The 268,274-nt window shown below is 46.1% G+C and overlaps 12 protein-coding genes across 24 annotated transcripts; 3 read left to right on the forward strand and 9 right to left on the reverse strand.

Moving 5' to 3' along the window:
- Positions 1–22,382: 22,382 nt before the first annotated feature.
- Positions 22,383–23,324, forward strand: LOC123789542 (olfactory receptor-like protein OLF3). Its single transcript, XM_045793624.2, has one exon. The coding sequence runs from the start codon at positions 22,383–22,385 to the stop codon at positions 23,322–23,324; it is 942 nt and encodes a 313-aa protein (XP_045649580.2).
- A 14,852-nt stretch (positions 23,325–38,176) lies between these two features.
- TAS2R41 (taste 2 receptor member 41) lies at positions 38,177–39,103 on the reverse strand. Its single transcript, XM_045793625.2, has one exon. It carries the CDS (start codon positions 39,101–39,103, stop codon positions 38,177–38,179), a length of 927 nt encoding a protein of 308 aa, XP_045649581.1.
- Positions 39,104–53,993: 14,890 nt separating this feature from the next.
- On the reverse strand, positions 53,994–66,686 carry TAS2R60 (taste 2 receptor member 60). Its single transcript, XM_045793682.2, is given in 8 exon segments — positions 53,994–54,133; positions 65,760–65,809; positions 65,811–65,874; positions 65,877–66,206; positions 66,209–66,489; positions 66,491–66,519; positions 66,521–66,649; positions 66,651–66,686. Coding segments are annotated over 8 exon segments (1,059 nt in total).
- Positions 66,687–71,230: 4,544 nt separating this feature from the next.
- LOC123789643 (taste receptor type 2 member 143-like) lies at positions 71,231–72,151 on the reverse strand. Its single transcript, XM_045793683.1, has one exon. It carries the CDS (start codon positions 72,149–72,151, stop codon positions 71,231–71,233), a length of 921 nt encoding a protein of 306 aa, XP_045649639.1.
- A 23,908-nt stretch (positions 72,152–96,059) lies between these two features.
- Positions 96,060–111,299, forward strand: EPHA1 (EPH receptor A1). The gene is made up of 18 exons (XM_045792429.2): positions 96,060–96,205; positions 97,250–97,317; positions 100,851–101,132; positions 102,646–103,048; positions 103,295–103,450; positions 103,749–104,093; positions 104,235–104,362; positions 104,598–104,748; positions 105,526–105,622; positions 105,845–105,903; positions 106,718–106,843; positions 107,679–107,864; positions 108,027–108,088; positions 108,209–108,415; positions 108,625–108,774; positions 109,057–109,250; positions 110,705–110,860; positions 110,940–111,299. The coding sequence occupies exons 1-18, from the start codon at positions 96,124–96,126 to the stop codon at positions 111,016–111,018; spliced, it is 2,931 nt and encodes a 976-aa protein (XP_045648385.2). The 5' UTR covers positions 96,060–96,123; the 3' UTR covers positions 111,019–111,299.
- A 74-nt stretch (positions 111,300–111,373) lies between these two features.
- Positions 111,374–121,175, reverse strand: ZYX (zyxin). Of its 5 annotated transcripts, none has more exons than XM_045792431.2 (12): positions 120,968–121,175; positions 120,215–120,304; positions 119,863–120,082; positions 119,183–119,382; positions 118,940–119,032; positions 118,312–118,842; positions 117,855–117,911; positions 114,012–114,135; positions 113,749–113,918; positions 113,475–113,653; positions 112,453–112,573; positions 111,374–111,933 (listed from the first exon to the last, which is right to left on the reverse strand). In XM_045792431.2, the coding sequence occupies exons 3-12, from the start codon at positions 120,068–120,070 to the stop codon at positions 111,829–111,831; spliced, it is 1,788 nt and encodes a 595-aa protein (XP_045648387.2). In that variant the 5' UTR covers positions 120,071–120,082; positions 120,215–120,304; positions 120,968–121,175; the 3' UTR covers positions 111,374–111,828. The 5 variants fall into 5 exon arrangements, with proteins under 5 accessions (XP_045648387.2, XP_045648388.2, XP_087716883.1 ...); XM_045792432.2 differs by having other exon boundaries at positions 119,863–120,085; XM_087860757.1 differs by lacking the exon at positions 120,968–121,175 and having other exon boundaries at positions 120,215–120,323.
- An 11,289-nt stretch (positions 121,176–132,464) lies between these two features.
- CLCN1 (chloride voltage-gated channel 1) lies at positions 132,465–183,556 on the reverse strand. 5 transcript variants are annotated; one of them, XM_087860753.1, is made up of 25 exons: positions 179,895–180,553; positions 177,305–177,425; positions 176,758–176,889; positions 176,071–176,199; positions 175,692–175,825; positions 174,487–174,564; positions 173,389–173,467; positions 168,081–168,206; positions 167,697–167,781; positions 167,374–167,475; positions 166,973–167,057; positions 166,570–166,719; positions 162,071–162,140; positions 161,771–161,881; positions 159,745–159,958; positions 159,371–159,504; positions 156,005–156,249; positions 155,591–155,702; positions 155,173–155,252; positions 154,885–154,923; positions 151,900–152,004; positions 151,723–151,809; positions 150,834–151,253; positions 144,618–144,800; positions 132,465–139,077 (listed from the first exon to the last, which is right to left on the reverse strand). In XM_087860753.1, the coding sequence occupies exons 1-23, from the start codon at positions 180,072–180,074 to the stop codon at positions 150,882–150,884; spliced, it is 2,970 nt and encodes a 989-aa protein (XP_087716879.1). In that variant the 5' UTR covers positions 180,075–180,553; the 3' UTR covers positions 132,465–139,077; positions 144,618–144,800; positions 150,834–150,881. The 5 variants fall into 5 exon arrangements, with proteins under 5 accessions (XP_087716879.1, XP_045648391.1, XP_087716880.1 ...); XM_045792435.2 differs by having other exon boundaries at positions 144,618–148,627; XM_087860754.1 differs by lacking the exon at positions 179,895–180,553 and adding an exon at positions 180,580–183,556 and having other exon boundaries at positions 144,618–151,253.
- FAM131B (family with sequence similarity 131 member B) lies at positions 142,624–147,431 on the forward strand. Of its 2 annotated transcripts, XM_045792439.2 has the most exons (6): positions 142,624–142,728; positions 143,359–143,394; positions 143,647–143,740; positions 144,009–144,206; positions 145,664–145,807; positions 146,015–147,431. In XM_045792439.2, the coding sequence occupies exons 1-6, from the start codon at positions 142,675–142,677 to the stop codon at positions 146,485–146,487; spliced, it is 999 nt and encodes a 332-aa protein (XP_045648395.1). In that variant the 5' UTR covers positions 142,624–142,674; the 3' UTR covers positions 146,488–147,431. The 2 variants fall into 2 exon arrangements, with proteins under 2 accessions (XP_045648395.1, XP_087716887.1); XM_087860761.1 differs by lacking the exon at positions 142,624–142,728 and having other exon boundaries at positions 143,159–143,394.
- A 1,126-nt stretch (positions 183,557–184,682) lies between the features above and the next one.
- Positions 184,683–204,327, reverse strand: CASP2 (caspase 2). Of its 3 annotated transcripts, none has more exons than XM_087860760.1 (11): positions 204,304–204,327; positions 198,114–198,264; positions 197,653–197,820; positions 197,421–197,502; positions 196,740–196,834; positions 196,301–196,477; positions 191,031–191,159; positions 190,787–190,877; positions 187,370–187,519; positions 187,085–187,194; positions 184,683–186,954 (listed from the first exon to the last, which is right to left on the reverse strand). In XM_087860760.1, exons 2-11 carry the CDS (start codon positions 198,243–198,245, stop codon positions 186,823–186,825), a joined length of 1,266 nt encoding a protein of 421 aa, XP_087716886.1. In that variant the 5' UTR covers positions 198,246–198,264; positions 204,304–204,327; the 3' UTR covers positions 184,683–186,822. The 3 variants fall into 3 exon arrangements, with proteins under 3 accessions (XP_087716886.1, XP_045648393.2, XP_045648394.2); XM_045792437.2 differs by lacking the exon at positions 204,304–204,327 and adding an exon at positions 200,874–201,044; XM_045792438.2 differs by lacking the exons at positions 184,683–186,954; positions 187,085–187,194; positions 187,370–187,519; positions 204,304–204,327 and adding exons at positions 190,637–190,701; positions 200,874–201,045.
- TMEM139 (transmembrane protein 139) lies at positions 202,303–204,356 on the reverse strand. 2 transcript variants are annotated; one of them, XM_045792441.2, is made up of 3 exons: positions 204,304–204,356; positions 203,119–203,368; positions 202,303–202,896 (listed from the first exon to the last, which is right to left on the reverse strand). In XM_045792441.2, the coding sequence occupies exons 2-3, from the start codon at positions 203,349–203,351 to the stop codon at positions 202,503–202,505; spliced, it is 627 nt and encodes a 208-aa protein (XP_045648397.1). In that variant the 5' UTR covers positions 203,352–203,368; positions 204,304–204,356; the 3' UTR covers positions 202,303–202,502. The 2 variants fall into 2 exon arrangements, with proteins under 2 accessions (XP_045648397.1, XP_045648396.1); XM_045792440.2 differs by lacking the exon at positions 204,304–204,356 and having other exon boundaries at positions 203,119–203,426.
- An 11,587-nt stretch (positions 204,357–215,943) lies between these two features.
- On the reverse strand, positions 215,944–220,418 carry GSTK1 (glutathione S-transferase kappa 1). The gene is made up of 8 exons (XM_045792443.2): positions 220,260–220,418; positions 219,619–219,700; positions 219,291–219,419; positions 218,886–218,986; positions 218,676–218,711; positions 216,944–217,060; positions 216,470–216,563; positions 215,944–216,197 (listed from the first exon to the last, which is right to left on the reverse strand). The coding sequence occupies exons 1-8, from the start codon at positions 220,329–220,331 to the stop codon at positions 216,148–216,150; spliced, it is 681 nt and encodes a 226-aa protein (XP_045648399.1). The 5' UTR covers positions 220,332–220,418; the 3' UTR covers positions 215,944–216,147.
- Positions 220,419–245,989: 25,571 nt separating this feature from the next.
- TAS2R40 (taste 2 receptor member 40) lies at positions 245,990–246,946 on the reverse strand. The gene is given in 1 exon segment (XM_045793626.1): positions 245,990–246,946. A coding segment is annotated over 1 exon segment (957 nt).
- Positions 246,947–268,274: the final 21,328 nt, after the last annotated feature.

The following is a 268,274-nucleotide window of genomic DNA, read 5'->3' on the forward strand; positions in this document are numbered from 1 at the left end:
AATTAAAGGCACATAGCATTTGTTCTAATCACTCTACTTCCTGGGTATGTCCTTACCAATGTAGTTATCTTGTGGGCAAATATGTATGTTCAAAAATATTCATGTCAAAAGTGCTTGACTCAGCAAAAAATTAGAAATTATTTAAATAATAATATGTGACTTGTTAAGTACATTATGGTTTATCCCTCTAATGGAATCCTACGCAGTTACCAAAAAGGAAAAGCAGCTTTATCTGTGACAGACATGGAACCATCTCTTGTAAGTGTTGTTAAGTGAAAAAGCAAGGAGCGTAATAGTATCAGAGCAGTCATCCTTGATTCTGGTCTTTTCACTTGTGATTTCCACTCCAGTGCTCTTCCCGCCATCTTCACAGGCTGGCTCCTTGTCATTCAGATGCTGTCTGGACTCAAATATTAACTCCTCGTAGAGGGCTTCATTGATCACGCCACATAACACTTCCTCTCTGCCTTCCGTCACGTTATCATCCTTTAATTTCTAATCATCTCTCATTATTTGAAATGCTGTTTCTTTCTTTTTAATGTTTTAATTGCCTGTCCCTCCCAGAATATAAACTCTATAAAAATGGTCTATTCACCACAGTATTTCTTGTTGCTAAACAGTGTCTGGCATGTTTAGCTGCCAGTACATCGTTGAATGAAAGAGTGAAGAAGTCAGTGTTATGGTATAATAGCATTTATATATAAAAACACCTAGAATGTGTGTATGTATATATCATGTGTGTCTGTATATGTCCTGTATGTTTTACACACACATACACATTTGTAACTAAATTAAAAGTCTGGAGAACTGGAGCACAGGGTGGGACACACCTTTACTCTCCACTGAATACCCCTCTTGCATACCTATATATGCTACTTAATCAATAAATGCTTTCAAAGTAGTAATAAAAGCTAGGCAGAGAAGGAGGAATGCACAGAGTTTTTTTAAAAGAGCAATCAGGAAAGTAGAAGAAAATCAAAGATAGTGGGGTGTCTTGGAAGCCAAGGAAAGAGCATTTTAAGGATGGAGCAGTTAACAGTGCGGAATGATACTACTATTTCTAGAATAACATGGTACTAGAGCCAGAGATGACTTTAGGGCTGTCTAATCCAGCCCCAAGAGCACCAAATTCACCTGTACAAACCTCAGCAAAGGCCTCAGCATGTGCAAAGTCCTGGCAGACAAACAACAAACCCCACATCTAGAAATGCCATCTACCCAGAGATCATGCAGTGCCTCCCAGGCCCCAACCAACACTGAAATAATACAGAGAACCAACTCAAATAATGTTTAATCACCTGCTGGAATGGGAAGTAACACTGGATTTCATTTCAAATGCTGCAATCTTTAACACTGTTTCAAGATTTGCACCTGGGATTTGTTTTAATCAGATATGATAAGGTAACAGAGAGATAACGGCCCTTGATGGAAGGAGTTTATTAGTTACAGCTCACAAGTGAAGGGGCACATCACACCATGAAGGGCCACATGAGGAAGCCCTGGGTCAGTCAGGAGGCAGAAAGAGAGGGGGAAAGCATGGCCCTGAGCCTTTCTTGTGATTACTGTGGAAAGGAATGCACAAGGCAAGGTAGGAAAGCTTCAGTAAGTTTAGGATGGGATAGTTTGAATAACTTCAGGGGGCTCTGGGATATCAGAGTGGTCTCTAGCTGTCTGGTTTAGCTGACCTGGCCCTGGGGTTACAGGGCAGGCAACTTGCTGGTTTGGTACAGGAAGAGGCAGATGAAGGGGGTGGTTGGGGATATGGGCTTGGGGTTGGTCAGTTTGCATGTGAAAGGCACAGTCACAGGAAGTTGGTTGGCTATCTGTAGGAATTAGCTTGCTCTGGGAGGGGCAGCCTATCCTCAACCAGCAAGGCCCCCAAGACATCAAAACATCATTGAGTACAGAAAATAAAAAACATGATTGATACAAACACAGACCGTAAGACAGCATGTGTAACTTCCCAAATACAGATCTGTGAGCACTTAGAACTGCAGCAGAAGATCTCACAGCTCTTCACAACTGTGCCACTGGAATTTTAACAGATTCAGACTCAGCCAGAAATTATCCTCTGTCCACAATACATTGATTTCAGTGGGTCCCTCACTTGGCTGCACACTGAAATCACCTGAATTCCTTTAAAAATACTGATGTCTGGACCCAAATACTAGGGATTCTGACTCACTTGGTTTTGGTGAAGGTCGGGCATTGGAATTTTTAAAAGTTGCCCCTTAGGTAACCGTGAGGTGCAGCAACAATTGAAAACCTCTGCCCCTTGGTGTCAGTGACTCCAGCCCTTCAGAGAGGCTGCCCCCCTCCCGCTTAAATGTAATCCTTCTGCCTGAGTTCCAGGTCCCATTTCAACCACTCACACATTTCTTACTGCTACTCTCTGCCATGGCTTCAACTGGAGCATATAAACATCTTTAAGATAGGAAAGTTCCCATTTCTCTGATTGCACAGGCTCTTGTCCTTGAAGCAGCCCCTTCTAAGTGGGGGGAGGTGGCTAGATTACTAAGAATCCAGTTTCCCATCAGTGAATACTTCCCCAAGCTAGGCAGGTACAAGGACAAGCAGGTTAGAAGGGACAGAGGGGAGAGAACTAGAACGTGGCTATCCAGACTGGATAAATGAAGGTGACGTAAACATGGAAGATGCTGATTCACTTTAAATGAAATTCCTCTGTATATGAAACTGTTTCCCACATCTCGTCTAAGGCCCCCTTACAGAAGTAATATTTGTGTAGCCCTGTGGGGGCCACAAGTCTTCAAGAAATTTGCGATGTAGATAACAGTTTAGCCTTCCTATTAATGACTTAAATCTTCATGTAGAGCTTCTGACATTCCAATCCCACATGGTAGAGAATTAAGATGTCTATGATCCTCCCGACAATGGGTAAATGTATCTTCTTCATATCCTAATGAGAGGAGAAGGCCTCATAACCATATAATCTTCCTTAATCATCAGGCGTTCACATCCCCTATAGGGTCTGTTTCCTCCCCTGGCTGTTCCTGGTGTGTTCGTCTTAGGGCCTTATCACAGAGGTCCATGTTGTCTCCCAACTTCAGCTGCTCGCTAAAGGAGTCACTACCCTTGTGGGAAGCATCAAAAGAATGAATTTAATCCATTCTATCATCACAACTAAACACACATCCTTGAATAGGGAAGTAAAGCTCTTCAACAGAACGTGCCTGGAACATGGCAGCTCTACAGGCAAGGTGGGCCCTCTTGGAGAAAAGTGGCAATGACCATCATTGCAGCATTGAGCCAGGCTACCTAGGTCTGAATTCTGGGCCCTTGAATCCCTAACTGTGACCTTGAACAAGTTACTCTAACCTCTCTGGACCTGTGAGTCTTCACTGGATAATCTGGAATTGATATTAGTACCTGTCTCACATCACCTGATGTAATAATTAAAGTTAATATAGGAAATGTGCTAGAACAGTGTCCAGCATTAAACCATCACTAATGGGGGATATTTTCTGGTGGGCAGGATTGGACACTGAAGTCCCAAAGCTGTTCTAGGCAAAGAACATCTGTAGCCTTATACCTCAAGCCCTACACGGGCCTACCTTGGAAGAAAGAGGGTATATATGTAGTAGAGCACGGGAAAGGGGGCTGTTGGTTGGGATTACAGGAAAAGGAGAAAGCAGATTGCATTCTACCCTTTTCACCTCTACTTGGGTTTATCTTGGGTGGGTCTATCTTCCATAGGTCTGTCTCTAAGCTCCTGTATCTTTGCTCTTGTTTTTTTGTCTTTGTTTTTCATGGATGAATTGAAGGTCCCAATGTGGCTGTAGTTTTTGTTTTGCTGGACTGCTTTCTGCCTCTCTTTCTTTGTGTAATAAGGGAGTTCTGACGTGAGCAGCCTAGTAAAGTGAAATGCCTGAAAAGACTGAGAACTGGCTGAAGGATTAAGGTTGAGGTCAACAGGGTAGATCAGTCAGCATTTTAGTTATAGTAAAATAAATAACAATCCACTCTAGTAATTTAAGCAATTAAAGCAGAAAAAAAATCATTTGTAAGGGCTACTAAAAGACCTGTAGAATCTCCAGGAGGGCTGTAAAATTGGGTGTGTACTCAGCGAAGCCAGGAGCCTAGCCACACCACACAGCAGGACTGCTCTGGTGAAGACCCCATGCCTCTGCTGCTAGGATAGACTATGTATCATGCTGGGCACTGGATACCAGAACCTTCTGCCCTGAGAACCTGGATCCTTCCATCATCTCCTTCTCTACATGGGATGCCTGCTTCTTCACACTGCTCTTTCCAGAAACAAACTCATGCATAGGCATCTGGCTGAGGAAGCCCAGGCTATGGGAAAAGAGGCAGAAAAAATGGGGAAAGAGATTTCAAGGAAAGATCAAAGACATTTAGGGTGAGTTTTAGGAAGGCTTGCTGTGTGACATATGAGGTAGGCCTCCCTCCCTCAATCTATCACACTCCACAGTGAAATCAATCACCTGTCAGTGCACTGGGATTTATGGTTCATGTGGAGGATGCAATCCTTAGAGAAGGAAGTCTAAGGAGGTTCAGTTATGGTATGGTTATGTTTGCAAAATATGGGTTTATTTCGGCTTTGTCCAATGTCACTTCTAAACCTGAAAATCGTTTCTCATTGATAAAATGTTGTACTGCATGAGTAGTTGAAATTAAAAGCTTCAGCAGAAGAAATTCACTTTTAAATATTTAAAAAACTATTTTACCTATGATATGCCTGGTAATTTACATCTTCAGGTGACATATCATGCTATAAATTGTATTTTCCTAAAAGAACAGTATTATCAGCAGATAATTTTTTTTTTTTAGGATTTTATTTATTTATTTGAGAGAGGGAGAGGGAGAAACAAACTTCCTGCTGAGCAGGAAGCCTGATGTGGGACTCGATCCCAAGACTCTGAGGTCATGACCCGAGCCGAAGGCAGACGTTTAACTGAGTGAGCCACCCAGGCATCCCTCAGCAGATAATTCTCTAACCAAAATTGTCACTAAATCAGTCCTCTACATGGCCAAAAATGGATCATAAATAAAAATACTATAGGGGCACCTGGGTGGCACAGCAGTTAAGCATCTGCTTCGTCAAGCCTTACATCGGAAACCGGGGATGTACTGTATGGTGACTAACATAATATAATAAAAATATCATTAAAATTAAAAAAAAAAAGAAAAGCATCTGCCTTCGGCTCAGGGCGTGATCCCGGTGTTCTGGGATCGAGCCCCACATCAGGCTCCTCCGCTATGAGCCTGCTTCTTCCTCTCCCACTCCCCCTGCTTGTGTTCCCTCTCTCCCTGGCTGTCTCTATCTCTGTCAAATAAATAAATAAATAAATATCTTTAATAAATAAATAAATAAATAAATAAATAAAAATACTATAAACTTTCTAAACAATTTGATGTGGTAAAATAAATAAATACTTACTAAATGGGTATAAACAGTCCCTATATTGAATGCACGGCTCCCAACCATAAAAGGCACATATAGATAATAATAAAAAAAATAATAATAACCTATATGATATACTTGATTTTTAAAAATAATATGCTAGCTTTAATATCTTTAATAAACAGTTTTGTTGTTTTTCTTAGAAAGAACTTTAGAGTAAATATTTGGAAAATCTAGGTATCTTAAAATTGCTTTTCAAGGATGTTTGAAATAGGTATCTTCTTTTTCTTTAAATGAGTATCTTTTTCATAAGCAGAAGCCTTCAAAATCATGCCACTGATCTTACTGTTACCTCAAACTGGTAGTGTAGGATTTTAAACATGTTTGATGATGTGGTGTTAATGATTATAGCACTGCTCCCACTAGATTCTTGAACCAACCTACGTCCATCAATAAATGGTTGGATAAAGAAGATATGAGATAGATATAATGGAATGTTACTCAGCCATAAAAAAGAATGAAAAGAAAAAAGAATGAGATCTTGACATTTGAGACAATATGGGTAGACTTAGAGGGTATTATGCTAAGTGAAGTAAGTCAGAGAAAGGCAAATACCATATGATTTCACCTATATGTGGAATCTAAAAAAACAAATGAATAAACAAAAAAGCAGAAACAGACCCATAAATACAGAGAGCAAACTGATGATTGCCAGAGGGGAGGGGGATGGGGGGATGGGCAAAAATGGGTGGAGTGGGAGGAACAGGCTTTAAGTTATGGAATGAGTACATCATGGGGATGAGAGGTACAGCATAGGGAACATAGTCAGCCCTATTGTAATAGCATTGTATGGTGACAGAGGGTGGCCACACTTGGGGTGAGCAAAGCATAATGTACAGAGCCGTGAAATCACAATGTTGCATAGCTGAAATATATAACGGGTGCGTCAACTATAATTCAATTTAAAAAGAAAAGAACAGACTTTGCCTAGATGGTTGATTTGGCCACTAATAAATGTTTTAAAGCAAACAAACAAATAAAGAGCCAATCTAATACAAGCTGGAGTCAGAACCACAGGAAATACTTGACCTTGGCAAAATTTATGTAGCCCAACGCAGCCTCGATTTCTCCTTCCTCAAATGACATAGTGTTGATGAAATTCCTGGAAAGTAATTAAACACAATGCAAACAGAAGGTTATTTTCCTTTTTTAGGATAAGAAGAAGTGGAACCCCCATCTGTAAGATCAGAGTGGGAAAATCAGGTGACTTTCTTATGGCGGCTGAGGGAATTCCTTTGGATTTTTTTTTTTTTTTTTTTTTTTTTGGTCCATTGGACTTGGGAGATAAATGGAAAGAGAGAACAAGTCTATAAGGCAGTTTCCAGGACAGACCCTTCTATCTCCACTCTTTCTTTATGACATCAGCAGTAAGTTCACTGTTAATAGGAGCAGAGGCAAGATGAGAAGGGGTTCTTGTCCATGTGAATATCTTCTGGACCCTATTTGCTCTTGGATAATCATTCCCAGCCCCTATACTCACTTTCCTTTCTGACTTCCCTGCTGGCTTCAGTGTCCCCATACCCACCTCACCTGGCTGGAAGAAGGCTTCCTGAGCTGGAATCTAGCCTCTGCCTGGGGGTTAGCTCCAGCTGCCCTCCACAGCTCCATGGGCCAGGAGCTCTGAAGCCTTCTACACTTAATGCAAAGCCCGAGGGGCAACAAAACCATGGAAGCCATGGAAGCTTCTAAAAAGATACTTCCAAAATGTCTCTCACAAAATCCCAAAAGCAGCATAAAACACTTTGGTTCTGATGCAGAGAACTGTTGGAACAGCTTGTATTTTGCAAAAGGGAAAATTAGAAAAAATTGAGTTTACAAGGCTCAACAGGATAGAAGTAAATGTGTGAAGGAAAAAATTTAGTTTCTATTTGTAGCACTAGTTTGACTAGCACCTTTCTCCTAAAGTGTTGGCAGTTATTTTTCACAGAGCTAGAACAAACAATCCTAAAATTTGTATGGAACCACAAAAGACCCCAAATAGCCAAAGCAATCCTGAAAATGAAAAGCAAAGCTCGAGGCATCACAATTCTGGACTTCATGCTATATTACAAAGCTGTAGTCACCAAGACAGTATGGTACTGGCATAAAAACCAACACATGGAGCAATGGAACACAACAGAAAACCCAGAAACGGACCCACAACTATATGGTCAACTAATCTTTGACAAAGCAGGAAAAAATATCCAATGGAAAAAAGACAGTCTCTTCCACAAATGGTGTTGGGAAAACTTAACAACAGAAGAATGAAACTGGACCACTTTCTTACACCATACACAAAAATAAATTAAAAATGGATGAAAGACCCAAATGTGAGACAGGAATCCATCAAAGTCCTAGAGAAGAACACAGGCTGCAACCTCTCTGAGAACTCGGCTGTAGCAACTTCTCACTAGATACATTGCCAGAAATAAGAGAAAACAAAAGCAAAAATGAACTATTGGGACTTCATTGAATAAAAAGCTTCCAGGGGCACCTGGGTGGCTCAGTCAGTTAAGCGCCTGCCTTTGGCTCAGGTCATTATCTCAGGGTTCTGGGATGGAGCCCCACATTGGGCTCCCTGTTCAACGGGGAGTCCGCTTCTCCCTCTCCCATTGTCCCTTCCCCCATCTCATGCTCTCTCTCTCTCTCTCTCAAATAAAAAGATAAAAAGCTTCTGGGCAGTGAAGGAAACAATCAACAAAACTAAAAGGCAGCCTACAGAATGGGACAAGATATTTCCAAATGTCTTATCAGATAAAGGGCTAGTATCCAAAATCTGTAAATAATGTATCAAATTCATAATCTAGTCAAGAAATGGGCAGAAGACACGAATAGACACTTTTCCGAAGGAGACATCCAGATGGCTAACGGACACATGAAAAGATGTTCAACATCACTCGGCATTAGGGAAATACAAATCAAAACCACAATGAGATACCACCTCACACCTGTTAGAATGGCTAAAATTAAAAACACAGGAAACAACAGATGTTGGTGAGGATGCAGAGAAAGGGGAACCTTCTTACACTGTTGCTGGTAATGCAAACTGGTACAGTCACTCTGGAAAACAGTATCGAGGTTCCTCAAAAAGTTAAAAATAGAATTTTAACTACAGCAATTGCACCACAAGGTATTTACACAAAAGATATGAAAATACAGGTTCAATGGGCTACATTGAATGCTATATAGCAGCATTATCAACAATAGCCAAACTATGGAAAGAGCCCAAGTGTCCACTGACTGATGGATGGATAAAGAAGATGTGATACACACACACACACACACAGTGGAATCTTAGCCATCAAAAGAATGAAATCTTGCCATTTGCAGCGATGTGGATGGAGCTAGAGCACATTATGCTAAGCGAAATAAGTCAGTCAGAGAAAGACAAATACCACATGATTTCACTCATATGTGGAATTTTTAGAAACAAAACATATGAATGTATGGGAAGGGGGGAAAAAAGAGAGAGGGGGAAGCAAACCATAAAAGACTCTTAACTATAGAGAACAAACTGAGGGTGGAGGTGGGGGGATGGGCTACATGGGTGATGGGTATTAAGGAGGGCACTCATTAGGATGAGCACTGGCTGCTATATGTAAGTGATGTATCACTAAATTCTACTCCTGAAACCAATACTACGCTGTATGGTAACTAACAAAAATTTAAAGAAAAAATTGGAAGAAAAATTTTAAAATAGTGTTGGTAGTATTTCAAACATAAAAATACCTCACATTTGTGAGGTATTTGTAAAAATACCTCACATAGACTAGACACTGTGCTCGGTGCTTTACATGGACCATCTCATTTAATCCTCATGAAAGCCCCACAGTCATGCAATGGCTGCCAGGTCCTAGCCAATAGTGGAAAAAAAATGTAGAGAACCAACTCAAATCATGTTTAATCACCTGCTGGAGTGGTAACACTGGCTTTCATTTTATCATTCTTTCCATTTGATATTTGAAGAAACTGAGGCAACAGAAACTTTAACTTGCCCAGTGTCATAAATGCACTGGAGCGGAGCCAAGACACAGATGCAGGCATTCAGAGTTCAAAACCTGCACCCTCAGCCACCAGGCATTGGTGCCTCAGCCAGGCCACGGTCTGCTAAGTAGATAAAACAACCTCGGCTACACAGAGTCCATCCAAGCCTGAAACAGGTTTGAAAGTCTTGAGAAAAGGAATTCCAGGCTTCAAACACAAGATCTCAAGTCTATCATGTGCTGGAAACTAAAAACTGGTTCATTGAACATGCTGAATTCTCAGGGTATTAGCCAAAACTAATTTTATTCCTTCTGACCCCCATACTCTCAAACCTGCACCATGAGGATAGTCCTTCCCCCATTCCTGGACTAAATCCACAACAGGGAGCATAGATGCCCTGGATCCTCTTAGAAAGTAAAAAGTTTCCAGTTGCTTCCAGTCCCCCCAAATATTATCATTTCAGTATTAAAAGTAGCTGGTCCAACATAAAATAAAACTCTCTCATTCCAAGTTGACACTTCTTCTCACCCTTAACTCCAGAAGCCTATGTTAAGAGGGTTTGGTTCTTCCCTCTTCTCTAGGCTTCTTCCTCACCTCTGTCCCCTGCCTGGCCTCCACGAGACTGCTCCTGACTTTTCCTGGGTTGGAGCAGGGGAAAGATACAGGTAAGGGGCAGATATGTCTTTCTTGACCAGTAACGGTGCCCTTTGAGAGTAGATTCCCAAAGTTGGCTGTATTCAAAAGCACCTTCACAGTTTCCTCGGAGATTCTCCAGCTGGGCTCACTGCAGTTTCCTTGATGTCCACAAAACTTCTGCTCTGCCCAACAACAAACTCCCCCTTTCCCTCACCACCACCCCCACCTCTGGTGACTACATACAATTCAAGGGGCACAGATTAACTGGCATAAGACAGTGAATGGCCTCAGGTGGAAGGGAAACTCTCCATCCTTTATGCATGGAGGTGAGGGATGACAAACACTAACGAATACCAACTCTCTCCAAGAAATTCTTTTCTCCAAACTCTTCTCCCTCCTCTTCAATTTCAACCCTTTCATACTGGGTGGGGAGATGGGACAAGAGCCACCAACTGATTTTAGAAATCCTCTTTGAAAGCTCTGCAAAAGCAAGCAAGCACTTCACCTTGGAAGGTGTGGACATAAAACACTGATCTGGTTGTTCTCACACAGAGGCAAAACAGAGATGGAATCCATTTTACTGTCCTTTTATACAAGTGGCAAAGCCTCTGGAGAAACAGGAGGGGGCCATTGGGGTGAGAGTCCCCTGGTCTTCTTAAGTAGCAAAGATGGTGTAAAATACCCCTGGAACCCAGTAAGTCAGTAAGTCCTTGAGCTGCTGTGACTTGTGTCTGGAAACAACCCAGCTCAGGGGCAAGGGAGGCAAGGGAGGCAAGAAGCTGAGCACAGACACACCTGCACTCCATACTTACCACATGAGAGGCCCCTCTCAACTGAGCTGGCAAGAGGTGTTCCTCAACATGGAACTCAAAGCTGGCAGAGGAATCACCTGTTCCGAGGAAAGCAGAATTCCTCACTTGTACTATTTACTGGGGGAGAAGGCGATCAGAAAATTCCAAAAACAGAGTCCACAGTCTGAGGGACAGAGATGGAGAGGAAGAAGGTCAGATTCAAGAAGACAAGGTGCAAGGTATGAAGAACAAAGCAGAAACATTATTAATTGTGAATTAATGGCCGGGGAACCTGGGGATGAAGAGTAAGGGAAGAGATTAGAATCTGTATTAGATTCCTATTGTTGCTGTAACAAATTACCACAGATTTAGTGGTTTAAAACAACACAAATGTATTATCTTACAATTCTGGATGCCAGAAGTCCAAAACCAATTTTACTGGGCTCAGGTCAAGATGTTAGCAGGGCTTGTTCCTTCCAGAGATTTCAGAAGAGAACTCTTTCCTTGCCTTTTTTAGTTTTTAGTGGCCACCTGCCTTCCTTGACTTGTGACTCCTTTCTCACATCACTGCAAACTCTTGTTTCTGTCAATACATCTTTTTCTGACTCTGATCTTCCTGCCTCCCTCTAATAAGATGCTAGTGACAATGTTGGGCACATCTGGGACCATCCAAGATAATCTCCCCATCTCAGAATTCTTAACTTAATCACATCCACAAAGTCCCTTCTGCCATAGAAGGTAAAATTGACAGGCTCCAGAGATTAGGATGCAGACATAAGTAGGGGGGCCATTATTTAGCCTACCCAGGATACATAATGTTAAGGCAAAATTGAGGCAAATGTTTAGGTCTAGAAGTGAGCCAGAAGACTCCAGAGAAGAAAAGCAAGTCAGCTTCCCTGTACAAAGTCCAGAAAGCAACCATATCTAAGAGTAGCAGGAAACTCCCAGTCAGAAAATTTTTCCCTGCTCTTTTTGAGTATTAAAAGATAATGTTTTGTTTAATTGCAGCATGGAAAAGATCCTGAAGCAGAAAGATACTGTCTGCCCTTCTGCTAATCTCTACGTAGAGAATTTCAGAATGTCAGAGCATCAAGTGACCTCCACGTTCTTCCATTTGCAACCACGTCATTTCAGAAAGGGAGGAATGGTGGACGCGGTATGGTCTAGTAAAAATAGCATAAGATTTGACATCAGATGTATATTGATTTCCATTTCCACTGGTTCTATACCAATTATTCAGCTCTGACCAGGTCTGTGCCTGCCTGAGTTTGACAGGTTAATGTTTCCCTCTCTCATTCCCTAGGAAATGGCACATACCCAGTTCCTGAGTTAGGGCCAACCCCATATCAAGGTAGGGAAACTGAGAAGGGCTTCTCAAGAAAAATCAAGCAGGGTCTTTTAGCAAAATATTTCACATACCTTATTCTTAGTGATCACAATCTGATTGTCATGTTGCTGCTCAGTCCTGCAGTCAGACATGTTGTGGCTACATTCCTCCATCCCCTCTACCCACATGGTCCACAGTCCCAGTCAGCTGTAGCCACAGAAGAACAGAATGACTGGCAACCCAGGCCAAAGACCAAGAAGAAACTGAATACTAGATCACTGCCGGAATACATATGGACCACAAAGATTAAAAAAGCCCCTGGGGAGAGAAGCTAGGAGAATTTCCTCAGTGGAAACTCAAGGACTTGAAAATTAAGGTCCAACCTGTCCAGTGGGGGCAGGTGTGATGAGCTAAACAGAGGAGAGAAGAGATACCTGATTCCCTCTGAAAGATGGGCACTATGTGAAAAATAGTACGTATAACAAATACTTGGGGAATATTAAATTTTTTTAAAAGGGGCAGAGAAAGAGGGAGAGAGAATCTGAAGCAGACTCCATGCTTGGCATGGGCTCTGATGCCCGGCTCGATCTCACAACCCTGAGATCATGACCTGAGCCAAAATCAAGAGTCAGACGCTTAACCAACTGAGCCACCCAGGTACCCGGGAATACTAGATTAATATAGTTTTATCTTTATTAATTCCCCATTTCTTATTGCCCTGAAGCACCACAGTCTTTGGATTTGAACATTGAGATTTTGATAAACTAGGAGCACTGGGAATTCAGGATAGGATATAGGGGGAGTCCCTGCATTCCTTGGAGGACAAAAAACTTTCCTTTCTGAAACAGGTGTGGGGAGAAATAAAGGAAGAAAAAAGTAAGAGAAGCAGACAGTCAAATAAATGTGTCCTGACCATACCTCTGAGGGATGAGTTCCCCCCCAAGGACGGAGAAGTGATAGGTGAAAAGAGGGCCAAGAGTGGAAATGCTTTCCTGATCCCCACTGGAGACCTGGCAAGACATGATTGTTCAAGATGGCTCAGAAACTCCAAGGAGGTCAAGGGATTTTCAGAGCAGCAGTGGAGGAACTTGCCATACAGGTCAATCTGAGACATGTTCCTGGCTCCTAGGACGCAGGATATGTGTTCCAACTTTCTGCATGCCTCCAGTGTGAGGTGCAGAACCAAACAACCTGCTAAGAGAGGATCAGCATTTTGGAGAGCCGGGGCAATGAGTGAAATTCCTCAGCCAGAGCCCCAAAAGGAACTGCAGTCAGTTCTTGGAGGGAACTTGGAGGTGTGTGTGTGTGTGTGTGTGTGTGTGTGTGTGTGTGTGTGTGTTTGGGGGAATCACATCAGAAAACCCTGACAGGGGACCATTTCAACAACAGGGTTGCTACTGAGCCCTGACAACGCCAAGACAACAAGTAGCCCATGAGTTCTTTAGCCACAGACTTCAACAGTGATGCCAAGGGCAAGATCTAGATTCTCAACAGAAAGACCATGTACATACGCACAGATGAGAGTGTCTGCCCAACTGTAGAGACCAGCACCAGTACGAGCATGAGACAGAATGACTCCACACCCCCACCCCAAGTCCCGCCACTTCCCATAGTATAGGTTTCTCTTCGACACAAAAGTCACCTCAAGAAAAGGAGAGAAAGAGGGGCTCCTGGGTGACTCAGTCATTAGGCGTCTGCCTTCAGCTCAGGGCGTGGTCCCAGGGTCCTGGGATCGAGCCCCGCATCAGGCTCCTCCGCTGGGAGCCTGCTTCTTCCTCTACCACTTCCCCTGCTTGTGTTCCCTCTCTCACTGGCTGTCCCTCTATGTCAAATAAATAAATAAAATCTTAAAAAAAAAAAAAAGAAAAGAAAAGAAGAGAAATAAACCATTCTGATTCAAGGTCGAATTTTGAATTAATGAAATATTTACTTGGAAAAATTATTTTAAGTCAAAAGAGACTGTTTGCACTGTAGGAAACTAAGATATTTTTAATTGGTGTGCTATATTGTTTGCTTTTTCCGCCTTTCCATACTACCCATCAGGATGTAGACTTAGAAAGACAAGATCATTATCGAAAACAAGGAAGGTACATTTTCACTGAACATCCAAGAAGAATGTAATTAAATTTGTTACCCCATCAATAGGCAAGTTTGTTTTTGTTCTTGTTTTTGCAAGTTCATCTTGGAGTAAAGGTTTTCTGGACTCCCTGTGTGCTGGCAATCTATTAAGGAAACACTTCTTTTCCAGAAAGGGGCTGTACTGTACCTGTCCAATCTCAGTACATAATAAGGAAATTACATAAAGTTTCAAGGAGATGCTTCCTATAAAGCGTTTAGTACTCATTAAATATTAGTTGGCAAATCTTTCTTTCTCATCATCCCACCTTCCACCATTTAAGTAGTTTCCCTCAAGTCACATACTTGCTTAGGCACAGAGAGAAGACCAAAGCACAGAAATACCATTTTTTTAACATTGTTATAATTTTTATTCGAATGTCAAATATAATTTAGAAAACTCAGGAGAAAGAAAGTCTATTGTATTTACCCTTACTTTTGTTCTTACCACATTCAGGATCCTTCTTTTATCATTACCTCCTTTATTTTTTCTTTTCTTTTCTGCTATATTATTTTTTTTAACACTTCATTGGCTTTTAGTGTATTTACAAAGTTGCCGATCCATTACCACAATCAGTTCTCAAAAAGAAACCCCCTACCCTTTAGCTGTCATCCTTCCAAACCTTCCATCTCCCCCTGCCCTAGGCAACCAATAACCTACTTTCTGTTTCTACAGATTTGCTTATTCTGAATATTACATGTAAATGAAATCTTGCAATATGTGGTCCTCTGGGACTGGCTTCTGATTAGAGAACTTTTTTCAGTCATTCATCTAAGCTAAATTCGCGGGACTGTTGCAGCCCCACCCTCTCTCTCTATTCCTTCTGGCGCTCAGCCACCATGAATGTTATCAGTTGTCATAGCTTCCATGTTCCTGAGGCTCTGTTCATCTCCCCCCCCCCCCAATCTATTTTATCTCTGTTATTCAGATTGGATAGTTTCTATTGTTTTCATTATTGTTTTTTAACTGTTTTATCAGTGTATGATTGACATACAAAGAGTTGTACATAGTTAACGTAAAAGACACTAACACTGAGATGATATAGGTGTTGGAATTTTCTGATCAAGATTTAAAGTGGCCACCGAACTTCATTGGGCTTCATTGTTTTATTGAACAATTACAAACATACTTGAAACAAATGTAATAAATAGAAAGTCACAGAAATAACATTTAAAAATTTTTCCTGCTCAGTCAGTTAAGCGACCCACTTGTGATTCCAGCTTAGGCCATGATCTCCTGGGTCCTGGGATCAGGCCCCACCTCAGGCTCCATGCTCAGTGGGGAGTCTGCTTGGAGATCTTCTCCCTCTTCCTCTGCCCCTCCTCCCACTCACGTGCACAGGTTCTCTCTTTCTCTTTCTCTCTCAAATAAATCTTGAAATTTTTTTTTCCTAGTGTGCAGAGAGGTAGGAAGCAGAGCAGTATTCAGACTCTCCCATGACAGAGCTAATTAGTGATAAAGTCTATCCAAGACTATTAAAACTGCTGTCAAGTGTAGCAGTCATCAGCCTTCCTGTCAAGGTGCCTCTTGACATTTCATTGGGGAAAGATGGGGAAAAGCTAATTCTAGTAAAAAACAAACAAAACAAAACCCACAAAGTGGAAACAAATGAATGGGAAATGTGCATAACCAAGAACCAGATATGGTAGTTCAATGGACGTGAATAAACTATTCATAGCAACAGGAAAGTCTTGTGGCAAGGAGATATTGGGTGGAGAAGTAGGGGGTAGGGACGTGGGTGGGGGTAATGCAATTCCAAAAGAGTAAAGAGAAAGATCCGGCAAGCAGCAGGTCTGGGGCTACATAGATAATGCAAAAAGTGAATTACCTCCCAGGGCTCGGGTCCCAATAGTACATAAAATATAGACTGCCAATGAAACTCCTGGTGTGGATCAAACTCTACGGAGACAATTACTCCTAGCTCCTCGAGACCACAGTCTGGAACCCACAATGGTCTGACTCCAGTCTCGGACCCCCATACCTAGGATAAAGTCCACACTAGTGAAGAGACTTCCAGAATTGCAGGATCCTTAGAGGTCTAATCCAGTCCCTGTTTCACAAACGATGAAACCTAGATCCAGGAAGCTTAAATGACATGCCCAAAGTCACAGAGCCATTTATACCAAAGCCAGAGCAAAAAACAATTGTCCTGTCCCTGGTCCAGAGTGTTTACCACCATAGGCTATTTATAGATCTACCTTACATGGTCTAAATAACATAAAACCTGCCATATACCTACTTTCCTGAGACAGAATTATAATGATACCTTCTTTCTACCCTAATACTCACCCATATTACTCAAAGGCCATTCAGTACCACTAGACTTGAGCCAATGAATTGATTTCCCAGCATTCCTGTCTCAATAGGATACATCTATATCAATAATAATTTTTAAAATGTCACTGAGATTATTAGAAAAATAATACGTTTAGGGGCGCCTGGGTGGCATAGCGGTTAAGCGTCTGCCTTCGGCTCAGGGCGTGATCCCAGCGTTGTGGGATCGAGCCCCACATCAGGCTCCTCCACTGTGAGCCTGCTTCTTCCTCTCCCACTCCCCCTGCTTGTGTTCCCTCTCTAGCTGGCTGTCTCTATCTCTGTCGAATAAATAAATAAAATCTTTAAAAAAAAAAAAAGAAAAAAAGAAAAATAATACGTTTATTGTGGACATTTTTCAAAATACAGATGAACAAAAAGAAAATAAAAATAGCTGCAAACCTATTAGCAGAGATAACCTGTTGATATCTTCTATCATTCTTCCAGTTCTTCTTCTATGTTCCTATCTCTATATACATCCAACTGTATGTATATTACTTTATGCAATATAGGATCATACTGAACCTACAATTTTCTAACCTACTTTTTTCATCTGTGTTCAGAAAAGTAGGAAAGATTCATTTTTGTTTTGCCAGCAAGGAGATATTTTCATTAGATGATCCTACACTCTGTCATCTGGGGAAGTTCTTTTCCTTTCTACTGGGCTCACCTACATCAGACCATACTGAGTCTACCTTTGATGTGCATCACAAGGCCCACCTGGCAGGTGTCACTCTTTCTCTTCTCCCTCATGGTACCCTCAGACTTCTACCTCTGCCATCCTCCTCAACTTTTGGCTACCGCTCTCAGAAAGAAGGTCACATCAGTTTTTGCTTTCAATGGACTTCAAGGTTAGGACAGCTTCAGGTCCTTGGTGTCCCGAGCTTTGCTATGTGATGGAAGGAGCAGAGGTGAACCTGAGGGAAGAAGAAGAAATAAAGCTACCATCCCCCAGTTCGTTGTCATTAGAGTGACACATCTTCAAGATATTTAAACCTTTATCTCGCTGATATTATCAATTATTATAGAAAAATTCTAATGAGTTACTTGCTAGTAACATCTCTGTTTTTTCTTCCTATCTTCTCAAAGACCTATGTTCTATTGCATAGAAATCAATGGGTAAATATTGGGAATAAAACCCCATCCTGGAAAAAAACAAAACAAAACCATCCTGACCCATTGTTTTCTCTGCTCCTTCTAAGTAATTCCAGTAAAGAGATTAAAACTTTGTGGAAGATGATCAAGAACCAGAAGATCAAGTTTTCAGTGAGAGCTAGGAAAACTTCTGGTGGTATGAAAATATGCAAAGGAAACACAACTCAACAGAAATGGGATATCGGAGACCACTAAGGAGTCTATGGAAATATTTTTATGACTGTGAACTTGGGACTTCTCAGTGTCTTCCAGGCCACGGACATGATGGTTTTACTGTGCAATCTTACTCACCACTCCCTGGTCACTTAAACTAGGTGTGTGGAAAGAGGGGAGAAAGTGCACTCGTCCTTTTCCCTTAGAAAGTAGATCAGGCTCTGAAATTTTAGCTCCTCTTCCCTGTCCCAATTAATCTCAATCCCTTTCCATCAACTCAGAGTAAATATTCCTGTCTCCTGACTCCTGCCAAAAGTCCCCAGCAATGCCATAGTCTTGAAGGGCAGTGAATGATCCAAAAGTCCAGAAGGAAGGGCTCATTAGTCTGGGAACTAGAAGAACAATTAAAAGTGGAGATAAAATGTTTTCAGAATGTTTATCCCCTAGGGAACTAAGAAGAGTTGGAGCTGTGGTTGCAAGGAAGTAGCTGGGGGCAGGGTTGAATAAAGGAACACACCAAGAACAAGTAATTGCCCTCTAGGGATTCTTACATCCTGAAAAGTTATCAGCTTAGACTGAGAAAGTAAAACCTCCATCCCCCAGAAAAGGATGGACTACTGCTTCAAGGCTTCCTGAGAAAAGTACTACCTCCTCATCCAAAAGGAATTATGTGCATGAGATGAGCACTGAACCTCGGTGAGTCCCCCACAGGGAAGGTTGAGAGGAGGTGGTGAGAGAGTAGAGCCCAAATTCCTGGGAGCAGCCATTATTGCCCTGGGATCCTCCCCTGTGTTTTTCTCACTATTCTAGTTGGAGGCTCTTTGATTCTTCACATGACCCAGAAAATGCAAGTCACTGTTTATGAGCTCCACAACGGATTCCCCAGTCTTAGTCAGTCACCCAATCAACAGTAATAAACTGAAGTGCTCAGTATACAGAGACACATTCAAAACACCGAAGAGTGGAGGTCAAAAGGGATAAGTTTCTTTTCTTAGCCTCAAGACATTTGCATTACATTGGAACTAAGAAGGAATGCAGAAGCGCTGAGCTTAATTACTGTAAGAACCAAACTTAGACATAAGCCTATCTTTTTTTGAAAAAGAGGAAGGTAAATATTCTCCATCATTAAGAAACATAACCCTTAGGGGAATGAAGGTAGATTTGTTAGGGGTCATCCCACTCTAAAAATTCCCTGGGTCCAGCTTTGGAATGAAGCTTTGACCCAAGCGGTTCTCCCATCTCTATCTGTATGGCCCCTTCCCTATTTCCTGAACTTCTGGTTTTCAAGTCAACCTGATCCCATTCAGTGGCACCTCCCCAAATAGTTATGTGTGATATGAATGCTTCGATCCCCAAACCCAGTAACCTATAATATCTTAGTGCCCACAGCCTCACTAGCTATGCATTCTTCGAGTAATCAAAGATTGAAGGATTTCTTTTCCCTTCTTACACAGCTTTAAACTACAGCTTACATATATTCACTTTTTGCAGACCTTTAGAGCTGGAGAAATCTTGGAGTCTATCTTACTTGCGCATTCTGCAGAGGAAGAAAATATGCCTCATAAAGGTAGTGCTCTACAATGATATTTAGATGGTTTGTTGATACAGGCTGAAACCCAGATCCCCTTACTACCAATCTACATGTGGTTTAAACCACATCTACTTTTTTGAAAAGCAAATGCGCCGGTTGTTTCTTTGTTTCAACTTTATTATTTCTACATTTCTGCCTAGTTATTTACATAGTCTGACTCTAAGTCTCCAGTTACCAGACTTGGTGCTTCCTTTGAAAACTCTAATAAGGTCATGATAACTCACCCTGTCTATCCTTCCGCCAGGCTGAATTCTTGGAGAGGGAGACCAGGCTGCATTGATCTTGTTACCCGGCACCTGCCACTGGGCCAGTCACTACTCAGTGCTCAGCAAATGTTCACTATGTCAAGCAGAGTGCAATGAAATTCTCTAATCCCAAAAAGCTGAGAACAAGACCATCTATTAATAAAAATCGTTCATCACCATCTAAAAACAGCATATTTCAAAATTTTATTGGGAAAAAAGGTATTGAGTCCATACTGCTTATAGAGCATAGTACTACCCACTGGGTATAGACAAACTCTCTACCTTAATGCTTTGCTTATTGAGGCAGGTTCTCTATAATTAAGTTATTTAGGCAATAGGAAGTATTGCAAAGGGGATTTATATTTATTTCTATTCTGTTAATTTTCTAGCCTCTATAGCACATATTCATACTGTTTCTTGCCTCCATATCACTGGGCAGAATTTACTTCAGTGAAATTGACTTGCAGGGTGTAACAATAGCGAATTATGTTTACTTAGTACTTTACAAAGCACATTCGTGTTCATTTCTTCATCTAATCTTACTCAAAATATTGTGAGGTAGATATTATTATCATTCCCACATTTCAAATGAAGAAACCGAGGCTCAGGGAGGTCAAGTAACTAGCCTAGGGGACCTAGCAGGCTAATGGGAGAGGCAAGTTAGAACTTGGATCCCTTGACTTCTCATTCAAAGCTTTTCCCACTCATTACACAGCATTTCTCTACAAAGCAAGATAGCTGTGCTGGGTCTCCAATCTAAGATTCCTCAGGTTCCTCCCATCCTAGTCCACATCCTTCCACAACTCCCCCCTACCCCTCCCTACTGGGCTCAGTGGGAGCTGAGAACGTGCTGTGCACACTCAAACTTGGTTCCAGCTTGGTTTCCAGGGAGATGTGACACCTGGGCCGACCACCTTACTCCTGTTCCTTGGTCTCCTCGTCTATACAGTGAAGTGGATGGAATACGTGATCTCTCTGGCTCCTTTCACCTCTCACATACTTGATTTTCTTATACAGTAACAGGGCTCTTCTGAAGGGAATCTGGATCCATGGCTGCAACCCTGAAGGGGAGAATTCTGGATGCTTGGACAGCCTACAGGTGATAGTAGATCAGAGTGGAGTTACTTCCTCTGGCTGATACAAGCACCCGGCTTGGGGGGCAGCCAAAGGCTCTCTGAGGCAGTGTTCAAAACCACCCACCAGTCACCATCCTCTGGCCCCAGAACAGGGTCTCCAACCCTGAGAATCTAAAGTCAGTTTCTATTTTTCGTTTCTGCAGTGACGCCCTCCAGCCACTGCAGGACCAGGGCTGAAGGGAAGCCCAGAGACGCCTGCTCCACCCAGGTTCCCAGCTCTCTGGCAGGCCACTGTTGCCAGCCACAAGAAATCTCAAGCGGACTATGCTTTTCAGTTCTATCGCATTTGATTCTGTGCCTCCACTCTGGTTTTCTTAACGCTGACATATGCCTTTTGTCCTCTGGCCGTTTCATTTGATTGTCACAGATTTTATTTTAAAGTTTCTTATTTGATTCTGTTGCGCTGGTTTTCTAAACACAAATTCCTAACATTGAGAGGTATTATATGCTAGAAGTCGGTTGAAAGCATAGTACCTCATATACTCAAATATTTTTAATAAATGAGTTAACTTATTAACTGTTTTAAGAACAGGAAATATGCCTTGAGATTATAGTTCTATTAAGAAAAACTGTGGCATTTAATTCTATTTTTATACTGGGCTGGTCAACATGCTGGAAGGGAAATAATCCAACACAATCCTAGCTGAGAAAGGAGTATTCATTCCCTCCGAAAGATTCAGTGGATTTCAGTCGGTTCATATTCAGTAATATGATCACTGGTTTCCAAAAGATCTTGTTGCATTATTTTGTTAATCATTTATTTAAACATCTAAATAAATGTCTGTAACTTACTATGTAAATTGCACATTATTGAGAAGACATAACCAGTGGTAATTTAATTATAGCCACAAATTTAATTAAACAACTAGTAACCTTGTTCTTCTGCTTCAAAGCACTTAGCACAATTATACTTAATTAATTTTTGTAATTATTAATCTTGGTGTCCCTGATTAAATTACAAGAACCAAGAAAGCAGGACTCACGCTTCCGTCTTTCTTATTCACAGGCAGGTGTCTGATGTCTAGCACAGGCCCCAGCACACACAGGGGCTAAACAGATGCTGGCTTAAAACTAGATCTGCCTTTCCTCCTTACCTTCCACTTCCCTCCTTTTCTGACTTCCAAACTTTCTTGCTTAGTTTTTCTGTGTTTTTTACTTTCTTTTTTGTCTTTCCTTCTTTCCTTTCTCCACCACTTTCTTTTTTCTCTCTTTCCTTCTACAGTGAATGGTTACCTCCTCTGTAATCGTAACTGTGCTGGGTCCTAGCCACGAAAGGATGACCAGAACAGGGACTTTATCCTTGAGAATCTCAGTCTAGTTGAGAACTCAGCTGTCCTTCCCGCAGCACTTTCATTGCATTCTCCCTAAGCATCTAGGTTAAGGAACTGAAGGCTGGTATCCCTATTGTAGCTCCAGGTCCAGCTCACGCCCTAATCCCCAACTCCTGAAGTGAGACCTTTCCTTAAGTCTCTCTGCCTTTGCTCCTCTCCTGGCAGCCTGACCCACCTGCTCCATGAGGAGGAACAACCTGACCTGGGAAAGTGAGTTTGTCCTCCTGGGGCTCTCCAATGACAGGCAGACCCAGGCTGGACTCTTTGTGCTGTTTGGGACCGCCTATCTGCTGACCCTCCTGGGCAATGGGCTCATCATCCTCCTGATTGGACTGGACACACAACTACACCTGCCCATGTACTTCTTCCTCTGCAACCTCTCAGTGGTGGACATTTGCTACACCTCTAGCGGGGTCCCCCAGATGCTGGTGCACCTCCTCCTGGAGAAGAAAACCATCTCCTTCATCCGATGTGGGACCCAGCTCTTCTTCTCGCTGGCCCTGGGGGGTACCGAGTTCCTGCTGCTGGCTGCTATGGCCTATGACCGTTACGTGGCTGTCTGCGACCCCTTGCGCTACGTGGCAGTGATGAGCCCAAGGTGCTGTGCTGGGCTGGCAGCTGTCTCTTGGCTTACAGGTCTGGTGAATTCTGTGGTGGAGACGGTGGTCACCATGCGCCTACCCACCTGTGGACACCACGTGCTGAACCATGTGGCCTGTGAGACACTGGCATTCATCCGCTTGGCCTGCGTTGACATCACCCTCAACCAGGTGGTCATATTGGCCTCCAGCGTGGTAGTGCTGCTGGTGCCCTGCTGCCTGGTCTCACTGTCCTATGCCTACATTGTGGCAGCCATTCTGCGGATCCACTCCACAGGGGGACGCCGCAAAGCCTTCGGGACCTGTGCCTCCCACCTTACTGTGGTCTCCATGTCTTACGGGATGGCGCTGGTTACCTACATGCAGCCCCGCTCCACAGCCTCGGCCGAGCAGGACAAGGTGGTGGTGCTCTTTTACGCTGTGGTGACCCCCATGCTGAATCCACTCATCTACAGTCTGCGGAACAAGGAGATGAAGGCTGCTCTGAGTCGAGTTCTGATGAGCCGCTCTGAATCAAAACTTTAGTATACTGCGACTTTGTCATGAGAGGCCTCACTGTGAACACCGTGGACCTTGGAGTTTGTCCTCGGCATAATGTACGCCTGTGTCTGTGCACGTGCCTATGCATGTGTGTACACGTGCATGGTGTAAGGGAGAAGGTAGGAGGACCACGATCTGCATCACTCACTATCTTTTGAGGTAACAGGGAAGTGGATTGTATCCCTGGGCTCTATTTTTGGCCCCCGACTTATTCTAAAAATATGAATTACAATTTATAAATACATACATTAAATGAAAAAAAAAAGATATCCCAGCATATATGAATTAGAAAAGAAGATCAAATTAGAAATCAGGGCAGTGCACAAAACTTACGCCAGGAAAGTATATTTCCTTCTAAAATCTACAACTGTATGTCTAAGCTTTTCTGCAATCAGTGAGAAAAGGGAGGGGAGGAGGGAGCTATAATTTATAAAATTCACTGCACCCAAGGGATCAAACAGGCATTGGGCCAGAGATGCAAAGGTCACCCATGTGACTCACACACGGTCCAGCCCAGCTCAGCAGGGTGGGGAATTCACACAGCAACATGAAGCCAAAGTCATAGTAACAATCTGTACAACCCTGATGAGCAGGACTGGACCATGCATGAGTCACGTGAATATCACTCTGCATGTCTCCTTGCTCTCAGGCTTGCAGTGGTGGCAAATGGCTGGCCAAAAAGTCAAGCTTTCAGAATCTCAAACACACACTTTCTACAAAATCAGGTCTAAGGATATACTGTTCTGAAAAGAGAGATGTATTCGGAATTCACACTTGACTATCATGCCACACAGCATCAGAGGTGAGCCAAGTGAGCTACTCAGCAAGGATTCGGTTTCCAAGTTTGCTTAGTCTGGTAACACACAATGAGTGACTGAGCACTAAACATTCTAACCCAGAAAGTGAAACAGCGATCATCTGTCCAGGAAAATATTTAGAACATTTAAAAATTAAAATAAAGCATCTCTTACCTAAATATTACAGATATCTGGTTTGTATTACCAATACAAAAACCATAAATTGAGGGGTGCCTGGGAGGCTCAGTCGGTTAAGCATCTGCTTTCGGCTCAAGTCATGATCCCAAGGTCCTGGGATTGAGCCCCATGTGTGGCAACCTCCTCAGCAGGGAGCCTGCTTCTCCCTCTCCCTCTGCCCCTCATCCTTCCTGTGCTCTCTCTCTCACTCTGCTCTAAGAAATGAATAAAATCTTTTTTAAAAATTAAAAAAGAAAAACATAAATTGAGAACAATTCAAACTTCCAATCAATCTGCTGGGAAAAGGCCAAAAGTTTTTAGAGGAGGAAATGGAGTACGTTTTTATTTTTTTGTGATTTTTATTTTTTTTAAGTTGGCTCTGTGCCCAATATGGAGCCCAGTGTGGAGCCCAACAGGGGCCTAAAACTCATGACCCTGAGATCAACACCTGAGCTGAGATCAAAGTCAGACGCTTAACCCACTGGGCCACCCAGGTGCCCCTGGAGTACCTTTTTAAATTCTAGTAAAACTTTTTTTTTTAATTGAGATAAAAATTCACATAACATATGAGCCATGATTTTTACCATTTTAAAGTGTACAATTCAGTGGCATTTAGTATATTCACCATGTTGTTCAACCTTATGTCCATCTCGTTTTCGTCACCCCAAAAGGGCACCTCATACCATCTAAGCTGTCCCTCTCCATTCCTGCCTCTACGCAGGCCCTGGCAACCCCGATCTGCTCTCTGCCTTTATGGGTTTGCTTACTCTAGATACTTAACAGAAATGGAATCATACAATACGTGACCTTTTGCGCCTCCTTGAGCTTCACGAGCTTCATGTTTTTGAAGCACGGGGCTTTCTTTGTCACGGCTGATCATATTCCTACCATATGGAAACAAACACATTTTCCTTACCCATTCATCAGGTAGGGGATGTCTGGGTTGCTTCTCACTATTGGCTTCTGTGAACAGTGCTGCTATAAACATTCATGTGCATGTTTTTGTTTGAAAACCTGTTTTCGATTCTTTGGGGTATATACCTTGGAGTGGAATTGCTGGATCATATGGTAATTCTGTTGAACTTTTGGAGGAACTGCCGAAGTGCTGTCCACCACAGTTGAACCACCCACCCCAAGGAGGGTTCGAACTTCACATCCTCCCAGCCCTTAGGTTTTGTTTCTTTGATTACAACCATCCCAGGAGGTAGGAAATGATTGCCCACTCTGGTTCTGATTTGCATGTCCCTAATGACTAATGATGCTAAGCCTCTTCCCAGGTCCTGGTTGGCCATTTGTCTATCTTCTTTGGAGAAATGTCCAGCAAAACTTCTTTTTTTCATTTTTTATTTAAGACCCTCTCTGCTTCCTTCCCCTCCCTCGAGTGTCAGCTTCTCTCACTCCCTCCCTGAACCCCTGTCTGCCTCCTTCTCCCCTACCACCACCAGCATCCTTCATCAGCCTTCCTCCCTCCCTGCTCCCACTCCCATGGGAGGCACTCAGCCTCATCTTGTGTCAAAATGTTTTAACTCATCATCATTTTTAGATCCTTCTGTAACTATTAAGTTCTCTCCCCAAATCAACAAATTATCTTTTCCTTTTTCCAGTGCCTCTGTGTTTAGGTGTTTGCCTGTTCTTTGCCCAGTGTCTGCATCTTGCACCACAAGGAAACCTCAGTTCTTTCTCTTTAGTTAGTGAGGAAGAACAAATCACAAGCTCTTATAATTTAATATATTTTCTTTTGTCTTCATCATATACCTATGGAATATCTAGCATTGAGCAGTGTGATATCCTAGTACATCTTCTAACATAGCCAGGCTGCAAAATAAATGATCACCAAGATCACTGAATGAGCAAACTTTGTGTATGGGGGTTCTTTTTAATAAAACCAATTAAAACTTGGAAGGTGTCAACCAAACAAAATTGATATGGCTTCTTTACTGGTTGAGTTATAATCCTTCATTAAATTACAATATAGTGTGGACAATAATCTATTAAGCTATCTTTTAATTATTACAGTGAAAACATACCCTATGTATATAAAGTAATACTTATATTCTATTGTTCATGGAAGGAGGGCAAACATCTAGTTTATCCAAAGAAGACACTAATTCATTAAGTTACAAGATAGAAGAAGGGATGGTAGGTCCAAAATATTTTCCTACTTACCCTATTGTTTGACTATAAGAACTTAAAAAGAATTTTGGGGGGCACCTGGGTGGCTCAATCAGTTAAGCGTACGACTCTTGATTTTGCCTTAGGTCATGATCCCAGGGTCGTGAGATTGAGCCCTGTATCGGGTTCTGCGCTGGGCATAGAGCCTGCTTAGGACTCTTCCTCTCCTTCTGCCCCGGCACCCCCACCCCTGTTCACACATGTTCTCTCTCTCTAAAATGTAAAAAAAAGAAAAAGAATTCTCGGCCCTTATCTCTTTAAAGAGAGATTCAGTGTATCTGAAGGACGCTTACTAATCAGGAGGAAAAAACTAGTCCACCAAGAGACTCTTCTGAGTGGAGTCATTCTTGAGGTGTTATTACAGAGTGGACTCTGAAAACATCAATAAGAAGGTTCTATACTGAGCTCCTAGATGAGAGGATGAATTTTAAAGAAATCACTCCTTACTAGGATGTTCATTTGATCAGTCAGCCCATCAACTCTATGTTCAGTCTCTGCTGGAAATGAGAAAGGGGTACAACAAAAAGAGAAAACACCCTCTCTACCCTCCAAGCAGGTAGTTTGTTTAGAAGTCGTAAAAGGGAAGTGAAAAGGCAAGGCTTAGAGGAGGGTTTTTTCAATTCTACCCGCTGGCTGCAGAGAAAGTTGAGAGTCCAGATGTGTGGGCTCCCTACTCTCACTAAACTCTGGGGCAGATGTTTCCCTTTTACCAATGAAACGGAAGGAGGTCCACTGATCTAATGAACTGGGTCACCAGTCTGCTGGCCTTTCCAAACTGCATCACTTTGCGGCAGCTCAAAGTTCCCCAGGAGCAGCATCCCAAACACTGCACCTTTCCTGATACCCCCTCCATAGATCAAACCTGCCCCACACATCATTCTGTGAGGATGCTGCTCCCCACTACCTGCTGTGATACATTCTGAGCTCCAAGTGATAATACAATGTGATGTAGCAGGAAGAACATGAGAATATGGTCCTCTGATTCCAGACCCACTTCCAGCTCTGCTCCTAGCTGGTGGAACCACCTCACACAATCACTTCTGCTCTCTGAGCCTCAGTTTCCTTATTCTGTAAAATGACAAGGTGGAAATGATGATCCTAAAAGTTCCTTCCAGCTTTTTTTCACTTCTGTGTTCTCATTTTGCATTTTATTCTCTTCTGTGGTGAGAATTTCAGTTAATGCTATTCTGGGCACTCAGAACACATTTGGGGAGTAAAGTTTGTCCACTTACTGCAGTGATGACAGAAATAGGTTCACTGGGAAGCTGGGGCTCCATCCCAGGTGCGGATCTCAGAAAATCAGCTGCGTACCCTGCCAGAGCCAGTCTCTATTCTTAGCATTTTCTACAGTGACACCTTCTGGCCACAGAAGGACTGAAAGGAAGAAAAGTGTGGGTTCCAACTAGCTAGAGAGAGACGGTGTATCCAGAGGCTCTCCCTCTTCACCTCCATCCAGCCATGAGCCCGATCTTCAGGCCTGGTTAGAAAGACTTGGGTTGAATTGTTTTCATTTCCATTTCATTGGATTCTATGACCCATCTATCATATCTTTAATACAGATCCTTCTCATTTTAGATAATGCTCTGGAATTTATGAGGGCTTTCTCACACATTATCTCACTTGATATTTACTACTTCTCCCTGGGTCTAAGATATTCTGAAACATTGTTTTTGGACAAGACCTAAGAAAGTAAGACTAAGAAAGAGAAGACCCAACACACACAAAAAAGTCAAAATATCAAGGATCACTTTTTCACTGATTCAGTGGAATTTGAGGCAAATCATTTAAACTCTCTTGGCCTCAACTTTTTCAAACAAAGAATGAGAAGCTTAGCCCGAAAGATCTTTCCTCCACAAAAACTCTTCTCAGTTTATCTCAAAACATATTCCTCTCCCAAAAAGAAAATGTCTTGAGTCTTCAAAAATAGGATTAAAAGGTTCCATCTAAAGCAGTAGTTCTCAAACTTAGTTTCACATTTTAATTGTTTGGGAAATGTTAAAAGTTACAAATATACTAATATCTGTGTTTCACTCGCCTGAGATTGTGACTTAAGTGCTCTGGAGTATGGTCTGGGCTTCTGGGGTCTTTGAACCGTGCCAGGTGATTCTCCCGTGTAGCTACGGTAGCAGGCACTGCTCTGGTCCCACCATGGGTCGCGTGGGATTTTCAAAGGCAAGTCCTAGTATCTGGAGTTTTCCCTTCCATCTCAAGCTTCCCCAGGGAGCATCCAAATGGGCTTTTCCTGCAGTCAGACTCTTCTCCGTGCCCCTGCGGTCTCTCCTTATTCCTAAACTAGCCAAGAGCACTGTCTCCTCCCACCATGTTGCAGAGACACACAACGTAAATATGGCAATGGAGCTAGGGAGACTTGCTATTAATATACAGACAAGTAAAGACTATAAAATTGCTTAGTACTTTTGTACTAAGGGAGAATATGACATCTTATCCTTTGGTAGAGGCTGAAGACCAGCAAAGTAAACAGGGAGGTGTTCCAAGGGCAAACCTGTCTCTGCTATGACAGAAGGATTTACACATAACAAAGCTCAAAGGGTTTCAGAGGCACTCCCTTACTGACTTCATCTGTAGGCACCGTCAGGTTCCAAATGCTATCATTGCAGGTAAGTGATATATGCATTCGCCTTTTATAAATCACTTTACCATTCAAATAAATGCCAGCATTTCACCAAGGAAATAGCATAATCGCAAGAAGCTGGGACATAATTATAGTTAATATAATGTTCTACAATGAGGCCCTGATCTTATCAACCCAAGAATAAGCCTGATTAATCAGTACACTGAGAACCAAGTGAGTGATTTTCTCTGTCACTGACCCAGCCTGGCTTATGGGCGGAACAGGAAGAACCACAAGCTCCAGTGTGAGTAGAAATGACAAGGAGGAAATCCAGAACACAATCTTACATCTTAGGATCAGAGAATAATCCTCAAGGCCACTACTTTAAACTTTTTTTTTTAATTTGTATACTCAGCAAAAATTTTATTGTGAAACATTTATTAGGAATCTTTGCATACAAAGAAAAATCACAGGGGCGCCTGGGTGGCTCAGTCAGTTAAGCATCCAACCGTCGATTTTGACTCAGGTCATGATCTCAGGGTCCTGAGATTAAGCCCTGGGTGGGGCTCCGTGCTGGGTGTGGAGCCTGCTTAAGACGCTCTCTCTCTCCTTCTCCCTCTCCTTCTGCCCCTCCCCCACCCCGCATGTACTCTCTCTCTCTCTCTCTGAAAGAAAGAAAAGAAAAGAACGGAAAAAACACAAAAGATCCCTGATTTCAAGAAGCTCAGAGTCTAATGGAGAAAACATACAAGTTCTTGCTTGTTCAGGCCCAGACTGTGAATTCTGATTCTGGCCTCTCTAAGCTATCTCCTCCTGCCGGCACCTAGCCCACCTGCTCCATGAGGAGGGACAACCTGACCTGGAAAAGTGACCCAGGCTGGACTCTTTGTGCTGTTTGGGACCGCCTATCTGCTGACCCTCCTGGGCAACGGGCTCATCATCCTCCTGATTGAACTAGACACACGACTGCACCTGCCCATGTACTTCTTCCTCTGCAACCTCTCGGTGGTAGACATTTGCTATATCTCTATCGGGGTCCCCCAGATGCTGGTGCACTTCCTGCTGGAGAAGAAAACCATCTCCTTCACCCAATGTGGGACTCAGCTCTTCTTCTCTCTGGCCCTGAGGGGTACTGAGTTCCTGCTGCTGGCTGCTACGGCCCATGACCTACATGGCTGCCTGTGACCCCCTGCACTTCATGGCAGCTGTCTCTTGGATTATAAGCCTGGTGAATTCTGTAGTGTATACAGTGGTCACCATGCACCTGCTCAACTGTGGGCACATGTGCTGAACCATGTGGCCTGTGTGGATGTCACACAGATCAGGTTGTAATGATGGGCTCCAGTCATGGTGCTGCTGGGGCCCAGAGCTGAATGCTGAGTAGAAACTCAGTTGTGTTAACAGAGAAATACAGACAAACGGAAAAGTAGAAAGAGAAGGCTGCTACCTAAGAACAGTGAAGCTTGTACTAAGGGATTAAGTATTTGTGCAACTATGTACACGTGTGTGTGCGTGTGTGAAAAATGTACTCTTTGTTTTTGAAGGCATATATAAATAATGACAAGTTCTGAAATCTTCTTTGTAGCTCTGACCCATTCTCAAGATTCAAAAGCAGTTTAGGGGTGCCTGGGTGGCTCAGTTGGTTCAGCAGCTGCTTTCGGCTCAGGTCATGATCCCAGGGTCCTGGGGTCGAGCCCCACATCAGGCTCCCTACTCAGCAGGGAGTCTGTTTCTCCCTCTTTCTCTGCCTATCGCCTTCCCCTGCTTGTGCTCACTTTCTGCGTCAAATACATAAAATCTTTAAAACATAAAAACAAAAACAAAAGCAGTTCACACCAATCAGAAATGTTAAACATTTGTTGACTAGATGAACATCAGCATAATTCCCACGACCACTTTCACCATCGCCCTAAATGTCAACTTCACCTCTGCAGTAAATCACCAAATACCACATTTAATGAACACCTCTTCTGTGCCCAGCCTGAGCCCTTCCTCACCAGTTATCATCCCAACCCTCTCCTCCCAGGTGCTCAAAACATCATGGACCTGGGACACCATTCAGGTCTCTGAAAGAAATATCAATCAGTAAATAGATTTGTGTGAAATATACCATGCCAGGTGCTGCAAGACACACACAAAGTTTGATAGGAGATCCTTCCCCACAACCTGGAGACTATTTAGAAAGATAAAAGATAAGTGCCAAAAAAGAAAAAAGAAATTGCAACATAATCCAACAATGCAAAAATAAAATAAGGAAATATTTGGTCAATTACTAAATACAGGATAGAGATTAAAAACCCCCAGAGAATCCATGAAATTCTCCCATGAAGGGGAAAAATCTGGACGGTTTGCAAAGGGATTAAAGGAGGGGCGCTGGGTGACTCAGTCAGTGAAGCGTCTGCCTTCCACTCAGGTCATGATCTCGGAGCCCGGGAATCCCCGAGATGGAGCCCCACATCAGGCTCCCTGCCCAGCAGGGAGTCTGCTTCTCCCTCTGACCCTCCCCCCTCTCATGCTCTCTCTGTCAAATAAAATCTTTAAAAAAGCGGGGCGGGGACGGGGCGGTTAAAGGAGAAGAAAAAAATGAATTGGGCCTTAGAAAATAGTCAGATTTGGACAGTTGAGGGAGTTGAGAGAGATACATCCATTCTTGGTGAATGGGGGAACAACACAAATGAAGTTAGGAGGTAGCAAAAACTGAGGTCTGTCTGGGAAAGACTGAGCAAACCAGTTTGGTTAGAGCAAAGGCTTCATTCTGAGGAGTTATGAGGCGGAAATAAGGATGGAAAGAGGGGGTGGACTTCCTAGGGCTCTGAAAACTAGGCCAAAGAATTTGCTTTAGAGGCCCTGGCAAGATAGCAGAGTTTTTAATATGGGGAATAACATATCTTACAGAGTATTCCAGAAGCTGTCCTCTACCTCTGAACCAGGCCTGTTAGACCAACTAAACAAAAACAAGTAGCACAGACTTTTTCTTCCTTTAATCCAACAAACTCTCTATTTCATGCTTAACTAAAGGGAGTAAGTGAAACAACTATTTATAATTCAACTTCCTCTAATTAGGGCAGACTTCGTAGAGCAGGTAGATAAGGTTTCAAAGACCAAAAGATTTGGGAAGAATGTAAACTATAAATTATTTAAGAACATAGGGAAATGTTAAAAGTGAACAGATCTTGAAGTTGAGATTGAACAGAGGGTGTAAGTGTAAAGTGCCTTCTACTTTCCTTTTAAAAAAAAAAAAAAAAAATGAAAAGTTAGCCATTCCATCTGAACAACACTCTGAAGCCTGAGTAAAAATAGAGAGTTTACTTGGTGTTTTGTAAGTGGTGACAACCCTGTTTTTTCTGATCTCATGCCGTATCTCAAGAGGCAACCCTCTGGCTAGACAGGTCCCATACTGGTTAAGGATGGATTTAGAGTCTGCTTTTCTTATACTGATTCACAAAATGGGTCTGAATCTCACCAAAGGCACTAGTCTGGCAAAGCCTTCATACTTTTTTATCTTTTTTCATGAAGAAAAAAACAATGCATGAAGAACAGGAGAGAAAAACTCAAGTCTGAGGTGGGAACTATATTAGGATAGAGTATTTCTAGAGTCATACAGTGACAAAGAAGGGAGTAAATGGGCATGAGGGAACATGGTTCCATGGCCATTCTGAACAGACCTGGGAATTTCATGGTAGAGAATCCCTGATGGCAAGACCTCTCTGCTCTGTCAGGAAAGCACAAATCCAGTCTCTTCCATCCAGAACAAAAAGCCTCCCCCACCCCACCCCACAGCACTCTTTGCTTCACAAAATCACACAACCAAGACATCACTAGAGAGCAGGGTTCTCAGCCTGGAATTCACGGACGGGTTTTCAGGTCTACAGGCACCTGGAATTGTGTGTTTCAACGTCATCTCATCCACAATGTTATCACCTGCTGAGAGATTTGTAATGATATGCTCATTCGTACGAGTAGACACTTTGCCCAGCTCCCAAGAGACTGTAAACACCATGGGAGTAGCAACGACGTCCGTAAGGCCCATACTTTATCCTCAGCACAGGGCGTGTCTACAGGTGCTCACTGAATACATTCTCACCGAATACATTCTCAAGCAATCTGCGGCCCTCCACAACGTTAACACATCCTGACTTATATACTGTTTTGCATTACGTTTTTAAATTTTACAAAATTTCTTCTATGAAAGCTTTGGCAGTGAGCTGTGGTATTTGCCACAGGTCAATAAGACAGGGGTTTTAGCTAAGCTTTCCTGACACCACAGAACTGGGTTTGCCATTAGGAAGCACTACCAGAAGAGGGCTGTGCAACGTCCAGCACGCGGTCCAAAGTCCACCAATCAATCTGATCTCCCGCTGGTTTAATCTCCAATACATTTTCTCAGTCTTCTCATTTCTTTTCTCAATAGAACAGCTCAATATAGTGACATTACAACGTGTAATATGGAACACAGTTTAAAGATAACAGCTAGATAATGTTTAGTAACTCTTACTATTCCTATCTAGTTTTCTCCTTTCCCCTTTATATCTTCAAAGAAAAAATGCAGCTCTTAGGTCTTTTTTTTGTCTCCCTTAGCTGATGTCAAAAGCTATTTAAGTGCTAAGCAAAATAAGTCAGTCAGAGAAAGACAAATACCATATGATTTCACTAGTATGCGGAATTTAAGAAACAAAACAAATGAACAGGGGCGCCTGAGTGGCTCAGTTGGTTAAATGTCCGACTCTTTTTTTTTTTTTTTTTAAAGATTTTATTTATTTATTTGACAGAGACAGCCAGCGAGAGAGGGAACACAAGCAGGGGGAGTGGGAGAGGAAGAAGCAGGCTCATAGCGGAGGAGCCTGATGTGGGGCTCGATCTCAGAACGCTGGGATCACGCCCTGAGCCGAAGGCAGACGCTTAACCGCTGTGCCACCCAGGCGCCCCAAATGTCCGACTCTTGATTTCAGCTCAGGTCTCGATCTCAGGGTCATGAGTTCAAGCCCTGCATTGGTGCTTGAAAAAAAAATTTTTTTTTAATGAACAAAGGGAAAAAAAGAGAGAGAGACAAACCAAGAAACAGACTCTTAACTACAGAGAACAAACTAATGGTTACCAGGGGAGGTGGGTGGGGGCACAGGGGAGAGAGGGGATGGGGATGAAGGAGGGCACTTGCTGTGAAGAGCACCAGATACTGTATAGAAGTGTTGAATCACTATATTGTACACCCAAAATATGTTAGTTAACTGGAATTTAAATAAAAAAATTTTTAAAAAGCTGCTTAAGTGAACTATTCTCTGAGACTCACACCCCCTAGTGAGCCTCCAGTGGCTTCCTTCAGCATCAGAATCCCTTCTCAATGATTCCTTACCCACCAAAAGCAGTTTTTCTTTATCTCACTCATACTTAGCATATTGGCCTAATTTAGCAGTTGAAAAAAATTGGAGGAATGGGAAAAAAACAAGAGGAGTCCCCCAAAAATTAGATATATAACACTAGTCTTTCCTGGTATCCAGAAAGGTCCTCGCCATACTTGGGTTTCTCGACTTTTTTCATACTGATGCAGATACAGAAGATCATTTTTTTAAAAATAATATTAACTACGTAATACTATAATTATTATTAACAAGTTACAGTGAACACTAACGTGTCATGCACGTATATTACCTTTTTCAGTCTTTGCAATTACTTCGAGACCGTTGTTATTACCTCAGTGAATATGCCAGGAAACTAAAGCACAAGGGGTTAATTACACATAGGCATTCACATCACGTAAAAGATCTGTATTTTAAAAAATTAAAACACTACTGAAAGTAATAAATCTTGAATAAATGGAAGAGTATACCATACTCTTGAACAGAAAGACTCAACATTATGGATATGTATGTCTCCTTAGGTTGAATTATACATTTAGCAGTATCCAACTTAATTTTCCTAAAAAGGAATTTTTGTTTGGGATCAGACACTATTATTTTAAAAATAATAGCCAAGAAAGTTAGAAAAGAAGATTAATGAAGAAAGACTAGTTTACCAGTCATTCAAACATCATAAACCTAAAATAGCAAAACACTGTAGTAGTGGCACATGATTATATCAAGGTAGTAAAACAGAATAGAAAGCCTGGAAATAAACCAATATGTGTAAGAATTTAGCAATGATAAAAGGTAGCATTTTAAATCAGTGGAGAAAAAAAATATAAAATAAAAAGTGTTAAGGAAACAAGCTAATCATTTGGAAAAAAATTTATCCATATAGGATATCTTATATCAGAATACATCCCATAAGGGTCAAGTATTAAATATAAAAATGAAAGCATAAAAGTACTAGAAGAAACCAATGATAGGACAATGATATCACAGTGAGGAATACCTTCAAAGTATGAGACAAAATTCCAGCTGTCATTATTGCTTTAAATAAAGTCAGGGAAAAAATCTGAATGGCAAAAGCCATTGTTATAAAAGTAAAAAGCAAAAATAAAAACATATGGAGGGTAAGGTGGGAGGCAGGTACAATGCAAAGGGGTAACACGAAGGACTTCTTTTGTGATGACAGAACAGTTCTGTGCCTTGATTGTAGCTACACGAATCTGTACATGGGATAAAATTGCATCAAATCACACACACACAGGAATGCAGGTTTGAAAGAATAGGGGAAACTGAATAAGATCTGTAGACTTCTTAGCAGTAATGCACCTGTGTCGGTTTCCCAGTCTCGCTATGTAACATGCTACCATCGGGGGAAACTGGCTGAAGGGCACAAAGGGCTCTGTACTATTCTTACAACTTCCTGTGAGTCTATGATTACTTTAAAATAAGGGAAGTTTTAAAATTAACATTGGTGTCAAGAAAAATTAAAATAAAAAACACTGAGGATGGGGGAATGTTTTGCTACTCATATCAAAAAGAGCTCATTTCTCTAAGATATAAAGAGCTCCTACAAGCCAATAAGAAAAAAGCAAAAATCCAAATCTAAAAGTAAACAAAGATATAGACTGTCTACAGAAAATAAACACACAAACGTCTCTAAACATATAAAATAATAATAAACCTTATTCAAAATAGGAATCATGCAAATGACAACTACACTCTTAGGCCATTTTTTGCCTAACAGATTGGCAAAAAAGAAAGTGTGAAAATAAGTGCACTCCTAAATTGCTGATGGGGAAATAAATTGATCCAAACCTACGAGGGCAATATCTGTCAAAATTAGAAATGCAGGGTGGGGGGATGAGGTAACTGGGTGATGCGCATTAAGGAGGGCACGTGATATAATGAGCACTGGGTATTTTATGTACCTGATGAATTACTGAACTCTACATCTTAAACTAATGATACACTCGCTATATGCTAATTGAATTTAAATTAAAAAGTTAATTTAAAAAATTAGAAATGCACATGCCACTTGACCCAGTAATCCCATTTCATGGCATTTATCCTGGCACATGTGCAAGATTACTTATGTAGAAGATTCATTCAACATTGCAACATTGCGGTAATAGTGAAAGACAGAAAACAACCTAAATGACAACAGGTGACCAATTAAAGACACTGTGGTGCATCTATGCCAAAACAAAAAACAGAAAACCTAAACATGAGGAAATGTGGTACTCCCACAATGCATAGATCTCCAAGATATATCAAGTAGAAAGAGCAAGGAGCAGAACAGCATGACTACCGGGCAGCCATCTGTGGAGAAGGACACAAGGAGAAAGAACATAGCTAATAAGTCAGTTGGTTAGTTAGTTCCTGGTTTGGAATACATAAGTAAATACATAAGTAAGTTAGTTGACTGGTTTGGTAGTTAGCTTTCTGCTGTAGACGAAATATCTCTAGAAGGACAGACATAAAACTGACGAGAATGCCTCAGAAGGGGAAGGTAGAAGAGAGATTTTTTTTTTATATATACTCTTGAGTACATTTTGAATTTTTAACCATGCAAATGTATTACCTATTTAAAAATAAATTTTTAAAGTAAAAATACGGAATAAACTACAGAGAGATTTTAGTTCATGAGTGTACTCCACTCAGCAGCATATGCCCTAATCAGTAGGGAAATTACTTTCACTCTCAGAGGACATTAAAATTTCTCCCTACCAGGCACCCCGTTGTGAGTTAGACTCTAAGATTTGCACACGGGTGCCTTTGAGCAAAAACATTTAAGCCTCCCTTAGAGGCACCCAACTCTAAATAGAATTTTTTCCAAAATTATTTCTAGAAATATTTGTATAGTAAATGGAGCAAGCTATTTCAAAACAACATTTAAACATAAGATTTAAAAGGGTGATTCTTAAAAACAAAAAGAGGTTAGTTTTTTGACACAAACTAAGTGAAACTCTTGAGTCTTCAGAACTCAAAGTACATGTTTATTCAATTCGCATGTGACTTTGTGATTTGCTTGAGGAAAAACAAAAAAGTTCCAGAGATTTGAAAATGTGGAAAATCACAATGTGCGATTCTAAAGGAAGAATAAACATGGAAAAAGTCTGGTTGCCACTTAGACCTCAGAGAGGAGAAAACCAAAGGCAGAACAATGGAAATAATAATGAGAAAAGAGATGGGTTGGTGTAAAGAAACTTTCCAATAGTTTTCATAAAATTAAAACAAAATTCTCCAAGGGTAGCAAAGGAAAAAGAATCTCCACAAAAAAGAGGGCTATTAGACATCACAGCCCTGACCACTGTCGGCCACAGCTACTGTCCTCTGCAGCCCCCATGGCAACCATTACATTATTGTCAAGAGGGATGCTCCTTCCCCATCCACACCCTAGTTCAGCCATAGACACATTTTCTCTTCATGCCCTGGGAGGCTTTTGAGATCACATGTACTGTTAATGAAGACTTTTTAACTGAAAGCTGCCATATTAAGGAGGGGATACAAAATAGAGAGGAGACAAATTTTTATATTCTGAATTTCTAGACAATACTGGCTCTCTGAGCCCTGTGGGGCCCATTTCAACAGCGTCCCAAGGAAGGAATCTCGGTCAGAGAATCCCCAGATTTGACTTTCCTTCTCTCCTTCCCAAAGGAGGAAGCCCAGAGTAGAATCCAATGGGTATCTGCCTGTGAAGCTATTTTCATGTAAGTGGGCACTGGTTCCATCATCGTCCGAGTCCTTCAGGGGGTCTGTATGGGACCATACCACCTAGGCCAGCCGGAAGACCCTGGCCAACAGAAGTAGCTGCCTGCACACCCCGCGAAGCCGGAGGTTGCTGAGGATGAGGATGTAGGGATGGACAGATGTGCACAGGTAGATTAAAATCTGCCATGGCCAGTACCAGTCACTCTCTGAGGAGAAGAAACCCGCAGCATCGATGACCAAGGATGCGAAAGACAGAGCATAAAGAATGAGGAAGGAGATGAGCGACTTCAGAGCTCTGGTGTGAGCCTGGCCGCTAGGGTCCTGTGGGCTGTGGGCACTGCGCTGCATTCTCCCTGTGTGTCGCCTCAGAGAATTAATCAACAGTGCAATTGAGACCAGAAAGACAGAGCAGGGAATTGACAAGGTGATAAGTTTCAGGGGCAAGAAATAGTGAATTTCCAGCCTCCTGCTCCACTGCTTGAAGGTCATATTCCCAGGAAATTTTCTAATTAAGAATCCTTGATACACAGCATGGTTTCCCCAGAAGAAGAGCAGGGTGACGATGAAAGAGATCAGGAGAGAAGCCATGAGGAGCCAGGGCACTGACCCTGGGAACCTCCACTTCAGCCAAAGGAAGGTAGGGTGGGTGAAGTTAGCAATCTTCATGCAGAAGAGGACACTGAGCCAAGAGCCCAACCAGAAGGTGGCCGAGTTCAGGAAGTCCCAGTGGAGACTGATGAACTGCCGTGCAGGACCGCTGCTGTACTCGTTCAGGTGGAGGTAGTAGTAGAAGTTGTTCACCATTCCAACACACTGCAGGCAGAAGCGGGAGGCACCCAAGCTCATGAGGATCATGTCGGAGGGAAGCAGCCTCCCACGCCGCATCCTTTCCCTGCTCAGCACCAGCACAATGAAGCCGTTGGCCAGGATTCCCAGGAGGCACAGCAGGACAAAGAGCAGCATGAAGAAGGCTGAGAGTGCTGGCTGCATTTTGGCCCCTCCCGTCACCACGCTGAGCTTTGCGTCTTGCTCCCTGGCCTCCTCTCTGCCCCCACCCACAGTCCCTCTCTGAATCTTTCCTGGGGGTGGGAGAGGACTGTTCAGGCTCTACATCTGAATCAGACCTCACTTACATAAACACAGATGCTCAGGCTACAGGGAAAGGGGAGCTCCGTTCAGGGAGGATGCAAATTTCCCATGGGTTCAGTTACCACTAGGCCTACCAACTGCCCCTGATTTGCCTTCTCTGGTTTTGCCTGCATGCCACCAACGTTAGCACCAATGTAGAGAGTTTTTCGTGTCTCTGTGACTAAGTTCCAGCCTTCTTATTTCCCCTTTGGGCACTATAAACATCCCTCTTCCCATCAGATCATTCTTAAGACATTAAGTATATGGGCAACAAGTATATAGAGATACTCATATGGCCAAGACCTAAGCAAAAGTGATGATAGACAAGTCTGTCTCCAGCTGAGCTTCCCTGTTATGCATCCGCCCTCACCTCTGAGCAGTCATCCCCTTCAAGGTCAGAAGCCTTGGTCCACATTTCCACCAAACCTCTTCTTAAATCCTTCATGGACCCTGAGGTATAAGTGATTGATAATGGTTTAAACTGGTTTTATGTTCCAATGAGAGAATTCGTTTCCTTGTGCTTGTGGGACTGAGGGCCATCTGCTTCTTGCTGCATGGTGGCTGAAGTCTCCCTCAGATCCCGGGGGCCCCTGGCAGTCTTCACCAAGTGGGCTGTTTAGACATGGCACCTGACTTCACCAGGCCAGCAAAGACAATCTCTAGACAGAGCTGGCTAGCAAGATGGACTCTTAAATAGCACAGTATAATCACAGAAGTAACATCCTATCACCTTTGCCATATTCTATTGGCTAGAAGTAAGTTACAGTCTGCAGGGACACTCAAAGGGCGGGGGTTACAAAAAGGCGCAGATACCAAAATTGGAGGTCGTGGAGAACCATCTTAGAGTCTCTCTGCCATACTGAGATACCAGAGGTTACGAGATGTGTGTGCTGCCCTGTCCTCCAGCACCAATATTAAAAAGAAATCCCTATGAGAACATGTTAAAAAGCAAAAATGTTTTCTTGAAAGAAAATATAGTCAAGTTATTTGTAGTCAAATGTTTTCTATTTAATACTTCAAATTTTTCCTTTCTCCACATTTGTTTGAAACTTTTTTTATGCGTTTCCTTTTGGATTGTGACCTTGTGATGAAAGAAAAATTATTTACAAATAATGTAAATGTTGTCATTACCACAGTATAAATGTAGAATTACATTAAAATAAATAATCCACAAGTGAAAGAGAGATCACACTGAAGTTGGGTGAATATGCATTTCTCCCACTCTCAGATCTATGTTGCTCATACAGTTTTTATGCATTCACTCAGCAAACACTGACTGAGCACTCAGATACACAGAGTACATATTGGGATAGAGCAGTGACCCAAAGAGGTGGGATTCCTGCTTCTATAGAACTTGTAGTGCAATGGGAGGTAATTGACAATAAAAACACACATAAACAAGACACTTTCATGTAGTAATCGGTGCTGTGAAGAAAACAGGTGAGTAAGATTGCCAGAGAATAGTTGGAGAGGGAAAAGTTGCTCCTTCAGACCTGTATGCTGGGGAAGGCATTCTCTGGGACATGGACTAAGGGGCCCAAGCAAGTAGAGCCTTTGCCATGTTTGGCTGGCTGAACTCATACCAAGTCATAATTTCATTCATTCTTATCCACCATTTCTTCTAATTTTACCAAGTGAGGCTTTCTCCTCCCAGAAAACAAGGACTCCAGCAGGCCACATGACTATTCATTCTTATCAAATAGGTTGTCCCAAGATCACTTCAAGCTACAAAAAAGACCTCAAAACAGAAACTGGGCATTTCTGTCCAATATATGAATACAAAATAACAAGATGGCTGTACCTTCAACCCCTCTGGGATTGGTTAATGCAGGTAGAGAGTGGAAAAGGGGCAGGAAGGGTCTTACTTGGACTAGCACCAAAGCCTTGTGCTTTCCAGGCCTGATGCTCCTTCATGGGGAAATTTCAGGGCTCTGGAGGTTTCCCACTGTGCTATCTCTCCTGCAATTCCCTTTGATGGGGAGAAAGCATCTCTATTTGGGGTGATCCCTTAGACTCCTTCCTCAGCCCCTAGACATTTTCCACCAAATTATTGCTGCTGGCATTTCCTCACTCCGCTAAACAGTCCTATTGGTCAAACCTCAAGATACCTGCACACACATGCTCTCTCCCTTGGGGCACACAGATGGTGTTCAACCCTGATGCCATAGTCCTGATACGGCCACATTCTCCTGACTCTGCCCCAAAAGTTAACTAATCTGTTTGTCTCTTATTATCTTAATCCCCCAAGAAGGAGCAAGACCTTAGCTCACTATACCTTCCAACTGAAGCAATAACACAGTAAGCTTTGTAAGTGGCCCCATGGAAGGTCTGGGGCACCACCAGGTTTGAGGTAAGTCCTCCTTGGTGGAAGATGAACTGGGTTTCATTACATAGCTTTTCTAAATATTTATTCCCCACAAAATCCTCTCTTTTCTACTCTCTTACCCTTTCATTTTATCAAAGGATTTCACAAGTTATGGAACAGGTTTATGCCCACTTTCTTTGAAACCCTGAACATTGTGAACTGGAATTTCACATTGTAATCTCCTGCCATTAAATTTTTGCACCTGGTAGAAATTTCAACTTTTACCTAAAGGGCAAGATCAAGAAAGTTATGTTGGTCATGGTAAGAAACTGGGATGTTATCCTAACATAATAGAAAGCCATTACAGAGTTTTAAACAAGGGAGTAGCATGACCTAATCTATGTTTTTAAACAGATCCTCTGGGCTATGACTTAGAGAATGGAATTGGGGAGGGGCAAGGATAGAGGACAGCAGAGACTACTGCATTAGTCCATGCATGGACAGCTGAGAGTTTGTTCCCAAGTGCGAGCACTGCAGGTGGTGAGCAGTGATGAGATGCTGGAATATTTTGAAGGCAGATTCAGTAGGATTTGCCTGATATGGGGATGAGAGAAAAAGAGGAATCAAGGGGGTGCCTGGGTGGCTCAGTCAGTTAGGTCATGATCCTGGGGTCCTGGAATCGAGCCCCACTTCAGGGTCGAGTCTGTTTCTCCCTCTCCCTCTGCTCCTCTCCCTTTGCCCCTCCCCCCCCCGTTCTCTCTCTCTCTCTCTCTCTCAAATAAATAGAAAAATCTTTAAAAAAAAATAAGAGGAATCAAGGATGGATCCCAATTTTTGACTGTAGTCACTGAGAGAATTTATGGAATCATCTACTGAGATGAGGAATATGTTTGTGGGAGGAACTCGGTTTTGGTTATGTTAAGTTTGAGACAGCTGTTAGATATCTAAAATGAGACATAAGGCGACAATTAAAATGTAAGTCTGGATCTCAGTAAGCCTGGAGTAACAGGTTTGGGAGTCATCAACACTTACTTGGTATTTAGAGCCATTACATTAGATGAGATCATGTGGGAAAAGAGTGTGGATGGAGACTGGGAAGAGTCTGGGAGTGAGCTTTGCACCTTCAGCTTTGAGGGGTTGAAAGGCAAAGGATACAGCAGAGGAGATTTGGCTGAGACTGATATTCAGGAGGGATTCCATTCTCCAAGCTCATGCTCAGAGGAGGAGGAAGCAAATGGTGAGGAAGGTGACACAGGAATGAAAACTATGCTGGAGAGATTCTAGTTCTGCAGGGTGATCTACACAGGGGTTGCATGCTGTGTGTTCTGGGGAGATGCCCTACGGCAGACACTGTCAATGTGTTCTAACTTTGAGAGGCCCTCTGGTTGGGACCCAAGCCAAGCCCAGTAGAATGTCAGTGTTGAAACTGTGCTTTACCCTCTGACTGCCTCAGTAAAGAAGCTCTGTTTATTATTCATCCATTCAACAAAATCCATTCAGCGGGTACTGTCTGTCAGGCACTAGGCCAGGCACGTAGGCATGAAGATAAAGATCATCTTTTGAGGGAGAAGGACAAGTAGACATATGACAATTCCATACAATAAATGATAGAATAATAACTTATATTTACTCAGTGCTGCTATGCATACCCATGTATTTCTAAGTGCTTTATATGTGTTAATTTTTGATACTCATAAAAACTCAGTGAGTATCAAAAATGGTGGTGAGACACAAGAAATCCACACACAAAAGAGTGCAATTGGACACTATACACAAAAATGAACTCAAAGTGGATCATAGGACCAAATGTAAGAGCTGAAACTATAAAACTCTTAGAGGAAAACATAAAAGTAAATCTTCATGACCTTGGGTTAGACAAATCCTTCTTAGGACATCAAAAGCACAAGTGACTAAAAGAAAAATAGGTAAGATAAGTAAAAAAAAATTAATTGGATTAAATCAATGTTTAAAAACTTTTGTGCTTTCAAGGATACCATCAACAAAGTGAAAAAACAACCACAGAATGGAAGAAAATGTTTGCAAATCGTATATCTTATAAGGAACTTGCATCTAGAATATATAAAGAACACTTATAACTCAACAATAAAAGGACATAACCTAATTTAAAATGTGCAAAGGATTTGAATAGACAGCTCTCCAAAGATGACACACACATGGCCAATAAGCACACAAAAGATTTTCCACATTATTAGTTACTATAAAAATGCAAATCAAAGCAATGACATACCACCTCACAACCATTAGTGTGGCTAAAACCAAAAAGATGAGCAAGTGTTCAAAAGGATAGAGAGAAATCGAACCCTTCATGCACTGCTGGTGGGATTACAAAAAATGGTGCAGCTCCTTACAGTGTTACACACAGTTACCATATGATGCAGAAGTTCCACGCCCAGATATACAGATCATCCTCAATTTACAATGGGGTTATGTCTGGATAAATCCATTATAAGCGAAAAATATTTCAAGTCGAAAGTGCATTTAACATACTTAATCTACCAAACATCATAGCTTAGCCTAGTCTACCTTAAATGTGCTCAGAACACTCCAGGGGGGCAAAACCACCTAACACAAAGCCTATTTTATAATAAAGTGTTGACTATCTCATGTCATTTATTGAATATGGTACCGAAAATGAAAACAGAATGGTTGTGCGGGTATAGAATGGTGTTATCAGTTGTTTACCATCGTGATCATGTGGCTGACTGGGAGAACTTGTGTGTTCTCACCAAAACAAAACAAAACAAAAAACGCTTCTATGTGAGGTGTTGATTAACTTGATGATGGGAATCCTTTCACAGTGTATACATATCAAATCATCACATTGCACACTTCATATATATTACAACTGTTTGTCAATTATACCTCAATAGAGCTGAAAACAGGCTGGAGTCAAAAAATAACTATGAGTGTGAATGAAGAAATGCAGAACATACTTCGCTGTGTGATAACTACTGTATTACTGTTCAAATATGTATGTCCATGAGATACACAAACACATGATTTGCGCTTATAAAAGAGAGAGAGAACCACTGACACTTTTGATGCAAAATAGAAGAGCCATAATAAATATCCCTCAAGTGGCAGAGAATCAGCAAATACGATCCTTGGAAGAGTCCTAGATAATAAAAGTGTCTATAGCAGTTAAAAATAGTAAATAGAAAGTCAACATACATGAAAGCATGCTTCTCAGGACATAATGTTATAATGCAGAATAACACTGGCTGAGAATCTAGGGTAGAACTGACCCATGATTCCCTCTTTGAAGAGAGGAAATGAAAAGTTTAAAATGACAATCACCACAATGCAGATTGCAAAACAATGAGCAAGAATATGAAAACACTGCCTGCAATAAAATCTTCAGAATCCGTACCTTTTCAGACGTCCTGCTGGGTTCTGGAGGGAGAACACCACTGTGGTGGAATATGGAGCAACATCACCAAGTTTATTGTGTCCTGGTTCCATTTAAAATTACCGTAAAAGGTATAAAATAAAATTTCACTTATTCAGCAAAGTTATTGAATCAAATATTTTTACTCCTAAGCTTCATGCTTTTTTCATACTCTATGCCATACTTTCCACAAAATATTTGAGTGTCCTAGCAAAGTGCCATCTGTGAGAACAAAAGATGATTCTTTCTGAGAAATTAACAATTATTTTGTTCATAATTTTTTAAAGATTTATTTAGAGAGAGAGAGAGAGTTAGAGGAGGGGCAGAAGGAGAGAATCCCCACTTAGCACAGAGCCCAACACTGGGCTCGATCTCAGGACCCTAAGATCATGACCTGAGCTGAAACCAAGATTAGGATTCTTAACCAACTGAAACACCCAGGTGCCCTTCTTTTGTTCATTATTGATCATTCTAGTGTTCATGCTTTTGCACATATAAACATCAGTTGCTTTCAATACTTACTGAAAGGCTTTCTTAGGTTTGTCATGGCAGAAAAAGGAAATAATCATAATACTTTATTTATTTATTTATTGTTATCCTAATTTTGTAAAAAGTTATTTTAATATCTGAAATATTAACATTATTTATTTTTGTGCATGCATATATATAAATGCAATTCTATGTAAGGAAAACGTCTGAAAGGAATAGTGAGTGCTAATGATCATTATCTTTGATAATGAAAGTGTGAGTGATTATTAAACTTCTTCATAATATTTTATATATTCCAAGTTCCTACAATAACCATGTCTTATCAAAAAGAACAAGAACAACAACAAAAGAACATTTAAGTTGTAAAACTAATAAATCATTTTCAAAGTAAGGGAGACCAAATATTTCTACTTCATCTCCAACATTAGGCTTAGCCTGTAAGACCCTATGATTTGAGACCAGTAAGAATTGATTGATCTGGCATAGGGCAGGGGAAGGTAGGGCAGAATGGAGCAGGACAGAACTAGAGGCAGTGTTCAAGATTCCACTATGCGGAGTTATATATTAATCTTCCAAAGACTGACTTACTGCTGCTTTCCTGCAAATCTTCTACATAAATATTAAGCATTTAATTGTTTGGTCCAACGAACTCTTTCAGTACATCTGCCCTGCCCCTCTCCCCCCCCCCACATACATATAACATCACAATCAATACCATCACTACCATCTGACCACCACCACCAAAACCCAAGGATTTCACCCTTTTCTCCCATCCTACAGATAAGAAAACTGAGACCCTGGGAAGGTAATTGACTTTCCCAAGGCTACAATATTGATAAAAGGCAGAAAGGAATGAATTCTTAAATTCAGATCTTTACTCCAAGATCCTGCACCATGTCCCCCAAGAGCCCTTGCGTCGTTGGGTTAATTGCTAACATTGTCAAAAGTGTCATGCCTTGGAAGCCCTTTAATTTCCGAGATAGAGACCAAAATCGGGATCTTAATACCTTCCACTACCCAAATCTCTGCCAGGAGGATAGTCTGCCGGAGAACACAGGGTGTGGGGCCTGAAAGCTGTTAGTGTGTGATCCTCACTTGTAGCTTGGGAATCAGTGATAAGGTGGACAATCAGCAGTGATTAGGACTCTTGACAAGCCTATTCCAAATTCCCAGGTTCTGACTCCACAGGATTCCCTAAATTCACAGAAACCATTCACAAATTTTGAGTCAGAGAAAAGAAAAAAACCTTCTTGAGGTTTTGGTGATTTCATTTCTCAGGGCTGGGCTACCAGTTACTGAAAGACCAAGCTGACCGGAAGAAAGGAGAATGGAATCCACACTAGTCCATAAAGTATGATACTGTCAAAAGCAAGCACAAGGCCAAAACAGACCAGTATTGTGAGTCAAAGACAGCAACTGCAGGCAGGGCTAGAACATACTGGGTAGAACAGGCCAGCAGAGTCCTCCATGCAAAATCAATTCACTTTCCAGATGTCTCTACAAGACAGAACCTATGCAGAAGCTGGAGTCCAAAGTTTAAATGAAACAAAGAAATGTGAATAGATAGCATAGTTAAGGAGAAGAAAACATATGAAGGTTTAATCTAGTTTTACCCAAGGAAGAAACTTACTGAATTTAGGGCAAAGACTGACTACCTTGAATTCTGCGCTTTTAAAGCCATTCTTGTTGTAGGAGAACTAGAGTTTCCGGTGTGTGCACTCCACGGAGGAGTGAGGCTCCATCGATCAGTGCCTGTGCCCGCTCCTGCCTCCAGGGAAACCCTAGGTTCTACGGTATTGTTCCACAGAGCAACCGCTGAGCTACTCTCTGTAGCTGAAGGATGTCATGTCACATTCTTTATAGCAAAGATACTCTGCAGTGTGGCTCTTTCACTGGTCTAGTAAAAAAAAAAAAAAAAGTTATACAGTTTCTGGTTCTTTCACCCATCAGCACCTGTAAATACTTTAATTCATTGTGCCACAATGAGTCTTCCTCATGGTGTTCATGACCACTCATTCAGATTCTAAAAAGCATTTGCTTGGTCTCAAACAGATATTTGTACATCTATGTTCACTACAGCCTTATTCACAAGAGCCAAAGGTGGCAGCAACCCATGAATGGATAAATAAAATGTGGTCTACACAGACAGTAGAATATTATTCTGCCTTAACAAAGAAGAAAATTCTGACATCTGCTGCAACATGGATGAACCTTGAAGACGTTATGCTTGGTGAAATCAGCCAGACACAGAAGGACAAATATTGTGTGACTCCACTTAAGTGGTGTGCTTAAAGTAGTCAAATTCATGGAGACAAAAAAATAGAATGGTGGTTGCCAGGGGCTGGGGGGAGGGGGTGTGGAGAATGGGGCATTTTTGTTTAACGGCTAGTTTCAGTTGGAGGAGATGAAAAGTTCTGGAGGCTGATGGTGGCAATGGCTGCATAACAACGCGAATGCACTAATGCCGCAGAAATGTACACTTTACAAAGGCTGAAATGGTAAACTTGATGTTAGGTGTATTCCGCCGCAATAAAATATTTTCTCAAAGCATATTTTCTGGACACAGTAAAAGGGCCTAATCTTTTTTTTTTTTTAAATGATTTTTTATTATATTATGTTAGTCACCATACAGTACATCCCCGGTTTCCGATGTAAGGCTCGATGATTCATTAGTTGTGTATAACACCCAGTGCACCATGCAATACGTGCCCTCCTTACTACCCATCACCGGTCTATCCCATTCCCCCACCCCCCTCCCCTCTGAAGTCCTCAGTTTGTTTCTCAGAGTCCATAGTCTCTCATGTTTCATTCCCCCTTCTGATTACCCCCCCTTTCTTTATCCCTTTCTTCCCCTACCGATCATCCTAGTTCTTATGTTCCATAGATGAGAGAAATCATATGATAGTTGTCTTTCTCTGCTTGACTTATTTCACCAAGCATTATCTCCTCCAGTGCTGTCCATGTTGTAGCAAATGTTGAGAACTCGTTCTTTCTGATAGCTGAGTAATATTCCATTGTATATATGGACCACAACTTCTTAATCCAGTCATCTGTTGAAGGGCATCTCGGCTCCTTCCACAATTTAGCTATTGTGGACATTGCTGCTATGAACATTGGGGTGCATATAGGGCCTAATCTTTTAAACGCATGCTTCAATTTTAGACATTGCTTTTGGTCTAATAGAAAAGTATGTTTTTCTTTTAAAGCACAAAGACTGTGTCTTCTCCAGTCCCCACATCTCCCACACAATGGGCACAAAGGAAATATTTGTTGAATGAATGGGCTTGGTTGTTTTCCTTTTTAAAATAAGCTTTATGTGTCACCCTTCTACAAATTGCATTACTGACATATTTTGCTACAGATGCTTTTAAATTTATGGTTATTTCAGGAGACAGAGTTAGCAAGACTTTATATAAATGCTATGATAACAGAAACAATAATGCTTGTGTCTACCTTGGAAATGCTGAGAAGAAATGTGTATGTTGTACATATAAAGATATTTTCAGTCTTGTTTGCTGGAGCCCTGAAAATCTGGTCTTACTACTAAAGGCCGGTGATTATTTTCCCAAAAAATAACAGATTCATAGAAACTCGGCTGCACTAAAACATGTAACAGAAACAGATAACAAAAAAAATGTTACTGACTCACATAAATACAGACATCAGCTTGAATTTGAGAAATGCAGCTGTTCTCCCAGCATCCTTATGGATTTCTCTATTACAGTACAAAGGAGTTAGAATCCAAATGCTTTCCAATGCTAAACCTTTGGACCAGCTATTTTCCTTCTCCATTTGAAACTTTTCAGCAATAAGAACAACAGTCTCTTTGAATCTGACCCCTACAGGATTGAAGGGATCCTACTTCTGGTGATGACCCAAATCACAGCACATCCAAGGAGTTTGTCAGCAGGGTAGGAAGCCACCAACCTCAGTCCTATCTGGTATCTTAGGAAAACTATAGTGCTCCTTGGAGGCGAAAATCCATGTTGTTCTCAAAACTATTGTACTTTAGGAGTGTCTGGCTGGTTCAGTAGGAAGAGTGTGTGGCTCTTGATCTCAGAGTTGTGAGTTCGAGCCCCGCATTGGGTGTAGAGATTATTTAAATAAATAAACTTAAAAAAAAAAAAAACTATTGCACTTTAGTTCTGACGTAAGTGACATAATCATCTAATGACAAAGGAGTGGTTTCGCATTTTTATAAATCACCTCGAGCAATACAGAGAATGAATACTTTTCTGTAAATACTGTATCTTAAATAGTTTATTCAACCTCTTCTAAAAAATGGTTTATTCTTACTAAAAGAAAAATAAGAGTCCTCAAAAAACACTGCCACCCCCTATAGTTCTCTGCTATCCCAGCCCTGGGTTCCCATCACTGTAGTCCAGGATTAGTATCATTTATAGTTAAAAGACATGTCAGCTCAGCTTACTAAAATTCGAAATGCATTCAGCTGCCCACTGCTAAAGCCCAGTTTCAAAAGCTTTTATCTGTTACCAAGGCCGACCATCGAAACCACTGGAACTTAGATTCATTACAAGCCCGTGCCAGAGGCCAGCCGCGTGAGCAGCCACGTAAAGCCATGTCCTGGCTCACTCCCTGCTGCACGATTCCGACCTGATTTCAAAGGTTCCGTTCCCTCCCAACTCTCCTCCCACGCAAGCCCTTATTCTCTGACTTTTTAAAATCTTGAGATTATCCCTCCTCACTTGAGTGAACCACACAAGAGTGGCCAGCGACAAAGGCCATAGGAATTCAGAATAGGAGGCCACTGGTGACATTAAGAAACGTCAAAACCAAACAGTGTTATCAAAGATAGATGGAAGATCACCAACATCATGTATTTGAGACATATAAAATTTGCAGCAAAACATTATAAATAATGATGGACAACTGTGCCTGATTAATTCCATTCTAGAATTCTCTCAGCACCAGGGTCTAATAGTGAACTAGTGAACCAGTAGTACTTGATAAAGGTCACTGCAGTGCTTAACTGTTTTGTATCCCTGTAACTGGAGGGTGTATGTTACATGGTAGATTTCTTGAATATGTAGATTCTACTTTCATATCCCCATTGCACGTAGCTGGGAGATATGTGCTTAGACTTCCATACCTAGATGTTCAATAAAGTCTTGTTCAAATGCAAAAGAATCATGGCAGCAATCAGCTCTCTCTCCTAACAACTGTAGAAAATGGAAGGCTAGCTGTTACGTCGGTGAACCAGCAAAAATCACGAAAGTGTCTGAATTTATAAGACCATGTTCATTGCTGATCCAGTTTCTAGCAGCCATAGACACTTCTACAGGCATAGAAATAATGAATTCTTGCACTAATTAAGTAATCTAGTTAATTTTAAGATAATGTTTTCCTGTCGTCAACAAATACTTATGGAGCACCTACCACTTGCCAGGGGGGATCAAAACAGACACCAATTGCTATCCTTGTGGAGTTTACATCACTGTGAGGGAAACAAATGATAAAAAATAAGAGTGTAAAATAGACAGTGATGATGCTGAGGAGACAAAGCAGGGAAGGGAATAATATGGCAGTTTAGAGTGGAGATGACAATGCCTGGAGCAGTGAGGAAGTGATCATACCAACATGTGGGGAAGAACTTTCCAAGCAGAGGGGTCCCCAAATGCTAAGGCTCAGAGGAAGGCGTATGCCTGATTTAGTCAAAGTACACCAAGGAAGCCAAAGTGACCAGAGCAGTGGAAAATGGGGGTAGAATAGCAGAGGCAACTATCATACCAAACAGTATCATAAAGGGCATTCTAGTTCATAACAAAAACTTAGGTTTTTTCCTGAGGTTAAAAAGCAAATGGAGAATTTTGAAAGAAATGTGATATGATATGACTTATATATTTTTTTAAGATTTATTTATTTATTTGAGAGAGAGAATGTGTGCCTGAGCAGGGGAGGGGCAGAGGGAGAGAGAGAGAGGGGAAGCAGGCTCCCTGCTGAGCACAGAGCTCCACACGGGGCTCAATCCCACAACCCTGAGACCATAACATGAGCCCAAACCAAGAGTCAGATGCTCAACCGACGGAGCCACCCAAGTGCCCCATGACATATTTTTAAAGGAGCCTGCTAGGTGCCGTGCTGAATATAGACCAAAGGCCAATGAGAGTAGAAGCTACAAAACCAGTTAGGAGGCCGCGCAATAATCCAAGCAAGATGCAGCTGTGGCTTGCGCCAGAGTAGGGGTAGTGGAGGTGGTGATAAATGGTGGAATTACAGATTCATTTCGAAAGCTGTTGACAACTCTAACCCCGATTTTTTTCAAACCTTTACGTCAGGGGCCAACTTTCAATAGATTGCAGTGGAGGGGAAGGAGCTATTTGCTACATATGAAACCCTAACCCAGAAGCAGTTTATCCAAACATCGATTTAGCACCCAGTTCAATAGCTTAACATCAGGGTTGCTGAGTGATTGTGCATGGAATGTAAAAAGCTTTGTCCAAAGCAACAGGAAAAATGGAGTTGCCATCTACTGAAACAGAAAAAAAAAAAAGAAGAAGAAGAAGAAGAAGTAGTAGTAGTAGTAGTGAGAGAAGCCTGTTGAAGCAGAAAAATATCAGGAGCTCAGTGTGGAATACGGTAAGTCTGAAATGCCTATTAGACATCCATGTGGATGTCTCAAGAAGGCATCTACGAAGTAAATCAAGAGATCCAGTCTGAAGGGCAGAGCACTTAGACCAAGCTCTCTAGAAGCAGAGCCTGCAGGGTTCTTGCACAAGTGATTTTTGACTAACTGCTTTCTGGAGAAAACTGTAGGGAATTAAGAGACAAAAGATAGGGCAGGGGACAAAACTAGGCCAAAAAACACAAAGGGGATTAATCTAGACTTGCTTTGATATTATGGGGAGATGTGGAGTGCAGATTGCTAGAAACTTGAACCCCTAAATTCTGTCAAATCTTCTTTTTCAATAGAGGCAACTCTTCCTCTCTTATCTGAGGAAGTTGGTCACCCCTTCCCTGTAGAGGCTGCAAAGGACTCCCCTCTAGTAGCTTCCTTGCAAGGTACTGCTAATCCTACTAATGACCCCACCTCCTCCAACTGCTTCCAGATCTGTAACAGACTCAAGGCCCAGCAGGCCCAACAGGGTAAGACACAAATTGTAACCGGTGAGAAGGTGTGATACACCCCAAAATCCTAGGGAGCTGGATCGAAGGGTGCATGCATTACTAAATTTGATAGACATTGCCAAATTGCCCTCTATAGAAATCATACAAATTTATACTCCCATCAACAATGTATAAGAGAACATATTTCCCCAATAATTTGGTAAAAAAGTGGTTTCAATGTTTGGGAGTTTTCCCAAATGGATAGTTAAACATGGTCTCAGTATATAGTTTTAATTTGCATATGTCTTATTATAAATTAGGTCAACTATCTTTCTTGTGTTTAAGAACCATTTGTATTTCCCCTTTTCTGTGAACTACACATTCATAGTATTTGCCTTTTCTCTTTTTCTTTTAGGTTGTTAATCTTTTTTCCCCATTTCCAAGAGTTTTCTATATGTTAGAGATTAAACTTTCATTATGAATGCAAATATTTTCCCAGCTTGTTATATTTTTGGTAAATTTCCTCTAGATTTTTACTATGGAGAATTTTTTAAATTTTAATTGATCAATCTTTTGTGGATTTAAAAGACTTTCCACACCCCCAAAGTTCTGTTTATTTTTTTAAGATTTTATTTATTTCTCTTGAGCAAGAGAGAGCAGGAGTGCACATGGGTGGGGGTGGGGGGGCAAAGGGAGAGGGAGAATGTCAAACGGACTCCACACTGAGCACAGAACCCAATGCAGGGCTGATCTCACCACTGTGAGAACATGACCTGAGCTGAAATCAAGAGTTGGACACTTAACCGACTGAGCCACCCAGGCACCCCAGCCATACCCCAAGGTTTTAAAAGAACCCTCATCCTCCCTTTTTTTTCTCTAGTGGTTGTATTGTTTTTTTAACATTAAACATTTGATCCACAGCTCGAGGTATGGCAATACCTTAATTTTTTTTTTTTCAGGGCTCTCCTGTTATCTCAGTATCAGTTACTGAACAATCCATTTGCTTCTGATCTGAAAGATTACTTTTATTTGTACTGAATTTAGACTAAATCCCCATATTGAATGTATTTGCTTTCTAGACTACTTGTTCTACTGGGTATAACTACAAACACTTAAATTTTGAGGTTCACACTATACATCAATGTATGATAGAGCTTATCTACCTTATTGTTTTCTTTTTTGGCTTCTTTCAACTTCCATAATAAACTTCGAATATGTTAGTCTTTTTTTCATAGGTTTAAAAAGAGGCAGTAAGTTGGCATTTTTATAGGTCCTACATTAAATTAAGAAACTCACTTAAGAGAGGTGCCTGGGTGGTGTGGTTGCTTAAGTGTCTCACTCCCATTTTCGGCTCAGGTTGTGATCTCAGAGTGGTGAGACTGAGCCCCTTGTGGGGCTGATGAAGTCATATACTCTAAGGAGAGGGTTATGTGGCAAGGAACTGAAGGAGGACTCCAGTCAATAGCTCATGAGGACCTGATGCTTCAGTCCAATAACTCATGAGAAACTGAATCCTGCCAGCAACCACACAGGTTTGCTGGAAAGTGGCTCCTTCCCAGATGAGCCTGAAGTTGAGTGCAGCCCGTGACAGTTAAGACATGCCTGGCTTCCCGATCCACAGAAGCTATGAGGTTATAATAAAGGTTGTTGTGAGCTACTAAGTGTCAGGATAATTTGTTACACAGCAATAGATAACTAACACATGCATACTGAGGGTATTCTGCATTTGAAGGTGTGTCTCTTATCTTCAGAAAGTGTATTTTTGCTGGAATATTAATTCTGGTCCTGCTGGGCCCTCTTACTCTCCTTCATGCTTCTTCTTTTCATTTTCTTTCTTGACTCTACCTGATCTCACCTGTGATTGGTAGTGATTTCACATAATTTGAAATCTGTGGATTACCTGTCTCTCATCTTCACTGAAAATAGAGTTTTCAGAGTCTTCTTTCAACTTTCTTCTTTGTTCTAAGTGCTTTCCAGGGAAAGGAGGGGAAAACCACTGATTTATGCAGCTGTGTTTATATTAGTACTTTATTGTTGTTTTAATTTGCCTTTTCCTGACCAACAGTGATAAGCTGCTTTTCACATGTATATGTGGCAATCTGTATTATCTATTTTTAATCATTTAACCACAATTCTATTAGCTTGCCTTTATTTTTCTTACCGATTTGTAGAAGCTCTTTGTATATTAGAGATAGAGCTTTTATCTTTTAAAAATGTTTGTAAATATTTTCTGGCAATCTGTTATTTGCCCTTTAAAATTGAAAGGACTTCAGTGGTCCCTGCATTTATAGAATCTTTTCATAAAAAAAATTTTAAATATTGGGGCACCTGGGTGGCTCAGCTGGTTACATGTCCAGCTCTTGATTTCATTTCAGGTCATGATCTCAGGGTCCTAGGATCAAGTCCCACATCGGACTCCACACTCTGTGGGGAGTCTGCTTGAGAATTCTCTCTCTCTCTCCCTCTGCCCCTCCCCTGCTTGTGCACACTCTCTCTCTCAAATAAATAAATCTTAAAAGGGGGGGGGGGGCGACCTAAGAAAACAGGGCTTTTCTAGATTGTAGAAGCTAAAGGCACGCATGCCATCCAAAAAGGTGGGGGAGAGAACAGTCAACATTTCTGTAACATTTAGAGGCAGTATTTCATGAAACAAAATGTAGGAAAAATTGAATTATCAAAAAAAGGGAGGTGTTAGAAAATTAAGTAACATCCAGACTAAAATAATCTATCTGCAATTTAGGATAAAATATCAGCTCTAACTATATTTTTGTTTTTCCCACTGTAGTACCAATATACTGCAACACTATGAAATGACCATTTTTTCCCCTCACTGATTTAAGATGCCTCACTTATCATATATAATTTTCCATGTAACTATTATCTGGAGTACATGTTGATATATTTGTCTATCCCTGCATCAATACCACACTGTCTTAAAGGCTATAGCACTAAGGTATTCTACTTCTATCATGTCTAGCCCCTGCTTCACATAAAATAGGCATTCATAAATGATTATTATTAATATCTTCATAATGTATGATGAAATTAGACTATAGACAAAAGTTAATGATAATAATAAGTTAACTATGCATTTTAAAAGTACAACAAACCCTGCTACTCTTTTATGTTTCCCTGTGTGTTCGAGCTCCAGGAGAACTAGTCCCTGCGGGAAGATCATTCAGATTCCAGTAGATGTCCTATTCTCCTGGGCTAACAATGTGAAAAGAGGAAGGAACAAAGATTAGCTTATACAGGGTGCTTTAGAAAGGGAGACTGGGTCAGTAACAAAGAGAAGTGGCACTTCACTGAAATTCCCATAGGAAGGAGCTAAGCTAGTCATTCACAGTTGCTTAGCAACATGTAAATTCACAAGAAAGAAGCAAGGTAAAGCCATCACAAAATTAGGCATATCTTACTCTTTCACTTACCCATTTATTGTTTTTACATTGAGTATTAGTCAAAGAGAAAGAGAATATAAGTTTGACCTCCAAAAATTAGCTGGTCAGTCAACAAAGGAAATACTGCTCAAACATAAGCATAAAAATGTAGTAGGTAGCCCAGGAATAAATATACAGACAAAAGTCCATGTGCTTATGGCTGAGTTCCAGGTGCAATAGAATTATTCTGTTCAATGTATCAAGCATTTTTAAGTGCTTCAGGGGACACATAGAAAAGTACAAGGCAGCCCATGCTTTCAAACACTTTAAAATATACTAGGAAGGGGCACCCAGGTGGCTCAGTCGGTTAAGCATCTGACCCTTGGTTTCAGCTCAGGTCATGATCTCAAGGTCATGAGGGTCATGAGATCAAGCCCTGTGTCAGGCTCCATGCTCAGCGTGGAGTCTGCTTGGGATTCTCTGCCTCTCCCTCTCCTTCTGCCCTTCTCCCCATTTGCACTCTCTCCCTAAAATAAAGAAAGAAGTAAAGTCTTTTAAAAAGAGTAAATAAAATAAAATATACTAGGGAGAATAAAACATGAATACAGATAATTCTACCACAAGACAGAATTCATCTCATGACTGAGGAACACCCCATTTATATGTCCTCAAAGGTCAGAGAGAGCAAAGCTTGGGGGATAGCAAACCAGAAAAGCTTCCCTGAAGAGGAAACATTTGAATTAGCCTTTAAAAGTTAAATAGGGGGGAAAATTAAATAGGATTTTCACAGGTAGCTGTGGGGATAAGAGAGCACATTTCAGTATGCCAGGGACGAAGCTCCAGGTACAGTGGGAATAAGGATAATCCAGATTTTGCTACAAAATAGAATTCTACTAGAAGAGACACAGAGAAAGATAAAATTATTGCCATATTGTGGAAGTTTGTGAATGCCAGGTTTAGGGACCCATGCTTCATTTCTAGGCGCTGAGAGGCAGTGAGAGTGTGGGTGGAATGGTTAGTTATGCCTTCAGGAGATGAATCTGGTAATGGTAGTTTTGATTAGGAGGAAGGGGAAAGCATAATGGAGCAAGTGGTGAAGAAGAAATTTTAGCAGTCCTGGTGAGAGAGGAGGACAGTCTAATCTAAACTAGAATCCACAGGAATGGGAAGAAGGGGACAGACAATAGAGACACTGTAGAGGTAGCAATTGAAGACAAGTTGCTAATTAAGTTCAAGGGCTCAGCAGAGATGGGGAGTGAAAATAATCTCAGAGGTGGTAAGCCTGATTTACTGGATATAAATAATAGAAGAAATGGATCCAATTGAACAGAAAAGGGGGCTGGTGGAGGGAAAGGAAGAGGGGGAGGATACCCATTTTGAACTCACTACATTTGAAATGTTCATGGTATGATCAGGTGGCAATATCCAGCAAGCGGAAGAAAACAGAGGTTTGGAGTTCTGAGGAAGGCCAAGGTTCTGATGATTGATTATTTGCATGAAGGTCATAAGTGAAGCTATGTGAGTAGATGTAAACACAAAAGGAAAGGCGCAGATGAATCTCCAAGAAAGAAGATGGCTGGTTAAGGACAGAGCCAGGGGTCAGGAGGATGAGCAGGTATGAGGGAGACACAAGAGGAGCAGCAGAGCGGAGAGAACCTAGTGCAGCATCACAGGACTTTCAGGAAGACCTACAGATGGGCAATTATGAGTGCCGCTCATTTGCCTTTTTAAAAAATCTTCTATCAAGATCAGGTTTTACTTCTGTAAAAGTAGTTTTAATGAGTTGTTTTAAAGAAATCACTTAGGAGGGAGTTAAGATGGCGGAGGAGTAGGGGACCCCTTTTTCAGCCGGTCCCCTGAGTCGAGCTGGATAGGTACCAGACCAGCCTAAATAACCACGGAATCAGCCTGAGACGCAGGATGATGCATCTGGATCTCTACAAATGAACATCTCCAGCGCTGAGTATTGAGGTACGAAGAGGGGAGCTGTAAACCGTGCACAGATATCGGAAGATAAACGGAAGGGGGAGGGAGCCGCCGCGTTTGGGCGCCGGGAAGCGGCAGCCACCTGCACGGGGGAGCGGGGGACACACAGAGGGCACCCGCGAGAGAGCGGACTGAGACCGGTGAGCCGTGAACGCGCGCGCGCCACCAGGCATCTCCCGGAACACCGGAATCCCGGTGTGCTCACGGGATCCAGACTGAGACCGGGAACTCCCGGAGCGCGCGCGGGGCGGCTGGCGGCTGGCGGGCCACCTGCACGGGGGAGCGGGCGGACTCGCGGTCGGCACCCGCGAAACAGCAGACTGAGACCCTGAACCGGGTGCGCGCGCCACCAGGCTTCTCACGAAACTCCGGAATCGAGGTGTGCTCACCGGGCATAGACTGAGACCGGGAGACCCGGGAGCGCGCGGGGCGGCCGGTGGCTAGCGGCATTAGAAACACAAAGGACAGAGACGCGCGGGCCGGTGGCTGGCGGCATTAGAAACACAAAGGACAGAGACGCGCCGGCCCTGGAAGTGAGGGCAGGGTCGCCGAGTTGGTGCGCACATCCCGGGACGCCGCAGGGTTGAGCAGCACCAACAGTAACAGAGTTAAAGTGGCCAGAACATCAGTGGAGAACGGGCCGCAATCCCTCTGTTCTGCGACAATGCAGCCTCTGCTGCTCTGACCCTCAGAAGAGGCATAGCCGGCCGCCAGGGAAAGCCGCCAGAGAACAAAAGCCTGGAAATACCGGCTCAGAGAGTGCCCATCCCCATCCTCCCTCGCAGGGGACACGGAGACTCTAACCAAACAGGGTTGCCTGAGTATCGGCGCGGCAGGCCCCTCCCCCAGAACACAGAAGGCAGGCTGAAAAATCAAGAAGCCCACAACCGGAGGCGCCTGGGTGGCGCCGTCATTGAGCGCCTGTCTTCGGCTTAGGGCGTGATCCCGGCGTTCCGGAAAGGAGTCCCTCATCGGGCTCCTCCGCTGGGAGCCTGCTTCTTCCTCTCTCACTCCCCTGCTTCTGTTTCGTTCTTGCTGACTGTCTGTCTCCCTCTCTCAAATAAGTAAATAAATAAAATCTTTAAAGAAGAAGCCCACATCTCTAAGATCCCTATAAAACAAGAGGCACGGCCTGGGACCCAGTCAATAATTTTGGGCTCTGGAAACCCCGCAACCTCTCTTCATCAGAATGACAAGAAGGAGAAGCCCCCCCCAGCAAAGAAAAGACAGTGAGTCAGGGGCCTCTGCCACAGAAGTAACGGATATGGATGTAACCAAATTATCAGAAATGGAATTCAGAGTAACAATGGTCAAGATAATGAGTAGACTTGAAAAAAGTATTCAGGAAAATATTACTGAGAATATACAATCCCTAAGGGCGGAAATGAGAGCGAATTTGACAGAAATTAAAAATTCTATGAGCCAAATGCAGGCAAAACTAGAGGCTCTGACGGCCAGGGTCACGGAAGCGGAGGAAAGGGTTAGTGAATTGGAGGATGGGTTAATAGAGGAAAAAATAAAATTAGAAGATGGTCTTAAAAAAATCCACGCCCACGAATGTTGGCTACGGGAGATTACTGACTCAACGAAACGATCCAATGTTAGAATCATCGGCATCCCCGAGGGGGTGGAGAAAAACAGAGGTCTAGAAGAGATATTTGAACAAATTGTAGCTGAAAACTTCCCTAATCTAGCAAGGGAAACAAAAATTCGTGTCCAAGAGGCAGAGAGGACCCCTCCCAAGCTCAACCATGACAGACCTACACCACGTCACGTCATAGTGCAATTCGCAAATATGAGATCCAAAGAAACAGTATTGAAAGCGGCCAGGGCAAAGAAATTTCTCACGTACCAAGGCAAAGGCATCAGAATTACATCAGACCTGTCTACACAGACCTGGAATGAGAGAAAGGGTTGGGGGAGCATTTTTAAAGCTCTTTCAGAGAAAAACATGCAGCCAAGGATCCTTTATCCAGCAAGGCTGTCATTCAGAATTGATGGAGAAATAAAGACATTTCAGAATCGACAGTCACTAGCCAATTTCGTAACCACGAAACCAGCCCTACAGGAGGTATTACGGGGGGTTCTATAAAAGTAAAAAGGCCCCAAGAGTGATACAAAACAGAAAGTCACAGCCAATACAAACAAAGACTTTACTGACAACATGGCAGAATTAAAAGCATATCTCTCAGTACTCAGCCTGAACATTAATGGTTTGAATTCTGGTTTCAAACGCCACAGGGTTGCAGATTGGATAAAAAGAAATGACCCATCCATTTGCTGTCTTCAAGAGACTCATTTCGAACCCAAAGATGCATTCAGACTGAGAGTAAGGGGATGGAGTACCATCTTTCACGCAAATGGACCTCAAAAGAAAGCTGGGGTAGCAATTCTCATATCAGATAAATTGGATTTTAAACTACAGACTATAGTTAGAGATGCAGAAGGGCACTATATTATTCTTAAAGGAAGTATTCAACAAGTGGATATGACAATTATAAATATATATGCCCCCAACAGGGGAGCAGCAAGATACACAAGCCAACTCTTAACCAGAATAAAGAGACATATAGATAAAAATACATTAATAGTAGGGGACCTCAACACTCCACTCTCAGAAATAGACAGAACACCCTGGCAAAAACTAAGCAAAGAATCAAAGGCTTTGAATGCCACACTCGACGAGTTGGACCTCTTAGATATATATAGAACACTACACCCCAGAACCAAAGAATACTCATTCTATTCTAATGCCCATGGAACATTTTCAAGAATAGACCATGTTCTGGGACACAAAACAGGTCTCAGCCGATACCAAAAGATTGAAATTATCCCCTGCATATTCTCAGACCACAACGCTCTGAAATTGGAACTCAACCACAAGGAAAAATTTGGAAGAAACTCAAACACTTGGAGACTAAGAACCATCCTGCTCAGGAATGACTCGATAAACCAGGAAATCAAAAATCAAATTAAACAATTTATGGAGACCAATGAGAATGAAAATACAACAGTCCAAAACCTATGGGATACTGCAAAGGCAGTCCTAAGGGGGAAATACATAGCCATCCAAGCCTCACTCAAAAGAATAGAAAAATCTAAAATGCAGTTTTTATATTCTCACCTCAAGAAGCTGGAACAGCAACAGAGGGACAGGCCTAATCCACGCACGAGGAAGCAGTTGACCAAAATTAGAGCTGAAATCAATCAAGCAGAAACCAGAAGTACAGTAGAGCAGATCAACAGGACTAGAAGCTGGTTCTTGGAGAGAATCAATAAAATTGACAGACCACTGGCAAGACTTATCCAAAAGAAAAGAGAAAGGACCCAGATTATTAAAATTATGAATGAAAAAGGAGAGGTCACGACGAACACCACTGAAATTGGAAGGATTATTAGAAATTTTTATCAACAGCTATATGCCAATAAACTAAGCAATCTGGAAGAGATGGAATCCTTCCTGGAAACCTATAAACTACCAAGATTGAAAAAGGAAGAAATTGATTTCTTAAACAGGCCAATTAATTATGAAGAAATTGAGTCAGTGATAAACAACCTTCCAAATAACAAAACTCCAGGCCCGGATGGTTTTCCTGGGGAATTCTACCAAACATTCAAAGAGGAAATAATACCTATTCTCCTAAAGCTATTTCAAAAAATAGAAACAGAAGGAAAGCTACCAAACTCATTCTATGAGGCCAATATTACCTTGATCCCCAAACCAGGCAAAGACCCCCTCAAAAAGGAGAATTACAGACCGATTTCCCTAATGAATATGGACGCCAAAATCCTCAACAAGATACTTGCTAATAGAATCCAACAGTTCATTAAAAGGATTATCCACCACGATCAAGTGGGATTCATACCTGGGATGCAAGCGTGGTTCAATATTCGCAAATCAATCAGCGTGATACATCATATCAACAAGAAAAGACTCAAGAACCATATGATCCTCTCAATTGATGCCGAAAAAGCATTTGACAAAATACAGCATCCTTTCCTGATTAAAACCCTTCAGAGTGTAGGAATAGAAGGTACATTTCTCAATCTCATAAAAGCCATCTATGAAAAGCCTACTGCAAATATTATTCTCAATGGGGAAAAGCTGGAAGCCTTTCCCTTAAGATCAGGAACACGACAAGGATGCCCACTCTCGCCACTATTATTCAACATAGTACTAGAAGTCCTTGCAACAGCAATCAGACAACAAAAAGGGATCAAAGGTATTCAAATCGGCAAAGAAGAAGTCAAAATGTCTCTCTTCGCAGACGACATGATACTCTATATGGAAAACCCAAAAGAAGCCACTCCCAAACTATTAGAAGTTATAGAGCAATTCAGTAACGTGGCGGGATACAAAATCAATGCTCAGAAATCAGTTGCATTTCTGTACACGAATAACGAGAACGAAGAAAGAGAAATCAGGGAATCCATCCCATTTACAATAGCACCAAAAACCATACGTTACCTTGGAATTAACTTAACCAGAGACGTAAAGGACCTTTATTCTAGAAACTATAAATCACTCTTAAAAGACATTGAGGAAGACATAAAAAGATGGAAAGATATTCCATGCTCATGGATCGGAAGAATTAACATAGTTAAAATGTCCATGCTACCCAGAGCAATCTACACTTTCAATGCTATCCCGATCAAAATACCGAGAACGTTTTTCAAAGAACTGGAACAAATAGTCCTTAAATTTGTATGGAACCAGAAAAGACCCCGAATCTCCAAGGAACTGTTGAAAAGGAAAAACAAAGCTGGGGGTATCACAATGCCGGACTTCGAGCTGTACTACAAAGCTGTGATCACAAAGACAGCATGGTACTGGCACAAAAACAGACACATAGACCAATGGAACAGAATAGAGAGCCCAGAAATGGACCCTCAGCTCTTTGGGCAACTAATATTTGATAAAGCAGGAAAAAACATCTGGTGGGGAAAAGACAGTCTCTTCAATAAATGGTGCTGGGAAAATTGGACAGCTACATGCAAAAGAATGAAACTTGACCACTATCTCACACCATACACAAAAATAAACTCCAAATGGATGAAAGACCTCGATGTGAGACAGGAATCCATCAAAATTCTAGAGGAGAACATAGGCAGCAACCTCTACGACATCAGCCAAAGCAACCTTTTTCATGACACATCCCCAAAGGCAAGAGAAACAAAAGATAAAATGAATTTATGGGACTTCATCAAGATTAAAAGTTTCTGCACATCCAAGGAAACAGTCAGAAAAACTAAGAGGCAGCCCACGGAATGGGAGAATATATTTGCAAATGACACTACAGATAAAGGACTGGTATCCAAGATCTACAAAGAACTTCTCAAACTCAATACACGAGAAACAAATAAACAAATCAAAAAATGGGCAGAAGATATGAACAGACACTTTTCCAATGAAGACATACAAATGGCTAACAGACACATGAAAAAATGTTCAAAATCATTAGCCATCAAGGAAATTCAAATCAAAACCACACTGAGATACCACCTTACGCCAGTTAGAATGGCAAAAATAGACAAGGCAAGAAACAACAATTGTTGGAGAGGATGTGGAGAAAGGGGATCCCTCCTACATTGTTGGTGGGAATGCAAGTTGGTACAGCCACTCTGGAAAACCGTGTGGAGGTCCCTTAAAAAGTTAAAAATTGAGCTACCCTATGATCCAGCCATTGCGCTACTGGGTGTTTACCCCAAAGATACAGACGTAGTGAAGAGAAGGGCCATATGCACCCCAATGTTCATAGCAGCAATGTCCACAATAGCTAAATCGTGGAAGGAGCCGAGATGCCCTGCAACAGATGACTGGATTAAGAAGTTGTGGTCCATATATACAATGGAATATTACTCAGCAATCAGAAAGAATGAGTTCTCAACATTTGCTACAACATGGACGGCACTGGAGGAGATAATGCTTAGTGAAATAAGTCAAGCAGAGAAAGACAACTATCATATGATTTCTCTCATCTATGGAACATAAGAACTAGAATGATCAGTAGGGGAAGAAAGGGATAAAGGAAGGGGGGGTAATCAGAAGGGGGAATGAAACATGAAAGACTATGGACTATGAGAAACAAACTGAGGGCTACAGAGGGGAGGGGGGTGGGGGAATGGGATAGACCGGTGATGGGTAGTAAGGAGGGCACATATTGCATGGTGCACTGGGTGTTATACACAACTAATGAATCATCGAGCCTTACATCGAAAACCGGGGATGTACTGTATGGTGACTAACATAATATAATAAAAAATCATTATTAAAAAAAAAAAAAAAATAAAATAAAGAAATCACTTATTATCAAGAGAAGCAAATACTATAGAGACATAAGAAGATGAAAGCTGATGGGGCGCCTGGCTGGCTCAGTCAGTAGAGCCTGCAACTCTTGACCTTGGGGTCGTGAGTTCAAGCTCCATGTTGGGGTAGAGTATTGCTTTAATAAATAAATAAACTTAAAAAGAAGATGAGGGCTGAGGATAACTTCACACTGAGGGATTAGGAATGCCTGTTTGTCCTTTAGAAACACATTTGAACAGAATGGGGAAGTAGAAGAGGATTGTAAGGGGTCATGGGGTGGTGGGCGATTCTCAGCAAGTTACTAATTAGCAGAATGGCCACTTGAGGGGGTAAAAGAGTTGGGGGGATTCTTTTTCAGGAAAGAAGATAAGAAGCACATTTGTTGAGGTAAGTAAGGACAATGAAGAGGGAAAGTTTGAAGATTCACATAGAAGTGGGAATCCTTGACTGAGCAGGGCATAGGAAAGAAGCAAAGAGAGCCATGAAAAGCCAACAGCAGGTCTTCTAGAAAACCTTCTAATGAAAAAGGAGATGAGGCTGAGAGGTTTTAAAGCAAACAAAGGGAAGGTTAGGGACCTTAGTTTGAATGGTTCAAGAGGTAACTGAGCTCAAGGAAGGTTTGAGAAGATCTGTGGAAGGCAGAAAAGCAGCCTGCACTCTTCACCAAACCAAACCCAAGTCTTTTCTTCTTAAATCTTGTCAAAGAGATACAGATGAACCACCCCAAGTCAAAAATTTCAGTAGTCTCAATATCAGCATAAAAGAAGTCACATCTGGGTTCATGGACCTTAACATTTACAAAACAAACTAATAGAGTAGGCTACTGCGGAGAACATAAGCACTAGATAAATCATAAACCCCTAGCTTTCATAGGGATCTCCAAAGGCCATCTGCAAATATACAAATCCCAGATAACACGTACTGCCACACACATGCACAAATTGACCGTGCTCTGTGAAGAGAGTTCAGACACCAGGAACTCTTGCATAGAAGACACAAAGCTTCACTGCAACAGACAGCTGGAAAACAGGGAAGTGATTTAAAAAAGAAAAAAGAGGGAAGGGAAGGGAAGGGAGAAAAGAGAAGAGAAAAAAAGGAGAAAAGAGAAAAGAAAAAGAAAAAAGAAAGGTGGTTTATAGTATGAAGCCAGAGGAAAACTGAGGTTCCAAATATCTTCTCCAGTCTGGGTCAACAGATAAAAATTGAACAATGTGTCAGGATCCTTGCATCCAGTTTCCAGAAGGGTAATTTTAAACTCCAAGAGACTGATCACAGGGAAAATAAAAGTTTCCTGATTCTTTGGCCACATCAAGTCCCACAGGGAACATAGCTGCATTAGCTACACTCTTGCTGAGTGTAAGTCAGTGATGCCAGCCCATTATCTCAGGACCTTCGATCTCACCTTGAAATCCTATTTCATTGAAGTTATTCTCCTAGTCATTAAATGTAGTAGAAAGGAAAAGAGCATTAAAAGTGGCGAAGAGATTTAAAGAAGCCATGTCCCATTGTACCATGCCCTCTGCAGTAGAGTCTCTGAGGTTTTTCATTAATTGCAACTCAAGATGCCCAGCACTGTGCACAGCAGCCCCCCTCCAGCACACCTCTCAGCCTGGGGTTGCTCAAGAGCAGTGACGGGGTGGGTGGCTGTGCACAAATAAATCACTGCCTGCCACACCCAGCGCCTAAGTTCCAAGATGGAAAAACACCTGCGGCGCTGAGCACCGGTGACAGAAAATAGGAGGTGAAGACAATAGCAAAGGAGATGAGAGCCAAAAGAATCTTGATGTGCGCCTGGACACTGGAGTCACGAAAGCTGCGATGGACAGCAGGGCCTTCTTAGTGTCTTTCCAGAGACATGAGCAAAACCATGCCGACAAGGAAGACAACAGTAAAGACTGTACAGGTAACAAGTTTTAAAGAGAAGAAGTAGGATTTCTCATGTGATCTTATAGTATTCCTAATGGCATTCCAAGATTGCAACCCTCTCCTTAAAAAGTAGAGATATAAGCTCTGGTTGCCTATGAAAATAGGATGGTGCTCAAGCTGGAGAGCCCCACAGAACCGAGCAGCATCCATGGAACCAACCCAGACATCTTCTGTTTTAGCCCGAGGAAGATGGGGAGGGTGAGGGTTGCGGTCTTCACGCAACACAAAGCACTGAGCTAGGTGAAGAACCATAAGGTGGCGGTGTTCGGTAAGTTCCATTGGAAGGCTAGGAACTGCAGTACAGGGTTGTATGGGAAGGCCACTGGATACAGGAAAATATAAATGTTCTTCCTCATCACCACCCACTGCAGATGGAGGCAAGAGGCCCTGGCTGACTAATAATTTATCACAAGGTTAACAGTGTTCTCTGTAGCAACCGTTCCATGCTCAGTGCTACATTGATGAAGCCATTGCTCACTGCCGTCCCCAGAAACAAAAAATAAAATAAGATGATAACCGGGGTGATGGCTCTCTTATCAGTCAGTCACTGGAGGTTCTGGAACCATGTCATCTCCATCCATCTCTCCTGTGGACAAGATGGGTCCCCAAGACTTCAAGATCTATTCCTGTTGGGTGACTCTGGAAGGTCCTGCCTGATGTTTGCCCCTCCAGCTGCCCGCAAGTGTAGAGGACAGAGCAGAGGACATGGACTATCTCCTGAGGGTAAAGAGGTTTCTTCTTCTCCGAATAGATGCAAATACTGCTAAGGCTCAGTTTCAAAAGTCCCCCTGCCTGCCCCCGAATTTGCCTGCCCTTCCTCTGCCTACTCTCTGCCCATGTCAACATTGGTGTGAATAATATACCAGGCAGGCACTTGCATTTAGCATCCCTTACACAGGAGGTTCTACTTCTCTAAGCTGACACTTACATGACTGCACACCTGCTGGCAGCTCTATGAAGAAATCCACAGAACACAACCAGAACACAACAGTCAGAGCTCACATTCATTGGTTGGTTGTTCATTCCAGGCATTGTTTTCAATGTTATCCAGTGTGTTAGTTCTCACCATGACCTTATAATATAGGTGCTTTGAGGATCCCCTCTAATAGAAAAATGAGCTAAATCTCTACTAAAAGAGGTTAGTTCAAGTCCTATAACTTGTCGTGACCATCAGCATCAAAAAGAACACAGGAGACAATTATATATTATGAGGCAGGTGACTTTTTTGTTACAACATTTTGTAATTAGTGACCTTTAAAGTGGCATTTCATGGAGGAACCCCTACCAGGATAGCAATAAAACCAATGGGATGTGGCTGAAAGAACCCTGGACAAGGACTCACCGTGAGTTACAGAGTATGTTGTTAGCCCCTCTGTGCCTCAATTTCTCCATCCGTAAGATGCAAAAAGTATCTGGGTTTTTTTTTTAAGATTGTATTTATTTATTTGTCAGAGAGAAAGAGAGAAAGCACAAGCAGGGGCAGCAGCAGTCAGAGGGAGAAGCAGGCTCCCCGCTGAGCAAGGAGCACGATGCAGGACTTGATCCTAGGACCCTGGGATCATGACCTGAGCTGAAGGCAGACGCTTAACTGAATGAGCCACCCAAGCATCCCTATCTGTTTGGGGTTATTTTAAGCTAGCTCTACACCCACCGTGGGGCTTGAACTTACACCCCCTAGATCGAGAGTCATTGTTCTTCCAACTGTGCCAGTCAGGTACCCCAAGTATTATCTGTTCTAATTCAAGATCGAACTAGAATCTAAGACTAGAATCTCAGTTTTGGGAGTGAAAGAAAACATTAAAATAATTTTATAAAAGAAAGAAACAAGGCCTCAAATTATAGATTAAGAGTCTCAGCTAAGGTCATAGTTACATGAAAGACCAAGACCCAAACTGATGCCAGGACCAGAGATCTCTGCCATAGTTAGCGGCACATCCTTTACCCTGCTTCCCTTCATTTCCAGCTGAAGTCAGAGACCGGGTTTTGAGTCCTGCCAAGATCCACTACCTACGGATCTTCAGGCTAGTCGTTTAACCTTTCTGAACGCCTCTTTCTTCACCTATAAAATAGAGGGATCACAAATACATGTGAATGTATATCTACACTATCTGTAGAAGCATAAGAAAGAATTAAGGTGATGATGACAACTGTTATTATAATAACTACCTGCCATTCCATCCATCCCGTGGAGGGACAAATAGTCCAAGGAGAATTCAGGAGAGCATTAGAGATGAAGTAGAGGTCAGAGCACCAATCTTGGACCATCTACTTTAACCAGAGGAAGGCAAAGTAGGCAAAGGTTATGTTTTTCATAGGAATGATGTTCAAAGAGTCAAAAAAAATCAGCAATTAGGTGAGTACTTACGCAGGTGAGTGGTAAGCAAATTAATGTGTGTACAGGGAGATAGGCAAACAGAAATTATTCTGGGTCATATATGGCAATAATAAAGGCTCAAGATAAAGTAACATGAGAGTGAGGGAGTATTTTATAGTACATTCCTGTTCTGGACAGCACTATATCCTACCAGTTCCATGCATACAACCCTGTAAAGAGAGAGCAGAATGCAGAAAACACATGATCTCTTTCCAGTTCCCAGTCCACCTGCGACAAAGATCCAGGCAGAATTGTTCTTCCAACACAGAACCCTTGCTACACTGAATACTGTGCTCCTAGAGAAAGGAGAGATGGTGAACTAAGGTATTTTTTCACCTTGCCTTTCTGTGAAGATGCAAATCTTCAGGAGATAGAGTTCCCAACTGCTCTCTTCCTTGGCCTTGTTCCTCTGGCTGACATTTGGCCATTTCCTACTGGACCCTGGAGCAACGGAGCAAACTTTGAACTCCTAGTTATAGAGTTTGGCCAGCCACAGACCTCTCAGTATGGAAGCTCATCCTTCCCATCCACTTCCTACATTTTTGATGGCTTATACAATTGGAACGATGTGTCCTAACCTTCAATTCATTTAACAATTTACGATGCATCTCCCATGTCATAAGGACCCTGTGAAAGGCACTGGGGCTACAACAGTGAACTAGGTACCTGCCCTCAAAGTGTTTTCATGTACCAATCATAAACCACAACATTAACTGGCCACATACTTTGTGCAGATTAAGCTAATCCCAAAAGGTAAATAACCATTTGTATTTAAATATGCAATGTGTTTTATAGTGATTCTTCTGTTGTTTGTGCTTCTTATTTGTTCACTGCATTTTACTTCCTCATATTCAGATTTATCTTCTTAGGGGGAAGCCAGATCTGAGAATTTTGAGTTTTCACAGCTGGTCTTTATACGTGTAATGGTGGGGATGGTACAGGTAGGAATCTGTAGTAGATTCTCTATGTGGGAAATACATACCACAAGGACTCTCTCTGAGAGGGATAAAGTGGGAGGACTCCCAGGCTGCAGTTGGAAGTGTTATGTGGCATCCTATTCCCACCAAGAATTCTGAGAAGAGCTCAGAGCAGCAGCAGCAGAGCCTTCATCGAGGTATGAGAAAGACACTGTCTTGTATGTTGCGAGGAAGGAGACATGGGTCAGTGAAGGAGAAGGAACTGTCATTATGTCTAGTGAATCATCAGACAAGTTTGGCTACAGCAAAGGGAATGGTGGCATATCAGGCTGGGAAGCATCCACAGAGAGCCTTGAAAGTCAGGATGAGATACTGGGTTATGTTTTTGGTCAAGATGGAGCCACCAAGGGTTTGGGGGCTCTTATGAGCTAAAACCTAGGAAAAGGAAGTTAAGAACATCAACCAATCAAGAAGTCCTGAGATTAGCCCACTAGACCTGGCATAACTCAAAGAGCTGTGAACATATTTCAGGACATAAGAGTCACATCATCATCCTCTCTCCACCCAAGACATTGAGTACAGTTCTGGAATTCTACTGTTCCAGGGAACAGTAGACATGGAAAGGCAGTCTTCCAGGTGCTTCCAGATAAGTGGTCTGCGGATACAGATACCACTGATGCTCTTGCCTTCATTGCTCCCACTCAACCCTTTTCTAGTCTTTTGGTCTACGTATGTTTTTAAAATTAATTCCATCAGCAAAAAAAAAAAAAAAAATGTATGAGCATGCATCCAACCATATGCATATTTAATTTAACTACATGCATGTGTACTCTACTAATACATTCTGTACATCATAAAATATACACACACAAAAAAAGGAACTAAAAGGATGAGATAAAAAAATAAGTGGAAATCAGAGTTGCCACACTTTTCTTTCCACATTCAGTGGATCACTGTGCACACAACCCTGGGAAGCAAACACCCCAATTTGGAGACTACCGTGCTAGGCATCGGCATTCAGGATTCACCTCCTGGGTGAGCAGACAGGAAGGGTAAGATTATCAAATCAAGAACAATAGCAAATGTATTTTGTTTTCCTTTTCTATCTTCTGTTGGCTAAAACCTAAAAGCATTACCACATCGGACAATTCCCTTTAATTCAACATATAGCAAACATGCAAAATCATGGGCAGGGCCTAGAGTGGCGGGAAACTCCTACATGCCCTCCGCCTTTCATGGGATCAAACTGAAAAGACTCCATGGGTGGAATCAATCATAACCAGGGCACAAAAGAAGGGAAGGGACAAGACTGGCAGACAAAGGAAAGAAGGAAGCTCCAAATGGGCCAAGTGACCACAGGCTAGAGTAGAGAAGGTGTGGAGATGTGGGGAAATGGAAAGAATCTTTACTGGGCTGGAGTGGAGAGACTGAGCTGACAACAGAACAGTAATGAGGAGGGCAGTTGTGTGTGGAATGGTGTGGGACAATCTATACCACCATTAAAAAAACACTTCAGGTTGACCACAGAGACAGCCGACAACCGTTACAGGTCTCCATAAAGCAGTCAGACCCAAAGGATGCTTGGAGAACTTTCTAATGGCTGCTCATATAGAGAGTGTGAGAGTCTATGAGGCCAACATCCTAGCCTAGGGTGGTTTGGGACCCACACTGGGTACTAGGAGCAATAGACGGGATGGCAGGAACACAGAGGGGTGCAAAAAGAATTAACAGGGCATGGAAGGAGTAGGAAAGAAAGAGAGAAATGAAAAGAGAGAAGGACAGTGCCCAAACTTTACAGGTTCTCACCACTCATGGGCTTGTCCACAAATAGTGATTATTGATACTGATAACTTGAGACAGACCATCCTTTGTCCAGAGCTTTCCAAAGCCTGGTCTTCAGGACCTTTCTCAGCTTGGGGCTGCTTACCACCAGGATGCTGGAGTGCAGACAGATGCCTGCATAGGTTACCATTTCCCAGGCCCAGTACCAGTGACTCTGGAAGATTGTGATTTTCATAACAACAACAATCAGAGACAGGAAATATGATGTATAGAAGACAAGGAAGAAGACAAGTGACTTCAGGGCCCTGGTGTGAGCCTGGATACTAGGATCACATGGGCTCAGTCTATGGTCCCTCATCCGCCTCAAGTGCTGGCACAGTGAGAACATGAGAAAGAACGTGGACACCAAGAACAGGAGGAATGGGATTGACAACGTAAGCATTGTATGAGGTACAGTAAAACACCAATAGAAGGACTGTACTGTATCAGCCAGGGTGCTGTTTCCTTGGGAACTCTGGGATGCAATCATCTGCATAAAAATTCTAGTCCCAATGGCTGATGAGATGACTGTCAGACCAGCCAAGACCAGGGAGCCCAGCAGCAGCCTGGGCACTGACCGAGAAATCCTCCACTTCAGCCAGAAGAAGACAGGGTGGGAGAAGAGGGCGATCTTCACACAGTAGAAGATGGCAAGCCAGGCAGTGAGCCAGGAAGTGAGAGTGTTGATGAAGTTCCAGGGGGTCTGGTAATAGTCCATTTCAAAGAAGGTCAAGAGGTTGTTCAGGATGGCCACCCCATGTAGGCAGAACCGGGAGGCGGCCAGAGAGGCCACAATCATGTCACCTGCGGGCAGCATCCGGCGTCGCACCCACTCCATGCCCAACACAGTAACCATGAAGCCATTCTGCAACATTGCAGCCAATGACTCCAGGAAGAAGATGACCATGAAGATCAATGCAGGTGAGGAGGGCATCCTCTCCAGAAGCCACTGCTCACACTGAGATGCATCCACAAGGAAAAGTGGACTCTCTGGCCAAGCCACTCTGTTGAGACCAGAGATCCAAAAAGCTCTCTCCTTGGAATCACACAAAAGTCTAGCTGCCAGCAAACACCTCCAGTCCCACAGGATTTGAAAAGAGGATCCCTGTGATCCCTCTTGGCATGCAAATCACTCCCAACTCAACGATTCACTGTCTATATTTGCCTAACCTGTATTTGCCTGCTTCTTACCAGAGCCAGAGGCAGGAAAATGTTAACAGAAGAGAGGCTCCATGGGTGAAAATACTCATATGTTGTATTTTCTTTCTTAACCATATTATTTTTTTCCCTAACTTTTATTTAAAAGATGCTCTTATCCCTGTTCGGCTCCCCTAACCACAAACCTCCCCTGACCCTTCATGTTCCGGTTTAATATTTTATTCACTAGTCTGTACACATTACAGTTAGGCCCATCTCTTGAATGGGTGGAGTAAGAAACCATCCATATGCACAAGCACCAGGAAAAGGCTCATTTTCTCCTCCACTGACTGTTCATGCTGCCTAAAATTTCACTGGCAGGCTCCATATTGAAGTTTGAGGAGTCTTCAGTTAAAATGTGAATTTCCTTGATGTGTTAACAACAAATCTGTTAGCCATTAATGCCTTAGTTTCAATGTGCTTAGCAAACCAAAATCACTCCTTTCCTAAGAAGACTCTGAGGGAATGAGAGAGTAGGTAAGTCATGAGAAGGGAAAGACAGAGAAGGGAAATTGGGAGACCAGATCCAGAATGGACATACAACTGGAGCCAGGGAAGCAAGAGTTGGCATGAAAAAGGAGCTCAGAGCAAGCCCATGGGGTGGAAGTGGGGGGACAGTAAGAGAATAACAACCAACTTGTTAGAACACCTTGTCGTTTATAAGGTGATTACACATATTACATTTTGCCTCCATGGCCAACCACACAGGGACACTGGTCCAGATCAGGGAGCAACGAGAAAGGACCCAACTGAGGTGGGTTTTAAAGGGGCAAGAATGGTTAGAAACACGAAAAAGAAAAAAACAAAGGGGAAAGAGGGAAGAGAGAGGAGGACAGAAGGAAGGAGAGGTGGAGGAGCAGAAGCAGGGAAGGAAGTCTCCTCTTCCAATATCAAAGATCCTGGAGTCACGGTCGTCCCCAAGGCCACTCACAAATAAAGGCCTTCTCTCCCACTCGACATGGTCTCACTCAAAACTCCACAGTGAGAGGTCTATTGTGAAAGATGAAAAAGAATAAAAACAAGAATAAACATTTATAGAAACCTCAGGAAAAAGAGTTTTGGCTACCTCTCAAACGTGGCATTTGCTTGAAGAGCTGCTTCCATTTTCTCAAAAGATCGCCAAAGAGCAGATAATCCACTCTAATCAATGGTTTTGCAACTCAGCTTCAATGACTTAATTTAGTTCTTTGCATGTTTTCCCCTGCCTTCTCCTTGAAGACAGCAGCAATGAGTGGCTCCTGCAAGTTTCACAATATTTTGGCTCTTCTTGGAACCTTATTGGTGAAAGGCCAGCTTCATGATGTCATCAAGAAGCAAGTTGAGGCCCTGGCACGCAACACGCCCTGTTGCGATCACACGTAACCAAGTATCCCATGTACTCAGAGGTGACCTTGTGACTTGCACAGTCATTAAAGCAAATACTCTGCCAGAAATGGTTTTCCCAGGACTCTTTCTTTTCTACAGTTGACGTCTCTACAAGTGACGTTTTATTTTGTTTCCATACTCCTCTGTAAGCAGGTTGAAAGAGTATCCTTCCACAGGCACCTGTTCATCCATCTCTCAGTGCTCCATTAGATGTGGCTTAGAGAGGTCCCATGTTCCATGCACAGTCTGCCTCCAAAAGAGGCCACAAGCAGGACAACTCTTTTCACTGTTTTTGAGACTCCTTCCAATATGCAACACCAATCAAAATACCACATGTTTCTCACCACAGTTTGGGGCATGTTTCTGTTTTCTAAAGGTGTCTCATGGGTGAAAATAAAACCAATGAATGCTTTGGTAGCACAATTGTCAAAAAATTTTTAGCATGATGCCTGAGTCCCCTGTGAAATTTTGCTGGTGTCAACACATAACAGCAGACAGCCAGATTCAAGTGGATGATTCTGAAGAGATCTAACTACACTTTCTTCATTTTGACTCTCTACACTAGTAAAGGATTTTTTTGGCTTCCATTAATGAGGGAGTTTTTTTTGTTTTATTTTTTTCTTATTACACTAAAAAACACACTGGGTCACCTTAGTGACATGTGAAAATACATATCTCATTTAACAGCATTTGTAAATCCATTCCCCACTGCACCTTTGAGTGACCTGCAGTGTCCAAACACTTCCACATTCTCCCATGCTTTCATCAGGTAATTGGTGGTCTGTGCCAGGGAGAGAGGGAGGAGGAAGGAAATAACAATGTTTTTAAAGGCTACACTGTGCATAAACACGAAGCCAAATTATTCACTAATTTAATAATGATTTCCTGGCAGAATAAGCTTGAAATATTCTTCTAACCCTATAGACCTCCTCTCACTCATATCTTCAGGTAAATAATTTTGAATAAAGCATTGAATGTACTAGCAATCCAGTATAAAATAGAATTGTAGCTTTCTAAAAGTAAACATGAGTTTATAATAACCTTGATTATCAAAATGTATAAGCATAGTTAAATATTGACTAATATTCAGGTAAATTTATGCACTTTCCTTTCAACTAAAAAGAAAATAGCATATTAAAGCTATTTTTGCAATGATAAAGTTTGTCTGCAAGGAGGCCCAGAGTCCAATTTTATTCGAATTCAAAAAATTCTGGATTCGGTTTTTTTTTTTTTTCCTCTCTGATTTGCACCATTTGAGCAATGGAGAGCAATAAAATTAATCTCTAAAGGGATAAATCAATGCTCCTTCCATAATGCCATAAACTTCACTTAAATGTCTAGTATCTGGTAGAAGGATAAATCATGTTGAACTCCTAAATCAGCAGTTTACAAACCATGCCTTGCAGGGGGTTCACATGGTAGAGAAGGCGCAAGATGAGAACTAAAGAAGTGCAACCCCAGGCACCGACTTCCTTTTCGGAGCAGCTTTGGGGCGCCTGGGTGGCTCAGTCAGTTAAGCCTCCGACTCTTGATTTTAGCGCAGGTCATGATCTCAGGGTCATGGATGGAGTCTGTTTGTCCGTCTCCCACCTTGTGCATGCATGCTTGCTCTTTATCTCACTCTCTCAAATAAATAAATAAATCTTAAAAAAAAAAAAAGCAGAGTAGTTTTTCTCATATCTAATTTATATACTAGTGTATGTGTGTGTGTGTGTGTGTGTGTGTGTGTATTTGTGTGTGTATATACATATATTTTGTTTGTTTTATTTTGTTTTTGCTGAGGTCTCAGTTAAAGACAGGACTCCACCACAAAAAGCAAATTTGGAGCTGATGTCCTAGATCAAAAGTCAAAGAGGGAAAGAGATTGAATCCCTGCATCTTCTTTCACCCCCCTCCCCAAAACTCTTCTAAATTGACTATACAGAGATTTTTAGAAATTATTTTTCAAGCCTTCCATCTACAATAACAGAACGAGGGAAGAGAAAAAAAAACACTTGAGAAGCTGGAAAGTAAATGGACGAGTAACCAAAAACATAGCAGATCTGAGAAAACTAAATCCTATGCAAGCAAAAGGAAAAGTCAAGAATGAACCTGACTTTTATTCAGGATTTTCAGTACCAGGTGCCTCTGGAAAAAACTTGCTAAACATTGGTCATGAGTCAGTTTAAGATTCAGATTTCCAGATTACTTCCCCCCTTTTGCATAACTGGGCAACCACTCTTCCCCAGCCCTAGGGGAAAGACTGAAGGTTATTCCCCAGAGAGGATAAAACAGGGTCTCTGAGCTGGGTGAACACCAAACACATCTGAGGTAAGGGTACTCTGAGGTAAGGGTACACTGAAAATGACAAATTAGGTAAACTAACATTTTTCCCTCACTTGGGTTCCAGAACACTGAAACCCAGGCCTTCTGCTTCCAAGCATGAAACGAGTGTAGACTTTTCTAAGAATCCAAGCATCCCAAGAAAAAGATCTAAAGACACTATCAGAGATTCCTCAAATAATTAGCCCCGCCAACATTCTACAGTGAAGCCTGGGGTCAACAAGTCCCATTCACAAGTTCATAGTTTCCAGTCAGTCCTCCATCCCTTACTCAACATGAGTGGAAAACAAGGAGTTTGGAGTATCTGAGAAAAGATGGAAGATAAAACAAAAACAAAGCAACAAAAGACAAATAAAATAACAAGATATTATTAAAAGGAAACATTCAAAACTTTTTGAAATTTCACCCAAATTAAAAACATGATTAGCTGAAATTAAAAACTCAGTATAAGAGGCAGAAGATAAAATTTATGAAATATCTCAAAAAGCAGAGCCAAAAATCCCCACGAAACTATAGGTAGAAAACAAAAATGCTAATCCAGGATATCGAACTTCCAACTAACAGAGATTCTAAAAGGAGAGAAATAATAAATGGAGGGGGAAAATCCCACTAACAAAATAACTGAAGAAAAATTCCCAGAACTAAAAGACATAATTTTTCCTTTTAAAGGGGCCCTCCAAGTATCTAGGCCATCATAAAGCTTCAGAATATTGAGCATAAGGTGAAGATCTACAAGCTTCTCAAGAGGGCGAGAAGTGAAAAGGATGCCACATTCAAAATACTAGCAATTTAAGTATTTTTTAGACTTTTCAAAGGTAATTTTGGAAGCTAAAAGACACTGCAACAATCATCCCTGATCTAGAATTTCCTTTCTGGATAGTCAAGTGCAAGGACAAAATAAAGTCTTTTCAGACAATCCAATTCTCAAAAACAGCTTACTTTCTGTGGAATTTTTCTCTGGGAACCACTCCTCCAAAGCTAGAGTATAGCATGATTAAGGAAGACATGGGGTACAGATAATATGAGGTCCAGGATGAGAGAGAGTGGCAAAGGGGATCACCGAAGCGACTATAAAGGCAGATCCCAGGGCGGAGGGAGGTACACCAAGCATGGGGACAATTTCGGACTGGAACAGAACAAGAGGCCCCAGGAGAGACTTTCTCAGGCAAATAAAATCTTAGACTATTAAATGTTTCTGAAATTACTGAGAAGGACTTAGACCAGTGATACAGAGTTTGAAAGCAAAAAGCAAATAAAACAAGGCAATTACTAACAGAAAACAAAAATGTGTGCAGGAAAGAAAAAGTAACTGTGGAATGCATCATTCCATCATAAATAACATTTTTTTTTCTTTAATAACACTTACAGGGTCATTAAAAGAAAACATGTTTCTCTATTCACAACACCAGACACCAAACTGGGGGAGTGGGGCATCTCACACCAACCAAATCTCCAACTCTCCAGCCACTAACTGGGTACCCTACAATTCAACTCTGACACTAATTACTCCAAGTTAGTGCAGACCCACAGGTTAAGGGCTCAGTTCCACAAGACTGCGCCCTGCTTCAGATGCCAGTCTCAAGCCTCAAGTTGTCACTTGTACTTCTGACCAACCAGCTATAAGTTGGAGGTTCCTACACTTCCTCCTCAGGTTCAATAATCTGCCATAGCATCTCACAAAACTCAGGGAAACACTTTAATTACATTTACTGGTTTATTACAAACAATTTAGATGAACAGCCAGATAAAGAGGTACATAGGGTGAGACCCAGACGAGTTCCAAGTGCAGGAACCTCTGTCTCCAAGGAGTTGGGGTTCCCCACCCTCCTGGCATTTGAATGTGTTCACCAACCAGGAAGCTCTCTGAACCTCCTGGTTTAGGGATTTTATGGTGGTTTCATTATGTAGGTACAATTGATTAAATCATTGGCCACCAGTGACTGACTCAATGTCCAGAGGCTGGAGGTGAGGCTCAAAGTTCCAACCTTCTAGTCTTGTCTGGGTCTTTCTATCACCAGCTCCATTCTGATGCGTAGGTCCCTCCAGCCACCAGTCATGTCATTAGCATCAAAAAGACATTCCTGGGGCGCCTGGGTGGTTCAGTTAAGCAGCTGCCTTCCATCTGCCTTTGGGTCAGGTCATGATCCCAGGGTCCTGGGATGGAGCTCCACATTGGGCTCCCTGCACAGGGAGAAGCCTGGTTCTCTCTCCCTCGGCCTGCCACTACCCCTGCTTGTGTGCTCTCTCGCTCTCTCTCTCTTCCTCTCTCTCTGTCAAATAAATAAATAAATAAATCTTAAAGAAAAAAAAAATTAAGACATTCTATCACTCCAGAGATTCCAAGGGTCTTAGAGGCTCTGGCTCAGGAACTGGGGTCAAAGACCATAGGTTGGAGCAAAAGATGCTCCTAGCACGCCTACCACTCGGGAAATTACAAGTGTTTTAGTAGGTCTGTATCAGGAACCAGAGGCAGGGACCAAATGTATATTTCTTGCTGAGTGACAGTCATAACATTTCAAATACTGAATATCGATTTACCCAACATTGCAATAAAATGACATTGAAATGTGAGACGGAAAGGGTCTGCCATCGAAGTGGGGTAAAAAAGAACTAAGTTTTCGTATTCCATAGCAGAAAGTATGCCGGAGACTAAGAAATAAAAGTAGCAGTACAAGCATATAATTTAGAGACAAGACACACACACACACACACACACACAGCTCAACGCAGTGAAAACAGCTGCTTTGGGAAAGAGGGGTTTGGAAGAGAATGGGAGCAAGAACCACTGTTTTTCAAATCAAACTGGTAGAAATATCTAGCTCTCTAAACTAGATGTATATGTAACTTTGAAAAAATCTTAAGAAAAAAAAATAAGGAAAGACAACAAGGAGAGCGCTAGAAGCAAATGTAGCTAAATTATTCCTCTTTGGTTTTTGTAAATAGCAGTGCTTCCTAGAAGCACAGATTCATGTTCCTCTTGCAATTAAGTATTGGACTGTTGTCCTCCATAAACAGGAATTATAATGATCTAATATTACTCATAATCTTATTAAAATCTTCCAAGTATGTGTTTTTCATAATCATTTGGAGGAAGAAAGGGCAGAAGTCAATATGAGTCATGTTTCTAAAATGGCTTAATCATTCTGCTAAAAAAAAAAAAAAAAAAACATAATCTAAGATTTTCCATTGTTCAAATGGTGATTGTTCTCCTAACTTTTTTTCTCTTCACACCCCTCCATCTTGTCCCTCCTGGGATCCTCAAACAACCCCCACCCACCATTCATCATACACCTCCCTGGAGGCATAGGGGGTGAAGGAGGCATGGGAGGGGGGAGGGAGTGTTGGTGGTAGCATATTATGAAACACTTCCTAGGATAAGGCCAAAATGTGCTGACCTATATACCATGATTAGTGGTGTGACAGTCCTGGGAATTGGGGGATAAAATAAAGAGGCAAAAGAAGAACATAGCATCCACTGTGTTCCCACCATGGTGTGGGAGCTTACGGGTTTCCTCTTAAACTCAATAAAGGAGCTCAAAAACGCATTCCCAGTCATCCAGTGACTCCTGACAATCCCCTCAGAGAGCTCCCATCATTTTGTCTGCATGTGCAGAAATGAAGGAAAGAGAGGGACTTCAGTGGGCTGCAGTGGTCGAGTTTCCAACTGGGTAACCCTAGGGAAGGATTGGAGAATGGTTCTAGGAACACTGGGTGAGGGAGTGTGGACCCAGTAGGGACTGGGTCCTGGGCTCCCAGGTAGGCAGGTTGGTAGACTGGTTCATTTTCCCCCATCAGACCATGGTAATAAAAGTCAGAAGAGAGTTTTGTTTTTGTTTTTTAAATCACAAGGCATTAAGTAGGGAGCTCTAGGAAAGAAATACAATCTCAAATTGAACCAACATTCATTGAAAACCTAATTGTGGCTGGCATTCTGCTAAGCACATTTGCATACATCATTTTCTCATTTAATCTTATTCAGGGGTGCCATATGTGTTCCAGATTTTGCTTTTTATTATTAGATACACTGTCTATACCTCTGTGTTTTTCCTCAGGAAAATACAGTGAGGCTATTGCCACTCTGCCTTTGCCCTGAGTGGGAGACCAGGATGCCACATCACCACACAATGTGTCCCAGCACCTGGTGGGACCAAAAGGAACCAGCTTTATCTCCTTGCTGTTTTTCAGTAACTGAGTCTCAAATTTCTGAACCAAGATCGCTGTTTGGAATAATGAACAAGTGTCTTCTCATCTTCCTGTTTCCCCTCTTCCCCATATTTCTTATTTACCACCGGGCGACAACGAGTAAATACACCCAAGCAGGCAAACATTAGAGAATCTGAGAAAATATATCATGACATTCCCAAGAAAGCTACCAAAACATGATGTTCATCAGAACATTCCACAAGTTCACATTCATTTAGAGCTGGTTTATTGTAAAGGGCATATAATACAGATTTGGAAGCCCTGAGCTTGGGTTGTATTTCTGTCACTTTCTCAACCTGTAACCTACGATTGTCTCCTCCTCTTCTTCCACCTGGGTGTGTATGATTGTAGTCATAAATACTCGCCACCCTGTGAACATTAGATGAGGCAATATATATAAAAATATTTGTGTCCATGGCTATGCCCTGTATATCAGTGATTGAGTAAAAGAGCCACAATCTAGGAAAGATAATGGAGACAAAGCAATAGAAATGCAATGCAAACTCTCTGCTATCAGTCTATTGGTTTCCTTTTCTGAAGAGAAACTTATTTCCACGACATTCCTGCTCCAAAGTCTTTCCTCATTTACAAAAAAATTGCCTTTTCTGTTCCTTACTTATGAACAAATCTCAACTCTTCACAGCTTCTTTGTAATGTTCTGGAATCCTGCTTGTTTTTCTTAGAACATACAGCAGTACCTGCTGTATCTGAGGCTTTTGAAAGGGGTCTCGCTTGTGGAAAGGGCATCAAAAATCGGACTACATGTCCTCCAAGTTCCCTGCCAGCCTGAGTCCACATCTCTGACCCTTCTCTCTCTTGTTCCTAGTCACTCTCTGGGAACCTCTGCCTCTTTTTTTTTTTCCATCAGTCTCTCTGGGAACAAGTCCAACTTCACCAGCTCTCCAAGAAACACCTTCAAGCTACTCATAATTTTCAATACACACAATTAAGATACCTCATTAATTTTTTTAAAAAATCAACCTAATAGTTCCTGATATTTTACTCCTATTCCGAACTTTTCATTCTGGCAAGTAGTGGCATCCCCACCAGCAGGGTGTCCCACCAGAGATCACCTCTCACAGTAGAAATTGTGGGGTACATTATGACAGAGGAGTCGCACTCACTGAGGACAGCCTCTCTGGAAGAAGAAGGTGGGCTCTTTGACATCATGAATGTGCCACCTACCTTAGACGGACAGGTAAGAATGACCTACTCCAGAGGAGAGCTGCATTCCCAGAGATGGAAAGAAGGCATGGCTCTGGGTTTTCCATGAAGTGGAACCCGCTCTGACCCAGGTCTAGAGAACATCTAGAAAAGAGAATAGTGGAACAGACATAAGCATCCTCTAGAAAAGTCCCGCTTCATGACCCAGCTGACGTGTGAACAACCTTGGTTGAAATGACTTGGGGATGTATCTCTCCCTGAAGAATTATTCTGACGTGTGCATAAGAAAGCATATATAAGGCTATTCTTCACTGCTCTGTTTATAATAGCCAAAATCCAGAGAGAAAAAGGTGTAAATGTCATTGTCAGATCAGCGGCTCTTACTGAGGACAGTGTGACCCTCTCTAAAAGATACTTGGGAAATTCGTGTGGGTGTTTAGATGTGCGCCATCTTTGGGGTTACTACTGGCATTTATTGGTGGGATGCCATGAGGTACCCTGCATGATGAAGAATTTTCCCAGCCAGCAAGAACTTTGGGTGTCCTCCCAGACACTCCTGTAGGTGAAGAACATCTGAGACAAGAATTTAACTCAGTTATATATGAACACAAAGTAATTTTTGTACAACTTTAACATGCGATGAGTTTTCTCTAAGAATGGAACCACCAAATAAAACTGACACATCGGAACTTTGTTGAGTTTGAATCTTTGCCACAAGTTGTTCATCATCTCAGAGAAATCCTGAAATCAATAACAACATCACCCCAAGTATTTAAATCAGCAACAAATACACCTAAATCTGTCTTCCTGTGGGGCTGTAGCCTTCCCGTAAGTCCAAACTGGGTGTAAGCATCTGTCTACTTTATGACGTCATCTGTGGTAGTGTGCACGAGCCATTTATACATCACAATAACATATTAGTTTATTATAAACTGCTCTTCTATCATTTTACTACAGTTTGAACAGTGTATAGATTTTAAGTCATATTTTAAGTAAGCCATCTTGTTTATGAATTTCATTTCAGGATAATGTAGGAGGTATTTCCCAATATTTTACAAAAAGGGAGCATTGGTCCAGACAGAGTATCTTTAATTAAATAAAGTGATACATTATACCATGGAATATTCTGCATGAGTTAAAAGGATTAGCTAAATCTATATAAATTGATATGGAAAAGTCTCTAAGACAGTGGAGTAAAGAAAGCTATTTCAGGTAAACATATACAGCATATACAGGTAATACCAATTTATATAAAGACATACACACAAAATCACAAAACTATATATGATGATATACATGTATAAAGAGAAAGAATGTATGGAGGAAATGTCTGAAAGTTTATAAAATGAGCCGATAACAAGGGGATAGAAACGGGAATGGTAGTCAGGATGGGTTTCCATTTTATTTGTAATGCTTGAATGTGCAATGAATGCAGACATCTGCAACATAATTAAAAATTGCTAAAACAAAAAATTTGAAAAGAAGTGCCAGGGGAGAAAAGCTATGGCCAAGTTCTCACAGTTGTCACTCCTGTATTCTTAGCCTGAACTTCAGAGTGGCCCTGTGCAGCAGCAGCCTCTCCTGCTAGAAGGACTTCTCAGTGGCAGGCAGTCCCAGGGCTCTCTGAGGCCCTCCTGCAGTGCCCTGACCCCTCAGCACTGGTCGTCAGCCATGCCTGGATTACTGCATCCTTCTGCACAAGAGATAGGAAAGCTATGACTTGGGTCCCACTTTTCAATCAAAGGTTTGCCACTCCAGGGGACGGTACTGCATTATCACCATTAGCCATAAAGGAGGTCTTAAACCTTCACCCAGTATAGAAAAGCCAATTTCATGCAGCCATCCAGGTAGGACTGAGTCAAACTGGGCTCCCTCCTTCTGCACCAGACCAAGACTGGATTAAGCATTAGGACACCCCAGACACAGAACACAAAGGTGCAGGAACATCAGAGGAGGGTTGGGAGGAACTCCTGGGCCTTCTTTCATCATGGTAGCGTAGAGGGCTTGATGCACTCGGAAGAAGCAGGCACCTATCCCATGATCCCATGTGACTAAATCAGAGTGATCTTGGGGTGGGGGGGTTACGGTCAGCAAAAACTGCCCCCCTCCAAAGTTCACTGGGCCTACCGTCAATAATAGGTACAACAAAAAAAATCTGGAACTCACCCTTTGATGAGACACCTATGTCAACAGAGCAGTGCATTCCCATAGCCCAGTTTGGAAGACGTTCTTAACAGAAAAAAAAACACATTTGTCGGTAGTAGTAACAGCTATTTCCCCAGGTCGCAACAGCCTGGGGGGCAAATGACGCATCTCAATGGCACTATGCTCTGCATGCCCTGCCAGTCTGGTCTGTGCGTCTCCACCCCCGGCCCCCCATGGGCCTCCTCGCCCCCACACAGCTGTGCAAGGTTCTGCTCCCGCAGCTGTCGGGTTCCCCGCTGTTGCTGTCCATCCTGGCCACTGCTCCACCCGCCCGTGTCCTCACATCACCACCTGTGCCCTGCGGCCCCTGGACTTAGAAGTACAGTCCCACCTCCAAGGAACATGCTCTTTCCCTCAACCTTAGAAAGTCAAGCCTTTAAGTCATCGATCCTATGGAACTTCTTTCCCCTCGGGAGACATGCTTTAGACAGTAGGTCAGGGCCAGGATGGTAGAAGCAGCTTCCTTGATAACAAGACCAGTGTGCCATGACAGCTCACACAAGATCTGGAGAAGCCACCACTACCACTTTACTATGTGGCATTGGGACTTACATACGGTCTCATTTCCTTAGGACTGCCTTATCTCCGAACTCTTCTATGAAACGTGGGAATGCTGAAATTATGCTGGATTGATTCTGACCTTGTTTCTGGGACCTAATAAATAGTACTCACAGAATTGAAGATCTTACAACAAGAGGGGCCTTTAGGAGATCATGTGGTCCGGCCCATTCAGGGAAGATCTTATTACCCCACTCAAAGCCAAAAGAGCTCAAAAGACTTGCTGACGGTCTTCTAGCTAGTAAAGGATGGGGATCAAAGGCAAAATGAAGTCAGGATTACCCAATTTAATTAGGACATTTTGCACTTCCATTGTATATGAGTATATCCATGGTTCTTGTTGTCAAACTCTCAACTCCCTAAGGACCAGGATTTTCTGGATAACAATTATGCTTGCTCCCTGCTGTTCCCACAGACCACCTTACAATTCGATGCTTCCTCAAGACTTAGTGATAAATGTGACAATAGTCACAATAATGACAAAATTAATGTCATTTTTCTTTTAATCTATTGGTTTTTGCTTTGATTCTGAGAATTGCAAAATGAGAGCAAGAAATATATTTCAAGCTGGAAAAGTGAAAAAGGAAGAGGGAACCACAACAAATCCTCCAGGAAATAAAACACAAGTGAAGAATTGAGTAAACTCGGCACCTCTTCTGGACAAACACCACCTTTGGGCAGGAGGCCAGACCCACAGGGAGGACTTTGAAGATCCCGGCACCCAGGGAGAGAGCTGGAGAGCAAAGACACGCAGACAGTGACCTTTATTTTCAATCCAGCTAGACTGTGGGGAGATATAAAGCAAAACCTACGTCACAGAGCAGGAGCACAGAGCAAAACATGGGCTTAGAAGAGCAGATGGCAGGAATAGAACACATTAAATAGAGAAAAAGAAAAATACTGGCATAGTTGAAATTTCCAACCATTTCGTCCTCTTACCAAACAGCAAAGCAAACAAAAAGATTGACCTGATCATGGGGAACTGTCCTTGGCACCCTACACTTCCAAGAAAACCAAGAATCTGAATCCAAAAGCCCCACATAATGACTTAGTTTCTATGGGGAGACAGAGAAAAAGGCCACACCCCCGTATGGTACTTCGCTGCTCATCTTCACAAATGTCTCCTTCAAATATCCAGGCCATTTTTCATCAGCGTTCTACTCTGGAAGGCACCTGCCATGTTATGACTTCTCTTGTCCTCTCTCAAACTAGCTTCTGCCTGGCCTCCCTGGTTCCCTGCCTCTCACCTCCCATGTTTTACCTGCCACCAACTTTTCCTGCTCCCCAGCTACACACCCCACTCCACCAGACAAAATCCTGATTAACCATTCCAATTCAAACTACAATTCTGCACCCAACTCTGATGGGTGGGCTTTTTCCCCACACAACCAAGCAAGTCTGCAACACCAGCTGGGTGTCTTTCCATTCGATTTTGACACTATCTACCCAGAAACAGTGTCAGATCCCACAGGTTACTGACTCAGTCCCACCAGACTGTCCCCCACTTCAGATGCCAAGCAAGTCCAAGTTGCCACCTGTGCTCCTGACAGACTGGCTGTAAATTAGGCGTTTTCATGTTCCTCCTCAGGGGGCGCCTCATAGAACTCAGGAAAAGAGTTTACTTATTAGATTATCAGTTTCTTATAAAAGGATATAACTCAGGAACAGCCAGCTGAAAGAGATGCATAGGGCAGGGAATGTGGGAAGGGGCCCGGAGCTTCCTTACTGCCTCTGGGCATACCACTTTCCGGCATTTCCAAGCATTCACCAACCTGGAAGCTCTCAAAGGCCTGGTTTTTATGGAGGCTTCCTGAGACAGTCATGACTGATTAAATCATGATCACTGATTCAACCTTCAGCCTCACTCCCCTCCCTGGAGGTCAGAGAGGGACTGAAAGTTCAGACCCTCTGATCACAGGATCATTCCCCTGGCAACAAGCCCTCCCTACCGTGAACAAGCAGCTTTCCAAAAGTCATCATTAACATGACAAAAGACACCTTTATCGCTCTCAGCACAAGAAACTCCAATGTTTTTAGGAGTTCTGTGCCAGAAAAGGGACTGAGACCAAATATATATTTCTTACCACATACCGCAATATCATACTAATTCATCATCATCTCTAAAGCACTTTCCAGAGGGCAGAAATTCCTGCCAGCACACCAACTTCCACAGAGATACAGTTTTCTAAAATAAAAAAATAGGACTCCCACCAATATGAGTCTATATGAATTGGTGAACTTCCCTTACCTCCCTGTCTAACTGGCCAACACACCCTGTTATTCTATAAGTAAAATGTCACTCCTACATCCTTTCTACTCCCTGCCCAAGTCTGAGCTCTTATTATTTCTCACCTGTAGAGGCTACTTTTAGGCAATAGGCGTGAGCACTGGAAACTTGATCAAGGAAAAAGGGCCCACAGCGACCCCCAGCTGAATGCAAACAGGCTCATAAAGTGACCTACCTTGAAACAGCCACCCTAACTGACCAATTACAACCAGACACAGTTCCTAAGATTACCAAAAAAGGGGAAATTCCATAGATTCCCATGTTCCCTCAACTCCGCCCTGTAAGTACAGCCCCTTACCGCTTACAGTCTCTCCAGGGTGGTCCCGCACTCCACTTCCCTGAGGTGTATTCAATACTATCTCTTTTGTTCTGCCTTAGGTGAATCTTTCACCGCCTGTGCCACCGGCTTCCACCAGATCCGCCACCCCACAATTGGGGGCCCCCATACGATTGGGAGATACACCACATTACCTGGACCACTATCTCTGCTTCCCTCCTCCCCCTGTACCTGTAGCCTCTCCTCGTTGTCCACCAGTGCTCAAACCCTCCTCTGATCACGTGGCTCCCATGCTCAAAACTTCTGCAGCCTCCAGGTGACACAGAGAAGAAAGTTCGAACTCTAAGCTGATCACCAAGGCCAATTCCACCCTGCCTTGTTGAGGTTATCTCCTGTCTCTCCCTCTTCACCCCAAGCGAGCCCATCACAACAGGTAGCGCACCATTTCCTGATCAAGCCATCCTCCCACTCTAGAGTCAAACGGCTGCGCTTGCTGCACTATGATTCTCGCCAGCCCCTGCATCATCCTTCCACAAGCACTCTGCTTCCAGCCCTCCCACCTCTCCCTGGGGCCAAGACTGAGGCTCCTAACTTGCCCCTGCTCTGCCCCCACCCCACTCCCATCTGTTCTCCACACACTAGCCAGAGTAGCCCCTTGAAAAGCTCAGGCAGAGCGTGCACTTCTTTGACTGACCCACTCTAAGGGTCCCCAGCTTACTCAAAGGAAAAGCCAGAAAGTCTTTCAAATGGCTTGGAATTCCGTCTGTGTGCTGATCCCCCTCCCAGCACCTCTCCAATCCCACTCTCCCAGCTTCTCGCTCTGATCTGAAACACTGGTCTCCTTGCCCTTCGCTGAACCTCCATATACACCTGCCCAGGGCTTCAGAGCTGTTTTCTGCCCGGGTTGTTCTTCCCTCTGATCTGAATCTGTATGGCACATTTCCTCTTCTCCTTAAATTCTCTGCCCCAAACTCAACCTCATCTATATACAATAGAGACCAGCTCGCATAAAACCCGACCTCCTTCCCTGTTTTAATTTTTTCTCCCTATATTTCTCACCATCTGAAAAACATATTTATTTGGGCACTGCCTGGCTCCTCCTCCTCCTAAAATGTAAACTCAGTGAGGACAGGTCTTTTTTGTTTGTTTTCCCTGTTTACAGGTATATCCCAGCACCTGGAACAGTGCCTGGCTCATAGTAGAAGCTGAATACATTTTTGTTAGATGAATGAATAAACTGCCCTACTGAAGTTATTCTACTTCATTCTACTTGTGGCCCAACACAAAGGCCACCTTTTCCTTTGGCAGGATGCTGTTCCTGTCAAAATCGGCCTCCTGTATTCCCATGGCTGTCTGCTCCCACCTCCACCTGAGGGCTTATGGGAGCTGCCTTCCACTTGGGTGCACACATGGTGCTCCCAGAAGGTAAATGAACCGCCTGCATGAGAGGAAGTCTAAGTCTCAGAGAGGTACAAAAAATGCCCACAGGGGCACCTGGGTGGCTCTGTCGTTAAGCGTCTGCCTTCGGCTCAGGTCATAATCCCAGGGTCCTGGGATGGAGCCCCACATCCTAGCTCAGCGGGGAGCCTGCTTCTTCCTCTCCCACTCCCCCTGCTTGGGTTCCCTCTCTCGCTGTCTCTCTGTCAAATAAATAAATAAAATCTTTTTTTAAAAAAATGCCCACAGGCTTGCACCTAGGAGGCAGAAACCCAGAATTCTACTCCAAATCAATTTGAATCCAAAGGCTCCTAAACCTCCTTTCCACCAACCCTCAGTGACTCTCAGAAACAAACGGGAACTTTCTCACTGCCCAGCCAGAAGAATTATTGGGGCATATAATTAACCAGGATCAAATTGAGGCTTTAGCAACAGAGAAACCAATACCACCTCAGTATCATCTTCAATAAAATCTGGGCATCTTTGGATTTTTGGACCTTTAGTCTCCCGAGCATTTTTAAGGAAAAATAAATTCTGGCTTTAAAAAAATTTTCTAAGTAAATAAAACACCCAGTATAATAAGTACAGGTTTTGATTTTGGTATCATAAACAGTGCTTCCAGATAATTATTTTAAAAGATAGAAAGAAGAGAGGGAGGGAGAGGAAGGAAGGGCAGGAGAGGGAAAGAAAGAAGAGAAAAGAGAAACACCATTGCCACCCTTTCTTCCCTGTGCTTGCCCAGATGTCAGGGCAGCTTAAGGGTAAGAGGGCTGAAAGGGAGTGGAGAAACATCTCTCTCCACTTTGCACCTGACAGATGTGTTGCAAAGAATGATTGTCCTCTCCTCCAGCCAGCACTTCCCAGGTGACTTGGTTCCTGCTTTTTTCACGTATCCAGAAGTGAAGCAAGAAAAGTAGGACAAGCCTTCACCACACCATGGCAAGCCCCTCCCTCCCTCCCTTCGTTCCCACCTGGACCTTCCCTTCCTCCCGTCAGATGCTGTCACAGCGGGGATAACATTGGCAAGCTATAAAAGCTACTTTCTGGCCTACAGCCACCCATTTTCATAATAATGAAAATCACTGTCCCTTTCATATAATACTGATAATTATTCCCATGGTATTCTAAGATTATTTTATAAGGGGTAAATTGGCTGTTGATGGCATACCTGGAGATACAGTTGCAAATACCTACTTCTCCTCACCAGGTGGCGCTCAGATTTTAGGACCAGGGCCTGGATACCTTCCAAACGAGGGGATGTATTTGGAGATGTGTACATTAATTTCTCAGCAGAGGTGGTTGTATCTGTATGTTCAAACACGCATGTTTCTGTGTGTATACATTTGTAACAGTAACTTTCTAACTGGAACTTCAAAAAAAGTATGTATTGCCCTATTAGAATCCCTTTCATTAAAAACTTTTTCAAAGCAAAATTTAAAAGGAATTCAATTTATGCTCAATTAATAAGGCCCATACTTATCAAATACTTCTTTTACAAGACAACAAGGTAGTATTACTTCTGGACCACAGGACCAGTAGCTTAAACTGTAAGTGTGGGTTATGCCAATGTACATTCCAGCCCTCTCTAGAGGTTTCCCAGAACTCCCAGCCTAGACTGGCAATAAAATTGTAAGTTTTTCAAATACACTATGTTAGCCCAATCCAGAAGACAAAGCTGATGGTTTATTTTAGCCCTTTCCTCTCTCATACTAGCTACACAAAAATTGACTTCACAACATAGTCTACCACGCCCTCTTCTCTTCCTATGGTCTAACCAGTAAACATTTTGACAAGGACCATGCTCTCACTGCTCTCCCGGGGGATTCTGGTATTTAACACTTGTCTCAACTTGTTCTTATTAAATTTCTGACGTGTCCCAGTTCACTGAGACACATTTGTTCTCTCCCTCCCTTCTACCTGCCCAAGCACTAATGGAGCGTATTAACTTCTCAGGTTAGCAATATTATCTTCTGAGGCAGTCAAGCAAACAAGTTAAGGTAGAAGCACAAGGATTTCTCATGAGACACACGCAAATATTAGCATAAGGAATTCTGAGTCACAGCCCCTTCACAACTGACCACTCCACGATTTCATGTCACCACTCTAGAAATCAATGAAATAACAGGACGATTGCAAATTGGTTTTATTTTTACTCTGGACTGAGATCAGTTAAGATTGGGGGGTGGGGGTGGGGTGCCTGGGTGGCTCAGTGGGTTAATGATCCCAGGATCCTGGGATGGAGCCCCGCATTGGGCTCCCTGCTCAGCGGGGAGTCTGCTTCTCTCTCTGCCTCCCCCTGCCAAGCTTGTGTCATCTCTCTCACTCACTCACACTCTCTCTCTCAAATAAATATAATCTTTAAAAAAAAATAAAAAATTAGAAAAAGAATAGGGGATGAGGAAGAGGCTGTGGTAAAGCTTATACTTAAATATGCACTTGGATGGAATGCAGAACCCCAAGTGAATTCCCACTTTACCCCATGTCTCTCCCATCAGCGCCAGAAAGAGCCCCATCTACTTTGTGGCCATCATCCATCTTGAGTTTCCTCTCCTCGAGAATGCAGCACAAGCTCACGGCTTTTTCACCACCTCCTTGCCTCTAAAACAAATGAAACGCTTGGGAGGATTTTAATATTGCAGAGGGAAAGAGAAGCTTAGGAAAAACAAGAGCAGGCAGAATTGCAATATGTCCTGAAAGTGTTAGTATCACATTTAGTCCCATAACGCCTCATAATCTAAATGGATCAAGAGTGATTTGTTTTAGCTCTTGCTTTATTCTTCTCTTGCCTCTTCTGGAGATCTGAACTTCAAGCAAACATCCCTTTTAATGCAGGGGCTGACACTACTTAGTCTCCTCCTTCCTTCAGAAGACTTACTTCCTGATTCTCCAAATCTATCTCGCAAATAACCCTGTAGGGGGAGGACACAAAAAGGAGAGCAGAAACAGGAGCATCTGCTGGCATTCTTTACCGTATTTGTACCCGCCTCATACACTGTGTGGTAGGCGCTTAGGACCAACATCCTATCACTTTCCCCATTTTGTAGATGAGGACGCTGAGATTCAAGACAGTCAAATGATTTGCCCAAGGTCATCTGGCTATTCAGTGACAATAGTAGGACTTTCTTTTCTTTTTTAAAGATTTTATTTATTTATTTATTTATTTGACAGAGAGAGAGAGACAGAGAGAGAGAGAGAGAGAGAGAGCACGCACGCACAAGCAGGGGGAGCAGCAGAGGGAGAGGGAGAAGCAGGCTCTTCACAGAGCAGGCAGCCTGATATGGGGCTTGATCCTAGGACCCTGGAATTATGCCCTGAGCCGAAGGCAGATGCTTAATGACTGAGCCACCCAGATGCCCCAATAGTAGGACTTTCTAATAGATATTTTTGCTTCTGGCATCTTGGAGAAAACTTCCAACAGACTCTGTCTCAAAACAGTACTACTCCTGGCATGAACCAAATCAGGTGCTTTCCTCTTGTCAAAGTGACCTGGAAGGAGAGAGGGACAGACAAAGGAGTAGGGGAGGTGGAGGGGGATAACCGGGCAATGGCATTGTTCACGGGCTGCCTCTGTATACATTTAATCAATTTAGGAGCCATAGGGCTAGCAAGAAATCTCCTCTAAAAACAGAATTACCTTCTGGGAAGACCAAGCCTCTTTTAGAGATACCCAGACAAGCCAGATAAATTCTGGGAGTCACCCAGTGTGGCAGTTCAAGTGTAGAATGTTTAACCATGAGTCAAGAAGTCTTTAAAAATAAGGTGTTCTGGGGCGCCTGGGTAGCACAGCGGTTAGGCGTCTGCCTTCGGCTCAGGGCGTGATCCTGGCGTTATGGGATCGAGCCCCACATCAGGCTCCTCTGCTATGAGCCTGCTTCTTCCTCTCCCACTCCCCCTGCTTGTGTTCCCTCTCTCGCTGGCTGTCTCTATCTCTGTCAAATAAATAAAATAAAATCTTTTAAAAAAAAATAAGGTGTTCTTTATACAAGGGAATATCATACAGCAGTGAGAATGAATTAGCACACAACTGCATAAATAAGTTGCACAAACATAAGAATAAAAGAAAGAACTCAGACACCAAAGAATACATATCACATGAGTCTTTTTTCTAAAGCAGGAAAATAGGCCAATCTAATGCATGCTGTTTGAAGCTGGGGGAGACAGAGGTATGGAGGTAGGAAAACCAAAGTTAGGTGTTACCTACTTCTTTTGCTTCTGCAACCTCAAGTAGGAGCCATAGGCCCCAGAGTCCGAGAGACCTGGGTTCAAATCCTGCTTCTGCAACTGAGTGACTTTGAACTAAAGTAACTTAAATTCCCTGTGCCTCAGGTTTTTCCATCTATAAAATAGAACTAATAATACCTTCTTCAAAGGGTTGGTGTGAGAAGTAAATGAAATAATGTATGTGAAGTGCCCTGGCAGCATGCGTAGGTGCAGTAATAAATGGTAACTATGATTATCCCCACCCCTGCTGCCTGATGGTAAACCAGGATCAGAGAACAGATAGGTAAGAGCACAGAGAAGGAAAGGGAAGGACCAAATTAGCCTTGTGATCAAAGATGTGCAGAATTCAGCCGAATGCATTCAGAGAGGGCTGTTCTTTCGCTTCCCACTGCCCACACAGTCTCCTGGATCATGCTGCCTACAAGTGCAGGCCAGTTTGAAGCAGCCAAAACAAAGGTGTTTGGTCCCATCCACACAGGCCCTTGCTGAGGACCTGATACTCATCAGATAAACCAATTGGCACTGATGCTGTCAGTGTTGCTGGCACCTTACTGGATTACCCTGCTGGTTAGGCTGTGTTTTAACCAGAACCTTATGGACTTGGCAGGCCTTGACCTAGGCTGGGTGAAATTCCCTCTTATCCCAGATCAGCAAAGAGCCAGGTGGGGCTGAGGAGAGGGAATCAGGGCCGGCGGGGGATAGGACAACATGAACCGTGGAAGTGTTAAGGTCCAGGCTGTGGCAGCAAGCCAGAACCCAGGAAGTCTGAGGCTGTAGGGAGTACAGGCTTCCCTTCCTTCTCAACTACAGAATGAGAACAGGGCCAGTCAACTTGGCTTCTCTCCATCTAAGAGGGAAAACAGGTGTCCCTCTGAGAAGCCTTGTCGGCTAAGGGGCCTGTAATTCCTGGGGACGCAGAGCCGAGGAAGACTTTTGGGTTTGATTTTTGTGTTAAATGATGTCTTAGGGCATCCACACTGGTCAACAACCAGAAGGAGCCAACTGCCAATACCCAGAACATGCAGGGACCTAAGGACAAAGGGGGCAGGGGGACACTGATTTATACTGACAGGAAGCCTGGGGCCCAGGTGAGATTGTTTGCAAAGGGCACAGGGGACCGTTTCTGGGTGACGAAATTGTTCTGGATCTTGACTGAGGCAGTGGTTATGAGGGCGTATGCCTTTGTCAGAACCCATTGAACTGTACACTTGTAATGGGTGCAATTCATTTTATGCAAATTATCCCTCAATAAAGTTGCTTTTAAGAGAAAAAAAAGTTGATGCCTTAGTCACTGAGGTTGTTTCACTCCAGAAGCTCCCTGGGAGGCCTGTAGGAGAACCTCAGTAAGCCACACCTCCAACAATCTCCTAGCACAACAGCGTGGGTATAATACACTGTTAGCGAGCACCTTCTCCTCTTTTGATCATCACATCTACCCCCTGACGTGGGCCTGATTAATCCCATTTTATAGCTAAGGAAACAGAGACACAGAATAGAGACGGCCTATGTCTTCTGACTCCAAATCCTGCCATCTTTCCTGGAACTGGCCCCCGAGATCCCCGGAGTCCAAAGAAGCTAAGATCCAGGGAGTGTAAATAGCTTGACAAAAGCAGCACTGCTAGTTAAGGGCAGAGGCCAAAATCCAAGGCGGGCCTCATCCCACACAAATGGAATGAGGAAAAGTGGGACCATCGTGAATGGAGGTAGAAGGTGGGCTCTCGTCCCCCTTCTGCATCACTTCCAGACCCCAGACAGAGAAGCAATCTTAAAACAAAAGCGAGTCTCCTTTCCAGCCCTCTCCACACCACCTCTCACTGCATGGAGCAGCCCCCACCCCACCCCCTTCAGTCCCAAGGGTCTTGTAACTTTAACAAACTACAGCGAGAGCACACGCATTACCTCACCACAGTCTGGCTTATTTCCTAGCAGCAATTGTCCAACGCTCGCTCCATTTCCCCCCTTCTGTTGGCTGTGCACCCTTCACCCGCCCGCCCATTCCTCCAGGCTGAAATCACAAAGACCCCAGTGGGCCTGCAGGAGCCTCCGCCTTCTTCCCAAAGTACTTACCATTAGAAAGAGGCCCCTGGTGCATAACTGAGTGTACCCCAGGGCCCCTCTGTATACATTCTAAAAGTATGCTTGTGTGTGTTTAGGGGAAAAATCCTGGGAGAATCTCAAGACACCATTGGTGGCAGTTAACTCTGGGGAGAGGAACGGGAGGGTAGAAGGAGGGAGGATTCTACTTTCCATTTTGTTTCTTTGCTGTTCAATGTGAATTTTCCAGCCAAGGTACATGCATTACATTTATTTATTTATGCCAATGAGGATAGTCTGGGCCGGGAAACTATAAGCCATTTTCTTCTTATACGTATCTGTATAAAAAAGAAGAAAGCCTGAGAAATATTCATTTTTGAAAATAAAGTATGCACCTGTAATGCACCACCTCCCTTTCTCCACAGTGACTGAAACATGTGGCAGTTTAAATGATACAAAGACGATGAATGATTCACCCAAATGAGATGGAGCCCCGAAGAGGTACAGGAAGGAGGGGCCCCAGGACTGGAGCCTCCCCCACCCTCAGAAGATGCCCCACTCCCCCTTGAGCCACAGTCACTCCCATTTCACACCTCAGCTGGCGTCTACTCCAGGCTGTCATTTTAGTCCTATGCACTTGCTTTATGCCCTAGCCCTCAATGCTCCTCGACCAATAGCTTGTAAAGGGCAGGGACTGTCTTACTCTTCTTTGATTCTCTCAGAGCTTGATGTGCACAGAGTAGAAAGTGAATAAACATTTGTTAAATATAATGTAAGACAGTCTCCAAGAGGATGGGAGGGACATGGGTTGTCTCCAACTAGACAGGGGTAGAGCAGGCTGGACCTGCTCCCTCTTAACACTTGTGCTCAGAACCCCTCAGAATTCCTCTCTTTTGCTCTGTGAAGTGCATGGTAACGTGTTTACCAAGATCTTCCCTGCTCTGGCCACACCTGCCTTTCTGCCCTGCTCCCAAGACAAATCCTGTGCCCCAGCAGTCAAACTGGTCCATTCACCACTCCCAGAGTACACCTTGAGGCTCCCCGCCTCAGGCCCTTGCCTTTCCCAATCTCTGCCACTGAAAACCCAGCTCACAGGGTCTGCTCCCTAAAGACTCACCTAATGTGCCCTGCAGGCTGGGCTTGCTTCCTCTTCCAACCCCTCCAGGTGCTTCTCTGAGAGTTGTAGGCCATCTTGCATTTTGGTTATTTAAGCTTCCCCTACTGCAGCATAAAACCCTGCCTTCCCCGGTGTCTATTACGTTGCTAGACCTTTAGAAAGGAAAAGGTGTAGTTCAAGTCAGAGGTAGAATTAGGTTAAAGGCTGGATCAAGACTGGGTTGGGTTTAGGATTAGAATTAGAACTGGGTTAGTCAATTCCTAATCCCACTCACTAGGCGGCGCCCGCAGTCTCATTCCGGTCAAGACGCCTCCGGTTTCTGAAGTTTATTACCTGTCTAACAAGTTTCCTTCCTGCCCTACTGTCCCTTTAAGAAGGTGATCCAGGTGAGGCCGGGCTCCGCCCCTGGCGCTGGCCCCGCCCCCCGCCCCCCGCCTCCGCCCGGCCCTCCCATCTCGCCCAGTCCTCGCGACCTGACCCAGCCGTCTGGGCCGAGGTCCCAGGTCCCGGCCCGGCGCCATGGAGCGGCGCTGGCCCCTGGGGCTCGGGCTGCTGCTGCTGCTCTGCGCCCCGCTGCCCCCGGGGGCGCGCGCCAAGGAAGGTACCGACCCCCGCTCCCGCCCCTACCCCCTCCCCTAGGGCTCGGCCGGCACCCTCATCCAGGAGCCGGCATTCCAGAGGAGGCCCTCTCCAAGCACCCCTCTCCAGCGTTCATGTTTTGCCCTGCCGCCGCCAGGCAATCGACTGGCCAGGCCAGTCTTTGGTCTTTGACCCCCCGAACAACTGCTTTCCTGGGTCAGTCACCCTGGCCAGCAGTTTGCACCTGGTGGTGGGGAGGGAGTTCCTGACTGCTGCGGGGAGGCAGCGTCCAGACCCCCACCCTAGCGATTGTGGAGATCCCTCATTCCCAGGCCGTCTCAGCCTCAGGTGCCCGACCCAGAGATCCGGACCCTATGAAGTCAGGGGTGGGAAGTCGCCTTATGCCATCCTAGGCCGGAGGACAGAGGGACCTGGCGTGGGGAGATGGATTAGAACTCGGGGTGCAGGAGTTCCCAGATGTACAGGTCAAGCCTTACATGTGAAGGCTTGCACACCCTCCCTGGCCTTCCCCCTACTTCCCAGACTCAGAGCTGTGCCTTGTACCCTCAATGCACACCCCCAACCACAGGCAGAGCAGGCCCTTTGCCAGGAGAAGGGAGCCTCCCCACCCAGGAACCCCCTCTAAGGTCCCCTGTCCACACCCTACCCACTTCTGACCCCCAGGAGCTGAGATCCTCTCTTGCCCATCCACGCTTCCAATTCTGCAGCTGATGGATCCCCCAGCCAGCACCAGCCCCTGCTGAGTGAGAGGGTGCAAGGCTTCTGTGGGGCTGCTCTTCCCAACACTTCCTGCCTTGACTTTGGTCAAAGATCCAGCCCTCCAACCCTTGCCCGACTCTGCCTTCCTCCCTTCACACTCCGGAGGAAGACAGACTAATTTCTAGAGCTCTTCACTCCTCCTTCCTGGGCTAAACCTCAGGAAGTCACAGCTGTTAGGAACAGGATGTGAAAGCCTTGGGGCTGGGGGCCCAGGAGGAGGAATGTGGGTTGCATGTGTGGGGCCTCCTCCCCCAGAGGTGACAGGCCCATTTTCTCCCTATTTCAGTCACTCTGATGGACACGAGCACAGCACAGGGAGAGCTGGGCTGGCTGCTGGATCCCCCAGAGGATGGGGTAAGTGTCAGGGGAGGGAAGGCTCAAAGCTGCAGGCCAGTGGGAAATGGGCGGAGAGGTGGGTGGAGGAACAGAGAAAAGAGCAGGAAAAACTGGAAGTGTCTCCTCAGGGAGGGGGAGGGGTGGTGAGTCAGAGCCTCCTGCATGGGACATTTGGGGGGGGGGGGGGTGTCAGGCTTCACCCCATGAAGAATGCCTCAATGCCTGGCTCCTTCCCTCCCTGCCCCAGTGAGAGAGGGCTGAGTACTTAGGAGGACTTGGGGGATGATGAGCCTACATCCTCTAGGGAGAGGATGAACCATACTAGGGATGGTTGAGGGCTAAGTACCAATACACCAGATGTGTCCTCAATCTGAGGTCCATCTATCCCAATAGAGTTGCACAGATAGGCTTCAGAGGGTCAGGGACCCAATAAGAGTGTATTCTATGTTGTGTATATGTTGTGTATGTATATGGAGAGGAGAGCCAAAGTTTTCATCTAACTCTTCAAAGGATATTTGCTTCCCCAAAGTTAAAAGCTCCCCCACTAGAGGTCCCTGAGCCCTTGGCACCTTCTCCATCCTCCCCAGCCCAGGCACACCAAGCATTCCGGCTGTCTGAACCTGCTCCAAGCCCCTTCCCTCCTTGGGTGTTCCTAAGACCTAGTGAACACAGGTAGGTTCTTGTGAGTCCCAGAGAGCACCTTTCCAGCACTCAGCAGGGCCGTCCACAGAACCATGGGAGGCTGAGCATGTTGCCTCAGCCTCCAGGAGTCTGGCCTCAGGCCCTCCTCCCCTCTGGTCCTGGACCCCTTTCCTCTTCCTATTCCAGTAGGAATGCAGCCTCTATTTCTGGCATTGGGGTCACTTGCTTTCTTTCCCTCTGGGTCCTAGGGTCCTGGCTCTACTCTTAGTTCTCCCACAGAGTGGCCTATAATTAGAATTAATAGACTAAACCATAATGTATCCTACAGGAGGGGCTGCTTGGAAAATCCTGGATTAGGCCAGCCATCATAGGCGCCTCATCTCATAAACCAGCTAATCACTCCACAGTGAGGGCTGCAGGTCCATTGGCTGGCTCCCACAGGCCTTCACCCCCAGTGTGCCCCAGCTGTCCCCACCCGAATAACTCTTCCCTGATTGGGCTGGAGTGGAAGCAAGGCCCTTTTTGCAGCTCAGGCCAAACAGCTTTGCACCAGAAGGACAGGAAGACAGCAGCAGTCACATACTCCCCATGTCTACCTTGTCCCCTCTCCTCCTTACCTTTTCAACACATACATGTGTACACACACACACACACACACACTCAAATTCAGGCTCCGCAGAATGTACCCATGGAGCAGCCAGCAGCCCGAGTGATCAGTGAAGGGATTCTTGTTGCTGATCCTGGGCAGCTGGTTCTCCCCCATCTGTCACTGCTCAGACTGGGAGAGGCAAGTTACAGCTGGGAACATCTGCTCCTGGCTGCAGGGACAGCCATGGCAATCTAGCTAATGAGCTGCACATTAACCACCTACGACCCTTCCACCTGACCTCCACCCCAGGCCTTCCACTTGGGCTTCCCCATCATAGCTTCCTCTTAATAGGCCCTGGACGCCTTCATTGCCGGGACACCCTTGCCCAATCTTTGAACTCCCTAACATAAAGCAAAAATACGTTCCTCTTGGATTTCTGCCCCTGCCCCACCCCACCCAACTCTTAGGTAATGGTGCTTTCTCTTGCCTTTTCCCAGAGCCGAGAGTAACAATGAACGCCCTTGAAAAAGGAGACATTCTAAGGGCCTCAGACTCCTCTATAACATAAGGGGGTTGCAACCGAAATATCAATGGGATATTTTATAGAATTTAAGAGCTCCTTTCTTAAGTCCATCTGGCAGAAAAAATACATAAGAATGATTGAGAATTTTTTTTCTGAAAAAGAATAATGAGGGGCACCTGGGTGGCGCAGTCGTTAAGCATCTGCCTTTGGCTCAGGGTGTGATCCCAGAGTCCTGGGATCGAGCCCCACATCAGGCTCCTCTGCTGGGAGCCTGCTTCTTCCTCTCCCACTCTCCCTGCCTGTGTTCCCTCTCTCGCTGGCTGTCTCTCTGTTGAATAAATAAATAAAATCTTAAAAAAAAAAAAAAAAAAGAATCATGAAATAGAGTACTTGCCCCACCAGATATCAGAACATATGATAGGTCAACTATGATTAAAACACGTGGCATTGCACAAGAATACCAGGTCAATGGAACAGAATAGGAAACCCACATACATGAAATTTCAGTATGTGATAACATTGGAATTGCAAATCAATGTGCAAAGTATAGACTGGACAGTAAATTGACAGTTGGATGTCCATAATTTAAAAAAAGATAAAAAAGACAACAAGGAAGAAGGATGTAAAGTTGCATCTCCATTTCACCCTATACACAAAAAAATAAATTCTAGGGAGATTCAAATCAAAACCTAAAAACCAAAACTACAAAAATATTGGGAGAAAATATAGAAGATCTTTATAAGTTTGGGATGGGAGAGCTTCCCAAGCAAAATACACAACCCAGAATTCATAGAGGGAGAGAAGATAGATATTATGTGAAATTCTTAAAGGTACCAACATCAGAGACATCATTAGCAAATTAAGTGGCATGAGGGGAAGAAAACATTTGAAACATATTTCAAGCAAATGATTAACATCAATAATGTTAAAAAAAAAAAAAAGGCTTGTCCAACTGAGTACTCAAAAGATAAGAACAGGATATCAGGCAAAGTTTACAAATATAATTACATAAACAGAGAAATAGCCAGGGAACAAAATAAAGCATAAACTCCGGAGCCTCGAGTGCATGGGTGCATGCCCCAGCTCTGTCTCTTAACAACTGAGGGCATAGGGCAAGTCATTTAACCTTGCTGTGACTCAGTTTCCTCATGGAAAGTGCTTACAACAGTGACTGGCCCGTTAGTGCTAGCTATTAAGTTTTAAAATTATTTTAAGGTAAAAGCACTTAAGGGGGGTAGACTGCATGGTGTCTAGGAGTCCACCCAACCCTGTCCGTTGTTAATTTTGATAGTGACCATAACTAGAAGGAATATTGGAGAGGGTGAGTTCCCCCTATACAGAAGAGTTCTGTGCGTGGTCTTGCCCTCCAAAAGTTTAGGGGCCCTGATATTAAATGTAGTATCCTCTTGCTTGAAAAAATAGGCAGAAAATTTCTGTGAATGAAATTTTTGCCACAAAAGTCTGCCTTTGGGGCACTTTGAGAACTCTGCTGATGAAACAGGTAAAAATTGGCGCTCATACTTCAGTTGGGAGTGGGCTCACCAAAGGCATCGGGGCTGGCTGCCGATGATAAGGGGGTATTGTCTTGCCCATTCTATATCCCAAGAACTCCTGACCCTAAACATTTAACTGACTGTCCTCGGGCCCAAGGGTGGGAAGAGAGCAGTAGGGTGGGAAGAGACAAGTAGCATGAAGCCCGGGAGCCCTGACACCAGCTTCCCCGTCGACAGCTCTAGAAAACCAGAGTTTGGGGAGCAGGTGATGACTTGGAGCCTAACTCGGATTTTCCTCCCGCAGTGGAGTGAGGTGCAGCAGATACTGAATGGGACGCCCCTCTACATGTACCAGGACTGCCCAGTGCAAGCAGGCGGAGACACCGACCATTGGCTGCGCTCCAACTGGATTTACCGGGGGGAGGAAGCTTCTCGGGTCCATGTGGAGCTGCAGTTCACCGTGAGGGACTGCAAGAGTTTCCCCGGGGGAGCCGGGCCTCTGGGCTGCAAGGAGACCTTCAACCTCCTCTACATGGAGAGTGACCAGGACGTGGGCATCCAGCTCCGAAGGCCCTTGTTCCAGAAGGTGCTTCTCCACCCCACCCCCACCCCCCAGCGCCGTTTGGTCCTAACACTGCTTCCTACCTCACTCTTTCCCGTGGCCCCGCTCAGCTAAGGAAAAGACAAAGTGGCAGAAACAGAAAGAGGGTCTAGGTGTCAAATAAGGACGAGAATGTGGGCCTTGAGATCACAAGAGGTGGGTCTGAGTAGAGCCGCGCCCCCTGAGCTGCGGGGCACACCTCCCAGGACCCCCGCTGGCTGCCTGAGCCCCCGGCAGCACGGAACCCCGGCTGTGCTGAGCGCTTCCCTGTGCGTGCATCCGTGGGGGGGGGGGGGGGGGCTCTCACGTGTGCATCCGGCGCGGTAGGAGAGTAACCGTAACGAGTAATGACCGCGAGCGACTGTACCAGTACACTGTACTGAAGGTCCCCAGACTGTCGCCCCTGTCCCTATGGCTCTCTCCCCATCTGTCTCTCTCTCGAAACATCTCCCTGTCCTGTACTCACCCTTTTCCTTCTGGCGATGCCGCGAGCTGATAAAATGCCTTGTGAGGAGATGAGGTGAGGCCAGCGGCGAGGTGTTGGGGCCTGACGCCGGCCTTGCGACGTGATGACGTGACGTGACGCAGCGTCAGGCCGCTATTGACCTTCCGACGAAAGGTCAGAAGGAGGATCAGCTGTTTCCGGCCGTGGTTGACAGCGTGGGTAACACCTGCAGCCCCACAAGCCAAGCTGTGGATAAGGGGGAACCGCTGTGCCTTTGCGGCCCCGGCCGCCCTCGGGCTCGGCTTAACCCCTCCGAGGTTTCCCGGTCTGAGAAGAGCGTCCATAGGAGTGCCCGCCTCACCTGTTGCGGAGGGTTCGGCTCCGGTGAGCTAACAGCCTGCCCTGGCGGAGGCTGGCAGGAGGCATTGGGACTTCTGCTATCAGCAGGCGGGGCGCTGGTGTGCGACGCACCCCTGTGGGTCCGCCTGGAGTTGTGCGGGGAGACCGTTCTCTGCAGGCTCTCCCTCTAGTACCCTTTCTTTCCTCCTCAAGAAGACGTACTGGAATGTAGAGGTATAAGGAGCATGTTATTATAGGATGTGCTCTCATTTTTTTTTCCAAAGGGAAGATGTTGTAAAGTTTGTTATTAGTAATAAATTAATGATGACGCACTTTATAACCGATCACTTCATTGGCACAGAGGTTGGGAACACCTTCGAATAGTGGAAATTATATGGGCTGTGGCGTCTCATGGACCGGATTCCAGTCCCATCATGTAGTAGCTGTGTGATCTTGTACGAGGTCTGGAACCTCTCTCAGCCTTAGTTTCTCCATCTGTTAAGTGGCCCTGCTAATCCACCCTGCCTCACAGGTGTATTGTATGGACTCAAACAGTGTAACCCACATAAGGCGCTTAGCTTACTAGCTCACACGTACTAAGCCCTTGGTTTATGGTCGTGTCAGCTATAAAGAATTAAGCCAACAATCGTTTTCTGTTCCGTGGGAATGAAGCATGACTTCCCCATGCCCGCTTCCCGCACCTCCCCTTCCCAGGTGACTACTGTGGCTGCAGACCAGAGCTTCACCATCCGAGACCTGGCATCTGGCGCCGTGAAGCTGAACGTGGAGCGCTGCTCCCTGGGCCGCCTGACCCGCCGAGGCCTCTACCTCGCTTTCCACAACCCAGGTGCCTGTGTGGCCCTGGTGTCCGTGAGGGTGTTCTACCAGCGCTGTCCCGAAGTTGTGCACGGCTTGGCCCGGTTCCCAGACACTCTGCCTGGCCCCGGCGGCTTGGTGGAAGTGGCAGGGACCTGCTTGCCCCATGCCCAGGCCAGCCCCGGCCCCTCAGCCACGCCCCGCATGCACTGCAGCCCCGACGGTGAGTGGTTGGTGCCCGTGGGGCGGTGCCACTGTGAGCCTGGCTATGAGGAAGACGGCAGCGGGGAAGCGTGCCTGGGTAAGGAGCCTGGAGGAGGGGATGTGGACGTGCACGGGTCGCTCGGGGGAGGGTCTTTAGGTGCGGGGGGTGGGGGGAAGGATGCCTGTGCTCCGTCTTGACCAGTTTTAAACTAAGTGGCTGAGCATCCCAGGGGGACACATGCAGGGTGTTTCTGGTACAAAGGATTGGGGGAGGAGGGGTGAATGGGGATGAGTCCGCCTGTAAAAACTGGACATCCGTGGCTCTGCTGCATTCTCTCTCCAGCCTGCCCTAGCGGCTCTTACCGGGCGGACACAGGTGCACCCCATTGTCTCAAGTGCCCAGGACACAGCACAACAGAGTCTGAGGGGGCCACCATCTGCACCTGTGAGAGCGGCCATTTCCGAGCCCCTGGGGAGGGCCCCCAGGTGTCATGCACACGTGAGTCCAGGGGGGCAGGGCTTGGCCATCTGCGGGGAGGTGCAGGCCCTTTGTTGAGACCATGTTAAGGTTGGACTTTTCCAGAGCTTTTCAGATATTGGGCATCCTTTACAGTGCCAAATGCTTACAGCTCCTCCCCTGGCCCTTACTTTCCCTGGAAGAATGAAGAAATGAGGTAATTCCTCATTTCTGGAATCAAATCTCCCATCAAGGCCTTCAGAGGTGGGAGGAGGTGGGGACCAGCAGCTTGGATGAGAGCAAAGCTGGGTCCTCCTAACGGCCCCTCTTCTCCTTACAGGGCCCCCCTCAGTTCCCCAAAACCTGAGCTTCTCTATTTTGGGGACTCAGCTCTCCCTGCGATGGGAACCCCCGGCAGATATGGGGGGTCGCCAGGATGTGAGGTACATTGTGGGGTGTTCTCAGTGTCGGGGAGCAGTGGTGGATGGAGGACCCTGCCAGCCCTGTGGGGGAAGCGTGCGCTTTTCCCCGGGAGCCAGTGGGCTCACAGCACCGGCTGTGCATGTCAACGGCCTTGAACCCTACGCCAACTACACCTTTAACGTTGTGGCCCAGAATGGAGTGTCGGGGCTGGGCACCTCCACACATGCCGGCGCCTCCCTGAGCATCAGCATGGGGCACGCAGGTGAGCCACCAGGACGGGACTGGAAGAAACCAGAAGAGCTTAGGACCACAGGGACAAATGGATGGGCAGGAAGCAATTGAAAAGCTATTGAAGTTATTTCCTCTTTCTTTCCAAACCCACTGGAACCCTCCTGACTCACAGAGTCGCTGTCAGGCCTGTCCCTGAGGCTGGTGAAGAAGGAACCCCGACAGCTGGAACTGACCTGGGCAGGGTCCCGGCCCCGCAGCCCCGGGGGGAACTTGAGCTATGAGCTGCATGTGCTGAATCAGGTGAGGGCAGGGCTGAGAGACCGTGTCCAGTGTCCGTGCCTGAGCACACCCCAGCATCTGGTGTGGGTTACAGGACGGAGGGAATACTGATCACAGTGAACTGGACAAAAGCCTTCACAGAGCCCTGCCCTGACTGATCCCCCGTGCACCCCATTGCACGTGATCCCAAGACCGCCCATCCCCTCCACCAGGTCTGGCTCGGCACAGCCCGGTTAACGTTAGCTCTCATCCACAGGATGAAGAACGGCACCAGATGGTTCTAGAACCTAGGGTCTTGCTGACTGAACTGCAGCCAGACACCACGTACATTGTCAGAGTTCGAATGTTGACCCCTCTAGGGCCTGGCCCTTTCTCCCCTGACCATGAGTTTCGGACAAGCCCGCCAGGTGGGTGGGTTCTCCTGTGTTCTACCCCAAACACACATGCACCTGTCATCCCACTGAGACTTCTCAGACCCTGCTCCAGTCAGTGACCTTTCCCCTTCCTGTATGCCCATGCACACACACACACACGTGCAGACACACATGTGCACATACAGTGTACACACACGCGAGCACAGTGCGTACACACATATGCGTAGACACACACATGCACGTGCACACACACGTGCACAGACACACAGGAGCTGCCTGGGGCAGGGAGAGCACCACGTGGACTCACGAAGCCCCCCGCCCCATAGAAATCTCTTCAGATACACCTTCTGATGCTGGATGCTCCCAGCCAGTTTCCTATGAAATCTCCTAACCTCTCATGCTCGTCAAAAGGCAGCCCCAAGGGGTGCCTGGATGGCTCAGTCATTAGGCGTCTGCCTTCGGCTCAGGGCATGATCCCGGCGTCCTGGGATCGAGCCCCACATCAGGCTCCTCCGCTGGGAGCCTGCTTCTTCCTCTCCCACTCCCCCTGCTTGTGTTCCATCTCTCGCTGGCTGTCTCTATCTCTGTCAAATGAATAAATAAAATCTTTAAAAAAAAAAAAGGCAGCCCCAAGCTTGTGGTCCCAGTGTGAGGCCTCCACGTGCTCGCTCTCACATGCACACCCCCATCTCCTCGGGGAGGGACACACACCTGAGGGCCACTGAGGGCCCTGCCCCTCAGCGTGCCCTTTCAGCCTCCATCCTCCCGGCGGCCTCTGAGCCTGCGGACTTCTCACCCCATGTGCCACAGTTTCCAGGGGCCTGACCGGAGGCGAGATCGTAGCCATCATCTTCGGGCTGCTGCTGGCTGTAGCTCTGCTGCTCGGGATGCTCTTCTTCCGCTCAAGGTGCTGCCCCTGCCCCTCCCCGGCCACCATCTGGGCTCCCTTTGCCTGGCCAGAAGCCCCGGAAGGCAGCCCCAGCATCCCTCCCATCCCCTAGTACAAAAGCTGCAGTGTACCCCCACACCGTCCTGCGCCCCCTGTTATCTGTGGGAAGAACCCAGCCAGGGGCCCTTGGGCGCCTGCGGCCGTCCCAGAGCTGAAGAAGCTGTCCCCTCACCCCCACAGGAAAGCTCAGCAGCGACACCAGCAGAGGCAACGTGATCGCGTCGCTGATGTGAACCGAGGTGAGCCTGGGCACCTGTGTGTGTGCATGTGGTTGGGGAGGGGGGGCTGTTGGGAGATGCCATTGAGATGGAGCCAGAGAACCCACATTTGCCGGGCCAACTCTGGGAGCACACATTGGGGCTGTTGTCTCTGGGGCCTTTCTGATTTGCTACCTAATTAACTTTGGTTAATTAACTTTGTACTGATAGCCCCCCAGAGGCTCTGTGCAATTACCTGGTAGCTCTTGGTGCCCCTGTTCCGACACCAGGGCCCTGGGCGGCCTCCCCCACCCTGGCTGGCCAGGTCTGTGGGCTGAGCCTCGGCAGGACAGGGATTGCTAGCAGGCTCCTTGAAGTCCTCCAAGGCATGTGGGCTTTCTGCTGGTCACCTCATTAGCTGCCCCACCAAAGGGGGAGTCGGTGGTCCATCCAAGCGAAGGGGTGAGAGTGAGGCTTGTCTGGGAATGTGAATGAGGTGTGAGTGATCAGAGGAGTCTGGCTAGCAGGGGTGAGGAGGAAGGGCAAGGAATTTGCAGTGTGGTCAGTGAGCCATGGGAAGATTGGGTCACTGGAGTCCATGAACAGCTTTCTGGCCCACTGCTCTGGGCCTCTGGGGGCAGGGACACAGAGCTTTGCACATGGATGGAGGAAGAACTTCATTGCTAAGGACAGAGACTTTTTCCCACTTTAGCCAAAAGGGGAGTCCTAAGGGAGCAGAAGAATGAGAAGGCTGGGGAGTGCTGCTGGCCCCACCTCCCCTCACCACCCCCAAAAATTCCTCCTGAGCCCTGCAGTTAGAGCTCCTGTGTCTGAGCCCTCCCTGTTCTCCCCACAGAGGACAAGCTGTGGCTGAAGCCTTATGTGGACCTCCAAGCGTATGAGGACCCTGCCCAGGGAGCCCTGGACTTCACCCAGGAGCTTGACCCAGGCTGGCTGATTGTGGACACTGTCATAGGGGAAGGTGAGCCGGGCAGGTCCCCTCCTGTGTGGCAGCACAGAGCTGCCAGCCAGCCAGCCCCTTGGAGGGCCTAAGAGCTCCTAGATGAATTCCCTCTCTGTTCTACCCTGTGTCTTCCTTGAATCGCTGTGGTCATGTTGTAACCCCCTTATCTGGTGTCCAAGAGCCGTCCCTGCTCCCTTCACATCTGCTTCTGTGGTTTTGGGGTTTCTGATGAACAGCCTTCACTCATCATCTTTGTCAAGAGAGGGGTCGCTGTGCCCAGGCTCGGGCTATTCTCAGCTGGTTCCCAAATGTGGGAGAGATTCAGAGCCTCCCTCAGCCCACATTCCACCCCACCAGGGGCCCAGTGTCCTTGGGCTGCCCTGATCCCTTGGGTCAGCAGAGGAAGTGGATCTGAGCAGGAGAACAAAGCTTGGTAGTGTCCTTGCCAATTATGCAGCCAGGCCAGCTGAGCTGTGACCAGAGGATCTCACGAAGAGAGGAGGCAATGGTTAGCTTCCGCGGTCACTGGCGCACTGGCCCTGGCCCAGCCTGCCCTTTGTGGACACGGCCCAGTGCCGCCGCACAAGCGCCTTCACCTGGCCTGTACCGAGCAGCTCCTGTCAGCCAAGAACTGTGCTCATCTGAGAGACGGTACCGGACGGGTCGCAGAGCTACACTCCTCTTCCAGACTCCTGTCCCCTTCCCAGGAAGTGCAGCCCAAGCCCCTGGCCCAACAAGGGCAAGCCACTTTTCTAATCCAGAGAAGACAGAAACCTGGGGACTGGAGGATATGGCTGCCCATCCCCTAGGGGAGCCTGACAGGGCATCAGGCCATGGCTTGTTTTCTTTCCAGGAGAGTTTGGGGAAGTATATCGAGGGACCCTGAGAATCCCTAGCCAGGACTGCAAGACCGTGGCCATTAAGACCTTGAAAGACACCTCTCCAGACGGCCAGTGGTGGAACTTCCTTCGAGAGGCAACTATCATGGGCCAGTTCAACCACCCACACATTTTGCACCTGGAAGGCGTTGTCACAAAGAGTATGAGCAGGGCTCTCCAGGAGCTTGGGAAGGGCAAGAGGAAGAAAGGAGGGTGTGAGACCACCGGGAGTGAAGGGAAGATATGCCGCCAAGGGCAGGAAGTCTGGTTCTGGGTGGACATGGGGCAGAGGCTGCCGTGCTGACGTACACTTTGTGTCTCAGGAAAGCCCATCATGATCATCACAGAGTTTATGCAGAACGGAGCCCTGGATGCCTTCCTGAGGGTGAGGAGGACGGAGAGCCACCTGGGCAGGGGAAGGCACCATGGATCCCTGGGATTGGCTCCTGGTTTGGGAAGAGGAGACCCTGCCCATTCCCTAACCTGCCCACTCACCCTGCTGCAGGAGCGGGAGGACCAGCTGGTCCCTGGGCAGCTGGTGGCCATGCTGCAGGGCATTGCCTCTGGCATGAACTACCTCAGTGACCACAGTTACGTCCACCGGGACCTCGCCGCCAGGAACATCTTAGTGAGTCAGAACCTGTGCTGCAAGGTGTCTGACTTTGGCCTGACCCGCCTCCTGGACAACTTTGATGGCACATATGAAACCCAGGTTAGAGCCCTGTACTCACCACGCACACACACACAAGCACACACATGTACACAAGCGTGCACGCAATACGTATAGTCACGTGCACAAGTACAGCACACATGCTCTTGTGGGCACAATAATTACTCATCCCTTCGCACAGGTGTTTTCTCTCCCCCTCCCCCCACCATGCCCTGAAACACGTCACCTTTCTGTCCTACGTCCCCTGTTAGGGAGGAAAGATCCCCATCCGTTGGACAGCCCCTGAAGCCATTGCCCATCGCACCTTCACCACAGCCAGCGATGTGTGGAGCTTTGGGATTGTGATGTGGGAGGTGTTGAGCTTTGGAGACAAGCCCTACGGGGAGATGAGCAATCAGGAGGTAAGCCTGGGGTCCTCCTCCCTATGTCACCCCTAACTCACTTCTCATCTCCTCCTGAGATCCTCCCATGGCCCTTGCCTGCAAATATCCTATTCCTTCTTCCTGACGCGCTGTTTTTCCGCACTCTTGTTCCTCGGTCCCCTTTGCCTTACTCCCTGTTCTCTTTACTACTGTCAGGGGCAGGTGGAGGCTCTATCGCAGTGATGTGTGAACAGAGATTTCTCAGGGGCCACCAGGGAAGGTGACCTTCCTACCTCAATCCCGCCCCCCACTCCACTGCAGGTAATGAAGAGCATTGAGGATGGGTACCGGCTGCCGCCTCCCGTGGACTGCCCCGCCCCTCTCTATGAACTCATGAAGAACTGCTGGGCCTATGACCGTGCCCGTCGGCCCTCCTTCCACCAGCTGAAGGCACATCTGGAGCAACTGCTTGCCAACCCGCACTCCCTGCGGACCATGGCCAACTTTGATCCCAGGTAGCCACGTTGGAGAGGGCAAGGGCTTTTGGAGGACAGATCTGGGAGAATGGAAATGGGCATTCAGCTGCATTCACTGAGTGCTGGGCCTGTGGAGCTCTGGGCAGAGCAGCGTACTACTGAGGCAGGACTATCGTCTGCGCCCCTGGGGACGGTCCCCCCTGATGGAGGAGCCGCCATCCCGTCCCTGACAGCTCTAGTTTGGTGGAAGAGAGGAAGCAAGTGCACAGGGATGGAAAGCACATACAAGCCGTGCAGACAACCTGATACCAACTCCAGGAGGCTTGGTCACTTGGGTGGGGCGGGCAGAGCGACCAGCAAGCACCAGTGGGATGCAGGTCAGTACTGGGAGAGACGGCCTTGTGGGGTCTCACAGGACACATGGCCAGTGCGGGTTGGGGAGCGAAGGGCAGGCTGATTACAAATCGTGCAAGATCCCGGCAGCGTTGTTTCGGGACCATGGCAGATGTGAAGCTGGAGAGGTGGCAGGGTGAGTGCAAGGAGGGCCAGCTGTGCTGAGAAGTTTGCACTTTACCCTCCGCGTCGGAACTATTGACCAGTTTTTAAAATTGGATGGCTAGGATCAGAATTGTGTTTTACCAAAACTGCTGCCAGACTGTGGAGAATGAACTGGTGGCAGGGGTGAGGTGGGGCAGATGGGCAAGGCCGGACTTGGAATGCTTAATCAAGTAAGCCAGCCCTCGCATGCCAGCCTCTGTATCAAACCGCCATATATAACCTTGTTTCTGGAAGAAAATGTGCTCCAAGTTCCAACTTTTGAAACTATCTTTTGGAGTACAACTCCCTCGTATACTGGAGACTGCATGTGCTAATCTTTCTGGAATGTTGAACATTTTTCCCCCAGCAGATTTACTTTGCTAATGGTTTTGGCTCTGGCTGCCTTTAGCACAGGAACACTCATTGTCTTCTGGGTGTCGGAGGGCAAGAATAACAGCCGGGCCTGGAGGTGGCGAGCAGTGGCTGCTCCCAGCATTCACAGGGGCCACTCTGACAAAGGCAGGACGCTGCCCGGCTTCCCAGGCCTCCGCTCTCCTGCCCTCTGCGTCCTCTCAGCTGGGAGAGTGGACACTTTCGCACCAGCCCCCAATCAGTTAGGCCGCACTGGCCGCTCCAGTGGGAAGTGGGCTGGCAATCAGCTTGTGTTCGGGCCCCCCGGGGCTTCCACTTCCCCTGGGCCTGTCAGTGCAGCAGGACCTGACCGTCAGCCTGCCCATTGCTGGGAGCACGCCAGGAATCAGGCCAGGAAAGGAGTTCACAGACAATGGCCGGGCTAATCCACAAAGTCCGGATAATCTCTGTGCTCAGACACCCAACTTGAATGCTGGCTGCACATGCTCGTGGGCTCAGCCCCGATTTCAGGGAGGCTGGGGCGGGAAGGCAGAGAGGACAGCCCCTGCATCTCCCACGGGACTGAGGTACCCTGTGTCGCACAGGGTGACACTTCGCCTGCCCAGCTTGAGTGGCTCGGACGGGATCCCCTATCGGAGCGTCCCCGAGTGGCTGGAGTCGATCCGCATGAAACGCTACATCCTGCACTTCCGCTCAGCGGGGCTGGACACCATGGAGTGTGTGCTGGAGCTGACGGCCGAGTGAGGACCCCGCGGGCCTGGCCGGGGAGGGCTCCTGGGGGGCAGGCCCACACTCACGATCCCCTTTCATTGCCCACAGAGACCTGGCACAGATGGGGATCACGCTACCAGGACACCAGAAGCGCATTCTTTGCAGTATTCAGGGATTCAAGGACTGAGTCCCACCCTCACCCGCCCCGTCCTCAGAGAGCAAAGATGGGGCCATGGTCGCTCCCCACGGCCCTCCCCTCAACCTACGAGATGTAGGCCTTTGGTGCTGCTCCTGCCCACCTTTCCCTGAGGAACTCACCTCTGGGCCCAGGAGCCTTCGTTTTAAAAAGGGAGGTGGGGGTAGAAGTAAAAAGGAAATTGGGGGAGGGACCTGGGGAAGGGTTTAATATATATACATATACATATATATTTTTGTAAATAAACAGGAACTGAGTTTTCTCCTTTACCTCTGGCTTTTTTATCCCTGGATTTCCTCTGACCCACCCACGAGGGCTGTAGGCGTGAAAGAGTTGACTCCTGTGATTTCTGGAAAACAGGTTTTTTTATTTGTAGCTGTGGCTACCACCTGGCAGGGTGGGGGTGGGGGTGGGGGGAATATCCAGGCCGGTCAGCCCAGCCCGGCCTCCCGGAGTCAGGGCATCTTGCAGCCCTCAGCAAGCACAGGACATGGCTGCTCGGCCGCTAGCCGAGGGCCTCGGTGCAGCAGTGAAAGCAGCAGCGCCCAACCTGGGGCCCCCTCAGGTGGGGTACACCTCGGGGACGGTGGATGGTCCCTGCGGGGCGGGGCGGGCTGGAAACCCGGAGCTGGGACTCTGCAGCCCTAGGCCGTGCTGGGGCCCCGGACAGGGCACTTGGGATCCCGGGGTGGGGGTTGGCGTGGAAGGAGAGGCTGGACATCAGAAAAATAACTGAAGGTGGGCAGGGTGGTCTCCGTGTGGGTGGTCCACTGATGGAGAAGGGACTCGCCCGTCCCCCGCTCAGGTCTGGGCTCTGGCGGTGTGGCACTTCCGGCAGAGCACATGGCCATCCAGAGGGAAGCAGCCGTTGTCATCCGCCTCAATGGACAGTGGCTTCCCACAGTCCTGGGAGAAAGGAAGAAGAGCCCGCTGGTGGAAGGCCCCTGTGTCCCCCCACCGCACCGCCACCTTTAAAGCAGGAAGACCAAATGCCTCATGGCTTGGCTGATGTCCAGTGTCACTCACTGCCTGTGTCCCCAACCACACCCACGCCCACTCCTCGCCTCACTGCTATTGCCGATTGTCAGTCTTGTCCCCTAGGCCTCTCCCACCCAAGGTGGGCAGCGTGGGTAGAGCTGGTTCCAAAGCACCCACCCAATAAAGGACGTGGGACCTCTCCCACCTGCCTCAGCTCCCTTCTCTGCCTCCTTTAACTTCAACAAGCACATCCCTCTCCCCCTCCACTACAGCGAGGCACAACACCCTCCCCTCCCACTGGTCACTCTTTCTTGGTTTATCCAAAACTCAGTCACCCCACAGAAAGCCCACCCCCCATCCCACACAGTGATGGGAGCATCTGGGTGGGGCAGGCATGGACATCGCCCCCACCACCACCCAGCCCTGGGGGCCAGAGGCACGGCCAACCTCACACTTGTAACACTTCATGTGGAAGTTCTTATCCAGAGCGACCACTCGCACGGTCTCCTCGCGGCCAGGCTCAGGCATAATGGGCCCTTCGCAGACCGAGCACCTGGGGGCATATTGCCTGGAGGGGCCAAAAGCAGGGCAGGAGTCAGAAAGGGGGCACGGGGTACCCAGGGCTGTCCATCGAACTGCAGGGAATGAGATGGTGTTTGCATGGCAACGGGGCAGAGGTCTTGGCCCACTTGGCTCACATCCCTAGGCAGAGGAACTCAACGGAAAAGTGCTACGACCAGCCACCTTCTCTGGCCCTCATCAAGGGGAATTTCCTGCCTTTCCCCCTCACCCTCCCAAAGCCCCATCCAGCCCAGGAACCTGTGCCACCAGCTCTTTACCTCGTGGTAAAGACCACAGCCAGAGGTGCCCTTCTCCAGCCCCCATGCCTAGGCGCCTGCCCCTAGCCTACCCCTGCCACGCAGGTGTCTCTGCCCCACCGCTGGGATGGGTGGAGGGAGGCGTGTGCGTTCTGGATGCCTCCGGTGGAATTCTGGAAACACACACCTCAAACACACTGGCAGACGTGGGAGTGAGATTGTGCAGTTCCCTGTACCATCCTTTAGCGACACTGTGGGATTCCGCTACAGGCCTAAGAAAGTAGCCACCTCGTAAACACTGCTTCTAGGGGAAAACCAGAGTTCCAAAAAGCTCATCTCCAAAAGAACTTTCAGAACCCAGCCTATGCGTGAAATGAATTCATTCCAGCGCACATGGCTCAACACAAGACCATACCCAAAAGAAGCCTCAGTGAACCAAAGGCCAGGGGGGCCTTGCCGGTCGTGGGACTTGCTACCAAGGTCTGAGTCCCCCAGGCAGCTACATCCAGATGAACGGGGCTCTTGCTGTCAGATGGGATGTGGGACCAGAAAGTGAAGCCAAGGGTTTGGAGCTGTCTTAGACTCAGGAGGGCAGCCTCGCTCCCAGCCAACCTCCGAGAAGAGCCCAGAAGCCAGGAGGTGGGTCCTCACTTGTGGTAGTCGGGTACACAGTGGGGCCGGTTGGCCTGGTCCACGATGAACGAGGTGCCCTCCAGGGGGCAGGCACAGACCACACAGGTGAAGCACTGCGGGTGGTAGGCCTTGCCCGTGGCCCTCAGCATGCGGTCCGTGATGGGCTGCCCGCACGTGTTGCACTTCTCCAGAGTGTCCTAAGGAGGCAGCAGTAGGGCATTGGCAGGGAACTCGCACCCAAAGCCAGACGCCAGGGCACATCGGCCCCCCACGGCCCCCCACCCGGACTCACGGTATAGCAGCCCTCGCAATAGGGCGCCCCCTCCAGGCTGTAGAACTGCTGTCCTTGCAGCTGCTGCTCACACTGGTGGCAGGTGAAGCAGGTGATGTGGAACAGCTGCCCCAGGGCCCGGACCGCGGGCTGTGTGCGGGCCAGCGGCTGATGACACCGGCCACAGGCCTCTGGGAGGGCCAGAGAAGACAGAAGTAAGCAGCACGAAGGGGCGTGCGGGGAAGCGGGGCCGTGGCGCTGGGGGAGCTCAGGGGGGAGCTCACCGTGGACGGCGGCAGCGCTCTGCCTCTGAGGATGCTCCATGTCCTGCATCAGCTGCTGAGTCAGCTGCTCCAGCTCCTCCACCTCCTTCAGACTCAGAGGTCCTGGGGCCCCCGGGGAGCGCACCTGCAACGCCAGCCCTTCCTTCACCCTCTCCTGAGAGTCACCCTCCCTAAGAACTCCCCCCCCCCCCCCCCGCCAGCTTATCTGCTTTCTGCCGGCAAGGACTACCCCCTCTCCCGTTTCCCAGACACTCCGCTTTGACTCTGGAAGCTCCTCATCCTCCCTCCCTGACCCCCAGCGCCACACGGATAAAGGGGAAGGGGATGACCGTTCCACCCACTTTGCCCAAACCCTCCCCGCCCCCCCAGCCCCGGGCAGTCGCGGACAGGCCAGGACAACTGAGCGGACAGAGGCCACACACACAGCAGCTGAGGTCAATGAAGCACCCGACACACCAGGCCACGCGTCAACTCCACAGAGCATGCTCAGACATGGCCCCCCACAGGAGAGGTTGGCACGCGATGGCATGTGCACCCATGTGCACACACACCTACCCGTCCCGCCTGCTGCTGAGCAGCCCCTGTCAGCGTGAGGATACAACATAGGCGGGAATCACAGGTTAAACCCCCAGCGCTATCTTGGGGAGCCCAGCCCCCAGACCCTCAAGCAGGGGTCCAGGACTACCTGACCCCACTCTCTCCCCAGTAGGCCTCAGAGAAGGACCATTCCCTAGGCCTACCTACCCCTTCTATTAAGGGCAGCCTGAGAGAGCTGGAGACGGGGGGTGGGGTGCAGGTGAGGTTGGGGGCACTGCTCATCACCCTGAGCAGTGCCAGGGGAGGCCCTGAAGGGGCTGCGTGACCTGCACCAGCGTTCCCATTACACTCCAACAGAAACGCTGCGTTGGTTTTCTCTGCACTGGATAAGCCCACCCGGTGTCCCCTGTCACTGAATGTTCTACCTGCAAATGCCTTTGTTCCTATAACGCCTGGAAGCTCAAGGCCTCCCAGCTCCCTCGGCCCGCAGCCAGCTGCCCCTCAGCCCTGGCTCCAGCACACTCAGGCCCGTGTGCACCCAAAGCTGCCATCCGCCTGGGGAAGCAGAGCTCCACGGATGCCACAGCCCCCAGCTGACTCCCCGCAGACTCCTGCCACCTCCTGCCCTTCCAGGACCGTGGCCCCTGGAAGCCCCTTCCACAATGTAAGCCTCACCCTCCCCTCTCCCAGTCTTCCCTTCCTGGCATCCTGGGGACGGAGGAAGGGTGCTCAGGCAGCCCTTGCTCTCTGGAGCCACTTTAGGTGTCTGTCCCATTCTTTGAGAGTATGAACTATTCGCACACGTCAGCTCCCCATGGGTATGCACACGCCTTCAAGACGAGCTCCACGCAGCCCCCGTTCTCCCGCTCTGCCTGCCGGCGTCAACGTCACAGCTGCCACACCCTGGCACTCAGACGGCCAGCTCTTCACTCCAACAGCTCCGAATGTCCTTCGTCTCAGGCACCTTCCGCCGCGAACACTTCAGACCCGAGAGCTCAAGTAAATCTTCCTCCAAGACCCTGGTCTTGACCTCCCAACAATCACATTCCTGTCTCCTTCCCCATTCGCACCTACTAAATGATCCAGCTCACAAAGGGTCCTCTGCCTGCTGACCTCCCCCATGTGTCTGTCTTGCGCATCAAAACCCTCTGGCTTGCCTCCCCCCAAGTCTGGTCCCTGAACCATCTATTTCTAGAAAGCCCCCATGGCTACTCATGCCACCCCCGGCCACCATGGCTGGCTTATCCGGCCCCATATCAAGCCTGGCTCCCGCCACTGCCGCTTCCTGCTTCTGCCTCCGAGCTGCAGAAAGTAGGTGGAGAGATCACTGAACACCGCAGGGTGAGTTCACAAAACACTGCAGCGCCCCCTGCGCCCTCCGGCCTCAGCCCCGCTGTCTGGTATTTGGCTCCTGCGGATTCCCAGTCGCCTTCCCCACAGCAGCTGTTCCAAACCTTTCCATCTCCTAGAGCCCCCGACTGCGTCGCCCCCTCGCTCACCGATGACCTCACCTCCTACATGACTGAGGAGATGGAAGCCAGCCAGCTCCAGCTCCCTGCTCATTCCTCCTCTCCCAGAAAACACTGTGGCCACCCTGCCCTCGCTGTCCCGGAATGCCAAGGGGGCGGCATCACCACGCGCCCCTCCAGGACGCAATGCCAGCAGCAGCCCCTGCTCTCAGGCATCAAGAACCCCTCTTGCAACAGCTTCTTGCTCCTGGTTCTCGCACACGCGCACTCCCTCCCCCACTGCTTCTTCATCTCCCTGCCAACCTGGGGGCAGGTGACTTGGCAACTCCATTTCTCACCACCTACTGACTCACCTCCTTTCACTCTGTCCCCACCATAGGGCACCAGGGGGCCACCCCAAAGCCATGGACGACTTCCAAATGGCCCAACCTCTGGCCTAAGTCCTCATCCACTTCAAACCCCCGCTGAGGAACTCCTCAGCCGTCACATTCTCCTGAGAGCCCACCCTGACTCGTGACCCTCTTCCTCCTGCCGCCTGTCTTCCCCCTCCCACCTGGTCAACCCGAGCATCACCCAAGGATCTTCCCAGGCCCTCGGCTCCTCCTCTCAGCAGCCACTGGGCAGCCCCCGCTGCTCCAGAGTCACAGCCCACTCCACCACGCACGCCTGCGCCTCGAGTTCAAGGCCCTGTCCTGAAACCCAGTCCTCCGTTTCTAACCAGATGACAGCTCCAGTGAAGGCCAAGTCCTCCTGGAGCCTGTTGCTCAACATACTGACAGCGGGACCCCTCCTCTTTCCGTCCAAACCATTTCCCCTTCTGGACTTCTCTATTTTGTCAGCAATACCGTCATTCCCCAACATACCCCTCCTCTTCCACCCGCTTATCAGTTACCAAGCCTGGAGGCTCTTCCTTTTTAACAGCTCTCATATCTGGGTCTTATTTTTCACTGCAACTAACATGACTATGGTCACCCTGCAGTCAACCCCACACATCACTGACCTCCCACCTCCAGCCCATGGCTCTGCTGGAAAAACGTCCCCCAAAGCTTCCAAAAGCACAGCTGTCACCAGCCCTCCAAGCCGGCCACACTCCTCAAAACCCAGTACCGACGCTCCAGGACTCACAGGCTCCCTTGGTCTACTGTCTTATTTCCTCTTCCCTCAAGCCCCCACCTACCTACCTCCGAAAGGACAGCTCTGCAGTACTCCCACAGGAACCGTCTACTCTCTCTTCCCCAAACACCCCCGCGTACCTGTGCCCTGGAGTCTTGCTCATGCTGTTCCCGCTCAAATGCCCTTCCTGCTCCTCTCAAGAACCTCAAGTCCCACCATCCTTCAAGGTACACCAGGGCCACGACGCCTTTCCTAACCCGCAGGCCCCCATGTTGACGCCTGTCCGGAGTTCCTGTAACACCAGATTCTGCAAAACTCACTGGCATTTGGCAACCCTTCAGCGGTGCCTGCACACTAACACACGCATTCGTGCCGTCGGCTAACTTGACGGCTCATAGGACTGCGCGACCGTCAGAGTCCCCTCGACTCAGATCTCATCCCCTGAACTGGAAGGCCAACGCGGTCAGACAGGAATGATAACTTTTCGACTCTGAGCATTCAAGAGCTAGATACAGACCTCAGCCGTTTCTATGAGTTAGCTCACTTAATCTTCACAACCACCATGTGGGGTAACGGTGGGGAAACTGAGGGCTAAAGTTTAGCTAACTCGGCCAGGGTCTTGTGAGCCGGGAATCTATCCCAGGCCCATCTGACTCGCTCAGACTTCACATCTTTGAGAGATCTCTTCCCTCCCAGAGCACAGAGCACAGTGCCTGGCACTCACCAGATGTTGGCTCAGCCTGTGTTTACTGACGCTGTGACTCTTATCATCAGCTGCGCCCTGGGGCAGTGAGAGTGGCTCAGAGGAGCAGAGAGGTTAACGCAAGAATCCAAAAGAAGCAAGGTTGGACTGGTGATGATCTCATCCCTCCTCCCTTTAACATTCTAGGGGGCAGGGTGCAAGGGAAGGTCCACCAAATCCCCTTCTTGATTCAGAGCCTGTGCTGCTCCCCCGACTCCCGATAAGGCCCCAGGCAGACCCAGACCCTGCCAGGCCCTCCTCAGAAGAGCTTTCTCTTACCACTGATCCACCAGGCCAACTTCAGAGGCTTAAAACTCCTATCCCACCACCCCCACGTCCACCCCCTCTCTGGGGCCACCTTCACCCTCATTTTCTGGCTCCTGACTTAGCCCCATCCCCAGGCCCCTGGTCTCAGGCTGGTCCTCCCACCCTTCCTCACCTGATTTTGGTTTTGAGCCGGCGGGGGCAATGGATGCTGTTTCTCCTGCACTCGGGGCTTCTCCTTCTGCTGAGCATAGGTGAAGCTGGGGGGCTGAGGGGAGCCTGTGATACTGGAACAGGGGGCTTCAGGGGACCCCAACTTCTGATTGGGCTGTGAGCCGGGTCCACCTGGGGCTCCAGGGCTGAACTTGGAAGCCACAGGAGTAAACTTGGGAGTGACTGGAGAAAACTTTGGAGCTGGAGATGGGGCTGGGGGTCCTCGAGGCTGAGTGATAGCCAAAGGCACAGGCTGCGGATGAGCCTGGGGCTGGGGCTGCACGTGGAGCTGGACCTGAGGCTTGGCCTGGGGCTGCACATGGAACTGGGTCTGGCTGGTAGGCTTAGCCTGAACCTGGGCCTGGGGCAGAGGCTGGGAGCTAGAAGGGGACTTCCAAGGAGGCAGGGGTGCTGTGCCCCCAGTTGCAGGTTTAGTACTGGGCTTGGCAATGAATGGAGTGGCGACTGGTGGGGGTACATATCCAGATGACACCTGCAAGGAAGGGGAGGGGGAGGGAAGAGAAGCTCAGTTAGAGGGGCAGGCCCGCCTTTCCTCCCTGCCCTGCCTTTCCTACTCTCCTGTCCCTTACCCGGGCTTTGAAGGGATCATTCCTGGTCATGTCATCCAGCAGCGTGGACAGAGAGTCGATCTCCAAATCAATACTGCTCACCTTCTCCCTAGGCTAGAGGGTCAGGGGTCAAAGCACCCATCCCACACCTCCAGCCCCACCTCACCCCCATCAGGCCAGAGGGGCAGGGGAGGTCAGAGGTAAGGCCTCTCCTCTACTCCCTGGGGGGTGTCCCACGGTAGCCGCCCCTCCAAGTCCCCATACCTGTGGTGGAGGAGGTATGGCAGCCCCTGGCCCTGCCTCTTCCTCCAGTGGAGGTGGAGGGGAAGGGAAGATCTCCTCCTCCAGAGACTCAGAGGGAAACGGTTCCTCCACAGGGGGAGGAGGGGGTGGGAAGGCACCTCCTAGAGCACCCTCCGAGTCGTCGCCATCCCCAAGGACAGGAGGGGGTGGTAGGGGAAAGTCTGAGGTAGGAAGGCGAGAGAGGACAGTCAGCAAGAGACCCCTCCACCCCTTCCCCAAGTTACTCTCCTTCTACAGAGCTCACCCCTAACCCAAGAACTCTCCCGGGGGCCTGGGGGCCTGGGAGCCTGTGGGAAGGAGGGGGAGAGGCAGGACGCCCTGGGAGCACTGGGTCAGTGAAGGCGGGGGACTCGACCCTGGAGTGATGCAGCTCCCGTTACACTTGGGAAAACGGACCCAGAGGGGAAGATTCGTGCCCCACATTCCCGCCTCCCACCCCCAGGCGGGGGACTTGGAACGGTCCCAGGAGCCCTGGCTCCCAGCCATGAGCTCCACGATGAGGTAAGAACATCTGCTCGGGACAGGCTAGCTGCGCCCAGCCCCCTTCCTGCAACCCTTCCAGACACCCCAAACTCCCCAAACCACTGTCCCCGGCCCGGCGCATACCCGCCGGGGTCCAGCCCCCAAGCCCAGCCGCATACCTTCCGGGGGCGGCGGGGGGATCTCGCCCACCCGGCCCATCTGCGCGCGCTGGGCCCCGACGGCCGGGGGAGGCTCGCTGTCCCCGGGCCGGAAAGGATTCACTTTGGGCTTTGGGGCCACCACCGGGCCGAACTTCTTCTGCGGGGCGTAAAAAGCTGGAGCCGAGACCGAGACGGAGATCGCGGGAGGCGGGCGGGGGGCCGCCATGGCCGGGCCGGACTGCTGGGGGTGGGTGGCCAGGTTACGCGGCGCCGGGCCGGGCGGAGGACCCCCAGCCCGCCCGGCTCCCCTTGGCGCCCGCGCCCCCGCCCCTCCCCGTGCGCCGCAGCCGGGCGGCTCCCCGCGCCTCACCGCGGGCCGGAGCGTGCGCGCCGCGTCTCGGGTAGCCGCCTCGCAGCCGGGTCCGCGGACTCTGCGGCCGGGTCCCGAGCAGCCTCCAGCCTGGCGGGGAGGGACCAGGGAAGAGGGAGGGAAGGAGGGGGCGGGGAGAAAGCGGCGCTCAGACCATACAAGGAGCGGCCCGGAGAGGGGGGCGGGGAGAGGCGGGGAGGGCGGACCCGGCAGGAAACTCCCCCAGGAAGGGGCCCTGCTCCGGACCCCGGGCCGGAGGCTCAGCCAAGGTCCTCCCGCCCCCGCCCCGCCGCCCCCGCCGCCCCGGCCGGGCTCAGACCACCCCTCCCTAGGCACAGGCCTCTGATGTCATTTCCTGACTCGCCACCACCATCACCCACCCACCCCCACACGCCCGACCTGCGGGTGCCCGAGATCTGACTCACCGTCCCCACTCCCGGCAGAGCAGGCAGAGGTCGGGTGGCAGTCCCAGAGGTGGCGAAGCAGCCCGCCTGCGCCTCCGCCGCGGCCCTGCCCCCTCCCCTCCCGGCCTGCCGCTACCTGCCCCCGCCACTTCCAGCTGCTCCTCCGCCTCCCACCCGGCAGCCAGCCCCGTCCCCCGTCCCCCGTCCCCCATCCCCTCCGGCTCAGCCCAGAGTGGCAGGACTGGGACGGAAACGGGCTCCAGGGTGGACGGGGATGGTGAGTGGGGGTTCTCCCTGCCCACGCCCCCTGGGCCCTTCGGGGACCCCGAGGCGGGGTGTGAGCACGAACCTCGAGGGTCCTTGGAGGATCCTAACTTCAAATCTTGGGCCGCCGCCTAAGGCTTCTAGGAATTCGCATCACCCGCGCGCCAGCCTGCAGATCAGTTAAGCTTCGCGGGAGGCAGAGACCAGGAATGGAGGTGGGGGCGGGGCGGAGGCGAGGGCGGCCGGCGGACTCGGGCCGGGGAGGATGGCTGTGCACCCGGGCGACATGGCCTCGACGGTACTTCAGGGCCTACCGTGACCCACCCTTCCGAGAGCCTTTGGGCAGCGGGGCCGGCCCCGGGCAAGCGGAGCCTGCGTTCAGTGGAGCCCCCCACTGGTCCGACCGGATTCCTCAGCCTGGGACTCTGCCCCTGGCTACGCAAAAGGAACAGACCTAGGCTCTTTTTTCTTTGTTTTTAATTGAACATGGAAATTTACCAAATTGCTGCCTGAATTCCTACACATCCCCACCAGTAAAGTAGGGAGACATATGGCATTTCGGCCTGTGGGGCCAAAATATCACCCGCGGGCGCCCCCTTTTCCCTCATTCTCTGCTGCCAGCCTTCACTGCCTTGTAAGGCAGTCAGCGCCCTTGCAAGCACCATACTCAGTATGCACTTCCAGTCCTGGGCCCTCCAAATGGGCCATACCCTACTGTCTGCGAGCCTCTGGGCTATGCTCTAGGGACCTTCCAGACTCAGCCCTCACATTTGCCTCCAGAAAACAGGCTGAGATGGGGCCAGGTCATACCCAATAAGCTGCAGGGTCTAGACGAGAACTGGATATCTTGAGGGCTGTAATGTGAGAGCTTATTCCCCTAGGCCCTGGTGTCAGGTAAAACAGCCCTGGATACAGGAGAGCAGAGTGCGGTCAGGGTTCAGAGATCCAGCCTGAATGTCCAAAATAAGTGACAAGTGTCTTCATTCTCTCTGTTTCATTTTCTCTGTAAAAGAGGAGTGATCTTTAATCCACCGACCATATTGCATTGTATGGAAAAAGAAATCAAACTCCGTATCTGAAAGTGCCATAGAGTGCTCAGCATTATTATTCAAGTCCCAGGTCTGCCCAGAAGGGAAACTCTGATGGGTTCGCCTAGAACCGGTTTCCCCTTGGGTGTTGGCAGGCAGATCTCTCCCGGGCCTTGGTACACGCAAAGCCCTGCTTCTTTCTTCCACCTTATCGAATAACTAATTCTGCAACTACATTTCCATCTCCTTCTACAACCCCACTGACCTTTTCTTTTCTCTACCGTCCTACTGTCTTTGTCACCAGGATTTCTCGCAGCCACAAGCATGTGTGGCCATGTATGATACTAAGCCTGCAGTGCAGACCTCCGACACGTACGAGCCGGTCCTGGGCCTGTCCCTGTGAAGATCTGCTAGAAATTTGATACTAGATTTTCCGTGCATGTCAGAGATTGTGTCTTGGGCTCTACGGACCCTACCTAAGTCTCATTGCCAACCCTTCAAAAGACAGTTGGCCCTTGAACGACATTGGTTTGCACTGTGCAGGTCTATTTATATGCCAGGCTGTTTTGTTTTGTTTTGAGAAATACAGTACTATACACATAGTTTCTCTTCCTTAAGATCTAGTTAACATTTTCTTTTCTCTAGCTTCCTTTATTGTGAGAATATGGTATATAATACGTATAGCATGCAAAATGTGTGTTCGTGGTCTGCTCATGTTACTTCCAGACATCAGCAGTCTGTTAGTAAAGTCTGGGGGAGTCAGAAGTTATAGGCAGATTTTTGACTGCACGGGGGTCAGGCCCCTAATCCCCACGTTGTTCAAAGGTCATCTATACACCCACTTGGGGAAAAAAGTTAGGAGGATGGTTTCCAGATAGCATCGCAAGAGTAAAAGCCATCTACCCTCTAAATGTCTCCTTAAGGAATGTGCGTGTGCAAAATATAGTACGTTTAATTGTGAGGCAGCTGAACCTATTTATAAATCAAGAATAGAAGAGTGCGTAGGCAGGCTTAGTTTTACTGACAACTAAGAGCATTTGGGATACAGAATATTCAACCTAAGAGTTTTAAGCCAGCTTTTCTAAATACAAGTAGAAACGCTTCAGAGCATCCCAGAAGGACACATTCGCTAAGCCAAGATGTCTCAAGTGTAGCTTCAGGGTCAATGCTATCAGAATGCACTGAATGACCAGCAGCAGCCCTAAGGATTTTTAGGTATTTTCTTAAGTAAGCGATTCGAATTGGCTTTTTCGGGGAGTATGTGTAAAGTATAGCAAGCGAGTAGATGTTCCTACCCAATCGTTTCCAGCGGCTTGGGGCCAGGTGAGAGAGAGAGGATGTGAGAAAACAGGCAGTGACCTTTTGCCACTGAAAACATCTCTACACACCTCCGAGGATTTATATTCACCAAGTCTCAGAAAGTTTGCTTCAAGGGCAACAACTTAAGAAGTTAGAGGCAGTTAAGAGAAGAGAGAAAAACATAAAGGGAGGGAACAGGGGCAATGAATTCCAAAAGGGAAAGAGGGATGTCATCACAGAGTTCTTTCTGTATGCTGGCTGCAGACGGACAGAGGACCGACAATGCTCCGGGCGCGGTGTTCGGTGCTGAGACTACAGCAGGAACCACAACCACCATAACCCCCCCACCACGTAACACCACCACCGCCAATAACAATAGCACGCCGACGTAAAGCTTAGTGTGTGAAGCTAGCCACAGAACTAAGCACTTGAAACATATGCCCCTATTTTGTCCTCACAATAAACCTGTGAGGAATGTACATTATTATCCCATTTTTCAGTGAAGGAAACTGAAGCCAATCAGATGTTGGATTTTTTTTCACCTCCAAAACTAAAAAAAAAAAATTGCAACATACACAAAAAAGAGAAAAATTGCAATGCGAATATTTTATGATTTGAAGACACCGCTGCCTCCCGCTTACACCCTTGCAGTCCCTTATTTCTTCCCTTCGAGAGCCCCAGCCTGGTGCATCGAGAACCTCTTCAGGTCAGCCTCCAGCTCCACGCCTTACTGAAGGACTGTGCCTAGCCGTCTGTCCGTCTGTATGTGTGTACACACGCTCACGCTTGTATATGTGATATATTCTATATCTACATTCTGGGCACTCTGGAGATTTCATACATATACGAGAGACAAGCCTTTGTACCCAAGTGTGAGATGCTACCGGAGGACACGCTTAGGCTATACTTTTGTATAATATATAGTTTTGTATAAGAGAACATTTCCAGGAGGCTTCTCAAAGAGTTGTTAACAGTGGTTGGTGTTATGGTATGGAACTGGGGGCAAGCAGAAGACTTTTATAACTATTGTCTTTTTCTCCATGAACATGCATTACTTTTGTAATTTTTTAAAAGGAAAAGAAAGAAAGAAGAACAATGGCAAGGCCACTGTCTCTTTCCTTCTGTCCAGTGCTCTCTTGCACTGAGTACCGGGAGCACATGGTCTGCAGCTCTCCCCCTCCCTCCAGTATTTACTCCTCTCCTAGTCCCACTTGCATTTCTTGTCGGTACAAAATAAACTCTTGCAGCTGGAATGGCAGACCCCAGGCAGGGGCTGGGTGGGGGCTGGGGAAGCACCCAGCAAGCCCCAGGGAGCTTGATGGCAAAGCCAAGGAAGAACAGAGCCCTGCCCGGCCCCTCCTCCCCCAACACCCCCCCTCCTCATGGAAAGGATGCACTGATCATCACAAATGTCCCCTCTGTCCTCCTTTCTTCAGGGTCAGCCCAATAGGGTGATATCAAAACAGCATCCTGGGCACACTTTTCTCTTCCCTCCCTCATTTCGGTTCAACCAGAATTTACTAGTAAGTTCTGTATTCTAGGCACGCTGGATATAAAGATAAAGCCAGTTCTTGCCTTCGAGGAATTCTCCATCTAGAGGAGAAACACTGAAGTGGATATTTTGGTACAATAGGGTAAGTGTTAAGGTTAGGAAAAAGCTTTCACCCACCCAATAGCGCTGCTTGGTGTGGCCACATTACTTACAGCAGCTGGTGGCGTCCTGGCCACTTAAAACTCATTATGATCATCCCACCAGGTCCCAAGCAGCAGTGAGCAGAGCCTGCATGGGGCATCCGGGGAGCAGAGGTCAGAGGAGCAGTAGAAGTCAGGGCTCCATACACACATCTCCAGGTCTGGGCCAGATAGGCACCCAAAGGCTCTGCAACTTCAGGAAGAAAGAAATGTGTGCTGGTTGTGGGGGGCAGAGTAAGACAGATGGTCAGATGGCGCGGAGTCAGCAGCCCCGGGAGCTGGGAAGGGCAGACAGGAAAAGACCCGGGGCTCCCACAGCAGCACAGGCAGGTTGCTGGCATGGGCGGCAGGGGCAGTAGAGAAGCATCTGCTGTCTTCCTTCTCCCCGAACTCGGGGAAGCCAAAATCAGAGATGGTCTGGCCTAGAAGCTCGAGTGTTTTTGACCGAAAATTGCAGATTAAGTGGCTCTAGAGAGTAAACATCTCAGGAAGTAAGGGGGTTAACTATGGAGAGATAACCCAGCTGCTTGAGACCGAGGAGGACTTGTGTTTCTCTCGAGGTTCCTGCCACCTCCACTCCCTTTAAGAAGATGGGCCTGATATGAAGAAACCCACCAGGCCAATCTGACAAAGGAAGTGGGAACTCCGAGCAAAGCCACAGACCTCATTCAAGCTTCCTCCGGTGCCTTCCTGCCACTGGGTTTATTCACCTGCCATCCAGAGACGCCACCCACACAGCAAATGGACACCCAGGTCCGAAGGAGGAGAGAGGATCCACCCAGAACACAGACATCTTCCTACATAGACTTGGCTTCTCTCGCTTCTCTCTCGCAAGCCAAGAGACAAGCCTTTGTACCCTAGTGCTAGCAGAGGACACGCTTAGGCTACAAGCAGCCCACCCAAGTCCAGCCAAGCTGTCGTAATCTCTGTAGTAGCAGGGCCTAGGAGGCCTCGTGCAGCGCCTGCCACAGAGCCGGGGCCAAGTGTGCATTTGCAGACTGCAAGCGAATTCCCGAACCCTGGAAAGCTCATACTAGATCAGAAAGGCCTGTATTTAAGGGCATTTAAATTAGCTTGAATTGTTCATTTATCCACTTAATAGACATTTATTGAATACCTACTGCGCAGGACTTTGTTAGGTGCTGGAGACATAATATCGGGCAATGAAAGACACGAGCTCAAGCCCTCAGGAAGGGCCACGCCCTTGGAGAGGCTACCAGGGGAGATAAATATTAATCAAATAGTCATAAATGCAACATTGCAGCTGTTTCTAGGACCTCAAGGGAAACGTATATGATGTCTCATGGGAGATGCGATCCGGTGGGGGAGCTTAGGGAAGGGATGGCCAAGCTGAGATCTGAAAGCTAAGGAGTTAAGGAGGCAAAGTGGGAGGGGAGAGGCATTCCAGGCAGAGGTAGTAGCAAGAGCAAAGCCCTTGCTGGCTGAGGGCAAGCGCCGGCCGGCGGGGTGAGCGGAGGGAAGGCGGGCGGGGCGGCCCTGCGAGGGGGCGGCGGCTTCGAGCTCCAGAGAGCCGGAGAGGGGGCGGCGCGGAGACGCAGACCGTACTTTGCCCCGCGAGCGGTGGGGAGCCGCTGCAGAGTTGCAGGTCGAAAAGAATGGCATGAAAAGACAGGATTTTTGAAGATCTCGCTGTAGACGCAACGTGGAGAATAGCAGGAGGGTCCAGTACAGATGTGGACAGACTCAAGGGGGAGGAGGACGCTTGTGGAGGTGGACAAAAGTGGATTGATGGAGGGCTGTTGAGGCGAGAAATCATCCGCAGAACATAGTGATGGCTTGAATCTGATGCCTGGGCAGGGAGGGGAGAGGATGGGGGGTTGAGGAGAAAGACATCGTGGACCCAGCCCAGCTTCTGGCTGGTACCTGCCCAGAGTGGGGTGCTCGGGGCTGAGAGGCGCAGGTCTGGGACTTGCCAAGAATGAGAGGGTGTGCGGTGGGCAGTGGGATATCCCGGACCAGAGCAGGGTGGAGAAAACTCTGAGGAATATCCACGTTTACGAGTCCTCTGCCTCCAAGTAATAATATGAAGCCGCTATTGGCTGAAAATCTCGCCTAGTGAGTAGTTGAGAGGACCTACGATGGACTTTGATGGATGACAGCATTTGTGGGACAGGTGGAGAGGGAGGCGCGACTCTCCGAATAAGGAAGCCCCTCCCCGGGCTCCTCCTCCCCTCCAGCAGGAGTGAAGAAAGATCGCCTCCTCCCCTGGCCACCTGGCCTCCATGTGCTCTGATTGCATTAAGCCCCTTAAGCCCATATGCAGTCAAGGTAAGAAGCCCCAGATGCCCAGCTCACCCCACATCTTCCTCCTCTGCCCAGCTCCTGAAACCAGTGCCGAGGGCCCTTGGGAACTCACAGCCGCTGCCAGCCTGTTCTTCCAGCATTTTCCCCCCACTTGGTCAAACCTGGGTCACCTTTGAGGACACACCTCCCTCTGCAGCCCTCTCAGGTGACAGGAAAAATACCCCCCCCCACCAACTTCTTACCAGTAGCCCTGGATGTGCAACAGATCTCCCTGCTGACCCTCGTTACTACTTCCACACTATCCTCCTTCCCTCCTCCCTAATATCCCCAGCTTTGAGTATCTCATCATCAAACTGTACCACCTACTGCCATTTCTCCTTGTTTCTCAAACATTGTTACGTCCTAGCTCCCTGGCACTTTCTCCAAAACAACTTTGCTATTGAGTCTCGGTGATTTCAACATCACAAGATGACCCTTCCTTCCCTCTGCACCTCTGTCGCTTGCACTTCTCTCGTCCCACGTCTCTGCTCTGCCTCAACCACGATATGCCCTAAACCAATATTGACCAACAGAACTGTGACGTGAGCCATTTATTTAATTTAAAAAGAAACTAAAGGGGTGGCTCAGTCGGTTAAGCATTTGCCTTTGGCTCAGCTCATGATCCCAGGGTCTTGGGATAGAGCCCCACATTGGGCTCCCTGCTCAGTGGGGAGCCTGCTTCTCCCTCTCCCTCTGCGGCCATTCCCCCTGCTTGTGTGCTCTCTCTCTCTCTCTTTGTCAAATAAATAAACAGAATCTTAAAAAAAAAAAAAAAAGAACAGGTCGCAGTAACTTCAATAATAGATTTAATGTAGTATATCCAAAAATTTTATCATTTCAACATGGAGTTGATATATTAAAATTATTAATAAAACATTTTACATTTTTTTGGTGTGTTAAGTCTTGGGGATTTGGTATGCATTTTACCCTTACAGCACATCTTGATTCGTCCAAGGCCCATTTCAGTGCTCAACGGTCATACGTCACCAGTGACTACTGTGACGGACAGCCCATGTCTAAAAGACCTTGCACCATCCCTTCCCAATCACGATTGCAAGCAACCCTCTCTCCAACCGGCTCCTTATATCTTCCCAGTTTACTCCCTTCCTCTAGCTTGACCCTAACAATCTTTGGACCCACTGGGACCTACAATTTATGTCAGCTTTCCTCTTTACCTCCCCCTGCATCATGCCCTCCCCCTACCCAGTTTAAATGCCTCCAGCAATCATGAGACCTACTCCCTCGCACCTGCCCTCAGCTCCCTTGTGCCTCCCACTTTGTGGTACCCACTGGGCAAAACCCAAACCTGGCTTCAGCCAAACTCTACCAAACCCATGCCTCCAGCCAGGCAGCTCCATGGGGCCAGAGGCAAACACACAGCCCTTCTAACCAGTCTTGTTTCAAAATTCATGACCACGAGCCTTCAGGTGCCACTCAGCAGCCCCACTTCCCCGTAAGCATACCAATTTCTCTTGCCCATTCACTTCCTAGTCTTTTGAAAGACTTCGACATCTTCCCTCTCTCGAACTTCTTCCCCGTCCACACCCACCGCTGATGACCTCGCTTCCTGTGGCACTGAGAAAATTGATGAAATAGAAAAGACCTTACCCAGGCTCCCCTGATGTCCACTCCCCAACTGGAGTCTGCATTCCTGCCCTCGCTCTCCTTCCTGTTAGTGTAGTAAATGGCCCATAAAGCCACCACCACTCTTGCACTAGATTCTATTCCTTCTCATCTGCTCCAGGATGTTGCTTTAGCAATTGATGCACTCTGTTGAATTTCAGCGTTTCCTTCTCTCATCGGTATACAGATATATGCTAGTGTTTGCCCCAACTTAAAAATTAACCCCATCCTCCCCTCAGCTACCACTCCATTTCTCTGCTCATTTTCTGAGTTCTGTATACTTGTTATGTCTAATTCCTCTTCTCCCATTTTCTCTTAACTTCCTCTGATCATCGTTTACCCCCAGCACTGTACCAACATTACTTTTCTCAAGATCAGCAATGACCTCCATATTGCCAGTCAATGAACAACTCTTGGTTCCTACTTTTCTTGACATATCAGCTATATTTGATTCCGTTGTTTACTTTCTTCTTTATGAAGCGTCTGTTGCTTCACTCTCTGTGCACCAAGTTCTCTTATTTTCCTCCAACCCCACTGGTCCATACTTCTCGTTCTTCTCGTCTGGCTCCAGCTTATCTGCTCACCCTCTAAGTGCTGGGACTGAGTCCTTGCATCTCTTCTCCTCCATCTATGCACTCTTCTTGCTGACCATACCCAGTCTCAGGCTTCTAATGCCATCTCAATGCTAATGACCCCAAACGTGTACCTCTATTTGGATCCTTCCTATGACCCAACAGCACACACATCCTACCTCTTACTCGTCATTCCCACTTGATTATCTAGTAAACATTTCAAACTAAATATGTCCAAAACTTAACTCCTACTCTTTCCCCCCAAAACTTGTTCTACCCATAATCTTCCCTCATTTGGCTGATAGGGAAGAATTTGAAATTTTTTGGTTCAGGCCAAAAATTTTGGAGACATATCTGACATCTCTTTTTCTTTCGCACTCTGAATCTATGGAATTCTGCTGGCTCTGTCTTCAAAACATTTCCAGAATCTGGCCACTTCTCCCCATCTCTACCACTACCCTCGTGGTCAGAGTCTCCATCATCTCCCCTGATTTACTGCAGCGTCTTGCCTCCCTACAGTCCACTCAAAATATAGATGCCAGTGTTATCCTTTGATCTTATTTCCCATCATGTTACTCTGATCAAAACTCTCCTTTCTCATTTCGCTCGGAATGGAAGCCAGAGTACAAGGCTCTACCCAAACGAGTCCCACATACTCTTTGAGCTCATCTCCTATGACTCATTCTGCTCCAAACACATTGGCCTCTTTGCTTCCCCTCCAACATGCAAGTCACATTCCCACCCAAGAGCCTTGCACCTGCTGTCCCTCTGCTTGGAAGGCTTTTCCCCAGACATCTGCATGGGTCACTCTTTTATCCCCTACATACTCTTCCTCAAATGCCACCTTCTCAGTGAGGCCATCCCTGACCATTCTAGTTAAAACTTCACACATTTGGGGTGCCTGTGTGGCTCAGTCGGTTGAGCATCTGCCTTCAGCTCAGGTGGTGATCCCAGGGTCCTGGGATCGAGTCCCGCATCAGGCTCCCTACTCGGTGGGGAGTCTGCTTCACCCTCTCCTTCTGCCTCTGCCCCACCCCACCCCTGGCTTGTGCACTCTCTCTCTTTTCTCAAATCAATAAATAAAATCTTTTTTTAAAAAAACTACATACATTTAAGTACATACTACAAAACTACATGGGGCGCCCGGGTGGCTCAGTCAGTTAAGCAACCAACTCTTAATTTGGCTCATGTCGTGATCTCAGAGTGGTGAAATCAAGCCGTGCTTAGAGCCTGCTGAAGAGTCTCTCTCTCCCTCTGCTCCTCCGCCTGTGCACCCAAGAACGCACATGCACGTGTGCTCTCTCTCTCTAAAAAAAAAAAAGAAAGAAAAAAGAAAAAAAAGGAAAAGTAAAAAGCTACATACACTAATGCCCTTTATTTATTATCCTCCTTTCCTTCATTTTTCTTCATAGCATTTATCTCCTTAAAAGTATTCTATAGTTAGGTCCTGGGCTTCAATACCAAAAACAAAAAAAACATTACTCATTTAATTTCTACATTGATATCTCCTCCCAACTACTTCTCACTGGACTGTGAACCCCATGAAGGGATGAATTTTGTCCCGTAGCATCTGGAATAGTACTGCCATATAGGTGCTCAAGAAATCCTTGTAATGCGGAATGAACGAATGAATGAAATGAATTAGCAAAGAAAGAAGAGAGAGAAGGAGCAGCCAGAAGGTCAGGAGAAAAACCAGGAAAGAATGTTCAGGGACCAGGGAGTGGTCAACTGTGGAATGCTCCTGATGGGTCAAGTTAATATTAGAGATGAACCCCATCTGGTGACATGGAGGATATGTGAGACCGCTGTGCGAGCTGTTTCTGCGAAGGGAAGACGCCAGATTGGAGTGGGATGAGGAGTGAATGGAGGTGAGGAAATGAGGACGAATGCTGGCAGCTCTTCCAAGAACTTGGGCTGTGAAGGAAACTTGAGATATAGGGAGAGAAAGATCAAGTGGCAAATTCCAGCTCCCACTTTCGAATGCAGAAATTGCTCCCATTTCCTCCCTCAACACAATTTTCCACCGACCATAATAAAATCCAATGTCCACTACCACCACCCACCTCAGTGCTTATAGGTGCAGGAGTCAGTTTGAAAGGAAATGTTGTAAAATGCTAATACTGTAAAAAATAGGTGACGGCTTTGGTTTCCTTCTTTCTGCTTGTATGTATTTAAATTTTTTTCTAGGGGCATCTGGCTGGCTCAGTGGATAGAGCATGCAACTCTTAATCTCGGGGCCCTGAGTTCAAGCCCCAGTGGAGCCTACTTAAAAATAAATATTTTTTCCCCTAGGGGGCGCCTGGGTGGCACAGTGGTTGGGCATCTGCCTTCGGCTCAGGGCGTGATCCCGGTGTTATGGGATCGAGCCCCACATCATGCTTTTCTGCTATGAGCCTGCTTCTTCCTCTCCCACTCCCCCTGCTTGTGTTCCCTCTCTCACTGGCTGTCTCTATCTCTGTCGAATAAATAAATAAAATCTTTAAAAAAAAAATAAATATTTTTTCCCCTAAAACAAGTACCTATTGCTTGAGAAAAACACGTACACACCACCCAGCATTCAAAATTTCCTGTCTCTTTTGGACTTTACTACCTGGGTGGGTCCACTGCCCATTGGCAGGACAATCATGATTGATTTGGTGAATGAACAGCCCTGAAGTGAACACCCACCCTCCCCACCACCCAGGAAAGTAAAGTCTTGTCCCCTTAGGCTTATCACCATGAAAACACCTAAACCAAACAATGACCTGAACATACACGCAAAGATTACACACCCATTCTTTTTTTTTTTTCACACGCCCATTCTTAAGCACAAAGAACAAAGCGCTGGAACTCCTAAGTTTAGAACAATGTTCTCTTCTTTTTTTTTTTTTTTAAATTATATTGTGGCAAGAACACTTAACATGAAATCTATCCTCTTAGAACAATGTTCTTGTTATCTCATTTTACCCAGAAGGAGCTGATCAATCTCATGAGCAAAAGGAGTAGGGGGTCTGAGCGTATTTCAACAGGGTTTAGTGTCACGCATATCTTACATAATAACAATCAGAAAAACAACCCACCGTACCTTTAAGGTAGCATCACAGGATAAGGAAAAGAATGCTAGAAGAAAGATGGAGAACGTGAATTTTGGTCGCCGCTGAGCCACTTAGCCGTAGGATTGTGAAGATCGGAGAGACAAATCTTCCGTGTCCGTGAATCGCTCGCGGCAGACTTGATGTCTAAGGTCGTGTGCAGTTCCAACACTCAGGGACCGGTGCTTAATGCCCTGTCTATCCTCTGCTCTTCCACCGGCAGGAAGACGCCTCTGTGGTCCTCTCTGGACCTGGCTGCCTTGCTTACAGAAGAAGACAGCAGACTGAGAAGGGCAGCGTCCCGCCCGTAGCTACGCCGACCCGTTATGTGGTAAATCCACCATTGAGAATCAGGACCAGTCGCAGGAAAGAAGAAAAGAAGAAAAGGCAGTTAGGCTTTGCAGCAAAAACCAGATCCTTGTCCAAGAAAGCATTTGCAAGACAGATCCATGCTGAGATCTCAGGACATCCCGAAAGTTAAGGAAGGCAGGGGGTTGGGAACCCAGAATGGGGGTATATTCAGGAATCCCAAAGGGGGGGGGGCGGTCAACTGTCAGCTGGTGACAGAGAAGTCTGGCAGAGCCTCAGCCACCAGGCTGTGATTCCCAGGCACGATCGGGGCTGGGTGTGTTGTAAGCGCAGGTGGGGTCTCTCCTGGGGGAGCTGGGCATACTGGTGGAGGCTGAAGGGTGCCAGCAAGGGGGTGAGAGGGCTCCAGAGGCATAATGCGATGTGGCTGCCCCCTCCCCTGAGTTAGCAAATACTGGCCAGGAAGCTATCAGTGGTACTCAGGACCCAGCCTTCCGGTTCCCGGTTCTCCCTGACCCCCCCAGAGGGAGGAGTATGACATGGGCAGGTAGGCTGGAAGAAGCAACTGCCTGGAGTCACCTATTGGATTCCTTCCCTTCTCCATCAGTGGCTCTGGGATATGTGAGTGCCGAGAGTTTGCTTGACCTCTGAAGATCCCATCTGGTCTGGCTCTCTTGCTATGGATGAACTCCATTTTTTTATTGTTTACCAGGCCTCTGGCTCATAGTTGCCCAAACTTCAGACCTGCTCCCTAGGTCCTGGCACCCTGCCTGGTCTGCTGCAGGCTGTGACCTGGACATGATGAAGATAGTATCCCCGAAACCCTGAACATACTTGGGGCCTGCCATGGGAGCAGCGGTGAAGCACTGACATCGTTCTGGGCCCTCTGGACCAAAGCCTCCCCTTCTCTGAGGGAGGTAGGATCCAGTTGGCTTAGAACCACCGGCCTTTCTCATCGGAATGTTTGGAGGGAAACCCCAAATCTTAAGTGATTCTCTTTCAGCCTTTCCCACAGAGCCGCTTCTCAAGGAGAAGACAGGACAACCGCATCCCCTTGAGAAGCTAGAGACTCTGTCAGAGTCGCCAGGGGAACATGTGCTTGGGTACTCTCCTCTGCTGAGTGAAATCACAGGATCCTGTAAAATGTGGGTTCAGTGACGGTGAGCTGCCCACGCAGGGGACTTCGCCTCACACGTGGAGGAGCGTCTCCGGGCGGCGCTGCCCCAGACAGCGAGCTCGCCACCCCTGCCCGCGCTGCCCAGCTCCCTTATCTCAGTACACGTTGCACTGAGCTCACCTTACTTGGATCCCTACTGTTCTGTAATGTTTCCAACTTCATCTAAAAGTCAAGCCAGCAATGACCTATGCCAGTCTAAAAGGTTTTATCTTCCTCAACGTCCCTCAGGTCAGAGATGGTTAAGTGAGGCCTTCCTGGCCCCACCAGCAACACTGAAACCAGAGAACTTTGGTTACGAATGTGTCGTCCTATATAACCAGCTGCCCTGGGCCGTCCCGTCTTCCTCAGCAAACTTGCTCTGCCCAGGAAACACCCCGACCTGGCACAATGGCCAGGAACCTCACCTACTACGGATGCCTCTGGGAATCCCGCTGAAGGTGGGGGTGGGGTGGGGAAGAGAACTCCACAGACCACCGCAGATTCCGTGGCCACTTCCTACTCTGTGGGAAGCCCATTTGCACACCACCGACACCCTCGCATCTGTGGCTGAGCTCTGAGTCTGCTCCTCTGTGTCAGCAACTTCGACCCCAAGCTCCCTTCTTTGTCCTCTTGTTCCCAGAGGATTAAGTAAACGACTCCCATTTGAAAGAATCCCGGACTCCATCAGTGCTGTTCTTCCAGGGCCCATGCTATTCCAGGTACGCTGCCACCAGATAACTTCCTGCAGCCCTTTCCCCCAGTTCTCCAGTAGCCGCAAGCCCACTTCTGGTGCCTTCAGCGAACAAGGCCTCCTGTGAGCCAGTAAGAGCTGCCCCAAGGCTGACTAAACGTGGGGGTGGGCTGAATCACAAACATCACGGTGAGATAGAGACACTGATACAAAACACGGACACTGATAAGTGGGAACCGACACTCCGGTCATCTGTGTCTCGTGACAGCACCAGAGACCCAGAGCAGCGGCTGCAAGTGTCCCTTTCCATGTCAAAATTTAGGAGTGTGGCTAGATCTGTTCCTCTCTTCAGCCCCACCTTCATAAAAGAAAGACAAGAGTGAAAGAATGTGTATCAAATAAAACCCTGAACCACGTAGCTCCAATTATTTAAACACCAGATGAACAAACACATAGAGCTTTTTCCTGCAGCATCCAGGATGAATTTTCTACTTGAGGGGCTGAGTTTATGCTCCAGCTCCTTCTCTTTCCAGCTGGGTAATTTTGGGGAAAAGATAACTAATGGGCCTCTAAGCTCGGAAACTCTGGTTTCTCAACTGCAACACAAAGACAATGATTTCCCTCTGGATTGTTGTAAGAAGACACTGAAAACTCTTTGTCAACTGCCAAGTGATATTTGCATATTACTTATTATCATTTTATTCTCTCTCCCCCATTCCCAGATTTAGTAGATGACCCCGCTTCCTACTTCTCCGGGAAAACAGACACCATCAGACTGGAATCCCTCATCTTCCCAACACCAAACGTGCAACCGACTGGCATCTGCTCCAACTTTCCATCTGCTGGAAGAGCTGGGTCCCTCCATCTGAGCCCAGCCCCCCTCCCTGAGCCTCAGGGTGCATCCCTGGTGGCCGCCTTAGGAATTCACACCTCTCTTGCATCAAGAATCTTCCTCTCCTGTACTTTGAACCTCCCCCTTTCAGTTGGATCTTTTCATCTGCCCTTAACCTTGATCTAGTGTCTCCCATTAAAACAAAAGAAACTCTTTATTAAGCTGCTGTCTTTTTAGAGTTTCCTCTGGATTTGTTGGGGGCGGGCCTGAAGCTTGGGTGTGACTTTTAGTCCTGCAGATAAAAGGGACACATCTTTGTTCTTGAGAACCAAGGCTTCAAAATGGGATGGCAAGTGTCTTGCCTGGTCATTTAAGTTGGTACTATTAACAGGGTTATTAAGCTCCTGCAGAATTAGAGACTACCCCACACCACCGCCAACACCAAAAATACATTTAGAAGCCAGGGATTCTTTTTTTTTTTTTTTTTAAGATTTTTTATTATTTTTACACAATCTCTACACCCAAAGTGGGACTTGAACTTACAACTCCAAGATCAAGAGTCGCATGCTCCGCTGACTGATACAGCCAGGCGTCCCTGAGGCCAGGGATTCTTAAATGTTTTTCTGCCCTGGACTCGTTGGCAATCTGGAAAATCCCTGGCTTCCCTGTCAGAATAATACTAAATACTAAATAAGAAATAATAATACAAAAAGGGAACGACTAATATAAAAAACCAGTTATTATAAAATTGTGATATAGTAATATTCTGCTTCTTTATCAAGGCATTAAATGAGAACTTGTACAAGCAGGTTCAGTAACACTCTAAGTTCAGAGCAGTGATGAACATAAAGGATAGCGTAAGAAATCTGCAACAACTGTATAATAGAAACATCTACGATGTTTATGGGCAGTAAAGACACAGAACGACAGCTCTAATACCATCGTGCTTTGCTGCCTGTACTCATACCTGAAGGAAACGGAGAATTTCAGTTACAAGTCAGCGAACACAAAGATGTAAGTTCTTCCAACCAAGGTTAGGGACTCTGGATTCTGCCCATGGATCCTGGGACAAGAGTTCCTGTTTTAGGGGCATCTGGTTGGCTCAGTCGGTTAAGCATCTGGCTTCGGCTCAGGTCATGATCTCAGGGTCCTGGGATGGAGCCCCACATTGGGCTCTCCGCTCAGCCGGAAGCCTGCTTCTCCCTCTCCCTCTGCTTCTCCCCCTGCTTATGCTCTCTCTGTCTCTCTTTCTGTCAAAGAAATAAATAAAATCTTTTTTTTTTTTTAAAGTTCCTGTTTCATTTTATTTAAGATGTATTTATTTGTTTGAGAGAGAGAAAGATCGAGCAAGCCGGGGGAGCAGCAGAGGGAGAGGGAGAGAGAGAATCTGGAGCAGACTCCTCACTGAGTGTGGAGCTTGACCCTGGCCTCGATTTCAAGACCCGAGCCAAAACCAAGAGTCAGATGCTTAACCCACGGCACCACACAGTCACCCCAAGAGTCCCTGTTTTAGAGGTCCCATTTTTTTCTCTCTTATTTCACAGTAGGCTCCATGTCCAGTGTGGAGTCCAACGTGGGGCTTGAACTCACAACCCTGAGATCAAGACCTGGGCTGAAGAGTCAGACACTTAACCAATTGGGCCACCCAGGCACCCCTAGACGGTACTGTTTCTGAGCTTGGTTCTGTTCTTTCTGTCCAAGAGCTATCCATAGGAGATTACGGCCATGAAACAGCAACCCCAGAGAAGGGGGAAACACCATTTCACCCCGTCGTGTTCCAAAGGGGACCAGTTAGGGAGTATCAATGCCGTACTGGGGCATTCAGCCAAAGTCCTCTATTTTTAGAGTTTGGAAATAGACTCATTAATACTGCGATTTCGTTGAGGGCCAAACTTAACTGATGAGTGAGCCTGGACATCTGTAAAACATAGGTTTTCCTCAGGGAATCCCATACATTACTTGGGATGGAAAGCCTGACAAAAGGCAGGAGAATGTGTGTATGTGATTTTTAAGCAAACATAGATATACTCTAATTCTTATATCACAGCCTGCTTCTTTATAATGTCACAATGTATCATGAATAATTTGTCAACAAACTCAATTATAAAATAGTATCAGTAGCTACACAGTATTCTCTCATAAGCATATACCATAATTTATTTAATTAATCCCCAGGTTTGAGCATGTGGGTTCTGTACAATCTTTCATTATTATGTAAATAGTGTTCTGATGGGTGCTGTAGATTAAATCTTTGTCCACATTCTATTTTTATTTCCTTAGAATATTTCTATAAATGGAATAGCTGTGTCACAATTTAGTCATGTCGCAACAACAGCAATGCATATTTTAAAGATTTTTTGATCAGTACTGTCAAATCGTCCTCCAGAAAGGTTGTTCCTGTCCAGATCAGAACTGGAATCTTTGACCCTGGCTCAGAAGATGCCAAAGAGACTGGGAAAGAATGTCTCTCAATGGTGAGAGGTAAGAGGATCCCATACTAGAAGCAGAAAGAAAGCAGGCCAGCGCTGGGCGTCTGACATTCTGCTTTTCTCTGGTGCTAGAAATACCTTCGAGACAGAATGGGAACCAGGACTGGATCTTTAAGACCTGGGGTCCCTTGTGTTGACTGGATTTCAATCATTTGATAAACCCAGCCCTGTACAGCTGTGCTAAGGGGAACAAGGAACGGGGTTTGCATCCATGTTTGGACCAGACTAATCGTGGGAATACTGGAATCAGAGAGCTCCCCAAAGGGAAAGCAGTTTCAAGTGGGAAGGTGTGAGCAGAGCTGGCCACTTGGTCTGTTACTTCCCGACCTGGATATTCCCATCAGTGCTTTCTCTCCACAAGACACAGGGGTTGGGTGGCACTGCCATAGTATCCGAAGCTGTTTTTTCTTCCTCTTCTCCTTACCTTCTTCTCCTTCCTCTCCTTCTCCTCCTCCTCCTCCTCTTTCTGCTTCTCCTCCTTCTTCTTTCTCCCCCATCTTTTCATGCTCTTTCCTTTACGGCTAGACAATATATTTCAGGAGGGCAGAAACCATATGACACTTCTTTTGCATAACCAACAATAGTAGATATGGGGGAAAATACTTGCTAATTCTTCTCACTGTCAAAATAAGGTATCAGATCTTGCCACAAATTATACTGGATGATTAAAATCTCAGCAGACCTACTGACTACTCCCTCTTCTCTCTCATGGTTTTATAGGAGCAGATTGAATTTATTTCGTCATGCACAGAGACCAAAGATCAGTTCTCTCTCCATAATTCCATCTCCCAGATCTGCAGTTAGATTATTAGCATCTTCTCTCCCATCTTTCCTCTGGATCCCACAGAATGTAGTGGTCTAAAAGGTTAAAAGGTGCATCTATGAGACTTGGTCTTTTGTCCTGTTATACACCCACACCCCCCGGGGACGCCTAGCCAGGTGCCCTGCTCCCTGCCCAACCTCAGGAGGGAAAAGAAACCAGGTGGGGAACAAACATACCCTGGATTAGCATTTGCTGTCATTGGTACTGACCCGGTCTGCTTTTTCACACCTTGCGTTTGCCGGTGTTGCTTAGTCAAGAGGCTCCGTGCCCTTTCTTGTGTCTTTTCTGGATTTCACTTCTTGTCTGCTGTAACGATAATGTTCACTTGACCCCTGCCACGTAGATCACTCTCTCTCTCAATCTCTTACCCACCAGCCCCTTGGTACCAATCTGACCCCTTCTGGCCATCCAGGAGGCAACCCTCCTCTCTCTCGACTGCTTCCTGACATTCATGGTGTCATTTGTCGGAGAAGACCAAGGCTCAGAAAGTTAAATTGGATTTAAAACTGTGCCTTCTAGTCAGTCTCGATTTTTATTTCATTCTAGCTGGGACTGAATTATCTCATTCTCCTCCCCCATCCCCAATCAGGCCTGGAGGCGATGTGCACCAACCCCACACCCATCCCCGAGTTTCCAGCGAGCGCCCGGCACAGGGAAGCTTAGTACACGATCCACTCGCAAAGACTTCGAGATCTGTTTGGGTGGACAAAACGCGCACAGGAAACGCAGAGCAACTGAAGCTGTATCCAATCACGCTCGCGTTTGTGTCCCAGATGCGGCCCCAGGAAGAAAACAAGTGTTTGCGGAATTTGGCGGCCAAGGCCCTTCATCCAAGCTTTATTACACGTCCCCCCACCCCCGCATCCCGCGCCTTTCTCCCCGGGCATCCCCAACGCCGGCCCTCGAAATCCATCCACCAGAACCAGAGGGCGGGCGCTGGGTTCTTTCCCCGGCTCCGGGGACCCAAGGGGGACGTTCTCCGGGTCTCCAGCACCCCCCGGGCACCATCCGGGCCGTCACCTGCGAGGAGCCCCCGCGCGGGCCAGGGGCAGGGCGGGCGGAGGGGAGCGCCGGGAGGTGCGCGGGGAACGCGGCGGCTGGGTCGAGGGCAGGGGCGGGGAGGCGTCGCGCGTAGCCAATCCCCGGGCCGCCCCCTCCCCGCCGCCGCCAGCCGAGCCGGGGCGGGGGAGCCAGGCGGCGGCGGCGGCGGCGGCGGCGACGGAGGCTGCCGCGGGGAGGGATGGAGAGGGGAGGGGGGAGCGGAGCCGAGCGGAGACAGCCGCGGCGCTGCAGAGCGGCTGGGGCGGCGGTGCGGCTCCCGGTGCTGCCCCCGGCGCCCGCCCCGCGGCAGTGAGCGCCCGGCCCCGGAGGCGCCGGAGCCATGGGCTGCATCGGCTCCCGGACCGTGGGTGGGTACCGCGGCGGGGCGGGGGCGGGCGGAGGCAGGCTCGGCCAGCGCCGCTCCCCGGCCCCCTCCCCCACCGCCCCCCGGCGCCCCCCGCCCCGCCCGGCCTGGCTCCCGCACTTTCCCCGCGCTCAGCTCTCCTCCGCGCTCGCCCCTCGCGCCTCCGGGGCCGGACGCCCTCCTGGCTCCTCCGCTCCCTCGTCTCCCTCCAGCCTCCTTCCGCCTCCCTCCCCCCGGCGCGGTCCCTCTCCATCATCTCTCCACCAGCCTCCTCTCCCTACTCTCGCGTCCCCGCGCCCGCCACCTCCAGGCCATCCGCCTCGACCCTGCCTTCCCCAGAGCCTTTCTTCCCCCTCCATTTCTGGGGCAGCCCCCTTCCAAGGACCCCTGGCCTCCGCCTTGAGCTCCCCCCCCGCCTCCCTCTGGCTTGGGTGTTTTGCTCCCACCTCCTTCCCTCTCTCTTGTTGCCTTTTTCTGTCGTTCCTGCCTCCCCCGATTCGCTTTGTTCACGTGCATCTTCCCTCCGGGGCGGGGGTGGAGGCGGGATGCGCTTGGTGCCTCGGGGAGGGGAACTGGGTCCACGCCCGGAGAAAATGGGGCCGGGCTGGGCTGGACAGAAGGGAAGGGCCGGGGGGCGCGGGGAGAAGGCGGGGGATTTAGAGGGATGGACAGGGGTCGGGAGCCCGCTCCCAGAAGGGTGGGGCCGGCCGGCCCGAGGAACCGGGACCTGCACCTGTCGGCGGGGGCTGGCGGGGCGGGGCCGCCTCTTTATTTACCTTGGACTGGGGGCGGGCACAGGCTCCTCCTAAGTCGTCTCTCCCCTCAGCCTTTGCCTTGCTTCCACCCCCTTATCCCCCGCCCCACGCACCCACTCCACGCTCACAGCTCCAAGAATTAGTCCAACCCTCTCCCAAACCCCCCAATTTTTCCTATTCCAACTCCCAATTTCTCCCGCCTACACGACCCAGTGACCTCAGGCTGAGAGAATAATTCGTATTATTATTACAAACAAACTCACTCTCCGGAAGCCTGATTTCTCTGAGACCCGATTTATTTCCATGGATACCCCCCTCCTCTGCTTTCACCTCTTCCTGGGGTTCTCTCTCTCCCCCTCCCTGCCCCCCAGGACTCTGACTCAGCTCTCCCTCCTCTACAAAGGCCACCCCCCCTCCCCTCTCTCCTGCTCTGCCCTCCTCATCCCTCCTCTCTTCTATCTGTGCCCTTCCTGCTCTCTATGCCCAGGGGTCCATATTTCCTCTTCCCTGCCAGTCACAGCCCCTGGTCTGACCCATCTCATCACTCCCCTGTAGCCCCAAGGGAGAGGGACTCACTTAGGAGGGGTCCTACCTCCTTCCCACCCATTAACCACAATCCCTTTTGCACTAGCTGTGTGGATGCCTGCTGAATGCCTCCTCATGCTCCAGACCCCGTTCACCTCACCCCTTCCCAAGAGTGGACCCCTAACCCTAAATTCAGAATCATAAAACTCCATGTGGAGGGAGGACCTATAAGGTCAGATGGTTCCACAGCCATTTGATGCTTGAGTCCCTTTCCAACTGCCCAAGGGGTTCTTCCCCAGCCTCCCAGGAGGGGAGGCACCACCCTGCCCTCTTGCCAGCATCTGCCTTGGCCACAAGATCCGGCCTCACCTGAACAATTCCCATCCTCCTCTGCCCTCCAGTCCCCCAGTCCCTCAAACCCTGTCCACCCCTCCCATTGTCTTTTGTCTTCTCCTTGACTTGAATGCCTATACTTTTAGTTCCTATTTTTAAAAGTCCCCTTCTCTTCTTCCCCTGTGCCCCTTTGCTCCTCTTCCATCCATCGCTTGTCTCCCAACAGTCAGGGAAAATGATCACATCTCAGTCTTTGCTTTCTCTCCCTTCACCATTTCTGGGTGAACACACCCAACTCCTGCTTCTATCCCCGCCAAATCTCCTTCGCGTCAGACAGATTCACCAAGTCTAAGATACAAACCATAAAGCCCACATATAGAGAAGCTTACCCCTAAAGAAGTTTTGCACTTATTTGTGGAAACAGAATGGATGAAAGGCACGGCTCCCGTAAACTCCCATGTAGAAACCTCAGCGATTCCTCAGGAGAATAAAGTACTGTTTTCCTGGTAAAACCCAACCACTGACCCCTCCATTTAAACAACAACAAATAAGGCCATATAACACTTTCTCTGAATGTGCTATTCTTGGGTGAGCTCAAAGGGCATATTCTGGCTCAGCATTATGGTTTGTCCAACCAAAAATTGGGGGAGAGTAGGGACTGGAAAGGGAATGTGCTATCAGAGGGAGGGGGAGCTGGAGGGAAAGGAAGGGAAGGGTCTGGAGGGGCTGCCCCTGTGTGACCTCAGCACTCTGCGACCCTGGAGGGGGCTTTTGGGGGTGGCAGGTGAGGTTGAAGGTGGAGCAACTAATGAGCCTGTGGCCACTTCAGGGAATGAAGTGATTGCAGTGGACTGGAAAGGCCTGAAGGATGTGGACCAGATCCACATGGACAGCACCAGCTCGCTGCACGGAAGCGGTCTCCACCGGCCGTCCACCGAGGTGAGGCCCTGTGCCCAGCTGCCCCCCCCCCCCCGGGCCAAAGGAGTTTGATTTATTACTTATTTATTTTATTTCTTTTTTAAATATGTTTTGACCTGGAGTACCACAATCCTTAATTTTTTTTTTTTAAGATTTTTTTATTTATTTGAGAGAGAGTGTGAGCACACAGGCGGGGGCGGGGAGTGGCAGAGGGAGAGGGAGAAGCAGACACCCCAATGAGCAGGGAGCCCAATGCAGGGCTGGATCCCAGGACCCTGCCTGAGGCAGAGGCTTCACCGACTAAGCTACCCAGGCACCCCAGGTACCCCTAACCAAAGGACTTTTAAAAGACCCCGGGAACCCTCATGGACCAAGCCTCCCAGCTGCCTAATCCTTGAATGATCTTCCTAAATTCCAAGAGAACAGCCCAAACACTCCTTCAGACTGGCACTTTTACGGAACATTTCTCCTACTTTCCTCAAAACACAGGCCAAATGTTCCACACTGAGCTCCTAATCCCCCTAAATTAAGCTGGGGAAAAACTTCGCTGCTTCAGCACTCCTGGAAGTCCCTGGGATGGGGGAGGGGCGGGGGCTACTTGCACTGCTGGGTGTGCCTGGGATCCCCACTCCCTTTGTTCCCTCCTCACAGCAAACCCGGACCGATTTCTCCTGGGATGGCATCAATGTGAGTGCAGCTCCCCCCAGCCCTCCCCAGCGCAGCCTAGTTCCTCTCCCTTCTCTTCGCTCCCCAATGCCAGCAGGCACCCTGAGCCCTCACATTCCCTACCGAGCCCCCATCTTTTCAAGGGCAGTTGTGGGATAAGCGTCCTTGGGACTCCTTGACATAACGGTTCCCTTTCACCTGCCCAAGCTCAGACCCTTCCTCCTGGAAACCCTGAACTCATCTCTGCCCCTCCACCCACATTCTCTCTCCCAGCTCTCCATGGAGGACACCACTTCCATTCTTCCGAAGCTTAAGCGAAACTCTAATGCCTATGGCATTGGGGCCCTGGCCAAGTCATCCTTCTCAGGTGAGACTCCCGACTTGGTGATGCATCCAGACAGGAGAATACCTATGCACTCCTGGTCTCGGTCTCCTTGCTCCTGGAGGCCTAAAGAAGACCCCTACCCCTGACCTATTTGACCTTTAGGTCAAGCCCTCCTGTCCAGGCTGGCCCTCATAGGGAGCCCCGCCCCCACTGGATGGAGTCCCATGGGACTTGGGTGGGGACATGGGGTGGATCTTGCATGGGTATTGTGTGCTCTTCCGGAGGATGTGGAGAATGTCTGGCCCCTCAGGGATTTCTCGTAGCATGAAGGACCATGTGACGAAGCCCACAGCCATGGGGCAAGGCCGGGTGGCCCACATGATTGAGTGGCAGGGCTGGGGGAAGACACCAGCCATTCAGCCGCAACACAGCCACGAGGCGGTGCGCAGGGACACCGATGCCTACTCGGACCTCAGTGATGGCGAGAAGGAGGCACGTTTCCTAGCAGGTACTTATTCCGGGGACCCTCAAGAGACACGTTTTCGGGATGCCCTGAGACTGACCTTCCAGCCTGATCCCGGATGGCAGGATCGGCTCTATCCATATGATGACCATAGGACATAAATTTCCAATCAGCTCTGATTTCAAGTACTTTGATTGATTCGGGTAAGTGCCCTCAAACTTACTTTTATTATCATCTCAGAAACTAAAGCGAATTACATGAGACTGTGGGTCCACCTGTTCCAAATGCCTTCCCTCCTACATGGCAGCACTATCAGTATAGGACAAAAAGGCAGGGGCCTTCAACTCTGAAGGGCTCTCCTTCCACTCATGTCTCTTGAGGAAAAAGAAGAAAAGGCGGTGGGAAATCCCTTCTAGACTTTGCCCCTCAGCACATTGCAGTAGTGGATTCACTTACTTGGCTCATTGCTTATGACAGCCACTAGAAGATCAAGGGACCTGGGTGAGGAGAGGGTGGTACACAGAAGAGGTTTCGGTCCAGGACAGTGGAATCCCTACGAGACAGGCATGCGGCGTGCCTCCAGCGGTGGCCAAGCCCCTGTAGCACATCCCAGTAAGACACCTGGGAAGAATGATAGATCTGGAAGAGAAGGGAGGTATCTCCATGTTGGTGGCATGAGGTAGAACTATCAGTGGGGAGGGGGGAGACGTGTATGGGTAGGGGGTAGTTTAGGGCTATTGCCAATGTAAGCTTCAACCTATGGCTCTGACTAGAATGGGGACCCCCAGGTCTACCCAGCCTCCCTAGTCTGTCCTCCCTCCCTTCTCCTTTCAGTCGCTGGAACCTTCCTCTTGATGCCACTGTGGACCTATAAACCCATGGTTCTCCCTTGGGGATTCTCTATTGAAATTGAGCCCTCTCATTTAGCGTTCTCTGTCTTTGATGACCTAGTACTAGCTAACATTCTTAAAACTGTCCACAGAGAAACTTCTGGAAATTCCTCATTTTAATCCCTTTGGATATCGCACCAGAAGACCCCTCAACTCTCTCTGCTAAGAATTCTTAACCTGACCTTCTGGGAAGTCCCACACAGTTTTGCCTTGTGTGGGGGTTAGTCCGTGCTGTCCCATACAGTAGCCACTTGAACTTGAACGTGAAATGTGGTTCCTCTGAATGGAGATGTACCATCTGTGTAAAATACCAACTGGATTTCAAAGACGTGTATGAATAAAATAACATAAAATATCTCATTAATAATTTTTATATGGATGTGTTGAAAGATAATCTAAGATCTATATCGGGCTAAATAAGATATATTATAAAAATTAGTTTCACCTGTTTCTCTTACATTTGCTTCAATATGGCTGTGAGAAAATTTTAAATTGCACCAGTGGCTTGCATGGTATTTCTATTGGACAGCGCTGCCCCGATGTCGCCCTACCCCGTGCATGTGTCCAAGTGTTCCCAGGGGTATCTTGTGCTGACTACGTTCCTTCTCGTAGGTGTAATGGAACAGTTTGCCATCTCCGAGGCCACACTCATGGCCTGGTCTTCCATGGATGGGGAGGACATGAGTGTCAACTCCACCCAGGAGCCACTGGGCTGCAACTACAGTGACAACTACCAGGAGCTGATGGAGAGTCAAGGTGAGGGATGATTCCTCTGAGGCCTGAGAGGCCTCCCCAGCTTAACTGGGCTACCTCCACTCCTGTGTGTTCTTCTGAGACTCCCGGTCCATCTCGGCTTTCCTTCTCTCCTCCCTGCTCTGCCGCCCTCCCCACTCAGTTCTCTGTGCTATCGCTGCCGCCCTTGATGTTCTGTAGCCCTGCTGACTTCCCTGATTCTCTTTACAGATGCCCTTGCTCAAGCCCCCATGGATGGATGGCCTCACTCCTACGTGTCCCAGGGCATGTACTGCCTGGGGTCGTCGGACGCCTGGGAAGCCAGCGACCAGTCCCTCATTGCCTCTCCGGCCACAGGATCCTATCTTGGCCCTGCATTTGATGACTCACAGCCTAGCTTGCATGAAATGGGGCCTTCCCAGCCTGCCTGTGGATACTCTGCTCAGGAGCCTCCCCCTTTGCTGGGGTCAGACACGGACTGGGCTCCGGGGGTGGGTGGAATGGACCTGGCAAGGGGCCCTGCTGAGGAGGAGAAGAGGCCATTGGCCCCTGAGGAGGAAGAGGATGCAGGATGCCGGGACCTGGAGTCACTTTCCCCACGAGAAGACCCTGAGGTGTCCACGGCTCTCAGCCGCAAGGTGTCTGACGTCACATCCTCAGGTGTGCAATCCTTCGATGAGGAGGAGGGCGAAGCGAACAACTAGCTTCCTCCCACTCCACGCCCAGCCTTCCACTCCCACCTGAGGGGCATGGCTGCGACAATACCCTCCCTTCCCCCAGCAGTACAGCTGAACCCGGGCAGAAGACCATGAGGGACCAAGGAGTTGCCAGTCCTCGCCAGGAAAATGGAGAGCCAGGATGGCGTTTTATCCAGGCTTATGCTGTAGAAAGCACAGGTCTGGGAACTGAGGCCCAGACAACCAGATGGCTCTGAACTTTGCTTGGCTGTAGGCTCCTGGGTCTGTGATGATGAAGCTCCAGTGTGGCTCCCGAGGACAGCAGCACAGGGCAGCGTGTGGCCGTCGACTGGACCTCAGTTCTTCACTCTCTGCTTCGTCTTCCAGGAGCCTTGACTGTGGCTGTGGGAATGCCTCCTTTCTCCGTGTCACTCCTGCTTTTCCCGACTCTGTTTTCTCTGGCTGTGGCCCCAGCTCATCCCGACTATGAGGAACAGACCTCAGGGGCTATTGGTATGGCTCGATGGGCACAGGGGAAGCCACCTGAAGTCATGTGTCCTTAGAGGGTGGAGAGCCTGCCCTCAGCGAGAAACTGGCTTCTGAGATCAGGAGTCGTGGGGGAGGTGGGTGTGGCAGCTGGGATGCACAGGGACACAAACGTGATTCTTTATATCAGGGCCTGCTCAGAGACCAGAAAGTCACTGATGAGACCAAGAACAAATATGGCCGCCTATGCCGAGATCTTGACTATTCCCTTGTCTGGAGGGAGGATCCAAGGATCTGGGAAAGGGCCCAGCCGGGGCTGGCCGCTCCAGCTCTTGCTTCCCTTTTCTGCCTCCTTCTGTCCCCTGCTCTGGAGCCCTGGCCCTGAGGGGGTGACACAGAACGCAGGTGTCCTGGCCAAATGGGGAAGCATGAGGGCTGTGTCTCCCTCCATCTACCCTCTAATTCTCTGGAGCTGTTTACACTTTTCTCTTTGCCTTTTCTACATTTTTATAACTTCTTGGGGACTCAGGGTTGAGGGGGGTGGAGGGAGGAGTCTGGTGCTGTCAGGCCCCAGCCAGGGTGGGCTGTTTGCTGAGGAGCGGTGTGGGCACTCGGCTCCTTTGCCCCTTCTTCAGCTCCTCCCAGGACTCCGAAGAGGGCCTCACAGGTGTTCTCCCTCCCTCCCCCGGCCTCCTGTGGAGGAAGAGAGGAGAATCAGAGGATTCTTCCAGGACGGGTTACAGGGAGGCACTCTCACTGCCCGTTTCCAGTGTGGTGGGGACTTCTGCGCAGCACTTCTGTGAGAGATCTGACAGCAGGGGACGGGGGAGAGTGAAGGACGCCACAGCTGTGGAGCTGGCTGGCACACTGCCCCTTCCCACTGCGGGGGCACAGGGAGACTCTGGTAGGAGAGAGAAGCTGAGAGCTCCATTGTTGCCTTCCCTCCTTCCTCATGCCCGACAAAGGCTCCAGCTCCAAGGCCTTGTGTCCTACCCACACTTCGTCAGGGGTCCTACCACTTTACCCTTTGCTGGGAAGGGAGCACTGTCACCCTCTCCCAGACCCTGGACAGAACTGTCCCCCCACCCCATGCCCCAGACTTCTGTTTCTTTGGAATGAGGAGGTTGAGAGTCGGGGTGTTTCTGTCCATCTGTGACTGCCCCCCCCCCACAACTGAGTTCACACTTTCATTCACATGTGCTCCTGCGATGCAGCTGAGGCCAGGGTCCCGTGTCCTCCAGGGGAGGGGGACAATGGCTTTCCTGGGGTTGGTCCTTGGAGGACTCAGGAGTGGACATGGTGAGCATGGGTAGGCGAAGTCACCTTGTCCACAGCTGTCTCACGGAAGACCTCTCTCGTGTTTGGTGATGTGACCTGACTCAGGAGGCAGCAGGACCTTGCAGCGAGCAGCTCTGGGAGGTGGCCCCGCATGCCCTTGCTGGCTTCTGGTCCTCACGGGAGACTCCTGCCCTCCTGCCGCGGGACCTTGGGGTTTTGCATGCTCACAGTTCCCTCTTGCCACCGGTCCTAGTTTCCTCGCCTCGTGCCATCAGCTGTCTCAGTGCACCATCTTCTTCCTCTTAGTCTCATCCCCTTTGTGCCTACGTTCTGCCCCCAGACCACGGTGGACGTCCAATCCAGCAGGTTCATTCATTATAGTTTGTTCGTTTTTGCTCAGGGTCTGTGGAGTTGGGAAAGGAGGACTAAAGCAGTGTTCTTTCCTCCCTCCCTCCCTTCCCGGAGGAAGCCAAACGGTCCCTGCAACAGTGGCTGAAACTGGGAGGGAATCTAGGAGATTTTACACTTGGAGGGGGCTCGCAGACCAGAGGTCAGGTGAGGGCCTGCATTTTCCACTCTGAAGAGGGAGAAGAGCCAAGGAGCTGGCCTGGGACCCTCTTAGGACTCTTCTGGAGGGAGGAATTGCCTCTCTGGTGCTGGGGGCAGGGTGCATGGGGTTTGCTTCTAGCCTATTCTAGGGGGAGGGGAGGGGCATGTGCAGGAAGAGGCTGTAGGGGGTGGGGTGGGGGAGGGTTGCTTTTCCTTTGGGGTTAAAGGCTGTGCAGCACGTTTTCCAACAGTCCTGGAACAGGGCTGTTTTTATATTCTTGTGAATGAAACTGCTCTTGCTAAATGATTTTCCTTTGGTGGGGGGTGCACTTTCATTTTCAAATCACTTTATTAAAGAAAAATCCAAATCTCCCATTCTTCCCCTTCCACTGCCCCACTTCCTCCCAGGCCTCCCTTCTTATCCTTGTGCTGAGGGGGTGGCTCTTGGTGAATGAGTGTATGACCTTCTCTTTGCCCCCACCTCTACATCCCATACTCTGTCTTCCAGGTCTGGGAAATATCCATTTTTATGGCCAGTCTTAGCATGTTTTCTTAATGTGACATTCCCACCCCAGGCCCAAGAGAGATTCTATGACATATATTACAGAGAGAATTATATATAAATATATATATATAAATATTATAGATTATATACACATGGGCACGGGCTCAAATGCCCACTGCCAGTCCCCCTGCCCAGGCTGCACTCTCTCTTGGCCTGGGTGGGGGGAGGGGACGTCTTGTTGGAGAGGGCTGCAGGCTGTGTTCAATGGCACTAAACAGAATGTTGTGGCACCTCTGACTATGAGTGTCTTCTTTGGGGGGATGATGGAGAGTGGGCACAGGGGAGGGGAAGGAGGAGAATGTCAGAAAGGGGGTACAACTGCAGAACTAGACAGGGACCAAAAGGAGGGAGGGAGGGTGGGAAGAAAGCCTTGGTCGTGGAAGTGAGGGCTGCTGGAGGCTCAGAGCACCCAGGACAGCTCCATAGGAAAGACAGGCTAACGACAGGCACCCTATTGCTCATGTGGGGAGGATAAGGCTCTGACTTCCCTGGCGTGGGAAACATCAAAGAGGTCAGCCATGTTGACATTGAACCCCTATCTCCCTACCTCCAGAAGAGGAACACAAAGAACTAGTCTAAGAAAGGCTGGTGTCTGAGTGACCCAGTGACCTGGCTGCCCTGAGCCTTGGTTCTTGGCAGGAGAAGCCACGGCCATAGCAGCTGGAGAGCACAGCGGACCCTGGGGCAGGAGAAATCAGTGAGGACAGTGGGGAGGGGGTTGAAGTTCCCAGGGGGTGAGCTGGAACCTGGAGGGTGAGGAAGCTGGTTGGTGTGAGACAGGATGGATTTGGGCCTGAAGGAGGCGTAAGTGTTCAGCAGCAGGACACCCGCTCCCTGCACAGAGCCCTCTGCTCTTGGGGGATGCTCCTCCTTGATGTATGCCATGCTGCTCACCCTGGGGTGAGGAGGGGGCGATGGGACTGACCGGCCTTTCACTGCCCTAGTGATGGCCCTTGCCTGCTGAAAGGTATTGGGAACCAGGATGGAGTGGGGAGGCTAATCCAGGGAGCAGATGTGAGCAAGCAGGACAACAGGGCGGGGGGCTCTGAGAGAGGGGTATGGATGATTCGCCAGCATACTCTGGGCCATCAGTCTGTGCGGCCATGAGGTGCTCCCCTGTCCTCCACAGGCCCCAGTCATTGCGGGCCCCCCCTGCGGAGCCTGGTGGACATGGGGCAAAGCCAGGGAGGTGTTGGGACAAGACACCAGGGGACTGCAAAGGACTGAGGGGAGGCCAAGAGAGGCAGGGTATTTCCCACCCACGTACCAGGAAGGTCGGGAAGCCCCATGACATAGCGGACCCTTCACTGGGGTTAGAACCCCCTGCCTGCCTGGCCGAGGACTAAACAGCTGACTGAGGCTACTCTCTCTGCCCACATTGTGACCTTCTTCTAAGCCGGTCACTAGCACATTTTAAAACTCCCGGGAGGGGCCAGGACGTTGGTGTGATCTCTCCAACTTCAGGACATACCCCCCCCCCCCCAACAGATCCAACCTCTGGCCTGGGCCTCTGACAGTCTTTAAGACGAGGTCCTGGAGGTGGTCAAAGGATCAGCTCGTCCTCATCCTCCTCATCAGTGGATCGCAGACTGGGGCCCTGCAGGATGTCAGCCAGCTCCTCCTCCGGCCCCGGACTCTCCACCAGCTCCAGCTCCTCCAGCTCGCCCTCCACCTTGTCTGGAGCCACCGAGAGCGGGGGCTGTGGGGAGGGGGAGGGCACAAGGCTCTCTGGGGAGGCGGGAGCCCCGTCCCCTGACCCAGCAGCCCCAGTTCCATCCTCAGGCAGGCTCCAGGCCTCCGTGGGAGGGGGCAGGCCCCCGGGGTTCTTCCGAGTTGAAGTTGTGCTCCGGAAGCTGGCGAGGGGAGGACGGAGCTGCACCCCAGACTTGGTGTGCCCCTCAATGGCCTTCTGCAGCTGGTGGGGAGAGGGCAAGGGGGTACAAAATTGGGAAGAGAAAGAAGAGGGGATAGCATGAGACAAACAGGCAGGAGAGAGGACAGATCTGTACAAGGAGGAGGAGCAGGAAAAACATGGAGCAGCACGAAAGGGGCACGGTGGGGCGGGGGGGGAGACGCGTCTGTGGATCTGCGAATCCCAAGCTCCTCTGACAAGGCCCCTTCCTGGTGACCCTCAGCCACATCCCATCTCTCCCCTCCTTCCATGGCCCTCCCCAGAGCACACACATGAAACTGTGACTCATGCCCTGAACCCTCATCCCACCCCACCCCCCATGGAAGGTCCCGGGGGCATTCCTCTCCACCTGCCACAGGCTCCCCCCATCCCCTCCAATCTCCACGTGAGACACCATCCCCTCCCCACCCCCACACCCTTATCCTGTGCCCACTCTTCCTCCTGCAGCTCCGCGGGGACCTGTCACATTTACCTCTTCCAACGCCAGCACGCCCCTGAGCTTCCCCATGCTGGTCACATAAGCGAGGTGGAGGCCAAGGAGAGAGAACAGCGTGTGGGTCTGCGGGGACACAGCCGCACGTCAGCGCGTGTCCACCCCAGACCTCCCCTGCCCTCCGCAGCCCTGAGCAGTCGGGGGGCAGGGACTTGCCTTGTGCAGCGATGTCTGCTCCACCAGCTGGAAGGGAGATTGGTCAATGCAGCAGTGGTCAAAACAGACAGGCTGGCTCAGCTGCTCCTGCTCCCAGGTCTCAATCTGCCAGGCAGAGTAGGGCAGTCACTCAATATCACGGAGCCCCCTCCAACCTCACTCCTGCAGCTTGACCCCAAACAGCCCTCCTAGCCCCAGCCCAGACCCCCAAATAGCAATGACCTGTCACAGATCCTCCAGATCACTAGACCTCCTCACTCTTCCCAGCGGCTGGTCCCTCTCCTCCCTCACCAGGTCCCGCATCCACCTTCACCCTCAGGCGCTTAGAGCAAGGCTCTCTGTCTTCTTATCCTCCAGCCCTTCCACCCCCTGGTGCCCTGAGCACTTGTCACTTCCAACCCCTCTGTCCAGTCTTGTTTCACCACTCCTGTAATACCCACTGCTCGGGGAAATGAGGCGTGCCTTCCAGAAGCTGCCTTTGCTCTTCTGGATTCCCTTTATTGCCCTCGTTGCCCCCACCCTGCCTGCACACTGTTCTCCTGACGCTCCCGGGAGCACGATTTTTCCGTCCCCTATCGTACTTTGCTGGTCTCTCCTTTTCAGAAATGACATGGGTCATGCTCAGTCTCTTCTTGCCACTTGTCTTACCTCTGCCTACAGGGCAGAGTTGAGGACGTAACCCCTTAAGAGTGTTACGTGGGGTTGCCCCCCCGCATGTTGTGCAGAATCAAGCACATTCGTCTCTTACGGATCGCGGCAACTATCTGCTGATTTGAAGAGCTATACCGAATCACGCGGTACTTGGTTGGCTTGAGTAAAACCATTTTTGTTTTGTCCATGACAGAAGCATAAAGGCATGAAGGCCTTAACCTCCTCTTGATTTTAGAGATGCACGCTGAAATCCCCAAGGTTCCAAATAATCCAGGAGAGCTCTTTCATAACTGAATCTAAAATTTCCTGAAATCTCTTTCCAGTCAGTACCCTCCGAACACTGTACTACTTTATTTTCCTATTTGTTCAAATCTGCATGTCTCAAGCTTCAGAGACGGTCTCCGAAGGCCGCCTCCTAGTTCTGGTGCCCAGTGTGGAGTCCACAGCGGCGTGCTCTCCATCTGTCCCTTCCTGGCTGTTCTGGACCGCAATCCCACCTCCTCTAAACCTCGCCTGCCCTGGCTGAAGGTTCACACCGGGTTTGGCTGGCCCTCACAGCACAGGATGGATGACCACTCAGCAGGTGTGCTGTAGACATGATTTATTTGTAGGACCCTTGCCAACCCTGGTGTGGTGGGTCCTTCCTCCCGGACCTTTCTAGGACCATTTCCTGCCTTCCCCAGTGCACATGCACCAAGCACTTCCTCTGGGCCAAGCATTATTCAAGCTGCTTTACATGTCCTCACTCATTGGATCACCCCCAACAACAGAGCACAGAGTGCAGAAGTAGTCTGCCCAAGGTGACACAGAGCTGGAGCCAGGCTACCGACCGTGTTCCAGGAACCCCCAGCTTGCATCCCACGGGGCGGGGGATGTCTGCCTTGGGGTCTAACATGTCCCACTACTTGCAAAAGCTCAGCCCCGATACCAAACTGGAGCTCTAACTGTGTATGCTCCTAACAGAGGAGCAGAATGAAACAAGACTCTTCTGCGGGTGTCACCTGGATATTGCCAAAGGTGCCTCCTCGATCTCATCTGAAAACCAAGTTCAAAATATCCTGAATTTTTACTCCTCTGGGATCTTATCCACCTAGAACGTTCCAGTGGGTGACATGGGAGCTTAGATACCTAAAGTCTTCTTTGGGAAAGACATAAGCTAAAAATGGATGCTTTGTATTTATAAACCCTGGTCGCACTTTATTTCCAGTGGTGTTAAGTACCCTCACTGGTCAACTAGCTGGCTTTCCCTCTGGAGCACTTTTTTAAAGAGTACGATTATTGGGTTAGGACTGGAGCAAGGCCCTCTTCAACCATAGTTATGACCCATCTGATTCCTGCTTGGGGGCAGAAGCAAGAGCTGTTCTTTCTCCTATGTGCTCATCGATCTTTCCATTAAGCATTGATCAAAAGGGTACGTGTTTTGAGGGATGACAAGGGGAGAAGGGGAAGTCTTCCCTTCTCTCCTATGACTTCCCCCCCATTTAGTCCTAACAACCAATGAGATGTTTATTTAAAAATTAATATCCACTCTGATTCTTTGTTATCTACATACTTTTAAAGCTCTGTCTTTTCAGCCTCCACAGGGGGCCTGCATTCTTTTATCAAATGAAACGGCTGCTAATGGACTGTTGTTTCTCTGCAGCCCTGGGCTCTGTTCCCATCCGGACTGGATCAGGACCACTGCTGCCTCCTCCAAATCATTGCTTCACATCTGTCCGCTCCTCACAACCAAGCCCACTCAGGGCTGGATTTTCTCTCTCATGGACTCAATCACTATTTTTTTTAGGAAATAGGTGTTTGTCCCAATGAGACACCGCTGTCAGTATTTGCCCTCTGTTTTCGGTTCTTTCCAGTGTCGCTTCCTGGCATTTCCTAGCTGTCCACTGTCTCGGGGCCCTGAGCAATCCGGCACTGTACCCTCCAGCAGGCACCGACCGTCTTCGTTCCCATGCTGCTCTTCCACACTGGTCCGTGTAACTGCTGGCTGCCTGGTGCCATCCCATGGCAGCTGAAGCTCGTCCTTCCTGCACGGCCTCCGCCTGGTCCAGAACGTCCCTAATGTCTAATAAAAGATCTAAGGCTTATCTTAGCTTTGTGGTCCCATCCATGTGTGGAGGCTCTAAACCTTTCTTTTCTGATCCCTCTGAGACCACCACCACGTTTCCCCCACCTCTGAGTGAGGGGCCCACCCCTTTCTCCATAATCCTCACTCCCAACCTCTCAAAATGCTTTCTGGCCTAGACTCGCATCCTACTCTTACAAGAACACAGTGAAGCAGATGGGCGAGGTCTTCATTGGACAGAACGATCCACCCCAGATGGCTGTTTCTCTTACCTCTTCAGGTGACATGTTGTCCACTAAATCCGTTGACTCCTAGAGAAGAAAGCCACAGGTCCAAGTTCTTTCCCTTTTCTCCCCATGGCAGCTGTGGTTCCACTGGTCATTAGCAACCCTCACAGGCCAGGGCCACAGACGCCTGCATTCCTGCTTGTCCCTCCTGCCCCAGGATGAAACTTCTTCGTGCTGGGACCTCCTCCTCCCTGACTTAAGGACCATGGGTTTCTCAGTTGTCAGTGGCATGGTCCTTTCCCTGTCTACCCTCCACAGCACATCTGCTCTCACCTGGGTTGTTTTCTTCTTCGTGGGGCGAGGTCTGCCCAGTAAGCAGCGCAGCAGGGACCGAAAGACAGAGGGTCTTTGACCTGAGAGGAGTGGCAAGCGGATGGAAATGGAAACAAAGTCATATCTGGCCTGGGAGGAAATGGCGGAGGGGTGGGTGGCTGGAGGGGCCCCTGACACTTTGCCGCACACCGCGTGTTCTTCCCAGATGCCGCATCTCCATAGATACCCCTGTTCTACCCTCCTAAATCAGCCCTTGCCTCTACCCCTTGGGGCAGTAATATGGAGACACAATGATTAGGACTCCCTTCCCGCCCACCCCTGCCCTCATCCCTCCTCATAGTAGCAGCCCTGAGGTGGAGGAGAGCCCAGAGAGAACCCACGAGGCATGAGTGAGGGTGCATGCTGGGACAATCTTCACCTGCAGGCTCCGGGGCTTCTGGCTGCTGTTTGTGGCTGGGCAGGGGCCCATTGGACTCTTCGGGGGACAATGGGGCAGTAGGAAAGGGGTGAGGAGGAGGGGGAGGAGGCAGCTGTAAGGAACAATAAAAATTCTCAGTCCTGGAAAAGAGGCTGCCTAGTGCTTTCCTGCCTTCATCAGCTGGTGTCCTGGGAATTCTAGCTACATCCATTTGCCCCCATACCTGTTCAGAACTCCTATATCCCTTTGAATTCTCATTGGTATCATCATCTGCAGCCTGATCTCCTTCAGCCCCCAGCCACCAGGTGCACTGGTCTCTTTGACTTCTTCAGTGACCAGCATCTCCTCTCCCTCTTCCTACTTTCCCTTTGCCCCAATCTATCCTGCTCCCCCAGCCCGTCCCTGCCTGGTCACCTCAGGCTTCCCAGAGACGTCGTCGTCTTCATCCTCATCCACAAAGGCAAAGGACTCCCTCCGGCCCTCGGGTGAGATGTCTTGGTGTCCCTTGCCAGCTGGCCGAAGCTTCCCGTCGAAGGGCAGCTCAGACAGCTTCCTGGCCATGTCCTGGGCTGCCCGCAGCCTCCGCTCAGGGCACAGGTGGTGCTGCAGGAGGGACTGCAGCTCTGAGCGCTCCACAGAGCCCAGCAGGATCATTGAATCTGGGGGAGAGCCAAGCTCAGCCTGGGCCGGTGCGATTCCCCTCCCTCCTCCGCCCAGCTCCACAGGATTGGGTCGGGGACAGAAGCTGAGCACCTCTGCTTCTTTTTCCAGCTTTTACCCTCTCTTCCTGAAAACTTATTTCAAACATCTTCCAGGATTGACCTCACTCAATCCCTTTTATTTCAGTCATTTAGCACTTAGAGACCCAAGTGATAGTATGCTAATTGGTGTTAATTTATACTTATTTTGATGCAGCCCTTCCTTATACGGGTTGTTTGTAAATAGGTGAACTTGGTATTAAAATAGCTAATCAACTCTGTCTCAAAAAAAAAAAAAAAAAAAACACAAAACCCAACAACTTCAAAAGCCATTTATATAGACTGTGATGTGAATATACTTTGAAAGAAGTCTACAAGGATATCTGATGTTTAATCACTTAAACATATAAATACACACACACACACACACACACACACACACACACATAAACAAAATGCCAACTTTTCCTGGGAAGGTCTTTCAAATATGGAAATTATGCTACCATAATGAACATTTTTGTTGTTTTAAGCCCATAAAATTGCAGCAGTGTTATTAAGGTAAATCTTACCATCAGGTCTTCGTTGTTACTATGAAAACCCTTCACCTCCTTGGCTGTACCCCTGCTCCAATTAAAGCCACTGCTTTAGAGACCACTTACAAAGTATTTGGGATTTGGGAAAAATATTAAAATGAATCTAACTTGAACAATATGGACATTCTGATTACCTGAAATCAGGGACTAACAAATTTACTGGCTCCAAATGGCCCTACATGATTCTTCTTAATTACATGAATTCAAACATCAGGCAAGTATTTATTTAATATCTAGTAAATACCTAGAAGGAGGCAGTCTGAAGGAGATAGAAGTTATAGCCTCTGCCCTCAAAGAATTCCTAATCTAGTGAAACATAGATATAAACTCCAATAAGAAATAATATAGGGATGCCTGGGTGGCTCAGTTGGTTAAGGCTCTGCCTTTGGCTCAGGTCATGATCCCAGGGTCCTGGGATTGAGCCCCGCATTGGGCTCCCTGCTCAGATGGGAGTCTGCTTCTCCCTCTGCCTGCCACTCCCCCTGCTTGTGCTCTCTCTGTGTGTCAAATAAATGAATAAAATCTTTTAAAAAATAATAATACAGGGGCGCCTCGGTGGCTCAGTCGTTAAGCATCTGCCTTTGGCTCAGGGTATGATCCCGGAATCCTGGGATCGAGCCCCACATCAGACTCCTTCGCTGGGAGCCTGCTTCTTCCTCTCCCACTTCCCCTGCTTGTGTTCCCTCTCTCGCTGGCTGTCTCTCTCTCTGTCAAATAAATAAAATCTTTAAAAAAATAATAATAATAATACAGAGCAGGATTAAGTGCCAAAAGTGGACAGAAAGGATGGTGAAGGAAGTGACATATGAAAGCACTGCTTTAAGACCATTCATTCAATAAATAAATAAACAAATAAGTAAGTAAATACAAATTTTAAAAAGGGGTGCCTGGGGGGTGCAGTTGGGTAAGTGTCCGACTCTTGGTTTCAGCCCGGGTTGTAATCTCACGATCGTGAGGTCGAGAGCTGTGTAAGGCTCCGGGCTCAGTGTGGAGTCTGCCTGGATTTCTCTCTCTCTCTCTCTCCCTCTACCCCTCCTTCCTGCTCTTTCTCCGTCTGCCTCTCTCTAAGAATAATATATAAATCTTTTAAAAAATTAAAAAGAAATAAAACCATTCACTCCTTCATACAGAACTGTTTCATCTGTTGGGCACTGAAGCACAGCTACCATTTAGCTCAGCAGCCGAGACAGCCACATAAGGGGCTCCAGGTTTACAGCTGAGCCTTACTATTCATGAACTCCCTGTTTGCGAATTTGCCTCCTGGCTAAAATACAAGTATTTGTAAACTGTAAATCAGCGCTCAAGATGCCTTCACCATCATTCACAGACCTGCGCAGAGCAGCAAACCACTACAGCCTCCCTGTGCACACGCTCCCAGCTGAGGTAAGAAAAGTGACATTCTGGGACACCTGGGTGGCTCAGTTGTTAAGCATCTGCCTTTAGCTCAGGGCCTGATCCCAGGGTCCTGGGATCGAGCCCCGCATCGGGCTCCTCTGCTGGGAGCCTGCTTCTTCCTCTCCCACTCCCCCTGCTTGTGTTCCCTCTCTCGCTGGCTGTCTCTCTCTCTGTCAAATAAATAAATAAAATCTTTAGAAAAAAAAAAAGCGACATTCTGCTTCCTGTCTCAGCTCTCATATTATAAATAAGCATTCTTTTCATGGTCCATTTAATGCCACATCTTCACATCGTTGTTGATTTTGTGTTGGTGATTTTGCTGTTTAACATCCCCCCTCCACCCTCCGCCACCCCAAGCAGGAAGGCTGTGATGTGCCTTATGGAGAAAATACGCCGCTAGGTAAGCTTCGTTCAGGCATGAGTTGTAGCCCTGCTGGCCATAACTTCTAGTTAATGAATCAATAGTATATATTAAATGAGGTGTCTTTAAATTAGAGAGATACACATAAAATAAGTTTATGCATTCATTGGTTGAAGAAAACGTGACCAGAGGAACCTAACCCTGTATTTTCTCCAGGGCAACAGTTCCATATAGTATCCCTAATTCAGTGTTCATGGCTACTTTAGAGAACATAGCTGCAATGACTAATGAGCATCGGTTGTAGTTCTCTAATGGGATTTTTTTTTAAGATTCCTTTATTTTAGAGAGAATGGGGGGAGGAGCAGAGGCAGAGAAAGAAACCCAAGCAGAGGCCCTGCTGAGCATGGAGCCCACTTCGGGCCTGATTTCATGATCCAGAGATTATGATCCACAAAGTACGACCCCAGCTGAAATCAAGAGTTGGATGCTCAACCGACTGAGCCACCCAGGTGCCCTCTCTAACTGGATTCTTAATTATCTTCTTGTGCTCATGTTCTGGCTGTATTTTTCCTTCTCAAAGATGATCGTGTTCCCTAAGGAACACAGGCTGGGTATCCTGTGGCAGACTGGGTGGTCCCTAAAGATAAGCCCACACTACAGCGCCGCCTCCACCTCTGCGCAGCCCTCGTTCAGGTCACTAGCTCAGGAGTCTGCTTCCTTTCTTCCCACTAACCTTTTGAATCAACCAGTGGTAAAGTCTTGACTGTGGTGGTCTGGAGCAGGTTTTGCAATTCCCCGTACGTGCAAGTAGCTGAAACAAACTTCACATCACGTACCATGATGTCCTCAACAAAGATGGTAAATTTGCTATGGGGGAGAAGGCATGGGGGGTTAGCCCCACCATATGTTGTTCCTTTGCTGTCCCTCCCATTCCTCCCGTGAGCTTTGCCATGCATTCCATCACTCATAATATTCATTCAGTACATGGGAACATAAAAATAAGTAAAAAGCAGTGTTTCCAGATGTTGATCCTAACCTCAGTCTTGACCGCAGAAGCTCCCACCCCCACCCCATCAAGTCTGAACTAATTCCAGCTGGTGCCCTGACCTGAGCTGGTTCCAACCAAGGTCAGGCAAGTAGGGTAGCTTCTTGACCTGGATGATGCTGTCATAGAGGGAGGGCTGCAGGCTCTGAGCCACCATGTTGGCCAAGATGACAGCCACCATCATGGGTAAGATGTGGGCAATCTGACCCGTTAATTCGAAGCAAATCACAGCTGTGGAGACTGTGTGGGATACTGCACCAGTCAGCGCTGCCGCCCCTGGAATGACACAGGAATGTACCGATGGGTTAGGGCTGCCATTCGTGGCATGGAGGACATGTGGGGATGTGATGGGAGACATGATCCTCGTCAGTGCCAACACTCCTGACATAACCATCTGTCAAGAGTAGGGGCTAGAAAACTGTTAGCACATCATTTTGATCTCATTCTATGTCCTTCGGCAATTTACAAAATCATTGTGCGTACCCAAATCTTCATTTGTAAAATGAAGATAGTGATGTCCTATCTATTCCTTGCTTTTGAAAGTTTGGATCATTCTTTTTTTCTTCTTTTTTTTTTAAAGTAATCTCTACATCCGACATGGGGCTTGAACTCACAACCCTGAGATCAAGAATAGCATGTTCTGACTGAGCCATGCAGGCACCCCAAAAATTCAGATCATTCTTAACCGAGCATTCTAAAACCCAGTGACAGCATTTTCCATCAGACCTCAGGTTTTGATGTCAACAATTTATGAGTGAAGAGAGTCAAAACCCAGGACTCATGCTGTGGACCTGGAGCAATGACACCTGTGTCAGACCCTGATTCTACAATTTCTCAACTGTTTAAGTAGAACTCGATTCTTCTGGAATCCCATACTCTCATCTCTAAGGTAAGAATGTCATTAAGTAAGTTGTAAGGCCCTTGTAGATCTAAAACGTTATGATTCTATTAACTCTTTGGAAACAGAATCTTATTTGTTTTTCATTATGTTTTCCCATCAATGAAAATAGTCACTAGAAGGTATACATGAAAAGAGAACAAGAAAAAGACAGAAAAGAGAGGGGTGCAACCTACAGAGCATGTGACTCTTAATCTCAGGGTTGTGAGTTCAGGCCCCAAGTTGGGTGTAGATCCTACTCAAAAAAAAGAAAATCACAAAAGAGAAAAACTGGAAGGAATAATTCTACAAGATGGTACACATGATATGCTTCAGAATGTGAACTGTCACAGGAGATTTGTATCCTGGGAAATGTCCATCAGGAGGATGGGGTGATATGTGAGAGACATGAAGATGGGGAATAAGAGCAGATGACTCTTATTGGTGAAAGAGGCTTTTGTAAATGTCTGTGATGGGGGAGTAAGATCACCATATGCACTGGAAAGCTGCCTAATGCTTCTGTATTTAAGGGAGGCATGGCCTTAGATGTTATGCGGTTTTGGTGAGGAAGAGGAGGAGGGCAGAGGCATAACAATTTTGAAGATTATACTGGCCACTGTGTTTGTTAGACAGGGTTTCAGTCGGATGGGATTGTGGATTTAATGAGAAAAAGATTATCACAGATTCTCAGAAAGTTAGGGCAGTAAGATATCTCAGAAGTCATTTTACAACAAAAACTCAGGGGCAGAAAGGTAGCTAGCTTGCTCCGCAGTCATCCAGGCGACACGTGGCAGGGATGAGTACAGAGCCTGTGTTTCTTAGTTCTTAGTCATGTACTCTGAAGTCCTGTCAGTCTTAGCACATCTTCAGGTCGGCAGTATCCAAGCCAGTCACCCACACTGGTGTTTCTGTGATTCTTTGGAAGGAAGGAAAAAATCCTTTCCAAACGTTCAGGCACAATCCTAGGTAGATGCTTTCATTCTTATTATCTTGTTTAATCCCAATAATCCCTTTTCTACATAAAGAAACTAAGGCTCAAAACATTCAATAAGAGCTAATGAGAGTCAGAACCAAGGGTTGATTATTTGAATAAAAGTTGAATCAGACAGCATAAAATTAAAACCGCATTGTGTAGTTTGTCTGGAATAAAGATGTCATGGAGGGTTTGAGTGTGGCTGTTAGGGGTTACCAGAGGGTGGAATGAGTCTCACCAATTACTGCATAGCCCCCGGGTAGGATCTTGTAGATGATGTCATCAAATAGGATACCATCAGGGAATAGCATGGCCATGATCTCTCCTACCAGCCTTCCAAATGCAGCTCCTAGAGGAAAGACAAAAGGAAGGAAGGTGTTGAAAGATCCAAGTTCCTTATCCTCTATATTTCAGAGCCAATCACTTCTTGGGTACTAAGACCAAATACAAGCTCCTGGCATTCCAGTCCTTTCCTTAATTTCCCAGTACCCTAGATTGCAGCTATCAGCAAGGTCCCAGGCTTCCCATCAGAACTTACCTAGCACAAACACAGGCATGAAGCCTCCGCAGGGTATGGGCATAGTGGTGGCCACGATGGACATCCAGAACTGGGGTAAAAAGAGGCATCAGGACACCCTCTCAACTCTGCCCAATACACACATACATACTCCACTCTCTCCTCACTTCCAACCCTCCCGCTTGCCTCAAGAGTCACAGAAACTGTGGGATAGCTAATCCTTCCAGAAGCCATCTGGTCTGCACTCTTCCTCCAGATCCAAAAAACGTGGAGTACTCACTCAGGCTAAAAGACCACCAAAGACAGCACTATAAGAAAGTTCCTCCTGATGATTCACGCCCTGAGCCGAAGGCAGACGCTTAATGACCGCGTTACCCAGGTGCCCCCTGAGTCATTTTTTTTTTATATCAAATCATATTAAACAGAAGTTCAAAAGATCAGATCTATCCTAGGCATCCTGGAAGGGCACATTGAGAAAGCTAGCCAATGGAATAGAAAAGATCTCGAAGGCCAACTTTGTCAAGTAGTATTCCAACAGAAACCAAGACAATTTTAGCAAAAGCAACACACAAATTCTGTGGCAAAGAATGTGGAATGATTGAGAAATAGAGTGGAAAAGGGAGTACTGGTTGAACTTTTGAAATATCTGTAAAAGAAGTAAAAATATAAGACACAGCATGTAAATTTAGAAACAGGTTTACATATCACTTCCAAAATAAGTAAGCCAATCTTACAAAAGGATCTCAAACTCATGTGGTGAAAGATGGTAGCAGCTAAATCAGAACAAATTGCCAGGCTCGAAATATTTGTAATTGAAAATCTGTACCAAGTGCATTGTAAGCTAATGAGAAATACATTTCTTACTATTCTGAACCTTAGAAAGATTCCCTCGAGCCAGGGCTGATGTCAAGAGGCCATGACAAATGCTCTGAGAAGGCTTCATCCCAGAAGCTCCGAGATGAGGCAAAATGCATACTTCTTCATGTCAGAATATGACCATGCAAAACAGCTGAGAACTGCAAAGTCAGATGTACAAGTGAAGAGAATATAGACTTTCTGAGAAAGCCTTGAGTATAGAGCAACCGTGTGTCTTGTTTTCTCTGCCTGCTTTCAGCCCTGGCATGGTGCTCATCAATGCAGGTAGGATGTAGGTAGGTCACTGGGGAGGGAGGGAGGGACGGAGGGAGGGAAGAAAGAAGAGAGCTTGGTCAAATAGTGTCCATACAACACAGAAAATGCTTCTCAGAGCTACTATTTGCTGAAACACCCAACAGAAATGCTCATTGGGGAATTTGTTGAAACTGCAGATGACTAGACACCACATCAGTCTATGTGGACATGGAGTTCTGGGCACTCGCACCTTATTTAACCTTTGCAAATGATTCTGACATATAACAATTGGAGACCCCTTGAATGATTTTGTAACTTCTCTTTGGAGTAAGCACATGAAAGCCATATGGGATTTTGTAGGCTGGGTTAATCTGAAAGCTCCAGTAATACAGATTATAGGTGGCTGGTAGGTATGATTTCAGAGGATGAATTTTGGATTATCCCTCAAGATATGTGTTAGAACAGATGAGGATCAGAGGGCACTGAAGTGATCAACTCCTAAGGACAAAGAATGACAGGAGCTTAGCAAACTTTTTGAGCTATTAGCACATGAAAGGAAAGATCCAGAAGCAATGTAAATAATGTAGAACACAAATAACTCTTGAGAATTTCAACACCCAGTTCTAGAGAACTGGGAAACTAGAGACCCATCATGACAGATTCCACTTTATTTAGACCCTTCACAGAAGGAGTGCTATGGAGAATTCTACAGAGCCTCAGGCTATGCTCATCAGTGATATTAGGTAATGACTTTAGACTTACTAAAAAGGGAAACTGAGAAGTTGTAATTTTATTCATACCCATTGTAGCAGCTGCTGACTTACAACATGATGATATTGAGGAAGACGGAAGTTCCCTTCATCAACAGCTGACAGAACCTTATTGCCTGTATGGATACTGCCAGAAGCCCACACAGGCTAAATTGCAAAGCAGACTGTGGAAAAACAGTTCTAGACACTTTCATATTCTAATTTGTCTATGTAGCCTATTACCTACACTTAGGAATAAATAAAGGGATGGATGCGTATGTGTCCAATAATAGAAAAGTGAAAATGCTGGAAGCAGTGATAATTGGACATTATGATGGATTTATAGCAACGCGTGGTGTTACGTTTATAAATATTATGGAATGGCATAGGCCTGATGCAAATTGTGGGGGTTGAAATATAGCCCGGGAAATATGTGAGTTTCTTCCCCTGTTATGCTTATGATGTAAACATTATCAAGGATGTGATTCAGTGAGAAATTAATAATAGTGACATACAGTTGAGTCCTGCTATATAATCCAAGTAGGTTTCTCAGAATACACTTTAATCCGTGAAGTCAAATGCAGATATATACTTGGGAATCTGGGGAGGTGAGGTGAGGTATAGGAGAAATGTTGAAAAATATACAGTATTTTGTTTCTACAAAACTTTGCAAGAGCTTGACATTTTAAAAGTATGTATGATCCCAAAGTTACCATATAGTTCAGCCTAGAGGAACATCAGGAAAACACAATCATTATCCTTGAACAACAAATTCTGGGATGCTATCAAAGCTTGGACTTGGCTACTTACAGGAAGCTGGGACTTATAAGTTAGAGAAGAGGAACTCTGTCTTGAAAGCCCAAAAGTCAATTCCCTAACAAGGCACCGAGAACTTATTTACAATAAAAATATCAAATCTTTTGAAGGAAGACATAAAAAAGACCTAATTAATAAAGCAGGTGTACAAAATATGGAAGCTGTCGACCCACTGAACCCGCACAGAGTGGAATGGGAAAGAACATGCACAGATACAGCTTCCAGAAACCCGGAGCAAATCCTGAGAATATAAGTCACAGAGTTGGAACCTGGTGTGTCAAGCACCTGGTGTCTTTAATCACAGGATCCTTGACAAGTACATTAAAGGAGGAGCCAAAAACAAAGACATTTTTTTCAACCATAGCATGAGATTTGCAAAAGTTCAACAATCCAATATTATATATTTGGCACACGGGAGGTGTGTAATAATATTTATGGAATAAATGAACCCACAGCTATTATAATGTAAATATAACTTAGTGACTCATATCCTGGGAAAATATAGATTCACAAAATGTATTATGAATAAATGAATAGCAAGGTATTCAAAAGCATGAAAGTTCAGTGCGGACAGCCTTTTGAATAAGAACCCTAATATACAGAGGAAAATGTTGGATCATTCAGGCAAGATATACCATTTGCAATCACTGAAAAAGAAACGAAAAAAAAGGGAAAGCAGCAATTGTAATAGATGTCACAACTGGGGGTGGAAATAAAAATGTCTTTACATAAAACAGTGACTGAGAAGCCTATGAAGACATGGTCCTCGACTGACAGACATGGAAGAGGCTAGCTTTGGTCTCCTAACTGAAATAAGGAGAAAATGGCTTGAAAGTGACAAAATCCTTACAGCCTCACCACCAAAAGAGGGAATAATAACATGTATAAAAATGACTTATGGGGCGCCTGGGTGGCTCAGCCGGTTAAGTGTCTGACTCTTGATTTTGCCTCAGGTCATGATCTCAGGGTGGTGGGATCTAGCCCCAGGTCAGGCTCCATGCTCAGCAGGGAGTTTGCTTAAGATTCTCTCTCTCTCTCTCTCTCTGGGGCGCCTGGGTGGCACATCGGTTAAAGTGTCTGCCTTTGGCTCAGGGCGTGATCCTGGCGTTACGGGATCGAGCCCCACATCAGGCTCCTCCGCTATGAGCCTGTTTCTTCCTCTCCCACTCCCCCTGCTTGTGTTCCCTCTCTCTCTGGCTGTCTCTATCTCTGTCAAATAAATAAATAAAATCTTAAAAAAAAAAAAAAAAAGATTCTCTCTCTCTCTCCCTTTGCCCCTCCCCAAGCTCACGAGCTCGCACTCGCTCTCTCTCTAAATAAATAAACAAAATCTTAAAAAATTATTTATAGTCACTGATAAAATTGAGTTAAATATTTTATCTCTTTGGCAATTCTAGGAAAGAGATTATCCAGTAGATGGGGAAAAAATGGATAAGCAAATCATCTAAAGATGGATAATCAGATACAGGAGAATGAAGTACCTAATTAATATGTGGGGGGATTTGGTTAATTTATGTCAGGTATTTACACAGTTATCTATATTGCTCAACCCTGTCTCGTCCTTGTTTACTAGGCTGCTGTGATGTATTAATCATTTAGCAAGTGGAACTTAAGCAGGCTTATGGTAATTATGGCAACATTGCTAAGTTGACATGAAGGGAGCAATTAACCCAGATATCGGCTCACTTCTATAGGTGAGCAACGTACCTAGGCTGGTTTCATAGCTATTATCTTTTCAAGTTGGACAAAGCCCCGATAAAGTTGTACCCTCTCCTACCCTATCCACACCGTGGGTTCCAGGTTGAAAACAGAAATCTAAGAGGTCAGGAGTGCAAGGAGGGGTACCTTCATGATAAAGAAGAGGAAGATGATGATGACCACGTTGACCTGTGGGTGGATCCACACAGCCGACCGGCCCAGGCTTTCAGGGTCACCCACATGCTTTACCCAAGTGTTGTTGTCAAACAGGGTACTGATGGCTTCACGAGGCATCAACTGTGAGAGGAGGAAGCAAAAGGGGGCAGGTCTCCAAGGACATCCCGTACTAGCGCATTGTACAGAACTGCTCCCCCGGTCTCATTGTTTAAGGGGCTCTCTTGCTCTTCTCTCGGGGAGAGCTTCTACCCTTGGGCAAAAGTGCTCAGAAGCCCGAGGGATGTCTGTGCTGTGGCCCTGCCCTGGCTGAGTCCCAGTCATGTGCTCAGTGACCTGACCGCCCTCCCCCCGACCCCGACTCCCTGGAGCTGACCTCTCCAGCCATGAATTGACCCATTCCTGGCGGAAAGGTGAATGAGGCGATGATGAAGGTGACTATTCCGGGATACAGCAGGCGGCTGAAAAAGAAACAGATTGGAGCCCCCCCCGCCCCAAGTTAGCCTCAGTGGATGCCACACTGAGCTGGTGAGCTGGGCCTCAGTAGCCCACTGCAGCCTCAGCTCTTTAAACATGGAATGTTCTTGTTCTTGCCACCAAAAAGCAACCTTCAAGGGGCAGACCATGCCACTCGCTTCCTATGTGGAGTATCTGGGCTTCCATATTTCATCGCAAGCCACCTAAAGGCAAGGACGGTCTCTGACAAACATTAAAAGGGAGGGGCTCATGGAGAAAGCAGAATGGAAAAGGGTAGGACACAGAAGGGCAGTGACTCACTGCTTCGCCAGAAATTGGCTGAGGGCCTTGTTCTTTCGGACACCGAGCATGACTTGGCGATGCAGGTACACAAATACGGCTCCCAGGAAGCCACAGCAAATCCTGAGGGCGTAAGTTATAAAGCAATGGAACCCTCTTCCTGGACCTGCCCGCAGCGGGTAACAAACACCAGGCGTCCACCCTCCCTTTCTGCCCTGCTGCCCGCAGCAACTCACACTTATCCACGTCTGTCCCACTTTCTTCCAGCCGGGGCCCCTTCCAGCCCGAAGCTGCCCCCTCCCCTTGCTCACCAATTCCCGAGCAGAGCAGCCGACCCCACTAACCCGATGATGGCGAAGGCTGGGAGCTCCTGCAGGTCAAAGGGGAAATCCATTCGGAAATTGGTTCTGAAGAGGGCAGTGATGGTGACTGTTGAATGGAAAGGCCAGGCATCATGGTGGGAGCGCCACAGAAACCCGGGGGGGAAGCCAGAGTTATCAGCCGAGGGTCAGTGCCTTCCTTCCTCTAAGGCCGCTGGCTCCTCTTCCACTGAGTTTCCAGTTCATGCTTGAACACTGCCCTCCTAATGCCATGACCTAGATCTTTGCCCTAGATCCTTGGGCCTTGGGCCTACTTCCCAAATAATGCCATCCCTTCCTTTTCTAAACTGCCCCAAGGAGCTTCCCTTCGTGCCCCAGTTCCAGCCTCTACCCTGGCTACCCTGTTACCCGCATCCTTGTTCCACACAGCCAGCACGCGGAAAACAAAGGCGCTGAACGTGGCCGCAAAGAATCCTCGCCAGTAGTTCCGCACGGCAAAGTAGGTAGAGGTGACCTCGATGCTGAACAGCACTCCTGCGGGGGCGTGGAGGTGGTCAGGTGCAGACAAAAGTGAGAGGCTCTCCTCCACACTCCCACCCTGCGGGCTTGAGGTGCTTTTGCTGAACCCGGAATCAAGAGGGAAGCAGTGGTGGGAAGTAATGGTCTCCTGGAACCTCGTGCCCTAGACCATACACTTGCTCATGCTGGCAGTTGTTTGTAGGCCAGGCATGTGGGGCAACAAGATACAGAGAGGAGCGGAGGGGAGGTGGGGAAGGTGGGGCTGGGGGAGGCATGGTCCTTGACCAGCAAACCAGGAAGGTCAGGTGGTCCTGCCCTCTCTCCCCCTTAGAAAGTAGAGTTGGGTGGGATTCACAATTGTCAGAGATCCATAGTTACACAAGTCTGCAGAGAAGTTATGAGAGAGAACATTTCCAGAGTGGGTGCTCAGCAGAGTGGGCAAGCAGAGCTCAGGATTTATACGGACTCTCCTTCACATTCACTTCAATCTCTTCTCCCTACTTCCTCCTCCCCTGCACCATATACCTTCGGGCAACTTTATAAGGAACAAATAAGCAAACTGAACACGAAAAGGCTTCATAAGAGCTGACAATACTCAATATTCCAAGAAAAGGAAGCAGAGGATTCACCCAGAGTTTTAAAAAATTAATATTAAAAACCTGACTTAAAAGAACCAAAACAAGGGGAAAAACCAAGAGGCTAGAAGTTGAAGAACAATTTTGCATAAGAAAGGTCAGTGAGATAGAAAGCAAGCTAATCGAAAGCCCTAAATAGTACTGTTTCCGAGAGCAGGTGGTGGAGTGGAAAATGAGGAGGTAGGTACATAGACCAATAGCAAGCATGGGTAGGGACAGAGCAAGGAACGCGAAGGGGGGCATAAAAGTAAGATGTAAGAGATGGCAAAGAAAGGAACCTCTGAACGTATTAAGAATAAGGAGTGGACTTTGATTAGATGCAAAGTAAAAATTAACAAAATGACCTAGCTAAGCCTCATCTTGATCAAAGATGAGGAGAAACCAGGGAACTGAGGCATATCATCAGATGAATGGAGAAGAGGCTTGACCCCATGAGAGACCATCAACCAGATGAGGTTTGACTCCCCCTTTCTCCCCATGGCGGACGGTTACTGGCCTAAGACCTGCTCCTGTCTTCCCCCTCAGGTAGCATCTCACACCCGAGCCATTTTTTCTCCCCGTTTGTATTCCAAGTCACATTTCTCGAATCCCTCAAGATGTCCCCCCTCTATTTCACAGGTAACAGTCACAGCAAGTTACTTGCACCAAAGGGGCGGTGGCCCAACGGTTACTCCCTTGTAGAGTAGCTGCAGCATTTGGCCAAGGGTCCCTAGGGGTCAGCTCAAATGCCACCCTCTCCCAGAAGGCCTTCCCAGTGCCCCTCGCCACGTAGAAAGGGCCCCTCTCTCACCCTCCTGTTTCAGAGTTTGGGACTATTTGAGCACTTGCTCTTGCAGACGTCATGATTTGTTTCCATCTCTGAGTTCTCCCTAGGCTCGAAAATTCCATGGAACCCACCACCTGATACCATGCCTGGTACATCATCAGGGCTTAGTGTTTGTTTTGTGGATGAACAGGAGAGGAGAGGACGAGAGGGAAAGAGAACAAAAGAGAACAGAATGGGTGAAATTTCAGAAAATGAAGCGAGGGATGGGGGAATTGGGGGCAGAGAGAGCTGCCAGCCACCCCTTCTGCCTCTGCTCCTCAAATCACATCAGGTGAGACAGCTGCATCCTCAGGCTAAAAGGACCATTTGACACAGGGGGGAAGCAGGTGGAGCAAGTCTCTCTCTTTTTCTTGACCAGTAATAAAACCAAAGTCAGTTGTGATTTGTTGGGGTGTAAGCTATCCAGCTTATGAATATTTTACAATCATTTTTTGAAACCCTAGGCTAGATTTTCTTTCCTGCGAGGTGGTTCTGGGATGCTTTCCCTAGCAGTCTGTCACTGTATCCTCAGGAATGAGAACTGATTTTAATATTAGTCTGAGCCAAAGAGAAAATGTGCTGCTAAAAGCAAACAAAGCCTTACAAACACAAACAGCTTTTGGAAGCTCTCTGGTCTCTGAGGTTCTGCAGTATGGCTCTCTTCTGCCACCCTGGATGTTCTCTGTTCCCTGCTTCCAGCTCCCTTGCCTCTGCCCAGGCCAGGGCCCTGTCCTTGGCGTCCTGCTCTTGCTACTCACAGACACACTTTCTCAAATCCATTTATGCCCATGGCTTCAGCTGCTGCCTCCATGCTACTGGGTTGCAAAGCAATGTTTTCAGCTCGGTTCCTGAACTTCAGCCTCACCAATCCAGCCGCCTATTTGGTATAACTTGGATATGCCACAGGAACATAAAACTCAACATATCTAAAGTAAAATCGGGGGCACCTGGGTGGCTCAGCTGGTTAAGCGTCCAACTCTTGACTCTTGGTTTCGCCTTGGGTCATGATCTCGTGGGTGGAGGGATCCGGCTCAGTACTCAGCAGGTAGTCTGCCTGCTGATTCTTTCCCTCTGCCCCTCCCCCACCTCTTTCTCCAAAATAAGTAAACAAATCTTTGTTTTTAAAAAAATAAAGTAAAATTGATCAACTCCTCCAGACCTGTTTCACGTCCTATATTCCTCATCTTGCTTACTAGTACTGCTGTCCATCCAATTTTCTTTGAAATAAACTTTAGGAGCTGGCCCAAATTGCTCTTTCTTGCTCATCCTTTATAACCTCGCATAAAATCAACGTCCAGATTCCGTCAATTTGACTTCCTATCGCCTTTACGTATCATCCTCTTCTCTCTCTCTCCTCTGCCTCCATCCAGTTCAATCTCTCATCATCTAGCATCAGGGCTATGACAATAGCCTTCTTGTTAATCTCGGATGAATCCTGCTAATCCACAGGCCAGTTCTATTCCACACACATCTGCCAAAGGGATTGGACAAATGTGCACAGTTTGTCACGTCACTTCCTTGTTCAGAATTCTTCCATGGCTCCCCTTCACCCTGGACAGCATTTCCCAAAGTCTACCTGTGAGATACTATGAGTCTCATGAGAAGTTCCTTGCAAAAAGAATTCCGTGGGAAATGCCAAATTTGAGCCACAATTTGCATAGTCATGATGCCTGCCAGCATATCCAACATTCTGATAACTTTTCCAGTTTAAAAAAAAACCTATCTGTTTAACATAGTATTTTCCAACTTAACTGACATTGGGACCCTTTTCACATGTTACATCGATTAACACTGTGGAGAACTATGTTCTGTAAAACACATTTGGACAAAGTCTAGCCTGGAGAACAGAATCTACATTCTTGTGCGTGGCCGCTGAGGACCTTCATGACACAGCCCCATTTCACATGCAGACTCATTCCAGTTCCCCTGCATCCTCCAGCAATTCCCTCATCTACTGTGATTCGAGCCTAGAGCACCCAGATCGTGACTACATGATGCCGTTTCTTCTGTCCAGAGTACCCTGTCCTCACTCTTCCTTGCGCTTTGCTCAAAATGCCCTGGAGACACTTCTCTGCGGGGGCTGTGAGGCTCAGTTCGTCTGCCCGGCCACCCTTTCAGCTGTGAGCACCTGAGATCCCGCACAGCACCCAGACGACAGATGAGGGAAGCAAAAGGATGTTTGTTGTTTTAGCAGAATGTTGAAGCAGATTTCTTTCATTAGTGTGAGGAATTAAGAGTTGGCCATATAGCGAATAAATTACCTTATTACTGATGTTTTTCTTTCAGGATTATTCTATGGTCATTAAAAAAAAGAGAAACAATCAAATAAAGCTACCTGCTAGGACCTTTATTACTTGTACTCAATATAAACATCCTGAAAATGGGATCTCAATTTTTCAGTCCCGAACCTTTTCTTGCATCAAGAGGCATGTTTTAACAGTAACTCTCTTATCTTTCCTATAGTCTACACTGGACCAAGAGAAACCTTCCTCATTCATCCTAGAAATTCCAGTTTTATGGAAAAAATAAAACAAAAAAACAGATTCTCTTCATTTTAAAAGAATCTGACTGATTAAAAACAAAAATTTAAAAAGTCTACCTGTCTAAAAATGTTTTTTAGATCTTCTGGATTTGTAAGGTGAAAAGAGTAAGTAAAGGTGAAAGTGGGTATAAATGTAAGCGTGTAACGTCTGATGCGTACAGAAATTCAAATACACCCCTCACTCGTGGGAACTAGTGACTTCAAGGACAAGAGCTGAGGCCACAAGTGCAGACGGGATGCTAGCTGATATGATCTCCTTGAGCTGTGCATGCGGACGCCGCGGCAGAACAAGTGAGCAGGGCGCATTTCCATTCACTCTGAATGCTTAACCCTATGTCATTCCTGAGCCAAGCCACTGAACACTCCTCTGCGAAGGCACTGATGACATTTTCGTAATTGAAAAGATACCTCTAACAGGAGGTGTGTTTAAGAAGCATAGGCTTTTCCTGCAATTTTGTTTCCCCAGTTGTCAACGTGGTGTCCTTTTTATCACTGATGAATCCAATGAATGATCCATGTAATCCCTCTGTGTTAATCTCATTACAGCTCACACTGGGGTGTAAATAAATAGGTACAACAGCTTTCTCTGTCTGGACAACATTTGTTAGTGTTCCAGGACAAAGGTAACAGTCTGAAAACCACCCTTGGCCTTCCACGTGCAGAAAGAGCTAACCTCAGGTTTAAGTTGCCATCAGGGAGCTACAGGGCTTTAACTCCCATTCAAAGCCCTTGTGAAAGCCGACCGTGAATCTAAGTAAGGCCCACCTACACCCCCGTGTCCTGATAGCAAGCCCAAATGGAAGTTTTCCCTTGGAGAACAAACTGCGGAGAGTCCCTGGTAGAAGATGTAGTAGTAAGTGGAGGTAAACATGTCCAACAATATCAACAGGCTTTATTCAAGACAAGTAGGGGAACAGAGAGGCTGCCTGGGTTTTCATTTCTGGCTCTCCCACTTGCTCGAGTCTCTTACCCTCTCCGTAATCATTTTTCTCCTCCCTCTCCTCTGCACCGTGGGTCTCATATGGCTTTTAGCAGGAGTGAATGTAGAAAGATGCTTAGAACATCACTTGCACATAGTAAATGCTCAGTAAAAGTTTGCTATTCTTGTCATACTTCCGTTTTAACTGGTAATATCGCACTTGGGGATGCTGACAAAACCTGGCTAGGGAGCAAGCCCGGGCAGCGGACTGATGTAGGAGGGGGTAAATCACTTGCCTCCAAGCGGCGTCCCAAAACAACAGCCGACTCCTACCGCGCAGCCCACCGTCAGCATGTCAGTGTAATAGTATGGCTGCTACTAGGGGAGAGACAGACAGACAGGCAGATGGGAGGGGCAGGGACGGGGAGCAGAGAGGAACAGAGAACAAGCAAGGGTGGGGAATAAGGCAGGAGGAGAGGCTTAAGTCACAGGGAATCAGAGTGGTCCCCTCTCCCCCAGTGATTCCCAGGCCAAGAGAAACTCAGTTAGTTTGGCAAACAGGAAGTGACCTCATAGCGCAAGGCCAAACATAGAAAATGAAATAAAAGATAAATATGTGGAAGGCAGGTCAGCTAATAAGTGATCATCAGAGAGAGGGGCTGGAGGTGGGGATGCCCCGTGCAAGAAGTGTCAGTAGCAAGAGAAACAGAAAAGACTTCAGACGCACAGTACCAATAAAGCCTGCATAAAACAGCCACCAGCTGCAAAGGTAAACATAGCCCTTTGGTAGAAAAGTATAGGCGCCTGAAAACCAGGGGCTGTGATCTGGGTCACTCCTTGAATGCTCACCCACCAGTCCCTTTGGTGAGCACCCTCTCCACCCCAAAGCTTAGGCAGTCATTCCAACCCCCTTCCAAGCCATGCTTGGGCAACAGGGGTAGGGAGGAAGTGGGACTTGCCTCCGATAGGGGCTGCAAAGCAGCATCCCACGCCCACCGCGCAGGCCGACACCAGGAGATCAAGCTGCCCAGACACGGTCTGCAACAGAGAAGCACGCAGGACTAGGAGGGTAGAGGGCTGGGGCAGGCAGCAGTGCTCACGAGGGATGCGGTGGGGGCTAGGAAGACAAAGGGACAGGGGTAGGCAGGAGGGCAGAAGAGGAACTGGCCAGGGTGCAGGCCCAGAGCAGGGGCGTGGATCAAGAAGGGAGGGGTGTCCTGGGACAGCAGTGGCAGTGTGTGGCTGGGATAAGTGGGTGGGATGTGTGTGGAGGATAAGGGAGCGTGGGTTAGCGCAGTGCCCCCCTTCAGCATCACGGCCAGCCCAGCGCAAAGGCAGCCCTCCCGATGCCCTGAACACACAGCCCCTCCCTCGTTTTACTTTCTCAACCTTACCTCATAGACGCCACAGAATATCGACATAAACCTGCTGAGGACAGCGGCACAGATGCTGGCAATGTGGACAAAAGGGCCCTGGGAGAGAGAAGCAGGGGATGGATCAGGGGCCGGGGGTCCAGATGGGGGACTGTGTGGCATTCCATGGACAAGCTTTATGGCTCCAGGCACCGAGCTAGGTGCCCAAAATACAGCAGTGAGCAACACAGAGGGTGTGCCCTCGGGAACTGCATCCCCAAGGGGAAGGGAGGGGCTGGACCAGCATTTCAGGGATGCTCTGGGGGGAGAAGATGAGGGCAGGTGAGGGGAGGAGGAGGCAGGACAGACGAGGGTGCGATGGGGGACTAGAGAAGGTGCTCGGCTGTCAAGATTGAGTAGTGTCTCCACTGAAATGAGGTTGTGAGCCACGTGTGTGTCAGAAGGAAGAGGGGACAGCAAGGGCAGGAGCCCTGGGACTGGAACAGCTTGTGTGATTGAGGGATAGAAAGAGCTTGTCACCCAAACACAGTGAGCTAGGGGCAGCTTGGGAGGACCAGAGACCAGGCAGAAGAAGCCAGGTCAGCACAGGTCTCCTGGGCCCCAGTAAGAAGTTGGGATTTTAAGAAGACTGGGAAGCCATTAGAAGTTCTGAAGCAGATGTCAGCCAGTACTGATTGCATTTTGAAATCTGACTGCCGTGTGGATTCCCGATTGTAGCAGGACAAGAATGCACAGGAGCGGAACCTTGGAAAAAGCAGTGTCTTTCGGGGTCTCAGCTTCCGCATATTAAAACAAGGAAATTGGTCCAGAGTGTCTCCAAGGCAGTGGTCTTCAACTGGGGGAGATTCTCTACACCCCCCACCCTGGCGACATTTGCCAGTGTCTGGAGATATTCTGATTGCCAAAACCAGGGGGCACTACTGGCATCTAGGGAATAGAGGCCAGGGGTCCCACTAAACCTCCTACAATGCCCAGGGCAGCCCCTCGGAACCAAGAATTATCCAGCCCAAAAGGTCTACAGTGCCCAGGCTGGAAGACTCTGCTCTAAGTTCCTACAAGCTCGGATGTGTCCGTCATTCTGCCTCAGAACTAGGACCTTCCTGAGTATTGATTTCCCCTCCCTAGTGCCCCTTGGCACTGGCTCTCCCCGTGCCAGGGCCCACGTCTGCTCGGAGACCGCCCTCTGGGCTCAGTGCTGCCCTCTGCTGGAGTATTGGTGGACCTACCTCCTTCCCTACAGGAATGCCACTGCCCAGCCCTGCAGTCAAGGCCACAACCTTGGCCACAAAGGCCTTGAGGGTGAGATACTCTTTCAGGATCACCCCACGGAGTATTGTCTTCATTTCAGGGATCCCAGAGCCTAGGAGGGTCAAAGAATGATTATGTGCAGCTTCCAGCTAGAGGTTCAAAGGGAGATGAACATCCAGACAATGGCCATGGCCATGGGGGTGAGTCGGGGAAGAGGCGGTGGTGGGGGAAGATGGCAGAGCAGAGGAAAGGGCTGTCAGTAGGGTTGGGCGAGGGAGGAAGTGGACTGGAAAGGGCTGCAGGCCAATAAGATTGTGCTGATGACATGACACGGGGAGGATGTGGGGCCGTTCTCACCTACAGCCTGGGGAGAGATGAGGTGGCAGAAGAGGGCGCTGAAGAGGATGAGAGTTAGCGGGAAGGTGACCCAGACAAGGTACTGCAGAGGCACGTTGGGCTGCATCTGGTAATAGGTCCACTTGTAGGCTGCAGAGACATGGGCCTGGGCTCAGTCCCAGAGAGGCGGGAATATCGCTGCTCCCCCACGGCCGCAGCACACTGGTGTGCCGTGAGCGTCCTCATGCCCTAGCAATCCCTTTTGACTTCACAAGATGGTGCTGTTCTCATTGCCCATGGGGGAACCTGAGCTGTGAGAGGTGATGTGACCTGTTCAAGTTCCCACTTGGAGGTGGAGTCCACGGCAATGCTGCCAACCCCACTCGAGCAGGCACATTGTTAGAGGCTGTGCCAGTTTGACCAGAACTGAGGGGTTCTGGGACTCGGGGTGGTCAGTGCTCAGATCAGAAAAGTCCTGGGAAAATGGGGATGAGTTGGTCACCTGATTGGAGGGGCACTGTCAGGTTGGCGGGTAGAGGTGAAGGGGCAGAAGAAATGGATCTGGGTCCAGGTCTGGTCTTATCCTGGGTCAGATCTCCTCTGGGCAACACCCCCTCCCAAAACACACCCAACTTGTCCTAGGTAGGAACTGGAGAAACAGCCACTGTGCAGGGAGAGGCTGAGGGTAAAGGGCCATGGTAAACCTACCCTGAAGGCTTTTGGCACTGACATAATCCATGCTCCAGCTAACCAGAGCCATAAGCAGTCCCAGGAGCACCAGAAAGATCCAGTCTTCTCCTAATTTTCTTCTCACCACATGTCCCAGGCGGTGGACACAGCCTGGGAAGAGGGAAGGGCAAAGAAGAACAGCTATCCAGTCACTACTTTGGGCTCTGACTGAGGACTGGAGCGGAGGAGCAGGGGGGCCCCAGGGTCTTGCTCTATGGCTCATTCACTGAGCTTCTTTTCACCTCTCTGCCAGCTGCTGCCCTGCCCCTTTTGAAGGCACCCCAGTCCAATTCCCCATGAGATACTTGAATGCCTTCTAAAACTCTTACTTCCTGGGGGTGGTTGGGAGGGAGAGTAGGGAACAAGGCAAAGTGAGAGGAAGCAGGGAGAGATGCCCTTCCTTGTTGCTTGGAGGAGGACTTCCATGTGGATGTGGGGAGGGTGGAGGGCGGGCACATCCCAGTTCCTCTCCCAGCCCCTGCACCTCCTTCCATTCCAGATGCCTTGAGCCCTCAGGCCCCATCACCTTGACATTTAGAATAGTGATCCTCATCCTTGCTGTCCACGCTCTCACTGGAGCCTGTCTTCTTGGGCACCCCTGGATCCTGCTCCTTGTCTGAGAATTGCTGTTTGTAATGGCCATAAATCTGGACACAAAGAATGGGAAATGTCTGTTTTGCTGGAGGTAAAAGGAACAGACAACCCAGAAGCACAGAAACCCACAGGGAAAACAGCTTTTTAAAGTCTGAAGCAGAGGCACAGGAACTCTGCTGAGACTGGACGGCAGTGTCAATCAGGGGTTTTGTGCGTGGCTCAGCTTCCTGTGCGTCAGCGTCTGTCTACTACCCCAGCCACCCCCTTCTCCGCACTGGCCTCCCTCCTAGGAATCCTGCTGTGGACCCGTGAGGACAGATAAGCAGGTAACTCTTGGTTTCTCCGTCTTAGTGTGTCTGGCCTTTCTTGAGGCACCTCAGAGGCTCTGCCAAGCTCAGAGAAAGCCCATCCACCTCACCTCCCTGTGCTCGTGTGCACGCACAGGAACCAGTCCCGGTCAGGGACTTCCCAGAGCAGGGACGCTCACAAAGAATGGAGAGGGCAGAGCAGCACCCCTCCAACCTGGTAGCCCTCTGCTTGCATCGCTGTGCAGAGCACGTGTGCTTGGGGCAGGGGGAGCAAGGGCTCTCACTGCTTTTAGTCTGCCCCCCACCCCCCACCACTGCACTAGCTCTGTCCTCCAGGACCAGGGTCAGGCCAGGCCGTGTTGCTGGTTCTGGGAGAGCCCGGGTAGGAGGGATCTCATTTCACAATATGAGCAGCAGTTTACGCCCCAGTTCTGGACAGGCTCACACTAACTGCCCGGCTCACGGCTGTTTCGTCTTCTGGGATGAGGTTAGTGACCGAGGGAGACAGTGTGTCCCTCCCTGCCCCACCTGGCCCCAGAGAGCAGACACTACCCATGCAGCTTAGGGCACCTCCCTCCACCTGCCATCTTGGCTGCCTCTGGCCCCAGGCAGGTGGAGAAAGGGAGGGGTGCTGCAAACCAAACCCTGGCTGGGAAACACCTAAAAAAGCCAAATCAGAGCCAGCTGGTTCAGGGCAGGGGGAGGGGAGGGACAACCCAAGTCTGAAGGGGATGCTGCGTCTGGGATTCATGAACAAAAACGCTGGTATGTGGAGGGGGGAGGCTGCGCATGGGAACAAGAGCTGAAACAACGTCGACAAAATATTGATAACTGTTGAAGCTGGGTAAGGGGTGCTTGAGGATTCATTACATGGGTCTATTTTTAAGTTTGAAATTTTCCATAATAAAAATTAAACAGAGAAAAACTTAAGTCTAAACCCCTCTTCTTTGCTTTCAGGCCACCTCTACTTCCCACATTTTTACCATTCCTTTGCAACACAAATTTCCATGCTAGTCTGCCTGGTTTCCTGTCACCAGAAAGTGCCTTTTACTAGTTTTCACTCTCTCCACCCAGGTAGGTTGGTGAACATGGGTGAGAGGAGCCCTGGGCCACAAGGGTCTTTCTGTCCCATCCTATCCAATGTTCCAAGGCCAGGGCAGGCCCCAGCTTCCCTAGGAAGTGCCCCCCGCCCCCCGCTTCTACTCACCATTCCAGCCTCCCCTGACTTTGGGTCCCCACTCCCCACTGATTGCCCAGGGTTGCCTCATGTCAGGGACTGACTAGGACTGCAGCGTGAATCCTATGGACTCCTGGCTCCCAGTGCTAACTTCACCTGTGCAGACACCCCTCAGCTCCCCGCCCGTCTAGGTCCCCCTAATCACTCCTGGACCCATCTTTAGCTAAAACACTTTCAAGTCTGGCTTCCCGGTCCTGATAGGATCCATCCCATGACACTCTGCGATCACCTTTCCTCACTGACCCTCACCTCCACGTCTATCCATGGCAACCTCAGAAGCTTTCCTTTGCTTGTGCCCTCCCATTTCCCCTTTCCAGAGGTCTGCAACCCACTACTCCCCACTCCTGAGGGGGGTTATCCCTGGACACCCCCAGTGAGCTCCCAATCCCCTCTTGCTGGGAACATACACTTCTACCCTCCCAGGGGCCTACTACTTAATAGGCTCTTACCACCCAAAAGTTTGATTGCATTTCTGCTCATTTTGACTCTGGTGTATCTCTGAACACTCATATGCAATTCAGTTAGCTTCCTCTACTTATCTCAGTACCTTTCTTCTGCCATCTGCAGAAGTGTTTGTGTGTGTTCTACGGAGGGTCAGGAGGGAGAGATCTGATGGTATCTGCGTAGGGGTGAGGGTGTAAGAGACAGCTTGCACACAGAGGTGTGGGCTCCCACACCAATCACTCCATGCCCGTTATGTAAGCACGAGCTAGTCAAGCATGTGTCGCTGTGCCGTTCCCCCCGAGGATTCGGGTGTTCTGTTAGTCAGGGTTATAAAAAACTGCATGGGTCTCTCTGTAAGTGCACGCTTAGCTGAGCTCAGCCCTTTGAAGGATTTTCATATTTTGAACACATTACCATGTACGTTAAGTTAAAAGGTTAACACTTCTGCCTCTTTTCACCTAATTCCTCATTTCCCCCAAGCCATCACACAACTATCTCCTTGACTCCACCACCCCCTCCCCTTAGCACTTTACCTGTGTGGGGCGGGTGTTGGCACGGGGGCCTGCATCCCTCCGGAGCCTGTGCTGAAGGGCTCCAATCTCAGAGGGCAGTCCGTAGCTGGTGCAGTGTTCAAAGGGCATATACTGGTACTGGGGAGCACTACCCCACCAGCTCTGTTCGCCCCCACGCCGCAGGGACCCAGCTGGCTCCATGTTCCCACCCTGGGCCAGGCCTTGCCCCTGTCCTCCCCCCAGTACAGCTCCTTAAGCCTGTTCTCTCGCCTGTCCCCAAGGCGTCTGGGGCAGCATGCCCACCCCCAGCTATTTATAGCCATCTCTCCATCACATGACCCCCCCCCTCCACTGCCACATCTGATCTGCTTGGGGTCGAAGCAGGTGTAAGAGCAGTGTGGGGGAGGGGTTGGGAGGAGAACCTGAGGGACAGCCCCACAGGGAATTCCCTCAGCAGGGCCAGAGCACTGTCCCCCTCCATAGTCACAAGGAGGCTTCCAGCCCCAAGCCACTGGGCCCTCTCTAAATATTGCTCAGACCAGGATGGAAAGCGGCTCAGCATGCTGCTCTCCAACCTGTGTGCTCCCCGGGGAGTGACGGACCTGCACCCTCCAAGGGCCCCGCCTTCTCTTCCATTCGGGGAAAGGTGAGGGGTGGGCGCTGGATGGAGTGATCTAAGGTCTGGGAACACTGGGTGGGAACTCACCGGAGAGAGTAACTGGTGCCTCTCTGCATTCTTTTCCTGTTGGGTTGCTCCCAGCTCGATATCTTCCCAAGATTGAGTCTTCATCTGTTGGACCAGCTCTCCCAACCTATCCGATTTTCAGTTTTCTCCTCCAGCTTTGCTATTTCTATCTGCCAGAGGCTGCTAATAATGCTTTGGTGTCATCCCCTTGACCCCACCCTTATTACCCACTGGGTGTGGGAAGCAGGGGTAACAGCCTTGGGTTCTGGCCTTTCTCCCACTTCCCAGACAGATATGTCAATCACACCAGAAGCCTGGACTCTCGGGGAGGGACTGAGCCTCTAGTTAAGACTGTGGAGCACCTGCCTAGGTCTGTCAGGGCAGGTTAGATAACAGGGGAGAAGGGGAAGTGAGCCAGGGGCATGGGGGAGGCTGGGGGTGGGGGGGAAGGGAGTAAGTTTATCTCATCATGAGCCCCACAAACATCAAAGATGACGGGGAAGTACTCTGCTATTTCCCTTTTCAGATCAATAAATAATTTTTGACCAAGGCCAAACTACTCTATCTGGAGTCACTTTTTTTTTTTTTTTTTTTAACTGACTTTCCTAGGACCATGCCCTGTGAACTCTTCACCTTAGGAGAAAAGTTACAAACACGAGCCAATGTGTAGATTAGAATTTGTCACCAGGTAGGGTCTGCCCCAGGATATTCCAAGGTCAGGGACGGCAGAAGAGGGACACCAATCATCTGGTCTACAATTAAATCTTGATCTCAGCTAATCGAAATTGTCCAAAGCAGGTGAGATGGATGCCATTAAAAGCAGGCTGTGTGGGGCACCAGGCCGGCTCACCTAATGGAGCATGTGACTCCTGATCTCGGGCTTGTAAGCTCAGACCCCATGTTGGGTATAGAGATTGCTTAGACAAATATTTTTTAAAAAAATAAAAGCATGTTTTCTAACATAAATCCTACAGCTTGAAGGCTTATAATCCACCAGCAACGATTAAAAACATGTGACAGTTTGAGGGACCAAAGGCTGTGACATTCACCTTCTTTGCAGGCAGAACACAAGAGATCTAAGGATTAGGTATAGATGAAAGGAATACTTTCTCAATAAGGAGAGTACCGTGCCAAAGTGAAAGTAGATTCTTTGGGGGGCTTCGGAAACAGAAAGACTCTCACCTTTTGTGGAGTATGGCTCTCCTGAAGGTAGCCAGTTTCTACAGGCACTCAATCATCCCAAGAACACAATGACTATTTCTTTACTATTCCTTAGAAAATGAGGACCTGGTTAGAGATTCCAAGATTTGAAGGCAGAAATCAGTGGGACTAGGAAAATCCTCATTCCACCAAGTCAAGTAGAAATGCTAGCTGCAATTCTAAAAACCAGATTCTGAAATTGGGAAGGTCAAGGAAATGTACAGCTGCTAATGCTAGAGAGCAAGGATTTGTAATTATCTTGAGTTTGACATCAGAAATAGTTAAAAGCTCATGGGCTATCATCCTTCAAGAGAACAAGAAAATAAAATGTAAACTATGACCGCCCCTCACCCAACAACCCATAGGTACTGTGCTTAGGGTCTTATTTGGAAGATGGGTTTCTGAGGATTCTGTGAAAAGCTCCAACATCTGGAAACGAATCTGTAAGCATGCATGCATTCTGTAAGGTATACATACTGTGTAAGGTATGCATTCTTCTGAGGTTTTGAATAGATTTTCTTGAGGTCCATGATACTAAAAAGTAAAACCTATAGGCTTCTGGAATTGCTATTTGAAGGAAGGTTGTCAAAAATGACCATATGGGACACATGTGCAGGGGAAAGTGTGTGTTGGAGTATAGGAGGGTGTGAACAAGCCAGCCCCTTGGCATCCCATCAATTTAAGCATGAACTTTCTGGGTTACACCCTTGTTTTCAGACCTCTTCAAATCTGGCCCCCCAGCCCACTGGATGACACACCATTACACTCTCTTTTAAGGACTTCCGGCCATCACTTTCCCTCTGCACATCCAGCCTAGCACCAAACCCACGACCACCTACTTCCTAGTTTCACCTAGGCAACTATGACTCCCTCACCCCACACTTTTTCCCTAGATGTACTCACTGATAGTCATTTCTCCTCTACTCCTCATTGGACCCTGCCCCCCCAATTCTTGACAAATCCTCGGTCCCTTCCAAGACCTACAGAAGGCCTTCCTGATAGCCCTGGACAGGTCTCTCTCCCTTCCAGTTTTCAAACATGATACACTTTTTGCCTATTCTCTACCTAACCGGCACAAAGATGGAATAGTCTCTGGTCTCAGGCTCATTCTCCCAGTTCAGTGGGAAAAACTTTTTCCCAAAAAAGTGAGGAAAAAAAAATCATGCTAGGAAGTCCCAGAACCAATACTGTTAGCAAGGAACGTACACTCAGCTAACATTTTGTTCACATCCTGACCTTACTTTCTACAGAAAGGCAGTAACTTAGTGGGTTATGGTTATAAAAGAATGCATGCAAAAAACTTACAGTGTTTGCCCCCAGAGCAAGCACTGAGTGGAATGCCTGTTATCGTGAAGCTCATCGTGCCAGAGTTAATCATCCTCAAGTGCAAGGCCTTAACACCTAATACCTTGTCATTTACCATGCATATTTAATCCTCATGGGGACCTTTTAAGGGAGAAACAATTTTCCTCCTTCTTAGCAAAGGGAAACTGAGGTTCCATGAGGTTAGGTACCTTAGCCAAGGTCTCCAGTATCTCAAAAGGCTGAGCCAGCATTCAAAACCTATTTAATTTTAGAGTTCATGGCCTTAAAGCTACATTTCTTCCTTTTCTGTGTTTTGGAAGTCCTTTGGAAGTCCTTTGAAGACTCATTTCCCTCTTCTGAAAAAAACGACTGGGAAAAATGACTAGCTCGTCAGCCCACAGGGAGGGCAGACTGTGAAGGTATAGGTGCTCCCTCGGCTGTGGCCATTATTACTGCGTTCCTCCTCTGACCAGACAACGCCTGCCCTGCCCCCCCTCCATCGAATGGAGGCTCTGCTCTCCCGGCCCCCGTTTCCTCTTCCCCCTTACAGGAAGCAGGATGGAGGAAAGCAGCAGAGAAGGGCAGCCCCCAGCTCAGAGAGGGGGATAATTTTAGCAGAGAATCCCTGGCAGAGGTAGCAGGGGGGAAGGGAAGAGAGCTATGAAATTCAACCTGATACTCTCATTCAAGGGCGGGGTGGGAAGGACACACAATCCCGGTCTGAAACCAGCGCCTCGCTCCGTAATGCCCAAACATACCACACCTCCAGAAAGCTTGCCTATGCTGGAAATGGGCACTTTGCTTACTCCCACAGCTCCAGTAATTTCTTAACCTCTTTGAGACTTTCATCCCTTCCTCCCCAGAGGACAGCCCCTACTTTCTCCTGCGGTGCAGCCAAGCAGCGTCAGCAGGCCTTCTGTGCCTTCCTTATGTTCTTCAGCCAATTCTCCTCCCTCCACTTGCTGATATGCTTCAGCTCAACTAAATCTTTTAATTTTCCTCCTCCTCCGTATCTCCCAACCACTTTCTCCCAGGTCCCACCGATGCTTCCTACCAAGATGTTCCTAGAGAATTTCCCATCTCTTGCTAAGCCTCCACGGTCCACATGCACTTGCACACTTGCCTCTCCAGGCACACACTTTGGATACACTGCACCCCAAGAATTTCCCAACATACAAAGCCCACTGCTTAGATCGCTTTCATGCTGCCCTGAGTTCTCTTACAGTCCATGTCTACTCCAGAAAACCTTAAATCCAACTTGGGACCACAAAGATTCTGTAATCCTCACCATCCTCCAATTCCAGCCCAATCTCTTTCTCCAGCCTCCATCCCATAATCTACATAATCCAGAACCAATACTGCTTGCTAATGACTCTTAGGTCTCCTCTGACCCTGAGAAATCCCAGTGCCAGCTATATTTTGGGCAGCTGCCTATGGCCATGACAGCTGAGATGGGCCCCCACCTGTAAATGTAACAAAGATCATGGGAGCAAAGGAAGAAGGGTGTTTACCTCTGTGTATGCCTTGGGAGGTGGTGAGGAATGCTGTAAGGGGCCAAGCAAATGAGAATATGTGAGTTTCAGAAGATTATCTGTGGAAAAAGAGATATCAGGCACACATCAGCAATAAATATGAGCATTTATTTGGCACCTGAAGGCAATATAAAATCCTGGCAGTGGGAAGTGGAAAGGTTCTATCACCTAAATACTTCCATGATACTGACCCAAGGGCAGGACTCAGCAACAAGTCTCCAAACCCCCCGGCTCATAGAACAAGTATTTACGGAGCACCTGAACGACTACAGACTGAGCACTGTGCCAGGAACCATGGGAGATGCGGAAGACATTGACACATGACAGCTGTCTTCACAAGCTAGCAGTATCGGTGGATAAAACACCATACACGAAAAAACCCAGAGTATAAATACTAAACTGTGTACATTGTTCAAGGGAAATTTTGTCCAGAAGTAGGATCCTAGCAAGGATTCTTTCCTTCGCCCAAAAACACTTACTGAAGACCTACCATATGCCAGGCACTGGGTATATACTGGTGAACAAAAGAGACAAAGAGACAAGATTTTTATCCTCAGGGACTTACAACCTTAGTAGGCGAAACAAAAATGAACAATGAAGCAAGCAAGTACATGATTATAAACAGTGCTAAGTGCAATGAAGGAATTAAACAGGATGTAGAAATAAAGAAACACAGAAGATTTATTTAGAGACAGAATGGCCTAGGAATGCCTCCACAAGAAGGTGGCATTTAAGCCAAGACTTGTGGAGAATGGAGCTCAGTAGACCCCAAAGGAGTGTCTGTGATGGCGCAGAGCAGGAAAGGGCTCAGAATGTTTGAGAAACTGAGGACGGCACCAGGGAAGTCACTGAGAGGCAAATCAGCCTTTAATGAGGGACAAGGGGGAAGGCAGGAGCCCTACAGGCCAAGGTTAGGAGTCTGGACATTACTTCAGATTTAATAGAAATCTTAGCAAGGGAGTGACATGATCAGATTTATATTTAAAAACCCAAAACCAAAATCTGTCATATAGAGACTAGCCTGGAGAGGGCAAGAATGGAAGAATAAGAGAAGTCCCTGAAGAACAGGAAAAGCACCATATACGGACAGATAAAAAAGGCTGCTAGGGGACACAGCATATACAGCGACAGCCTCTCTAAGACAGAGACCTAGGAGAAGGGAAAACAGGCCATATAAAATCAAAAGGGGATTTAATACTGAAACAGAAAGCAGGAACAAGCGACTACATTACATCCGTGAGCAGCCAAATGATCCAATTAAGTAGTATTTTAGACAGATTTGGTGACAGCAGTCAACAGGATGAGCTGAAGGTGAAATGGGAGAAATAGGAAGTAGGGAGATAACAACTAGGATGCTTTTTATAGAAAAGGACATTTCAGAGGAAGCAAAAGATAAGGTGACAGGTTACAGAGTATGAGGAAGCATACCACTCTTATCTGCCTCTGCTAACACTCTCTGCTGAGGTTCATTTCAGTGACCAAGCTCAGAAAGAGAATAACTGATTAAGAAAACTTTGGAACTTCCCTGGGCAAAGATCAACAAGTTCCACGTACAAGGCATCCAAGCTGTAACCTCTGCCGAGAGGCTGGATTCCTCGAGCCCAAAGCAGCCAACTGTGGAGCAGAAAACCCCGGCCTTCCACTGGGTGGCCTTGCGGTCCTGCAGGAAGTGCACTGGTCATGACCACACAGCTCACGACCACACACATGGCAGCACTGTGCCGCCAGTCCTGTTTGCCCGTTTGAGGCAAAATGAAAACATCTACGTCGAATCAAGACACTTTCCAAACTCTCAGTCTGGGATAAATGGGGTTGGAATATGAAATTAAAAAAAGACAGGAGATGGTCTCTGAAAGGTCTTAGCTAATGTAATAAAAGCAATTACCAAAGTGCTGTCTACCAAAGCCCTAGGGGCAGGAAGTGAACATAAGCAGCGGGGAAACCCACACGCCCTCTCCCCGTTAAGGACACCGTGTTCATAACATCATCGGCTAGGCTCCTCCACTGCAGTCGAACACTCCTGGCAACTGGTCGGTACAGAGCCAGCTCTACAGGGAGGGAGCTGCCACAGGAGGGGCTGGCCTGTGGTCCCGCACGCCCAGGCGGAGAGGACAGGTGTGCTCCACAAGCCCGGGAGATTCCCAATCCCTGAGGGGGAACAGAAACCGTGTATCGGAAGAGGACAGGCCTCATCAGGCCTGTGCGCGGCAGGGCCGTGGGGACGGCGTCACGTGGGAGGGTGGCCCGGGAACAGGTAGAGGTGGCGGCACAGGGTGCTGCAGTACTCGGACATCTCCTTACAGCGGTGGAACTCCGTGCCGGGGGCGTAGCCCTCACGCTCCTTGATGAGCGCGTTCACCTGCAAAGGCAGAAACCCATGGTCCCCATGAGCATCTGGGCATGAGAGGCAGGCCAGAGACGATGACAGACGGGGTGAGGGAAGAGGAGGCCGGAACCCGAGCAGACCGAGCCTGACGGAGGTGACTGACCTTCACGAGCATGTCGGCCACGTGCATGTCACACGCCCTCTCGGAGAACACCTGGGTGAGGGCCTCAATGTACCAGGAACCCCGTTTGGTGTTCCGCATGGCGGCAGTCCCTGCAACAAGGACGGTGTCACCCACAGTGTGAAGGTCATGGCACAGCTGACATGGGGGGTGTCCCAAACTCTACTACCACGGCACCTGTACCCTCCCCTGTCAGAGAGCCCAGGGGGGAAAAGTGCACATCTCCGAGAGCGCAGCATTGGACTTCCCTCTGGGAGCTCTGAATACCTCTGAGGCAGGCATAGCCACAGATCATGTCTGAACGCGTGGGCAGTCGGGTCTTCAGCAACTCCTCTTTGCTGGCGTCACTCTCCTCGCACTCAGAGGATCCTGTGCTGTTCTTGCCATCCTGCTGGTCCACCCCACGGTCCGTTTCATCTGTAGCAAAGGCAGACAGAATGGACAATGACGTTATTCCCTCCCGTGGCTCTTGCGCCTGCCACAGGCAAGCCAGTGTTCCCTGCCACCTTGACTGGGAAGAGCCATTTCCAGCTGCTGCCTCCAATCTCTGGCTGATGAATTAAAAAAAAAAAAAAAAAATCGTTACTCCCATTCCTGCCCAGCACCCAGCCGTTACCCAGGGGAGCACCCAGCACCAGGCTCAAGCATGTGCACAGACGCAAAGTCCAAGCTTCATCCACTCTGCACAAGATGGAAAGTGGCAATCACATACTCCTTGTAAACAGAACTAAAAATCCTATGTCTGTAATTCATTTGTTCAATTAGCAATATACCTGGAAGTCACAGTCCTTTTTATGACAATACACTATTAAATACTGACAATTCAGTTTTATATATAAATAAGAAAACCAAGTTAATAAACTGGTAATATGATTACTACATGCATGCTATATAAAAATGACCTCAAATCTATGTATCAATAAAAAAATTAAAAAAAAAAAAACCCTAACCATGATCAGTTTCTAAGTCTTTTGGTATTTTTAAGTTACCTATAAATTTCACAAGCCAAATTGTGGCAGGCATCCAAGATTTAAGAGAAATCTGTAAAAGGAAAAACTTAAAAATTGGGATAATTTGACTCATTTCTTCTATATTTCAGCAGTTTTCAACACACCCTGACTACGTGTCCAACCTCCTGACCCAGGCCTTATCTATGCCCAGACATATTCCTATTTGGATGCTGCAGTTTTATTTTGGAGGTGCGTGGGGATATGGTCAGTAGGAAAAAGAGACAGGGAGGACACACAGCTCAACACACCAAAGATAAGAGAGCAAAGTCTTTTACAGTATTCCCATTTCATGCAACACTCAAGAGAACCCAAAAGGCAAGCGAAGCTTGAAGAACTACAGGGAAATGACCGAAATTCACTGATCCCAAAAAAGTTACCGAGCAACTGCCATGTGCCAGGCACCACTTTGCATTACGCCCTAGGGCTGTAAAGACTCCTGCTCTTATGAAGCTCACACTCCAGTTTAGGAAGCCAGGCAACTGGAGAAGGGAGAGTAATTTTACAGACACCAATTGTATTAACTAAGTACAACAGAAGACAGGTGAGCTGAAATCTTCAAAGGTCATCTCTTGAAGGATTTAATTTTAGAGAGAAGATTCAGATTATCCCAGAAAAGAGTAGTCCTCCCTATCCAGATCGGATATTGTATATATATCTCTGAATATAGGAAGAGAAAATGACCATAAATGTCTTTCACTTTATTTTGCCAGTAATACCTCCGAAAGGAAACAGGCTAAGCTAAATGTGTCCCTCAAGGAAAAGGAAACTTCTTTCTTGCCTTCATGTCTCAGATCTATTCATCAATAAGTGTTATTGCTTCTTCCAATAACACAAAATCCCATCTGTTTTCTGTATGACTGCTACAGTCTTTGAGGAGATTAATTTTCACCCCTTCGTTCAATATTTATTAAGTGCTACCATATATCAGGCAGTGCCCAGGGCCTGGGCATCCAGCTGGTGAATAAACAGTAAGTTCCTGCCATCACATACCCTTTCCTCACTGCAGCTCCCCAGCATGGTAATCGTCCTGGAAAAGAACCCATCACATTATTCTTGAGCTACCAACAGTCCCACACTATTATCTGCTGAGGTCCAAAATCTCAGTTTAAAAGGTTTATCATCAGCTGGGTGGATGTACTGCCTGCAGCCAGCCTTAACTCACCACACACCTACAGATGCCCTGTCCTTAACTTAGATCTGGGCAGACTTCTGGCCCCACACATTTTGGGGGAGGGAAGGGGCTGTCCTTTTAGTCTTGGTGTGTTTATCATCTTGTATCCATTTCCTCTGGAAGGCCCTATTTACTACTCCATACCTATGTAGATTTTATCCTTCTGGGTCCAAATTAAGCCTTAACACATTAAGACACTTACTAAATGTCTTCAAATTAAGCCAACTTAAAACAATCTATTCTCTCTTACTCCTTCATATGCATGGCTTGTATCTCACTAATTTCCCCCTTGCTTGAGGCCTCTAAATTATTCTCAAGCTACTTCATGTACACTTGCTTTATCTTTCTAGTAACTGGTAGGCTCTTTTGAGACACACATTTTTTTCTTTTTTCCTTGTTTTAGATAGTAGCAGTTTGAGAGACCACACATTTTCTCTTGCTTTTGTGACAGTATCCTAGTCACGTTGCAGGACCTTAATAAATTATATTCTTTGGTGATATTAGGAAGATATCAACAATGTTAACCATTTACATTCATTGAACACACAAGAGAAAAAAAAAATATTTGAATGTTAGGACAAAGTGACCTTTAAACCAAACTATAAGTCCCTTGAGGGCACTAACCATGCTTTAACAGTCATGGCTGGCCTTTTCTGTGGATTGACTATGAGCCAGGTACTGTGCTAAACAAGACCTTCGTATGTATTATTCCATTTAATTATCACAACAATCTTATGAAGTAGGTCTGATCACTACCTACATTTTACATGGAGAAAATTAAGGTGGAGGGACATCAAGTAACCTCTCTAACTTGATATAACTAGTCAGTGGTTAGAGCTTTTAATTATGACGGTTTCCCTCTAGGAGAAGAAGTATGCCCGCATGTCATTCTTCGGAGCCTAGTCTTGGCATCCTGGCTCTTGGAGGGTAAGAGACTGCATGCAAGAAGAGGGATGGAAGCAGCTCAAGGACGAGTAAGAGCCAAAGCCCGATGTGGGGCTTCTGCATTGCTGGCCTGCACGGTACATGGATGAAGCAGAGAAGAGGAACCATGGAGTGCAGATGAAAAGAGAAGAGGGGAAGAGGGATCAAGAAAGGAAAAGAGGAAGGGTGCGAAGGGAGAGAGAGAGAGAGACAGAGAGAGAGGAGACGGACAGAAGCTCCTTAACTGCAATGAATAACAGAAACAAGCAGACCAGAGTGAACTGCACAGAAGAAGTGAGAGTTCTCCAGGAGGAAGGCGAAGGCACTGATAGTGTCCTGAGAAGAGGACACGGTGGTGCACAGAGAGCTGACCAACCTGAGAGCCATGGGCTGCCCAAGTCCCAGCACACCCCATGCATTGGGAGACACTTACAGAGCAAGAGAGGCGGTGGCAGCAGTGAACAGAAGGAGGTGCCCAAGGGATCCAATAGCACCTGAGAGGAGCAAACAGCAAAGTGAGAGCTGGTGGGAGGCTGCCCAGGAGCCACCACCCAGGTGCTGATCTGCCAGGGCACTCACCTCCACGGCAGGCCTGGATGAAGAACATTTTCGGCTTGTTTTGTAGGTTTGGGCAGCTGGCGTTGTCAAAGAGCCGAAAAACCTCTTGAAGCTGCCAGAAAGAAAGAAAAGAGAAGGGAGGTTAAGTAGACCGCAGGCCTTCCTGAGTCCTATGTGTACTACAGCAGCCATTACCGGAGAGATGGGCAGGCAGGAGGGGAAGTCGCCTGGTGTGAAGAGCTGTCAGCCCCAAGATGACACACACCTGAAGCAGTTTGCCATCCACACCATAGATGCCTCCCTCCACGCCATGAGACAGAAGCGCCACAATGCAGGAGTCAGTGACACGGTGGGCAGGTAACTGGGCAAAATTCTGAAGTTTCTCTTGCATTTCCTGGAGGAAAAACACCTTTTAGTCTTGTTCACTGCTCTCTGCACCAACATAATCTTTCTTTGGTGTTTGAAACTCTACGCAAGAGAAAATGTTTTCCGTGTATTACTGTGGTCAATGATAAGAGAAGTCAGAGACCCTAGGAGAGGCTAAAAAAAGCTACGCACTTATCAGAAAAATGCATGACTTCACACACAGAATTCTGAATACAATTTCACAAAATCCAGACTCACTGAGATATATTAAGAACTTCTGGACTAAACCAAGTTACTAATAAAGCTAATTATGAGCTAGTTAACTTTATCCACTCCCCAGTCATCAACCCAATCCTTTTGTCAGAGCAAATGCCCTTATACATAAATGGCACAAGGGGGACCACCGGGTGAACTATGAATGAGCAAAATATCTATACAGTCATAAGGAAATAAACCATTCTGACAAAGGGCTAATGGAATCATAACAGAGAATAATAGTACTTTCATGCTGTTTTCGGTCTGAGATTTTAAGTTCCCAGAGACGTGATATGTGCATAAAATGCTCCATTCACAGAAGAGCACACTGTCTGAAGAATTCCCCACAGGGCCATGGCTACATACATGGGCTACAGGATTGGAGGAACCCAATGTTTGACCCTTGGGTTCACAAATTGGAACCAGTTATTTGGCCCCTCAAAGCTCTAATATTCATTTTGTAAGAAGATAATTAAGAGTAAATTTTTTCCAATTTCATAAAGATTAAATGAAATACTATGTAGAAAGGATTTATAATGATGTCTGGAACATTGATGTATTGCAAAGTTCTGCCATTATTATAATGTGCGTATCTAACAAGGAGTAGCAATGTTATTTTTTCAAAGAAACCTACTACGGGTCAATCTTGGCGTCCAACTTAAGAATCTTGCCTCTGGTGCACCAGGTTGCCATACACCACTGTCACTCTACCTTAAGCATTTGGCCAATTCAATGGCAAGTTACGCAAAATAGTAAATAATCTGATACAAACTGTTAAACCTGTTTCCCTCTGCAACTCAAGAAGTCTGAGTGGTCTCTCCTATTTGAGACCAGAAGACAGAAAACAAGTTCATTTTACTATGAATTTTAGTGAACTATAATGAGTATAGTGATAGCAAACTAGGCAAGACAGTTACAGCAGAGCTTTACTTAAAGTTACCAGGGACAGCTCCCAATAAAAAGCACACCTGTACAAAAATTGCAGCGGTTCTGGAAACCTAATGCAAAGTTTTGGGTCCCAGGAAACTATGTTTTAATAAGCCCTGACATGGTGATTCTGACACACTAAAGTTTGAGAACTACTGGTCTACTTGTTTGGAATACTTCAGTTTGCAGATAACTGAGATAATTATATAGAAGACTTGAAAGTCTATAACTAAACTGGAAATGAAATTGGCTTTATTGAAAAGTATGAACATTTTCGGGCAAAGAGAAGCCAATCATAATACTGGAAATCTTAAGATAGTAAAAAGATATCCAAAACTCATTTACTTCAAGAATATATAATCTCAAGGGAATACAGAAGTATGAATGTTCTTCTGGAGTTGACCATAATAGAATTTTTTTTTTTTTAAGATTTTATTTATTTGAGAGAGAGCAAGAGTGGGGGGGGCGGGGGGGAGGAGGAGCAGGGGGAGAGGGAGAAGCAGATCCCCCGATGAGGGGGAAAGCCCGATGTGGGGCTCAATCCCAGGACCCTGGGATCATGATGTGAGCTGAAGGCAGATGCCTAACCGACTGAGCTACCCAGGTGCCCCTTGAAGAGAATTTTAAGAGTAGCTGATGTTAATTTTGCTGGAAGAAGGCGATAAAAACGTAAGTTTGGCACCTACTCACAAGCATTTTGAACTTAAGTGAGACTTTTAGGTCAGTAAATAGAGGACAACAAAGACCAAGTAAGAACACACACACTTGGTAATCAAATTTAACAGTACTAAACTGATAACTGGGGGTTATTCATTTGGGGGAAATTTTTCTAAAAGTAGCACAGCTTAAAATAGGATCTCTAGATTTCTTTCTTTCTTTCTTTTCTTTTTTTAAGATTTTATTTATTTGACAGAGAGACAGCCAGCGAGAGAGGGAACACAAGCAGGGGGAGTGGGAGAGGAAGAAGCAGGCTCCCAGCGGAGAAGCCTGATGTGGGGCTCGATCCCTGAACACCGGGATCATGCCCTGAGCCGAAGGCAGACGCTCAACGACTGAGCCACCCAGGCGCCCCATCTAGATTTATTTCTGATAAAATTACAGTACTTCTAAAAATAGCAAGGTCCTTAATTCTTGCCTGTATTTTTAGCTGGAGGCTGGAGGACACAAGGGAGTAAAGTATAAACCCTCTGAGATGATATGCAAAATGTTATGGCTAGCTGCATTTTCCAGGGATGACCCATAGCGCATCCTTACATTTCCAACGCAGTCTGTGACCCAGATGCAAGTTAAAAATCAATACCACATGGTAAAAGGAAATTTGCCACTTTAAAATGTATCTCATTTCCTTTTTTTTTAAAGATTTTATTTATTTATTTGACGGAGAGAAAGACAGCCAGTGAGAGAGGGAACACAAGCAGGGGGAGTGGGAGAGGAAGAAGCAGGCCCCCAGCAGAGGAGCCTGATGTAGGGCTCGATCCCAGGGATCTAGGATCATGCCCTGAGCCAAAGGCAGACACTTAACAACAGCCACCCAGGCGCCCCATCTCATTTCCTAATATGTAATAAATTGTAATTCTGGAACTAGTAACCTCGGGAGGGAGGCACAGTGACAGAAGACTTTGATGACAAACAGAAAAATGGAAAATCTACATAAGCAGTGAGAATACGTGTACTGTCCAGCACTGCTGAGTGAAGAGGGTTATCTAAGACTACACTACTTTGAATTTCTAAATGCAATTATTTCTAAAGTCAAAATGGTATAATGGGGGGAAAAAGGACCTTAATTTTTTTGGTTCTCTTTGCTCACCAAATAATCATATGATAAAAGAGTTGAGTCTCTTGAGAAGTCCTACCAGGAAGAAAGTACTCTGTGCAGACACCCAAAGAACCAAATTATCATATCCATTGTAACTACTTGGTTTTAACTTCATCTGAGAATTTGATAGGCCACTGTTGTAAACTCACATTTCTGACTCTCCAGAGCTGAGGACAAGGCTACACAGGGAGGGTTCTATCCCAAGGGTCAGTCCTATGCCTTTTGCTCTTGTTACTCTACTCCCCTTCTCAAAGATCTCATACTCTCACCACTTAAAGTATTTCTCCTACATAGGTAATGCCCAAATTTACATTTTTGGTCCTGACTTCTCTGAGACCCTCAATTCCTTACTTTTCTATCTTTTTCCATATGCAGTCTTTTAACCACCGAGTGTTGATAGTACAATCATGCCATTATGCTGTTTTCACACGTATTCTTTCCCTCTTGGTCCACTATTCTGTCCAGGCTCCCAACATCTTGCATTGGCATTCTATCAACTCCAAACTGAATTCCCTGCCACTGGTCTCTACTTCATTCTTTTCAATGGTGCCTTGAATCATCACTTTAAATGTATCACCTTTCTGTTAAAAAAAATTACTAATGGTTTTCTAAAACAAGTAAGTTCAAGGCCCTGGCATTCTGGTCCCTTTATCTCCGATCTTATTTTTAGCACTCCTTTTCCCTAGCATTTGGTTTACCCATTAGGTCCCTAACATCACACACACACATTTCCTATCTATAGGCTATTCTCCCTGCCTAGGACCCCCTCACCACTCCTCTGTGCTTTAGTGGCTTCTTCCCAGGCCAGCTCAAGTCTCACACCCTCCATTTATCCTTCTGACGAGATCTACCCAGGGTGATTGTTTCCTTCTCATAACTGCTGTAGAAGACACTGTCTACTCCTGCTTGGTCCTTCAGAATATAAGGGGAAATACTTCCATTTTTGCTGATGTCAAGACTCCCTCATCTAACTGATATCCTGTAAATTTAAGATTCACATTTAAAAAAATTTTTAGTATAGCAAACATAGTCCCCCCACCATTATAAAGTGCTCCAATTAATTAATTTCGAAAGTAAGCTCTACGTCCAACATGGGACTTGAACTCACAACCCCAAGACCAAGAGTCACATGCTCTTACACAATCATTCTCACAGAAGAATGCTAAGATACAGAAATAAAGACCACAGACAATGCTGAAGACAAAACAGATTCCCTACCTCAACAAATCAAAGTGAACTTCCTAGAAACTTTGATTTTACCATTGACATTTCCAAAGGGAAGTTTAAGAAAGTGCTATTATTCTGGAATCAAAATGAAGAATTAGGGGTGGGGGGATGGGTGAAACAGGTGGTGGGGTTTAAGGAGTCCACTTGTCATCATGAGCACAGAGTAATGTATGGAAGTGTTGAATTACTATATTGTATACACAAAACTGTTTTAACACTGTATGTTAACTAACTGGAATTAAAATTAAAACCTAAAAAAAAAGAGGAAAGGGATAGAAATGAAAAAAAAAACAACCCTGAAGAATTAGTATCTATTTACCAATAAGCTACTATCAATTTCAGAACAGAAATACCTAAAGGTAACTAAGTCAGCAGTATAGCTCAGTAATTGGGGTTAACAGGGAATAACAGATAATGAAAATGCTTGTGATTTGCAGGAATCCAATCTAAAAGTAATCTCCCTTAAGATCTGTCTTGTGGTCACATAGCTGGTAAGAGTAAGGAATTTCCCCATGTTAACTCATTAAACTGCCATGGACAGTTCTGGCAAACCTCCATTTGCAAGAATGTCATCTGCCAAAGTAATCTTTTGAACAGTAACTGGACTTCTAAGCAACAGTATCAAATCAAGAAATAAATGTCCGTGTTGTCCTGGCTTATAAATATCTTTCCTGATTGGCTGGGTGAATCTCAGATTCTCCTCACGTCCTGAGTGACTGGGAATTAAGTGTCTGAATATATAAGAGAAATAACAACCCAACCAGGGACCAGTATTACTCAGGGAGAGCACAGCAACTCTGAGAGGCTGCAAGGTGAGACCAGAACAGAATGAGTAAAAAGGTAAGGAGAAGAAAGTAACTTGAGTAAGACCTATCCAGCGGGCAGAGAGCAGATGTTCCTGGCCCCACTGTTGCCCAGCTCTCTACTATACACATTAGATGTACCTGTGCAGTCTGGTCAAGTAGAACATGGACTTTGTAGCCCAAGAGCTTGAAGAGGGTGACCAGAGTACTGTGGTCCACATCCCCTCCGGAGCGAAATTCCAGGTCTTTCTCTCCAGTGAAGTGCACATTGCTCAGCACCAGTGCCAGGCCACGAGGCCGAGACTGCAACCTATAGGCCTGGGGGTGGGGGAGCCAATTAGAGCTTCTCATGGACAGAAACTGTTTCCCCAAATAAACGAGACATTTCAAGAAAACAAAGCCATCAGATTCTTGTTAACCCCACCAAGTCAATACAGAGAAATGCCCACAGAAGATAACCAATCAGTACTGACTTTCTGACTAACAAAGCAGGAAGGAGCTATATATGCAAACTAAGTTCAGACACCCAGGAAAGGTGTCTCATTCCCTAACTTTTCCTCTTGCATTCTGTAGGACTTACCAGCTGGTAGTGTGTTTGATAAAACTCAGGAGTGCAAGGCTTCACCTGAAGGCAGGGAGGTCCATCTCCATTGTCTAGGGAGTGTTCCATAGTATCTGTGGCATAGAGAGCCGAAAAACTAGTGTACAATCTATGTGTCAGTCCCAGTACTTCATTATAACCTAAGGCATCCTGTTGAACTGGGGTTTTAATAATTACTGGTCTTGCTCACTCCCCTATATTAGAAGATCCACGAAGCCAGAGACCCTGTCTGCTTTTGCTCACCACTGGATCCTCCACACTTAGCCCATACACAGTAGGTGCTTAACCCACTGAATGACTGAATGGGATATCTGATAAAAGCCTTGTTCTAATCACTAGGCTACTCAGTCAGCAGGCTAGTGGCCCATAACATAGTCTTTTCTCATCCTAAAATAACAGCTTTAAGGAGCCAGGCCAGTCATGTGTAGGAATTTCCTACCTATACCAGTTGCTCTAAGGACTAATCCCCATGAAAAAATCATCTGTGATGGAGGGGAAGCAGGCCCAACCAATATCCCATCTAAACTCTCCTGTTAGTCCCTAACAAATTCACTAAGGAGACTGTTCCCAGTATGAAAACAGGTATCGTGCTAGGGCAAAGTCAGATACCAGTAAAGAAAAAAGTCTATCTGTGGGATGTGTTATCCCATCAATTCTCACCTGGAGACAGGCGGGGCTGCTTGTGAGGGGGACAGGACTCACACATCGGGAAGGGGAGACTCAAGTCGTAGTCACAGCTCAACTGTAAGAAATCAGGACCCACCATGCCAGGCCTTAAGGAGATGGTCTAGTCTGAACAAAACCATAATCTAGTCCCCCCCACCCTGTCTCAAAAATTCCTTTCCCACCAAACTAACCCTTCTCAACACACCACACATCTAGGGCTCCATACCGGTGGGAGTGCATGCTGAAGACCAGAGAGGGTTGTGAGCAACAGGTCCTCCAGGTGACCCTGCTTGGTCTCCCTCAGGGCCACACAAAAGGCATCAAAAGCCTGGGGACCCCTTTTGGGCAGCAAGTTGAGAAGTTCCACATTTTGGCTGAAACTGCCCACTTTGGCCTAAGATAAAAGAATATAACATAAAATCATATTTATTTATTCAGCTATAATTCTCTCTCTCCAGATGACCTTCCTACTAATCTCAAGAATCCTTTTATAGGAAAAATACATGGATGGGGGAAGTCTTTTCTATTATTCTTACATTATATATCTTTTCTGTTAAAGGTTTAAGGGTAGAAGGGCATTTCCATTTCCTTAGAAAGGTTCTACATCCTTGCCTCACTTCATCATGCTCTGTTCCTACTCCTATGACCAATTTACTGATTTGGCATTTCTCTGTTGCTTCCCAATACCTGAATGTGCTCCCTCATTTCCAAGGTGATGATGTCCTTCTCCAGGAGGTGCTCTAACAGTTCACTCAGCAACAGCTGTTTGGCTAGCACCACTCGGTTCTTTTTCAGTGCTTCCTGATGGTCAGGATGCATGCCACACGCTCCCAACACCCTACAGATAAAAGGCAGAGGGAAAGGCTGTCAAGTACAAGATTTGGCACAGAAGAGTAGAGTGGAAGAGGTGTGGGTAGGAAGAACAAAAAGAATGGGACTTATGACAGCCAATATTAGGCATACTCTATTGAATCTGGTTAAAATCAAAGTAGTATTAAGCAGTAACACACCAATCATAAAGAAATAATATATAATTTTTTATGGCGTATGTTCCACTGAGACCATCTTCTGAGATGAAGAGTCTGTCTAGGGGAGGGAAATACCTACCTTGACAAAAATAATACATACAAAAGAAGGAACGCTCCTCTGACAGACCAATTTCAATTAAGAGATTATTCCAAAAACATTTCACATTATTTATCTAGGCTGATAAAAATAATGAGTTAAGATGATCCTGGGTGAGGAATAAAATAATTTGATACAATGGCAAAAGCTCAAACCAACGGCTGGCTTTAATAGTAAATAAATGAGACAGGCTGACACACACACACATTACTCTATAGCCCACTTCTACCAATTATACCTGTGGTCTTTAAAACTTAAATTCCTGTGATAAAATGACAACAGAAATGATCAGAATCCTGTAAGAATTAAGAACTGTATAAGTAGCAAGTATGACATAAAGTCACAGTAGATAAATACCCATGACAAACACAATCAACGTAAATTGAGATCACTTGAGTTAAAGCATAAAGGCTAAATTGTTTCGGTAATTTATGAGGGATGTCTTTATCTCAAGGATTCTTTGGTTTTGTTATTGGCTTGGAAAGAGATCGGCTTCTGTTTATGAATTTTAAAAATCCCATTTCCAACATATATCATCTCTGTGCCTCGTTTATATAAATGCAGAGCTCCCCAGCTTGCTTAGTCAGTTTCCAAAAACATGACAGCAGTAAGGGCCTGATGGCAGAGAGAAAGGGAAGAGATAACAGCTTCAGTTCATAACTTAAAAACTATTTAAAGATGCATACTGATTTCAAAGATGTTAAAATGTGTGTGTTGGGGAGGGGAATGGGCATCTTAGAATCAGTTAAATACCATGCATTTATAGGATGTACTTGGCTTAACTCTAGGTTAAAGATTTATAGAGGAGGGAAAAGCAGAGTCCTGAAATTGCTGAGGGACCCAAGAAGATGGAATGTGGGATCCCAAGGCAGAGAAAGTTGTAAAACATTCCTAAGGCTGGAAGCAGCCAACTAGGGTTAAATTTGGAATTTGGGACAGTGATGTTTGAAACTCCATTTTAACTTTAGGTTTCTGTTCTACAGAAATACTCCCGTGACTCCAAACCTTCAGTAGAAACCTGCTACAATACATCTTGAGAAATCAAAAAACCCTTTTTAAGAATCACCTTAGAAAACACCAAAGCAGTAACAATGATGGCATATATGAAACTGGTAAAAATGTTATTATGCCAACTGCAAGACATCACAGCTGGATGCTGGGTATTTCCTCAGGATACATATCATTGGTGGGCTAGGTTTACTCAAGCTTCTTCTCTTACTTAATTTCTCTTACTACCTTACCACTAGTGTTTTTTCCTTAAAACTTTCTCCTCCCTTGTTTTCCCTGATATTATTCTCTCCAGTTCCTCTCTCCGCCTATGCTCCTGTTCCTGCAAAAGATCTTCAACCCGCCCTTAAATGTTGACATTCCATTAGGAACCCCCCTCAAAGAGCCTCTCCCTATTCAATCTCATCCATACACACAATTCACTTAATTGACTCCCAATTAGTGACTCTTTCAAGTTCTAGACTTAAATTTTCAGTCAGTAACTCATTAGGTTTAATCTGAAGTATTATCCATTCTCTACACACCTGCTCCTTCCCCTATTCCACTTGAGGGTTTAAGTCTCAAATACGGACTTTTCCCAAAGTAACCATGATCCCCTAGAACTTCAGGACACAGCTGGAAGTGGCGGAAGGAAAAGAGGAAAGGACACAAAGGGAATTCTTAAGTCTTGATTCTGTCTTTCTGCAGGTTCTGGCTCCAAAGTCCTAAAGCGATCTTCTGGGTCTGGACCACGATGCATTAAAATGTTATCCAGGGTCATGCTTGCCATGAAATCATGTAACTGGGGCAGAGGCGGGGATACACTCCGAGTCTCAGAACCACCTTGTCCTTTCAAAGTACTCAAACCCCAAAGCTTATGTCGACTGCTTTGAAAACCTGATCATTATACCCAAAGCAATACGTGCCATGATAGTGTCAATCCAAGTCAAATGCATATCAGGCAGCATCCCGAGGTTTGCAGGTCTCGTCCGTTTTTAAGAGGACAGAGTAAAGTTCCTCATAAAAGAATAAGGGGAAAGAAAGGATGGAGAATCTTTAAGAAAAGCCGAGATTTGGCAGCACTGGAGAGCTCCTCCTCTTCTGAGCCCCTTGGGTTGGACAAAGCAGGCTGAGGCGGTCGGCTCACCAGGAACAAGGCCGACAGGAGGCCGCCGCTCGCGCGCCCCTCGGGGGCTCAGCCCAGCCTCCCACCCTTGGCAGCAAGGGCGGACACGGCTGCTTCCAGGGACTCCGAGGGCTGGGGACGCCAGGGCCATGACCCGCACTCCCCTCCTTGGGCCCCACGAAGGACCTATGCGACCCTCCCTCACTCACCTGCGCCCTCTATCAGCGGCCATTAGCGCCTTTCGCTGTAAGGCTGGCCGAGAGCCCGCGCTCGGCGCCGCCATTTACCGCTTTTCCCGGGCTGTGCGCGCACCGCCCACAATCCAAACAAACCGAAAGCCCTCGCGCCCTCTGCATCCCTCCCCCGTCCGCCAGCTCACTACGCGCCTGCGCGCTGCTCCTCCTAGCTCCACCCCTTCGAGAAGCCTACCCTGCCCCTGCCGTCGCCGATGCGCGCGCAGGTACAGAGCCCTCGCGCTGGACGTGCCGTCCAATGGGGTGAGAGAGCGCGCTTGGCGGAAAGGGAAGGGGCGGGGGGAAGCGTGGAGCCGCTCCGTCCTACGCGGGAATCCGATTGGTCGTCGGTTCCCGCGGAAATCACGGCTCGCTCTCCGGCGCCTCCCACCCTGCCTCACCCGCCTATTGGAAGCACTTTACAGAAACGAGTTTGGCCGGACTTTCGACTTTATTGAACTATTGGGGCGAGGGTAAGGAGGAGATGGAGAGCACTAGAAGTCGTTAGACAGATACCGCACAACGGACGAATGCCCAAGTGGGGAGCGCATCCCTGAGGAGGGTGGGTCAGCGATGGCTGGGCAGCTCCCGGTGCCTAAAACTTTCATCGCAGCCACAGCACGATTCCAGAAATCCTTACGTTCTGTTTTGATTTGAGGAAGCCGGACCGGGGGACTGGGGTAAAACCCTGTGGTCAGAGCGCAGGGGTGAGGCTTAACGGTTAGACACCGTGCGGGTGGCTCCAGCGCTTCATAGGGGAGTCAAGAGGGAGCCTTAGATACTGCCACCCCCCGCCAAGCTCCTGTTTTATCCTTTCTGACCTTCATCCGCCCATCTCAAAATCGGAAGCCCCTCCTCCTGGGGCAGCTTACTCCTCTGCTTCCAGGTAGGAAGCACTGGAGACTGCTCTTCAGGCCCTGGGCAGAAACTGTCTACTTGGACCAGGGCTGTCGCAGCTTTGATTAGTTTTGCTTATCCAGGAGGCTGGGCACACACCCTTGGTCACACAGGCCTCACTGCCTGCAGACGTAACTATTCCGCCATTCTGTCTAGAGGAAGTCTCCCACCTCTGTCCAGTAGTTGTCCAAGATAGAGATTGAGAGATTTGTGGATGACCTTATAATTGAAAATACAGTAGGATCTGGAATCAGAAGAGTAAAGTCAAAATCATTTTTATGCTGTTTACTAGCAGTGTGCCCCCATGCAAACTCTCAAACTTCTCTGTCCCTTGGTATCCTCATTTTTCAAATGAGGGTAGTAACATCTCACATGGCTGGGAAGCCTAATTGAGCTGGTAGAGAGAAGCACTCAGAACAGAAACAACATAGCTGTCACTCAAATGTTTCTTTTCTTCCTTCTTCAGATTCTCTGGATCACTCCTCCATCTAACTCTGAAAATATCGGATATGGGGTAGGTCACTGAATGTTACCTGAAGACTCAAACTGTGCCACATCTCAGCTAGAAAAGGCTTACAACAGCCTGACTCCCCTCTGTGTTCATTTCCCCACACAGAAACACAGTTCCTGACACAGCAGGCACTGGAAAACGTTGGTCAAATGCATGAACAGGTCTGGTGCAGAGATGATATATCGTGGGAAAGTCTTTTAGGGAGGTGTCCAGTTGTTTTCAAAGAAAACATCATCATCGGGTTGACCAAAGCTGACATCATAGGCAGGGGGTGGAGTAAGAGGCTCCAACTTGGAGGGGACCCCCAAGCTCTGCAGATCAGGAGCAGTGGACATGACCCGGGGTCCCCGAAGCCGAAGGCTGACTGGAACTCTTCCAGAGTTTTGTGGGGTCATAGACCCCTCTGAGCCCACTCGCCTTTCTAGTCTGGCTCTATCAGGGCCCTCTGGATGGCTAGGCTGTCCTTCTTCAAGTCCTGGGGGAATTACAACACTGCTGTAGGGGGGTGGTTGATCTAGCTGCTGGGGGCGGCATTGTGATTCCAACACCACAGCCTCTTCGTAGGTTGGCACCTCAAAAGCTTCATTGTCGCTGAGGGAGAAGAAATAAGGTCACTGGTGGCCTCCTAAAAGGAGTCCTTTTTCCCTTTACCATCTTCTTTTGGCAAAAGACCCACCCCACCCCCCTGACCCCACCCATCCCCTCATAGATCCAGTAACAGGAAAGCAGAGCTGTATGTCTGAGAGACTAGAGGGACACAGGGAAAAAGGATCCATCGTGTATTCCTAGACTTCTGCCCACCCCTTAACTCACCGTGCATTGCCTGAGGCCCCTGGGCTCTCCGTCTGCATTGATCGGAACCCCCATTCCAGAGAACATGCCAGGAGGCAGACAAACAAAAAGAAGCCACCCAAGGCGAGAAAGAAATAAGCAACAGGGGCGATGTCCGGCTGTATGCCCAGTAAAGCCAGCCCCAGGAGGAAGGAGGTGCAGCACAGGAAGAGAAGCGGCTTCTCCAGTCTCCCCCACAACTGGCTTGGCACCATGGCCCCTCCCCAGGCTCCTGCAAAAAGACACACAGGTGTGTCTAAACCAGCAGTTGGCATCCTGTCCAGGTCAGATTCCAAAGTAACTATATTAGACACCTTTAGGTTTTAGGTTCTTCAATCTCAAATCAAATGGCCCAAATATATGATCTTCAGGGTTCCCTTCAGCTTTGTAATTCTCTCTAGGATCACACTGCTGTCCCAGGATATCAGTATGTGTGGAGTAGCCAGGAAATAAGCCTGGGAGTCTTCATGCAACTTACTGTGTCATGGCCCTGTCTTCCTTCTTCCTTCTCTGCATTCTCCCTTCCAGCTCTATCTTTTTACACCATCCAAGACCCAGTCTTGGCTGGCCCTGCCTGGGGCCTCTGTGCTCACCAGCATCTGTGGAATCCAGGTGATGAGGCAGGCAGGCCCTGCCTTTTCTCTCCAATTGCTCTGCAATGGACCTCCACCCTACCCGCCCCCATCTCCCCAGTTAGACCTTGTTGGGGAAAGCAGTTGGGGAGGAACACCACCTACCCTGTCTGACCTCATCTTCCCATTTCCTCCACTCAGCCCATGCTCCGGTTGAGGGGAGAAAGCGCACATGGATGCAACAAAGGGACACAATTATGTGAGAATCTTACAAAGGCCTAGGGCAATGGACAGAGGCCCACATAACTCCTGATCTTTCCCTGTCTGCCAGGTTATCCCATCCTCTACCGGCCTTAACTCAGTAAGCTCAGATTTCAAGTTTCCTGTCTGTAGTTACCACAAGGGCTAGGAAGCTGGTGGGGAGAAGCCTTTTCCCTCAGCAACACAGCAGCAACGCCTGGGCAGCAGCACCCCAGAACCAACCCATTAGGAATTCCCTGAACTCTGCATAGCAAGAAGCCACAGACTCTAGGTAGGGTCCAGACCCCCTGCTTGAACCCTAACCCCAATCCCATGGCCCTCCTACCCTTCTCACCGGTGTTAGGAATTCCTCCCTCACTTGTCTGGACGACTCCGCAGAAAGTAGGTTGTAGGGGAGCGGGAGGAGGGGGGGAGGTGGAGCGCAGTGGCTCCACCCACTTGTCTGTTCCAATCCCTCAGTTCCTGCGCAGGCTTCCTCCTCCCCTTTCTGCTTACAGCTGACCGGCTATTGCCCCACCTTGATTTTTTTTTGGTTTTTATACCACCCACCCCCTACAGTGCCTTAATGAGAATGCACTTGCGCCCTCGTCCCCACCCCAATGATCTTTGTACTTAGGACCAGAGTTGTATTCAGTTTCCTCTTCTTTCCTCAATGCGCACCATATTCTGAGTACTTTGTCTTAATATTTAGGTAATATATTTTATGCCTGGAGCAGAGGCCATGGTTTATTTAATCTCTAGATCGCAGGGCTTTGCATGATTTGCTGTGGGCATGAGATGGCGTGTCGTGCTTCAGCTGCCAAAGTACCATTTCTTTGAAGTTGTTTTCTGCAGACCTGTAAGACATTTTTGTGTATGCTTCTTGGCCCAGTTAACTCTTGATTCTTCAAAAGCCACGTCCAAGGTCGTGCCTGCTGTGGATGTCTCCACAGCATTCCTTCCTACTCCTGTTCAGGACTTTAGGTGTTTATATAGTAATTTTCTGTTTACATAACTTTCTTCCACTGTGAGCTTTTCAAAGTAAGTGATTAGTTTCAATAAGTTGAATCCGTGCAATTGACATGGTTCCTGACACATGGTAGGTACTTACTAAACAGTTGAATGCTCTCATTAGGAGGTTACCATCTTGTCTGGCCTCGCCACACACTGGAGATCCAGGACCCACTCTTTTTTTTTTTTTTTTAAGATTTTATTTATTTATTTGAGAGAGAGAGAACATAAGCAGGGGAGAGGGGGAGAGGGAGAAACAGGCTCCCCACTGAGCGGGGATCCCCATGTGGGGTTTGATCCCAGAACCCTGGGATCATGACCAGAGCCAAAGGCAGACACTTAACTGAGCCACCCAGGTGCCCCTATGACCACTCTTTTTTTTAAGGTTTTATTTATTTGACAGAGAGAGAGAGCACAAGCAGGAGGAGCAGCAGGCTTAGGGAAAGGGAGAAGCAGGCTCCCCGCTGAACAAAGAGCCCACTGTGGGGCTCGATCCTAGGATCCTGGGATCATGACCTGAGCTGAGGGCAGATGCTTAACCAACTGATCCACCCAGGCGCCTCTATGACCACTCTTTTAAGGGGAATCCTGGTAATAAGTCTAGGTGATGTAGGTGCTGGGAAGTGTAGAGGATGGAGGCATACTTTATTCTTGAGACACAGAGAAGGACACAAGGCTGGGTTCCAGGTCTTCAGAGTGTTACCACTGGACAAACCAATGGGAGTAGGAGATAATGGGGCACAAATCTAATCCCAAGGATGGTCGTGGGGCATAGCCAGGGTGGCTGCATCAGAGGATATGTGGAGTGTCTGAGTGTGTGTGTGTGTGTGTATGTGTGTGTATGTGAGAGAGAGAGAGAGAGAGAGAGTGGGAGAGGGAGAGGAGAGAGGAAGGGAGGGAGGGAAAGAAGGATGAGGGTGCCTGGAGTAGAATGCAGATGTGTATAGTGATGGAATGTCAATGATGATTCTCTGACCAGATAGAGGAGAGGGAGGAGTTGTAACAGGAAGGCTGTGGTAGTCCAAATGAGCTGTGTCTCTGTAGGAAGTAGGAATGGAGAGTGGGGTGAGAGCTGGTTGTTTTGTTTACATGAATTTCCATACTGTTCATCTCCTATAAGGAAAGTATGACTAGGATCAGAAGGATTTGCATCTGGGACACCTGGCTGGTTTCGTTGGTAGAGCAGGCAACTCTTGATCTCAAGGTCATGAGTTCGAGCCCCATGTCAGGTATAGAGATTACTTAAAAATAAAATCTTAAAAAAAAAAAAGGGTTCACATCTACAGTTAATATATTAACAGAAGGAAATTTGTCAAGAGTCATTGATATGTATGATAAGAGGGCTTTGTTAAGAAGTGTGTTCTGGGGGGCCTGGGTGGCACAGCGGTTAAGCGTCTGCCTTCAGCTCAGGGCGTGATCCCGGCATTCTGGGATCGAGCCCCACATCAGGCTCCTAGGCTATGAGCCTGCTTCTTCCTCTCCCATGCCCCCTGCTTGTGTTCCCTCTCTCGCTGGCTGTCTCTATCTCTGTCAAATAAATAAATAAAATCTTAAAAAAAAAAAAGAAGAAGAAGAAGAAGAAGTGTGTTCTGGATAGTGAGATGGGGGGTTGTAGGCTGACAGGCAAGGGAGTCAAAGGGGGGCGCTGAATGTCTATAGTGTGAAAGGATTTGCAGTTGGAAGAATGAGATCTTTGTAGCATAAGGCTCTTGGTTGCCAGAAGGAGCCTACACTAGAGAAACTTGCTAGTTGAGTTAAGAACTGGTTCCAAGTCAGGAAAGCTGGACTGCTAGCTGGCTATGCCTTCAATATATTCTCTATCATGATAATTTTAAATAGATTTTCTAAAAATTCCATTTTTTAATACTGTTACTCTTTATTTGAGAGAGAGAGAGGAGGGGGCAGAGGGAGAGAGAATTCTTAAGCAGCCTCCCTGCTGAGCATGGAGCCCGATGTAGGGGCTTAATCCCAAGACCCTGAGATCATGACCTGAGCTGAAATCAAGAGTTGGCTGCTTAACCCACTGAGCCACCCAGGCACCCCTAAAAATTCCACTTGTTAAGTATAAAATCTTGCAAAATATTTAAAGGTTATAAAGAAAAAAAAATCATCCACAATCTCCTTATCCTAACATGGCCATTTAAAATTTCTACACATTTCTTCTAGTCTGTCCACACACTGGTTGAAATCAGAGTACTCACCATTTTGTATTTAAAATAAAAAAATTAAACATTGTTTCACATATAGTTCACCTTTTGATACAGTCTATGTTGTGGTATTTTTAACAGCCACATAATATTTTATCGAATGGATGTACCATTATTTAACATACCTTTATGTTATGTTACTTGGTAGCATTGAGTTTATTTTACTCAAAATTTTTTTTTTTTTTTTTGGTCATCAAATGTTTCAAGAGACAGAAAGTAGATTAGGTGGTTGTCAGGGGCTGGAGAGAGGGAAGAATGGGGAGTAACTGCTAATGGATTTCTCTTGGGGGTAATGAAAACATTTAAAAATTAGTGGTGATGTGGGGCACCTGGGTAGTTCAATCAGTGAAGCATCCGATTCTTGATTTCAGCTCAGGTTGTGATCTTGGGGTCATGGGATGGAGCCCCTTGTCGGACTCCATGTGTAGCCTGCTTGGGATTCTCTTTCTCCCTCTCTCTGCCCCTCCCCACCTAAAATAAGTAAATCTTAAAAAAAAAATTAGTAGTGATGCTTGCACAACTCTGAATATGCTATAAAAGACCCACTGAATTTTATACTTTAAAAGGGTGAATTATGCTTCCATAAAGCCATTTAAAAATGATTCTACAATGAACCTCTTCTTACATGTAGTTTTACCTTCTTTTTGGATTATTTCCTCCTGTTGAATTCTAAGAAATGTCATCACTGAGACAAGCAATGTGAAAGAAAGCTTTTGTTGCTCCAAATAGGTATGGCCAAACTTCTTCCCAAAGGTATTACCTTCCTTTTTTTCTTCATCAACTTAGTATCCTTAGCAAAATATAAATGCTAAGGATACTATTGGTCATTCTGCTTTCTACTCACGTTCCTCTACAAACCACCATGTACGTTAGAGGCCGGATTACTGCCTTAGGTGGGCCCACTATGCCCACCTCATTTTGGGAGGGGATAGTGAAGGGAAGTGGGGTGGGGGAGGGAGAAGCAGAGATAATTGTCAGGCTTCCTGTGAAGGGTAGTTGATGTCTACCACAGAGCACTTCTCTACGCCTCCATATTCTTGTGATTTTGTGTTTCTGAATCTGAGTCTGCTTTGTACTTGTAGCCAACATGTGTGGAGTGTTTTGTGTACTGTTCACTGTGCTAAATGCTTCGCACAAATTAAGTAATTAAAAATATAATGTAATAAAAGGTAGTTGCTATTATTATGTTCATTTAATAGGTAAGATCAGAAACTTGAGGAAAATGTATAGCTAATCAAGGGTGGGGCCAAGATTTCAACCTGTAGTCCCAATCCATAAACCTGGCTCTTAAACACTATGTCATCTGACTCTAAACACTCTTTTTGGCTGATTTAATAGTGATAATTTAACAAAACACCTATGACATTCTAAAATCATAACTCTGGGGTCTTCCCGGGAGGAGCGGTTAGATGTTATTTTCCCCACTGTTTGGCATCTTAAGAAAAGGCTGACCTTCAGAGAGCAAAGGCAGCAAAAGAGATTATCAGAAGATTAAATGAAGTTATCAATATGTAAGGCAAGAATGGAAAATTAGGATTGCAGGCCCTGTATCAGGATGTTTATCTTTTATGAGCCAATTAATACTGATTACAAAAGGTAAGACTTTTACCTGGATAGCTCTAGAAGCCCAATGTGCAGGTGACTTTTTAAAAAAAAGAGTGTAAGTGAGGATACGTGTGTATGTTTGTGTGTGTGTAGAAACAAATTGGCCCAATCTCATTTGATCCTTGACAATCATGTGGGTAAGTCTGATTATCATTTTTATGTTACGGAGGAGAAAACCAGCTCAGAGAAAGTACACGATTTGTTTAGTTAGAATCAAACTCAGAATCTTGCCCTTTTAACCCAGTTGAGAGTGTTTCTCTTTGTATTTGTTGCCTTATCCACAACTCTTTCAAACGTGTAGGGAAGGTGGATAAATGATTTAATATGAAGTATATCAGCATCATTGATATTTCTGGGCTGGAAATGCTTCCCATAAATGATGAATTCTCAAGTACGTAAGGATAAATACACATTCTTACTCTCATCAACTAGTTGTAATACTGCACAAAGCTCACTGGGAATGCACTGAGTGACTATGAGGTTCAGGCTGTCCCTCCAGCTCAGCTATTCAGCACTACGCCACAAAAAGTGATTCTCGAATTTGAGAAGTTGAGTGTGGTTGTTGCCCAGGGACAAAAAAAAAAAAAAACCACACACACAAAAAAACATGTGTTTATGAGATGTCTGCAGATAGCGGCAAAGGAGTCCACATGAGTATGTCCCTAAATAAGAGAAAACAGAGAGGTATTTGTGGTTATGGTTAAGCACATATTTTTAGAGATGCGCAGACCCGGTTTCAAAACTCATTCCTACTGCTTACTTGCTGTGTGACCTTCTGTAAGCTATTTCATCTTTCTGCACGCATGAAAGTAACTAGAGTTAAATATCAATTAACTTTTTTTCTTTTGAAATAAAATTTGTCACAGTGAAATGCACAGATTATTAGTGGACCACTCCATAAGTTTTGATAAAGACTTAAACTTGTGTAACTCAAACTCCAATCAAGATACGAAGCATTACTATCATCCAGAAAGTTCCCTCATGCCCCTTCCCTGTCAACCCCACAGGCGACTATTGTTTTGGTTACTTTCCATCTATTATACTCTTGAAAATGGTTTCTATTTTATGGAACAACAATTAATTTCTTTAATGATAACCACTGATAACCTTTTAGTTTGTTTCCAGGATTTTGCAATTCCTACACTTGTATACACGTTTTTATTCATATGTATAAATCAGAAAAATTCCTGAAAGTGAAGTTTTTGATAGATATTGCTGTTTGCTCTCAAGAGTTAGAAAAATTCACTCTCTGCTCACATTGCAGGAGTATCTGTTTGCCCACACCCTGATCAACAGCGAGTTATGAGACTTGGATTCAATAAATTTTTACTGTTCACTTGCTATACAGTACACTCCAAGGTATATTCAGTAGATCTGACAGGAATCTCACTCTTAAAGAGCTGACTGCTCCTAAAAGGAAAGGTGTGTATACGACTAACTGTAAGGGTACAAAGTGACACGGAACAAAGTGCTGCTGGGCTTCCCAGCAGACTCAGTGCTGACAAGGGTGGGGATCAGAATGCATCATGGGTCGGAATGGGGTTTGTTTACACTCCTTTTACATCCATCTCATCATTATGCATGGTGTAGATAATACATACTTATTGATTGGTAATTAGTGAATATTTGCTGATCTAATGATTCATGATCTTTTGATCCCTTGATCCTCTCTCAACTGCCTCCCCACCTTTTCCAGTCTTTTTTGGTCTGGCATCAGCTAGAGCTAGCCATACCCTTGAACATGGGCTTGCCCAAAGAGGGAGCTGGTCTGATCCAAGCCAAGGGTTTCAGTTTTCCGCAGTCCCCTATGAAGACACGGAAGGAACTCTCTGGGATTAAGGTCATGGGATGAGTGAGGAACAGTGGTCCAGTTGGCCTCCTAGCCAACACTCCCCTCTTTCCCTGGGGTCCAAGTGGCTACTTCTTTCTGCTTTCACTTTTGCTTATACCTGGGAATCATAGTCAAATGAAGGACTGTGATTCCTCTGAGGAGAATGATGAATAGTGCACCCCAGGTTCATCTTCCAGCTGGACTCCTGCTTTCTCTGTGCACCTCCCCGGCAGCACCCCTTGCTGCAATCCCCATGCAGCCTTTCTATTTTGAGACTTCCTGCATCTCCTCTTTGACCTAGTTCTCTCTTTCTCCTTTGCCATTCCCATCTCTTTTTCCCTTCTCTCACTCAGGTTCTGCTCTTTTTTGGCCCATTTATTTGATAAACATTTACTCAGCACATATTAATGTGCTTATAGGAGCGGCTACGGTACATAATTTGTGAGGTCTGCTGCAAAACGAAAATGCAGGGCCCCTTAATTGAAATTAAGAATTTCAGGACCAGGCAGAGCACCACACCAGTCATGAGGCCCCATGTGAGTGCACAGGTCGCCAGTCCAGGAGGCTGAGGCTGACCTTGTGTGCACAGTAGTGTGGGGACATGGTGAGATGTGTAACATCACAGAATTGAAATCTCAGTACATTTTCTTTTCTCTCTCTCTTTTCTTTTAAAGTAAACTCTACACCCAATGTTGGGCTCAAACTCATGACCCTGAGATCAAGGGTTGTATGCTGTACTGAGCCAGTCAGTCAGTACATTTTAAAAACATTTTCATTATGGATATATCCCAACACACATAAAAGGGGAGAGGATAGTATAAGGAACTCTCCGTGTACCCATCAGTCAGCTTCAACAATTACGTGTCATCTACTCCTTCCACTTTAAAGGCAGCTTGTCACTTCTGAGTGTTTCAGAATGCAGTTCCAACTGATGAGAACTTAATCGTGCCCAGCTACCTTGCCATTATTACACTTAATAAAATTAATGTTAATTCCTTAGTATCATCTAATATCCAGTCCATGTTATTTTCCCCCAGTTGTTTCAAATTGTGTTCTTACAGTTTGTACATTCTTTTAAAATATGCTAACTCAGTCAGCTGGGCATGTGATTCTTGATCTCAGGGTTGTTGAGTTTGGGCCCCGCATTGGTTGTGGAGCCTACTTAAAAAAAAAAAAAAAACAAAAAAACTTAAGGGGCACCTGGGTGGTTCATTTGGTTAAGCATCCGACTCCTGGTCTCAGCTCAAGTCTTTTTTTTTTTTTTTTTAAAGATTTTATTTATTTATTCAACAGAGATAGAGACAGCCAGCGAGAGAGAGAACACAAGCAGGGGGAGTGGGAGAGGAAGAAGCAGGCTCCTAGCGGAGGAGCCTGATGTGGGGCTTGATCCCATAACGCCAGGATCACGCCCTGAGCCGAAGGCAGACGCCTTAACCGATGTGCCACCCAGGCGCCCCTCAGCTCAAGTCTTGATCTCAGGGTCGTGAGTTTGAGTCCTGCATTGGGCTCCAGGCTGGGTGTGGAGCCTACTTATAAATAAACTGTTAAGGACAGTATGGACATTTCAAAAACAATCCAGTTGGAAAATGGGTAAAAGGTGGGAACAGATATTTCACTGAAGAGGCTGTACAGATGGCAAAGAAGCACACAAAAAGATGTTTATTAGCCCTTAGAAAATGCAAATTAAAATCACTATGAGATAGCACTTATACACCTATCAGAATGGCTAAAGTTTAAAAAGAGTAATAACACCAAATGCTGGTAAGGATGCAGAGAAACTGGATCACTCATGCATATCTGGTGGGAAGGTTAGGATGGTTTGGCCACTCAGGAAAAATGCAGCAGTTCCTTATACAACTAACCATACATTTACTATATGACCCAACAGTTGTACTCCTGACATTTACCCCCCAAAATGAAAATTTGTGTGCACACAAAAACCTGTACAAGAATATTCACAGCAGGTTTATTTGTAATAGCACCAAACTGGAAACCACCTAAATGTCCTTGAACAGGTTAAACAAACTCTGGCATATCCACACCATGGAATACTACTCAGCAATCAAAAGGACAGACCACTGAGACACACAACGCCTTGCATGGATCTCAGGGGAATCTGCTGAGTGAAAATAAGCCAGTCTGATGCCATTAATATAGCACTTTTGAAATGAGAAAACTATATGAAGAACAGATAGTCATTGCCAGGGCTTAGGGAAGTGGGGAGGGCAGAAGGTGGCCTAGCTAATGAAACGGGAACATGAGGACCCCTTTATGCTAGAAATATTTTGTATCTTGACTGTGATGGTAGTCACACACACAGTAAAATTATACAGAACCGAAACCAGACACACAAATGAGTGCATGAAAAAGTGGTGGAATCTGAAAAGGGTTTGATGGAGTGCATCACTGTCAGTTTCCTGGTTGTGTCATTGTGCTGTAGCTGCGCAAGACGTTGTCATTGGGGAAACTGGATGAAGGGCAGACTGACTCCCTCTGAATCATGTCTGACATTCGTGTGCTAAAACATATGGACATTTCTGGTTGCACCACAAATAAACCAGAGTAGGAATGGGAATGACAAAGGGGAGACTCTTCACTTTTCACTTGATACCTTGCTGGTTTTTTCCCTTTTGTTTTACTACATGCGTGTGATACTTTGTTGTTAATTAATGCTTGTTTTGGGCCTGTAAAAAAATATAATTCTAGAAATTTTACCTAAGGAGTTTGTTTTAGAAGCATGTTACTTGGTTAGTTTCGAATTTGAATTGCAATGCAAGAAAGTGGTTCAGTGTTGAATTCTGAGTATTGACATAACTACAAATTTTATAAGGTGCTACAACTGTTGACTGGAAGGGGAGGAAAGGAAGAAACTAACAATAAGTATGAAACTCTTTGGGTTAGGAAAAAAGTGTGTTCATTTTAAAAATATAGCTGCATTTGGGGGCTTCCCCCTTTCTCACTATCATAGTTAAGTTCATGTGTCAACTTGACTGAGCTAAGGGACATCCAGAGAGCTGACAAAACATTTCTGGGTGTGTCTGTGAGGGTGTTTCCAGAAGAGATTAGCATTTGAATCCGTGGACTGAGTAGAGAACATGGCCCTCACGTATGTGTGTATGTGGGGGGGGGGAGGGGGATCATCCAATCTATTGAGGGCCTGAACGGAACAAAAAAGCAAAGGAAGGGCAAACTTGCTTTCTGTGCTTGAACTGAGACATCCATGTTCTATTGCCCTCAGACACAGGTGCTCCTGGTTCTCAGGCCTTTGGGTTCTGGATTGGAACTACACCACCAGCCCACTTTCCCAGGCCTCCAGCTTGCAGATGGCAGATTTTGGGACTTCTCGGCCTCCATAACCATGTGAGTCAATCCCTGATAACGGATCTCTTTTTATATATACCTATAAATATGCTACTGTTTGTTTCTTTGGAGAACCCTGACTACTGGATTCTACTTGGCAGAAGTTCAGACATTATAATCTACGTCATGTTTGTAAGGTTTAGTCTAGAAATTGTCTCATTCCTCCAAAGATTAAATTTGCTATCTGATTAAGAAAACACGATGCTAGACTCTTTGAAGGAAGACTGGGCAAAGCTGGGAAATATGCATCTACAATAAAAGATTATGTCACATTAGTCTGGGATAAGATTTAGGATTAAGTTAAGTAACCAATAACGTTTCAAAAACAATGGAAAGAATGCACAATTGTGCCCAAATGTGAATCCACAAATTTTTATTTTATTATTTAAATATTATCTATTTTTTGTCAGAATATCATTTCAAAAAGCGTACAAGTGAAATGGAAACATTTTGGCATATTTTATTCCAGGATTAATATATTATTGTCCTCTGTAATGTGTTTTTATACATCAAGACATAACTGAGACCTTACTATATAGTTTCATCTTTTTTCCAACTAATATTATATTCTAAGAATTTCCAATGTTGAAATGCCTTACAAATAGAATTTTGGGGGGTGCCTGGGTGGCGCAGTTGGTTGAGTGTCTGACCCTTGATTTTCGGCTTGGGTCATGGCCTCAGGGTCATGAGATCAAGCCACATGTTGGGCTCCCTACTCCATGAGGAGTCTGCTTGGGATTCTTTCTTTGCCTCTCCCTCTGCCCCTCCCACTTGTGTGCTTGCTCGCTCTCTCTCAAATAAATAAATCTTTAAAAAAACACCTATAATTTTTGATGGCTATGAAACATTACATCCTGGATGTACCATAACTTATTCAAACATCCTCCTATTGTTAGATATTTCAGTTACTTGATATCACAAATATTGGGACAAGCCTGTTTATTCATAAAACTTTGTCTCCACCACCATGCTCTCAGCATATATGAGAACTTCTATATGCTTGAATATATAACTTGAATATATGAGAAGTAACATTTTAATTTCCTCTTATGTTTCTTACTATTGGACATTTTCCCATATTTTAAATTTATATTAGCTGTACATGTCATTAAATGCTTGAAAGAGGGACCACGTATTTGGAGATGTACTTCTGGTGTTAGTTAGCAGATAAGCCTAGTAAGGATGACTTGAAATCCTGGAGTATGCTGGAATAATGGAAGAGGGGAGAAGAGGAAATCAGCAAGTGACGGGGGATAAGAGGGAAAAATGAGCTCTGAGATGAGAAAGAGCCAGAGGGTGGGGGCAAGGAATCCCTTCTTAATGCCTCTGGAGCCATTGAGCCATCGTAGGACACATACCTGTTTCCCAACAAATGTCCAAGTGTGGTTTCAGCTTCTGAATAAAGAGTATTCTCAAAGAAGCCCAAAGACTACTGAAACACAAGGTATTCTGATCACTGCACAGCTGGTACATACAGAGCAGGGCCTTTGGATAAATAGTTGAGGGAGTGGGAAAGCTGTAGGTTTGTGTGGGAAGAAACAGGGGTTATATGAGGCTAGGAAGAGAGGCCCCAGGGTTTTCTCAGGATCTGCTTTGAGGGTGAGCAACTTCCCAGGCCATGGCAACTCCAGCCTGTCGCCCTGTGGCTGCCACCTTGCCCAGGTTCTGCTCTCAGTGTAGCTGGAGCTGGTTCAAATATCTGGGCAGAAGCTCAGCCAAGTTCTGGCTCTCTCTGATCCCAGCCCCGTCTCAGGCACTGTGGCTGGTCAGAAGACAGTAACTGCCAAACTGGTTAGTTGCAAAAATCCATCTGGCTTAGTTTTCCATCTCTGAAGAGGGACTGTTTCCTCTCCTTCCACATAAGCTGACCTGAGGGGGGCAGTGGGGCTCGCAGTATGGAAAGAGCTGTTCGCAAACACCTAGAATGGACAGGAGGTGACTGCAGGAAGAACACACAAAGACCACAGAGGACACAGACCCAGAAATGTTATGCCTGATGGCATTAGGTTTATTCTGAGAGAAAGCAGAGTTTGGGGCACCACGCGGCCCCTTCCACAGTGCCATGGCCCGCAGGGCCATAGAGGAACCTCTATCAAAGAAATCAGAATCCTAGTGTCAGAGTGGAAGTAGGGGAAGCAGAAGGTCTGCTTTTTCATCCCAATAGTTTTGCTCCCCCTAGCCATCCTTAAAGTTTGGCATTTATGGCTGGAGGTACAGGGCCCATCCACTTCTCTCCTAGATGGAGAAAATCACACATCAGAGGCTGGCCCCACAAGCCCCCAGGGGATTTCCAGGAAGAGCTCTGCTTGGCTTCCTTCTCTTCTAAGGGAGTGAAGGTGACTTCTCCCCATTCAACCCTGAGAACCTCTGTGTATGAGGTTTCATTGTTGGAAATGCATAGAATTTTTTTTTTTTTTTTTTTTTGCTCTGGATCTGTCCTTCTGGTCAGCTGATAAATGGGGGTGGGACCAGGGTCAAGGGCAGCTCACCATGAACCTGTAACTTACCCAGCAGGTGTGCCAGCAACTCCATCCGATCAGAGCCAAACAGCATGTGGGTTTGGCCATCCAGATGGGCCACAGTGACCGGCAGCCCAAAAGCCTGGAGAAAGCAGTTACAGTGCAGGGAGTAAGGTGATACAGCAGGTGTTCATTAATGGCTGGGATGGAGGACTAAGAGTCAATACTTGTCTGAGGTCATATAAGCAAAGCAGCCTAAGAGGAATCTGCTAAGAGGCTCCAGAGCTCTAAGGAGTTTTCTGTTTCTAATTCTCAGGTGCTCTGTCTTTCCTCTCACCATCTAGCTCACTCCCTTCCTTTCTTTGGACTGTGGGACAGGAAGGGAGAGGATGAAGGTTGTCTGGGACAGTTGGGAGGACTCATGTTGGGAGCAACTTTTAGAACAGGAGCATGGGGACCCAGCAGATGCTCAGCCTCAGTCTTCAGCACTGGGGTTGGGGACTGCCATCAAGAGTTGCTCACCCCATATTTGCAGGCTGCCTCGGTGGTCTCCTTGAGCTTGTTCTTCACCTTTGGTGTTGAGATCTCTTCCAGAAGTCCCTGGGCTTGTTCTGTAGACATGCCAGCCTTCTCTGCAGCCTGAGGGAATGTGGTAGGGAACACAACTGTGTCTGCATTAGTGGGGTAGGGATCTCAGGAGAAACTCTGGTCTTTATTTTCTGCTCCCATTTTCCTGGTAAGGCCTTCACCCACCCACAAATAGAGGTCTATCTTTGCTAAGAGGGGCTGTTTTTCTCCCCCCCCCCTTTAAAATCTTGTGATTGGTGGAAAGAACAAGGTGCAGAAATTTAAAGCCACAGGGCATCTTAGAAACCAGCTTTCCTACCTCTTTATTAACCAGCGAGGGGACTGCTGTTTAGAGGCAGTACGTGACTTGGTTGGCATTGAAGAACTTGTTAGTGGCAGAGCCAACACTAGAATCCAAGTCCCCTGACATTAAGTCTGGGCTCTTGCCTTTTAACTTCTCAGAATTCCCGAATATCTTGTGCTCTTTTGAATCAAGGTCTGGGCTATAATTCTCATGGCATTTCCTGAGGACTTTTGAGCAGGGCACAGGGATATAGCCACCAGCAGGGCTTAACAAGAATAAAAGTTTCAGTTTGGGGTTTGTTGATATCATTTGGGATTACTGGTTCTCAATTTTGGCTGCATACTAGAATCTCCCGAGGGAACTTTTAAAAAATCCCACTCATAGGTCAACCCCTAGAACAATTACATCAGAACTTTTGGTAGGCAGTGCCCAGGTGCTCCAGGTGACTAAAATATACAGCCAAGGTTGAGAACCACTGCAACCCGACCTCCTCAACGTGGAGGGGGAAACAGGAAGTCATGAGGTGCATTCTGATGTGGCAGGGTCTTTGACTTGGCTACATGAGAGAATTGTGTCCCAGACCAAATGTTCAACAGGGGAACAGTTAAGTAAACAAAAGGAGGCCCACTGAATGGAATGCTGTGTAGAAACTAAGAATGATACTTTCAAAGAGTTTACAAAGGTATGGAAAAGGACTGTTACTTAGTAAGTAGTAGGACAAGCTCGCGCACATACTTTGCAGGAATAAAAACACTGGAGGAACATATTGGCCGTTCTTCGTGATTTGCCATTTCACGTATTAAACTTGAAAATGCCTCAACTATCTTTTGTAAACGGAAGGGAAAATATCATTTTGAGTTTCCTGATTTAATCCCAAAGAAAAACTTACTTTTTATACCCCCATCTATGGCTGGCACATATTTCAATGTTTTGAACTATTTCCATGTGTTTCCACTCAGGCTTCTGTGGGATTCTGGCTTGAGTCCGTTATCTCTTTTTCTCTTTTTAAAGCCTGTCTGTAAAGTCTCCTGCTTTCCACTCTAGATATATTGGTGAGGTCTGGTGTCGGAGTGTTTGGGGCCAATACTTCATCCCTCCTCATCTGGGGGTGTCAACATGTAGCATCTCTCTCCCACTGATCTCTTTCATGAAATAAAATCTACCCATGCAGAATTTTGCACTTCCCCTTTCAACCGTGACATAGAGGACATCCTCTGAGTTCCAACCTTTCAGTAATTCGGCTCCTCAAACACAGATACCCTTTCTCCCCAAATAACTATGACCTCTTCCACCCAATATGAAAACAGTGTCGTCTTTGCCCCTAAATGTCAGCTGTTCTCAGCTTCCCTATGAGAGGAGTGGGGACAGAGCCAGGACACTCACAGCCAGGATGCTCTGGGGCTCCGAGATGTCTTCATCCTGAGAAGAAGAGAATATTCTGCAGGAAGGGGGTGGTAAGGGGTAAGATGGGGGGACAGTAGGCCAGTGAACAACAGGGGAAGGCAGGACCAGGACTCAGGAAACCAGGTTCTAGGGGAGGCTCAGCACGTCATCCAGGGTCTCCCAAGTAGGTTCCCAGAGCTCTTCCCTCACCCGTGACCAGACACGCATCCACAGTTCCCTGGACACTTTCTCCAGCATCTCTGGGTGCTCCATGTTCACAGCGGTGAGGAATCTCATGGCTGATAAACTTCCTGTGGGGCAGAGGTCCTCAGAGGCAGGGCTCTTCTAGCTTGTTCCCCATGGAGGACCGGCTCTTTCCTGCTTCTGACATCCCCCGAGCTCAGCTGCCCTCAGCCTCCCACCCAAATTTCTCATAGCTGGTTTGCCCTGCTCTTCTTCCCTTAGGTCCCCAGAAACTTCTGCTCACTCAACGCTGACCTGTGTTTTCCCAAGCTTTGTTTCATTTCAGGTAGTTGCCAGCCCCTACTTCCTGGCACTACAATTTACAACTTTGCCGCCTTTCACTTGATACCCCATCTGTATCTCACTCTTTACCTTTTTCAAGGATCACAGAGAAGAAATCCTTGGGGAACTGCATGGGAACCTGGACATGCTGTCCCAGGAGCCTAATATCATTTCTCAGGTATTGGGCTTTGCGGGGAAGCAGAGCTGGTGGCTTGTTTCCTGCAAGTGGAAATTTGGGCACACTGGTGAGAGACTACCGAAGGATCCCAGGCTTGGGGGGACCTCTACCCGGGTTTTCAGCACAGTGCAAATTACTAGCTGCTGGTGCCAATGTAAAGACCCAGTTGAGGGCAGCCCCCTGGACTTTGGAAAGCCGCCTTCCCTCAAATCCCTGTCCCAAACGCTGCTGCCTTCACACCACTGTCTTTCATGATCCCGGCAATGAGGGTGGGGCGCAACTGCAGGTTGATGTTCCAGATGTTCTTATACCGGCACAGGACCTGCAGGAGCAGAGGTGGAGATGGGGAGCCAGCGTGTAAGATGGACAGAGTGAAAATCGCTCAGAGAGAGGGAGGGGTGTTCTCTGGCAACTGATTAGCCAGAGGCTCTAAGTGCACAAGAGTAAGGGTTATTCGGACACCCTAAACTATTTGGTTTTAAATGGCAAAACTCTCCACTCCCAGAAATCGATCCCCTAAACTTTGCTCCGTCCCAAGAGATCGATCCCAGGAACTTTGCTCAGTGGACGGCTTCCATCCTGTTCTGCACTCCGCCCCCCAAAAACTAACATCGGAGGGCTAAGAGGTGCTGTGCCATGGATTTCTCCTTGATTCTTTGGCGTTACCCCTCTTATTCCAAACTGTCGTGGGAAACCCCTGCCTTAGGATATAAAGGCTCGACCTGGAAGCCAGCGACCGTATACCGTTTAGTGACTTTCACCCCTGGCTTCCTAAACCGCGACGGGCAGCGCCAAGAATTTCACGAGACCACGGCCCCCGCGCCCCGCTCGCCCCCTTCCCTTGCCCTCCAAGCCCCGGCCAGGGGGGCTCCCGGAGTCACCTCGAAGCCTAACCAGGAATAGGGAGACAGCACATCGTAGAAGAGCTCCAGGGTGCGCGGCACGGGTCCCATTCTGCAGCAGCTCGCGTTTCCTAACCCCGGGACACGGCGACCCCGCCTGGATTCCCGGCCTGCCCCGGAGGACCGCCCCCGCGCTCTCTGCCGCGCAGCCGCGCGAGGAAAGAAGCCCGGGGCCAAGTCTGGCCAAAGGGCGGTTGGGAGGGGCACCCTGGGGAGGGCATGGCTCCCCCCGCAGCCCCCGCCCTCGACCGCGCACTTCCTTGTCTCCGCCCTGTATTGGGCTGGAGTCTGAGGCCCACGCAGGTGTTTGAGATGCCGGCTGTCCCTCTCACTTAGCTGTGCCCCTTTGGCAGGACCCCCACCCCCACCCCCCTGAACCTCAGTTTCTTCGTCATCTCTCTTAAAAATGGACATACGTGATGATAACTCCTATCTCGTATAGCCTCGTGAGAATGGAATGTGTAACTGATACATGTTAGTTATTGGCGTGACTTGGCAGTTGCAGGAACTTTCTGAGACTGGGGCAGAGTAAGAAGTGCCCAAATTATACATTTTTTTGTGCTTCTCAGAGCTTACCTTGGGACATATTTTTCAGCACATACTCTGAGAGTGAGTGCAGGAGAGAAGGAGGCCTCCCTGCCACGATAATCAGAGGGTTAATGGGAAATGGTGTGTCCTATTTCAATTTGTGAATATGTTTATTGTCTTACATTGGGATTACATTTACTGCAAGGAAATAATTTTTAAAATTCTATATAATTTTATTAAAATTATTCTTAATGTTACTAATTTTATGAATTGGAAAACACATAACAAAGATTGCACTTCTCATTTGTATTCATTAGAAAAACTACCTTAAGGCATCAGAAGACAAAGACTGTAAACATTTACATAGAGTAGAACATAAGAAGTGAAACGAGGATGCTATTTTCACCCACTTGCAAATTGAACTAATTGCTTTGCAATAACTGAAACTGAAAAATTACACGTTTCTCCAGTAATGTTAATTTAAAAGTATCCAAGAGCAAATTTAGCTCCATAATATTTTATTTTAAAAGTAAATTATCACTTATTTTTAAAAACCTTAATATTTAGGAATGATTTTAGATTTACAGAAGAGTTGTAGGGGCGCCTGGGTGGCACAGCGGTTAAGCGTCTGCCTTCGGCTCAGGGCATGATCCTGGTGTAATGGGATCGAGCCCCACATCAGGCTCCTCTGCTGGGAGCCTGCTTCTTCCTCCCCCACTCCCCCTGCTTGTGTTCCCTCTCTCGCTGGCTGTCTCTATCTCTATCAAATAAATAAATAAATAAATAAATAAATAAATAAATAAATAAATAAATAAGACGAGTTGTAAAGATAGTACAGAGAGTTTCTATATACCCCTCATCCAGCTTTCCCTAATGTGGGCACCTTACATAACCATGGTATAATGATCAAAACTAAGAAATTAACATTGGTACATTACTATTAACTAGATGATGGGCTTCATTCAGATTTGACCAGTTTTTCCACGATTGTCCTTTTTCTGTTCCAGGATACATTCTAGTCTACCACCTAGCATTTAGTTGTCCTTTCTTTTTAGCCTCCTCCTTTCTATGAAAGTTTCTTGACTTTTTTTGGTGTTTCTTGACTTTGACACTTTTGAAAAGTATTGGTCACTGTATTCTGTAGAACGTCTCTCAATTTGGGTTTGATGTTTTTTCATGTCTAGGCTGGGATTCAGATTTTTTGGAAGTATACCACAGAGGTGAAGTGCCCTTCTCCTTGAATTGTGTCAGGGGGTTCCTGATACCAACATGACTTAGTACCTAAGATGTTAACCTTGACCACTTGGGTAAGGTGGAGAAAACTGTCAGGTTTCTCTGCTGTAAAAATCACTGTTTTCCCCCTTTCCGCACTCTGTTCTTTGGAAGGGAGTCATTAAGTGCAGACTAGTCTGGAGGTGGAGGTACTGGTTGAGTGGATTAAACCCATCCATCTCCTAGAGGGAAGGATATCAAAGAATTTGTGGCTGTATGTTAAAACCACCCATATTTTGGGGGAGATACTTTGAAGCTATGAAATGTTTTATTCCTCCTTAAACTTTCACCTGCCAATTTTATCATTCCTTGGTAGATTTTGCCTGCAGCAATTATTACTGTGGTGTTTTAATGGTGATTTTCTATTTCCCTTGTTTCTTCTACATTTATTAATTGAAATTCTGAAAGGGGAATTGTTCCATTTATATATTTATGTATATATTCAGTCATTCTTTTATATCATATGGATGGATGGATATTTATTTTAAGAATCAGAGAATGGTAAAACATCGATCTGAGTCTCTATATCCTGCTTCCATACACTATGATTATTATTATTATTATTATATTGGGTTCTGTGGATTATATTGAATGGGAACAACAAAAAATATTTACACTTCTTTACACATGCTGAGAGGAGTGTCTAGGTACAGAGTAGAGTTGTTGGAACAAGAAATAGTGGTGTAAGCCAATTATTTACAGTAGAAAAAGTAACTAATAAAGGGACTAAATGTGATGTGATTATCAAACTTACGAGAGGCTGGAGAAGGGGTGGGTTATGTAAACCAAATCCTTACTTTCATGGTCAGTGATATTGTCTACATTTGAAACATCACTAGAGCTGTGATCATGTAATTTGGAGTCAAGTATTTGAAACCACAAATGCTTTAAATAAACTGCCCTTCCAAAAAGTAAAAGATGGATCGTTTGATAAATGGTTTTTAGGACAACTGGGAGTTGTTCTAAAATGCAGTTGGACCCATACATCACACCTTACACAAAGAACATGTCTAGCCTGATCGAATATTTTATGTTAAATAAAGAACCACTAAAGTACCTGAGGAACTTACGGAAAAACCTTTAAAAAAAAATATGGGAGTAGATGGGGTGCCTGCGTGGCTCAGTCGATTAAGTGTCTGATTTCAGCTCAGGTCGTTATCTCTGGGTCTTGGGATGGAGACCGGGCATCAGGCTCCTAGCTCAGCAGGGAGTCTGCTTGTCCCCCTCCCTCTGCCTCTGCCCTCCCCCTGCCTTCCCTCTGCTTTATTTATTTATTTATAAATAAATGAAATCTTTAAAAAATAATCTGGGAGTAGAGACCTCTTTGTTAGCTGTGATACTAAATGCAGAAACCTTAAAAAATTTATACATTCAATTACATAAAAATTTGGCAAACTCCAATAAGTCAAAAAATAACTGGGAAAAATATTTGGGTTCATTTCGCAGTTAAAAAGCTAATTATAAAAACAAACAAACAAAAAAGCTAATTATCCTAGTGTAGAAAGAGCTATGAAATCAATAAAGTAAAAGAACAGAAGCCCGGTGGAGAAATGGGCCAGTGATATGAACAGAACATACACAGAAATGGACATATGGACGTAAAAGATTGTGCTAGTATATACTTACAAAAATTGTGAGTCAGGATTACACTATGATATGTTTTTATTTATCAAGTTGGCACAGATCAAATAGTTTGATGATTCAGGGTGTTGGCAGGGATTTGTGGAAAATCATTGTCTTATTCAACTGGTGGGAGTGTAAATCGGTACAACCTTTAAGGAGGGCAGTTTAGCAGTATCTTTCTGTTTTGCAAATACACACACCCTTTGACCTAGCAATTCCATTTTTAAGAATTTATATTATAGGGGTGCCTGGGTGGCTCAGTCGGTTAAGCATCTACCTTCTGCTCAGGTCCTGATCAAGCACCACAAGGGGCTCCCTGCTCAGCAGGGAGTCTGCTTCTCCCCCTCCCTCTCCTTGCTGTTCTCCCTGCTTGTGCTCTCTCTGTCAAATAAATAAATAAATAAATAAATAAATAAAATCTTTAAAAAAATAAGAAATTATGTTATAAACATGTTTGCCTCCATGCAATATGATGTGCTCTAGGGTTATTTATTACGACATTGTTTATAATAGCAAAAGATTGGAAACTAAATGTTCATCAATGTGTAACTAATTCAATACACCAAGATTTATGATATTTTTCAACTTTAAAAAGAATTTGGAAGCTCTTTAAATGTTAATATTGCATGATATCCTATATATTAATAAGTGAAAAGCAAGATGCAAATGGTGCATATTATTTGCTCTCTTTTTTTTTAAGGATTGCAATACTTTCTAAGTGTGGTGTACATATACACGTATGTGCGTGTTGATTTTGCTGGATGGAGAGACAAAAAACTGGTGAAACTGGTTGCTTTTGAGGAGGGAAGCTGGGGGAACTAGGGCGGGGCAAGACAGAAAGTTTTTGTTGGATGTAACATTTAACCCTTTGATTTGCAACCCATGTGAGTATCTTATCTACCCAGAAAGATGGACAGGCAGGAGGAAAGGATAAAGGCCAGCAGGAAGGAAGAAAAAGGAAGGAAGGAAGGAAGGAAGGAAGGAAGGAAGGAAGGAAGGAAGGAAGGAAGATGCCTTTGGGAACTTGTACTGGCAGAACAGGGAGCGAATTGCAAGGAGACTTACATATCTGCTTTATTGCCATTTGTGTATTTTACTTTGCTTTAACGAAAATGTCAGTTATGAAGGCCACGTAGCAGCACGTGTGACACAGTTTTAAGGTACAATATTTGCCAAGATGCAATGGAGTATTTACGTCTCAGTTCTCAAGGCCTGACATTTTCCTAAGGATTTACCAAGGGGTGTGTGAAATTCTGTGTGCTAGCTTTCTCCCTGAGTAAATCATGCCAAAATGCAAGAGAGTGAGATTGACATTATTATGGTTCTAATCTTGGAAACACTATGCTCTATTAAAAGAGATCAACCTTGGCAAACTGGGGTACTTGAGATATAACTAATAACAAATTTAGTTGGGACATCTCACAGTTCATCAGGACATACCAGTCTGACAACATCACAGCTGAGAACAGCTAATATGTGCTGTCATTATACCCTTATAAAACACATATACATGTGGGTGAAAACTAAAGAAAATGAAAATAATTCTATTTTAGGGATTATACACAATTTTTCTCAATTTCTTAGACTGTCTTTAAGGCTTTGACAATGTCTTTTTTCATTTCTTTTTATGGAAGAGCTTTGTTGAATTATAACTGACATACAATAAACTACACATATTTAAAGTGTACCTTTAATAAGTTTTGACATACGTATGCACCTGTGCAACAATCACCACGATCAAGATAGCGAACATAGCTGCAGATTTCCTTGAGACCCTTGGCAATCCCTGCCTTCCGTTCCCAAACAACCACTGAGAGACTTTCTGTCACCAGAGACCAGCCTGCACTAATCTTTCTGTCACTGTATATTTGTTGGCCTATTTTTTTTATACATTAAAAACCTTCATGTTCCAAAATCCATTTTAGAAGCCAGAGCCATTGTTTCCTGGTGTCAGAGTTGGGAGGCAGTCTCCTGGAGATGAGAGAGGAGGACTTACATATTTATTGGAGATTCATGTTATGACTGCCACCTGTGGAAAGGGAGGGGTGAGAAGGGGAGGGAAGGAAGGACACAGCACGGGGTGGAGGAAGGCATGGGCTTCATGCTTGATTCTCAGTCAACTCCACAAGGAATTGTGAAACTGGGATGGCTTCACAGAGCTGCTGAAGCTGGGTGAGCTGGCTGGGCCTTTACAGCCCCTCACAAGTCAGTCACAGGATGCGGGTTACCCTGGGAGGGTGGGCTGAGCTTGGCTGAGGTGACTCTTGGGCTGAGGGCTGTCTGCTGGCAGCACTCCCATGAGCTGGGAGTCATGTCTGAAGAAGGATCTGTGCAAAGCACACCACAGTGCTCCAGATATAATAATTCTGATAGTTCTCCCATCCTGGGGAGTTCTTTGAAAATAATATTGGAGAAACAAATTTCACATTATGGAAAGAAAGGGATATTGCATTTTTGGAGACTTTTTTGAGAATCTGAAGGGGCAGTGGAAGCCATCCTTATTTTCAGGCCTAAAAGCATGATCCGTTTGTTCATTACTTTACACTTTTCATTCCACAAGTGTAGGAGTTGTCAGCCTTAGTACTGTGGACATATTGAAGTGGATAATTCTTGTGAGGGTCGTCCTGTGCCTTGTAGGATGTTTAGCAACTCCCTGGTCTCTACCCACTAGGTGCCAGGAGTACCCCCATTCCTAGCTGTGACAATAAAATATTCTAAGTGAAAGAAAACAGATGCAAAGAACTCCTTATTGTACAATTCCATTTGTATGACATATTCAGAGAAAACAGAAAGTGGATCGGTGGTTTCTCTGGAGGCTGGGAGTGGGAGTGGGGAGTGACCGAAAGTAGGCATGAGAGGACTTTTTGAGGTGATATTGTCTGCAGGATCAAAATCACCCCTGGCTAAGGGGCGCCTGGGTGGCTCAGTCATTAAGCGTCTGCCTTTGGCTCGGGTCATGATCCCAGGGTCCTGGGATCGAGTTCCACATCGGGCTTCCTGCTCTGCTGGGAGCCTGCTTCTTCCTCTTCCACTCCCCCTGCTTGTGTTCCCTCTCTCGCTGGCTGTCTCTCTCTCTGTCAAATAAATAAATAAAATCTTAAAAAAAAAAAATCACCCCTGGCTAAGAATCATTGCGCTAGTGTTTCTTGAAGGCCCCATATGTCCCATGTACTATTCTGAGTGCTTGGGGATGGCTACAAGCACCATTTATCTGTTGATGTGGGAATCAAAAGGCAACAAGTTGGTTCAGTATAAACTGTGTGTGTGTGTGTGTGTTGGGGTGGGGGACATTGGGGCAACAAGAAACAATCAAACAAGCTTCTTAGAAAACGTGACCCTAAGTGAAGACTTGAAAGGTAGGTAGGGGGTAGGTAGGAGTTAGACCATGGAGAGGAAGTGTAGGTAGATGTGTACCCAGAGCCAGCAGCAGGTATGAAAGACAGCACTATGGTCCAGAGTCTCCAGGAACCGAGAGAAGTTCTTTTGGGTGAATAAGGCAGTGGCCTGCAGAGGTGGCAGGTAGAGGCCAGGTCATGTAATAAGTTTCAAAGTCTCTCCTTGAGTGACCTCAAGCTTAGTATGATTTTGATTGTTTTTAAAGATTATTTATTTATTTGAGAGAGAGAGTGAGTGAGCACGAGTGGGGGGGGGAGGGGCAGAGGGCGATGGAAAAGCAGATTCCCCGCTGAGCAGGGAGCACCAGGTGGGGCTCTGTCCCAGGACCCCAGGATCATGATCTGAACCAAAGGCAGATGCTTAACCAACTGAGCCACCCAGGCACCCCCTGATTTTTAAAACATATTTTATGGAAAAGCAGTAATTCCATTGCTTAAGTACTCAGATGTCATGCCTCCTGTGCTATAGGAAATCACGTAAGAACTGTCGGTAATTTACTCATGTGATGAATCACATAGCCACAAATAATAATTTTTATTATTTAGCTAATACATGTAGAGCACACATTGCTTACTAGCTGTTAGATACTGTGCTCTATAAAAATTAACTCATTTAGGGACACGTGGATGGTGGTTAAGTGTTTGACTCATGGTTTTGGCTCAGGTCGTGAGCTCAGGGTTGTGATCTCAGGGTCATGAGATCAATCCCTGCCTTGGGCTCCACGCTCAGCCCAGAGTCTGCTTGAGATTCTCTCTCCCTCTCCCTCTGCCCCTCTCACTCATGCTCTTTCTCTCTTTTTAAAATAAATAAATAAAATCTTTTTAAAAAAATTAACTCATTTTATCATTGTAACAACCCTACGAGGTAGGTGCTATTTTTTACAGCTTTGTTGAGGTATAATTTATGTACATAAAATTCACCCATTTAAGTGTACCATCCAACGATTTTTATTAAATTTATAGAGTTGTGCCACCATCACCATGATTCTGTCTTGGAATATTTCCATCACCTCGAACAGTTCCCTTGGAGCAGTTTGCAGTTTATGCCACTCCTACCCCTAGTCCCAGGAAACCACTGATCTGTTTCCTGTCTCCATTGATTTGCCTTTTCTGAAAATGTCATGTAAATGGAATCATATAATGTATAGTTTTTTTGCATCTGACTTCTTTATATGTTTTTGAGGTTCGTCCATGTTGTAGCATGTATCAGTGTTTTGTTTTGTTTTGTTTTTTTACTTTTTATTGCTGGGTAGTATTTCATGTATGGATGTAGTAGTACCACATTTTGTTTATCCATTCACCAGCTGATGGGCATTTGGGGTATTGCCGATTGTTGGCCACTATCACCAATACTGCTATGAATATTTGCAGACAAGTCTTGGTATGGGAATGTGTTTTCATTTCTCTTGGGTAGGTAGCTGGGGTGCAATTTCTGGGCCTAATGGAAGGCTTAACTTTTTAAGAAACTGGACTTGTTGGGGCACATGGGCGGCTCAGTGGGTTAAGCTCAGGTCATGATTCATAGGTCCTTGGATCGAGCCCCACATTGGGCTCTATGCTCAGTGGGGAGTCTGCTTCTCCCTCTCACTCTCCGTCTGTGCTCTCTCTCTCTCTCTCTCTCTCAGATACATAAATAAAATCCTAGTGTCTGTTCAGATAGGTACTATTATCACATTGATTCCCATTCTACTGATGGGGAAACTGGAGGCATGGGGTGATTCAGAAACTTGCATAAGATTATCAAGCCTATACGTGGTGGGCGTGGTAATTGAACTTATGTGGTCTGGAGTTGCTTCTGTGACCTTGACGCTGAACCCTGGTGGCCACTTCCTGGGTTGGAAATTGTTCTCAGTTTCAAAGAATGTGGCATGCCTGCTCTCCCTTACCTGATTTTGGTTTCAAGCTGCTGGAGAACATGTTGTTCAGCTCTGTCCATGGGAATTATGCCTGAAGGAATGTCTGTGATGTCCTTTTTCTTCTTTACTTCCAAGGTCATTCCCTAAGCAAATTTCAGGCCACTCAAGTATTTTTATTTTTGTGTTTCTTCTGTGAGAAAAATGAACAAACCTAGTGAGTGTTTTGCAATTGGGATTTGTAAAATCTCCAGTGATCAAGTCCCCTTTCTTGGACCAAGAACCACCTTCTTAGGGCAAAATAACATTCTAGCTACTGATTCAGTGTATGCCTGCTGGATTTCCTTTTAATGCAGCCACTGCTACCCTGCAGTGCACTTGCCAGTAATAGCTTGTGGGCTGATGGCCACTCATAGGCCAGTTGCTCAAAAGACCCTCTGACTCCGACTGGTAATTACCAACTCCTGATTTTTTTTTTTTTTAGATTTATTTATTTATTTATTTGAGAGAGAGAGAGAGAGAGAGAGAGCGAGAGCAGGGGGAGGGGAAGAAGGAGAGGGAGGAGAGTGAAAGAAGCAGACTCCCCGCTGAACACAGACCCTAAGATCATGACCTGAGCCAAAACCGAGTCTGAAGCTTAACTGCTTAACCGACTGAGCCACCCAAGCGCCCCTACCTCCTCCTGATTTTAAAGGCCAGCCTCGTCATCACCCTCTTCTGCTTCCAAGATCTGATGTGATCACCCCCGTTAGCACCCTTCCTTTGCTGAGAATTACAAAAAAGGCGACAGCTTGCTCTACAAGGTACTCTAAAGAAATCAGTGAGCAGATGCCTTTAGATTAACTTGTTCATGATTGGCAATATGCAATTTGGGGGATTGTTCTTAAAGAGATATGAACTACTTGAGAGAGGCTTAGTCATAGCTGAGATTATGGAGAAGTTTTGCTGGGGTCTTTGAGTTCTAGTAATGTATTCTTAGGGCCTGGGTATTTTCTAGGTGTAATTACTCTGGGAATGTAACTTGCCAAAAATCACACAGAATAGTAAAAGGCACAACTGTGATCCTAACTCGGGTTCCAAATCTTTTTTCTTTTTTAAAAAATATTTACTTATTTATTTTGAGAGTTAGAGCATATGGGGAGTTGGGGGGAGAGGGGAGAGAGAGAATCTGGAGCAGACTTCCCATTGAGCACGGAGCCCAATGAGAGGCTCAATCTCACAACCCTGAGATCATGACCTGAGCTGAAATCAAGAGTCAGGTGCTTAATTGACTGAGCCATACAGGCACTCCTGAGGTCCCAAATCTTTTTTTTTTTTAAGTTTAGTTTTATGATTATATTTATTTATTTGTCAGAGAGAGAGAGAGCATGCACAAGCAGGGGGAGGGACTTGCAGAGGGAGAACCAGGCTCCTTGCTGAGCAGAGAGTCCCACACAGGGTTGGATCCCAGGACGCTGGGATCATGACTTGAGCCCAAGGCAGATGCTTAACGGACTGAGCCACCCAGGCGTCCTGTCAAGTCCCAAATCTTAAACTCTAAATCATCCTTCTTCCCAACACTCCTATCCTGCAGAATCCCTTTGTGAAGCTGAAGGCTAACCTGTCTCTCTTTTGAGTTCTTGTGCTGCCCTGACCGCCCCCCCCCATGCATTCTTTTACCTTGTCACTGTCGATTGACATTTTCAGTGTCTTCCATTGTATTATAAGGTGGTGCAGGGAGGGAGGGGTGTGTGTGTGTTTTAACCTCAGGTATGGAGAGTTGGATTAAACATTCTCTTCAATACATAGCTCACTATTATCATGCACACAAGTTTCCATCCTAGTTTTTTCTTTTTTTTTTTTTTTAAAGATTTTATTTATTTATTTGAGAGAGAGAGCATGAGCTGAATGGAGAGAGGGAGAGAGAATCTGAAGCAGACTCCACACTGAGCGCAGAGCCCGATGCAGGGTTCAGTCCCACGACTGTGATCATGACCTGAGCCAAAACCAAGAGTCAGACACGTTTTAACCGACTGAACCGCCCAGGAGCCCCTTTCTGTAGTTTTTTAAATTTTGTTTTTCTCTTCCACACCTGATCTCCCTCTCATATTATTATGGATAATAATAGCAAGAGTAACACTGAGGGAGCACTAACTGACAGGCATTGTTTAAGTACTTGTATCAACTCAGCGGGATCCTCACAAGCTCGCAGAATACTTGCTGTTATGATTGCCCCCTTTTCAAATGAAGACACCGATTAAACAGAGAGATTAAGGGACTTGCCTGAGGCGACAGAGCCAGGAAGCAGCGGAGCCAGGATTTAACCCAAGTGGGGTGGCTCCAGCAGCTGTTCCCTGAACTACTGTGTCATGCGCCCTCCCAGGTACATGCTGTGCGTCTTGTTTTGCTTCCTTTGTTGTTGTTGTTGTTGTCCTGCTTCTTCTGTTTCCTCTTGGAAACACCCGCAGTGCTGTTTGTACTTCTAGCACACCACTTCTGACTGCTGCACGCTGTTCTGCCCTGGGCATCCGCCGCGCCTTACTCACCCATTCTCCTCGTTTGGGGTGCCTTCAGCTCGCCACCTCCACAAACGGTGCTGCAAGGAGCACCTTATCTATGTCTCTTCAAGAGCCTGTGCTAGAGTTTCCCCTGGGGATGTCCCCAGGAGCGTGTGGATCTCTAAGTCAAAGCGTGTGTGAATATTTTATCTCACCAATACTGACAGATTGGTCTCCAGAATGGCGGTACAATTTCCCACCCCTGCCAGCAGCACCAGGGTTTTCCTTTCTTCACATCCTTGCCAACACTTGGTAATTTTTGGCTCTTCTGATGACTGTGAAGTAGTATCTTACTGTTTGTTTGTTTGTTGAGAGAGAGAGTGAGTGTGGGAGCACGTGTGTTCTGGGGGGAGTGGAGGAGCAGGTGGGAGAGGGAGAGAGAGAATCTTCAAGCAGACTCCATGCCCAGTGTGGAGCCTGACGTGTGGCTTGATCTCATGACCCTAAGATCAGCTGAAATTAAGAGTTGAATGGTTAATGGACTGAGTCACCCAGGTGCCCCTCTTATTGTTTTAATTTGCATATTTCTGATTACAAGTGGGAATGAACACCTCTTCTATCTGTTAGCCGCTTGAGTTTTCTCTCCCTATTTGTATTTATGTGTGTGCGTGTGTATGCAAGTTTTCCTTGTACACTCTCGTTAGTGGTCTCCTGTGGCTTTTGGATGTTGTAAATGCCTTCTGCCTGACTATCATCCCTACCTTTCACTGAAGGGAAATCCAATCAATTTTTGAGCTTCTGGGATCTTCTCTAATAAGCCATTCTTTATCCTGATAAAATTATTACATATTTTCTTCTATTAACTTTATAATCTTACCTTTCACATTTGGATTTTTTTCTTTTGGATTTTCCTTTGTATAAAGTAAGAGGAAGGGATTTTCCTTTGTATAAAGTAAGAGGAAGGGATCCAACTGTATTTTTTTCCAAACAGTGAGCCTCATTCCCAGTACTTTTCATTTTATTTATCTTTATTTTTTTAAAGATTTTATTTTTTTAAGTGATCTCTACACCCAACATAGGGCTCAAACCCACAACCCCGAGGTCAAGAGTGCACGCTCCACTGACTTGAGCCAGCCAGATGCCCCTTCCAGTACTTTTTAATAAATAATCTATCCTTCGCCCACTTACATACGGTTCACTTTTTATCATATCTTAAGTTCCCATGTATAAATGAGTATATTTTATGCTCTTTTTCCTGTTATATTAGTTTAACAATAACTTAGCAGTATGCCTTAATATCTGGTAGAGATTAGTTATTCAAGGACCTTTATTCTTCTATATAAATTAGTTATCAACTAAGTTGTTGAGTTCATAAAATTAGTATTTTATTTCTGGAAAGGTCTAAATTTGTCGATATGCAAATTTCTTTCCTTCTATGATTCTTATTTATCTTTATATCCTTATTACCTGGCACAGTATCTCACATACCCAGTAGCTCAGTAAAGATTTATAGAACTGAACCGCTATTAGACTGATTTATGTCCCCTTTCAAAGTGACTGGGCAGGAAACAATGTGACGATAATGGACGTCACATTTGAAGCCATATTGTCTTCCTTTGAGTGAGAGTTGAGAGATGAGGAAAGTAAAGATCAGGGAGGTGACCCCTTCTGTAACAAGGACAATTGTGGCTTTTGTTTTGATTCCTGTAATTGCTAAATAAGAGTAGACACTCTCGATTGAGAATAGCTTCAGCATTGAGCTTGAGAGGTGGCTGTACACGAGGGTCAATAGCTGGGTTCCTAGTGGGTTTTTCAAAATATGAAGCTTAAGCCAGGAGATGAGAGAGGGGGGAAGTCTTGTTAGTTAATTGATCTGATCTGGTTATTGACTTTTTGAATGTTGAGTTGCAGATACTTCTGTAAAAAGAGATTGTTCTACGGCAATGAGGAGGATGCCATCTACTGGCAATAACTCCACACAGCACCATTTGTTCTTCAGTCCTCGGTAATAACAGGAAATTAACTCGAGTGCCTACAGGATGTTAGGAACCATTGTAAGAGTCGTACACATTACAGCAAAACCCACGAGACAGAGGTATTTATTACCCCTATTGTAAAAGTGAGGAAATTGAGCCTCAGAGGAATTAAGCAACTTGCCCAAGGTCACAGCGCTAGTACTATGTTGAAATCTAGACCGCATGCAGCTATGGCATTGGTATGTTGGGTCTTTTTGTTATTTTGCCTGAGAGGAGAGGGAGTGGTGTGCCAGAGTTAGCTCCTACCAGATAGAGAGCATGGATGGTGTGCACTTCTTCCCAGCTTCCCATTCAGTGACGTCATGGTGGTGGTTCAGAATCCTTCGCGGTGGAAGTATTTACACAATGAAAATCAGAATACTCCACACATCAGGCTCGCCTGCTTGCTTTTTCTTTTCTTTTCTTTTCTTTTCTTTTCTTTTCTTTTCTTTCTCTTTCTCTTTCTCTTTCTCTTTCTCTTTCTTTCTTCTTTCTCTCTCTTTCTTCCTCCCCCACACTCTTTCCCAGAGAACTGGTTTGCCAACATACCCTGGGTGAGGAGGACTGAGAATTCAGAGACATAGCCATAGGCTTTCTTTAGGGAAGTTGGGCAAGAGATTTGGAAAGTAATTAAAACTTGGTTTTGGGGGTGGATAAAGAAAACTTAGGACTTTTCTTTTTGATTTTCTTGTTATTAAAACAGAAACAGGTAGTTTAAGACTAATGTAGAACTCCTTAAAATGAAGACTTACTGAAGAGTAGTGTAGGGTTGCTCAACCACTTTATCAGGAAAGAAGGCAAAACAGTTGTACTGTCTGTGTTGCAAATCACACATTAAACATGGCCAAAAAAGGGCGCCTGGCTCAGTTGGTAGAGCATGCGACTCTTGATCTCAGGGTCCTGAGTTTGAGCCCCACATTGGGTATAGAGATTACTTAAAAAAATGGCCAAAGGCAGGGGCGCCTGGGTGGCTCAGTCATTAAGCATCTGCCTTTGGCTCAGGTCATGATCCCATCATTCTGGGATTGAGCCCCGCATCATCGGGCTCCCTGCTCAGCGGGAAGCCTGCTTCTCCCTCTCTCACTCCCCCTGCTTGTGTTCCCTCTCTTGCTGCCTCTCTCTCTGTCAAATAAATAAATAAAATCTTTAAAAAAATAAAAAATAAATAAATGGCCAAAGAAACAGATGAGTCAGGAAAAGTAAGCAGAACCATTTCTAGAGGAACTTAGGCTAAATACAGTGGGACCTACTTAAGGATTGTGAAAAGGGCAAAAGTAGAATTAGAAAGTTCAGAGAACGGGACACCTGGGTGGCTCAGTCGGTTAAGTGTCTACCTTTGGTTCAGGTCATGATGCCAGGGTCCTGGGATTGAGCCCTGCATAGAGCTCCCTGCTCAGCAGGGAGCCTGCTTCTCCTTCTGCCTGCCTTTCCCCCTGCTTGTGCTCTCTCTCTCTCCCTGACAAATAAAATCTTAAAAAAAGAGAAAATTCAGAGAACAAACATATGTATGCCAATATGAAGGGGATCAAATCACAGATGGAGAATGGCCATGGCATTTAGGGGAAATGACACAAAGTTGCTGTTACTTCCCAATTTAAAACCCATGAAATCTAGGCTAAAGCTCCTAGAAATATTTGAATCATATGATAACCCTACTAAGAAGCCTTCCATAGACAATACTGGAAGAAAGTTGATAGTTCCAATACCATGCTGTCTTTGTGATCACAGCTTTTGCAGTACAACTTGAAATCCGGCATTGTGATGCCCCCAGCTTTGTTTTTCCTTTTCAACACTTCCTTGGAGATTCGTGGCCTTTTCTGGTTCCACACAAATTTAAGGGCTGTTTGTCCCAGTTCTTTGAAAAATGTCATTGGTATTTTGATCGGGATAGCATTGAAAGTGTAGATTGCTCTGGGTAGCATGGATATTTTAACTATGTTAATTCTTCCGATCCATGAGCATGGAATATTTTTCCATCTTTTTGTGTCTTATTCAATGTCTTTCAAGAGCGATTTATAGTTTCTAGAATATAGATCCTTTACGTCTCTGGTTAAGTTAATTCCAAGGTAACGTATGATTTTTTGGTGCTATTGTAAATGGGATAATTCCCTCATTTCTCTTTCTTCAGTCTCATTGTTCGTGTATAGAAATGCAACTGATTTCTGAGCATTGATTTTGTATCCCGCCACATTACGGAATTGCTCTATAACTTCTAGTAGTTTGGGGGTGGATTCTTTTGGGTTTTCCATGTAGAGTACCATGTCATCTGCGAAGAGAGACAGTTTGACTTCTTCTTTGCCGATATGGATACTTGTTATCCCTTTTTGTTGTCTGATTGCTGTTTCAAGGACTTCTAGTACTATGTTGAATAATAATGGCGAGAGTGGGCATCCTTGTCGTGTTCCTGATCTTAAGGGAAAGTCTTCCAGCTTTTCCCCATTGAGAATGATATTTGCTGTAGGCTTTTCATAGATGGTTTTTATGAGATTGAGGAATGTACCCTCTATCCCTACACTCTGAAGGATTTTAATCAGGAAAGGATGCTGTATTTTGTCAAATGCTTTTTCTGCATCTATTGAGAGGATCATATGATTTTTGGCTTTTTTCTTGTTGATATAATCTATCACACTGATAGATTTGCAAATGTTGAACCACCCTTGCATCCCAGGGATGAATCCCACTTGGTCATGATGGATAATCCTTTTAATGTACTGTTGGATCCTATTAGCTAGGATCTTGTTGAGAATTTTGGCATCCATATTCATGAGGGATATAGGTCTGTAATTCTCCTTTTTGATGGGGTCTTTGCCTGGTTTGGGGATCAAGGTAATATTGGCCTCATAGAATGAGTTTGGTAGTTTTCCTTCTGTTTCTATTTTTTGAAATAGCTTTAGGAGAATAGGTATTATTTCTTCTTTGAATGTTTGGTAGAATTCCCCGGGGAATCCATTAGGCCCTGGAGTTTTGTTTTTTGGAAGGTTTTTAATCACTGTTTAAATCTCTTCATAATTAATTGGTCTGTTTAAAAAATCAATTTCTTGGGGCGCCTGGGTGGCACAGCGGTTGAGCGTCTGCCTTCGGCTCAGGGCGTGATCCCGGCGTTATGGGATCAAGCCCCACGTCAGGCTCCTCCGCTATGAGCCTGCTTCTTCCTCTCCCACTCCCCCTGCTTGTGTTCCCTCTCTCGCTGGCTGTCTCTATCTCTGTCTAATAAATAAATAAAATCTTTTAAAAAAAAATCAATTTCTTCCTGTTTCATTCTTGGTAGTTTATAGGTTTCCAGGAAGGCCTCCATCTCTCCCAGGTTGCTTAATTTATTGGCATAAGGCTGTTGATAAAAGTTTCTAATAATCCTTCCTATTTCATTGGTGTTGGTTGTGACCTCTCCCTTTTCATTCATAATTTTATTAATTGGGTCCTTTCTCTATTCTTTTGGATAAGTCTTGCCAGTGTAAAAGCTTCTGCACAGCCAAGGAAACAGTCAAAAAAACTAAGAGGCAGCCCACGGAATGGGAGAATATATTTGCAAATGACACTACAGATAAAAGACTGGTATCCAAGATCTACAAAGAACTTCTCAAACTCAATACACAAAAAACAAATAAACAAATCATAAAATGGGCAGAAGATATGAACAGACACTTTTCCAGTGAAGACATACAAATGGCTAACAGACACATGAAAAAATGTTCAAAATCATTAGCCATCAGGGAAATTCAAATCAAAACCACACTAAGATACCACCTTACGCCAGTTAGAATGGCAAAAATTGACAAGGCAAGAAACAACAAGTGTTGCAGAGGATGTGGAGAAAGGGGATCCCTCCTACATTGTTGGTGGGAATGCAAGTTGGTACAGCCACTCTGGAAAACAGTGTGGAGGTCCCTTAAAAAGTTAAAAATTGAGCTACCCTATGACCCAGCCATTGCACTACTGGGTATTTACCCCAAAGATACAGATGTAATGAAGAGAAGGGCCATATGCACCCCAATGTTCATAGCAGCATTGTCCACAATAGCTAAATCGTGGAAGGAGCTGAGATGCCCTTCAACAGATGACTGGATTAAGAAGATGTGGTCCATATATACAATGGAATACTACTCAGCTATCAAAAAGAATGATTTCTCAACATTTGCTGCAACATGGATGGCACTGGAGGAGATAATGCTAAGTGAAATAAGTCAAGCAGAGAAAGACAATTATCATATGATATCTTTCATATATGGAACATAAGAAGTAGGAAGATTGGTAGGAGAAGAAAGGGATAAAGAAGGGGGGTGTTCAGAAGGGGGAATGAAGCATGAGAGACTATGGACTCTGAGAAACAAACTGAGGGCTTCAGAGGGGAGGGGGGTAGGGGAATGGGATAGGCTGGTGATGGGTTGTAAGGAGGGCACGTATTGCATGGTGCACTGGGTGTTATACACAACTAATGAATCATGGAACTTTACATCAAAAACCAGGGATGTACTGTATGGTGACTAACATAATATAATAAAAAATATTATTATAATAAAAAAAAAAGAAAGTTGATAGTTGTTGAGGGTAAGATACATAAGGGACCACTGTTCTATTTCTCTGCTTTTCTGTATGTTTGAAATTTTCCATAAAAAAAAAAAAACCACCCAAATCCAAAACATTGGACTTTTCAAATGATTATATTCAGTACTGTGAATATAATAAACAGTGAAATCTTTCAGGAAAGGTAGGTCTGAGACGCAGGACGGAGGGCTTTGCCCGCCCACCTGAAGGTCTATCGGTAACGGAAGCCATTGGAGGAGTTTAAGCAGGTAGAATGTGCGCATGCGTGTGTATGTTTGTGTGTGAGGTTCAAGTCTGTTTATGTCTGCTTCTAAAGGAGTGAGACTGGAGCGAATGTCATAGCTGTCTTTGAAAGGTAATACTTGAAATCTGAATATAGCTTCAGTCATTTGGGTGACGAACTGCTTTGGTTGGCCAAGACAGGGTTTTCTGAGATGTGGGATTTGGGGTTTTAAAACCTCAGTCGTTGGTCACCTTAGCCGTGCAACAGATAGAATGTACAAACTGTGGGTTCTTTGTTCAAAGGATGCTTGATGGATAAGGAAACAGGATAAAGACCAGGCAGGGGAACAGATACAGAAGCCAGGGGTGGAGAGTTTTTCAACAGGTGGTAGTCCGTTGCCCCAGGCCGTGGAGGACCCAGGAGGGTGGAGACTCAGGCCACAGAGTCAGGTGTTTTAGGATGACCTCTACAGATCAGGACTTGCCAGACATATTCTTCAGTTACCCAGCCTTTGAAAACTAAAACCAAAGCCAAAACTAACATCACATACAATTAATCGGTGCCAAAAATGTAATCGCATTAGTAGTTTTAGGTGTTAGAATACAGATGCAGAAATTAATTAGTTGAGTAACTCAGGAAAAGGTAAACTGCAAAGGCAAAGGTATTTTATCACTTAATAATTTGATTAGTTCATAAAAAGATTAAAGCAATCCCTTGCAGTATTTAATTTTTGTAATATTATATATTTTCCTTTGTTAAAATAAATTTCACATAAAGCTGAACAAATATTAATAAAAATATAAATATAAAATATAAACCTACAGCAAACTTATATACTCCAGAGCAAGTAATCTTAACCCTATTTGCTATTCTTAGTTAATTGATTAATTGAGTCCGTTTGGCATTGGCTACGCTGTACTGTGAATGAAGTCCTTGACTAAGGGTTTTGGGGAATAGAAAGATCCAATATGATTGTGGATGCCTTTTTTTTGTCAGGAGGCTGCATCCGGCCAAGTAGAGAGATCCCAGGTTGTATAGTCTCTTGGGTTTGCAGTTGGGACTTTGGGGTTTATTCACCAAAGTTGGGTAGGCACTGATTCGTTGGAGCATTGACCTGTCTGCTCAGACACACATCAGCCAGAGACCCGAAAAGTCATATGGCCTTTCCTTTCTTGTACCTCAATCACTTTCTTGCCAGAGCTTACCTTTGATGTAATCTACTCCTGTTGCTATCTCCAACACTCCATGAGTGCAGAAAAAATGCATGCTTCCCCCAGTTCTACTTCCAGATGCCACCGCCTGTCAGGACCTGCTCAGGTCAGGTGGGGAATCTGGGATCCATGCACTGTGAGGGCAGGCAGTTGGGGGTAGCTGGTGGGGAGTGAGGGGGTGAAGATAGGAGTGAAGTCGTGTTTCCTCCTGTTTCCAACCTCAGCAAAGGACACCAAATCCAGCTCCTCTTCCCTGTCCCTGTAGAGTCCTCCAGGCAGATTTGCCATTGTTCCTTGGGGAGCAGGTGGTGGCTAGGAGGAAGTGGAGGGTGGCTGCAGGGCCCGGTATAGACACAACCACAACCTCCAAGGGCCTAGACTGAGGTTTTCGAGGCATTTTTCTGGGCCTTTGACCCCAAAGGCAAGCACATTTTGCTCTGTGCATTCATGAATAGATTGTGGATGTCAGGTCCTATTCCACTAAGTAAGATGGACAAGAAACCCGACTAGGATCCTATGAGGTCTCCAGTCTTCGGAGAATCAAATTGCCACCCCTTCCCTGCTAAGCATTTCTGTCACTCTTGGTCCCAGCTGCACTCAAGGCCACCAGCCATAATTTATTATCCAGCATCTGGTTTGAATAAACCACAAATTTATCTGCGGTCTCTGAGGGCTGTAGGCAGGGGATGTAAACAGCAGCTTTCGTTAGGGAGGACTGGATGTATTGGTACCCTTTTCTCTTTTGCATCCTCTGGCCGTGGTGTGGGGATGTCTAAGGATGCTCAGTGGAACATTCGTCTCTCGGCTCTGATCTTTCCTAACTGGTCCGGTGAGACTGAGAGAAAAGAATTCTGTCCTGACTTCCTCTTTTTCTGCCCCAGAAGGAAATAAAACAGAAAGATCAGGATTTAATTTTTTTAAAGATTTGTTTATTTATTTGAGAGAGAGAGAGAGCAGGGAGGGGCAGAGGGAGAGGGAAAGAGAAACCTCAGCAGACTCCGAGCTAAGTGTGGAGCCCGATGCAGGGCTCAATCTCAAGACCCTGAGATCATGACCTGAGCCAAAACCAAGAGTTGGAGGCTTAACTGACTGTGCCACCCAGGGGCCCCAACAGTTTTATTTTTAAATTTATGTAATTTATTTGTATATATATATTTAAGTAGGCTCCATGCCCAGCGTGGACCCCAGTGCAGGGCTTGAACTCACAACCCTGAGATCAAGACCTGAACTGAAATCAAGAGTTGGTGGCTGCTTAACTGACTGAGCCACCCAGATGCTCCTATTTAATTTTTTTTTTTTGAGAGGAATTTGAACTGTGAACATTTGCAGTTTGAGGTACATCCCTGCCCCCACAGTACATGGACCTCCACTGAAGTATTTCCCACCTTGTAATTAAACGACTTGTTCTTTCCCAGCCTCAGAGCCCTTGGAGATTGACAGTTTAGCTGTGTTAACCTTTGAGTGCTTAGTATGTCGTTCAGTGAGCAGCCCTCTCAGTAAACTCTCGTTGAACGAGTAAGCGCACTCACGTTCTTATGGCGGCTTATAGTTTATTATGCATGTATATATTGTTTCCTTGGAACCTCAAAACAACCCTGTGACGTGGATATTATGATCATCTTTGTTTTCCAGGTGGGGAAACTGAGGCCAAGCCAGGGTTGGTGACTTTCCAAAGATTACCTAGAGTAGGGACTCAAATCTAGATTTTTGACACCAGAGTCTAGGTTCTTCCCATGTGCCACACTGACTCTAGACATTTCTCATCATCATCTAATAAATCAGCCAAAAAGGACACAAGGATGTCAGCATTGCCCTGCTGGGTCAGAACCGCACAGGGACCCGCAGCTTGGTGTCCAGTCTCACAGCAGGAGTCTGGAGAAGCATGATTATTTCAGAGCTAGAGACATAGTCTTCCAGATGTTCCCAAGGACCCTGTAGGAACCTGTTTAATGATTTTTACTCCTTGTTACTTAGTGAATAGCTTCAGGGTGCTATCTTTCAAAGCTTTAGATGCAAACTCCTTTGGGGCCCTGTGTCTGTCCTTAACAGCATGGTGGTGGTAGGAGAGAGGGATTAGGGCCCTCATTGTTTGTTTCTCACAAAGAACTAAAGGATTGTGGTTTAGGGATCGCCAAGGGGTGGACCAAAGCTGGAGGAATTGAAAGTGGCGAAATATTCGGAATATGCTGTGTTCAAAACATGGCAAAATTGCCGTGGTGAGTGTCTCTGGTTTAGAATGAAGGTAGCCAGAAGGGTGTGAGGGAGCCAAATGTTTCAGGGCACTGCCCTGCCCGCCCTGCTTGGGTTGATGAGCTGTATGGGGTTGCGCCACATTTTGCCCCTGAGTCTGTGGGACAGGCTAAGCCCTCTGTGCTCCTCCAGCCCAGTCTGGGCCTTTTCACATATGGCCTGTTCTAAATGTCCTCATTCTAGCCTCCTGGTCTCTTGGCCTCGCATCCCTTCCCTTTAGAGCAGTAACAGCTACCATTTATTGAGAGCTTATGGTGTGTTTTATCTCACTCATTTCTTAGGGTGAGATAGATAATCCTAGGAGGGAGTTGTTATTATCATTATTCCCATTTTACAAATACAGAAACTGAGGTTCAGAAAGGTACAACAACATGCCTGCATCAAACACCAGGAAGTAGCAGAGCCCAGACCCAAACTGTAGTCATTGTGACTCTAGGAACTGCATGGCAGGAGGGGAGGGGGCAGCTGCCCCAAGGTGAGATTTTCCCAGGAATGGTCCACCTTGGAGTTCTTTCTTTGGGTCACCTTCACTGCTGCTGCCACAGCCGAACCCAACCCCACCCAGGGGATTGTTGATTCTTTTTCTTTTCAGCTGTTTTCAAAACCACTTTTATTTTCTCCTGACACTACTGAGAGAGGGCAGAACATTTATAAAACACTTTGCTAAAAAAATAAGGAAAACCAAATGAGAGACAAACAAGAAACTTTACAAAAAATCCATTTCCCTCTCGGTGAGGCTGGTTGACAGGCTAACTTCACAAACACAGAGCACCTGTGCAGTACGATATGCTAACTGTGAAGGACCCTGCCCAGAAATGTTCCTCTGGAAAGCTCTTGGAAGAACTTTTGTGCTTGCAGGAATCACTCCCAAGGGTCAGGCAGGAGCTATAAGTAGAGTGCTTCTCCCAACTAGCCTGGCCAAGCACTCAGCACCTTCACCCCTTCCCTTTCCTGATCCTTCTGCTCCAGCCTTCCACCCCATACCTCTTGTGCTAACCCCTGCTCTTTTCTACCCCAGCCTGCCCCTTCTGGACCTTGCCCCAGGCTCTAAAATGCTTCTGTCCTGCTTCCACCAGTAGAAGTTTCTAACCACGTAACATGTTACCTCTCCTCAAAGGACATGGAGATGAGCATTTTCCTCTGATTTTCTCCTCTGCTATCTGAGGCAAGCTGTTCCCAGTCCAGCGAAGGGGTCCAGAGAGCTCCCTCAGCCTTCCAACACTAAGGACTGATGCCCCAGCTTGTTTATCCTTCCTCCTTCTCCCGCAAACCAAGCTTTCTGAGCACGTAAGGAATTTCCATTCCTCTCACTTCTCTTCTAAGGAGTCCACCTCTGTCCAGAGGGAAGAGGGAAACAGGAGCAGAATGGGACTCTCAGCATCTCTTTCTTCCCATTCTTCCAGATTTCTTCCCTTGGTTTCCGGCTCTCCTCCCCCCAACTGAAGATTCATCGGTTATTGAATGTGCAGTTCCTTTTCCCTTACTCAATAGAAGTTTCTGCCAAAGTTAAGAATGTGTGAGAGAAGAATACGAGAGAATCCTGCAGAGTCCACTCCCAGAAAAGCAGGAACCACAGTGGAATTAGCAGACACTGAGGCGTTAGGAGGCAAAGATCGTGTGGAATTGTGGGACAATTCCGTGCCTCTGAAATCCCAGCTCTTAGATTGGCCCTGGCTGCTACTCTAGTCTTCCTTCTCCAGGACTCGACCAGGTTTGCGACACCACGCCCCTTACTGGGCCTTCCACACAGGAGTCCTATGACAACCAAAATCCCCCTGCTGTTCCACATGGCGGATGAATGTCCAGAGTGACTTTGTGGGTAAAGGAACTCTTCACACTGTAACTTCCAAACCTCTCTCAGGGTACAGGGCTGTCATGTAGACTTTGTAGATCCTTTAGGACTTCTGATTTCTTTTCTTTTTTAAGATTTTATTTATTTGAGAGTGAGAGTGAGAGAGAGAGAGAGACAGAGCATGAGCAGCAGGGAGGGCCAGAGGGAAAGGGAGAAGCAGACTCCTCACTGAACAGGGAGCCCAATCAAGGGGCTTGATTCCAGGACCCTGAGATCATGACCTGAGCTGACACTTAACCAACTTGAGACACCCAGGCATCCCAGGATTTCTGATTTCTTTTCTTTCTTTCTTTCTTTCTTTCTTTCTTTCTTTCTTTCTTTCTTTCTTTCTTTCTTTTTCTTTTTTTTTAATATTTATTTATTCGACATAGAGAGAGTCAGACAGCAAGAGAGGGAACACAAGCAGGGGGAGTGGGAGTGGAAGAAGCAGGCTCCCAGTGGAGGAGCCTAATGCGGGGCTTGATCCCAGGACCCCGGGATCATGCCCTGAGCCAAAGGCAGACGCTTAACAACTGAGCCACCCAGGTCCCCATGGATTTCTGATTTCTGACTAAAGCCAACCAATTTAAAGATAGGATGTTTTGGCCCATTACGGAAATTTAGGTGGGTTGTACAGAAAGAAAGAAAAAGAGAAGGAAGGAAGGAAGGAAGGAAGGAAGGAAGGAAGGAAGGAAGGAAGGAAGGAAGGAAGGGGGAACTGGAGGGAACTTTATCTGGTTGAAGGAGGGCAACTAGGAGTATTGATGTCATCATCCTTGAAGCTCTTGTTAGCTCTCTGCTGCTTTTGGCTTTTGCAAATAATGACAGATTTCCTCATAATAAGCATGGGGATGGATTATATAGTTTGTTATCTCGACATTATTCATATTAATCACATCATGGCTCTAAATTTTGTTTTTCTGTTTTTCAGTGGATAGCTATGCATGTATTATTGGAAAAATATATTTCTCTATTCTTTAGGAGCTGGAATGACACTTCAGAATCTGATTTTCTTATCATAACAACCAACCCAGCCTTAAATTGTCATAGAAATAAATATCAGGAAAACTATGAAAAATGTGTATTTTTATGAATCTTTTCCCTTCTAGTTGAATAAATCCTATGCTGTTGGAACTATAAAGAGATGTACGTGAGTGAGTGAGTGTGTGTGTGTGTGTGTGTGTGTTTAATTTTTTGCTGTTCACAGATGTAAGGGACTTTCTCGGAAAAATGTGCTTGAGAGCCCAGATGCTCAGCATTTAGTCTTTGCTACTGATCTTACATTTTCATTTGGGAGCCTTGGTATGATCAGTAGTCTTCTTTTCACATTTTCCTCAGTAATTCTGATTTAAAAGCACCAAATACAAGAAAACCCCAAATTCCTAACCTTGTGGTTCCAAGATATCGAGGAGTGGAATGTCTTATTTTGTGCGCAGCCCTGTAAGGCAGTGCAGATGCCATCATTCTGAAGAGTGACGGTGCAGTGTGACGTTTTCCTTCTTCTCAAACAGCCCCTCCCTGGTCACCTGCCCATGCACCACCCATCACTTCAAGGAGACATAGAACTGCCAACGCCAGAGGCAGACACACTTGGACTGCCACAGACTCAGGAGTACAGCAAAACAGACGTTCCTTACTCTGGACTCCTCCTATTTTCTCCGTGGCTGCACACACCACCCTTGCCCTCAGTCCTCCTCTCTTCTCCCTTCATCCCCCTACCATTTGGAAAAATGAAGCATTCAGTTGACCATCCACTCATCCCACCTGCCACCCTGTATTTCATGTTTCTCTCCAGACAATGTCCTGAAATTATTGGTCTTTACAAACTCCCTCACTGTTTTCCTCACCTTCTCTGGAATTGTCTGCAATCAGAATGCCACCTGTCACTCCACTAATAATATACACAGCCTCCATTCTCCTTGAAACCTTTGTGGCACTTGGTAATTCTGGGTGACCTTTCTTTCTGGAATCCCTCGTCCCCTGTAGGTATTCCAGTTTCGTTCTACCCCTTGGACTGCATACTATGCTCATCACTAGCCCTCCTTTTTCTTCACTGTGGGTTCGTAGGGTGCCTTAAAAGTAGGGTGATGATGTAATTTTTCATCCAGACCAAGATATCATTGAGAATCAAGGGGTGCTCAGTGACAACAGGCACAAACTGAGATCATCCCAGGCAAATGGAGATGTCTGGCCATCCTCTCCTTCAGGCTCAGGGGAGGAGGACACAGGGTGGAGCTCAAGGCAGGAGATGAATGAGCATAGATCGAGAAGCTCTCACAGATCCATCTTAGAGTTTCTTAGTTACTTTTGCTTAGAATCTCACATTAAAAATTCAGCATCCCATTCATGAAAGGGCCCAGTTACCTGAGAAGTGTCAGAGCAAGATTAGGGCAGGAAAGATGGCTGAGGAGAGGGATCTAGATGGGGAAAGGTAGAACTGGTTGAACTAGGTCCTATGGTACTCTGGGTTCCAGTCACGGAGTCTGCTCTTACAGGTGAAGATGAACATAGTGCTGAAACCTCTTCCAGGCTTTCCTCAGCCCAGGGTTACCCAAGATCAGTAGCACTGAGTGGCCAGCTGGGTAAGCGGCCATGACGATTTTGCACAAAATATTCCCGGAACTGTTGATGTCGAAGATGTTGGACATAGAAATAAATAGAGCAACTGCATTGGAAATGTAGAGAATGAGAAAGTAGCTGATAGCTTTGATGGCCCCCACGTGAGCCTCCGTGCTGGGGTCCCTGGAGCCAGTGGCATTGCTTTCCATGTGTTGGGTGTGTCTCTTGAGAGAGATGATCAGCAGGGTGGCTGCAAAGATGAACATGGTCAGAGGAATGAAGATCCCCAGGTTATAGAGAAGAGCCAGGTTGACCACATTGGTCTCAGAGAAGTACTTCTTCTCGGTGGTGTTGGAGGAGGGGATGGGAATGGAACTATTTACGTACACATTGAAGATATCTGTAGAGAAGGGAAAGCTGAAGCATAAGGAGATGAGCAGTGACAGTCCCAGAAGACAAGGCATCAGCCCTGTGATTTTCCTCTTCATCATGGAGAACAAAGGGTGAGCAAAGTTGGCAATTCGAAGACAATAGAAGATGTTGAGCCAGGCAGCAAGCCAAAGGTTGAAATAGTTCAGGAACATGACGGTGACTTTGAAGAGTATGAACACTGTGTTTTGGTTGTAAGTGACCCAGAACAGTAGACATTAAGTATTCTCCAGCATCATCCGGATCTGCAGCAAGAGCCTGGAAAAACTGAGCATCAGCAGAATGCAGTCACTGACAGGGAGCCTTTTGCCTCTGGCCCACTCAGCGCCATGGATGGCCGTGATGAAGCCATTCCCAGCGATGCCAGTGAGGCACTCTACTCCAGAGACCACCAAGGTGAGGACAATTTTAAACCTGGATGTGTCTCTCTCCGTAGCATCTGTGCGCACCGTGGCCATTCTCTTTGGCCCTGACTTTCAGGTTTCCACGCCAAGGACTAGTACCTGCTCTGCAACCTTCTGACCCTCACTCAATGTTACTGTAATTTTCCCCCCAGTTAATGGTTATGTCCAATTTTTCTTCATTTGCTTGCCACATGACTAAAGTCAGAGGGTTGGAATGCAAATGATGAAAGGATCTTGTTACTGGCTGTCTCCATTTTTCATAGAGACCCATTTGCCTCAGGCTCGCAGGAGCTCATTGGAAAAAATTGGAGAAGGTTCCTCTCACAGCATCTTTCTACCTTTTTACTTTAAGCCCATATTCACCTGACAGGCAAGAGTCCCAGGTTAGGAATCTTAACTATCCCCATTTTGTACTCATCTCACAAGACCTGTTACCTGCTAAATTGTCTGTAAAAGTGCAAGAGCTCCTTTGCTCTGCCTTCTCCTGCTTCCTTTCTTTTCTACCTTATTTGTGGAGATGTTTATGAATAAGAAATTCCTATCAGCTCTTATATGAACATTTTTACTTAGAATCAAGTTTCTTCCACAAAGGTCAGCTATTATACTGTCCCCAAACACAGAAGAGCCAAAATTTGATGCCTTTTGGGTTAATTAGAGATGAGAAAAACTGCCTTGTGACAGTTTCATTATTTGCGTGTGTATCACCAATTATAATTTACTGATACGCACATCAGTGTTTGAACCCTGAAACAGGTCAAATTAGCCTGGGAAAGCAACAGGGTGTTCTGAGCACAGTGTTGAAGTTGGACATGTGACCTAACACTGTTAACTTGAAATTTAGTTCCCTACTTCTTCACACTAACTGCAAAGCACAATGATCCCTGGCATTTTCAAACAATATGCAGATGCCCAGGACTCATTCCGGATCTAGCAAGGTAGAATCTGAGGTAGGGCCCAGGCAAGTTGTATTTTTAAAAAGCTAATAGTTCATTGCTGATAGCCAGATTGAGAACCAAAATCTTAGCTAGAAACTAGGGAGTCTTGGGGCAAATCTGGCCTGCAGTTGTGTTTTACCTCATACAGCCTAATCCTGGACAGCGTTAGCCCACCTGTGCTTAATACTTCTTATTGGTCAACATTTAAATTTAGGAGATTGCATATATGCACAAAAAAAATCTGTCCTTTAAAATTTAGAAGATTGGGCAATTTGGGGGCTGCATGGTAAATTGGTTGAAGTGGGATAGTGGCTGCACATTTAAAACAAGGTATGTGTGCACTTTTCAGTTTGTCACAATATCCACCACTCCTAGCTTCTTCTTGACCCTGAGGCTTCATGCCGGTGTGATGGTCCTGTTATAACTTAAAAGAAAAAAAAGATTTATTTATTTCTTTCAGAGAGGCGGAGAGGGAGACAGCATGACCAGGGGTGATGAGGGGCAGAGGGAGAGGGAGAGAGAGAGAATCTCAAGCAAACTCCCCACTGAGTACAGAGCCCAACACAGGGCTCGATCTCACAGCCCTGAGGATCTGGACCTGAGCGGAAATTGAGTCGAACACTTAACTGACCAAGCCACCCCGGCACCCCTGCCCTATTAAAAATTTTATAATAAAAATGCAGAGATGATGAAAATACGTTTTCCCACCCCCAAATTAATTTTACGTCAAATTAAAGGCAGAGATTTATTTTTATTATAAAATTGCCTTTTATTATTAAATTATATTTGTGTAAAAATAGCACCAGAAAAAGCAGTGTATTGCAAAATTATGAAAACATTGTTTAGAGAAATTAAAGATCATGTCAACACAGAGACTTGTATAAAAATGTTCATAGCAGCTTTACTCACAATAGCCAAAAACGGGAAACAAGAAGATTCCTTGACAAGTTCTACATATCCAGTGAGAATCAACTTCTGTTACTTCTACTAATAGAGAATAGTATTGGGGTGCCTTGGTGGCTCAGTTGGTTAATCATTGGACTCTGGATTTTCTGCTCAGGTCATGATCTCAGGATTGTAGATTGAACCTGTGTTGGCCTCCATGCTTAGTGGGGAGTCTGCTTGAGATTCTCTCCCTCTCCCCTGCCCCTACCCCACTCACGCTCTCTCTCTTTCTAAAATAGTCTTTAAAAAAATAATAGAGAGTAGTATTTATCAGAAGCTTTCACAAATTCCAATGCACCAGACTCATCTTTTTGTGTATTTTGTTTCAACTTATATAAGTTTGTGATAAATAATATCTCCCCAAATTTCTTGCACATAATTGATTTCCGCTGTTCTGGTACCATCTTCTGTTGGTGTTCATTCACGCTTTTCTCGGATCTTAGTAGGCAAGAGCAGTGGGGGCTGGTGAGCAGGTGCCATATTAATGGGGATTGTGGGGCCAATTCATTTTTTAATCTGTGATCATTTCTCATTTGGGGTGCTAGAATGGAGTCACCTTTATTTTAGGGAAACTCTCATGGGGGAACCAAAGACCAAAAGTTTCATATTCTTGGCTATTGGGTTCAAAAACTTTGGTGCAGGTGTAGGATAGATCAGATTTGGAAGAATATGTGATTAGGGGAGTCATTTCCTCTCCTTCTCTCTCAAGCACTGCCATGCAGCCTAGGATGCTTTCCCAGTTGGGGAGGGATGAGAAGTGCTGGGACGTGTTGGAGTATCTGAGTATCTCCATGAAAGGGACCCCATGTCCTGCCTTGTATGGGGAACGCCACGGGGCTGCATGGGGTGGCAAAGGCAGAGTGGGGCTGCAGGATTGCTCCTCAGTCTCCCCAGGCATGCTTGAGACAGCCGCCAAATCTTCCTTGTGTTCACACAAAGGGTTTGGAAATTTGCTGAGGGAGTTAGTGGATTCCAAAGGGGTGTGGTCTTATCCAGGAGGCTTTGCAAGCTTGGGTTCAGATGAAACCAATGCAAGGACAGAGGAATGGCCATGGAAGAGGGTCCCCACCCCCCACCTCCTTCCATGTCCGTTTGATGCCTTCAGAACATGGATGTCACCTCCTGGAAGACAGGAGGGAGAATTCCTGAGAAAATCTTGGAATCATAGTGTTTAAACCTGGTGTGACTGAGACACTAAAGTATAATTGGTTCATAAAGCGGTGTGAACTCACAGAGCAGGATAAACATGACCAAGATTCTTTCCTTCAATCATAGTGTCTAGCTCTGTGCTGCTGACTCTCCCTTTCCCATCCCACAGTGATGTCTTGGGCAGATTTCATCTTTTCTAGTATTTTTTGGTTATTTATATTCAATCCAGTTTGGTTTCCATCTCCCTTTTACCCAAGTACAGTTTGAGCTGAGACCCCCTCTGCTTGGATCGGAAGGGAATCCGATGGGTCTGGGACACCTGTTTCTTTTTCTTCTTCTTCTAGAGTGCTGGTGTGGGAGAGGGGACAGGTTTATTTTATCTCTTTATTTTACTGGCTGCTGCAGTAAACGCATTCTCTTGTGGTTGCTACTGCTGTCCTGACACCATCTGGCCATGTGTGCCTCTGGGGGCCAGGCATCATGTACTGGCTGTCACGTGAGGAGCATGTGGGTGTTCTGGAGGGCTCTGTGGCAGCACTGGAGTCAGTCCTTATTTATTCCAGTCACCCCTCCCTCCTATTTTGATAAGTCTAGGTGTAGATGGAGGCTGCTGCTGGTTACAGTAGGGCTGGCATTGCCACCTGTTGCTAAGCTTTGCAGGTCAGTATCTAGCCCCATTCTTGGCTGCCTGCTTTAGATCTGTCCTTCTCAACCTTGTGTCTATGCCAGAATTGCCTGAATTAACACTGCGGGGCTTTAAAAAACATCTGTACCCATGTCCCATCCTCAAAGATTCCAAGTAATTTTTCTGGAGAAAAGCTAAGCATTGGCCTCTCCGAAGCTCCCCATTGCAATTCCAGTGGGAGCACGGGAAGGTTGAGAACCACTGTGGGTGAGCGGTACTTATCTCCATGGTTTATGGTATGAGCTCTAAGTCGAATTCTGGGACCACAAGAACCTTGCCACTTAACACGGCTGTGGAAGTGACTGAATGACTTCCTGGACAAGACTGAGGACATGTCCTTCCATCAGGTAGAGGGAGATCAGATCCAGAGGTTGAATTACAGAGAACAGTTATAATAGTTTGCAAAACAGTTTTTGCCTTGTGAAAGTCACTTCTACTGTATAGTGTTAGAAAAGCAATTATTTCTCACATCTCTATGAAAAGGAGGAAAAAGAACATGTATGTAGAGAGTCATAGGTTTCCACTTTGTCAACTGAAGACTATTCCTATGTGCTTATTTGGCAAAGGACGCAATGTACGAGAACAGCCATTATGATGCCATTATGAAGCAAACCACCATAAGCACAAAGACTAGGGTTGTGGAAAAGATGTGATCAAATCCTAATGAGCTGCAAAGAGAACAGAAGAGTCAACAAGATTTGTTTTGGTTGTTAGTAAAGTAAGTATTTATATATTTCAGTGAAAAATCTGCCCAGGACATGACATTCTTCACAGATAGCAAGTTGTAAAAGAGTGTCTTTTGAACTTGATGGAAATCATGGGTCCTGAAAAGATACAAGTATGTGCGAATAGAAGTGTAATCAGAAACACTGTTGTTCAATGTACTAGAAATATGGTTAGGAAATTAAGAAGAAAAATTGTGTGAAAAAAGTCTTAAACATTGTGACATTTGCTTTTGCAGCTGATGAGGGTACATATTTAGTAATACTTAGATGTAATAATTAGCTCTATTTATTCACTGTGGGTTTGAGAATTTTTATATGACTGAAAATATTTTAGACAGTGTGCCCATGACAGGCACAACACCAGGAAGTAATTAAGAAATTCATTTTTCTAAGAGAGGAAACTTTCAAACAATTTAATATAGATGATGTTCCTGAGATAGATGGCGCTAATATTGGACGTGCAGTAAAACTTAAGTTCCATGTGGCAAGTCATGCAAGGACACAACTTTACCTCTACTCATTTGCGTTATTCAGCAGGAATTGCTTTCTGCTAGAAGTTATAAATGGAACCCATCACAGACACAGAGCTCACTACCTGTAAGCTGGATCTCACCTAGGGCTTGGGCCTCGGAGCGTCACAGGCACTGTTGAATGATTCGGACACGTAACACAGAGGTCTGCTCACTGCACATAGGTTGGGAGGCTCAGCCAATGCCAAAGCTAAGGAGAGGTGTCGAACTGTTGAGGTGAGTTCATGCCTCATCACTGAGGGCAAAAATAATCTCTGTTTATGCTAAGCAGCAAAGATTGTTATCACATAATTGGCAAACACTTTGAATGCACTGCAAAGGCATCCACCGTGGTTATAAAACGTTATGGACAAAGTTATCTGGCATAGTGTTATTTGGTCCTCTTTTCTGTGCTAGAATTAGTTCTAGAACTGTAGCTGATGGTCTGAACCCCGTGATGGAAATTCTGCTAGACTGAAAGCTGACGGCATGTGAAGTAGCTTGTTGATTCCAGCTCTGTGAAGATGACTTCCCCCTGCCCAGTGCTTTTTTATCTCTTCATACCTACGGTGTGGAAGGTGATCCGCGCTGAGATACAGGACTGGACATTTAGCACAAGGGATACCAGAACACCAAACTCCTGCAACTATCTGAATAATTGTGCAAAGTCTGTTAAAAATCTTTGGAAATGCCTATGTTTGTGAACAGCTCTTTTCAGTTATTAAAGTAAGACTAAGTATCACTCCTAGTCAAGACTACCAGTCAAGGATGAATTCTGTGCTCGCATTGAACTTGGTACAAGATTTAACAATGACAGGCTAAAGAGAAATCACAGATTTCTTGTTCCAAAACAAAAGTTAACAAGTTGTGAAAGAAAATGTTAAAAGTGGGGCGCCTGGGTGGCGCAGTCGTTAAGCGTCTGCCTTCGACTCAGGGTGTGATCCCGATGTTCTGGGATCGAGCCCCACATCAGGCTCCTCCGCTATGAGCCTGCTTCTTCCTCTCCCACTCCCCCTGCTTTGTTCCCTCTCTTGCTGGCTGTCTCTATCTCTTCAAATAAATAAAAAAGAAAATCTTTAAAAAAAAATGTTAAAAGTAAAATATTTCTATTCTGTTTTTTTTCCCCAATTTTGAATTTAAGTTACAGTCGCCAATATCATATGTGCATGCATTATGTGGTATGGTCATAATCATAGTCAGAAAAATAGTTTGATTATACTCCTGGCACTTGGTTTGTTTTTCTTACCTCTTCCATGTTCACCCATAGACTTTTATGTCCTTGGCTTCTTTAGACCCTGGAGTCTTCAGTGACCTCTTCTATGCGTGTCTTGTGTGGGCAGTTATGTGGTGGCTCTAAAGCTTAGCTGAGTTTTCACCGTAAGGTGGAGCCTGGGAATCCTTCTGGGAAAATAGGGCAATTACTTAATTTTTCCACTAGTGGGCGGGCATGTTCTTTCTTTTTAAAAGGTGCCTCTAGAAAACCTTTGAAAACCTTTTCTATTTTGGGCAGTTGGCTAAGAGTTTTACCCACCCACTTTTAGGGAGACCTCTGAATCTTTATACTCAGGGTCAAAGTTATGGTCATGGCCAGAGAGTTTTCATGAGGAAACTCATATTGTGTCTTAATAAAGCATCTTTTTTGTTAATATTTATTTTTGAAAGAAAAGTTGCAAATAAAAACTATATCGCTTAAATAGACTAACTTTAGTTGACTACAGAGCCTGTTTCTAAAGACTCTGGAACATCAGAGTACCAGAATACCAATACTACAGGTGACTCAAGAGCTGGTGTTGGGGGTAAGAGAATGCAGTCCTTAAGCGGGGAAGAGAATTGCCTAAGGCCCCTCACTTGTTGAGCTCACTACTGGAATATCAGGTAATGCGTCTTGGGTGGTCCCTTTACACTTGCCTTTGGACTTCTATTAACTTCTCTTCAGGCTCTCTCTTTACTAATGGGTAGTTACCTGCCTAATTAGGCTCTTCTTATCCAATCTAGGAAATGGTGATGAAAGCTCACTTAGGCCCAGTGCTCACCAACCTTTTTTTTTTTTTTTTCTTAAATGAGTTCCTGCACTTAGGAGGTATAAATACATAAAATGAACATTGTTTCTAAACAAAACTGGTATCTTATTTATTCGACAAATACATAAGTACCTACGATGTCCAGGGCACTGGTGATAAATAGTAAATAGACAAGTTCCTGTCTTCATGAATCTTACAGTTTAGTTTTGCTTGGGGGGGGGCGGAGGAGAAGAAGGGAAGGGGAGTGAGAGAGTTTGGGAAGGGCAGAAAATAAACAAGTAAACAGATGATATAATTTCAGATGATAACTACCATAAAAAAGTAAAGAATTGATTTTCAAGGGTGCCAAGACTTTTTAATGGGGGGAGAATAGTCCTTTCAAAATTGAACACCTATAACAGAATATCTACGTGCTGAAGAATGAAGTTAGACTTCTACCTCATAGCATATACAAAAATGAACTCGACATGGATCAAAGACTGAAATGTAAGACTTGAAGCTATTAAACTCTTGGAAGAAAACAGAAGTATAAATCTTTGTGCCCTTGGACTATGCAGTGGATTCCCAGATATGACACTTAAAGCATAAACAATGAAAAAATGGAGAAATTGGACTTTGTCAAAATTTTAAAAACTTTTGTGCTTCAACAGGTACTATCAAGAAAGTGAATAGACAAATCACATAATGGGAGAAAATATTTGCAAATCCTATATCTGATAAGAGTTTAGTATCCAGAAAGAACTGTTACAACTCAACAATAAAAAGACAGACCAATTTAAAAAGTGGGCAAAGGATCTGAATAGATTTTTTTTTTCCAAAGAAGATATACAAATGGCCAATAAGGTCATGCAAAAAGCACTCAGCACCATTAGTCATTAGGGAAATGCAAATCAAAGTACGATGAGATACCACGTCATCCTCACTAACATGGCGAAACTAAAGAAATTACAATTGTTGACAAAGTTTGGATAAATTGGAACCCTTATCCATTGCTGGTGTGAATGTAAAATGTTGTAGCCACTGTAAGAAACAGTTCAGCAGTTCCTCAAATAGTTAAACAGAGGTACTATATGATTCAGCAATTCTGCTGCTAGGTAGGACAAAACAATTGAAAGCATATGTGCATGCAAAAACTTGAATACGAATGTTCATAGCAGCATTATTCATGATAGCCAAAAAGGGGAAACACCCAAATGTCTAATGAATGGATTAAAAATGTGGTTTATCCTTTTAATGGAATATTATTCACCCATGAAAAGGAATGAAGTACTGATATATACTACAACTGGGACAAACCCTGAAAATATTTATGCTTAGTGAAAGAAACCAGATACAAAAGGCCACATATTGCGCGATTCCACTGATACAAAAGTTTCAGGATAGACCAAATCATAGAAATAGAATATGGATTTGTGGTTGACAGGGATTAGGGAGGGAGAAATAGGGAATAACTGTGAAAGAAACAGGATTTCCTTTTGGAGTAGTGAAAGTGTTCCAGAATTAGACTGTGGTGATGGTTGCATAACTCTTGTAAATACACTAAAACCCACTGAATTATGTACTTAAAAGGATGAATTTTATGGCATGGGATTACCTCACAACAAAAAGTAGGGTGTTCAGACAGAGAAAGTGGGCAAAGGGGGATGGTGGATTATTTAAATACTGTGATGAGAGAAGCTTTCAACAGGAAATCAACACTTGAGCAGAATATTTGAATTAATGAATGAGTGGTTGAAGCACACAAACCTCACTGAGCTCCCTGTTCACTCTTCTTTTATTTGTATATATCTTTGCTCTTATACAGACGATATTAGAGTGTCTCTACTCCAGTGCCACAAATTTGTGTGAAAGACATATTCAGAAAATGAAAGGCATTATTTCATTGTTTAATGCCAATGCTTGCCTACAATGCTTCCCTGAGAATTACCAGGGAAATCTCAATGCCTAAACATCTTTCAGAAGGTGCATAACAGGATGTTAAATGAGGGCCGTAAAGTGTTGGCTAAGCCCTCCAAGTGGAATACAGTTCGTGAAAAGTAAGCACATAATCTAGAGACAGAATCCTTAATTCATCTTCTGTCTCCAACCTACATAAGAGAAGATCCTTCAAAGGGAATTTATGTTAGAGGAAATCATGCATCTTTCCTGTCTGTCTCTCTAGAATGCCGTCCTCCCCTTCCCCAACAAAGACAAGGGAGGTGGGCCATTCCAGGGCATTAGTGGCAGAATCAAGACACTTGGCAGAAAGGGGGACGGGTATCTTACTCATCCACCTGCCCTTGTCGCTCATCAGAGCGGACAGCAAGAGTGTTCTTCAAAGAGCCTCCCCTGGACCTGGAGCTGGACTTCTCAAGCTCAGTGCTATTGACCTGTTGGGTGGTGAAACCTTCACCATGAAAGGCTATTCTGTACACTGTAGGATGTTCAGCAGCATTCCTGGCCTCCACCCACTAGATGCTAGCAGCATCTCCCCACCTCCCACAGTTGTGGCAACCAAAAATATCTCCAGATAGGACTAAACGCTCCCTGGGGGGCAAAATTACCCCTGGTAGAGAGCCACCGCCCCATTTTTAGAAGGCAATAGTAATCTAGAGATTGATGCTTGACTCCTGCCTAGTAAAACTGGAAGGGAAAAGGCTGCCTACTGTTGCTGCTAATGGCAGAGCAGAGAGAACCAGTGGGCAGTGTGGGTGCTGCCTGACCGCCAGTGTTTGGTGGAGCAAAGAAGGGTAATGCTTTCCCATAGAAGTGAATCAGGCTCAAGCTATTTTGAAAGGACCCTCTTGGAAGTGGGAGAGATGCTGTCTGCTGGACAGGAGAGAGATTACAAGAGGCCAAAGAGTTCATTGCTTGTTCTAGATCAGGGTTTTCAGACTTGACACTACTGACATTTTGGACCTGATACTTCTTTGTTGTAGAAGCTTGTCCTGTGCATTGTAGGATAGTTGGCACCTCTGGCTTCCACCTGCTAGATGCTATTGAGATTCCCCCTAGTCATCTAACTATGTCTAAAATATCTCCAGACATTATCAAATGTCCCCTGGGGAGGGGGCTGTCAAAAATTGACCCTGGTTGAGAAGTAACCCCACAAAGAGTCCCATGCATCAGCCTATTAGTGTCCTATTGCTGCTGTAATAGATTACCAAAAACTTAATGGTTTAAAACAACACATTTCTGATCTCACAGTTCTGGAGGTCAGGAGTGCAACCTGGGTCTTACTGGGCTAATATCAGGGTGTCGGCAGGCCTGCGTTCCTTCTGAGAGCTCTGGTAGAGAATTCCTTTCCTTGCCAGCTTTTCAATGCCATCCTCGTTCCTGGCATTCTGCGTACCACAGTCAGTATCTGCGTTCATGCCAACCAGAGGACACTGAGTGGCCAGATATACAAACACTAGTTAAGTAAGACCCTGTGCTTTCTACTTCCTTCTCCCTCTGCCTCCTCTCAAGAGCTGGAAGCAGCTGAGCAAGTGGGAAAAGAGGGTGAGAAAAAGAGATCTCCCCCTACCCCTCCCTATCGCTGGAGCCGAATGCAGAGTTGTGCTCAGGTTTAGCTGGAGAGAGACCTTGAAATCATTTGGGAGATAATGGTTTTGATTACGGTGGGATGGAACATTTTTTTTAACGGGAAATTATGCTATTTTAATTCCCCACTTGTCTGGAAAGCCACAGGCTCTACCTGGAAGGATACTCATGGCTAGAAAAGAGGCTGTTAATCAGTAAAACTGAAGGCAGTGATGGGGAGAGAAAAAGGTCACTGCTCATAGTCCCTCATAGAATCCAGCTCCTTGAATAAACCTGGTGCAAGAGGGTTTTGGGGGGAGAGGATTTCAAAATTCTATAGCATCACCCCATGATTGGGAAGACCCTCTTCTCAGAGAGGGAGAGGTGGCAGAGTGTTGAGTGTGTCTGTACCCAGAGGCCGAGAGATGTGGGGGCTTCGGGAAACCCATGACTCTCCCAGGAATGTTGGGTGATCTTGCTCTTGCCTAGAAATTTGAGGAGAGAGGTAGAGGAAGGAGAGAGAATGGGAAAAAGGTAGACAGACCTGGGCTGATAACTACCAACGTTCATGTGGGTAAGAGCAAGCAGACAGTGTTTCAAATCTGTGCTGGCAGGAGAAGCTGGGGCATATGGCGCCCGCATGGAGAGGGATGCAGCTTGCAGCTCCGTGGCTCTGAGTCAGACTTTAAAGTGCTTCCCAGCGTGTCAGTGTAAGGCCTGCCTGAACCCTAAAACTATAACTGAAAAACTTTCATGGGTTTCTTGAGGACACCAATTAGATCTCCAAACCCAGGTTTCTCCCCTCATGGCTGGATGAGCCTGCTTCCTTTTCTCCTGGGATACGGAAACACACAGCTGAGCAGGCCACACACAAAGATTCAAAACTTCGAGTGGCAATCAGTCTAAAACCAAAATTACCTCCAATTTTGTATTATATATGGTTTATTTATGTATAATTATAATGACCATATAAAGAATACAAAAATGACAAATATACTCTATCAAGGGGGTGAGGGAAAATTGGGGGGGGAGATTATGGAGCACCAAAAATGAATGTGTGTGTGTGTATGTGTGTGTGTGTGTGTGTGTGTAAGGTGTATTTATTTATTTTAGAAAGAGAGAGAATACATGAGTGTCCATGCATGAGTGGGGAGAGGGGGAGAGGAAGAGAGAACAAATCACAAGCAGGCTCCACACTCAGCATGGAGCCTGATGCAGGGCTTGATGTCAAGACCCTGAGATCACGACCTGAGCCGAAACCTCAGGAGAGGTTTGTCCTCAAGAGTGGGACACTTAACCAACTGAGCTGCCCAGGTGCCCCACGATGTGTGTTTTGTGCGGGAAAAGAGTCATTGATGTGTCTGAGTGGAGTGGACCAGTCAAGATAAAGTGGAGCCGGTAATGAAGGTACTGCAAGACTGTAAATGGGTACTTTGTGTCTTCCACATCAGTACAGGACCTCGGGGAGCTGTAAAGCAGATGAAGAGGGCCCACCCCTGAAAAGAGCTGCAGGTCCAGAGAGAGGAACCACACTCAGGACTGAGATGGGGAAGGGGAGGGGCCTTAAGCAGAATTCACCTTTCTCTAGATTCTAAATAGGAATGAACTTCTAAAACTCTACTCTAGGTGCACTGCACATCTTGGAAGTAGGATCTGTTTATGTGCTTCCCTCATGCTGTCTTCATGCCCAAAGTCTTACCCAGGATTGCCTGGCAATAAAAAAACCCTGGATTTTTCTTCTTTTTTCTTAGGTAGGTGGGCAGAAGTATCCAACTGAAGCTGGATTCTGTCTCTGTCCATGTATTTGTAGCAATCTATCTGCGAACAGGTGCTTTTTACTTCTAAGTTGAATGTAGTAAAGTCTCATTTTCTAAATTAAGGAGATTGTCCCTGGCTACATGTGAGGCTCTCCATAAGTAATTTGTTGAAGGAAGGAGAGAGGGAAGGAAGATGGAAAGGTAAGAGGAAGGAAAATTGGAAGGCAAGGAGGGAGGAGGAAGGGAAGAAGGGAAGGAGAGAAAGAAGGAAGGAAATAGGAAAGTAAAGAGGGAGAGAAGGAGGGAGGGATGGAAAAATAGAAGGACAGAAGGAGGCAGGAAATAAAGACTGGCCTTACTGTGTTGTGTGCTTCTGTGCTCTGTCACATGGATTTGCTTCCAGAAGTGGCCCAGGAGATTATGGAGAAGGTTAGCTCTGTGCAGGGAACTCTAAGCCTTCGGTTGTGACAGAAAAAGCAAGGAGGCTGCTTTGGTGCCAGATCTTTAAGGTGTGTGGTGGGAGGAATAGAGCTGTCCTTATTCTGAGAGGCTGACAAATGCTGCTGTGACCCGTGAGCTCATGGACCCTGGTCATGCAGATCTTCCCCAGGAGCTGACAAAACACCTGTCTCTGGGGGTATAAATACAGTAAAACCCAAGGAGCTTGTGCTTTCTTCATTTACGGCCCTGCCTTAAGGTCACTTTCTTTATCCTCTCCTTGGAGGCTTGTTCTCCCCTGTCTGTATGCTGGGCATTATTAGTCTGTGCTCTGCACTTGGTTTTTTTGAGGGAGATGTTGTCTATATCCTGTGATCCCCAGAGGGATTGCTTTGCTCTCATTTCACAAATACCTTTGGTTCTGTACTATGATTTTCAAATGTGTCTGTTCTAAGGTGGCTAGAACTTTGACGGGTGTAAATAAGAGATGTTGCAAATATTAAATGAAAAGAATCTAGGTGTAAAGTGGGCGTTGATCAATATTTGTGGATCATGAAAATGCTTAAATGCCGCTTCTTTACTGTTTGCCTTTCTTTGTCCTTAATGCTGTCTTCATTTGTTCTCCAATCAAAACCCCAAGTCTTTGATCCCCATGATCAAGAGGAACATTTTCTATCTTGACAAGTGTAAGCCACTACATTTCTGAGGAAGGGTGGCATAATCTGGGTGATCCCTAAAAAATGCAGAGCCACCTCCTCTATGTGACTGGTAGTCAGGTAGGGAGTCCAAGTTGGGCACTGGGAAGCTGATAAGAAGAGAAAGGAAGGAATAGAGTAAGAGATGTACCTTTCATCCCCCTTTCCTTCTTCACATTTTTTGTGGTTTTTTTGGTTATTTCACTTTATTTAACAGTCACACTCTGAGCCCCATCCTTCTTCACATTTTTTGAGAAAGAGAAAGTGTTTTTAGTTCAGCAGAAAATGGGAGCTCAAGGAGATCCTGGAGCCAAGACAAGAACGCTCCAAAATCTGGCATGACAGTCCCTGTATCTCCCGCCCCCTTACAGTCAGCTGGGGCTGTACGGTTAGTTCTGGCCAGTGGGCTGTGAGTGGAAGGGTGTCACACATCCTCCCTACAGCACAGGGGAGCAAGTGGGACAACTCCACAAGTTACTTCTGCTGAGGTGACCCCTGGGGCCTTGTTTGTGATGGTGGCTCATGAGCTCTAAGCAGCCTGGATCCCTGAGACACTGTGTGGAGAATAGCTACCCTTGGAGTGCTTGGGCCTGCAGAGGGTTTTGAATGTGCAAGGAATAAGTATGTGTTTTCTTAAGCCATTGAAACTTTTTTTAATTTTTAAGGAAAATGAATTTAAGTGGATACCTTAAATGGTATAACTTTTAGTTTAAAAACATTTACACAGCACTTTATGGAGCATATTTTCATAGATATTATTTCCTTTAAAGCTCACCATGCTGCTAAGGTAATTTTTCTTTCTTTTGACTTTTATTTTGACTAAATTTCAGGCTTCTAGAAAAGTTGCAAGAAGAGCACAAAGGATTCCTGCATACCCTTCACCCAGATTGCCCAAATAATGCCATTTTACTGCATTGCTTCTTTTCTCTGTCTCTCTCAATATATATACATACATACTACTTTTTTTCTGAATTGTTTGAGAGGAGGCTGCAGATATGATGCCCCTTCATCCCGCAATACTTCAGTGTGTTTCCTAAAAACAAAGACGTTAGGGTCATGTGTTCTGTACCATAGATAGCATAGCTTTTTCTAGACCAATCCAGACAACCTTTGTGGCATTGCTAAGGTGGGGAAGGTTTAATAGAGACCAGAGAAGCTGCAGAACAGAGGTCACCCAGTCCTTTCAAGGAAACCAGCTCAGAATTTGAGAGATTAGAATCTTAAAAGAAACAGGTTTTTGATCCTTTAATTCATATTTTATGATATGATATGAAATGATATTTAGGGAGCCAGATAAAGGTTGATGGGAAGGGAATTACCACATTCAGGCATGTGGAGAGAAGTGATTTCAGGAAAATCTGTTTCCTAACCAAGATAAAACTTGACTCTTATTTCTACTTTGTGTTCATGGTAGGTATTACTCTCACACGATATCACCATGTTCCCAGTAAAATCACTTCTGTTTTGCTCTAGGCCTAAAAATGTATCCAGGCCACTGGCAAGGATGACCTTAGAAAGAGTGTAGTTAACCAAAGTGTAGGAATGTATCTTTGGGTGGGGCAGGAGGGCTAGCAGTTGGAAACCACACTCACTAAGCTGAAGGAATGCTGTCCATAACATTCAGGGTCAGTCTAGGGTTAGATACCTGGGAACGCACTGCCCAGCCTTCTATTTTGGCAGTGACGTGGGCTCATCAGTCCTAATTTCCAGAGCTGTGCCCTTTTCACTCTTCCTTCCGAATCCACCTCCACCAGGACTTTCAATCTGTGCCTGGTTCTGGTTTGAATGAGCCACTGATTTATTTGTAGCCATCCAGGATCTGGAGTGCAGATGCAAATGGCAATTTTCTCTGGTAAGTGTTGGTGGCAAATGGATCCTTTTCTGATTTGCATTCCCAAGGCCTGCAGGTTCTCAGGAAATCACATCTTACAGGCAGTCTGGTGGGGGTTATTTTTAACCTCAGCTATAAATGCCAGTCCATAATAGTTCTTAAAACCAAAAGAGCTTTCATTTGCAAGGCAGAGGATAGTTAGAGACAGAGCCATTAGTTTAGCAAAAATCTGGATCAGAAAGGGGGTAAGAAGAGGGGACTCTGGGGATAGAAAGGGCTTGGGGTTCAGGAGTGAGATAGGGACAGGCACAAATTTGTAAGACTCTGGCTTTCTGGGGACTTGAGCAATGAGGGGCTTGTTCAGGGAGAGCATGCAGGGAGAGAGAGAAAATTGCATTTTGGATCTCCCTGGGCATTTTAAGCATTCTGCTCTTCTTTTGCAAAGTCAGTCTCATTAGAATTCATCCCTGTTTCTGACATCAGTGGTGGCATCTGAGAGCCCATTTCCTCTATTCTCACCACCTCTCAGTCTCTTGTCTCTTGCTGGGCCTTGCCTGGAGATGATTTTACTTCAAATTCCAGTCCAGGGTTAGAATTGGCTTATGTGCAGTTATATGCTCTGTATGGATATTTCAAAATCCCAGGTGAGCTTACACATAAAGTAGGAATGAATTTTAAACTTCACAAACCGAGGGTATGAATAGTAACTTATATTTTAAAAGTAATTAGTTTAGGGCACCTGGGTGGCTCAGTTGCTGAAGCAACTGCCTTTGGCTCAGGTCATGATCTCAGGGTCCTGGGATTGAGTCCCACACCAGGCTCCCGTGCTCTGCGGGGAGCTTGCTTCTCCCTCTCCCTCTGCCTGCCACTCCCCCTGCTTGTGTGCTCTCTCTCTCTCTCTTTCAAATAAGTAGATAAAATCTTTAAAAATAAATAAATAAATGTAGCTAGTTTAATATCTGCATACCCCTCCCTTCCCCCAAGCCACCTGGTGGGTGAAAACATAATACTGGGTAAACTCACTCATTTCATGTTACACTCAGCCCACTCAAGATTTCTCTCCTGCTTTGAGCCTGGATGCTCCTTAAAGGTGGAAGGAAGGCTCCAAGCCAAGTGACCAGTCATCAGCTGTGTCTTTCCCATCTACAGAGTCACCGCCTGCAACCCCCTTTCTTCTCACGGTGACATTTACATACAACATGGCATCTTTTCTTCTCCCTCAGCCTGCCCCTTCTCTTGCTCACTCTCCTGGTGCTAGAGCTCTATCTCTGTATTCAGCTATGTTTGTTGTACTGAATCCCATTACTTGATGGTCAGAGTAGTGTCTCCATGGTGATACAGGCACAAGCCTTCCCAGGGAATCGGCCACCATGTCTTTTTATCTACTTGGCAGGCAAGTTAGAGTTGGCTGGGTTAGACTAAATCCTGCTTTTATCTTTTCTGTGTTTGTTCTTATGCTCTTATGAAAAAATTCCCAAGATGATGGTGAGGACACACACACAGCTGTGTGGAGTGCATGCGGAGAGGTCCATATAGATGTTTTCCTTTATCTTAAGTATCTTAAGATGAAAATCTTTCATTTCTAGCCCAATAATCAGCTTTTACCAATTTAAGCTTTCTGGAAATTTTCCATGAAATCAATAAGAAAAGGGAATTGAGTGATGCCACTGTTTAATCAATTGGAAGAGTTGATAAACTTTCCCAAAGGGTCAGTCACATAATAAAATTAGCAGGTCTATTTATAGGTGAGAAAAACACTAGCATAAAACAAAAATAAGATAAGCCTGTTATCAATAGAGTTAATGTTCCAATTCAGAAATTTCCTGTAGAAAACTAGCTTGGGGGATTTTTATGATGCCAAATTAAGATTTAGGCAATTCAGGATTGTCCATGATAAAACATTGTGGGCACCAAAGATTGAACTTCTGTACTAGGCTTAGAGGTACTTGTATAATAAAAAAAATATTATGTATAAGGTTTCTGATTTTAAATATTAGACCAAACAAATGCACTTAACTTCCCGTTCTTCTGAGACTCCATTAAGGAAAAAAAAAAAAAAAACCATAATAATTAAGAGAGAGGAGTGGGGATGGCCAAGGGCAGACTAGAGATTTCCTCCCATCTCTTGGATATGGACCATCAACGAAAGCATATTGTGGATGAAGTGACATAGAGTATGCTCAGAATATGCGCATGGTGGACCTCTGGAAATGCGGTGGCTGATCAGCTTGCTGAAAGCCTTGAGGTCCCTTGATGTAAGTTTCTTAGCGTTGGCTAGTAGGAGTGAGGCAGGGTGTAAAACCAGAGTCATTGCTATAACTCTGTCTGTCATGTAGCTGCTTCAGTGATTCCTTCCAACCCTTTCCCACCACTGCACACAGAACCATTGGCAGCCCCCATGTTGACAATTCTTTTTTTAGAGAAATTGAACACATTTCCAAGGAAGAACTAGGGCTTCCAGTGCAGTTGTTTGCACAGAGAGTAAATTCTTTCTTATTATGACATTTTAGATTTCTAGGCTAATGTCTGATTTTTTACCCACATACCTCAAAAAAAAAAAAAAAAAAAAAAGGAAAGAAAAAGAAAAAAGAAAAGCCATCAGAAGCTAATCCTGATGAACTGAGTGGCCCAGTTACAAAACAGAGGTCCCAATCAGCCTTTCCATTCAAAAGAATGTCCTACTGGGAAATAATTCTTACTTATGCAAAGCAGCCTTTCATTTTCCTTCATGAATTAGTAATCAAGGATTATCAGAAATAGGAGCAAAATTCACAGCCTAAAAGAGAAAGACCAAGATAAACATTCAAAATAAATGACCCCTGCAGAAATAAAGATCAAAGAACACTTAAAAAATTTGAACTCATGTCCTCAGAGAAGGTAGAGAAGATACTATTTTACATCTATAAAATAAGAAAAAGATACTATTTTTTTTTAAAGATTTTATTTATTTATTTGACAGAGATAGAGACAGCCAGCGAGAGAGGGAACACAAGCAGGGGGAGTGGGAGAGGAAGAAGCAGGCTCATAGCGGAAGAGCCTGATGTGGGGCTCGATCCCATAACGCCAGGATCACGCCCTGAGCCGAAGGCAGACGCTTAACCGCTGTGCCACCCAGGCGCCCTGAGAAAAAGATACTATTAAAAAGAAAGAAATAAGAAACAAGAAGAAACTTTTTTTTTTTTTTAATTTAAGGGCTATTTTAGAAAGAAAGCATGCATAGGAGCAAGGGGGGGGGCGCAGAGAGAGAGGGAGACAAGCAGACTACCTAATGAACAGGGAGCCTGATGCAGGGCTCAGTCCCAGGGCCCTGAGATCACGACCTGAGCCGAAACCAAGAGTCAGATGCTTAACCAACTGAGTCACTCAGGTGCCCCAAGAAGAAACTTAGAAATTAAAAATATGATTTAAAATTACATTCAGCTAATATATGATTTCAGTAAAATTAAGAAGAATTCAAGATAATATCTCTGAATGCTGAGCATAAATCAATGATGAAAAAGATAAAAGATAAAGACACAGATGTTTAATCTGGGAGGCATAAAATCTGACCAAAAGGATTTTCAGGGATCAAATTTAGAGAAAATGAAGAGGAAGAAGTTACTTTTAAAAAATTGGCAAAAATTTTACGAGTGCTAATAAGACATGGTCTTTTGATTGAAAGCCCTGAATTGGTCTTACATAATTTTCACCAAATGGAGCATTTGATACTAGTTTTCTAAGCCATGATCATTCTGCTCTCTTCATCATTATAAGTACCCTGATTTTGTTTAGAGTGGATTAGAGTGGAAGTGTGCACTTTAAATTAAAAATAACTCTTTTATAAATTTCCTTGTCGGGGTCCATATGACCCAATTCTGCCTAGAATGGAGAAGTGATTCCTCAGTGTGTAGCAGCCATCCTGTGACCATGAATAAGAACCTCAGCAACATGATGTGCAGGACAGGAAGCTAGAAAGATCCTGGGTCATTAGTAACTTCCTGGAACATTTTTTTTTTCAGCCTCTATAATTCATGTTACATTAAAAAATAGCATTATATGGTCACTTTAGTCCTGGTGAATCACTAAGGATAAAAAGAAGATTCTAAAAACTTCTAAAGAACGAAAATACAAAAACCTACAAAGGAAAAATGCACAGGTTGTTTTCACACTTCCAATTAGTAACAACAAATACAAAAAGATAATGAAATTTCTTCTAATTACTCAAGGTGAATTATTTTAGACCTAGAATCATATATTCAATCAACTATCAATCAACAGTGAGGTCAAAAGAAAAACATTTCCCATTTCCAAAGGACCTTTCTGAGGAAATTACTTAGTGGATTTCATTCACCTGAGAGTACCACGATTAAAGTACTGAATTCCTTTGAGTAGGTGGTAAGGAATATACTTACCTCTGGGAGGTGAGGGTGGTCTAAACACATAAAGGAAGGCAGTTGAGCAGGATTATCATAAACCTAAACTAAACTCTTGCATGTTGTTGAGTGAATGATGGAGTGTAAGAAAATAAAATGCATCTGGTTTTTATGCTGGAAAACAGTCTCCTTTTACTTGGATTTATGGATTGTGTCATTGAACTTAATGGAAAGCACTTTTTGGTCCTGAGTCCAATAATAGTTTCAGTAACAACATTAGAAATACTATTTATTGGGACCTCTGGGTGGCTCAGTTGGTTAGGCATATGCCTTCGGCTGGGGTCATGATCCCAGGGTCCTGGGATTGATTGAGTCCTATATCAGGCTCCCTGCTCAGCAGGGGATCTGCTCAATCTGCCCCTCACCCTGCTCTTGTGCTCTCTTACTCTCTCTCTCAAATAAATGAATAAAATCTTTCTTTTTAAAAGAAAGTAAAGCTATTTATTGATATTCTACATTTAAAATAAATTCATAGGGGTGCCTGGGTGGCACAGCGGTTAAGCGTCTGCCTTCGGCTCAGGGCGTGATCTCAGCGTTGTGGGATCGAGCCCCACATCAGGCTCCTCCGCTATGAGCCTGCTTCTTCCTCTCCCACTCCCCCTGCTTGTGTTCCCTCTCTCGCTGGCTATCTCTATCTCTGTCAAATAAAAAAATAATAATAATAAAATAAAATAAATTCATAGGTAAAGCACAGAAGACTGAACTATAGTTAACAGAATAGCATATGACAATGTAAAAGAAGCATGTTGCTTTCAGAAGTTAGAAGGTGGAAAAGGGAGAAGTAGTAGAGGGAAGGATAGGAGCACCAACACTCTGTATATAGTATGGAGTTGATAGGCATTGACTATAAATATTAGAACAAAACATTGAAATGTAAAATGATCATTCAGTAATTTAAAAGCAATGAGAGTAAGAGCTAAAAGTAGTAGTGCAATTCTCAAAATTTGGAAGGAGGACAAGGAAACAGTTGAGGGCAATATAAGTGACACTTTGGTCGTCATCTTTTACAGTGATGAGTCAATGGGTGTTGTTTACAGATGGATAAAACAATGCTGTGTGTGTGTATATGCATTCGGAGCTATGAAAGTAGCCACCACAAAAACTAAAGCCAGAAAACAATAGAACTGTTGCTTGTGGGAAGTGGAAATCAGGGTGAGGCAGGAGACTTTTCACAAAAGACCTTTTCAGCATTTGTTTGTTTGTTTTTTGGCCAAAAGCTGTTTTACTTTGATAATAATAATAATAACTTAAAAAAATAAACTTGAAACAACTCTAATTTCTTAATTCTGTAATATTTGGGTGGAGATTTAGAAATGAGTAATAGTATTATGTTTTTTGTAAGTATTAACAATCTCATTAAAAAAAAAGCCAGGCATGAGAATTGAGGTAAGATGCTTTTAATAGACAGCTTTGTAGCAATCAGGCTATTTCACAAGAAAATAAACCTCACCACATTACCAGAAATAGTGACAAACAATTGTGACTTGTGACATGTACTTCCCCAATTATCTGTTACTCAGTTTTGGAAGCTGCTCAGTGAGCAATCTAATCATTTCCATCAGAATTTTCTCACAGGTGATGGCTTTGATGGTCTATTTCCGGCTGCCCATAACTATGTTTTGATACTCACTGACTTAATGTCTTCAGCCCCTGAGAATGTTTATAAAACAGGTTTACCGGTTTTCTTAGCACCCAGTATATTATTCGGAATCCATTTGTTAAGGTACAAGGAAGCATGACATCATTTTGAATATCAAATATATATATTTTTTTAAACAA

The sequence above is a fragment of the Ursus americanus genome, chromosome 3 (genome assembly GCF_024610735.1).
Source record: "Ursus americanus isolate L20-20 chromosome 3, mUrsAme1.1.p, whole genome shotgun sequence".
In the NCBI taxonomy this organism is placed as follows: Eukaryota; Metazoa; Chordata; class Mammalia; order Carnivora; family Ursidae; genus Ursus; species Ursus americanus.

Coding starts and splice junctions, on each gene's coding strand:
- FAM131B (XM_087860761.1), top strand. CDS start 143,284: ATGGGGGAGGGGCGGGGGCTACTTGCACTGCTGGGTGTGCCTGGGATC. Junction 144,207..145,663: donor GGAGGCACGTTTCCTAGCAG/GTACTTATTCCG, acceptor TCCTTCTCGTAG/GTGTAATGGAACAGTTTGCC. Junction 145,808..146,014: donor GGAGCTGATGGAGAGTCAAG/GTGAGGGATGAT, acceptor TTCTCTTTACAG/ATGCCCTTGCTCAAGCCCCC.
- GSTK1 (XM_045792443.2), bottom strand. CDS start 220,331: ATGGGACCCGTGCCGCGCACCCTGGAGCTCTTCTACGATGTGCTGTCT. Junction 219,701..220,259: donor ATTCCTGGTTAGGCTTCGAG/GTGACTCCGGGA, acceptor CTGCTCCTGCAG/GTCCTGTGCCGGTATAAGAA. Junction 216,198..216,469: donor GTTGCTGGCACACCTGCTGG/GTAAGTTACAGG, acceptor TTCTCCATCTAG/GAGAGAAGTGGATGGGCCCT.
- CASP2 (XM_045792437.2), bottom strand. CDS start 200,947: ATGGCGGCGCCGAGCGCGGGCTCTCGGCCAGCCTTACAGCGAAAGGCG. Junction 198,265..200,873: donor GCCGCTGATAGAGGGCGCAG/GTGAGTGAGGGA, acceptor TTTTATCTGTAG/GGTGTTGGGAGCGTGTGGCA. Junction 191,160..196,300: donor TACTTGACCAGACTGCACAG/GTACATCTAATG, acceptor TTTTTCCTCCAG/GAAATGCAAGAGAAACTTCA.
- TMEM139 (XM_045792440.2), bottom strand. CDS start 203,411: ATGCCAACTGCTGGTTTAGACACACCTGTGTGTCTTTTTGCAGGAGCC. Junction 202,897..203,118: donor GGGGCCTCAGGCAATGCACG/GTGAGTTAAGGG, acceptor CTTCTCCCTCAG/CGACAATGAAGCTTTTGAGG.
- CLCN1 (XM_087860753.1), bottom strand. CDS start 180,074: ATGGAGCCAGCTGGGTCCCTGCGGCGTGGGGGCGAACAGAGCTGGTGG. Junction 176,890..177,304: donor TCACTATTCTAAATGTCAAG/GTGATGGGGCCT, acceptor CCCTCTTCCCAG/GCTGTGTCCACCGCCTGGGA. Junction 162,141..166,569: donor TCCTCTTCTTTATCATGAAG/GTACCCCTCCTT, acceptor TTTTTACCCCAG/TTCTGGATGTCCATCGTGGC.
- ZYX (XM_045792431.2), bottom strand. CDS start 120,070: ATGGCGGCCCCCCGCCCGCCTCCCGCGATCTCCGTCTCGGTCTCGGCT. Junction 119,033..119,182: donor CCATACCTCCTCCACCACAG/GTATGGGGACTT, acceptor CTGACCCTCTAG/CCTAGGGAGAAGGTGAGCAG. Junction 117,912..118,311: donor CGGCTCAAAACCAAAATCAG/GTGAGGAAGGGT, acceptor TCACTGCCCCAG/GGCGCAGCTGATGATAAGAG.
- TAS2R41 (XM_045793625.2), bottom strand. CDS start 39,103: ATGCAGCCAGCACTCTCAGCCTTCTTCATGCTGCTCTTTGTCCTGCTG.
- EPHA1 (XM_045792429.2), top strand. CDS start 96,124: ATGGAGCGGCGCTGGCCCCTGGGGCTCGGGCTGCTGCTGCTGCTCTGC. Junction 97,318..100,850: donor TGGATCCCCCAGAGGATGGG/GTAAGTGTCAGG, acceptor TTCCTCCCGCAG/TGGAGTGAGGTGCAGCAGAT. Junction 105,904..106,717: donor CGTCGCTGATGTGAACCGAG/GTGAGCCTGGGC, acceptor TTCTCCCCACAG/AGGACAAGCTGTGGCTGAAG.
- LOC123789643 (XM_045793683.1), bottom strand. CDS start 72,151: ATGCCCTCCTCACCTGCATTGATCTTCATGGTCATCTTCTTCCTGGAG.
- LOC123789542 (XM_045793624.2), top strand. CDS start 22,383: ATGAGGAGGAACAACCTGACCTGGGAAAGTGAGTTTGTCCTCCTGGGG.